Raw genomic sequence first — 260,067 nt, forward strand, 5'->3', positions numbered from 1 at the left:
AGGGAATGATGACCTGGTGGCAGCACCACAGCCTGGGAAAGTTTTGGATCATCTCTAGTCTTATTTTTGGCTTAAGGTTTGTCTGTACCCACATACCTGCGTAGCAGCCTATGAAAGTTATAACCATGTCTTTATAAAATGCCTTTGGTTTTGAAATCGCTTTTTAAAAAAAAAAAAAAAAAAAAAAAAGCTGAAAACTAATGCTGTTATGAACCACATGCATTTCTTCCTGCCACTGAAATGATGTGGTAAATCCCACAGCCATGTCACCTCTGGTGGTAGAAGTGGCTGCTTGAGGGAGACCAATATATGTCTCTGTATGTGGGCAAAGGCAGTTGTGGTTAATATTCCTCCCTGGTTATGAACTTGAAAAAAAATGTAAAAGCATTTTAATTACAAGGTTTTGCATGATTGTATGTGTGAGATGCTAAGAGTGAGATAGGTATCCGTGCAGGTGGCAGAGAGATCAGGCATTGCCTGCAGGGGCCACAGTTTGAATGTATACGAGGAGCATTAAGATTCTGTCGACGCTAGGGTTTTAATGAGGCCACCCCCTGCCCACCCCCACACCAGTATGTCACACCACACGTTCCTGTGTTGACCCCACTCCCCGGTGGGGGCTTTGGTTTAGTTGAATTATTTGACCAGTCTGGAAGAAGGAGGCGGCTTTTTTGGCCCTCCAAAGTCATGCGGGTATATCAGGCTACCGAGGCCTGGCCTTGAGCCCCAGGTGCCTGGCAGTCTCTGCACATCAATTAAAGCACTGGTAGAGCCCAAAAGTGCAAGGCTAACAGAGGTGATGGCTGGCTGTGACAGCCCTGCTTCACTTAAGAGTTGCAGACCCTTACCTTCTTCAATTTCCACAAATTTGGAGCACAAAGAGCCACCCTTTAATCCGAGTACAGACAGCAGTGCTGGCTGGCCCATCTTGCTTTTCTTCAGATGGTCCCTACTACGTTTGCACGTTTCAGTGGCCGCAAAAACAAGGAGCAGGACTCTGACAAAGCACAAACCACGAGCACGCCGTGTCGGGGACCCAGACCCCTGGCAAGTCGGAGCAATGCAAGGCAGCACGTGCCCATCTCGGCACTAGGAGGAGGGGGTAGTACCTGGTCAAGGCAGCAGGACTGAAAGGACAGGCTCCTGGAAGGAGCCAGCGCAGAGGGTGGCCATAGACACAAGAGGAACTTGGGGATGCACAGACGGTGTTTCAGAGCAGGGATGCTTCAGCCGGGGAAGTGCCAGACCGAGTTGCTAAAAAAAGTTTATGTGTCATCCTGCAACTTAATCTTTTTTCAGTTGAGACAAGCTGAGGCCAATTTTTTTCCTGCTGTAATTGTGCCCATCCCCAGAGTTACTCAGGCATAGCCATGGGGCAGCCACTGTCCGTTTCCTCCTTCCTTTCTTTGGTTTGCCAGCAGTGTGAGCATTGGAAAAGTAACACTCACATCAGAGACATGGGGATGGGGGGGATGTCTTATAACTGCTGGTAACCAGAGGAGGCTCTGCAGTCTATGGTCGAGGAGCTAATATTGCTGGCAAGATGCTATTGCTTGTACATCTGTGCCTCTACTGCTAAACGAGGATGAGGATGGAAGCTTGAGGCTGACCTAGTGCTCACCCGTACTGCCAAAGTGGGCCCAAGCACAGTCGCAGGAGCAATTTAAGGAACTGCTGAAGCCAGGCACCATTCCCAGAAGACAACATGGAAAAGTCTAAAGCAGGTTTCACCCCCCCCACAGAGATGCCCTGTGGTGTGGATCTGGCCAGTCAGGGTACCAGTTCATGGGCCAAGGGGCTGGTTCCTGGCCCTCTGACTTTCCAGTATAGACAGAGCCCATTGCTCTCACTCAGTTGAGCAAAAAGCTCTCACCAAGGGAACTATGTTCACCAGTAACAAACACAAATGTTACCTAGAGGTTTTGAACTGGCACACTAGAACATTCAAATAGCATCGCATCATCTCCAAACAGCCAAACTGAGAAATGATCTTGAGGTTAGTGCAAGGCTCACAAACTTAATACAAGCTTTAGTTGGAAATGCAGGAGAAAAAATACTAACTAGCTAGAAGTAGGAGGTTTAAAACCTAGGGGTTAAAAAAAAAAAAAAAAAAAAAAAGGATTGTTTCCCAACTTCTTTCCATATGTAACTGAGGTAAGTATTATGCAAAATGACTAAATGCTGCAGAGCTGGGTGTCATTTTCTGACAAGGTATCAAGGTATTAGGAGTGCACATCTTCAACACGCTTGGGTAACAACAGCTGTCTGCTATCCCCGTATTTTTAAATCAAACTTTAAATAAAATACACACCCAGCATCAAAATAAAGCAGAACACGTCCTTAGAAAAATGTTGCACAATAAGCTAGTTTTGCTGAATTCACAAAGCACTAAGACTTCTACACAGCTTTCCTAGCATTCACTCTTCTCACCACAACACTCAGCCTCCTGCCCTGTTTCCTCCCTTCTCTTTTGTTACAGCACAATAAACTCAATGTTATACATTTTACATCTGCAGTCAATCACAACGCACGCACTTAATCTTACACAAAAGTTGAGCTTTCTTTGAAACAAAAACAATCAAAGCCTACAGAAAACTCCAGCAATCAATTAAAATGCTGTGATGATTAGACCTCTATCAACTATTTTGTGTATGTACATGGCTGCAGTGAATTTCTGAAATGTAAGTATTCAAATTCTCCATTCAAAGAGCAGAGCTACCACCTTAATGATACACAATTATCTGGCTTTATTTGGTACAAAATAAATGCTGCAAAATACAAAAAGATCTTCCTTTCCAAGACTAAATCAAAGCGCTTGTAAAAAATATAGATTAATCCTTCTACCTCCATCTACCTTATTGCCATACAAAATTGTCTTATTCCTGTAGATAGCAGTAGTATGTACATTGCTAGAGATTACAGTAATTTAGTCTGGAAAAATCTGAAATTGCAACATATTATTTTTAACCTTTCTCAATACCTCACATGGAAGCAGTCTCAGCAGCCATCATCTTCTTTGGGCACTTACCTCACTGAACTGGAAGGACCTACTTCAAGCAACCACTTTTTCTAATCCTAAGGACTGATGGAAAGTTAAGAGTCCTGTAGAAAGGTCCACATGTGGGGGATCAACACTGCTGCCCCTCATAACTGTCCTGTAATACACGAGGATGTGAGTACAAATAAACATGTTTGATTACCAGCCACCATATTTTTATTCCCCATGTGCTCCTGCATCAGTGCTGTGTGAAAGAAGAGGTGGCTCCAGAACTGCAGGTAGAAGCCAAGGATTTCACAGAATATATCATGAAACACAGTATTAATGCTTACATTGGCATAATAAAAATCATGATTAAAACCTCAAAGTGGAAAGGGAGGTGGTACAAAATGCTGAGCATGATCTGGGTTCATTTCTTTACTTGTACAAAACGTAGTTAAAAGGCAATGTTGAGATAACTGTATTCTTCATGTGTTTTTCATGCACTTTTTGTCAGACACTTTTAAGGGTGGAAAAGTAGAAACTTAAATGGATCACGTGGCAAAACTACAGGACAGGACTATTATTTATGAGTTACCATTGACAGTCTCACAGTAACTGGGAAACAGGCATATATTCTGTTGGAGGGAGACACGCAGAACAGAAAAGTTTCAGCACTGTTACAACTAACAAATTCTCAGCCTTGCAGAATGTGCTAAGGCAGTTTGATCACCATTAACAGTCAGTACTGATTATTATGAGCTCAGAATAGTTAGTAAAAAAGCAGGCGATGTAAACTGCATGGTCAAACTAGGGGGGGGAAATAATGGAGATTCACTTTCATATAAATCAAGGAAAGAAGACATGACTGAGTCCATGAATGAACTCCTGGAGAATTAGCTGACCTACTCTCTGCAGCCAGAGGAATAGGTGAAACCAGTTTTCAGGGCTTGCTTCATTCTTTCGGATGTTTTTCAAGGACCTGAGAAAAGCCTCACAATGAGCACAGCGGGCAGAACTTACCAGCGCTTGTAAAACAGCTGCCGTTTGGGAGGTTCTGGTTTTGTACCGTGGCGCTGGAGGCTTTCTTCACCTGTAACTGGGTGAAGCAGAGGTCCACTCGCTACTACTACTAATAGGATCTAACATTCATAAAACACATTGAAGAAAAAAGCAGTATAAAAACGCTTTCTGTTTATGCAATTATTCCATGAGGTAAAGATGTACGGGCAGCTGCGTTTGGCCCACATACGAAAGAAACTTAGTGGATGTTTGGTTCAACATAAATTAGAGTTCTTTCCTTTCATCTAAGTGGAAACCAGTGCCCGAGCTGCAGTGGTGCTGCATTTACCCTGCAGGCACAATAACGTGCATCTTCAAATCATGTCCCAGCAGTGAAACTTTCCTGAGGCTTTATATCCACACACCAACAATCTTTCTACTACTGTCAAAAGATACACTCAGAGAGCAGTGGGCCTGGCTCAATAGGCACCTGGCACTGGCAAAGACACCAACGTTTCCTTTTGGACAAGTCACTCCCAAGACAGAAATCTTTGCTCACTATTTAATTGAATTTTGTTTACATCTTTGTTGGCAGTTTAATGTGACAAAACACAGTCAAAAAGAGAAAAGATGACAAGGTCTAAGTATAAGATGATCTGCTGTTCCAGCTCTGCAAAGGAGTTAAGAACATCTGTGTCTTCAGAATAAAATTATATAGGAACAATGTGTAATGGCAAGGAGAACATTCGTCAAAATACTGTATCATTAAAACTAGCTTAGATAGCTTTTAAATTGACAGCCATTAGAAGTTACTGAGACCCACCTGATCGGCCATGAATTCTGACAGGTTAAGTGTGACAGTTTGGCAGAATTAAATATTGGGACTTAAATTAATGCACAGCTGAACATGAAGGGCAGTTACAAGTGCCAGTATAATTTGCTGATGCAATCATACGTAGTGGTCCATTTCTTTAATCTTTAGACTTTACAAAGTTGGTCAAGACCTTGCCTTGCTTAGCGGAGCAGCAGATTCCAGTCCACAGAGTATAAGGGAGAGAAGTTCCTGTTGCTTGATCCATTAATCCTACTTGAAGACCTGAGCTTCAACCCTGATCGTTTTTCTTGTTTGTTCAGATTTCTCTCAGGATGAACAGCTTACTTTAAGATCCTTAGCCCAAGCTGGGGGGCGCAGGGAGTAGCCTGCTGTCTCTGCAGCCTGCTGCCTCCGAAAGGGATGTTGTAAAGTCTTCTGTAGGAGATGAACCTGGAAGCAATTTAAATGGGTAGGGTTTTATACATTTATTTTTTTTTTCTGAAAACAAGAGAAGTTTTTTCCATTTCATATTATGCAGCCTCCTGGCTCCAGAAACTACTACATGAGTTGCTTACTGTTATTAGTACTACTATTAATACTGTTGCTATTATTTATAATTAATACTGTTAATAATTTTGTTAATATTTTTAATAGTAATTGTTATTAGACAGTACAGCATTGGCCAAAGTGTAGTATAGGTGCAAAGTATAAATTCAACAACTGTTTCATTAACAATTGTGCCAATTATTAATGAATATGTCATAAAAGAAAAATAATTTTACCTCTGAGAAATCATTCAAATTAGCTTTTTTCACTGCTGATTCTGCCATCCAATTCCTAAGTATGTATCTAGGATTAACAGCTGAAATCAAAAGCAAATAATGTCAAATTTAATTAGACATATTCAACAAAAGGAAAACACAGTCATTGAAACATCATTGAAATCTTCAAGGTTTAATTATCAGATCAAGAAAAAAAATCACATAAGAAGGAAAAGGAATTAATAAATCTATTTATTTCATATAAATATAAAAATCCTGCTGAAAGGATTTTTTTTCAACTTGCACAATCAGTAATGCCAAAGTGCCAAACAAAACGCAGAGTAGTGTACGGCATCACAAGGATTATCCTATACACAAAGGATTTCCAGTTATGAACACCTGCAGGCTTTTCAAACGTGACGAGTTTACCTAAGATTCCTGCTACATTGTTGGAAAGTGTATTTCAGTGTTGTCAATACCTTCCTGGAGATCCTAAAAATGAGTATTATATTACTTAATGTAAAAAGGAATTATTAAGGTATAAATTAAAGTATATGTACCTAGCCGTTCCTTCTTCTATATCGTATATCAAAAGTTCAGCCAGAAAAGCCTTTAATGTTGCATTCAGATTCAGTAGAAAGTGCTTTTTGAATTCTCCTTTTAACTGGGGGGGCCGGGGGTGTGTCCCCAGTTTTTTCCACAACTGTCTGCTGTATCTTTTTGGAAACACTCAGGACAGCTATACTGCTTCTCTGGCATGTTCCAGGCTGATCCTGTCCAGTTAGTAGTAGGGAGACCGCAGGGACATTGAAAATTAAACTGCTGAATTAGGAAACTTGTCTGTATCTTACAGGACAGCAACTAACAGCTCATAAAAGGAGTTCTGTCAAATTGTATGCCAAGGACAATTCTCATAAGCATTCATGGATGTTATTATTACCAGGTTTTTAGTGGATAATGTCAACACAACTCATTATTTTTTGGTCTACAATTAAAGCCTAGGATTCTACTTCAGGAGGTTTTGCCTTTAATTAATAATCAAAGTTACAGATCAATTTTAACAATGTTCCAAGTCTTAATTTGACATTGGTCTGCATATTTTCTGAATTCAGTAGATTACGATTACATGAAGAGATTAATAAGTGATACCAGAGGCATTTCAGCCATGGACTTGAAATCAAAAGTCTGTGATTTATGGACATACCCAAACTTCATCTCTTCCTTCCCTTTCCACTGATGTCCCAGTAGGTTTTATATGAATAAGCACTGATTTAATATGTTTCTTTCAAAAAATCCATGAGGCTTTATAAAATATTCTTATAAACACCCTCACAGCATATTTGAACAGGGGTATTAGAGAAAGCAGAGTATTCATCAAAATCACCATCCCAAACTTCCCTCTACTCAGTTAGTTGTTGCATTATTTTATTTACAAATAATGTATTATATTAGCAGGGGGAAGATCAGAAACAATATTTTTGATAAAAGGGTTAAACTTAATCTATTTCCATTTCCCAATTCATTCTGTTCTTGCATCTTCTTGCACTGCTCCTTCAGCTTGCAAACATAACTTGTTTATCCTAGCTGGCTACCAAGACAATTGAGAGAAGCTATGACTGGCTCCTCCTAAGGTTCTGTGGTTAGACAGTCACAGGACTTTTATTCATATTTAATAGCTCTCCATACAGAATTAATGCCTAGCGCAGCAAACAGACTTCTCTCTAATAAGCACAGCTTCTAAAAAGCACCCTTTAACCAGCTAACAAACTAGAATTTACTGAAGCTATGTAATCAGTGAAACAATACTTGCATGATTATTTTGTGTATCACAATACAATGACATTCTTTATGTTTGCAACTGAATGATAACCATTTTAAGCCACAAGATTTGACATACAGCAGCGTTACACAAAGGGTGTTTCTGATACTTAGAAAAGGACAAAAAAAATCCCTCTAAGTGCTGAACTCCGACCACTTGTGTTCCTGCCAAAAGAGAGAAGGGGAACCTCTCCTACAAAAGCAGACCATGGGCCAAAAACAGAGGCATCTCAGGTGGCACTGCCACTCCCGTCTTTATAAAAGCTTCCCAGGTTATAGAACAACATTCCAGCACAATGTCCAGGTCCTGACTTCCATGAGAACAAAGACTGAGATGCAGTCCATTCCAGATACGGACATTATTTTTTTTCCACATTATTAAAATTTGCACATTATGTTTACATATATTAAACAAAAGCCACAAAACACGACTAGCTATCTGAAACCCTGACAAAGGCCCTAACTGCTAAAAAAATAGTGTTTACCCACTTAGCAAAATAATTTGCTCTGGCCAAGTATTTGATTTAATCCAGTAAATGCGTATTCAATAGTAACATGTGATAACAATATAAAAAGAATATTTAAAAGGTGAAGTTAACATATGACTCATACAACAAAAGATAATTCACATTAAAACCATGACTCATATTAGCAGAAGAATATTTGTCCCAGAAATATATTCTTAACAATTACAAATTGACAAGTTTCACAGTGGCGTTAAAGGTACCTGTAATTAACACAAGTGACAAGATAATTATGAAAGAGTCAGACAAGCCAGATAAGAAAAGGACAAAACAGAAGAAGCGTTGTGCCCTTCTGAGCATTTTATGATCTGGTCTACAATTTTGTATTTTTCGTACATGTTTCTTTTGTAAAGAAATACAATTATAGACTTGTATTGGGATCTAGATCGTCAAAACTTTTTGATCAATTCCTAAGGAACCAAGTTTAGGCAGCAGAAGAGAAAGTGCTACCAAGAACTAAAAAACTAAATGAAGAGAGAAAAAAATTAAAGATAACTAATAAGTGATCGACTTCAAACACTTCAAGGTAATGTACTTTCAGAAATGAGACATTTTACTACATTTGCTAATGAGGAGGGAAAGGTGATGAAAAATGAGGTGTTAATGGCTATATATTCAAGGTCAGTCAATAGTAAAGACAGCAATATGGAATTGAGTGGGACTTACCAACCCATATAAAAACCTAGAGAGCCACAACAGTTTTGTCTTTAACATGAAATGCTGAGTAAAAATCCACAGTTGGCTGAGTTGAACCAGCTTTCTGCTGCAAGTTGTACTGACAAGGGACAACTGTTACAAGCCATTATTGAACAAAAAAGAACAATTCTAAAGAGACCACAAGGGGCATCTAAGAGATCTATTTAAATAATTATGGATATAAAAGAAAACAACAACAACAAAAACTCTGTAAGAAACTTCAGTCACACTGTAATATGGAGAAGCTAGCAAAATTGTACCAAGTTCTGTTGATTTCAAAAGGAAAAACAGATTTTTAATAAAACAGTAACAAATTAACATCTGTAGCCTGTTACAAATTCCTGCAGCTCTGATGTATGAATATAGAGTGAAGACCAATTATATGGAAGAAAACTTAACTAACTTAAACATGAATCTCTGCATATCAAGTTTTGGACTGCTACCAAAACTGAGACCACTAGTGCCAAGTGTGATCCTGGAGGCAAAAGCTTTTCCTTGTTTTGTCTCTCTCCTGTAGTATAAGATCCTCTGAGGTACATGTGGAAAAACACAGTGCTGGTTTGCAGAAGATCATGCCCAGACTAGGGTAGTTTCTGATTTGGAATAAAAACTCAGAATGTCATGATTTTCTCTGAAAGCAGATTTTAAAAAAAACATAGGAAAATAAGGAGGGTGTTTAGACAGTTTTCAGCATTAAATTTTAGCAGAGGAAAACAGGGGAGCTTGAACCTTAAAATAGTAGTTGAGCTAAAAGCCTCAGCGTCCCACAGTTGAACCTTATTAAACCTACCAAAATACAAATAAAACAAACCTTTCCTTTTCATAACTGTTTTCATATTAACTTTCTAAAAATACATGTAAAATTTTAAGTAGTGTTTCTAAAAATCGACAGAGCCTTGGTTAGAAAATATGGATGCAAACTTGAAGGTCCATGTGATGATAAATTGTAAAAACTACATAGGGCACAATCTTATCACTGAAAGTCAGTGCTATCTCCTGCCATTTTCCTACTGAAACAGTTAAAGCTTTTGAAGAAAGCGGCCAATTAGTATCCAATAAAAACCTACAGCCATTTCCATTAAAAAGAAGAATAAAACACCCTGCAAAGCAGTGTAACATTGAAGCTTACAATACCTCTTGTCAGAGTTTGATCATATCCTGCATTTCCTTCATTCCTTTTTGGCCAGAGATTTTCAGTTGCTCATTGTCTTTTATAGGCAAATTTCACATATTTACCACAGCTTACTGCAGATCCAAAAAGATCTCTCTCTCAATAATTCTTAGAATTTCATATCTGCTGTGACAGACAGCTAAATACAATACCGCTACCATTCTGTATTTAGAATAACTTGGAAAATCAAAGTACTTTCCTTTAACTCCTGATGTTATCAAAGGTTCCTCACTGGAGAAGAGCAATGTTCTTCTGTGCAATGCAAACTGACACATTCACAGACTGCTAAAGGAAGGAAGTACAGATCAAGGAAAAGATGTTGCCTGCGCTTGGGAAAAGCAGACACAGCAAAGAGGAAGGGCATCTCTCACAGGGAAATCAAATCCTACTTTGCAATGAAGTTACAACTTGGGGAGCAGCTAGAGCGTGTCCACCATTTCAAGACACTAAGGTGAAGCCTCACTTGAGACGTGACAAGATAGAAACAACCACGTTCCCATGGGCAAATAATTCTTAAGTTCTTAAAGGGAATCAAAATGGGAAAAAAAAAATTATTAATCAAGTCCACAAGCACCAAAGCATGGAACAAGCTGGAGGCCTGGCATTTCCTGAACCCCCAAATGGAAACTGTAGAAAGGGGGTAAGAAAAAAGTAAGATAAAAAAAAATATAAAAAGGTAAACAAAAACTGAAAGAAAAATAAACAAGCTGGTAAATAAGGATTGATATGGAATAGACCACAGTTGGGCAGCTGAGCTGGATTGCCTCAATGTCTATATTCACATACGGCGTGACACAGGTTAGAGCAGCCTTTGTGGATACTGATAGGAAAAGTCTTCGTCATGAGGTCTTTATCACATGTGATTTCAATCACCTGAAATATGAACAGGTGTGTGCTCTGTTATTCCAAACCAGCAGAATCTAGAGAAGATCAGCTTGGACTAGTAGCTGTGGTGCATTTCCGTGATCTCACACCCTGAGGCCTCAGACCACTGACATGACTGACTCAGTCACGCCTCACAACAGAGGGCATCTGGGCCAGACTAATTTCTTCATAAACACAGACAATTAATTATTTGATATTTTTTTTTTAGGAGTGGAAAAGGAGGATCCCTAATGAGGAAGCAAGCTTCATTGCAGCCAAGGAACTTCTTGATCATTTAACTTACGTAAAAAGTACATAAAGTACATATATATATATACACACATATATATTTACAGGTCCAGCCATACACACGTGGGTAGATTCTAATCATGAGCATGGGTGAAACCAGAGATAGCCACAGTGAATGTATAGTATTACAAGATTTGTAGCAGTGTAATGAGTTTCTCCTCTTCAGAAAGACAGTACATCTAAGTCGTCCTCAAAAGAAACACTAAAGAAACCTATGTAAATAGATAGTTGCCATCTCCAAGCATATGATTCCTTTGGATTGTTTTACTCACTTGTCATTCTTGTTCTTCTCTTGGTGTCTGAATCACCCTTGTTACTACACGTGAAAAACGAACCAAAGGAAGAAAAAAAAAAGAATAGTGAGGGTTATGCTTACTTATTTTTAGAAATATTTTATTTGACTTTCATTAAAATCATTAAGTGTTCTGCTTTTGTCTTCAGGAAGCAGGTATGAATCTCCAAGAATGATTACATTTGGAAAAAAATGAACACTTTATTGTAGGTTTGGTTATCTCGTATTGATTTTTTTCTCCAAGAGTTGCATTTGACTAAAATTGCCAAGTACCTGATACATATTTCTTTTCACCACTACCAGCCATGCACACCATATATGACTATGAAAACCACATTCTTTATTGATTTAAGACAATGGAATTGGTAGGAAGTTCTAACATGGATGTTCCTATCTATGTAACACCAGCAGTTTCAAAACACAGTTTGTGTATTCACAACTGTTAAACTTCCACTCCCTGTCATCCTAAAGCAGTACTAGTACGTAGTAAAAAAATAAATGTAATACCAGTAATGAAACACTACTCATTCCTATGTATTTGCAAAGCCTGTTTGTGATTTTTGGATTTAATCTGTAGGACTGGTATTTAAACAAAATTCTTATTCAAAGGAATCCAATTGGATGCTGAATGAAGGACAAAAAATTACAGATCACTGCTCCCATGTCAGCTTTATGTTCCTGTGTGTCAAAATAGAGCTACAATAGTAATTATTATAGAATCTAGTACAATCTAGAACCATAAAGACAATAAAGGCATATAAAACCATGTTTGGGCCAGTTTAACAGACCCACTAAAAATTACGGAAAATCATTGCAGATTAGTTGCCTGCTTCTGGCAAATACACATCTGGTGCTATTCTAACACTTGAAACTGCATCACTTACTGACTTAATCGCAAGAGGTACATAGTAACCCATTCTGAAAAGAACTTGTGTTTACCAAGATCCTGGAGGGCCCAGAATTCCTAAAGAGAAAGAAGCAGTTAATGGCAGATGATCAGAATTTTGTTCCTATAAGCAAAAACCAAAGTAAGCAAATGAATGTTGTGGTTTAACCCCAGGCAGCAGCTAAGCCGCACACAGCTGCTCACTGATTCACAGAGAATCAGAAGGGTGAAAGTAAGAAAAATTGGTTTTAGAGATAAGAACAGTTTAACAATTGGTAATAGCAATAATAATAATAATTCACAATGAAAAGAAAAATAACAAAAAGACAGATAAAGAAAACCCAAGAAAAACAAGTGATGCAAATGAAAAACAATTGCTCACCACCAGCTGATGCCCAGCCTGCTCCCAAGCAGTGGCCCCTGGCCAGCTTTCCCCCTATTTTATATACTGAGCATGATATCACATCCCCTTGGCCAGTTTGGGTCAGCTGTCCTGGCTGTGTCCCTTCCCAGCTTCTTGTGCCTCCCCTCAGCATGAGAAGCTGAAAAGCCCTTGACTTAGTGTAAGCACTGCTCAGCAACAACTAAAACATCAGAGTCATCAGCATTATTCTCATCCTAAATCCAAACCACAGCACTGCACCAGCTACAAGGAAGAAAATTAACCCTATCCCAACTGAAATCAGGACAACAAATTATTAAAAGGATTTAAGAGGGAAGGGGTTCTCTCCCCCCCAAATTCTACTAGTATCTTTTCCTCTGTCTATAAATAATTTATTTTTTCTAGCACAATACATCCATATTAATACACCTGTGTTATGGCAAATTCTACCTAAACACCTCCAGCGCTTCATCCCTATTTTTCCTTGGCTTATTATGTGTCCTATTTTATTTTTTAGGCTACATAACTACAGGTTTTACTCTCTTCTGTGTTTTGTACATGTCAGATCTATTTGTAGGGATTATTTTTCTTTTTTCAGAATTGTGAAATAAGGGAAAATATATTGAAAAAGAAAGATAAAGCGTGGGGAAAAAAAGGGAACTTAAGGCTACAGGGATAGGAGAAGAAGGAGAACAGAGAACACAGGAGAGGAAGAAGGGAGAGGAGACTGAACTTAGAAAAGGCAGAGAGAAACCACAGCTTGGGGTTACTGCCTCCAGTGCTGGACAACCACCACAAACTCTGCTTCCCTGGCAGATTACACTGAGCTAACAGGTGCTTCGTATTGCTCGGTTGAGAGAAAGTAGCCAAAGCTCACAGCTAAATAAATAAATAAATAAATAAATCAACTTCAGAGAAAGAACAGATTAGAAAGAAATGGACACAGATAAAAGGAAGAAAACAGTAGATATATAAGAAAAAAGGGGCAAAATAAGGGAAATTAAAAGCAAGAACAAAACAAAGTTTTGATCACATCCGTGTTTTTTTTTAAATAAATTGGAGTCAATATAATTAAAACCACATTTGAGTATAGAAATGCATTAAAATTACAAAAGATTGGGGGAACAGCAGGTGGGTAACAGGTGAGTCAAACATTTGTTCAAAGATGCACAGGGTTAAGCTGCTTTAGGGAGAATTTCAGAATGTTTCCAGTTAATACTAAATGTAAAGGCTCCTGCAGTGTTCCCAAAGGATTCTGGCATTTTTAGGTCAATTTTGGTGTCCAGCTCAAAAAAACATAAGAGATCTACAAACCAACGTGAGAAGTTACGTTGCTCCTGACAAAGTATCAGTGTGTGAATAAACAGCAGACCAAATCACTTTAATAAAAGAAAAAATTTCTTCAAAACATTAAAACTTTTTACCAGCATAAAATTGTACCTGCTTTACAACATCAGTTTTGGGACTCAGTGCTTGGGGGCTAAACCATTTCATCGTGTGAAAAAAATGGTCAGCTGCTACCAAGTGAAGGCTGGAGATGTCCTTTGGTGTAACCGCAGGGTCAGAATACACCAACATCATTAGTTCCTCAACCTGCACCTTCACTGAAGGGGAGATGGAGTTGCCATAAATGCCACTACTGCAGTAGTCCGGAAGTGGCTCCATACTGCATGGGGGTGGCTTCCATTCCTCCTACTACATGCAGGCCACTAAGAAATGGAAAAATCCTTTGTATTCTATGACAAAAAAAAACTTCTCTTACAAACACACCCATCCTCTTATCACCCCCTCTGTACAAATTATTAAACCCAAAGCTACGGCTCTTTGTATTTTTGTTGCTTACTACTAGAAAATCTCGGCTTTTTAACTATTAATGGATCCAAGCTCATAGAAAAGGTCAGGTTAGACCTCTTAAACAGAAGAAAACAAAGAAAACCAGAGAATTGGGTCCAAATCACTTAATTATCTAGGACTCAACTGGAAAAAGAAACAGTAACTCCTCATTTTCATTCTATGCTTTATGTACAGTTGTTTTTCCTCCCTAAAACCACCTCGTAAGTTCACCTGCTCTCATTTTAAATTAGATTCAAAGACAAACAGAAATAAGACAGAAGTTAGGGAAAGGCAATGAAGTTTCTCAGACAAAGTGAATAACACTCCTCCCATGGAAAAGGCGTGGAAAAAAAGAAAAAAATAATTTTGGCTCTTGCAAAAAGGCTTCCTATTTTTCTTTCCAGATCAGGTATCTACAAGCTTTCTTTTCAGAATTTCCCCTCTGCATTTTTATGCAATTATTACTTGCCTAGCATCTTACTCCAGGTCAAACATTTCAGCACTGTTTTCACTGCTAAACATTGCACTGTATCCAGGTAAGAAGTTATCTCTTTTATTTTAATATTCTTATCTCTTACGGTTATACTTGCTCCTGAAGAATAAGTAGGCTGAGTTATCAGCAAGACAGGATGGGATAGCAGGTTGGTCAGGAGAGAATAACAAAATGTATTATAATGCTTTAAGCTACACTTAGAGCCAATCTTGTGCCCAAGGAATGGCAGAGGCCACTATGGGCTGAGATTCTAGCAAGAGTTTATGATGAGATGGGATCTCACTTATCATTAGATATCAAGACAACCCAACCAACCTGAGGGCAGAGGTTTAGGCCACCTGGTTGAGCCACAGTAGGAATAGTTTCACTGACCAGAGATTGAAATTTTCCTTATGAGCCCCATCTAATTCCACTTGTGTCTCACAAAATACTACCAGAAGGCATCCTTAAGTAAAACAAAGGAAGAGGGGAGGGGGAGGAATGTTCTTCCTAGCAGACCCATCTTAAATGTGAAGAAAATCACATTCCCACCTGTGTATGAATATTTATGACTACTCGTATTGACCTGTACCAGAGGCTGAAAATCTGACTTCAGCACTCTCATTAACGTACCTTTCATTAGCGCTCTTCATGAATATATATCCTTCACTAAGACACAGGCTTAACATGGGATGGTAGCATGACACATGTATTCGTCTCCCTGTCCCTTAATAATGCTACAATGACACATTTCCCAGGCAAATCATGGCTTGGGACATCCTCTATTATGCCAGGGTTATGTCCAACTTGATTTACTCATTTTATATTAAGTATTCCTAAAACTGGGTGCTTGTATTAATACCTCAGGAATATGGAGCTCCTTTAGCTGGTCTTCAGTAATTTCACTGAGCTGTCGAAATGTCATTGTAAAATCAGCCTTTGTATCTTCCATAAGCTAGTGAAATAAAGATACTTCAATCACTGTTTTTAAAGTATGGAATATCAGTTCAGATGTTTGTCAACAAAATAAGTAAGGTAAACTCACTTTTAGGAGGAAAGCAATCAAATAGTTATCATCCTTATTCTCCCCAAGAAGGCCCAATTTTGTTTTGAATAGTTCTGTGAAACTGAAAATAGTAACAAAGTAAGGAAATTGTTCCATCATATCATTTTAGTATTGTGAGTAGAAGGCTTGAGTTCTGGAACTGCATACCGGGTGTAATAGTGCTCACCATACCCCTCCAAAATCTGGGAAGCTCTGCAAAAACAAAAGAAATGTCAAATCCTATGGAACTGAAATACTACTGTGGGTACAATCCTACTGTACACTGAGCAATGAAAACTACTTCTGTCTGGTATCTCACAAACATTGGTATTCTGAATCAGCTGGGATCTGTCATGGGAAGATGACTGAGGAGAAGCATTTTAACAGACTTCAAACACATAAATTGCCACTGTAAAGAAGAAAAATACAATGTTCTTCCTTTTCATACTGAATAAGAAGTCACGAGTTTAAATAACACGAAGGATTCATATTAGGAATCATTACAATAGGATATTAAAATACTATCTCATCACTTCAGGAGGATGTACAGTCTTCATAAGTAAGCATCCTAAAGAACAAGCTAGACAGAATAGAAAACTACAGGCAAAGGTCCAATCTTAGTGAAAGGAGAATGGACCACATATCTAGGACAGCCTTCCAGTGATTTTTTGCTATTATTTATGACCAATGAAAAAATTTCTCCCCTCCCTCCAACCTTATTCTGGCCCATAATTAATTCAGAATCAATTTCCACTTAGGAAAAAAAAAAAAAATTTAGAAGTCAAATCCTTTCTTTCCTATGTGCTTGGTCTTAGAGGGTCTCCCATGTCACTAGTTCTTTAAAGCAAGAAGACATTTTAAGGATTACTTACAGCTGCTTTTGTCTGGGATCCAGTAAAGGTTTTAGAGCTTGTAACAGCTTGCTCAGATTAAACAGCCCAACATTTGCCTGGTTTCCTATTTTATACCTACTTTCATCATCAGATGTGTTTGGAACAAAATCTGTTTCAAACAAAACATTACTTTTCCACAACAGAGTAATCACAATAAACAATCAATTTTAAAATATTGAAGTGCATTCATTTTTATACTTACACAGCAAACTAATAAAAGCCCTAAAGTTACTAAATATTTAAAATCAGATCACAAGGATACTTAGTTACAGTGAATTAATTCAAGATATGTTATTTGCAAATCTAAGGAATACATCCTTCACAGACAAGTTTCCACGTCACAGTTTTCCTACTTGAAGATACAAAATAAATTCGGATGTTTAAAAAGAAAAACACCATTTTTACACTTAAAACAATGTCTTATTCAATGTTTTTACTACATACAGCACTACTGTTTAGCACTTGGACTAAGCAAACAACTATGCAAGGAGATTCAGGATTTGTAAGTATTTTTGGTAAAGTAACCTGTATAAATTTTAGAAATTTATAAATTTTATAAATTTACAGGCCTGTGTTTAAATAAACAGGCCACCTAAGCAAGATTTCTTTCAGTTGTACAAACAGACTTTATGCATTCACATAAAAATGAGGGCTAGTGTGTTCCAGTATGGAAATCTATTTTTGGGGAGATCGTAAGTAAATGCTATCCAAAAGTACAAAGCATGTGTACCTACAGCGCCAGTCTTTGAATGGATGCAGTATGAACCCCTCGCTCAGCTCACGCGCAGGTAAGCTGATCAATGCACACAGCATTGCCTGAGCTCTCAGAGGCCATTAATAACAAACAGACCACTAAAGAGGAGACCTGTGACATCTGGCAGATCTGGTGATTGGTTCCAATCTGAACTTTAACTCTGAAGTATTTCATCTGGTTCTAGGGTGTATATTGGTTCTGGCTGGGACAGAGTTAATTTTTTTCATAGCAGCCTGTATGGTGCTGTGTTTTAGACTTGCAACTAAACCAGTATTGATAACACACCAATATTTTAGCTATTGCTGAGCAGCGCTTGCACAGCATCAAGGGCTTCTCTGTTCTCACTCTGGAACTACAGTAAGTTAGGCTAGGGGTGGGCAAGGAGCTAGAAGGGAACACAGCTGGCACTGCTGACCCCAGCCAACCAAAGGGAAATTCCATACCATAGAATTCCATGCTCAGCAATAAAAACTGGGGGCAGTTTTTCCAAGACAGTTATTGCCTAGGGACTAACTCAGCATCAGTCTGGTGGTGGCAGGTGGTGAGTGATTGCCTTTGCATCACCTGTTGGTTGCCCCCACCCCCTTTTTTTCCCCTTCACTTATTCAACTGTCTTCGTCTTGACCCATGAGCTTTTCTCATCTTTGCTCTTCCAGTTCTCTCCCCCAACCAGCCCAAGTGCGGAGTGAACAAGTGGCAGGTGGATCCTTAATGGCTGGCTGGGGTCAACCCACTATACAAAGATATAAGCCCAGAAAAGACCTGTTTTTTCAATGCGATAGACACAGTAAGACATTTCCTCTCATGACATTTCCTTATCTTGAGGCTGCAACTCAGGGAAACAGATAGCATGATAACCACTGCTGGTTCTAAAGCTTACTCAGGTGCAACCTCTAAACAATAATCTAATAATATGCATTTATGTACATACTGGACCTATATTTATCAATCCCAGACTCAATGGCGTTCATGTTTTCAAAGAAACATTGCCATGACTGGGTAGGTTCGATTTGCTTTCTTCCAACATATATTTAGCTGCTGTGACTATAAAGCTTTTGACTTTTGGCCATAATAAGGCAGCTTTTGGCTGCTCACACAATTTTAGTTTTTTATATGTTTCTGTTGTAGCATCTATTCAACTCATAAAACTGGCCTCTGATATATTTTTTTTCCCTAAACCTCCTCAAACAATACACCAGCTTGGGATTTTTCCACTAATGATGTTAGTTTTCATGTACACTGGAATTATATAAGTTAATACAAAGAATTTATTGTAAGTAAAAAATATATTTACAAACAGATGCTATACTCACTTGGGTCATAGGAGTCCATAAATCCAAATGGACCATAATCTATTGTTATGGATAATAAACTAAAGTTATCTGTATTGCACACACCTACAGTTAAACAACAAACAAGGAAAAACAGAAGTTAAAATTCCAGTAGTCTCCAGAAAGTTTGCTGTGAAATAGATCCACTGAATCTACTGAACTCTGGAGCAGTTACCTTTCAGAAATCACACTCTGGAAAACAAATCTGTCTTTCTTGCCCTTGGCCTGGCATGCATATGAAGTATGAAAATGAGAAACTGCTATTGTCTTGCATTGGGTTTCTATACCTAGGTGGCACTGTTTCCTTTTCCTTTCAGTGCTACACAGTATTGGCAGCATCTTGCAAATCGGTCTTAGATGCTTTCTTGCAAGTTGACTGGGTGTTGTATTAGCAAGACAATGTTATTATATTTTTCATAATGCAAATCTGAAGCAAAGGTGGACAGCACTGTATCCTGTACACTGTAAAGGGCCAGGTTTTTATGTAGATGCATCAAATTCAGAGCAATTAAATTTATGTATATCATCAATACATGGTACACCAGACTACTGCAACAATTCTGAGAATTCTTGCTTCTGTCAGATACAGTCGTGCTTTGAAAGATCAGAGAGTGCTCCTAACTCTGTTATGAAAAAGAAAATTCTATTAATGCATAACAGATGATACTGCTGTAGGCAAAGACATCAGATGAACTGAAGAACAGTGACAAATAAAATCCATCTTTAAGTATACGACTGCAGTCCCTCCTGTAAAGCCAATGCTATCTACTGCAGCTTACCATGTGCAAACCCCACAGACATCCACAATGCAATCAGATTTGCAGTCTCCGATACGACTGTAGAGAAAAATTCCTAAAATCAAATATATCTTTTACTTCAAGTCCTCCGAATCAAAGATATGGAATACAATAAATATTATAAACATTTGATTCACTTTAGAAATATGTCGCAATCTATTTTTAGATGTCTGTCTCTGTCAGGACTTTTCATTCACATTCTAAATGATGTGACTGCACAATAACCTTATCCAGCAAAGACTATAGTTATGTAAGTACATAGATGCCCTAAAATAAATTAAAAAGTCAAAAAAAAAGGAACAAAGATACTATATATACTAGTGCATATACTATATACGCTACATTATACTAGAAAAAGCATAATACATCACTTCATGACCACTGCTCAATCTGAGCAGTAAGAGAACAAAACAGAAAAGGGAAGCTTCCCAATAAACATTTCCATAACAAAAAGTGGTGAAGAATGTTTGTATTTGAGAAAAAAAAAGAATGTTTGTATTCCACTTTGAGAAAAAAATAAATTCAAGAAGCAGGTTTCTGAAGGCAATTAACAAACTTCCACTAATAAAACCTGGAAGCTTACTTCAAATTATTAAAAAAATTAAAACTTGAAACTCTGATAAGCTTTTTATAATTTTTGCTTACATGCTTGTGGAAAATAAAAAGTAACTTACCAAGACTTAAGCACTTACCAGATATCTATTTGAATCATTCATGGCTATTGATGGAAAATGTTCCTGGATGATAAAGTCTAGCAATCTTCTGTAATAGGGGAGGCAGAATTCTTTAAACAAAGCTGGTACCTCTAAAACTGATGATTCAAAATTGTTGGTTTTAAACAGTTAATCTACAGCTTGCTGCAAATAGTTATTAAAAAACTCGATCAATCTATTCCAATGAGTATTGGATTAAGCCCTTATAAATGCTTAGAGATAAAACCTAAGGTTCCTGTCATAAATATGACTGGAGACTGCGATGTATTTTAAAATTATTCCCACAGATTTCAGAAGACACTGGGATCTGGTTTTGCATGTGGTAATATCAATTTTTTAGGGAAGTTTCTGTATCCAAAAAAAGTATATGACTACAAGGAATAATTCTAGATCGGAATTATCACAACGAAAATTTTATGGCTGAATTCTTATGAAGTAAGGTTACTTGCCATAGTAACTGGCCACTCCCAAGACAGGGCTGCACAGTCTTGCAAGACAGGCTCAGGAAACAGGGATACATGCATTAAAAATCGCAATGCCTGTCCGATGTATATCTTCCCAGATCTAAAGCTTTGGAGTGGCTGGTATCTAGTACATTTAGGAGCTCCCTGTAGGACCCTCTTGTGGTCACAGCCAGCCAAGGCCACTGGCACATGCAGCTGTAAGCAGCATCTACACGACGGGTAGGCGACCTGGGCGAGGGCTGGACCGGGCCAAGGGCTGGACCCAGCCAAGGCTGTGTGGGTACGCCCTCAAATATTTAGATTTTACCTTCTCATCAGGTTGTTGGAGCAAATCACTAAACTCTCCTCAAATTGTGATGGTTTTATCACAGTACCTAGCAACCTGACCTTTAGAAGGGTGTCCAGCCTACTGCCTCTGAATTTCAGCAGGTTGCTCCAGGACGTCCTCTTTCAAGACCTACTCTGAGGAGGAAGCAGAGTCATACGAGCCTTGGCCTGCCCCTTCTGAGCCCCTCTCTGAAACAGGCAGGCAGGAGACATCTATTTCGTATGGCTACAAGTGATCCTTACTCCTCTTACATTCTCCTTAAATCCACTGGGTGACAAACATTTTAACGAAAAAAAACCCAAAACAAAACTTAAAATCAGTATTTCAGTTCTACAATTAAAATCTGCTGTGAGATTTAAAAGAGACAGACAGCATGGAATGATGTGGGAAGTTAAACTGAGTTCTCAGTTACTACACCGTACAACTGCTGCTTTGAGCTCTTACTCATTTTTAAGCACCCCAGAACAATTTGTATTGCTCCTGAGAAATGACCAACTTTTAAATATTTACAGTAGACCTAAATGTTTGTCATGCTAATTGCTTGACACGCAAATTAACATTGCTCAGAGGCTTAAAACCATGCAATAATTTCTTACCTAGTACAATTCTCTGGTTCTGCATATTTCTAGAGAGCATACTTTATACAACATACCTATGTTAGTCATTTATTTCATATTTCTGTTAATTTAGCTTCACAGACAACTATGAGAAATGCCAGAACTTATACTTCACATTTACAAATCCTTCCAAAACAAACAACTCCCTAGTGCTTAGTTACCAAAAGTATTTCAGCTATAAAACCTTTCTCATTTTGCAAGATCCAGGCCTTCAGAAACATCTAGGGGGTTTTATCCTTACGAGGCAAGATCTTTTGTATGCTTGCATAAAAATAGCAGGTTATCTTTCCCAGTTATGCAGTCTTCCTTTGTAAATAATCTATGTCTAAATTCCAACTGTATATACTTTATTCTAATACATATTTGATTGTTAAGAAAAGTAATATAGTCACTATGAAGATTAAATTCAAACCTGAGTAAGTCCAGTTCCCCAGAATGAGCTAAAATTTCTAAGGATCCTATACGAAACCACGATTTGGCAAGACGTAGCACTATTGCACCTTAAATACAGACACATATGTTTAAATGTAAACAGAGTATCACCAAAATAAAATAATTCCATAGTAAAAGCTGTCATGTGTTGTTCCTGTAGACGAAGAATTTATATATGTATAGTTAAACTGGTATTTTTGTAAGTATGCTAGATGCATAACAAATGAATATTTATAATATTACTTCACTACACATACATTTTAGTGATAAAGCCTAATTTACTATACCAGCAAACACAGGCAAAATTCCAGCACTGCATTAATACTAGAATAACTCCAGACATGCTAGGAACAAAGAAAAACCCAACATAAATAGATTTTTCCCCATGCTCTGCCATCCCACTCTTTTTCAGAGCAGATGTAGATGATGTAGCAATGGCACAGTCACAGTAGCATTCCCACCATCCTAGTATTGCTATTGGAACAGTGGAAAATTTCCCTAGCTTTCAGTACCATTTTCCTAATGGCAAGTGAAAATAAAAATTATACCACGACAACACATATGCCACAATCATAGCAGACCTGTTCATAGGGCTTCATTTTTTTTAACTAAGATATGTTTCAGACCCATTTTCTCAGGAGAGGTTCTGTATCTTAATAAATGAAATGAAGCCTATTTAGTACTTTTTATTACACATATATGACATATTAAATGGAGAACTAAGTTGCAGTGTTGCAACATATCTCGAAATGTGTTTATTACCTCTTTCTTTCTTAATATTTCCATTATAGAACTGGTCTCTCCACACATCATCATCACTTACAACTAAGCTGTAACAAACAAGAAATGGACATTAAAAAGTTATCTTAGGAAAAAGAATTTACAATGAAAATCAAGTCATAACTTTATTTCAAAAAAAGGTAAGCTATTTTTGCTGGCATAGTTTTGTATTTACAAATGACACAGGCAAACAGTAAGCTGAGGCTTACCAAGCTTCATTAGCAAGATGCATTTATTTTGTATTCATACAATGTTGTCCAATTTCCATTACTTAAACTGTTCTTGAGGAGGAGGTTGCACCAAAAAAAAAAAAAAAATAAAATAAAATACTGCATTCATCTGGAACCCCAGTGACAGATTAGTGTGATGATAACGTTATGTAAGCCACAATTTCCCTGAGGACAACAGCAAAATTAGAAGGACAGAGAAAATAGAAACCAAATTGTTGCATCAGATGCAGGTTGCCCTTTACATGAGCCAAAACTGTTGTCTCAGGATCTTTGGGGACAGACCTGGGACCCTTAGCAATCAGGAGCTCTTCAAATACTATCAACCCACAAAACAGGCATAATTCTGATGATACATTACAATTATCCCTTTCTCTTGCACTTGGATTTTTAAAAACAATCTCTTCCTTTCATTTGCCTTAAAATTCTGCACAATCTACCCGAATACTGAGATTTGTGAGTGCTTGGAACAACTTTCCGTGCTATAAAGTATTTCACAACATTAATTCATTTCACAAAATAAAATATGTAATTTCACTGTATTTTCTGTTTTATCAAGCAAAATAAAATGGAATCAATCCTCACAAACTATACAAGGGCATCATATGCCCCCAAGGTTAACATGTAGGAAGTTCTCTCTCCAAAACAACTGGGATTACGCTGAATCCAGCAGAAGTAAGGCTCAGTGCTATGCTCTGAAAGAGGTATTGACCCCTCAATAGGCACAGAGGACTTCTTGTTCAAGAGTCGAACAGCAGGAAAATTTAGTTCATTTTGTATAATTCTTTATCTTTGCTTGCTGATAACTGGAAAACATTATTCTCTTCAGGAGAGACATGGACCTGTTGGAGTGGGTCCAGAGGAGGGCCACAAAAATGATCCAGGGGATGGAACACTCCTGTGAGGAAAGGCTGACAGAACTGGGTTGTTCAGCCTGGAAAAGAAAAGGCTCCAGGGAGACCTTATTGCATCGTTTTAATACTTAAAGGGGGCTTGTAAGAAAGATGGGGAGAAACTTTTTCGTAGGGCCTGTTGTAATAGGACAAGGCATAATGGCTTTAAAAATAAAAGAGGGTAGATTTAGACTAGATATAAGGAAGACTTTTTTTTTTTTACAATCAGGATGGTGAAATGCTGGTTGCCTAGAGAAGTGGTAGATGCCCCATCCCTGGAAACACTCAAGGCCACATTGGGTGGGGCTCCGAGTAACGTGATCTAGTTGAAGATGTCCCTGCTCGTTGCAGGGGGATTGGACTAGATGACCTTTAAAGGTCCCTTCCAACCCAAACCATTCTATGGTTCAAAATAGTTGTGTGGCATGCTATTTGAAATTCAATGCAGCTACTTATAGCTGCTGTCTATTACGTAGTTGAAGACTGCACAGACAACAGAACCAAACTTTCCTTGGAGATACACAGAAAAGAACCAGAGACAAACCTAATATTCCACTCATAAACATGACTAGGGCAGTCACAGCATTAAAACTCCCAAGTGTTATATTTTTAGAGTACACTAGATAGTGGTTTTACATAACCTAGCATCAAAATTTTAGAAAGAATTTAGTTACACCAAAAATATGGGTTATGCATATAATATGTACAAACAATCATGGAAAGGAATGATTTGACTGAAATCTTACACAGTGCAGTTGCTTGCAACAGTAACTGTGGCTTAGAAACTAAATTATCATTAGTAGTAGTAGTATATTCAGTATTTTTGAAGGTATCTAATAGCTATCCAAACTGAACATTCTCTGTTAACTGCAAAAACCAGGCTGTGAATTGTTCCAGAAGGAGGGAAAAAGTATCTAGAAATCAATCTGCTCCTATTACTGGAGCTGTACTGATACAAGCAACATTAGGAAATTCTTTCAAAAAAAGACTCTTCTGGAAATGATCAGATATGATCAGTACATCTGTAGGATTAAGTACAAAAAGTGCTGACATAAATGATATGGAAAATCCTAACCCCTCAAGAAAACCGTAAGTTTTCAAAAACAGGGAATGAACCCCAGACACTAACAAAATATTGTGTGCATTGGAGCACTACAGGACAGGAGTCAGGATAATGATGCTTCTAAATTGTACTGGTTTTAGCAGACCTCTGCCAGAAGGGTTGCTTCCTTTTGACTATGTAATTCTTAGCAGCCTCCTTGCAAAACTCCTGCAGAATACCAGCATTTATCTTATTATCGACAAAAAATCTACAGAGGCATCAACACTTGGTTAGTTACTAATACAAGTTAATGGATGTGCAACACAGATAGCCCAGCAGCCACATAAAAATACCCGCATTCCCACTACAAAAATAGTTTTCAAATGGTCCCTGTGGTTGGTACATACCATTACTTGCAAGAAGGCAGCAGGAGACCAGACATGCACTCAACTACAAGAAACGGAGCACTAAAATTGCTCTTACACCAGAGAACCTGGAACAGCACTCACAGAAGGATGGATGGATTGTATCCCTCCCTACCCCAGCTCTAGCTTAAGAGCTGGATTTTCACTCCCACGTGCTCTGTTTGCATGAACATCAAGCCCTATGCAAGTAAGGGCCACTCTGAAAACTGCTTATTGACTCACTTTTTTGACAATGCGTTACACTGCTCACTGGTAATGCCAGTATGTGACTAAAATGGTACCATATGAAGAAGTGTTCTTTATGCGGCAGTACAGGCTGCTACAGAACTGTAGCACCCCATTGGGAACACAGTACTGAAAATTAATAGAGCAAACCAACCTGCTGGGTGTTCTGGGATAAGCTGTAAGGCTTTTCCCCACATTTCTGCCAAGACTTGACAAGACCTCTGTAAGTGCATCCCACCAGCCTCAGTATAACAGCTCCCCATTGGGAAGAATATGGGTATCAGCTGGGTTTTTTTCCAAATGAAGTCTTGAACAGTCTGGAGAGCTCGTACAGCAGTTGAGAGAGGCAGGCATTTAACCAATTTGCCAGCAGAGAACTAAAGCACACTCTGTATTCAACAGAATTTGTGCACAGTTAAAGAGTGATTTCAAATTGGTTTTACACTGAACAATTTGTTGAGATGACAGCACAGAAAGGCTATAACCTTGCCAGATGCTTTCCTGCTGGTATTCAGACAGATTTAAAGTTTTGCATTAACAGCCAACAGCAAAGGGTCTCAAGGTGAAGTCAGTGAATAAACCATCAAAAATGTCATTTACAAACACTGCACTTCAACAGAGCAAATGTGTTAGAATTAATGCTAGAGAGATTTGCAGACATTTTGCAAATAAAGACACCTCGTCATGTAGCAGCTGAGTACAGGCCTTTGCTGCAGAACACTTGTTTTTTTAAAGCCTGAAATGCCAGAGTACAGACATCAGACTACCCGGAACAAAAAATGAACTTGACATTTTAAACATGACCATCTGAAAAATTCAGTTTACTTAATTCTGAGAAAATCATCCAAATGAGTGAATGTATTAGTCTTCTTTGGTTCAAACAGAAGTAGTTTTAAATTATTTTTTTTTACAAAATCTCCCTCTCTGCTCAAAAGGTGTTTGCACAAATAAAGAATTGACAGCAATTACCTATATTCAGCACTACCTCCAATATTAATGTCTATTCATCTGACTGACAATTTTTCCTACCAATCCTAAAAATTGCAACTAGGTGACTACGACAATACAGAAATAGCCACTTCCATTTTCCTACTTGACCCGATTCTAGAAAAATTAATCCAAATGCTAAATTAATAAAAGACTCACTTATTAACCATGTAAAATATCTTAATAGACTCATTGATTATCCACATACACTAAAGGCATTATCATTTACAGGGCAGGAATCTAGTTCTGCTGGTTTTGCAAATTTTTTGGTGTGCAACAAGGGAGAGAACAATTTTATTTTTTTTAAAGAGAAGATGATCTTGATGGCAGTGTCATAAAAGCTGGAGAGGGGAGTTAGTGTCAGGTATTAACTCAATTTAATTTGCACTTATTACTTTCTTTACAAAAAACAGATTTCAAATTAAGGGAATTCAGTTAAGACAGTCTTACAAGTGAACAACAGCTGTTCACTGCAAGACACAGACAGAATGTGATGTCATATTTAAACAAAGTAGTACTTTAAAGCATACAAAAGGGAAAAGTGAATGAATTAATTGCTGGATCTCATTATTACTGGAAAGTTTTATCCAAAAATCTAAAAGACTGCAGGGATGTATTTTGTTCTGATTTGCATACATATGAAAAGAAAGATGTATTCTCTTGGAAACTAACTGTCCTGCTTTATTGATGCTCAGTGAAACTCAGTCACAAAATTACCTGTAAATTAGGATGCTGTGAAAAAGAAAAGAAAAATACCTAGCAGCTCTGCTTGTAGGAATTCCAAGATAGTGCATGGCCTCGCTACACAAAAACTCTCTCACAGAAGAGCGAAGCACAGCTCTTCCATCGCCATTCCTATGGAGAACAGAGAAATAAGGAATAGGTCACAAAATCAAAGCAAATTTCAAAAAGTCAACATACAGTTTTGGTGCACATAGATTAATTGCAACTTACCTGGAATATGGGGTCTTTCCCGAGCCTTTTAACTGCAGTTCCCACCTCTCGCCATGCCTGCAAAAATACCAGTAGCATTTCTAACAGTACACCTTGGGAAATGCATGAATCAGCTAAACAGAATACAGAGTCAGTCACTTAAAAAAAAAAAAAGTCACACCTGTTTGTATATACTCCAATCAAGTGGGCTCTTCCATCACCCAGCTGACCTGCCCAGCTACCAAACTAACAAAAATGAAAAATCAAGTTATTTTCTTCTATCATTTAGAGCAGTTATATATATACAGATTATATGTAGGTTTTCTGTGATCTACACAATACAATGAAACATAATGACACATTTGCTTAGGCAGTCATTAAAATATCCCTAAAGCTCTATTTCCACACTCACCAATAATGAATCAGAAAACCACAGAAAAAGAATAATGCCAGTAATCCCCACTTTTTTCTTTACCTTCCAGCTATGATGTACAGCTACAGCCCTGTCTCTTTTGTATAATAAGTCTTTAAACTGACACAGCTTGTAATTTTAATTGGAAATTACAAACCAAATTCTACCATTCTTTTCCATGAATAATCTAACCCATTTCAAAGAAACATAACGCTTAGTAATCATGGTATTGAAGTGAGACTCTGCCTTCTTCACTCCTCAGAGCTGGTAATACCTATCATGAATCAGAGCTTGTTAGGCCACAGGTGTGCTGAGCAGACTCCACAGCTAATGGAAGTTAAAAAGGTAATTTGCTTCTGGCATAAACAGGAGCAGAGAAAGCAGACATGGAACCATGAAAGAGTGCTGTAGTTCTGTTCCATCTGCAGCCCCTTATGAAGAACAAATCTGTGATTAAAATGTTCATATACTTACAGGCATAATTACTGTGAAAAGACCTACATAATTCCACCTGGAAGAATGAGTGCCATAGTTACCTGATGACCACCATACCTATGGGCCAATGGAACAGACCCAAGTACCACTTTCCCACCACTGACAAAGTGAAGAAAATCAGATGTTCCTTTGATAGATATATCAAGATCCAAAATATCTTCAAGAACTTCCTGGTCAAAAAAATAATACAGATGGTACTTGAATATGATCAGATTTTTCAATTGTAATGTGTTTTCTCTACAGACATTGTTATTCAAAGACACCCCACAGTAAGTTTCATATGTTGTATTTGTTTAACATATATAGGTGAGAAGCTTTCACAATAAAGAGCATATGAATATTAAAATATATGTTAGTACATGTATCAACAGTCTCTACTAATTAGAAAGGAAGGAAAATAAATAATAGCCAACCTTTGAAACAGCTACAAGACGAACTCTAGATTTAAAAGGTGTAGGATAGACAATTGAAAAAATGCAGTTTCTCACATTACGGACATAATTTTCCTGGATCACATCAATTGGAAAAGGATCTGTAAACATCAAACACACACGAAATGTTCTTTAAAAAGCAATTAGACGTATTCTTCTTAATACATTTCCCCTTAAATCCAATCAAAATACTTCAGAAGCAATGAAAACCTGACTCTTTATTACAATGTATATTGAGCCTGCATTAAAAGCAAGCCCAAATAAATACAGGTTTTTATTCTGTTTGGGACTTTTGAAAAGAAAGACTGAATTCTGCAGTTAAAGAAACCAGTAGGGCATGCCAGTTTTAAGATCTAAAACATATTTAAGCATAGGTTCAGTTGACTGATTAGAACAGTTTCATGGCAGTCTTATATTGCACTCAATTATATGCAACCCTAAAAGATAATTTGCATGAGACAGAAAAGTTCAGCTATCCCTGCAGATGAATGATGTAGTGCAACACTGTGCGCTGGTAACTGATACACAGTCCATATGCAATGATGATCACCAAGTAAGCTAAGAAACCAGCTTGTAGTCTTCTCTGAGTAATGTAAACAGTGAACTAAAGGGTCAGAGACACAGTTCTTGCTGTAGCGTAACATATGTACTCAAAAGATGTGCTTCGTTCTTCCTTCAGAGCTACTCCACACCCTCACCCATCGTAACAGAAGACAAACACTGTTCTAAAACACTGGACTAATGCTGTGTGTTTTAATGTCCTTATGGATTTTTGCTTGCAACAATCTTAAAAATCTATGTTAATTATAAAATCCCAGTACCTCACAGTCACTGTTTAGTAAAAAATTAAAGTTAGCATCTCTGGAGACTACTTGTTAGCCACGTTTCTCAATATCTCTAATGAAAAATCCTGTTACAGGCAGCTGCCACAACATTTATCACTTATTGTTAATGCTTGAAAGCAATTGTAACACCCAATGAAATTGTTTCTGTAATGTTATCGTGTAAATTATCTTTGTTATTACAGGTAATTCTCTATGCCTGAGAGGTATACTGCTTTGCGTACTCCAAATGACAGGCCAGGCCATCAATTTTGCATTAACACATCATTGGGACTTGTGCCTCTCTCCATTACGATAAACTGCTAATACAAAAAAAGAAGGGGGAGGAAGTTTAACAGTATTTCACTGTGTGCACTAGGTCTGCACGTAGCTCTCGCTTTAGCAGCTGCTGCGCCCCCCCCGAGCCGCCGCGGGCCCTACCCAGGAGGCTGCCGGAGGAGAGGGCCCAGGCGCAGAGCTGGGTGGCCCCGCGGCGCGGCGGGCAGCGGCCCGGCCCCGGCTGCGAGGCGTTCGGGCCCAGCGCGGCCGGGCAGAGCCCGCCCGAGGCGCAGAGCGGCGCGGTGCGCCCGGCCCCGGCCCCACAGACCCAGGCCAGCCAGGCGGCCAGCCAGGGGGGCCACCACATGTCCGCCGGGCCGCGCCTTCACCGAGCCACGTAAGGAACCGGCCTGAAGCCTCTCTCGCCTCAAACAAGGCCCTCCTCGCTTGTCTCCCCGCAGGGGTGTCAGGGGAGAGCTGGCGCCTTCTCCGAGAGGGAAGGGCGGAGCGGCTGTCGCTGAAACCGCGCTCCCCGCGCCGACCGGGCCAGCGCCGGGGGGCCGCCGCCACAGCCCCGCCAGGCGGGCTGGCAGAGCCGGAGCCCCGCTGAAGGGCGGCGGCGGCCGCCCGAGCCCTGCCCCGTAGCCGGGTGCCCTGCCCGGTGCCGCGGCGCTCGGCGCCCCCAGGGAGCGGCGTGAGGCGAGGCGAGGCGGGGGCCGCCCGCTCGGACGCCCTCCGCACCCCTGCCAGCGGCTGGCAGCGGCGCCTGGCTTCCGCGTCCGGGTCGCGGCGGTGCCGGAAGGCGTTACCGGCGCGGCGGGGCTGGGGGACACCATGGCCTTGCGCTGGTGGTGGCCGTGCGGCGCCTCCTCCCGCCGGGCGCTGCCGCTCGGCTCCCTGCCGCGCCTCCGCCCGCCGGGGCCCGGCTCCCGCACCCCGCCGCCTCCGGCCCCCAGCGCGGCGGTGAGTGCGGCGCGGCGGCGGGCGCCTGGAGGTCACCGGCAATGAATGGGGCGGCGGGGGGGGCCCAGCGGGGCGTAGGGGTCGGGTGGTCGCGGCGGCGTTTCCCGCCCGGGAAGCGCGGCGGGCCGGAGGGCTGCGGCGGGCCGGGGGCTGCGGCCTGGGGGGAGTGAGCGCGGCGTCGGTTGCTGTGGTGGGGAAGAGCCTCTCGGAGGCTGCTCTAGGCGGGAGCAGGGAAAGCGATCGGCGTTAGAGCGAGATTGTCGCCGTGCCTGTGTCAGGCGTAAGAGGAGGCCGCGCTGCTGTGACCCGCAGTGAGGTGTCCGGCCAGCGCTGTGGCCAGCATCGCGCTTGACCCCGTCTCGCTGCGGTGTGAAGGTGAGGGCCTGTCTGTGCCCTCACCGAAGGAGGGCTAGGAGGAGATCAGCTACTTTTTAACAACAGAAAACGGTGAGAGGTGTGAGAGAGCGCACTTATGAAGGTCTCAGCCATGGGGCTGGCCATTGAAATCAGGAGTGAGTTGCCAATCTGTGGTAAGTTAGGGTCTCTCTCATTTTTTTCATCCTGTACACAAGGAGGATGGAAGGGCATCCTGGAGCTGTTAAGGTGTTCTTGTTTCTTTCCCTGTGGCAGAGGAGAGACTTCAAGCTGCATACAAGGAGATGCTGAGGCAAGAGGAGCAAGTTGGGGGAACGCTTCTCCCGTCCTAGGTCTCCTTGAGTGTTCCTGTGCAGCCATTTGGAAAGGCGGTTTGCTAATGCGCAGATGGCAGTCATTTAGGGCTGGGTCAGCCCCTGAGTCAGCCTGCACTCCAGACCAGGGCTGGGTAGTTCCTGGCAGCACTGCCAGGGGCAGAGAAGAAGGTGCGTTCCTTTCTCAGCCTCTCTGTGCTGGAATTGTGTACCTGGGACTGTGCTTTCCGGCAGGCTCATGACCTCAGCCTGCAGGGAGAGAGCATGGGAGATTGCTGGCCTTGGAGGTTAGGTTCTTGACATCTGGCAGGGAAGACATACAGGTGTAAATTATCATAAGCGGCAAGCTGAATTAAAATTGCTTCAGGGTAAAATGAGGACATGATGTTCTTCTGTTAGTGTAATAGTTTATAGAAACAGCTCCTGTCCTTTTCTCTGTGCCGGGACTGGTACAATCCAGATTTATCTGCAAGACAGGGAACGTTTGAAAATTGCACCTTCCACAAGTTCGAAAGCAAGGTTTCATTAGAGCAGTTCTGGGAAGTTAACTGATAACGCCTTCTGGGCTGGTCCTGGGAGGGAGAAAGTCCAACCTTCCTGAACAGAAGAGTCACTTCAAGTCAGAAGCCAATGTACATATTGGCAGTTCTGTCTTGTGTAACATGGAAGGAAATTATGCGACTCCTTTTGATGCTGGGTTGGTAAAATGGGGAAGTAGAGCAGTGCCGATGAACAGACACTTGTGTTTTGTAATCAAATGTTTTCTGCTGGTTTAAAGTTCTGTTAAATTAACTGTTTTTCTTTGTGCAGATGTGTCACTTTACCCAAAGAAGTTCAACTTTGTCATTTCCAAAAATATGTAATGTATTTTGGCGGTAAGTTGGAGGTTCGTACTGTTGTGTAATGGGTAAAGGCAGTTAATTGGGTGAACAGGGTAGTGACACCTGTGAGCTGTAAACTTTGAAAATAAGGTTTTATTCGCTCTAGTACTCTAGTATGTAGCTGGATAATTCTGTGTAATTCTGCTGTGGTGCTGAGTCTGAATCTAAGTCCTCCCTGGAGAGCAACGGGCAAAGCAAGAATGCCCCTAGAAATGCCCTATATGGTTCACTTTGGAAAAGGAAACATAATAAGAGATGTAAACTTCAACTCCAGGGAACATAAAAAAATCAGGCCTAAGCCTGATGCATCTTAATCCATCCAGGAGGATTTTTCACCCTTTAATGATGAACTTTCACAGCATCATCATGCTACCTGGAAGTATGGTTTTAATTTATAATGTAGCTGGATGTGCAAAGGAGAATTTTCAAATCCATGTCAGGAATGTTTTTCCAGGAGTATACAGGAGAGGGAAGAAAGTAACAGAATAATTGTGGTAATGGAAGGGGAGGGCCTCATCTCCAAATGTATGCTGTACTATCAATACTGTATTCAAAATTAATACATTGAGACCTCAGAAGACTTCTGTAATTTGCTAAGGGGTGTATGTGTGTTATTTTTTGCCAAATGCTGCTCTTTGCCAGCTTCTGAAAGTCTTTGATCATCAATATGTAGCTGTGCTGTCCTTGCACCTTATTAGCTGACTGGAAAGAGTATTTTGATGCCTTCTGCTTACCTTTTAGCCTTTTGGTTAAATTTTGTCTGAGGGCAGAGGAGGGGGAGGGAGAAATGCTTTGCAATGTTTCTGTTTGGGGAATCAGGGAAAGTTTGCTTTTAACAAAATTGCTCTCTTGAAAAGCACTGTCCCCAGGTTTCATCATACAAGTACATCCCACTTGTGCAGCTGCAGTAAGACAGTTAGTGATGAAAAATACCAAGACCCTTTTCAACTTGGTAGAAAAGACTTGAAGAATCTCTATGAAGATATTAAAAAGGTGAGGGATTTTGGTGACTACTCTGGGATGTTGTGGTGATTCTGATTTTAATAGCAACTATTGCTTTGTAAGATAGTTATTGAAAAAATATTCCTATGAACAGCTGTCTGAAACATAAATTGAAGGCAGAGAGCATTTCTACGTTTCTTATAGAACTAGAATGCAGTTTTTTTCTCTTGATTTGCACTGCTAGAATACATCGTTTATGTTTCAGATTACTCATAGCAATTTTAAGAACAACTTCAGCTTACACTGGTGGAATGAATGCAGGCAGTAACTTCATGTGTGAATACTGTTTCGCTTACACGAAACAGATTGGCTTTGTGACTTCTATGCTGATATGTTATTTTCCTTTTTATAGGAATTACTTGTATCTACAGCAGAACTTAAGGAAATGTGTGATTATTACTTTGATGGGAAAGGAAAGGCCTTTCGACCAATGATTGTGGTGCTAATGGCAAGGGCTTGCAATATTCACCATAATAATTCCAGGTGAGTGGGTCACTGTTAGATGTATGGGCATATATCACACTTGAAATCTATAATTCTTGTGTTCTGGAAAAATATGCCTAGTAACTTTATGAAAATAAATTGCTCCTTAGTAAAACCTAAATTTAAGTTCTGTTGTGAAGCTGTATTTTTGTAGTTAGAAGCGCAAAAGGAGCTACCAGGTTTATTACATGCTTCCATGTGTAAAATTGTGAACTATACTGCAGTTGTAACTGGTGATGGATAAATAATATTGCCAATTTCTGATACTTGTGAGGCTTGTAGTCGATTTGAGCTTCTTGGATAAAGGCTTTTTTGGAACCTTTAGTACTCCTTGAAACTATATGGACTTAATTAAAAGTATTTTTCATTTGTAAACAATCCTGTAACTATTACACTCTTGTCACAGGTAAGAACTTTGCTGCAAGAAGAGACTTTCATAGGTGGTTTTTTTGTAATTATGCAGAAAAGCAGGTAGTATGATTATATTCAAAGCTTTGAGACCTTCAAAACAGCCAGATTCCTCCCCCCCTCCCCTGTCCCCCCAGGAGCAAGTGTCTACACTTTAAGATTCTAAGCTTGGAGCTGGTGTAAGCCTCATGTTCTTCAAGTTACTTGTCTTTTGAAAACAGTTTTAACTGAACAGAACATCATGCTCACCCTGTACTTTATAATTCCTTGCTCTGGCTCATTGCAGACGCTTCTTTCCACACATTCCTATCAGTTGCTATGTTTGCATTTTGAGGAAATATGTTGGCTGGAGTGTTCTCTGTCTTCCAGCTATGCTTCCAGTCTTCCCTCACACAGAATTTCAAATATGAAATCTTTGGACCCTTGCCAGCAGTGTTTCTAGACTAAATTATTAGCCTTAAGGGATTTTCTCAACTCTCCCATCATTTTTTCCTTAGCAGTAGGTTAATGCCTTGTTGGACTTGATTTCTGCCTCAGAGTGTAGCATATATTTTGCTGCTTAATATGGCACCTCTCCTGGTATGCCCCCTCCTATGTGTATAATTTCGAAGGAGAAAGCAAAACCTAGTTGGCAGTGTCCTGTCCTGTGTGTGCCAATTCCTCTTGTTTTAGGAAAACATTGTCCAGGATTAATGAACTCTAGCCCGGTTCTGTTCTCCATTCGGTACTGCCCCTTGTCATTGTGTTAGAGGTAACAAAAGGAACAGTGTCAGTTGTGAAACTCCTCAGGGCAGGGATGTCCTTTGTCACAGCACTGTTTGACTTAATATTTTAGTGAGTGATCTTGACATGAAAAACAGGAGTGTGATGATGGCACTTCTTGATGACAGAATTGTTCTACTGTACTATCGTACTGTATTCTACAGTACTATCGTACTGGCTATCCATGGTGGGATGAAAGGAAGCACAATAAAATAGAAATTTCTGCTTGAGCTTGGAGGCTTGTGAGTGTCCTGTCCAGACGTAACCCCAATGTGATTTGCAGCCACCTTCTCTATGAAAAACCTTAAAGGAATCCTAGCATGCATGAACCATAGTATATCCACTTCAGCTACAGGAGTGCTGATACCCTTGTATATCACTCTTTGTAAAATCATGGCATGTCTGATCCATGTGCAGAAGAAGATAAGTCCAGATAGCATCAGGGATCGAGGGCAAAAGTAATTGGGGAAAATGAAGGACTTGTGGTCTACAAATTTATCAGGAACATGGGTGAAAGAGTTATTTAAGACAAAGGATGATGCTAAGAGGGTGGAAACTTAGGAGGAGACTTTAAACAACTGGGGCAGTGAGCGTCCTTCTAGTCAGAATAACGGGAAAAGTAGTTTTGTCTCATTCTAATGTGTAGCCTGAGAAGCTTATAAATGAAATTGTGTACTGTACATGCCATACCGAGCAGGCTGGAATTGATGTCATATAGTGTAGGAGGTGAGCAGTGAATCAAAGACAAGAAGTATCTGTAGAAAGAACTGATTTTGCCTTTATATGCTCAAATCATATTTGCTGTCTTTTGACATATGTATACGCTCATGGAGATATTCTTGTCCATGCATTATGCTGTCTTGAAACCATCAGGACCAGTTTTAAGACATGCCCTATAAATATATTTATATATATATATATATACACACACACATATACATATATACATATACATATATATATATATAAATAAAAAATAGATCTATAATACCCCCCTCCAAGCAATTTCACAACACCAGTGAGAAGGCATGATCTCAGAGTTCAGGTCCTGCATATGCCTGAGGCAAGTGTTTGCTTTGCAGTAGCCAACCGTTAGCATAAGTGCTCTGATTTATGGATGCCCATGTCATTTGGCAGCTTTTGTACATCTGTTGCAGCTTTTGTCAGCACCTCCAAACTATGTTTGATGTTTAAAAGCCGCCTCATTAATCTGAATGTTCTTTGTACAGGGACAGACTGAGTCACTATCTTTGTCATGTTGTATTTAGAATGAAAATCTGAGTAGGGAGAACAGAAATGTTTCAGCAAAGGAAGAGAATGAAATCTCAGGGTACTTAGCTTCCTCTTTTTTGCCTCATGCCACTTTTCTTTAAGCCTACAGTTGTAATTAAAATTCACATATGTTGTACAAGTCTTCAGTGTACTGCTTTTTGGTTCATGCATGATGACCAGTGTCTTTTGAGGGTTGGGTAGGCCATGCCAAAAGAATACATTTCCATATTGTGGATACCCATATACTGTGAGTTGATGGATTTTTATGGGCATTTTCTTCTCTTTTGCTTTTAAGCTTGAAGCAGGCTGCGTTACACCTGGTTTGTATAGACCTATACTTCTCTTAAAGCGGGATTGTTTCGAGGTGACAAATTGTTCTTCCAATTTTTTACTCTTTATGAGGAAATTTGTATATGTAGAGAAGGAAACACTGCATATTTGTAACTCCGCTACTCTGCTATAGACCTGAGGGAGAAAAATACTTGCTTTCCGTGCTGCTTCTCCCGGCATTTTTGTTTAAGATGTTTTTCCTCTTTCAACTTACCATTTCCCTTAAAGCTTTTTGTCATTGTTTTCCTCAGTTAATATTTATTCTTCTCCCAGACTTGTTTTATTTGTTGAAGCTTTGGTTCCCACACATGTAATCAAAGATACTGGCCACAACATCTGTAGCCTTGTGGGATGAGCCAATATCCTGTGCTGTTCATCCCTAGCATTTTTTTTTTTTATTCTGCTGCTGGGGTGTGTGTTACTGAGACGTGAGTTTCTGCTTCATCTTGCTGCATTCTCAACTGTCATATAACTTGCTGGACCCAGCATGATTTTGCCTGTTCTTTCATTTGATGGTTTCATTTTTTTTTCCTTTTGTGCAGTCCTAGTAGAAAAGATAATACTCTTCCTTGCTCGGCTGTTAAAATAACAGGACATATATAACCTATCAATAACAACTTTGTAAGCTTAGAGGTCCTGATCTTATGAGGCTGTCCACAGAGACTTTTTTTATCTTCACAGAGCTCCACCAGAACAGCTAAGACTTCTCAAGTGAATGGAGGGGAGCACCCAGGTAGCTCTGCTTACAGGTTAGGTGGCATGATTATTTATGTTTAGATTTGAGGAAGGCTAGGTATTTAGAATATGCTCAGCAGGTTAACTGTCCTTTTAGAGTGAAGTCACTTTATTGTAGTCATAACAAGGAAAGTGACAGTTGTATAAAGAATCTGAACCATAATGGTCTGAAGCATTCAAATAATTTTATGTTGGATTATTTTTTTTTATGTTGGGTTTTTTTTCCCTTGAACATCCAAGAGTCTGAAGTCCAGACCTGAGTCTTTAGGTCCCTTTGGCAATGGCTTTTTGCTTAATGATAGCCACTTAGCTTTGTGTGAGAGCAAGAATTGTTGCCAAGAGTTTAAGCGGAGGTCATGTAAACCCTCAATTTCACACATTCACTGGCATTTCTTCACATACCTTTGTGCAGAATTTCACAGAATTATCACTTAGCCTGACTGGATGCTTCTGTTTAGGGTGTATTCTCCAGAGGTGTCTGCAGATAGGAATTTTTATTTCTATTTCTGCAACCAAAAGGAGAGAGAAACAAATAAGAGAAGGCAAAAGAAGTACAGAGACATCTCATTAGAGAAAATAGCGAGCACAAAAGATTTGGGGAAAAAGGGGAAATAAATCCTTTAGAATAGTGTGAGGAATACTTAAATGTAATGACCTGGCTAAACTCCATAGAATGTTTCCTAAAGATATGGGGACCTGCCAGCAGCCTTGGTTCTCTTTTCTTTCACTTCTCCACGGTTGTCAGATGCCTGTACTGTATGCTGGTTTTCAGCTGTTCCGTAATTTGCTCCTGTGTTAACACATCTGTTCTCTATGCTTCCCCCAGTTTGCGGTGCCATTCCGTGTCACAGACTGTGTTTCTGAAATGGTCCCTTTTTTCAGCCACAGGGTCTTAACAGCAAAAACATACTTTGAGGAGTGTGGTTGTAACACAGAAATTTTGCAAGTTCTTTTGCACGTTTCCTGTCTTTAAACTGGTAATACTTACTTACGGGCAAACATATTGCAAAGCTCTTTGTTGAAGAGAGTAAATACTGTTTTGTGTTGTTTTGAGTTTCCCCCTGTTGCTGCCCCCCACCCCCTCTTATTTTTTGTAGAGGATATTTGGAGGTAGAGTTGTGCTTGGTTGTTTTTTTTTAAAACTCTTAAGACCAGCCTTGGTCTTGTTCAGTGTACATGAAACAAGTTTTGCAATGGAAAAGAGCTCAGGGTACTGTAGGTCTGTAAAAGCTTATCACAGAATCAAGCAGGGAGTCCTGCTGAAAAATAGAACATAATCAAGGGCTTAAAAAAATCATATAATGCACGTATAAGAAGGTAAACTTAAAATTGTAAAAAAATCTTGTGTAAATTCATATCATCTTGGGGTGCCTTTACCTTGAGAATGACCTAAAAATGGCATCTTTCCACTTACTGGACTTGGGACGACCCAGTTATCTATGGGCTTGAGTTACTGCTACTTTTTGCTTTTGTTTTGCAGGCGAAGCAGAATGAAAAATGGCAAGGAATGAGAAGGATCCTGTTTCTTGTGTGTTTTCCTTAAAATAGGCATGCTCTGATTCAGAATTACTCTCACATGATGTTTGTAGGAAACTGTTGCAAATTTTTTTGGCACTGATGGGAAGAGCCTTGCTTGAGACCTTGCAGAAAGAGTAGTTTTAAAAAAACCCCTTCAGCTTAAATTATCACATTTGATACAACATTCTGGGAACCGGACACATGAACCATGAGCATTCCTACGCCATTTTTAGTCATTGTCAGAGATGAAACGCACTATAATGCAGAACTTCTTTTGAAATGTCTATGCTTGTGCTGTCTTCATACTGCTGAAAGATGTTGGTGTGTCGGTGAGTGTTGCCATTTACCGCTACTTCCCAGCAGGAAGGCCAGTCTGCTGACATAATTAATGAAAAAGGGAGTCCCCAAAAGGAGACCAGTGCCTGAAAGAGGCTGGAGACCTTTACAGTTTTTTGAAGGTAAGTTTTCCTACCTAGTAACAATAGTTTATTTTAGAAAACTACTTACACTGAACTAGCATTTGACTAAATTACTAGTCCACAGTAAAAATTACCTTCAAACAACCGTGAAGGTTTCCAGCTCTTATTTTCTGTTGTGTAAAAGCCGCGTTTTCACAGCCTATGAGCCACACATTCTGCTATTGTTCAGGATGTTAGAACTCCCACTGACAGCAAAGCAGAGTTCTGCATAGAGGTAGGTGTCAGAACACAATGTTATGTCAGCAGACTGCAAGATGTTCTTTCATTTTGTGATTAATCACTAGATTTTAATAGATATAGGCAATGCAAGATGATTTTAAATTCCCTTCGGCTGAGCTGAAATTATTATCTTTTGTTTTTCTCAGTTCTTTTTCTGTTCTGCTGAAAAATATTGTGATTTTTTTCTGTTATCTGTGTACCAGAAGTAAGGTATCTATATATGAGAAGTAATTTTTTCTTTTGTTGGGTTTTGTTGGTTATTGGTGTAGGTGTTTTGTTTTGTTGGGTTTTGGGGTTTTTTTAACATCCCTGTGGGCTTATTACAGCTCTGAGGCAAGGCTGACTGGGATAGCCATTTCTGGGATCCTGCATGCAATCCATGGTGAAAACAGGTAGAAAAGATAGTCTGGAACAAGGCAGTAGCAGTTGGATACTAGGGTAGATGGTCCATTGTGTGAGCTAGGTTGGCTCTTTTATGTTCATTTTGCCAGCCTTGTGCCCTAGATAATTGCTTCTATGTTCTTCCATTACCTTCTTTTCACGTAGTTTGAAAAATAAAGTAGTTGTGAACTACTGAGAATTGAATCATCAGTGTTAGATCTTCCCAAAGGCTGACTTTTCAGTAAGTGTTAGGTAGGTAGGGTTTACAGTTCTTAAGTGACTGCGGTGTAATTCCAGTTAATTCCTCGGGCTTTTGAAGAAACTCTGAGGTCTTAAGGTAATCAGATAACGTGAAGGATAAGGTCCATGAGTTATGTTTTTCAAATGTAGAATACAGGTTTCTGTGCCTGCTGATCTCTCCAGCTTGCTGGTTAGTTAGTACAGGTAAGCCAGCCTTGGAGGGTTTGTGATACTGCATCTTGCAGGTAGAGCAACACAGAGATGAGGAAAACTTAACACTCATCTACAAAGCTACCTGCTGTTCTTTTCTCTGCTGTTTTCCAGATTCCATCTCCTTGGAACCAAGCATCCTTGATGCTGTGCTCTTTGTTGCAGTCTGGATTTAGAGGGATTAGAGTCACTAACTCAGGAATCTTGCAGTACTGTTAATGCAGTAAGGCAGAAACAGGCCTAATAAGGATAGAAACGTCCCATTGCACTTACTCTACTAACGTGATCTTACTTTCTCTTGTCTTCCGAATTCCAGGATTGAAACAATGGGGTTCAGACCATGGAAAAGCTGCAACAGCTGTTTTCAGAGAAACGTTTTTTGTTCAGTGTTTGTAGAGATTTCTTCTAGTGTATTGCAGCATATATAATTGACTTAATTATTTGACCGCTTTTGTTTTCTATTTTAGGGAGGTGCAAGCAAGCCAGCGCTCTGTGGCCATAATTGCTGAGATGATCCACACAGCTAGCCTAGTTCACGATGATGTTATTGATGATGCAAATTCTCGTAGAGGAAAAATGACAGTCAATCAAATCTGGGGAGAGAGGAAGGTGAGTTTACTATTATGTGTAAGAGTTGCCTTTGAGTTTCAGCAGAGCACAAATACCTAGGGTTTTTGTCACATTACTTTCCCTAGGCACAGTCTTGGGATATGCCAGAAAAAGTATGAAGAAGTGTGCACAGGCTGTGGATGAGACAAATTTGTGTTCCTTTTCTGTACTGTTGGAAGCATTAGATAATGTATGATTGTAGTGGGATTCTTAGTGATTTTTATGTTCCCTATGCAATTCTTTGCAGTGCTGTTGGAATACTTTGAACTTGCACCTCATCCAGAACCCTGTATGTTACTCTGATTCAGTAGTGAACCCGAAAAGCCTTTCAGTCAGCATGAATTTTTTTTTATTTTTTTGAGAAAGGTGTTTCTTCATAGAGCTTTAAAAGGGAGGCCTTCATCAGGAAATGCAAGGAAAGAAGTACACCGCTGACGCAGCAGAACTTACCATGGCAATTCAGAGCTAACATGGCGTAACAGTCACCTTCAAAAAAAACTTCACAGGCAAACACATATTCAGATATTATACACAGGGAGGACAGCTTATATGGAAAAGTATAAACCGCTATAAGACAGGGATTAAAAATTGTTCAAATTTTAATATTTCATTATCTTCTGTTTTCTCTCTGTTACAATGAGATATGTGTGCTTTTTGTAGAAAAAAACCTGTGATGTGAGTAGACGTGCCAGATAAAGGAAATAGTATTGTCTCTACTAACACTTACGGGAAAAATACTTAAAAGATCAATTCTTTTTTATTCTTAGGCTGTTCTAGCTGGTGACTTCATCCTCTCAGCTGCTTCCGTAGCTTTAGCACGAATTGGAAACACTACTATCATCTCTGTTCTAACTCAGGTGATTGAAGATCTGGTGCGTGGTAAGGTCTTTTTCTATTTTTACCTTCAGATTTGCTTGCCTAAGCAGTAAACCCACCAATAAAAACTACCATCTGTGCAACTTTTTAGGTGAATTCCTCCAGTTGGGTTCCAAGGAAAATGAGAATGAGAGATTTGCTCACTACCTCGAGAAGACTTTTAAGAAGACCGCGAGTCTTATAGCAAACAGTTGTAAAGCAGTATGTACGTCTGTCTCTTCTAAAGTTAACATACCATACTGTAAGCTTCACAGCTAAACTCCTAGTTATTGCTGTTTTCTCTGGAGACCCTCCAAAGCAAACACTTTAAGTGGTATTCTGCCAGAATGTGAATGGGTTTGAGATTGTACATTTTATCACAGTTCAGCTGTGTAGCCTTCAATATTGGTTTTCACTTTTTCTTGTCTGTTTTATATTCATACACAGATTTATTGTTGCCCTCACTTGAATGAAAATAAGGTTCACAGTGGCAGCCTTTAATTTATGAAATTCTGCAACTTTGAGACTGTTTTTAATCTTAGTTGATAATTCTTGAGCCTGTAATTCGATTTTAAGTTTTCTTTGACATATGGTGCCTCTCAGTGGTGTTGAGTGGGTCCTTAAATGGTAACAGTGAGAGGAAACAACTAACTGTGTATACTTCACGTTACATTGTAAAAGAACAGAAGCATGTACTTCTTGATTTGTCTGGGGGTTTTAATTATCAATTGTTATATCCAACCCTATCTGTTCAGTTCTGTTACTTTATTACCAAAAAAATCTGATTCAAGATGGTGCTCTTATTCACATGTTTAGTTTTAGTACAGAAAATTGAGAAGGTGGGCAATAATCACACCCCAAAAGAGTTATAGTGGGTTTGTTTTGTTTTGTTAATTAAAGGTGGTATAGCTGGTGTTTGCTATAGCAAGAGGGAGTTCTAAGAGAATTAGACTAAAAAATCTGTGTTAGTGTTAGTCATCCTTTCTTCTCAGAGAACTGGTACATTTGTGCATACAGCAGTTGAAATTGCTTAAATCAAAAGGATCATATAGGAGGAGAGACATAGATTTTGTGGGGAGGGAAAATATTTTTTATTCTAGTGGGAGGAAAGAAATTAGGTCTTCTGGATCGATCGTATTAATGTCAATATGACCCTGGCAAGAATTTCCCTTTGCAATTTTTCATTTATATTAGTGGGCAGTTGGACTAGTAAGGAGCATCACATTATTCTGCTACCCCAATAAAAACATACATATTTTTATATTCACTTTGACAGTCTTCCTAAAAGAACCTTCACAGACAGAAGAAGAAATCACCTTCCCACTGGGTGGATTCTCCTTACAAATGTGCTATTTTGATTTTTTTCCTTTTCATAATTCACAAGAGTTCAGGATTTAAGAACTTCCCTCCAGATCGTTCCTGTGATGCTGGTGAAGGGTGTGTTCAGCTGCTTTTCTTCTAGTGGTTGTTCTGAGTTGTTCCATTACTGAATCGTTGGAATTTTACATGCAGTAAAATTTATGTTATAAAAGAAAAATGAAAGGGAGGCCTGTCTATGGCCAAACCATACTTCCTGCACATAGTAGGAATGACTGGTATATATGTGTCTCCCTCAGTTTCTTTTTGCATGGATTAGGAGAACTATTGATAGCAGTGAAAAGGGGACTTTGTTGTTTGGAATTTGTTTGGTTTTTTGTAGAGGGGGTGTTGGGGTTGTTTTTGTTTAATAGTTTTGAGTACTAAGGAAAAGGATGGAATCAGAAGGGAGTTCTGTTTTCTGTAGTGAAAGGTATAAGCAGGATCGTCAGTTCTGGCTTGAAAGGAAATTCAGTTGGGGAATCAAAGAGTATTCACATCTTGTTTTCAGGGAGAAAGCTAAGGAAAGAGTTAACTGGTTTTCAGAACATCAGTTACAACCAGGCTAGTGTGTCATTATAAGCCCTTCAGTTCCTGTTAATGAAGGGAAAGAACCAGTGATTTGTTTCTGGGCATAAATAAAAGTATTTACTGGAAAGAAGATGCTAAACAAGTTCAGGTGGTATCGTAGATCTATCATGTCATGCCTTGGAGATGGAAGAGTAGAGTATTCCTGGAAAAATGTCTAAACAAGATAATAGATATTCACTGGTCTAGTCCTGTGTTAGATACCTTCTGCATCGCCAAAGCATTACTGCATTTAAATCAAAAGTCCTTTGAGGTAGAGGAGTACTTTTTTTTATGAACAGAACAGTCTGTTCAAGATGTTAGAGCCATCCCAGTCTCCAGTTTATTTCTACAATAGTTCCACATGGGGGAATGTTGCCAAAGTGGCAGTCCAAATGATATGTTCCAAAAGGAAATGGTGGCAAATGGCCTAGAGGGTCACTGGAGCCTTAGTTACTGAAAGGCATTTTTCAGAGAAACGCGAGAGGTGACTTTGGTTCAAGAATTCAGAAACAATAAAGCTGAAGTGGAATTTCTATTAGTCATCAGGCAAGCTGGAGATGGCAAAATACGCTGAGCAGGTTCTCCTTCTGTCTTTTTTTTATCCTGCTGTAATGTGAATACCTGACCCTCATAAAGCTGTTTATATTTTGCACAGCATACTTTCAGAAGAGGGATTAAATCATGCCCCTTTTGAGATAAGTGTAAAGTTGCACTAGAGATTCTTGATTTCTCAATTAGGAGAAAGCATGCAGCCTCCCCGTGTAAGGCAAAGCTGTGTATGGAAGGTCTGCCTTAGGGACAGAAGAAAAGGTCAGAATAGTCTGCAGCTCTGAATCCACCTGCGAGCTCCTGCTTTAACTAGCAGTTTGGTGTGTGCTCAGGGCTCTATCAGAAACACCTACCAGGGTGTGGAACCTGCGCCTAGGAAGATCAGACCTCTGACCCCCCACCGGCACAACTGATCCCCCCAGCCCAGCTAGGAAGGCAGAATACAATCAAGTCTAATGACAGATGTAGGGTAATAGTGTCAGGAGCATCAGATGTTATGGATAGCCAGTAAATTTCCTTATTTATTATTTAAAATACAGTAACTCCTTTGGGGGTGTTTCTTCTTCGTGTTTGCTATGGAGATGATTAGTGTAAATATAACACAGATATTCAGACGGATAGTCTTAACTTCTGTAAAAGTACAATTCTTCATAAACAAGTACTTGGTTAACATGTTAAAATATTAATTTTTTGAGAAAAGGTCAAATACATGAAAATGCAGACTCAAGATGAGATAATTGTCTGCTGGGGGCGGGGGGGAGCTTCTGCTCTTCCAGGTAGGCCTTCCAACTCCCTTGCCAAGAGTAGTTACCAAAAAGGATTTGAAGAACTTGGAGGAAAAGTCAGCAGTGCGCCCTGCAGCAGCAAGCACGTTCCGGCCTGCATCCCTCCCAGTGTAGCTGGCATGTCAAGGGAAGCGACTGTTCTCTGTTGAGCGTATGTGAGACCTGAAGGCCGGGCTCCCTCGTACCAGACAGACATTCACGTGGTGGAGTGGGTTCAGTGAAGGGCCACTGTGATGGCTGGCGCTGGAGCAGATGCTATGCCAAGAGCTGGTTTTAGCCTGGAGTAGAGAAGACTAAGGGGGAGTCCTCTTGCCCTCTCCAGCTATGTAATGGGAGAGTGTAGAGTGTAGGGGGAGATGTGCAGTGAAAGGACAGGTTGTACTATGGAAAACTTCTATTAGCTATTAGGAAAAATTTCTCCATGAGGTTGGTCAAATGCTGGAACAGGTTGCCCAGACAGGGTGTGGGATCTTCATCCTTGGAGATGCTCAAAACTCAGCTGGACACAGCCCTCAGCAACCTGATCTAACTGTGAAGTAAGCTCTGCTTTGAGCAGATGACTGGACCAAATAAATTCAGAGTTCCCTTCCAACCTAAACTATACTGTTATTCCACTGGAAAGAGGAACAGTGCTCCTGTCTGGAAAAACTGGTAGATGAGCCACAAATGAGAAGGCAAGATCCTGATTGCTTCAGGAGATGGGCACGAAGGAGAAAGTCTGGACAAGGGGAAGAGTTTTAGATTTAGATTTTCCTTTCCATCGTGTCCACAAATCTAGGAGTGTGAGAGCAAACGTCTCTTGCACTGTTGATACCAGCATATCCCTGCCCAGCAGCAGATTTTCCTCTCTGACCTGCAAGAGGCACTGCTATAGATGTGCAAGTGTTTTCAACTCCAGCTGCCACAGTCTCACATAATAACAGAGCAGGATGTATCTACCCAGAGCTGGTAACAGAATAATTTATGGATATGAAATTCAGTAAAGAGGCAAGATTGGTTTATAGTCTCTCATGTAACATAAAGCAAGAGAAACCATTTTCTATTTTTAAAAGTGTGTTTGAAATAACGCCAAGCAGACTGACTGGCTTTACTGAATTCAAAGAACCTTTCTAAAGAATTTGTACTACTTGGTATGAGGAAGGATTTTCATTTTTCATTAGAATTTAGTAGAGGACAAGTCTGAATTCCTACAAGATTAAATTTGTAGTCAACCAGTCATATCAGGGGAGCTGTATGATGTTTTCAAAGGGTGAACTTTATCATTTAAGCATATATCATGATATATAAACATATGACATTCTATTGACATTGTTATCCTGATTTGTATTTGTAAATGCATGCCATTATCCCATTATGGCTGCAGTTAAACTTCATCACGAAGAGTGACAGGCTGGCTGGGACAAGGCTGCCTGCCTGCATCCCAGTGAGAGCCCTGATGAGGGCAGTAATTCACAAGAGCAACTTGAGAAATTGGCTCCTGAAGGAACTCCCTGGTAGCGAGACCCGGTCATGTTGCAGGTTTATGATGTGGTCATGGTCAGAGAGCTGGTCACTTGAGGTGTGATAGGCAGATTAATCTGGATTTATTAATTTTTTTTTGTCTTCAGAAATAATCATAACCTGAATAGGAGCTATGAAAGTCTTCTCTTACAGAGATGCAAGAATAAATGTTGCACTGATGAATTTTGCTTGTGTTACATTCTGTAACTCAGCGCTTCTCGTTTTTTTTAAATGTACCTGTACTGCTGTGATTCTTCATGTGGGTAATAGCTGTGTCCCCAGAAAACTGTATACCTACAGGAATAGCTTTGCTCTGAGCTTTAAGATCAAATGAGAAAGCTCTTCTCTTTACATGGCACTTCCTTTCCCCATTTACCAACGTCTGCCCATTCTGACCCATTGCCATAACCAGGATTTTGTCACTGTTCTACTGAATTCCATATTTTAATTCTTCACATGCAATGTGGTGGGAGGTAAAGATTTCATTGAAACAGGGTAGATGCAGTCCTCCTGCCTTGTTGGTATTATTTGATTTATACTACAGAAGCAATCAAAAGTTTGCTAGGCATGGTACAGCAGTAGGTGTTAGCTCTTTGGGGCAGATACTGCTATTTAAGAGAAGCATCAAAAGGAGGATAAAAGGGCAAAATGATCGAGTTTGATAGACCCTAGCAACATCTATTTAAATATCATATTTGCAGCTCACTGTTTTAATAGCCTTCAGGATTTTGTATGATTAGATTTAAGTAGCATTATCTTCCTGCTATCCTGTCCTCCTCTTTTAAACAAAATTGGGAAATGTGAGATGCTGTTAATGCCTCAGGCATCGAGATTCCTCTGGGATTTAACTATTAGATGCAGGCTACGCCTGGGACGTGTTCTGATGCCGAGTTACGAAATGCACTGATGCATGAAATAGTCTCTAATCTTGTGCGAGTTGCATTGCGTTTATTAGGACATAATGTTGTTTCTTACTGCCATCTTCATGTTCATCCTCAAAGCTACTACTGGACTCACTTTTACTTTGGGCTTGGTTTTCGGTTTTGGTTTTGGGGGTTTTTCTTGTAATGATGCTACCTTACATAGTTTTAAAGAGAAATTAGTGTGGAGAGATAGATATATACACCTATTTTTATGTCGTGTGGCTTTCCTAGCATGCATTTTTAGTCTTGCATTAAGTAAAATGTATCTTCACTTCTCACTCCTCCAGTTGGTCACAGCAGATTTAGAATGTCTGAACCAGGACGGATTTTTGCCCCCTGTTCATAATTGCTTTATTGAAGCCTGAAATAAGTCTGAGTATTTAAATATAACCAGCCTCATTTTGCAAAATGTATAATTAATACGTAAATGGAAAAGCGTAAGTGCTCTTATTTGGAGCAAGATATTAACTCTCAATTCTTAGTTTGCATCCTGTATTTTAGCTTTGTGGAGTTCATTCGGCAAAACTTCTGTCTCTCAAGTAGTTGATTCCTTTAGCTGTACTCAATTAAAATGTCTTGTTTATTTCAGTTTAGTGACACTTGGGTCTAGTTCGGTGTACTTTCTTCATTCACTGTCTTTCCTTTGCCACTAATTATCCCTCGATACCTTTGTCTGCAAGCTTATCAGCTCATCTTCCCGAGCAATTCAGTTATAGTTAACATCACCCTTAAAAATAATCTTATCTCAACTGTCCCCCCTATCCTGGGTGCAACACATCCAGTTTTGTGGATCATTTATGAGGCATGTAATTTCCATTTATCTGTTGTCTGACCTCCAATTATCCCCTGGCTGATTTATATATGTAATAAATCTAATTCCCCTGTCACTGGACTGTATATGACTACTAGCCTGCATGTGCAGTGCATCCACATTTCTTCACTCTTCATCCTTACATTATAATTGCTGTCTGATAAATATTTAATAAAGCAAATCTCTTCCAGACTTGAATATATTTTTAATACTGCATTGCTGTTCAGCCTTGTTTTCTAATAAGCTTGGCTGTTTGTGTGTATCCACTAACAGAGATAAGCAAGAATGTGCTACTGAGTCAGCTTTTTTTCCGTTCCCAGACCCCAACTGTCTGTGCTTGCTGTGTCACACCTATGGTCAGAGACTAAAAGTGAATGCTAACTAAAGCTTTCTATTTACTTGGTGGTTGTTTTTTTTTCTTTTCAGGTTTCAATTCTAGGCTGCCCTGATCCCAAAGTTCATGAGATTGCGTATCAGTATGGAAAAAATGTTGGCATAGCTTTTCAGGTAGTGCCTTTGTTGAACTACTAAAGGGAATCTAAAATGTAAACTTTTCCAGAGTCTTAGAAATCAAAGTGGGCTATCTTAATCCTTTATAAATCTTCTCTTAACAAGGATTATTCTGTATTTAGTTCTTGTTTAAGAAAAGAAAGTTTTAAAATAACCTGTATGTTTATCTCTTTCCAGCTAATAGATGATGTGCTGGATTTTACATCGTGTGCTGACCGTCTGGGGAAACCAACAGCAGCAGATCTCAAGCTTGGATTGGCCACAGGCCCTGTCTTGTTCGCTTGTCGACAGGTAAGTCAACACGAATCTATTTCCCCAAAACAAAAAAAGCGTACACTGCTCTTTAACAGCACACACAGAGGTCCAGCTCAAACAAGTCTACAGTGTGAGTGATGAGCATGACCTGAGCACATGTGAAAAATCAATGCGTTCAAGGTCAGCTGGATTTATTGTGCACATGGATGTTCTTTCAGACTGAGAAATACCTTCACACACAAGTCCTCTTACCATTAGGCCCTTGTATCAAAAGCAGCACTAGTCTTTTGCTGCCCCAGTTGTTCAAGTGCTTAACCTTCCCAAAGGGGCAGGTATTCAGAGAGTTTCTGCAGGTTTTCAGCAGGTTATTCCTATGTAGCTTCTTGCTTATCTTCTTTCCTCAGCCATCTTGTTCTCCTCAGGCTTGATTATGTATGTAGGATTTTTGCCAAGTTCTGGGGTTTGCATCCATGCTGGGGCCAATAACTGAAACCTCTGCCTAGCTTTTAGGTGGGCATCTCTATTTATTAGATTTGATCTCTTCATCTGTTTGTCCTCGAGTCTTATCCAGTTACAGACATGGGAAGCTTTCCCTTCTGAAGGTAAATGTAATAGTAGTTTGGATAGGAGAAAAAGGAGTATCATAAATAAAATAAGCTTAAAATTGGTCAAGATTTTTAGGGGCTTAAAAATTATTTGGAGGAGTACAAGGAAAACAAAAGTGCCAGCAGCACCAAAGGAAACATTAAAATAGGGGGGAAGAAACTGGTTTAATGCACCTTGCTCAAGCTTCTGATTCACTTGAGGAAAGACCTGGGACTTAAAAGGCTTTCCTTCCTACCAAACTCCACAGCACGATACAAAAATGGGCACAACTCACTCCAACAGAGCTCTCTGTGATCTGTCATCGGAATTGCTCAAAGCTTGAAGTGGGAGAAATTTTAAGTAATTAAAAAAACCCTACAACTTTATGACATTTACTTCCCCCTCTGTCTTAAAGAGCCTGGGGTGGGGGAGATGGAACGTATGCAGGTGTTTGTTTCCTCATCCTCTGGGCATTTACAAGGACATGTATCTCAGAAAAGACAGGAAAGCAGAGTATCAGCCACTTAAGAATGCAGACGAATGCATGCAGAGAACAGCATCTTCCATGTTCTCAGTTCCTCCCCACAGACTCCTCTGGGAGATTCACAAACTTGTTCTTGAATCATTATTTCAGAATGTGTTCATAAGCAGCAGGATCTTGTTAGTCATCAGCAGCTGGAGTTGTCTAAGGAACAGCAAGAGACAGGTACAAAAGAAGATGCAATTGTGAAATGGTTGGTTTGTGCATGAAAGAGAAACAAGGACATGTTGCAAATACTCTTGATTGTGGTAGAGAATGGGTGACACTGTCTTGTGGGTGTTGAATATTCCGTTTTTTTTAATTAAAACTGTTCTTTTATTCATTTGTTTGGGTTGGCTGCCTCTGACTTTCAATTTCATCTGTCATTTAATTAGCTTTATAACAAATGAGTTCATAATACAGAAACGCAAGAAAAGAAAATCTGTCAGTCCTATTTTTAAATCTTACTTGTTATTTGTAGGTCACTTTTTAGCACTTTTCCTTGTTTATATCTTTGCTAGATGGGAAACATATGTTTTTGCATTGAATGATAACTTGACCATCTTGCAAAGTTTTCCGCATTAACCGGAAGGCTGCTTTGCTGAAAATTTCCTGCTGTCTTCAAGAAAGTGGAAGCACAGCACTACAGACTTAAGTGATATATAAAGAAAGTATAAGTGCTAAAAAAGTCTGGAGCTTCAACAGATACTTATCTGTGCTGCTACTAAACGATGTTTCATCTATTTGTATCTGAGAATATAAAAACTCCTGAGCTAGGACTTGAAGATAGTTCAAAATGTAGTTGTTAGTTATAGGCCGTCTTCTGTCTTGAAATTACGGTTACTGCTATCCTGCGTACCCTTTAATATATCTGGTAATCCTCATGTTGTCTTCTTGACAAACATACTGTAATGTGCTCCGGATCTTCAGTGACAACTGCCTTTTCTTCTTGTCCTCTCCCCTCCCTCTGAAATACATTTTTGTGGATTAGACTATTAAGGAGAGGCCTTTATTCAAAAAATGTTCAGCTTTATGTGAGACCTACTTAATCAGTAATTAAGGTTAGTTCACTCAAAAAAAAACCCCAAAACCCAACCTTTTTTTTTTTTTAAGGAAGTACACTAGTATACACCAAGTGTAGAGCTGCTCTTAAACTATTGCAGATGAAGAATGAGGGTTCTTACTATAAGCATTCCTGTCAAATGCTTATATACTGCCCGTGACATCTCCAGAACTGTTAACAGCTTTGCATTACAGGCTTAAGGATTTTTATATCCTTTAGTGCTTAAATATAAAAAGTGAAAGCATATGCATCCTGTATGATTGTACATATTAATAATATGAAAATGGATATTAACATTGCAATTAAATTGTCATTACATGGCAAGAAAGCTAGGATCTACAGAAAGCCAAGTATGAGTCACCAATAAACTTCTAAATGCATCATCCAAGGAGACTACCTGTGAGTAATAGGGAAATGTCACAACGATGAGGAATGCTACATGTTTGTTCCCTAACAAGTTTGTAGATTTACAGCTTCAGGACCAAACGTGTGCAAGGAAAGCAGATAATTGTTTACAAGTGTATGGGAATAAAGTCATCTTTGACTGACTATAACCCTTTCAGACAAGACGAACAAACACCTTTTCCCTTTGAAATAAATCTGCAGAGTAGCTCCTTCAGTTGTGGCCTTGGTTTGTTTGCGAAGCACCAGGTTTTCCTATTTCTGGACTGTCTGAAGAAAGCACCTGCATGTTTAGATAACTGATGCAGTGACTTTCTCAGAGAACTGACTTCAGTTATCTACCTGATTTGTAGGGAATTGTGTGCAGTTCTAAATACAAATTCTATGCAATTGAAAACAAAATACGTTTTCCTGTTATAAAAATCTGTTCTGAGCTTTCCAGAGGTAAAGCCTGTGTATATAAACTACCACAGCAATGGAAAGCGTAAGTGGATGTAACAGTCAAAGGTATCATGAAGGGGTTAACAGGTTTAATTGTGCAATATAGATACAACAAACCTGCTGAGTTCTCTGTTGTATGTGTGGGAGAAGGGGTGCTGCTTCTAGGTGTACCAACACTAACCATCATTGTTAACATAAGATTACCTGAACCAGATTATACACCTGCAAGTAGCCACAACAGAAGTCACTGCACTGATGAAATGGCAGGCGCTAACTTTCACTACCAGCTGGCTACAGCCAACAGAGCTAGCCAGTTTTAAGTTTTAAATGCTTGGGCTTTACTATACTACAGTGCTATGCACATTGCAGGTATTAACCTATAGCTACACCTGTAGTAACAACAGTGGCAAGGGAAGAGGTCTGTACTTTGGTTCCTTTTTGACCTTAGCACGGCAGGCAGCTACATGAAAAACAATTCATAAGCAGTGCAAAACTTTCTCCCTTTGTGCTTAAGTTTCCAGAAATGAATGCTATGATAATGAGACGATTCAGTAAGCCAGGAGATGTTGAACGTGCTCGGAATTACGTGTTGCAGGTAGGACCGATACTAAATATTTCATTCTGGAAGCGCTGTCCCTGCTGAAATCAGTTTGAAATTCATTGCCTCTGAAGTAAAAGGGCAGGGCTGCATTTTCAAATACACATTAAATAGCATGCTGTGTACAATACTAAGCTAAAAACAAGACTACTGTCTTCAGCTGTCATACTGGCATGGTGTTTTAGCAGAAATACTAGGTACTGAACAGGTGCATTTTTCTTGCCCCTTTCCCCCCCCCCCTCCAATAGTATGAAGTCTATGTAATAGAAGTAAAAAGCTCAAGCATGAACTCAGTTCCCTTACCTGAAGAGTAGGTGTATCCAACAACTGGTTTAAGCTGCATGTAATTACCAGTCAGTCTTACGGAGCGTGCACTGCAGTTACATCAATTTTAATTGACTGTGGTCTGAAAAGACCAGATAATTGTGCAAAATTAACACCTATTTTTTCAAGACAGCATGTTTTTTCTATATATCTTTATTTAGAGCAGGAGAGAAGAGGTTAAACTATTAGTTTCTAATTCTACTTAATTAATGGTTATTAATAATACTGTTGTTTTGTAAGTATACCTAAGTTTAGCATGGATGAGTCTTAGTATTTTGACACTTCGGGGAAGAGATGTAAGGTTCAATGAACATTGAATGAATCCTCTTCCTTTCCCCTTCAGAGTGTATAATTAAGTGTTCAGGGTACTTACTGACCTTAAAACTTCCCCCTGTAACCGGAAGAGACAGCAGGCAGGAGGGAGGCTGACCAGTTACCCATTACCTTTAACTGTCTTCTTACATAAGAGTGATGGTGTGCAGCAAACAACCTACCTCGCCCAGCGCTACTGCCATGAAGCTTCAAGAGAGATCAGTAAGCTACGGCCATCCCCTGAAAGAGAAGCCCTCATTCAACTGACGGAGATGGTACTCACGCGAGACAAGTGAGGGAACTCCTTCCACTCGTTCTGGCAGCTACTTACCAGACTGTGCCTAAACTTATTTCAAAAGATACTTGCTTCCAACACAGGCTACCAAAAATTATTTTTTTAAAAACATTTTTTTTGAAGTTCTACTTTTTTTTAAAAAAAGCAGAAGTTTAAGGTGTTTTATTGTGGGAAGCCATACAATTCAGAGCAAATCAAACTGTGCTGTACAATTGTTTTAGTGGAGGCTATTAACTGGGGGGGGAGGGGGGAAGATGTTTACATGTTAATGCACAAAGGCTGCAATGAGAATAAATATAAATCAGCGTATGAGAACTGAAGTTGTTCCCGATTTCACTTGTCCACACTAATAAATAGCGCATGCATGTTACTCTCTGGTAAACTCTGTGGAGAGAGGTGGTTTGAATGCTTTCCTGGCTGTTAACCTCCATAATTACCTGACATTGTATATGCGGAAATTGGTTTATTATAAAAAATACTGTACGTAGACTTTATTTGGTTATATACATCAATAAGTAGTTTTCCAATTCATAATGAAATGCAGGTGTGCTATGGGCTGCTACTCGCTAGCAGTTTACAAGATGCAGAATTTGGGATTGCTACAGTTAAGAAAATGAAATGCCCAGTACTCCTAACTTACGCTAAAAATGAATGATTCAACAGCCAATCAAAGCTTCCACTCCATCACTCATTTCCAGAGTATGTTCAACACCCTCCTAGAAGTCTGCTTTGAAGTCCCAGACACATTCCTCTTACAGTAATTATCCAGTACTACCGCATTCCTTCTCAGGTTACTTAAGCCACAGAATCTGTAGAACCGGGAAGTACATCATCTCTATCTGTCTCCGCTTGTGATCCCTTAACACAATGGCACCGTTCCTGTCATGTTCGGTCCCCTTTGTCGTATCTTGATGACAGCCTGCCATCTCTGCTCAGCTGGGCACATCACCAAGCCAGATACAGTTTCCACTGAGAAATGCCAATTAGAGATGGTGTCCAACATACTGCATCTAGGTAACTAGATTCAATCAAGAAGCCTTGCTAAAATGAATTCTGGAAGAAAAGAACTTTTAAGAGTATGTATAAATGTGTAATTCAGGTTTCATATCTAATTTATTTGCCCTCTGTCAGTGATAAAGTCACATTACAAACATTTGCTTTTAGTACATTGCCTGGGATAACACAGCCGTGGTTTCGCTACGTTAGCATTCCAAACTTCTTTGCCAAGCCAACCAACAAAGTAATGGACAAGACCTTTGGTTCACTTATATATTTATGAATGGAAAAAGTCATAATGTAAATTTACTCATTAAAAAAACTTGGGTACAAATTACACATACATAAGACCACCCATTTTTTGATTCACATGGACACCTTAGACCCAAACAACTCATTGTAATAGACTTTAGTGAGAATACTCCAGGTAAAGATTACAACAATTGGAAGCATCTTGGATTTTTAAAAAAGTATATTTCAATACATAAGTTTGTATGCATGCTTTAAACAAATATAGTTCAAGAATGAGCAAAGAGTCTAAACAAAAAGTAATATGACCAGCACTAACATTAAACTTCTCATCCAGATTTTAATATGTTAGTCTAACGTAGTGTTAGTTACCATGCTGTACTGAAAAATGTAATGGCACAATCTGATCATGGTTCATTAAATATTATACCCTACTTCCCCAGAATATTTAGGCTGGTCATAAAATTAACAATGCATAAGTAAATAAGTATAACCAGTTATAGACAGTTGCTTGTTTTACAAATTGCCATCAGGTAAGACATACTGTCTCCAGAGACTTAGAGAGATGGACATTCAATCATACCATTAAAACAGTATGGCCTAAAGAAATGGGCACATTTTTTATTTTTTTTCTTAAAGTATATTAAGACAATTCTGTTAGCTTTTAGTTACCCCTTGTAAATAATCATGGTATGACTGAATACAAGACCCAGCTTTAAAAAGCAAAGGATTTTAATCAGCATAGTGCATGATTGATTCAACATAATTCCCAGGAAACAAGCCAGTTACTCGATTGCAAACTCCTTCATACCAGCCGTCATCATTCTTCTTTATCACATAAATGATTGCACCCTCCATAAATGACAGCTCATCGTCTTTGTCCTTTGTATAGTCATATATAGCAACAACTGTGGATTGAACAGGGACATGTTTAACATTTTATTAATAACATCAGCATTAACATTTTTTGAAGTACAGTTATTTTTTAAATGACTAGCTTGCTGCCCTGGGATTCTCCATAATGGATTCACATGCTTTCCCTGTTGACAATTAAGTCCAGAAAATGAAATTTCACTTTTCTTGCAACATTAGCTACCAGTAAGAAGTGGGTGGTCACTACACTGAACACTCAAACTGTTGGCAGAGAGGTACAGCTGACTGCGACACAGTAAAGTGGAGCTTATAGACACTTCAGAGCTGAACTATGAAATAACTGGCTCCATGAGTGTGGCAGTCATTTCTGGTCAGATTATCTCAAAGGTATATAGATCCCTGTATAGGGATCTCTTGATTAGAAAAAGCCTAAAAAAAAATAACAAAAATTTAAAAATTCATTCTGTAGGAACGGACCAACAGGGGAAAAAAAAAATTTCTACACTATGGCCCCTGCAGCTATCTAGCATGTACTTCAGCATACGATGTTGTAAACATAGCTGCTTAAAGCCACCGTAGAGAAATGGACGGTCTTTGCTACAGAGCTTCTATGGGATAAGAAGTTTTGGCATTACTTTTCAAGGAGCTGCAACGTGTGCAAGTATAGGAGTTACTTTAGGACAAAGGAGAAGCAACATCGGCTACTTTTCAGTACCTGCTTGGTGAATGCATTACTCTTACCAACCTCTAGCTCATTATGCGCAATTTAACAAAGCAGAGATCCCCCCAAGGGAAGTGAATGTCACTACCAGTAATACTGGAACTAGAAACTACCACTATGAATACACAAACTTGGGACATCACAGCCTTACCCTTCTCAAAACAGTTAGCATGGATTTATGCCATTGATCAGTTTTATGAATTCCAAGAACCTACTATTATACATACATATTCTCAGAAATCTGATGTCTTAATGCCTATCAAATAATGATGCAGTTTATCAGATCATGAGAGAACTGGCAATGCTGCTTGTTGACAGAATGTTCGCTGTCAAACACAGACAGCTCTACAGGCAGGAAACCAGCATCTCAATTATTCACAAGACGACGTTTACTATATGGGCTCATACCTAAGCACAGTTTATACTCTGCTGATCTAGAGCCACTGGTAAGTCTCCAAGGAAGCCTCACTACATTTCATAGCTGAAAGTCTAATGATCCACTCTAGCTATCTAGTTCGATGGGATAAATACAGCTCCAACTTTCCGGCCTTTTTGCAACACGATTTCTAGATGACTGCCCAGCAATCCTGAGGTAGCTACGGGACAGTCCAGCAGCTCAGTGAAGATGAAAGCCATCTGATTTACATCTGCTTCTCATAACGAAGGAATTTTTTTCTATCCATTCTAGAATGCATGAAGGTGTTTTATAATCCTTCCTTGGCCGGCTTGTATTTTATTGCACTAGGTGTATACGCAAACTAAGAAAAGAATGGTTCGAGTTCTGACTTGGCAGGGACAATGACTGTTTTCTTCAGACCCAAGCTAAACTGTTCATTCCCTTCAGACACCATTAATCCTCCAATACCGCAGTAACACACAGTTGCAATGCGTCCCTTACCTTTCTCTATATAGTTTTTAGGTGCCCAGGCAGGATCTCCATCTGCATAGGGATCGCTGTACTGCACCACAGCAGCCTCCTCATCCTCATAATCCACAGGGGGTGGGGGTGGAGGAGGAGGAGAGTCATCAAACATAGGCATCTCATCAGGAGGCGGCGGCGGGGGAGGAGTCGGGCTATCAGCAACTAGAAACGTTTGGAGATTATTTTTTTTCTTAAATCAAAACAGTGTGGAGATGCAAACAAACCTGAGGCTGTACACTGTAAATAAAAGGGGCGGGGGGACACCACACATAGCATGCACTATAATACCATGCACTGATTAGAAGCAGAGGCTTTGTATTAACAGCTACAACATACAACTACATTTGTTATTAGTGGTCAGATCTATGTATAAATGCTTCTAGAGTCAAAGCACATGCTGCAGGGCATAAGCTGAACACCAGCAGGGAGGAAAGCTTCCTGCTCCGACGTCCATGCGCTGAGGGGCTAGCTGCAGTGGTTAGCTATGGAAGGACTCCGAGTGGCACCCTCTGAGCCAGGCAGCAACAGGCCTCTGGAGTGGACCAGCAGCTTCATTACTTTTTAACAAATCCTTTGTCTATAACAATCACCTCAATTTATTTCTGAAAACTGCTTCCTTGGATTCGTGCTCTCTCAGAGCTAGCGTTTAGGGGACAAAAAGATCTGGTGTGGATCATAAAAAGGGAAGAAAGAGACTAGCGTTCCAAGATTTAACCACGTAAGAGAAAGCAAAGTAATCCTTCTGCAGAAGAAAAGCTTTGTACAGATCCTTATCTTGTAGACTAGCTTGTGTGTGTGCACACATCCAGAATTCAATTAATAAATGGAAAACTACAACAGGCAGCTGTTGCTCTTGGGGGAAAAAAGTGCTCAAGGAATTAAGTGTATAATCCAAAATGTCAAATCCCTGCCCTGAGATTCTCCAATCAGCACAATTACAAGTTGCTTTGGGAAAGGGAAAAAGAGAAAGGCATTATGGTACAAATCACTCTTAAAATCAGTTCATCAAATCGGTTTTCAGTAGCGTTCACAGCAGCTGGCAGCAAAGGAGAGAGACAGCACACTCAGATGCAAGACATCAAGTCACTTCTTCTATTCCTTGGGAACTGTGGTCCAGTACCCATGGACCTAGATGTAAGCACTATGAAGCCAGAAGTTACTAAAAGGGAGCGTATTGTTACTAAACTGTGTTACATAGCAATTCAGATCTAATTACAGGAGATTTGTGAGTCTGCACATTGAAAACAGGCTGAAAACCACTGCTTTAGAAAGGGTTTCACTGGAAGGAGCCATCAGGCTGGGCCTGTGCTCCGGAGCATGTAGCTCCAGCACACTACACTAATTTTGAGAAGAAAGCCAAGCTGCGGGGCAAGGAAAGAACAACACTGAGTGAAAACTTGAGCTACTGCTAGTTATAGTGGCATTGGAGATTAGCAATAGAGCTTCCGTTTGCTTTAACGCTCTTTATTTTTGCCTGGCCGCTACTCCAGCAGTGACTAACCTTTGCTCTTCAGCCACATGCCCCTGACAAGGGGCTTGAGCATAACTCCATGTCCTAGCTGGCTCAGAACAGCTGCGCTGGTATAGGGGAAGCCAAAGCTCCTGCTGGGAAGGGGCAGAGGCTGCCTCAGCTCTGGCACCCAGCCTGCTCTCTACCCCTTGAAGAGCTAATTCTATTCTTCACCTGCAAGCCCAGCTCCTCTTCAACTTGACCAGCTGAGCTGTACACCCCACCGCTCTCTCCACCAGTAAGACTGGCAGCCACTGTATTCGTGATTCCTCCCCCATACAGAAGCCCATTTATGTCACTAGGAGACGGACTAACAAAGTCTTTGGCCGAGTGAACGCTACGTCTTGCCGATGTTACTGAATGGCGCTCACAGGCAGGCTTCATTAATCCACCATAGACACACGACAACACTGTTCATGAATGGATTGGTATTGTGCAGTAGTTTCGGCACATCTTTCACAAAATGTATTTTTCCCCTTAACTTCCGTCTTAACCCACAAAAAAAACCCAGTACTGAAACAACAATCCTTTGAGATCTTGAGAAATCCTTACCTTATGAAATGCAAAAAGTTGTATTTATTCAACAGTGAAGTTGCGTATTCGAAAAGAAGAGCAGGCAGGAAATGCAAGTGTGAAAGTGCCAACACATACCCTAACTGAGACGCAGTGCAGAAACTGCACGCTATATGGGAAACACTTAAAACGATTCATCTTCACATTTAAACAAGGGGAGAGAATGGAACAGAGAATTAGACAAGTGCCACCCCATGGAAGTATCTTCCTGCCTCTTGGATTTTAACCTAGACTTCTGGTTCTGAACTTAAAATTGGCAAACTAGAACAGCATTACTTTCCCTAGGGGAGGGGGAAAAAGAGGCACAGAAAACCACATTAAATGAAAAAGGGTAAAAGGACCAGTATTTATACAGCTCCAAATGGAGATATCTTCTCTCGTACGTACTCACATCCCTGTTCTTTAGATGGGGACCAGCAGACTTTCTTTTGAAAGCACAATGTGACAGTATAGCAATTTACATTCAATCAGTTGTCCCTGGGCACTGGACACACTGGAAATCCTCTCTGAAGGAGATACTCACAGTCTGGGCACAGGGCGCAGGAAAAAAAATAGGCATTGCATAGTTTCTAAGCCCTCCGTGGCTGTCCTCTGAAGGAATTCTACAGAGCAGAGGATGTTGCTTTCCAAACCCACCGATCTTTATGACAAGGAAAAGACAAGCCTACCCACATCTCCCTAACGCCACTCCCTTGTAGACTCCTTGCAGAAAATGAGGCAGATGAATGTCTAGCACACAATACTAAAACGCAACGGCCCCAAACACCAGTTTTGCTGAAGGTATGCGCAGACTGCCACACACCCCCCTGCCTCCAAGATGAGGCAGCGGCAGCTCAAAGCCATACCCGTTATGTAACTTTCAAACCCAAGGGACCGTTTGTTACAAGAAAGAAAATAAAAAGAACAATTCCTAAGACCAGATTTCAAGCTTCAGCTGTTTTTGCTGCAATCTCATTTACAAGTCAGCTTGCACTTTGTTGTCACGCACGCAAGTAAGTCTGTCCCTTTCACCTCCACTCTCCCAAGGGCTGTGTTATCTCCAGGAGGACAATACTTGGAACAATTCAGAAGCAGGTGTCAATTTTATTAAGTTTATCTGCAAGTGAAGACATTCTGTAACTTCCATCTTCAGTAGGTATACCTCTACACTTTGAATTTTGGAAAGGTTCATCAACACAATTTTGTGGCATACTATTCCACATCAACATGATTCTAATTATTTACCTTCTTACAACACCAAAATACCTTCTTTTGGAATGAGAATCAGAGAGATGCCTCCTGTCTCTAGGGGAATGCTCAGAACATGACCACTTAAAAGCTCTAACGGGAAGCTGAACAGCAGCACTTGTCAGGTCTGAGGCCCCTAAATGTACGACTGAGCTATACAGCTACGATGTGCTAGTAGCACGAGGTCCTAATGAACTTCATTAAGGCTCCCAAAGACTTTAAAAACATTTTTATATTTACTTCATGCTCTATACACATTGCATTCATTCTGTTGTTTACAGAACTGCAACGTACTCCTACAGCAAAGATGTCCCCTGATCAGCAACAGAGCTTTACACCTGCGCTAGTATTTGGGACAGTAACACTCACCTGAAATGAATCAAGCAGTAACGGTAAAAGCAGAATTACCGGTATAAAACACCTTACAGCACAGATCATACCAGGGAGCATCTCTCTCACAAACCTAACATGCAGAGCTATGCTGCAAGAAGCTCAGCAGGGAAATCTGGCTAGAGAACACAAAGAAATAGAGAAGGAAAAGCTGCTGAGAGGAGAAAAACCTTACAAGCTCCTTTGTAATGGCAGATCCTAAGACGGCACTTTTTCAATTGACTGTACAGCTTCCTGAAAACTACTACAGTATTACAATCACTGGTTAGACAGCACACATTTTTACAGTCTACATAAGCCTTTCTAACAAAAACTAATCAATTATCCCTCGTGAAAAAGCTTCAGGCAGGATGATTCAACATGAAATTAATATTTTTAATTAAGATACATTTCTATGTTCACATCAAGCATATGCCACATATTTCACACTGTATTTCTATAATAAATTTGCAGTTCAGAACTTAAATGGGTCAGTAATAATCATGCACGTGTTATAAAATATTGAAGAGTGTGCCCTTCAGCTCCAATAGCATATTGACACTAGAATGCAAGATGGTATTAGCTTCTGGAAAAGGAAACAAAATAAGAGTCTGACTTGCCAGCCATGCATGCTAGAAGAAAGTAGGCTCTACCCTTTAACAGCTCAGCTTGTCCGAACTTACTGTTTTCCTGCACCCTGGCCACGAAGCCTGTGAGAGGTATCTGTGGAGTCAACTGAGGCATAGGGGGAGGGGGTGGAGCAATAGAAACTGGTAGCAACACACACACCGTATCAGGGAAAGTCAAACAGACAAAGGAAAAAAAAAAAAAAAAGAAAGAAAAAAGGAAACAAACAAAAGCAGTCGTCAGTAACGAGGACCACAAAACAAAGTATGTAAAGAACAACAAGAACACACACATGTAAGAACCTTCTTCAAGCTTGTGTTTCCAACAAGGCTGAATTCCTGATTAGCCAGTGGAGGCTCAAAAAGTGAAGCATGCCCCTGCGTCCAGCTGAATAAAACGCCGAGTGCGGGCTGTGTGTCTGGAAGCTCACCGGTTGCGCATGTGAAGGGACTTGCTCCACTTCACTTGGGGAGCACACAAAACTGAGCTTTCGTCTTACTGCCAAATAAGGATTACTTAAATTTTGTAGTTAACCTATTAAAAGTACACTACTACAAACTGAGGTGATGTTTTGCAGGATTCTGGACTCCTCCTCTAACGTGAGAGTAGAGTGCTGCATCAAGTGCGGCTAAGCAGCACTGAGACAGAGCAAAGACAACTACTTTACAAGGGAAGCAGTGCTGCAACACCAACACCTCACAGTCGTAGCACACAGCACTGCCCCTGATTTTGTTCTGCTGGGGTAGGGGGGCTGTGCGTTGGCTTTCTATGTGTTTGTTTTACACAAAAAACAGACCCTTCTTGCTTGTTGGTAGGAAAACCAGGTGGGTTTAGAGCAGAATGGAGCTTTATTTTTTAATTATTGTCTGTGGTTAGAAGGCGCTCAGCAACCTAAGAGGCTGGCAAAGGCTTCAACAGCTACAGCTGGCTATGCTAGCGCAGAGGGCTCCCCAGAAGCACTTGCAAGGTCATCTTCTCTGAAGTATGTACCTACTGGACAAGTAATAAGATGCAAGACACATATCACCAGTGGTCAGAGATGCTGGGCTGACAGCTGAGATGTCCAACTCTTCCCTCTCAGGCAGGAAAGCGGCATGGTAGCAGCAGGGCATGCCATTCTGCCCTAAGTGCCAGCTCTGACAGGACATCTCCCCGTGAAGTGTCAGGGAGAGAGGGAGAAAAAAAAAAAAAAAAGAAAGAAAAAAACCCCACAAAACATCAACTCATTGGTTTATACCGTGCCCCTTTCTCAGTGGAATTTCTCCTGCACTGAAGCAGAGAAATTCCTGTGAAGGTGGGAATTCAGCAGGGTAATCTAGTTGGAGCCAAGTTTGAAAGAGGTTCTGTACTTCCAAGTAAGCAACAGTTTTAAATAAAGCCATAACTAAGATTAATGTTTGATGAATAAAATGGAGCATTTAGTTCATTACAAAACCAATAACCAAATAAACTGTATGGGAGAAATGATCAATAAAAGAGGGAGAACAAACAGGTTTCTCACAAAATTGAAGTGAACATCTATGAAAAAACAGAGTATTTGTTAGCATGAAAAGTAAAACCTTAAGGAAACATGGGACCTGGATCTAATGTCAAGACAATAGCATTAAAAAATAATTTAAAAAAATCACCAGTCACAGAAACAGAGGAAAACAGTTTAAAGTAGAAAAACACACCCATCAAAATACTGTTTAAAACCCGGCAATCAGTATTTTGAAAACACCAGAGAGGCTGGATTAAGGAACAGCACCTGCATTTGAGCAAAAAATTGCTTTGGACAAATGTAAATGTTCAGAAACGGGTGTGCAGAGCATTTGAGACAGCTGAACTATTTCCAGAAGTAAAGCCATGTTTATTCAACAGAACACAACTGTTCAAACAGGAAGGAGTTTCTGTTGTTATGGTGAACTAATTTGAGGGAATGAGAGCGTGGAGGAGAACGAAGGGCCAGTATGAGTGAGAGAGAGAAGGAAAAGCATCAGGATGGGGGTGGGGGGCAGAAAATACGTACTGTGTCTGCATATAAAAATGCTTTCCAATAAATGTAATGCTTCTAAACCACTGAGAAAACTCTTCACCTTAGTGTCTCAAACATTATATGCATTCTTTCTTTAAAAGTAAGTACACAACAGCAAACACTGGTCCAAAGTGATCTTCTGCCCAAACGTCAACATTCCTTTTTAAAAGAAATATCCCTCTGAAGTTTGAAGAGTTGGATCACCGAAGACCACCACCAGAAATATTAGAGGACTATCGCTCCTCTATGTGTATCTGGTCAAAATTTATGGAAACAGCAGGGAAGAGGTTTCCTGATAGAAATGGCTTTCTGCCAACACTCTAGTAGATCCTTATTTTGCAGATCTTCCTGCGGTGAACTTTGTTTGCCCTGTTGGGTAGGTAGGCAGGATGCTGCTGACTAAAACCTGCTCACTTGTCCATGGCACCCATTCCTCCCCTCATTCATCTCCATCTATACTACTTCTAGTGTGGAAGCACAGAGGAAGAGTGCTAAAAAGAGAGAGACTGAGCTCTTTTTTAACAGTCAAGCTTGAAACTAAGAACAAAGGAGAAAGCTGGAATCAGGAAAGGATTTAGGGAAGAGACAGAGACAGGGAGGAACTGTGTAATGGGAAAAGGTTGTTACATGAGCCCTTGAGCATTGTGCTCTGACAGTACTCTCTTGCCACTAGCCCAGTAGTGGAGAGACGGTACCACAACCATGTTAGGTTTCCTGCAAAAAAAATCTGGTTTTAGTTCGTGTTCTCCAAGCACACCTGAAATGCTAAGTATAATGTGCCTATAATTAGATAGGCAATCATAATAATTTCTTGTCATGAGTAACAGCAAACAAGTCAGAGGGGAAAACAGTATAATTGCATATAGCGCAATCACTGTACAACTTCAATATGGTTTTTCTTGTTTGTTTTTCCTTCTATTTTAGGAAAGAAAGCAGTAATCTGATTGATGTTCTTCATAAATTAATTAAAATGCCATGCATGCTTTTACAATCGTTTTGCTCAAAACAGTATGTGATTTCACAGCTCAGAAGCTTACTTGAATTTTGAGAATAAAGAGGCCCGCCATTAACATGAGGTTGAGCAGAAAATGGGGCAGTCACAGAAGGATTCCGTCTGTATCCACCAGAAGATGCTGAAGAAGTGGTAGAGTTGTGTCGCGAGATTTGCCTGGTCATTGTGCCATACTGGGAACCAGGAGCTGAACCAGGAGCAGCTGAAAAGCATTAGCCAGAGGAACCAAGGAAAAGACTTAAGCAGAGCATTACTTGGGATAGAATGCAGAATATAGAAAAAAAGCCCAGAACATGGGAAATACTTGATTACAGGTCTCCAATACTTTAAGGCAAGTAACAGGAGATTAACAGAAATCAAACATCCTGTTATAATAAATAATGAGAAAAAACACATAGGACATAAACCAACACTCATAAAGGGCATTTGAGAAATGCTGGGAACTAATTTGAGAGACTGAATTGGACAGTGAAACTGAATCAGCTTCCAACTCTTAAGCATATCTCAACTATTCTACATGCAATACCCTTTATTAAAAAGCGCGCAGAAAAAAAAATATCCACATTCTGCTCAAAGCAAATGTTTTCCATTGTGAACCAGAACGTGTCTCCAATCCAATAGAAAAAGACACAGAAACATAACAAAACAGTAAAACAAACGTCATGACCTTCAGACACTCAGCACATTTATCAATCATATTTGCTAGTTGTGCTTTTGTATTGATAGAATTTGTACTAACAAATCAGAATCACCAATGCCAGCTCGACAGAAAGACGTCACTCATTTTTCAGGATGGACACCCATTTTTACCTTCCACACGCTTGCTGCACAAACTTCAAGGTTAATAAAACAATTTAAGTTCCCTTGTGGATTCACCTCTAACAGACAGAGAAGAGAATCACACCTTGCAAACTAATGAATCTCACATGTTGAGGTCACATGGATCAACGCAATTTTTGAATGCAAAAACTGTTTTGCAGTAAACTGTTTTGTGCTTTTATATACATATGTATATATCTTATATAAATATATAAAAATATATACAAAAATGCACACACACGCATATATACACAAACATTGTGTGATCAGAAGTTTGCAGTGCCGTAAACTATCCAAAGTCACTTTCACTTAACACTTCAGTAAGGGAAAGTGCAAAGGGTTATGTGGGTCAAAGCCTCCAAAGCTAGTTCCCGTAGCACAATCAATGAATTCTGTCATCAAAACAGTGTGATAGGAAAGGGTGGGGTATCTTTTTCCTGCCCGTTTTGAAAAGTACTACTTTTAGATCCCATCCTAACAGCTATATGTAATGCCTGAAGCAAATTTTCTAGAACTGTTAGTTCGTATCCTCAAGTCTCCCAGTTTGCCACCTGCCTGCAGCATCACAGAATCAAGCCCAAGCCACTGTGACAGACGCTTCTGCTTTTCAGTCACCTTACACCCACAGGATAGAATACATCCATCACCCTACAAATCAGCTAACATTTTTAAGCCAGAGCACACCGTTGTGGCTTAGTTTCAGCTGCAGGAATGACACAGCAAAACAGCAATATATTCAAGCTAATTTTGAGCTCTTATAAATGAGAATAATTGGATCTTAGCTTTATTGGGAACAGAGTTTTCAAGCAACTGGCAGCCGCTACCTTCAGAGGCTTTAACCACAGAAAATTAGTGGAGATTAGATTTTTTAAAAAACAAACAAAAAATAATTCCAGAACTGATTTTTATACTAAAATCATGTAGACCCCACTACAAAAGAAAAAGCACCCTTACAAAGTCCATTAGGAAGAGATGATTATTGATTATGCAGCATGACTGCAATCACTTCAGCATTACACAAGTCTCACCTATCAGACTGCCCATCGGGAGAGGTGGTGGCAGTGGTGGTGCTGGCGGGGCTCCAGGAGGAGAAGGAACAGAAATGTGTGCTAATAAAATAGTTTATATTCCCAATTAGGCCATATTAAAAAAAAATAAAAATAAGAAAAGCACCGGCATTTGATAGGCTTCCCAAATAAATATAGAAATTCAACTGCGGTCAACTGATACAAACCCAGGCCCTGATCTACAGAACCTACACAAGGTTCTGTACCTGCAGATCTTTATTCCCATTGATTTTTATGGGATGACAGGTGATAGTAAGATTTCATGCCTATCTGTACCATTGCAGGATCAGAAACACTTGGGAAAGGAAAGCCTAGCCTATATGTGCATAAGAAAGCGAAGACTTGTCATCCAAGGAACAGAGATGTAAGAGGTGCAATAGCAAAATTACATTACACCAGGACTCCACTGTTTTCTTGTGCAAATTAGTTTTATGTGCTTACAAAAGACACAGATAGTAAACAAGTAACTGAGTTGGTTTACTAGCAAGATAAAAATCCTGCCAGCTTATAATAAAGATCCCACACATTCTCACCATCATTCTTGAAGATAAGGGAGTATGCTTTTGATGCTGAGAGATCCTGCATGGTTCTCTTTTTATTGCTGTGCTACCCTGTACACACTAGTTCTCCTGCCTCTTGATCTCCATCACACCTCAGCAACTTCAGACTGTAATCATAGCATAGCCAACACTGGTGGATAAACCTGAATTTTACTACTAGCAGTGTTTTCATAGGTCATCTTCTGTGTTTTATTTGCAGTAAAGACTTTAATTTAAAAAAAGAACTTGTGCATGCCATCACTGGCACATGGTAAAGGTAGCAAGTTATTTTAGAAGACAACATTTCCCATCAAACACGTACATAGTTGCTGCTGCTTCTCAGGGCATCCAGAAATGCCAAACTGTAGACAGGCATTTAAAAATATATTTAAACTTTAAAAGGATACACCACTCTCCTCCTATTCCCTCCCCCACCTTGATTATCTTGTAAAAACATGGACCGACAAAGGTGTTTTAACCATCTGCTATTCTATAAGTGATTGTCTGCACATACTTTTCATAAAGAAATAGAACTTCATAGATGTCCTCCAGCACTCATAAGAGGTTTCCTGATGAGGACTGAGCTTCAGGACAGTTTTTACCCCATCGTATTCAGTCAAAATCCCACCACAAACACAAACAACTGACATTATAGCCTTAAGTTAACATGGGAAGAGACCCACATACCTGGTCCAATGGTTGGCGGTGAAGGCGTAGGCACGGCAATGGGAATGCCAATACTGCTGCTTCCACTATTCTCTCGACTGCCACTTCCTCCACTACTACCGCTGCAAAAGACAAACACAAGTATTAGCACAGCATTTCCTACAAAGGCCTGTCAACAGTCATGCTCCATGTGGGAGCCCTGCTAGCCTAACTCAATTATAGACTGTTGAAAAATCCCCTGTAAAATGCCTGGCTCTACCTACAATTACATACAGCTAATCAAGTCTGGATTACACTTCTAATAAATGGAATTAGCTAAGCTGATAAACATCACTACGCATAAAACATCTAATTAAATGCTTTAAAAAATAAAAAGGTAAGCAACCATAGCAGTTCTAGGCAATAGAGTAACAACTGCAGGAATAGTTCAGGGGCCTTGTAATAATTCAAGGTAATAAGCTGGGGATGGAAGAGTTCATGCCCAAACCATAAATAATTAAGATTATTTGTACTGTCAGCTGAAGGATCATTTCCTCTAATCAGAAGCAAAGTTCAGATTGAGGACTTTTTAACTGAGGACAGCCATGATAAATCAATTAGGGTGGGGTGCAGTGTGGCGTATGATGTGGGTAATTTTCTGTATATCTAACACTCCCCCCTGCCCACACTTTTTGTCTATGAGAAATCTCTTTCTAAGGTAGTCTGAAAGGCAACAGTGCAGCCAGGTCATAATTTGTTTAAGTACTCTTATATGATACACAAATTAGAGGCCAGCAATACAGATTTTTACAGAACATACTTCTAGTGAACCACTGGATAACATTTCTACACACGCCTTTGGAGGCCGTAACACTTCTTTTCATTGAGGGAGCTGAAACAGAATAAAGATTCAGACAGAATCTGTCCTTATTCCTTCCAAGAGCACTCCTTAGGCCAAGGCTTGAATTTACATGGATTAAATGAGTAATATAAAGGGAACTAAGTAGTCAAGATGCTTTGAAGCCAAAACACCATTTAACCCATCCATGTTAATTAAAAAGTACTCAGTGATGTTACAGTTTATTTAATATTCCTGGGTAGCCACAAATCAGTGCTGTCAGGAGTCAAGCACAAATCATTCAAATATATCTAAAGAAAATAACACTGTTACAAAAAAGAATATCAGTGATCTGAAATGGAAGCCAAAATAATTCCTTCAAAATTTTCTGTCTGCTGAAGACCTTGATCTTGTCACCATGGCTGCAGCTGAATCTCTAACTGCAGCCTACATAAAAGATCTTGTCAGACAAGAGTAGGGAGCATTCACAGTAGCCAGCTAAACAGATTAACAAGATCTTCGTTGCAGACAGATTTAGAAGTTATTTCATTCTGACAGTATTTCATGATTTACCACGTACAAAATACCATCTCAACCACTGTTAGTGATCAACTGCGTTTAATTGCCTACTGGGAATTTAAAGGAAAAAACAATAATTAAGAAACTCTCTAAAGAAATAAGCTGACCTCTTACTTCTAGTTATATTGATTTCTTTTGCCTGTTTTTTCCCTGCAGTTTGAAGCCTGTGATAAAAATCAAATTGAAAAAACTGAACTCACTCAAGAGGCTCAGAAAAAGATCTAGTCTTGCAATTTGAGGAAAAAAAATACATTAAAAAACCCCAAAGGTACATTTCAAACTCCCTTCTCACCCAAAACACACAATACTCTTTCATCAAAGCCTTAAGCATGTGGAAACAACTGGCTGATGCCAATACCTGCTCTGTGAATAGGTTTTATTTTCTACTTCTATCATGCTAGCACTGATAATGAGTGTTAAGTTTTAGCTAAGAGAAAGCTATCTGCTCTTTCAGAGTTTCTCATCAACAGAAATTTCCCTTTGCAATTAGTGGTCCTGAAAACAACAAAAAGTAAAAGCCTAAGTGTATTTTAGGCTAAGTTTAATAATGCAGCTATAAACCCATTACGACCCATCACTACCCTGCCTCGCAACTGCATATATTTTGAAGTTTTGCTTATTCTTGGGAAACAAATACCACAGAACAAAATAAAGTGATTATATAAAATAAGCCCTATGGTTATGGAAGTTGCTAGATACAATGAGACTTATATAGAGTATGAAGACACTTCTATGTGTTACAGAAGCCAACAATACAGTGCATACAGTGCATTCTGTTAATGCAGAGTGGCAGAATAACTCCCCTTTTGCCTTTCACAAAAACGCAACAGGCACAAAGTTTCAAAAGTTTTCTGACTTCAGTAAGCACTACCATGCCAGACAGGAAAGAGTTACAGTGAGAAAACACTCTACCTGTGTGTTCTTGGTCTCTGGTTCAAGGAAGCTGTCCTTCCCGGACTGTGCTGACTGCCCAGTCTGGCAGGACTAGTCATGTAATCATTGGGGACTGTCGGCGGTTTGACCGGCTCCAGGGTTTTGTAAGGAGTATTTCGTCTGGTCAAGGAAAAACAGGTTTGAAGACAGAAAGATAAAGGATCAGAAGATCAAAAGGATAAATTAATAAAGTAGTGAAGCCATTTGTTTTCTAAAGTTTTCTTGATAGATCACTGCACAGTGACCCACATTACAGTACATTAAACAAATTCCACTGGGCAGGGTAGACAGGTCACATCCAACTCCCTGAAGTGCTCTTATGTACATAGATCCATACAAGTTGGGCTACAGCACATAAACTGGTTAATAAAGCCTAAACTAAATTTACCACCCAAGTTATATTCTTTAAACTCTGTAACATACAATAGTTTCAGTTGCATCATATTCTGGGGTTACCTTGCAGTACACTGCATGTGACAAACTCTTCCACTGTAAGAATTTCCTCCATCCCCCCTTTCCCTCCCCTCCAAATGCTTTCCAGAAGTATTCTTGGTTATTCAGCTTACTAAGACCGTAGAAAGGCTGGAAGATTCACAGAACAAGTTACATTTGCAATCACCAGTGCTCTTCCTAGTGGCATTGTTTCACACAGTAATCAAGGTAATCTCGTATCACTTAAGCAAATCTTAAAGTGCTTCACAGATGGGCTTGATTGTCTCCATTTTGCAGCCCAAGAAAGTGAAGCCCAGAGACTTCCAAGGTCACCTAGCAGACTGCATCAAGTCAGAAATATAACACAGATCTTTCAAGATCTATTTACCAGACCCATTACTGCCTTAAGAACAGTGCATTTATTGTACTGAACTGCAGGGCTCTTCAGTTCTCACCAGCAACCACGAGATCCTTCGCAAGACGTGGAATTTGGCAATGCACCAGCTAAGTAAAAACAAAAATACTAAACTACTGGCATGTAATCGTTTGTTCAATTACTGGTTATAACTGATTTTGTAAGTTATATGGCTTCCCGGTATTTTAAGAAACTTACTGACTTCCTTATTTCAATATAGAATGAAACAGTACTAAATTTTAACTATACCATTTTATTATTAAAACCTCTCAAAGAGAAAAGTGGAAATACCATAATTGTTTGCATGCACTGAGGTGTTTGTAAATTAGTCTGTCTATATAAAGAACTCCAGATGATTTTAATATGCAGACTGCCACCACCTATAGATCCGCCAAGAGATCAGTCATGGGAAAAATAAAACTATGTATTCCAGTTGTACAAGATAAAGCTCTAAATACCACCAAATAAAAAGATAAACAGGGAAGATTTTAAATGTGCTTCCAACAGAAATAACCTTGAAAACCGATGTTTTAAAGTATTCTACCTTGGGCTGCACTGGCAATAGAAACTACTACTCAGCTCTAATACCATTTATTTTGCTTGTAAAATTTAAAAATACTGTCAACAACAAGTCCCCACTACATCCTCAGGTTCAGCCATGCCTTAGTTTCTTCCTTGTTCTTCTCACTTCACTGAACAACTCAAACTCCTAAGCACCAGAGAAGTCAAAACCGACTTCTTTCCATCACTCAGGTCCAATCCTTCCATTTGCTCTTCTGCCAGCCTTAGGCAGAGGAGGAAAACTCTCTTTCCTGACGCTGCCCAGCACTTCCCACCTCATTGTCCTCCAGTGCTTCAGTGTGGAGCTGATGCCCGTTGCCATCAAGGAGAGCTACAGGGAGTCCAAGGCCTTACTCTGCCCCAGGACCCTCAAAGGCACGACTGCAACTGCTCCCTCCAGCCAGATCCAGAAATTCACTTGTTCTAATGGTACTTCCAAGCCTGAGAGTCCAAGGTTTTCCACAGCCTCTTGCTGGTCCGGTGAAGAGACCTCTGCTTCCTGCAGTCCCTTTCCCTTTTAAACCCACGTGATTTCTGTGCCAGACTCGCTCCCCATCATATTCCTTCAGACAGTCCTGCCTTGGAGGGACAAGCTGCACAACAGGCAGCACATATTTAAAGGCCCATGTTACACACCAAGTTCATTCTGATTTTACAGGCTTATCTCCATTTTCTGGATCAAAAGGAGATGAGTAGCATCCTTGTGGTTTCTAGCAATTTTTTTCTGCATATATTAGGAAAACAGTCATGCCTGTGATATTTCATGCTTTGGCAGAACATGGCTGCTCAAGACAAGAGCTGTACTTCCTGAACAAGGAGGGCAGATAGAAATCTCTGTTACAAACCCACATTATTCCTCCCCCTCAACCAACTGCTGCCTCTTGTCAAGCTCATCTGGAAATGACACTCAGCTGATTAATCCTTATCAGGCATCAGCTAAGGCAACTAAACAGCTCTGGCTTGTTCAGGGGGGAGCATTACCGACAGCCAGCTCACCAGCACATCAACACTGCTGTTACACTAACATCCAAGAGGACATGAAAGCACTACCCAGCTTCCCAGGGCTGATAAACAACTCTTTCTCAGCTGGGATAAGAGAGACAATTGGAATACTGATTGCATGCCCTCAAGCAATGGGAATTTTCACAAAACATGCTGAGGAAACCTCTAGGGTAATTTCTCTGCAGAATACACAACAAACACTGCCATCTCGATGCAGCAAAGCATCAAATCAGGATTAAAAAAAATAATCACCAAGTCTTCACCAAAAGGAGTTACTGCTTCTAATTTTCCTTGACCATTGCTCCCGATCCCCATCCTGTTCCCCCTCATTACTCATCATTCTTCCAGCACCCCACCTCTCCCAGATAACATACCTGAAGCCAACACAACCATGACAGCCAGCTTTACAGTGCCTCTGTCCCCCACAGCATAAAGGGAAGACTGAGAGTGACAAATAGGTAGAAGGTCTTGTTTAGGATGCCTTTTGGAAAATGTTGCACAGACAAAACCGTATGGCACGTGCTCTGAGCTTCTGAAGTATTAATGTTTTGGCCTCTAGCAACAACTACTTGCTGGCATAGCAAGATAAGCAGATTTTACACCCCACAGGTCCACAGCAGCAGAATAGTTGCTATGGCAGGGAACTCTGGTCACAGTGGGACTTGGGAGTAGCAAAATCCTTCCTCATTTAGGCATAAAAATAAAAATGCGCAAGCCCATGAGAATCAATGTGGCCAATGTGTTTACAATGCCACAAATTTTGCTTAGATAATGCAATAAATATGGCACCAGCAGCCATTTCATACCTCTTACAGTATTGAGAAATGAATAAACAAAAACTTTAAAAATTAAGTATTTCTCCCACTGAAATAAAACCTTAATGATATTCTTTTGTGTCACTAAGGATTTCTCCCCAAAAATCAGGAATAACAATAGCCTCCTCATTTACCCCTATCTATAATAAATCCTTCCTCCATGAAAAAACATTCTTTCAAAAGGTTGCCATGAAAATGAGTCAATGCAGCTGAAAGGGTTTACGCAGAAAGGTAATCGTGTTTTTTGCTTAAAGCAATCAGAATTGCCATCTATCCATGTATTTAAGAAACATCAACACTGCCACAATTAAAACTTTCTATTGCACAAGTGGGACCAAGCAGTCTTCATTCTTACCCCAGAGTTCCCCGGCCTGACATGGGAGGACTTGGTGGTTTTTGTGTAGGCGGATTTGTTCTTGACAAGGTGCCAGTTCTTGCAGGCTGGTTATTTCCATGCTGAAATAAGGGAAAACATGATTTTATTTTTGTAACAGAGCAGCTCTATTATTGACAGCTTTTTTTTTTTTTTTTTTTTTTTAAAGTGTAAGAATATGAAGTGAGAATTCCCAGACAGCTGTCAAACAGCAAGTTTTCAACTACACAAAGACAGACACCAGGAAATACAGAGACTAAACAGAAGCTTAATGTTATTTTTGCTATTAATTTACGACAGATATCAGAAAGGTAGGCAACTGACAGGTTCATGCACAAATCTCTTATATCCTCTTTTCTTTAAAGGGAAGCCACATTTGTGTTCATCTCCATTTGGGTGTTAATAATTTAAATCAAACTTTAACACTGACAGTGCAATACAGTCAGCACGGGCCCAGAATTTCTCAATTTGCCCCTGCTATTTGACTAGCAGAGTCATTCAGGTTGTCTGGGAAGTCTCCTGCAAAAAAATGTAAGTGAAGGGAATCAAGGCATCTACTGAATTCAGAGCAAAGCACTACATGTGTTAGAAAAATTAATGTATCTATGTATAAATGCAGATGTCAATGTATCGCAGATATATTGACACACACTAAATGCTGTAAATAAAAAAAAAATCAAGTATAGCATGTTTAATCTAAATATCCTATGGAAAGCAGAGGAGAGCATAAGAGCGCGCTAGTTTTCAGTTTTAATGGCTCTGCAGCCTCTACTATCAGTCACATAAGGCACTGTGGGTCAAAGGAGAAATAACACTTCTTACCTTGGCTTTTAGCCACTTAACGTTGCCAATAAGGGGGGGAAAAAGGTAGAAATTAATGGCAGTTCCATCACAACTGATAGGACAGGTTAAACTACAGATATCACATTTTTTAAAAAAGAAATCATTTGTGTCTACTGATAATAAGCTACATCCCAGTACACTAACAGATTTTACTGGCTCACTTAGTCATTGTAAGTCCTATGTCTGACTAAGTGACCACAGGAAAAACCCTTGTGTCAAAATTAAGTTTAGCAAAGTTTTGCCAGATTCATTTGCCAGGGTCCTTATGGGCAATAAAGGATTAAAAAGCCCTTTGCTCAACATACAAGTCCAAACCCAAATCAATGCTATTTCAGTGGCAACATGCACTTAAGAATCTGTTCACAAAACCATTTTCAGCTATACGGCGGCGCAGAACAGACTTGCCTGTTGTTTTGACACTTAACCTTTGTGTGTTTTGAAGAAATACTAGCTGCTGCATTGAATGGTAAATAAAGAAAAAGGAGTTCTCAAACAGGATGAGCAGCAGTGCCTTTCACCTCTAGTTTATTGATTGAAATCTGATTCAAGCTAGCACAGTGCTGGCTGCTCAAAACTGCATTGGCAGTGCTCTAATGATTGTTATTCTGAAATTTTAGCTCTTAGAATCAAGTCATTATATGACTCCACTAAATCAGTTTTTACAGCCTTCATGATTGCAGAGGAGAAAAAAATTATGAAACATGGCCTCATAAGGAAAACAAATGTAAAATTTTAAATAAATTCAAGTTGAGTTCTCTAACTTTATTCAGGGGAAAAGACTCATCCTTTTCTCCATTCAAAAACATTAGTTTCACCAATTTAAAAATACCAAGGAAACACAAAACCCCGAAACATAAAATAATCCCAATGTTTTTTTTGAGGTTGTTCGGAAATAACCCATCACTTCTAGAACAAGCCTCCTAATGCACGTCTTTTCAAACTACAGTTTGTACTCCTCCTCCTCCTCTAAGCAGCACAGGACCAGTTTAAAGGCATCCATGAACTGAAAAAAAAACCCAACTAAAATATGCTATACAGCAATGTGCATATTTCTGACAGGGTCTGCAAAACCACTGAAAAACAGCTGGGTTTTAAAAAAACAAAAAAGGTTGAAAGCTACTGCCCTTAAGTTATTCCTATTAAAAGAACAGAAACGCAAAACCTGCTCCAAAACTAAAATGAAAAAGTTTAGCTGTGGTAAGTAAATTTGAAGGTCATCCCATTCACCCCCAGTCTAGGCAAAGGTTCACCAGCAGAGTGGCAGAATTAAGGCATTTAAACCACTTCTGTCACAAAGGCTCAGTTTTCAGGATGCCAGGGTAGTCTCCCAAGTATTATATTTTTATTTTATATATATATTTTTTAATTATATTTTTAAAACAGGCTTTTAGCAATGGAATTTGCTTTCCCCTCTCACAGGAATACATGACCCCTTCCCCTTACTTCACCAGCTGCCAAGGGCAATGGCATAATACAAAGAATCTGTTAAAAGAGACCAAAAAGTGAAACTCTTGGTCCCGTCCCTGCCCAGCAGTCACAGCTTGGAACCTTTTAAAGGCTTAAAAGGAAAGGTGGCATGGTTTCTTACCTAGCCTCTACTACTAAATTTGCTTGCCTCAAAAATATAAAACCAAAAAGCTTCCTCTCTTTCCTTGCCTTATGCAGTGCCACTCAACACTTATGGGTGAATCTTTCCACCTCCTCCTTAATCACTGTTACATTCTGCCTCCACTGCAGCGACAATATGAATATCAACATCTAGCAACGATTCAGGAATCTTTCATTGTATTTCAAACCTTTCTACTGCTAAGCACTGTTTAACATACTGAACATGTATCTGAAGTCCAACAGCTCTTGACCTTTACTCCTATCTCTACACCACTACATCAGGTGAACTTCATCTCTTTTGTTACCAGTTAAAACAATATACAGACAGATACATAAACACTTCCTTATTGTGCAGAAGAATCAGCAACTGATGACACACTGCTTTCTATAAGTAAAAAGCTCTGTACATATCCTGTCTGTTGCTGTCAATATAAACAAGAGTCATATGGGCAGGAAAACACAGAAGGAACGAACACAAAAGGAACAGGGATTCTTATGGGAGAGGAACTTCTGATCCAAAAGACAGAACTAGGGGAGGAAAGCAAATGAATCAAAGCAAGATGAACCATATGGCTATTTAATCATGGTTAATAAGCTAATTAATCAGGAGGAGACTTTTTCTTGTATTTATTGGCTGAGCTTAGGAGGTCGATCTTGCTGCATTTCTTGGTCTGAACACCAAATGCAGTGCTTTCTAAGCAATTAAAAAAATTACTTGGAACTGGGAACAGTTTAGGCAGCAGGGTCTAGGACTCGTTATGATTTTAAGAAAAATGAGGGAAAAAGCAGAAAACCAAAAGAAAAATCAGGTACATGTTTAATGTAGGTTCAAGAGCCTCCCTACAAATGCCTCTAAGGCCAGCCAGCCAGTGGGCAGAACATGACCATCACCAACTGCCTGATCAGTACAGAGAAGGTCAGAGTCAGGAAGGAAGATAATGCAGGGCACGAGGAAGAAAAGCAGCAGCATGCATAAGGTTCACTGCTTGAAGAGGGAAGGGCTGTTCTGAGAGAGATCTATAAAAGGAAAAATGCTTAGTCGAATGAAGAGCAGCACTGAGAACTCCTGCAAAAGCTCTAAGAAGCACAACTCCCTTCTCCTCCCGCTAGCTGTATTACTATACATAAAGGAGACAGCTTTCAGCCAGATACCAGCATCCTGGATAACGTACACATCAGAACAAAAACACAGTGTGTAGGCTTGCTGGGGATGCTTGTGATACCGAGACAGAGCGCTAGACAGATCAGGATGTTCCCAGAAACAAGATAGCATGGTAAGCAGCAGCACTGGTTGGGGTTCTTGCAAGCATCATAACAGAGATGCTTTAAAGCAGCAAGCAGAACAATTTTGCTTTCCCTGGGAAAGCCTGCCAAGCACGTGGCAGTCCTGGATAAAGTTTTGCTGGTTGTCACAAGATTAAGAGAAAGAAACCACAGTCAGGTTCAAGAAACAGGAGTCAGCCTCACTGCATTTCCAAAAGATCGCAGCTAGGGCAGTGGCACATCCACAGGGTTTTGACAGCGTGGGAGAGCAGGCTGGCCAAGGACTGAGAGCCAGCAGCAGGCTCAAAAGAAATGCAATTAAGGCAATGGGCAAAACAGGTGTTTGCAACAGCCATGCAAGGCATTTATCAAAGTCGAAAGTGAGGCTGCTTCTGATGCCAGGAATTCAGAGCACCTGGACTGAGAATTTTAGCTGAGGGTTTGGACAGGACACGCAATGTTTTGAGACAGTTGAGCATGGGCCACAAGTACTAACTAAGAGGCTTATTTGCTTAAGGCAACTATTTTGGCAATTCTGGCACTCTACGCAGTACAAAAATACCTGCTGAAAAAGGCAGTACTGCAGGTTTCTGTAATGGAGACCAAAGGGACATGACCAAGAGTGGCACAAAAGGGTAAGGTGTGAGGCAGTCAGAAGTATCTACCAGTATCCGAAGGATGTCCAAGCATTTGAGGGACTCTGCTGGCTGGCCTCAGGAGGCAGCCATCTAACTAACTGGTTTTAATCGTTTCCATGCCAAGTAACAAGTCATGGGGGAACATTAGTCATGATTCAGGGAACCAGAAAGCTATTCTTTGAGTTATAAACTGAGGGCTAGGGACATTGCACACAACTCATTTATGTGAGTTATGCGATCGATTTATTTATTTTAATATAGTTCATTTATGTGATACAATATGCAGATGTATCTATAAGCACAGAAATACAAAAGGCCACTTGCACACAAGCAAAATCCTTATCACATTTATGTTCAGCAAGTTTCTCCTGCACATTTCAGCTATGAACTCTCCAACTTCAGACTGCAGAAACAAAATCTCTATGCAGGTTGTCTGTACTTCAGATAGTTGCTCACTATCTGTCCAGCTCCTGGATTTAAAAAAGCAAATTCCACTCTATATCCTGCCATACCGAGGATCATTAAGAGCTGTCATTAAAGACCATCCAATATAAATGCCAATCAATGGAAACAAAGGCTTAAAAACTGTGCCACTCTAATCTGCATTAATAGTGTCTGGCAAACTCTGAACTTTAATATGTATACTCTGTAAAAGCGATAACCAGCAATAGCTTTGACCAGTAATCACAGTCATCAACCACAATAAAAAAAAAAATAACCCCATGGTCTTGACTTTATAGTCAACCTCCTCTTTCACTTAAAAAGTTATTTCCTTTATTAGTCAAGGGAGAATTATCCGAGACATCCCTACAGAAAGGCAGCTAGCCATAAGACCTTTTGAAGTGCTATTTGCACCTGCAGCTAGGCAATTCAATTGCCCCACAGGCATCCTCACAGATTTTTGCACAACTGACTCCTGTCTCATCAGTGGAGCAGTTCTGGAGTACCACAAGATGACACAGAGCAAGAAAAGCAGCTGAAGGGTACTTACACATGAAGGTATGGGATACCTGAGGAAAACATAGAGTAAAGCACCAAGTCCAGAAATGGTTTCCTTACAGATATAAAGATATGGACCCAGGGAGAATATGTAATCAAAGATTTTTTCAGAAGACAGACTATACGTGGATGTCAAACACTCAGGGTAATGCACTTCTGCCACTAGTTCCATGAAGTTTCAAAGAAATCATTCCTGTGTCGCAATTTCCTTATGAGAATGGGTCAGAGGCTTTTTTTGTTCTTTATTTCCTTAAAGTCTATAGTAAGGCTGATTATATTTTGAGAAAATTTCAGTTCCAAATCAACATTTCTTTCAAAACTGAACATGAGTAGGTAAGTCTCTTCAGTGAAATTTTACTTTAATCTTTTAAATATAACCTCTCCCAGTATTATTTGCAATCTAGTAATTACATAGTCTTCTGTTAACAGCAATCAAATGTAGCTTATCAATATTGCTTCTCTCTCCTTTATTTCTTTTTGCTGTTGTTGCTCTTTTCTCCAATTTCCAAACTGAGCAGGCAAAAATTTTCAAGTCACATTTGACCTTAAAAAGTTTGCACATATTAAAATGCTATTAATATATAAAAACCTGCTTGTGGATGACTGACAATATTGTTCCCTCAGCACTCAGTAGTCTTGTTCAGAGAAAGATACCTAGATTCCTGCCTTTCAAGCTTTTTGATTTCTTTGAGTTGGTAACTTTGAATCTAGCTACAAGAAAAAAAAGTTAACATAAAAAAAAAATTCTTATCAGAATTAGAAAATAAAGAGACCTCATAGTTTTGAGTTTTCTTTGCAAACAGAAAGGCTTGAAACCTACATTGTATCAGATACTACACACACTTCTGAATTTCCAGTAGCAAGTGCCCTATGACAATCACAGTATCAACACTCACAATAGAGTCATTAAGAGTTGGCAACAGGAAGAGTTACTCTTTCCCCCAGAGAAGCATTCTTTACCCTACAGCAATATTTACTGTTTGGCCATGACCCCACAGGGATGATGTGACATTAATGAAATTGGCCATGACATCCTCTGAAGCATGAGTGTCTGAGAAGCTAATACATGGACAAAAGCAGCAGAAGCTCAGGTTCAGGATCCCTTTGTTTTTATTTCAGTTTTTATTACAGTGAATTATTTAAAAGTTAATACTCAAATGGCTACCACATAAAAGGTGCTGTCCTAAAGGGGAGGCAGGTACCATTAGGTAGCCTTCCACCCTCACATCAGCATCTCATCTGCATTTTTGTTTTGCACCAACACAGACATAAGCATGAGGACTGCAGGTGAGTAGGGCAGGGTGAGAGCAAGGCTCCCTTCTCCAAGCTTTGCATTTGGTTAAGTTTTGACCCAGTCCCTACTTTAAGGGAGCCCTTCCAACTTCCATTTGCTTGAGAAAGACTACTGAATGCTTAACTCTTGTTTGACTTCCTGGGCTAGAAAGCTTCTTACAGTTTTAATGCACTGAAATGCAAGTGTTTTGCGGTGATGAAATTGCATTTTTTTTCTGAAAACAAAGCTGAAGAGTAAGGAAGCTTCATATACAATTCAAGCTTGGTTTTGAAGAACTATTAGTTCCATAAAACAAACTTGATCCAACTACAGCTATTAGGCATTTCAGTTTAGCATGTATTCAACATTTTATCTGCCTTTAGCACACAGCATTATTTCAATTTCCTACTTAGCTGCCATTTTACAAATTGCTGCAATTCCACCTGCCTCTTACTCAAAAAAAAAAAAAAAATTCAAAGGCCAATTTCAAGGCTTTTAAGGCAGCTTCCAAGCTTCCTCCTCCTTCTCCCCCCTCTTAAACTGAGGATTTTCTGTATGAGTAATTGTATTTGACCTATTTATTTGCTGGCACACTATTTTTTTTTTTCCTTTCACAAAAGGGGAACAGAAGGATAGAAATATTAAAGTAGCCTCTGCCTAATAATTTTAAACCAAGCTCTACACAGGAACGTAGGCTCTCACATCATGACAGTTACTCTTATTTACCAAGAATTACTTCAGCTACATTCCCCTATCCCCAGAGGGTGACAGCTGAGCAACTACTTAACAGGCCGGCAAAAATGCTTGCTTGTGTGTTTCTTGGAGCCCTCTACACATAATATTTGTGTTGCAAGGGAAAGCCTTCTCACTAGCAAACCAATTTTCAAAGCCCTCCTGATTTTGACTAATGCTAGCCTTGGCTTCCTAGGCACTTATATTAAAAAAAGGAACTTGATTCCTTTTGGAGACTGTCTGTATCTGCCCCTGCAAAGGGAAGGTGCAGGGGGTGGAGCAGCTGGGGGCTGCCAGGGAGCTTTCAGGCCAAGAGAGAAAGGACCTCTGTGATCTTAGGATGCTCTGCAAAAGCTTTTGTACCAAGAAACTGCCAGAAGAGGAAACTGCACTGCCTTCCAAGGAGGTGTCTCCCATCAGGGAGGAAACCTGCTATAGAGAGCAGCTGCTCACCACCACTGCCACCCCACCCCACCCCCCCCCCCCCGTCATCACCTGCCCCCACAAAAATTCCTGCATACATGCAAGACAGGGAGGCACATAGTGTCCTTTGCCATGCCCCAAGCATGGACATCTGCTTTTGCATCCCCTCTACACAGCCATGAGAAACAGGGACACACACAAAGAAAATGAGCTGTGAGTATGCATAGATGTTTCTGCATTTGCTCAGATGGAAGATGTACAGGGGAAGACTGTATTTGCTCTGAGGATCACCCACCCTTTCTATTTATTTTTTTAAATATTCTGTGAGACAGTATTTTTACTTACACCCTTACACTTTTTACATAAGACAATTCAGGATTACCCTTAAAATATATTAAAACATATTTTAATAATATTTTTCCTAGGATCAGTATTTCATGAAATAAACAAAAGCAGAAACAGGCTATATAATCCAGCCTGTACCTTTGATTTCTCTTTCTTATATTTTCCCTTTCTGTTTCTTTATCAAATCCTGCACCGGAACACTATAGAGTCCCACTGACAGCAATAAACTGTTATCTACAGATTTCAAAGCATTGCAAAATTTTTAATACTTAAATGCCAATGCATATGCTGTACTGTATTTTATTGACAGTTGCAACAGCAGAAGACATTAAAGGACCTGCAAGTTAGTTAAATTGACCATTGCTCTAGGCAGAACTCATGCTTCTTTTCCTCTCAAAAACCATGGTTTCTAAGGCCTTATCGGACATGTTGCTGCCCAGCTTGGGGTGAAATCCTCAGTCAAAAAGCTAAGACTTAAGAGTCTGAAGCATCTTCTAAAACCATTCTGGACAAGACAAAGTTTGCAATTCAATTTACCACTTGCTTCCCCCCAATTTTTATGTTCAAGAAGCAACTCAGATTCTTGGCATCATCATTATTTGCACTGACTTCCAACAGGACCTGATCCAGTTTCTGAAGATGTTTTGGTTAGATTTTCTTATAACAACACTACCTACATCTAGGTCTGCAGACAGCTCTACTTCCTTCAGAGCTATGATCTGTGTAACGCTCTTGGAACCCAAGTAATGTGATGGCTAAAACATTTAATTATGTCACTCACTACCTCAGCACACTCTTCACAGTGCATCCAGTGAATGTCAACACTGGTGAAGGTGCCGAATGACAGACATCTTGAACTATATACCTGAGGCCTGGATGGATGCTTATTTCATTTGTGTAACAAGTCTACACAGAAAGTACCAACATCTTTTTTCTACTGTTTCATTCCTTCACTCAATAAAGAAACAACAGCAAGATATAATTTGTGGCTGACTTGTAATGAGTTGATAATTTGGTTATTACTGGAAGCAATTTTACCTCTGAACAGATCAAATTTTTCATATAGAATTAAACCATTAACAGTTAAAAAAACCCTTAACTGTTAAAAATGGTCCGTAAGAGCTGCCTAGAAATAGGTAAACAGCACATCATTTCCACCCCCTAAACAAACAGAGTCACATTAACAAAAATAAAGACACCAGTACTCCTAAAAGCAAATAGTTATACTGGAAAATGCAACCGCTACACCTTAACAACTTCAGTGTTCCTGGATCAAGCAAGCTGTTTTGAGCCTGCACCAAAAAAGTAGTTCAACAAAGCATCAACTTCTGAGACTTAACAGTAATTATTCTACTTGTAAAGTCTTCTATAACACTTGATCCCTGGAGCACTTAAATGCAGAAACCAATATCCTGACACTGAATTTGTGGATTCCTGTATTCTCTATTCATAAAGCACTCTCCTTGAATGCAGAGACTGCACTGAAAAATTATCAGTTTCTCTGACCCCAGTGCTTCTATTTCACACTTATTCAGGGCATATCTTTCAGGCTTCTACATAGGCTTGTGCTTCATCCAGTCTGGCTTAAGTTACTAGTGTAAAACAACCCTAAGAGTTACAGGTTTAGCACAGGTTTATCTACAAACAAAACACAAAATCAGGTAGTCCAAAGTCACTATGTTAATTCATAACCTAGAGCTGTCATGGTATAGAGCTGCTTTCTAACTTATGTTGGAATTAAGACTCCTCCAGGCATTCGGAGGGTTACTACAAAGCACAACGTACTCTGGCACTTTTTTGAGTAAAGTAACTCTGAAAAATCTATTCCTCAAGTGCTCAGCAATTCAAAGGGCACATGATGGGCTAACATAGCTGCATAACTGACTGACCAGAGCCACCAAGCTTTAGAGGATACACGGTTGTTGAATAAAAGCTTTTTAATGCCATTCAAGGGAAGACTGTTGTGAACTGAATATACCTGGAAGGTCTGCTCTAGAGGGACACAAAGCTAATTTTTTATAAGAAGATGTCCAAGGAGCAAAGGGTGTTATGTCAATTCACTTCAACTATGACCATTTCAAGGGAGGTAGACATTAGTTTATGAAGGCTTTTATTTAGAGAAAAGGAAAATGAAGCTGTCTGAAAGCACAAATAAGAGTGAGACATCAAATGCCACCAAGATTTAAAGGCCAACTAGCTGACCCCCTTTCTCCTGACCACCTTCCAAAAAAAACCCCAACAAAAAACCCCAGGCCATCAGCCAGTTTCCCCATAACAGATGACTTAATTTTTCTCACTAGTGAAAGAAATAAAGGGAGTGGCAGAGACAATTTAATCAGAGGAGGAAGTCAGTCACGGCTTTTTTGGCAAGTCATTAGCTTAAAATCATGAGCCATTATTTCCAGACACTGTGACTACCACTGACAGTCACAAGGTTATGGCCAACATTGCTCAAACCCCCCTCACTGTAGAACACTCCATTTTATTATTTAAATGTTTGTATGTGATAGCATATCAAACCCATAATCCTTCCTACCATAAATGAACTAAACATTTTAATGTCAGTAACATTCTGCCCCAACCCTATCTCATGGCCTGTGTTACTTGGAGTCCTCAAGTGTCCCGGTATTCTTACCTTTACGCCATGGCCAACATCATCCAGCACCGTGTAGTCTATAGGTTTTCGAATATACCTTACAGGACGTTCCATGTTCGCTGGTGCTATAATTTTGTGAGTTCTTGACGTGTTCTTATTGGTCGTCAAAATGCCTATCTCTCTGCGAGCGACTTTTTCTTTATGGATGTCCACAGTCTAGATTAAAAACAAGAAAGTACGAGTTTCTTTAGGCATTTGATGTTTTCTTTACAGAGCTACCTACATCTTTAGGCTTCACTACTAGACAAAAGAGTCTGAACCAAGTTAATGCTGCTGGAGGGATGCCAGTTTATTGACAAAATGAGTTTAATCTACACGAACGTTGTTTGAAAAATGACACTTTAATGAAATAACCAATATTATTAATAAAATTACAAATATACATTACTGCTTTGACACTCTGAAGACACTATACAGATACAGTCCTTGCAGATTAACCCTCAACATTCTTATGACTGACGTTAGTAATAAATTACTTGAACTCCACAGCTGGGAAACCAGGACAGACAAGCTAAGCAATTTGCCTGCAGCCCCAGAGGGGGACTAAGCTTGGGAAGTCTGTGCGGTAATTTCTTTCAGCAAAGCCATCAGTGCATATCAGAGTAAGAGTCTGCACAGAGAAGGACTAATTTCAGCACAGAGGATAGTTTCGGTCATACTGTTTATAGCAGCTTTACTAAAAGAATAAAATAAAGCCTTAAAGATGGGAGTAAAGGAATACAAAATATGCTGAGCTCTGTCATTTTGTTAGGAAATACCTAAAGAGGCTGAGGAAGGTCATTTCAGCAGCCTGTGAAGGATCAAACTAAACTTCACAACACAGACACGTGCTTCTACATGCAATACAACCACTGCTTAAACCCTAGCTGAAGGAGAACAAGTACAAGTCAAGCATCAGATGCCATAGAAAGTCCCACCTCTAGAAAGCCTACTTCAGGATTCAGGGACTGAATTTACTGGTTTAAGTATCTACTAGAACCTCAGGATCTCATTGCAGGAGATGGTATCTGACAAAAACCACCACTCTAAGTGACTCTGAACAAAATCTATCCAGTCACCACTTTTTCCACTAAGGAAAATAATTGTTAGTCTGTAAGTATCAATTCCTCCTGAAGAGACTGCCACAGAAACAGAGTCAAGGTTCAGAAAGAAAGAAAACCCCTTGTCCACCAGTACTCATTTGGGTATGTCTCTAGAAATGGCCTAATCTAAAAGGGGTATTATGATGTGCAAGGTTTTGTTTAGTGAAGCAGAATCAAAGATGAAGCGCAAAATTAGTCTATATTTCACTACTTCTATATAAGGCAAGATGAAAACAGCAAGGTAAGCATCCAGGAGGTTACCATTTCTAGGAAGCCAGCATTGAGTGCTGAGAGTTCACTACAAAATGCCTTCAACTGAACTGGTTTTTGGGATTCTTTTTTCATTAACTGGTATACACGCTCCAATAATCTTAAATTCTCCTCTAAGTACAGAAAGAAATAAAATCCTCCTTAACAGCTTTGATACATGGCATTGCAGATTACAAGTGGGAACACAAATGGACAAGCACCTAAAAGCAGTGATACCAGGCAAGCTTGTTTTCACAGCTTAAAGCTAACTAACAGACAAACTTTTGTAACATCACAAAAGGTTCTTTTACTTTGGAAGCACATGGAATCTTAATAGAAGAGTTGTGACTTTCCAGAGAAATGAAAGACATTAAATGTGTATGCCCACATTAGCTTATTTTGAATAAGTTAAATATTCCAATAAAGCTTTGGAGCAAGCTTTATTGCTCTAAATGCTCATGCTCTGAAAAAAAACCCGCAGTTGAGAATAAAAAGCACCCTTCCAAAAGAGACAATCCTATACATCAAGTATTTATCACTATATCAGTATCGGGTATAAGTCACTGCACCCACATTTGCTCCAGCAGCTGCTTTCACAGACAACAGAGCAAAGACTTAAGAGCAAGACTACCCTTATTTCTTCAGCTATTATTTGCTCTTTTCCCTTTAGAGACTAAAATATACATGTTAGTTCTGCCTTTTCGTTTGCTTTCAGTGAGATCAAGAAACATTATTCAAGTGCTGTGCTACATGTTGTTAGACTGTTTCTCTTTCAACTCCTCCATACAACCTGAACGCTTTTGTTCAATGATAATACCAGGTCTCAAACTATCTTACCTAACTCTTTAATAATATGCAGCAATCCGTATTTTGTAACACACCAGCACTGCGCAGGTGAAAAAAAAAATTTAATTAGTCACCTAAACAATATAGCAATATAGGATGCTGTGGAGAACATCAATTTAAGGCACATACTACGATGTTTTAAAAGAAGGTAATTGTAAAATACTAGTACATCCCTTGAAACAAATCCACGCTTCTACTTCATTCTCAGAAAAAGAATCTGTTGTTACTAATAAATTGATACTTTTGTGGCTAGTATAAAGACGCATTTTTGTCCAAGAGCTCTCTTAACATTGCTATCAAAAGAAAAAAAAATAAAACAACGAAAAAGCCCTTTGCAATACAAAAAGATGTATCTTCTCCTATTAGGTAGTCTGACCTTTCCTCCCTGCAATGAACAATGAAAATTCCATAAATTTCAGGAACAGATGCTGTACCACACACACTGAGGAAAACTACTTAAGTAATCTTGCAACAAATTCTTATTAACAGAAAAAAAATCCTTAGAACAGGAAAAAAGCATATATTAACTATATCAGACAGCTTATCCAAAATCAAATATAAAGCAGTGATTTGTAAACTCTTTTCACAGATTTCAGTAATGTAAACCAAGCAAAGAGAAGAGTATTTGTATCACAGTGCAGGGCCAGCAACTTAGGGCACACATGTAAATCCTGAACCACATGCTGGCATGCCTGTGCAAGAGACTAATTCACTCTTCAAAGCAAATGAGACTGCAACTCTTACCACATCTGGTATACCGGAAAAGCAAGGCAGTATTTTGCCCCTATGCAAAGCAAAGGCTCCCAGCATATGCTTTGCCCAGAGCAGTATGTTGCCCATCAGTTACAAGACAGCATCTTGCTTCTTCCAGAATAAATGACTGTTTTTAGATCTATAAAGACCGCATGTTATTGTTACGTAATCATTATGCAAAACAAAGCACGTAACAGTTGTTCATTTTTGTATCTTTATTTATATCTATTTGCTTGAAGTTGATGGGTAAGTTTATTGTATGGTCACAGGCAATGTGTTTCACTTCCAAAAGAGGAAATCCCCAAAGCAATTTTTAGCAGGATAGCACAGCTATCCAGCCAGTTCCCAAGAGCAACAAGCCACATATACCATTTAACAGCCAAACTAGCCATTCTCCCAAAGCTCTGGCCACACTTGGCACCTGTAGCTATGAGTAAGTGCCTGCTCTGATACAGTAACAGGAGAGGTAAACAGTAATTAGTTCATGATTTCATGTACAAAACCTACTTTTAAACATCAAAAATCGAAAGGAGCAAAGTATGGCAAACCAGCTAGGGTTAGCACAGGGTAGCAAGCACTCACAAACAGCCAGACCAGCTTCAAGCATGCTTGGCCTACGCTAGAACATAAATACATAGCATAATTTAAAATTTGGGGAACAGCAATAGGATTCTCACTCCTAGACAACAAAATCCAGCAAGAAAAAGTCCAGCATTGCACTGATTTGGAAAAGACTGAGAAAACAGCCCTTCCAAAAGCACAACATGCTTCCTTTGGGAAGCAAATTTAAGCTAAACCACTAAACAAACCCCTCTGCCACTATAACTGTGTGGTAGGGACCATGCCAGCTAATCACAGAAGCAAGTTAAGCTTGGAGGTTGAAGGAACTGTTAATGATTAGCCGCCTCAACTGTCTTCTTCAAACCATATGAAAAAAAAAAAACCAAAAAACAAAAACAACAAAAAAACCCCAACCACAGTTGATAAACAGGATGTAGAGTTAAATTTTAACTGTTTGCTTGCTTCCTCAGAAGTAGCCTGAAGGCCAAGTGCAGCACAGCAATGATGCAGCAAATAGTTGTTCTTTTCTCTTCTTTTTCTGTGCCACAGACACCATTCTACTGTGCTACAGTGCACAACTCCAGGACAAATACTTTACGAGGAATAGAAGACACTGCACTACATTTGGCTGAGCTAATCTGAGGATATATAAATGTTGTAATAAAGCTCACATATACAGGGATATTAAAAAAAAGGGGGGGGGGGGGCTGGGGGAAACGACTTCAAGCTTTGCCAATCTCTTTAATCCTGAAGCACCGCAACTCAAATTTATGAGCCATGTAGTCATACAGCCACTGTCTCTCTCACTAAATGCATGTACAGCTGGTAAAGAGCAGGGGGAAAAAGGAGAAAACACCCCACAATCTCTATCAAATCAACTCAGCTAACCAGGTACTGCCAACTTCAAGCTGTCCTGAAGGACAAGGCAAGTCATTACACTAATACCACAGATTTACACCAAGCAAATACTCCTTAGATTTGTGTTACATTAGCTGATACTCCAGAAGTGCTGTGCAAGAAAACTCCTCTTCAGGTTTCCTACTCCGCTTCTCCCCAGTTTAGGAAGAATGAAGCTATAAGAGCACAGAGGCTCACCTGGCAGAGGGGACAGGATAAGTGCTGTGTGGTGCTGCACAGCGAACTCAGCAGCAAGCTGTAAAAACCTGCCAGGCTCTTGTGAAGAGTGGAACAACAGTTAGGGGAGAGAAGAACAGCTGCCCAGTCCTCAACAGTGAAAATGTTGGCTATCAGGTAAAAAGGGTAAACAAACAGTCGTGTGTCCCCCCCCCAAAAAAAGAGTCTAACATATAGTGTAGGAAGCTACAAATTAAAAAAATACGAAGAAAAACCACTCTCAATGCCTGCTGCCCACCCCACCCCCAGTAATCAAACCACCACACACTTTCACCCATGAATTTAAGGATGAGTAAATAGTCACTCAAGGGCATTTCCTTGATTTAAAAATCTAACATCCAAAACACACTAGACAAAAAAAATCCTAAAACTACACCGCCACTGATGTCCTTTAAACAAATGTTCTGTGCTGCACAGAGCTGCAAGTCAGTAACTTTTCGACTTCTCCCTAGGCTCACTCAGACAAGGAATGTAGGCTCAAACTCCACAGGCTTCCTCAAGCTGCTGCTTTAGAGAAAGTGAGGAGAAAAGGAAGGATAAACAGCTTGATATTAGCACTAGTCCTCTGCAGTTTGGACATTGTTTCCCTTTTTTTGCTTTTCCAGTTTGCGATTGAATATAGGGTTGGGTCTGTTACTAACACTTTAATTCAATAAGCAAAGCCCTGGTTACAGGGTAATCAGTGTTACACATATCTAAATGTTAGCAGAATAGATCAGAACTACTTGATGCAACCAAAACCACAGACATAAAGAGGTATCAGCCATGCATGCAGCATGACCTGTTACCACTTCCCACCCCCACCTTCCTGGCATACTTGGTGCAATCACACTTACTGAGCCCCAGGAACCTGTTCTGCATAAATTTGGTGCTGTACTTCCTGAAAGTCATCTGTTCCGCACCTCAAGCACTGTGTGCAGTTTTGGGCACCTCAGTGCAAGGAGGACATCAAACTATTAAGAATGTGTCCAGAGGAGAGCGACCAAAATGGTGAAAGGTCTCAAGGGCAAAACTGAGGAGGAATGGCTGAGGTCACTTGGTTTGTTCAGCCTGGAGAAGTCTGAGGGGTGACCTCATTGCAGTGTACAACTTCTTCAAGTGAGGCAGTGGAGGAGGACATGCTGACCTCCCCTCTCCAGTGACCAGTGATAGGACACAAGAAAATGGAATGAAGCTGCGTCAGAGGAAATTCAGATCAGACATTAGGAAAAGGTTCCTCGCTGAGAATACGGTCAGTCACCAGAACAGACTCCCCAGGGAAGCGGTCGAGGTCCCAAGTCTGTCAGAGTTCAAGGAGCATCTGGGTGATGCTCTTAGCCATGTGGTTTGGCTTTAGGTAGTCCTGTGAGGAGCAGGGAGGTGGACTCAACGATCCTTATGGGTCCCTTCCAGTTTGAGATGATTCTATGCTAAAGCCAGCATTATGGAAAGGCAAGTTAATGGAGAGAACAGTATTCCATTCATTCTATATCTGAGCAGTGCAATTCTCTTAACTAAAGGGCATTGCTGGCAGCATGAGAAAAGAATGTCATAACAGAGAAAGAAAAAAAAGTTTAAAATTTCTAGTCAAAGACAAGCCGATTTGCACACTAGATATGATGTATCAAATCAGACTAGCAATCCATGAAATAATGGTATCTCCTTTCAGCAGAACTCTGCCTGATGTTACACAAAATACTGGGCAAAAACACAGGTTTCAGACTGAACCCAGTCAACAGGTCAATAAAACTATGCAGTATGCAGGACAGTGAGTGGTGCAGGGAAAGGAGTTTGGTTTCCTTCCTCAACCTCTGGGGATGACTGGATTCCAAGTTTACTTGTTAGTTTGAATACAAAAGGTAAGTTCATTTCTACTACCTGTAAAAATGAGGCACAGCTTCAGATTTAATTGCTCATAGCAGTAAAATACACATAGTTGAATGTTACAAACATTGTAAGGAACACCAACAAACATTTTCTAGTAAATACACATTTTCTATTAAGTTCATGTACCCAGACTGTAAATTGCAGTGTTAACCAAAGGAAACATAACTGAAGAAACAAACACTAAGGTGCTTTCAGCAGCCCTTAACAAACAAAAACCAAAAACAACAACAAAAAAATCAAAGCAAGCCCTCTGTCTTTGCAATTTGTTCCTAGACCCAGCTTTAATATTAACCCTTATTGTCATTCTCGAAAATGGCAAATGTAGTTGTTTTGCTATATAGTTTACACAACAAGCTTCCTTGAGATGAAAGAATCTGATGAGACTAAGAACGTTAACCTTTTCTGTTTTAGAAATACAGATTTATCCCACTGCTACTTCCATAAAGAAAGTGTATTTAATACAACTTTCTAAATAAGTGAGTTATAGCTAACTGGATAACGGCACTGAAGAGATCCCGGACAACACAGGTTGTACAGGCTACCTGCAAGGAAGCCAGTTTGACCTACAAAAAGGACAATAAAATCCCCAGCTTTAATGAGCTCAGCCAGACAGCTAACTTCTTGAGGGAGAGCAACGTAAAGAAAAGAAATTATAAAGAAAATTTAGTATCTTGAACACAGGAAAATGTGAACCTATTTACACTGCAAGAGAAATATTCTATAAAAGAGACCAATTATGGGTTCAAGGCACATCAGGCATGAAAAAGCACGAGTAGTTTGGGTTTAAGACATCACAACAATCCGATGTTTACACAATGTTACAAATTATATCATTCATTAACTCTTGATGGAAGTGCAAGTAACTTAAGTTTATTACTATTGTTTGTATATTGCCTGATCCCCATTAAGACAGCGTTCAAGAAACTCAAGAATTTATTTACAGAAATAATTTACTTCCATCTCTTGTCCAGGAGAGTATGAGCGCTAAGCAAGCTTGGCTTCACTGGAGATGCAGAGAGCAGAGTGCCAGTGTCACTAGCACTGCCCATCCTTGTTTACCATTATGTACACACTCATTTATCCCATGGGGATCTTCCCCAAGGTATGAGGCTCTACTGGTGTTGGGAATTATAACTGCCAATTCCATTGACTAGAAATAGTTTGAACACCTCAACTGTGTCTGCACCAATCAGTTACAGACCAAAACCAGGCAATGTGGTGGACATCTGCCTCTTCCCTGTTCCTTCAGCACAGACAACTGGTTAACCAACATGTGAGAAATATATCAAAAAACTGAAAGAAACTTTCACAGAAGCACTGCCCTGTTATCAGTGACTGGTGAGGCCAATCCTATCTCTCGGGTAGAAGAGTGATGCAACCTTTTATCAGGCCCAGTTAGCCATCAGTTGTGTGAAATTCAAGTCCCTAAATAACTCTGAACAGCTCTTCATCTGAAGGTACATACTAGAACCTTTATACCGGTTGTCTTTCACTTTCACAGTAAAAAGGGGAAAGGTCCTCCTTACCATCCCCCTTCTCCAAAGATGAATTCAAGACATCTTTAACAGCCCCTTGGACAGTCACCAGAATCAAATCTGCTAAAGTACTGTCAACTCATCAGTCAATCCACAGAAGCAAGCCAGTACTAGCAACAAACAAGCATTACTAGAGGAAAAGAAAAAAAACACAGGTGCTTTTTTTTTCAGTTTCCTAAATTCTTTAAGAATGTAAGGATTTTAAGGCTTTATTACTTCACATATACAATCCTTCAATCCAATTTTCACTAAGGCTAGAAGTCAGTTGCCTGAACACCAGTGACTAATGTCACCTGAGAATCCTCAGAATATCCTGCCATGGCTTCTGAAGCTGTACCATGAAAGACAGGTCTTCTGTCACCTCTGAAGCATTTAGACATCTACGTTTCACCTCGTGTGTTTGCTTTGTATGCGGGGCTGGCAATGTAGGAGGCAACTGAAACAGATTCGAGAGCTGTATTTCCAGAGCTGCAAATCCAGCAATGTTTTCTTGTAGGTTTATAGAAAGAAGTTTCTTACACATTCCCTTCAGCATACAGGTAAGTTACAATAGTAGGACAGACTTTCCAGAAAGCTTCATCTCTTAAAGTCCTAGTAAATCCAGGCCTCTTAAGGTAAAAGGCTAGAGGAACCAGATAAGCCATGTCTCACGTAATCTGATTATGTCACCTTCCTCTTCCTGCAGAGACAGTTCACAATCAAGAGCTTTTACAGATTAACACAATCAACTAAGGCCATCAATACATACACAGCAACTTGCACAGTCTATATAAAACATTTACCATCCATCATCAGAAGGGAGAAAGCGCTAGACAAAACAAAGGAAAAATAATTAAAGGAACACTAAGTCCTATTTCCAGATGTAACATACATGTAAATGCATGCATTTTTATATACTTATATACATAAGCTATATATTAATATATAAGACCACAATGCTAAAAATATTTTACTAATACCATCTAACGTCAAGGGGGGCTGAAAAGTGGTTTTTACTGCGACAATTTATCACTGCATTTCTCCAATTATGTCTGAATGCAGGATTAAACTGGCATATAATCTATGGAGCTAGCCCTTGATTTAAGAATTCAGATCTTTTCCTTTACATACACTAGCAGATTTTCTCAGATTCTCCTAGCAATTGCCATCGGTAAAAAGCAGACCAGATTTCAGCAAAGGTTTGAAGATATTTTCTACATTTATATAAGTATTTTTCCTAGGATATCATGACAGTTGGGAGAGGGGTGTCACGGAGGGAAGTATACGTAGGCATCCCATTCACACAGGATGGTTTGCTTGCTGTATGATTTTAGAATTCGGCAGCACAGGATGTACAACAGTAATGCACGCAGTTCATAGCACGTCCTGCTCCAGAATTACATTTCTTAAGCTGTACCAATTTCCATGCAAGCCATACTTAACAAGAAAAATCAATTCCTAACCAACAGAACACATGCTTGCAAGTATTACAATACTCATATGTCTTCAAAAGAGTGGGGACATTGATAAGCCTAATTAAAATCAAGAAGCTGAAAACAAGACCTAGAGAAACGGGCTTACAACCTACTGGCCACAGACAAATAGCCTCACCTTTATCCCTCTTGCTGTTATGAAACTGGAAGCCTTTCTTCCAAAAGGGAGACTAAGATTCACTAAGAGTTGGAATCAAGGACCCCAATTTCCAAAACACAATCTGTGAAATGGCACATATACCTACACAACAGCACTGAAAAGGAGAGGGAAGAGAGGTCTGTTCAGGTAAGAGTTATTTATGTAGACGCTTTTTAGAAAGCTCTATTGGCAAATTAGTCACACATTCTGCTGGAGAAACTGTGCAGAAAGGGGACACACACAAAAGGGGACATGGGGCACGGACAGACCACAGCGGCTGGGAGCAGGTGCATGACATTCTAGGACAAGAATCAGAGCAAAGAAACCAGCCCACTCATCCAAGAGTCAAACTTGAGTTCGTGCCTGATTTTTCTTTCCTGATGCCAGTTGGAAATGGGAGGGCTGCTAGGGAAGGACACGTATTCCTCCTTCAGACAAGACCAAAGGACAGAAGCTTCTCATTTATTCTTTAACAGCTACAAAGTATGCTCATGCAAGATGCTGTGAACATAAAATGGGACAGCTGAAAGGAATCAGTAAGTCTCACCTGTGAATGTCACCTCACAGAATTAGGCTCTATAAATGAGAAGCATGTATGGAGAGATACAATGGCATCTCATCACACCTTCACCCCCTGCCTCACACCTTTCCCAACTGAAAGGAAGATGACGTCAACACAGAGCGTAAGAAGGGGGGGTCTGCAGGAATATCTTTGGGAAGAGGGAGCGGGATGTGGGAAGGAAGACTGGCAGATGGCAACTGAAGGCAAATGGAGCTCAAGTCCTACAGAGGAAGATTTTTAGCAGCTCTACAGAGGCCCTTGTTACGGAAAGGAAACAGTTAAGACAACACTCCTCCCTCCTCCCCATTGTATTGGTGAAATGCCAGAAGCACTTCACTGAAGTTCACAAAAGTATGGGGGAAATGGAACTCCAAACATCTGGAGTATGGAGGTCAGACGGTGCTGCAAAAGCAGCTGGCCCCGCATGCAGGAGGCAGCTGTCTGCTGGAACGTCAGCGGAGTGAAGGGAAGAGGTGGGATGGGTCTGTGGCTAGGAGCAAGGAACAAGCGCCTGGAAAACGGCAGATTGAAGCTCTGTTCCTGGCTCCGCCAGACTTCCTGTGCTACGCCAAGCAAGACGCTTCAGCGCTTAGGCCAGCTTCTTGGAACTGCCCACCTGCAGCGGCTTTGAGAATAGACACAGACAGAGCGTAGGTGGGCACCGGTCTAGGCAACGCTGCCATAGCTGTCTGCTCTGAGCACAGTGAAACACGGTGACAAAGATACCTAAGATTTCTCTGTAAAACAGCTTCCACTGATGTTTTAAAGTGCTAGTTCAAACTCAGTGAGTTATGGATCATACTTCCTGTGCTTTGACAAAGCATTCTGCTGATTTCAACCGCCTGAGGAAACCAAACATACATACACTGCAATGAGTAGTATGTTGTGAATATTACTCATTTAAAACAAAACAAAAAATAATGAAACGCCAAGCCCTCCAATGACCTGATACACGTTCGGGGGAGTACAACATGAATTCTAGCTAACTTTCTTTTTTGTCTTTAAAATTCAACTGCTAGTTCAATTTCCTCTTCAAGAGTCTAACAAACAAGAAGAGAAAAAAAATGCATCACTAACGTAAATCTCTGCGGGAGGATACAGAGATGGGGAGATGGCAAGATTATCTGGAATTACATTCCACCTGCCTCCTAAAGTCTGTGACCCTTCAGCATCAAAAGCTGGGAGCCAGGGAGAGAAAAGTAGCTTCCGTGGTGTTCCTCCCTGTTCTAACACAACCCCCCTGATCCCCCTAGAATATGATTTCCAGCACTTGCTGGAGATTAAGCTGTGGCTGAACACCACACACCACCACTTCAAAACCATCGTACGACAGGAAGTACAAACCCAGCTCTGCATCAGAACAAAACCACAGTGTGAGGCAAATGAACGACTGCTAACCATCCACTTGAGTTTCATGCTGTAGGACAAACACCTTTTTGAAGGACAGTTCTCTTACTCGGTCCTCTCTGCCCCCCTCATCTTCCCTTCACCAGGACAAGATTCTGATATGGGAACTACCAACGTACATCTCCTCTCCTCCAGTGAGCCGCAGGTGTTCTAGACAGTGAACTAAATACACATTTCAGTGATAACTAACACCAGTGGCATTGCTAATACAAGTTTCCAGAGGAAAAAACCAACTAAATCAAACCAAAATTTTATTAATTATATTTGAACACAAGCCAGAAATGCAAAAGTCTGCTGATTAAAAACAGAAGACACTTCAAAAGGGAAGCGTTTCAAGTGTACAATCCTACTGACTGATTTTGACAGAACATTTGGGATGTGCAGTCATAATATGTTATGTTTGCATTCAGTCTTAAAAAACACAAAAAGCAGATAAATGCTTTTGCTTATGCAAAGTCAAAATCCCAACTGTATGCGTGTGTATTTCAGTACCTGAAATTAGATTTTATTTATTTTAAATTTCTTTTTTGCTGAGTATTCCTCAAGACATGCATGCACGAGTAGGCTCATTAAAAAGAAAAAAACAGAAGAAATAAAATATGCTTATGCAAGCTCCCACATGAGAGTTTCAGCACTTTAAAGTGGCTGAACGAGTCCCTCTTTTCCTTACTGGATGCAATGCACTTGCCTAGAATTAAACAAAACACAGAAATCTAAATATATTCGTGACCGAAGGAAAGCACAAGGACAGAAAGGAAAAATAAAACAGCTTCTTCAGTAGTTTGGACTCACTAAAGAACCACCATGGGAGTAGAACAAAATTGTATGTTTGAACGAAAAGCATTTTGGGTGCCAAAAAAAGCAACTTCATAGGAGATGAACATGTGCAATTGCAAAGAGCACTGCAGGTGGCTGAAAAGGAAATCATCTAAAAAAAGCCTATAAAAAAATAAACTCAACAGAAGAAGTTTGAACTTTCTGAAAGTTTGTCTGAGGTAAGGAACTGATAAAGCTGGAATAACGACAAGCCATAATGCTCATTCCTGAACAGAAAAATAAATAAAAAAAAAAAAAAAAGGAAAAAAACCCCGCACAACCAAAAATCCCCCTCACCAAACACCAAAGCCAAACCCCTCACATTTAGTTGTAACTTGGCATTTCAAATTGCAGGGGGGAACAGGAACACACCAGCAGAAGCGAGGTAACAGTCTTAGTCTTAATTTATCACCTCTTTTGTGCTTTAGTTTATCAATTCTAATAGCAAAAATCAAATAGTTTCTAACAATAAAGGTTATGTTATACGGTTAGGCTAGTGGATTTATTGCATATGTCAAAGTAATCATTACGCTAAACCATAACAAAATTCCCACATAAAACCTATTCTGATTTGTCACAGGTACTTACTTGAAAGTTTTCTGGAATATTTTCAGGCACATGCTTTTCTTAAAACAAAAAAACCCAAACAACCCAAAACAAACAAAAAAAGGGCAAGCAAAAGCCACACATACACAGAAATTCCTCTCCCAAGCATCCCTCTTCATGCGAATTCAGGGCTTATGATGTATCTAAGATTGACAGTCCTGTGGCAGGTTTCCCTAAGACATAAAACAGGGACAACAGATATGGAAATGATCCTGAGTATCCTTTAGCCACCAGCCAACATAGTTTTGATTACAAGTCATCCAAGCAAATGTGTGACATATGTTACTTTCCACTTATGTTACTTTTCACGTAACCTCTTTGATCGTATCGCATTTGACAGCAGTGATATAAGCTAGTGGGAAATCTGGTTTTCAGTTGGGCCAGCACTGCACCAAGAGTAACTCACACACGTATTAATCAAGCAGCCATCATAAGGCTAAAGGCCATGTTATCTATACCACAAACCCACTTGCTTTTGTGCCACGAACACGGCTTATTACACACATAATTTCTTTTTCCCTTCTCTTGTTTCCTAAATGTTCAAAGGCTGAAGACTGCATTTTCTCCAGAAGAGAACTATGAAAGTTCTGGATGTTTTCAAAGTTTTGTACAAAGTAAGCAACTCTATGGCAAACAACTTTGTTGCAACATTATGAGGTGCTACTCCAATGGGAGCGTCCCCATTGCCAGTGACTCTTTACCAGTAAAATTAGATGGCAGGAACAACCCTTAGCCACTATAAATTCCACTTACAAGTTTTCATATACTTGTTCAACTCTGCAGTTAACTTACTACCCATACTACTACCTTCAGCATATTATTGCAGCAAAAAGCTCTTCCATGTCACTTTAATATCAAAACAACTAGGATCTGACAAGCTCCTCACTTCTGTTTTCAAAGACAAATACAGAACAAGACAATTCAGCTCTCTGACCCAGTCTCCCCTTTCTCAAACCCCCTCAGTAACCAGCTCTCCCTCCTGAAGATACACCAACAGAGGACAAGCTTAGAAGCGTCATGAACTTCATTCAGCTCAAACTTATTCCGAAATCTCAGTTTCAACAGCATTGTAGATGGAAGCCTATTAAGATATTCTAGCAAAAAAGGAGAGGTAACAAAAATTCCCACACGTTTCCTAAGACTGTGTTACTATTTTGGACTGAGTCATACAGACTTCTTGTAATTTGGAATGTATTAAGCAAAAGCAGAACACAGACAACTAAATCACAAACACGTATGATATTTACCAGTTTAATGGGGTGGGAGGAAGAGACAGGGCAGAGATGGAACTGCTAAGGCTGCTCTGCTTCTCCATTGCCATTTTAACTTCCACAGACAACTAGAACAGGAAGTTGCACATTGTTTCTGTAAATGGATACCCCTTAGCCTCCTACTCTTGGCTATGACTGATATGAAACACTGCAGTTGTATCTGCTGGGAGCATCCACATGGCCTCAACAGCCCTAGCAGCCCTTACCCCATTCTGAGCCACAACCTTCCCCAGCAAAAACTTTTCCAGACTAAGACTGGGTACTCTGGCAAAGACCCTGGCCCAAGAAGAAACCATGCCACCAGTCAACCCCTCCTCCAGAATCAACTCTCAGACTTGGACACACACACAGCAGCGAGTTCTTGGCTTCACCCTGCACAAGTGCACCTGAACACAAATGCTTCAGCCTGATGGCAGGCTGAAAAGCAGCACAAGTCTCAAAGAGAGATTTTGCACAGGCACAGAGAGGAGCACATTGATATATCCCTACTGCTGAATGCATTATCCCACTACTGTTACAGTAAATTCATTAGTCAGACTGATCGTGCGTTCAGAAATCAGACATTACCACCGTGCAGTTATTAGCATAACGATTAATCTTGATGGCAAATACTTGGGGAGAAGAGAAGCGTCAGCCATTGGGGATGACACACAGAAAGAAGCCTGTAGAAAGAAGCACCCAGAAGTCTGCAGTGTTCAAGATCTTGTCTCCAAGATAACTGAGCCCACAATTTGGGGGATGCAGGGGAGGCAAAGAACAAAACACCACCTGGTAGAAGAGAATGGCAGGGAAAAAAAAATTTAAAAAAAAAAAGAGACTGGCCATCTCTTCATGTCACTTTAGGGGGAAGTTATGACACACACACTACACAAGTATTGACCACTGAATTGTTTAAAGTTAACTGAGGAAAGTACGCTGGTGCCCTGGTAAAGGTGCTCCAAGCATTGGTGGGTTAGAAGCCTTTGAACTGCACCGCAGCATTTCAAGAGGAGGCCTTAAAGCTCCACAGTACCACCCACCATGGACTCATGCAGGACTGGCCACTGACCTGTGCAAAACTGGACAGCTAAACACACACTGAAGAGCTACCAAACTTCTGCAAGAAACCAAACTGCACTGGGAAGTGGCTGGAATCAATATACTGCTACAGTTACCTTAATCAGGGAGGGAGGTGTTGGTGAGGAGTGAAGAATTTCCCTGAGAGGTAAAGGGGTACATCAGGACACAATTAAATGGACTACAAAGACAGCTGTGCAAACTTCCGTGGCCTGCCTCCTCCCCATTGCTTCAGTAAAGCTCCGTTTTCCTAAATGAGGTCAATGTACTTTTTGGATTTAAGTCGTATATATCCATTCAGCACTACTAACAGTGTTTACTCTCAGAAACATATAGTTAACATAAACAACAACTATGCATTTATTTTAAGAACTACCACCACAGAGAAACCTAGGCAGACGGGCCGGAGGGGAAGAGTAACAGGAAAAGTATCTTTATTCCAGTAAGATCTGCAGACTGCTTACAATCTGTTTTTCCAGGATGTTTGCTTGAGTCACAATTATTTGCAGAACTTTTGCTTTCTAAAAACTCATTTGGAAAAATCCACACCACATTTTCTTTATTCTGTTTCTACTGTTTATATGATGCTTTTAAACAACTATCAAACTAGGTGACCTGTCATTATCTAATAATGACCAGTCAGCAGTGTTCTCTCAATCTTATTTCAGGCAAATATTTCACATGGAAAACTGTCTTTGAAAAGTCTTTCAAGTAATTTCCAAAAGAATAAATGCATTAGATACATTTATTCCAAGCAATTCAGCCAGCTCTAGTAGAGAGCATCTCTGAAGAGTTTCTGCATTGACTGAAGGACTATACATTTAATGCAGCCCAGGGAAATAAAGTTTCATAAAGATGAGCTGAAAAACAGATGCAAATAACTTGGACTTGTGGTCCCACTAAGCTCCTTTTGCTCCCAGGTCTGGAGGTCTAGAAGTAAGAAGCAAGCCAACTAGGACTGAAGCTCGATATTCTCTCTGCCAGCCAAGAGGCACACTGCACTGTGGGAGGAATGCTTAAAGTAGTAAAATCCCAAGTGATTGAACTTGAAGTTCTCTCAGTGCAAGCTTACGGAAACCATCCCCCACTTCCTGAAGCTTCATTATTTGTTAATAGGCCACAGCCTGTACTAAGAAAAGGGAAAACCACATTCTTTTAACCAAGACCATGAACGCCCCCAAGAAGTTCTCTTCTCCAGTTCTATCATCCAGATGCCAGAGTAGCTTACCACTACATTAGGGATGCTTCAAAACTGTAATAAATGAAGGACAAGCACTTCTGTGGTCAGCTGTCATGCTACTGTCAAAATAAGGCACTAACAGACGTGTCTAAAGGTCACATGAACACAAGTCACACAGCACAGAAACAGATATGCTTAATTATACATCAATTTAGGAGAATACTAAAACAGTGATAAATAAGTGATGAGCAGACCATCCTCGGTGTGCAGGGAGCAAATAAAATAAAGCTAGCTTTATTTTGAAGATGGTCTAGCTCCTATCAGCTTACAGGCTTATAACCCTGTCAGTGCTGTCTCTTACTATGAGACTTAGGGTGTATGAGGAAACTAACCCCAAACACAGTGACACAGGCAGGAGATTAGATAGCTCAGAGTCAAATTTGTTTCAGGCTGTTTGACTGGAGTTCTTGCTTTACCTTAATGACCCATAATTACATGAAAATGGCATATTTCTGGTATGACTTACAGGTTTCACCTCCCAAATGGAGACTGTCCTCAGTTACTTCAGTGTCTTGCTCATCACCACAGCAAGCAGAAAGTGCCCTCAGTTGGAGCACTGGAATAACAATATTTCTACTGTTCATTCGCTCTCAAATGCTGTATTTCATCTGCCAAGGCACACATGCAGATCAACCGCATAATTTCAAGCTAAGTTTATTTTTTAAAAAACATCCAGGTTTAAAAAGTACTTGAATGTCTTGTAATTAAGAAGAACATGCAATTTGCTAGTCCACATGAGCTGGCATATTATTAGTTTACCATACACTACCTATCAACTATTAGAGAGCAAAAACTTCAGTAACACTTTTTCCAGCCTAGTTTAGGAGACAAGCCTTATCCACAGTACCAATTCATCTCTAGTCCTGTACTACATCTGGCCTATTGCTGCATCTTGCCCAATACTAGACTTAACAACACACGTAAGAAAATCCTATAAATGGACAAAGAAGGATCAGCTTCCCAAAGACGACGTTTATCTCCTTTCCAGTCAGATAAAGGTTGATTTGTGGTTTGAAAGCTTATCCTGCAACCTTATACAGCCTAGTTTTGAACACAGTTCAACAACACAACTTAAGAAGAAGAAAAAACAATCCCATAAGACACCAAGTTCAACAAGAAAGCAGAATTTCCTATGATTAAATCAAGCCTTTCAGTCATTTTATATTGCCTTGTTTTTATATTTTCAAAAGATGGCCCAGCTGACCTTTCCTGAAGCAATGATACATTTATTATTTCCATCATGATCCCTCTTAACTCAAAAGGTCCCCACCATACTTGTTCTCACTTCGTATAGAAGCCTGAGTTTTTAATCTCACCCTTATTGCTCCTGGTTTTGCCACATACAGGAATTTGAGACAGCACAACAAGATCAGATTGACAAGACATTATTTTTCTCTTGCATGCAAGGAACAGAGAAGCCAGTTAAGAGAAACAGAAACCTATGCTTCAATCCCTGTGTGACACCACACTGAATTGTACTGATGGATCCATTGAAAATAACTGCCCCAGAACAACATGTAAGGGGAAAAAACAAGCGCTTTTAGGCGTGAACAGGTGAAGCTACAAAACTACTGCACATTAACATTCATACAAGGATACATCCATGAAAAGTCATAGCTATTCAGCAGATTCTCAAAGAGGAAGCAAGCAAAATAAAAGATCTGTGATTCTGTGGTCATGTACTACTTACATTTTCATGCCCATAAGATATAATAGGCAAAAGTATTAATAATATAACTGTTTGCTGAAACCAGGAACCAACATTAGAAAGGAAAATGACCACCTTAGTAATCTATGTTTTGAAATTGAGGAAGAGGCTGACATACTTTTATGGTGGTTAATTTACATGCACAGCCAGCATTCCAAATGGGAATGACTGAAAAAGGGAATCATGGCTCCACTAGCTGTCATTCAAACTGTGCTAGTCCAAAACATATTCTAATTTTTCTCAAAAAAGGAAAACCCTACATATAGTACAGCTTTTAATGAAATCTACAATTTGCCTTCCACTATCACCACAATGCCCTTTCCATGATGGCACTAGCAGCACAGTCAGTTAAGAATCAACAATATTCTTCAGTGGAATAAGTAGTTCTTGAAAAAAAGAAATACTCATGGCAATCTATTTCTATTTAGGAGTTTAGCCATAAAGTATATAAATTCATACAATTTCACACACACTTTTTTCTATTACAGTAAAGGTAAACTTTCCCTTTTGTGTTCTGCGACTGCCCTGGTGATGTGGAGGTCATACTGTCCCAGATGATGTTGGACAGGGGACGCACACAGGGGCACAGCAGCCGCATGGCGAGTATTTGATAAAATTAACACATTTGGGCAGATTTCCACACTTCAAATACTCTTTTTCAAAGTTACAACAAACCACAGAAGTTGTCCCAGCTTTAGAAGAGCAGCTAACAAGTCATTCATGTATCTCCCATGAACTAATAAAATAGTTTGTTCACTACATATATACAACCTGTAAGGGGGCTTTTACAAGACATGCAGAACAGATACCAATGGGTCCCAAAAGGCTGCTAATAAAGAGAATAAAGTCAAGCTAGCAGCAGTATAACGAGTGGCAAAATGTTACTGCTGGCTTATAAAATTAATGTGAATAATTTCTTGGTTTTCCATTTGCAAATCAACATTAACTAAGCACTTACATGCTCCTCAATAAAACCTGCCAGCAGAAAGCACTAAGCAATTCCCTTCTGAACAGCACAAGTTGTCCAGCCACAAGCACCCAGCAGCACACATTCATGCACTTGAGAGGCAGATGATGAAGGGGGAAGCTTCAGTGATGCAGTACAACCAAGATTCACACAGCAAGCTTCTTGTACTTGTTCTTCCCCTCCCCCCCAAACACAGGTAGCTCAGGCATAACACTACCCAGCTGCCATGAAAACCAACATCCCAAATAGCTGCCTTAGATGGCACAGATACAGCGACTGACAATGCTTTGGTAGCTGGTTACCTGCTGCTGTATTAGACACAACGTTCTTGTAACTATATCTTATACAGGGCATTTCCTTTTTGCCTTCCCCTTACGCCACTAAAACATTGACAGAGATAAGAAAACTAATTCAACATAAACCAGAAGCTATTCCCATGGTTTACTGAGACTTGAAATAGAATGAAAATTAGTTTCATGCAACAATCTAATCAGATGCATCTGAAGGAAAAATAAAGACTCCTTGAAAAGTCCAATATGTGATTTTACAGCAGGTTAGTAACACATTTATGTGATGTATCTTCCAGATATGAAAGGTTTTCATTAAAAAAGGAAGATTGCACAAACCCCTTGACTCCTTTGTTGCACAAAGTTATCAAAAAGGCCTTTCAGAGTAATGTTCACAGTCCTGGGATTTTTGGCTTTGATTTCAGAAAACAAGAGGCTGCATCAGGCCTCTTAATTTAGTATTTAATGAGGTATCTAAAGCTTACAGCCAAACACCCATTCAGCAGAAAGGAGGTTTTAATGGTCTAAAACACATGGAAAACTATGCATTCAGACTGCCCTTCTACCAGACTGTGCAACGGGAATCTGCATTATGAAGAAATTCATTACAGTCAGTGGTTATTAAAGTTAGTAGCTTCCCCAAACACACACTCAAACCTGCATTTACCAGAAAAAAAAAAAAAAAAAAAGGGGGAACAAAAGTTTCTTCTCAGTTTCTTCTTCTCCACCCTAAGCAACTGCCCTTCCCCATCACAGAAAGGCTGACAGTTGCAGTTGCTCTCTCATAGGTGTACATAACTAAGCATCATAGGGGTTTTTTGTTCTGTCTTGATTTTTTTTCGTTTGTTGTGTTTGGGGTTTTATCTGACTGCATCAGCTGAGCTGTACAGGAATTACAGACAGATCCTACACATATTCATTTGTGGTCATGCAGGGAATTTCTCAACAGAACAGCTGACAAGGCAACCCTTACACATTATACTACATTCTGAACAACTTATATGTATCATGTAGAAGCTGATACGCACGGAGTTACTAACAATTTTCACTAGCAGACAGATAACCAGAGCAAGTACGATTTAACTTCTTGGAGCCTTGGCCTCTTGTCACAGAGAGTACAGGAAGAACAGGATGTGAAGCAAAGGCCGCAGAGATAACTGTCAGCACTTTATTAGGAGAGGGAACATCACCCAAGGCAAGGTTAATCTAAACAAAAGGTGCAAGTTTCTTCACTATATTTAGAATATTTGTGTCTGCTGACAAGCAAGGGGCAGTCCAAGAGAACCAGAGAGAAGACATTATCTCTCTGATGTCTATAACATTCGACGATGCTTTAGTTCCTGCAGAAACATTTGGTCTCTTCACATGCTTTTGGACATACAGAAAGGAAAGTTTGTATGGAAGTGGAGCTTACAAGCATTTCTACACTGGGAGTGGCAGTTTCCCCCCAACTTAGTCATTGTCTCCCCCTGCACCATTTAGTTCCTATAGCTTATGATGTACCTTGCAAGATATATAAAGCCAGCTCTTAGGATATATGCAGCTAGCTACTGCTGTTTAACACTAAGAAGGGTCACACCAGAGGGTAACCTGTACCAGCACTGCACCACACTCCAAAATAAAAAGAATTTTCCCAACTCCATGTACTAACCTGCCGAGCTTCAACTTGTGGTAATTGTTCAACATTACACTGTCACTACCAAAAGACTAACTGCAAAGATGACAGCGTCAGGCTTAAGTATTTGTAGGCTGCTGTTATGCCACTGCTCTGCTTCTTCTTTGTCAGACTAAACAAGCACAACTCCTTCAACCTCTCCTTGTAGGCTGCATGCATGCTCCATGTTCCCAATCATCTCGGCATCCCTCTCTGCTAGACTACCTCCCAGTTTCCCTGAATCACTCTTGAACAAGGCAAGAGGTAATGCAAAACAAAGGGACACAGTGCTCCAGGTGAACACTCATCACTGCAGAGCAGATGATAATCACGGCCCTTCATCTGCCAGCCACACTCTACCCAACATGTCCCTGCCACATGGTCTCACTTATTCAGATGGCCTCGTGTTGTCAGCTTACTTTCAGCACAGCATCCACCAGCACGCTAGCTCCTTTTCAGCAGGATGGCTACTCAGTCACCTCCCCGCACATACAAAGGCAGGGAGTTATTCCACCTCAGGTATACGGCCTTTCACCTTGACCAGTTTCCCCAAGGTTTTTGCTGGCTCAGTCCTCAAGTTTCTCAAGGTTCCTCTGCACTGAAGCGCTGCCATTCAGCATGTGAATGACCTTTCCTAAGAGTTATCCCCAGATTTGCTGAGGACACAGTTTATGTCCTGAACAGTCTGGCCTTCAGTATTAATCCTGCTTGTTCACAGCCATCAACCACTTATTAGTTCTGGCTAATTTTCTTTCCAGTTAACAGTCCCTTTGTCCAGCCCATGTGTTCTTCGTATCAGAGACCACCAGAGTTTTAAGCATCCTCCTCTTTTTAAAGAGGCAATTTCAGGGTAAAAGTAGTTGAACAGATATCCTTTGGAAGGAGAGTCATCAGTAAAAGGATCTGGACAGGTCTTTTGCTCCCATTCATAAGTGTACTTTACATAATTGCTTGTTCCTAGGCATGAGCATCCACACTCATCAGCAGATGATTAGTCACATTTTCTAACCCCTTCCTGCTTCTTGGCTTGCAAACATGAATTTGAACTGTGTTGCGATCATATACCACAATCCCTGAATGCAGTATTAGATTAATGTGAAGGGCAGACACACACACAATCTGAGAGAAGGCTCCTTCCCACAAACTGAAACCTCGAGTGTTCCCACTATACCTCCACTGCCTTATGAATCTTCAAACATCAGAGGTCTGCTGAGCACCTAACAGCTCTTGCGCTCTTCTTCCCTGCCATCAAACACTGGTTACTTTGTTCTCAACTTGCTACTACTTAAGAGCTCACCCCTTCAAGCCCCCAGAAGATCTTCACTGAAACCTAATCCACATCAGCCCTCACTGATCACTCGCCCAATGGAAAACACCTTAGTATTTGGGAATTGGGGTGGTGTGTGTGATTCAACATACCCTACGGCTGTAAGTTTCAGAAGTCCTACAAGAAAAGACAACATCTGTGTGTTTCATTATTGCCTCTGATTTCACCTAGACAAGCATACCATAGAAACAGAAGGCATCTGGCCTTCTGTTTGCATACGGTATTTGAATTACACATGCAGTGAACTAGATATGGATGGTAACAAGCAAGATTATTCTAAACCAGTTCAGGGGTTTGTGGTTTTTTTGTTTGGTTGGGGTTTTTTAATAGTTGTAAAACCTTCTAACTTTTAATGGTGACAAAAGATGCACTTTTTTCTTGCCAAGAGTTATGCTTTCAAAACACTGTTTTGTAATAGTCCCTATTTTGCATTAGAGGAGAGCTTTCAGATGCAGAAGAAAATCTTAACACTGAATGTTTAAGGGGTGCAGTGTTTACTGGTGCAAACCATCCTTTCTTAAAAAGGAGTCTTGCTAGCTTCATGCTTCAAGAGGCATGGATTTAAATACTGAGCTATTTAAAAAGTGTTTATGTCAAGGGAAAAAGAAAAGGAATAGCTGCTACACCCAGTACTGCAGCTGCTCTGACATAAGTATGAGCACTGATCTGTTACATTTTTCAGTTTTGACACAGTAAACAAGGATGTGTCCCTGTCAACCTCCCTCCCCTCTGAGGAATCTGGCTGTCCCAGCTTCATTACCTGCAAGTTTGTGGAAGTGAAGCAGCAAAAAATTTATCTTAAAGTACACATTTAAGTCAGCTCCTGTTCCCAAGAGAAAGAGGGGAAGAGAGGAGACCAACAAAAAGTCAGAAGAGCACAGTCCCAAATTTCTAGAGGAGCAGTTTTCCCTTGTCAAATATTCAAGCTATGAAGAGCTGAACTTAACTCCTCTACTAGAAGACACCAATTTTCAGAATCAAGAGAGGAATATGAGAGGATTTTTTAATTTTATTTTTAAAGAATTAACTCATTGGCTCAGGAACCCATGCAAAACCAGCACAAATTAGCACCATGATTTAAACAGCTAATCACAATCTCATTTAATATACATAGGAAATAAACGTAATGAAGCATAAAGCACAATCAGAGCATAAATACAGTGTCCTGCTTAACTCATCATCAGGATACATGAAAAAATCCTGGGTTTATTTAGATGCTGCACACCAAGAAACACCACGTGCTGAATGTTGAGGTCTTCATTCCTTCCCCACCTCAATGTGCAAGGTCCTTCCTTTGTCTTCCGAGGTCTCTCATTGCAAGCTGACCCTTAGCTTCCTCTTTTGCTGCCCAGTCCATGTATTCACTCATCTTCCCTAAAATTATTACAAAGGAAATACTACCTATTCCAGACACCTTATACTTCATATGCTACAAAGAAAGCAAAACACCTGGCTATTGCTGTTCCATCTTCTTCAAAGAAAATTTCTTTTTGGTCTGCAACATAGCATATGTCTATACCATAGAAGAACTGCTGCTCTGCTGCTGCCTAGGATTTGTGGATGGACAAGTCACCAGTGATGGGGTTCAAGTCCTTTTCTCCACTACCTTTTCACACACCAGTGTCCCACAGGGAAAGTTGAAATGGCACACCACAACAGTGCAGCACTCGGGCTGCCCCTTCTTCCACATCTTGGATCAAAATTAGCTCAACTCCTACCTGAAATTTCTCTTTTAAGTATGGCCATCCTCCAGGCAAATAAAAACAAACAAGCATCAAATAGGAACTGACAGGAATACACAATGCAAGTGACTGCAACAAAAAGCTCATAGCAGGGAGTCTAAAGGCACATATAGAATCACAGAATCATTTAGGCTGGAAAAGACCCTTAAGACCATTGAGTACAACTGTAAACCTAACGCTGCCAAGTCCACCACTAAACAATGTCCCTAAACACCACATCTATGTGTCTTTTAAATACCTCCAGGGATGGTGATTCAATCACTTTCCCAGGCAGACTGCTGCAATGCTGGATAACCCTTTCAGCACATAATTTTTTCCCAATATCCAATCTAAACCTCCCATGGCACAACTCGAGGCCATTTCCTCTCATCCTAACACTTGTTACTTGGGAGAAGAGACCAACACCCACCTCGCTATAACCTCCTTTCAGGTAGTTGTAGAGAGCAGCAAGGTCCCCCAGAACCTCCTTTTTTCCAGAATAACCCACCCCAGTTCCCTCAGCCGCTCCTCATCAGACTTGTGCTCCAGACCCTTCACCAGCTTCATTGCCCGCCTCTGGACATGCTCCAGCACCTCAATGTCTTTCTTGCAGTGAGGGGCCCAAAACTGAACACAGTGTTTGCGGTGCAGCCTCACCAGTATGGAGTACAGGGGGACAATCACCTCCCTAGTCCTGCTGGCCACAGATGATACAAGCCACGATGCTGTTGGTCTTCTTGGCCACCTGGGCACACTGCTGGCTCATGTTCAGCCGGCTGTTAACCAACACCCCCAGGTCTTCCACTGCCCAGCAGCTTTCCAGCCACTCTGCCCCCAGCCTGTAGCGCTGCATGGGGTTGTTGTGCCCCAAGTGCAGGACCCAGCATTTCTCCTTGTTGAGCCTCCTACAACTAGCCTTGGCCATCAATCCAGCCTGTCTAGATCCCCCTGCAGAGCCTGCCTGCCCCCCAGCAATCAACACTCCCCCTAACTTGGTGTCATCTTGAAATTTACTGAGGGTGCACTCAATCCTAGATTATTAAGATACTGAACAGAACTGGCCCCAGTACTGAGCCCTAGGGAACACCACTTGTGACAGGCCACCAGATGGATTTATTTCATTCACAACTCTTTAGGCCCAGCCATGCAGTCAGTTTTTTTTTTACACAGCGAAGAGTATGCCTGCCCAAGCCATAAGCAGTCAGTTTCTCCAGGAGGATGATTGATGATGTGGGAAATGGTGTCAAAGGCTTTACTAAGGTCTCAGGTCCAGGTAAACAACATTCATGGCCTTTCCCTCATCCACTAAGTGTGTCACCTTGTCACAGAAGGAAATCAGGTTCATCAAGCGGGACCTGCCTTTCATAAACTCATGCTGGCTGGGCCTGATCGCCTGGTTGTCCTGCATGTGCCACATAACAGCACTGAAGATAATCTGCTCCATAAGCTTTCCTGGCACCAAGATGAGACTGACAGGCCCGTAGTTCCCTGGATCCTCCTTCTGGCTCTTCTTGTAAATGGGCGTCACATTTGCTAACCTTAATACCTTTAGTGAAGTCTTGACATGCAATTGGTCCAAAGGATAGACTTGCTCTTTTTCCCCCAAATCTTACTGAACAGGATGAGTAGGATCTCTTATACTGGAAAGCTTTGCAAACTTCTCCAGAAGAGCAATTAAAGTCTCTGCTCTACCACATCAGAGCAGCTTGGAAAAGTCATGTCAGCTTGGCAAAACTCAAAGTCAATATCAAGGGTTTAAGCCAAAGAGCTTAGCTGTATGTGCACAGCTCTGTATATTAGGTGTAGTAAATAATTACATGGCAGATCACTCCAGACCCACACATTACAGCAGAAAATATAACTACAGAAAATACAGATGCAGCTGGGCAGGCTTTTGCTGTGGCTGCTATGCAAAAACCATTGGAGCTGTTCACTGCCTCCATGTACCCAGAGCAGTGCTCCCTTACCACAGTGTGATTACACATGTGAAACCTCTCTGCCCTCAAGAAGAAATCAAAGTTGAATTAATTTTTTCCTATAAAAGCAAGCAAACTTTCCATCTGTAAAATTAAGCTCCAGTAACAAGAATATAACACACCACTCCATCACCTAACTTTTCATGAGTGCTTTTTCCATTGAAGAAGGTACATAGCTAGGAAAAATACTGAGTGGCTACTAATCAAAATTAGCTATCCAGCCATCTGGCCTAGAGTCTTTCTGGAAAATGCACAGAGAACCGAAACATGGTAGGGGAACAGAAAGCACCTGCAGGTCAGAAGAACCACAGAATTTTCTTCCATAGAAAGAAGAAAGGTATTTTAACCAGAAAAACTATCAAATTGTGCCTTATTTCACAGATACTTGCTCTACGCTGCAAAACCCAGAATTGAGTATTTGACTGGCAATCCTCAGATCTCCATTTCTAGGCAATACTTCTCACACGAAAAATTCCATTCTGAGAATACGTTCATCCACATGCTTTAGTGGCATGAAAATATTCACAACTGATACAAATGAAAGACACTCTGGAGACCTTGGAAAATTTAGACAGTCTATCAAAGCAACTGCACAGCAGATTTAAGATACGCAGTTGAAGCATTTAAGCAGAAACAATTCAAAGCAAATAGCTGAGCTGGTATGCATGCATTATCTGTATCCAGTTTAATTCTACAAAATTAGTCTGCAGAGGTTCATTTATAAGCAAGGATTAGTTTCAGGAAAGACCAACCAGGACAGAAGCTACAAGCAAGTGACCTTGCTAAACACTCTTCAAAAGCTCTACAAAGCACTGATTGTTCACAGTCTTTAGCAAACAGTTCATGTATCAGGTGACTCAATAGCTTTCAGCATAGTGCCTTCAATTCAAGTGGCAACAGTACAGAGGGTTAACACCTTTTGTGCTAGTTAGTCCTATCAGCAGGCCAGTAAGAATTTAACAATAATCGCTTCACACACACACACACTGCAGCTCTGAAACACATAAGAAAAGATGTGCTCAGTACAAAAGAGCATCCAATGCTTGGGAAAACCTGTAGGTTCAAGTCCTTTACCCAGTCATTTCTTCAGAAGTAGTCATAATCCTAGCATCAAGAAATCTTTGAACATTTGACAGAACAAGGAACTTATCTACAGCAATTGTACTTCCTCCTACTTTCCTGTTTCAGTGGAAGGCACTTTTTAAACACTTGATACAGCTTTTAACACTGTTTAGTTCTTAGCACACACTAACTTGACAAGCCTTTTTGAGAGGTTTGTTACTAGGAGGGCCCCTCCACATGCACTGGAATCTTCACCCTGCTGACATGCTTTCAGTGAACCACTGTGCTGCCATTTAACAACGATTTTTTAGAAACCATAATTACTCTGAAGTAACAGTAAAGAGGTTAGCAGATCCTATGAGGAGACAGACAGTAGAGACCATAAGACGCATTTCTATTCAAGTATTTGGTCTAAGGTGGACCACTAATGGTACCAGTTGACCAACAAAGGTTTTAAACTCACTGGCTGCACTGTAGAACATTTTAGGTTGAATCCTCTGAGATTTGTTTATGAAATGTCTCAGACAGGCATAGGACAAAGGCCAAAGATCCAACTGAATTTCAATAAGAGCATATGATAGAGCGGACACCGGGCCCTCAACAACCCACTCAAGCCCACTTGAGAACAGCAACATAGGAGTTAATGAACTGAGTGGATCCTGTCCCTCCCTCCTTGCTTGGCACTAGTATGGGACACACATGATGATGCAATAAGCCACTTCCAGGCTAAATGCAGCAGACATTTTTTGGCTGAGTTAGCATACAATCAGACCAATGCCAGATCAGGTACAAGGCAGGCAGCAGCAGCAACTCTACCCCCTCAGCAGCAGCCAGCTAGGGTGACACTTCAGCCAAGGGAACACAAGCTGTCACTGACAGGGACAAGCCTGTTCTTTCCTGTCATCTACTTCCATGTGCTCCCCACATCAACTCCAGCAATACTGCAGTCACAGTACAAGTCAGGTCAGCTCATTCAACTGCTTTGGCTTAGAAAGAGGCTCTCCCTCTCACACAGCTCATGTAATTACATCCTGCAAAGGTATGAAAACAAATGAGATTACTGCATATGTTGCAACGCTAATAGAAGTACCATATGAGCAGTGGTATTTTATCTAGATTTCCTTCAGAAAGAGAATCCTCTCCACCCCTCCCTCAACTGTAGCTTCAGTTCTTGGAATCCGAAGTAATTAACTCCTGCTTTAAACCAAACATAATCCCAGTGCTTCTTGATAAAGGAACTGTTTTACTTCTGTCCTGAGCTCCATCACAAAGTGGCTTTCATAAATACTGAAAGAAAAAAGCCTTACCATTTTCTATCATGTTACTCAGAGAATTCAGAGAAATCAACATAAACTATCCAGCTCAATACAAGAGAAAGGTAACGCCTTCTCCAGTGTTGTCAGTCCTCTATTAGAAATAAAAAAAAAAAAAAAAAAAAGATTACCTGGGAGATATGGTTGATGGAGGATTCCATCCTCCGTAGCTGGGAGGCTTGGATGTCCAGCAGTTGCAATACATTGTTGGCCAGTGCATTGATCTGATAAGCAACACTGGCTAGAGATTGGGTTGTGTAGGCTTTGGTCTCTTCTAATGCTTTCCTTTTATCTGGAGCCTGTAAAGCAAGAGAACAAGACGTTTGCTTAAGTCCAGGAAAAGGGTGGGGTATGGGGGAAAAGGACAAGAACATAAAAATACAACCTATATTTAGAAGAATCTGTAATTAAGAACATTTGAGTGTGCAGTCAAAGTACTCTATCTGCATCTACATTTAAAAAATTCTCAATAAGGAAGATAAAGAATTTGAAAAATATTTAACCATAATAGAATTATATGCCAAAAACACCAAGTCATTCAGTAGAAAACACACTATTGTGATGTGTTACAGTTGAGTTTCTAAAGCCTGTCCAACCCTTCGTTTCCCAAAAAGCCTCCGATTCCCCAGGAACACTGAAATGCAGCTTCTGCCATCTCTTATGAGGTCATGCAGCTCAGGCCCATTAAAGACAGAAAAGTATTTTCCCACAGTTGCGTGTCCCCTACTGCACATGCCACCTACAAAGCCAACCCTCCAGCTATGCGGGTTACTATTCCCACGGCCCAGGAGAAGGGCAAGTAGTGCATCATGATGGTATGCACAGAGGGCTCCTGCATGCAGGGAGTATTTGTGAAACTATCCCTCCTCAGGCAAAAGCCTAATAAACTTTCCTTGACAGCTGAGGAAGTCATCATGTCTGAGAAGACACATACATTCTGATGTGTCAGAAAGGAGCACAGCTTCCCCCTGAACGGCAAAAATAAAAGGATCACTTTCCCGCTGAAACCACACCTCGCTAAGTTGAAGTCCTCAACCTGTCCTGAGGCACTTGCTCCCTAGTCAGAGGGCAGGTTACTGTCCAAGATCAGCAACTGCTTACGTGACTTGAATCACACGACCCAAATCAGTCCCTTCTCACTGGCAGGATGAGAAAAATCCATCTGGAAAATGCACACACCCCACTCTGAAGTGCTCCCTGTATCACAGCTTGGGAGCTGGCAGCAGAGGCCATGTACTTCATCTGTTTACCCAGCCTGCAAACTGCAGCTACCCAGAAGTCTCTTTCTTCCCTCTGTAGGAAAGGTGCACTGCATAAGGAAGGATTTGCAGTATATGATGACTCAGTGCTAGCATAGTTTCTTCCTCATTTTATTTATTTGTGGAACAGTCAGTTGATCTCAGCAACCAAAAGGAGAGGCTCATATTAATAGTCCCTTCCAACTAGTCTTCTATTTTTATTGTTGATTTCTTTGAATAAGACTCAACATACACTGTATGCAACAGTTACAGTATTAACCATAAAGTCAGGAAACTAAGAAATTCCATTTGCATTCAACTAAGCCCTGTGCTTCCCAGTTTCCATGCACTCATTCATTCTTAAAGGCTGCCTCTATTCCTTCACCTCAGTATTTTCATTTAACACCCCCAAGTGTTAAATCTGCACCTGAGTTCAAGTATGAAAAGATGCAACAGCTAATAAGGAATCTTTCTTGTCTCTCTTGCTTTAAGGAGAGAATCAGCTCTTGCTTTAAGGAGAGAATCAGAAGGCAAACTGTTCATATACATTATAAAGTTGCAGCATGACCTAAATACTGCAACACAAGCTATGCTATGCTACCTTTTAATTAAAGATTTGTCTTTTTTTAAACACAGGTGAATTCCCCCCCAAATCCATACAATTGTTCATAATCATGATTAACATTCCTAGCAGTTTTTACACTTTTTAGGACACTTGGTTAATGCCATCCTTCAAATGGATTCACATACAGATGCCTTCTACAATGTGAAGCAGCAAGAACAGTTTAATACAATCTGTTGCCAAAAGGTAAAAAAACAGCTACTGCATGTACAAAGGCCAAACCATGCAAAACTCCGATTTTTTTAGTATTTCCAAATGCAAACAAAGCTATCTTCCACCTAAAAAGAGTATTGACATTTCTAGCTGTCAGAACACATTAGTGAGTCATTTTGCTTCTTTAGAAAACAAACTTTGGTGGTGAAGGATCTGTAAAGCAACTATTAAAGGTTCAAGAAGCAAGTTTCCCAAAGTACCCTGGCTTTCCAGAGGCATTTTAAACTTCAAATTGCCACTAGCAGTGACTTTAAAAACACTTTCCTGTTGAGCTGAAGCCTAAAAAAACCCAACTGATTATTTATACTTGAACTTCTACCACCCTGGACAACAGTGAAAATGCAGGTAGCAACTTCACCAATAACTGAAATAAAAGGTTTACTGAAGTAGACACAGCCAACAAGGCAGCAGTCAACACAAGTTTAACTTCATAAAAGCTCAACTGGAGATCTATAGCCTTTACTCAAGCAGTTTTCTTACTACAAAGTTTCAACTAACGGATACGCTGAACACTAACAGGTTACAAAGCCATGGCACTCAATTACTGAGTGTTGTCGAGAAAACCTCACTGTATAAAAAGTTTCTTTTCTTCTCTAATGATTTGTTGATCAAATGCCTCACCCTCATTTGCCTAAGCACCTAAAGTTTTAGTTATTTGCTCAAATGACTAGATGGATTAGATGAACACAGTTCTGATGTGGAACATATTGCATGTCCTAGCAGAATTAGGTTAGAAACATTTTCAAGCTTTGCAGATAATTCAGGCAATTTCAGTTTAGAGTTTAACAGTTTAGATTAGAACTAACCTGACATAGTCTTTTGCATTTCTTAATTAGAACTACTGGCATCCACAAGATACAAGCTAAAAGCTTTACAGCCAGCAAAAGGGGAAGAGGAGAAGGAGAAGCCAAGAGCTATGTAGCAGCAACAGGAGGGAGCCAGGATTCCCAATGTTCTTAAACTGTTACTTTCACCTCTCTTTAAGCAAAAACTAAAAGCGGTATAGAAGATAATGCACATTTACATGCCTTCAGATATTTTGGAATATGAGCACCAGTTAACTATTCAATTTTAATGACAACACAATCTAAAGACTGTCAACTGACTTGTTTTCCTAACAAGTTCAGAATTACTTTATGATCCTGTATCAAAAGCTTTAAAGATACTGTTGTTTCTCCAGTAGTCCTTGATATAAACAGAAGTTTGAGTGGCCTTTAGCAGCAAAGTGAATATTCTCTAAATCCAGAATATCACAGCTTATGAAGTTTCCCTTTCAAAATAAGCTCCCACCTGTATGCCTAGTTCACCCTTAACATTCATGTTACTATGGCAAAATTGCAGTTTGAAATTGCTTTCACGTAACTATGTTTAACACTAAAAAGAAAATTCCTCCTATAAACCAAGCAAATACATGAAAAGACAGTTAAACTTGCATGGCATTCCACACTGCATATCATGTATTTTTGGCAAATGCAAACTTGTATAATAAAACTTCCTTTAAAAAGTCACATAATTACTATAGTAAAGTAGAAAACTGATTCTGTACCCAAACAATTGCCACAGTAAAAAAAAAAAAAAAAAAGAGTAGGAGCTTATTTACCAATTCTTCAGTTCAGTGACACATCAAGGTCAAACGATGAGGAACCTGTCCATCACTCAGCAGCTGATCTTTACAAGTCATATACCCAGCCAATTTTTCTCTTCCCCTCTCCAAACTGCCACCCACAAAGGCATATCCCCACAATAGTGTCTGCAGTGTTCAAACCATCTGCCCTCCGGCTTTCTCTCTCAGCTAATTCCCACCATCATCTAGTTCATGCAGCGCACAACTACAGGTACAAACTTGCACCCAAAAAAATCACATCAGCTCACACTGCAAAGCACCTTCAGAAGCCCAACCTTCTGTTGCAATCATACCAGTCCATACTCTCATCATCTGTTCTCTGACCTCTGTTTTCCCCGCTTCCCACTTCAGTTCCATTCACTGTGCTTGAAACTCCCTGTAAGAAAAACGCCCCACCAGAAGGACTGGCTCCACTTGAAAAGGGTCAGAAAGCAGTTCATCAGATCACACCAAGACTGGCTGCCCTGGCAGAAAGAAATTAATTTGCCTCCTCAGTACGTGGCATGCATTGCTCCACATTTTTCATCTTCAGCTGTTGGAATATGTCCAAACTCAAGCACAGAAAAACCCATCCAGGATAAACTACTAACAGAGCACTGCCCTAAAGCAGCCAAACAGTCACTAAGCTGAACAGAGCTGTTAATTATTCAGTGCCCAATACCTGTTCAGATGTTTGGCATTCTGTTCAAGGGTTTGAACACTCTCAGCAATCAAGCTACAGAAACAACTTCACACTCAGTTTTATATGCCTTTGCTGTAATTGCTCATACACATTTAATGAATTCAACAGTGCAATACATTTGTGTTTGCTTCACAAGTAAACACAAGATAATTGTTTAGGTTTAAATCTTGGTTGTCATCTTTTTAAAAAGACTTACACCTTTCATTAATCAATTAAAGAGAAAATTAGGATTGCTACAATCAGCTGCCACATGGATTTAGCAATCTTTATCACATTAGCATTCACAGAATGCAGCTATGCCAAAGTCATCAATATGCCCATTTGTATTCTCTTTTGTTCATGTTGTCATTTACTCACCTTTGACATTCACAGAAAGCATACTTCCTGATAAGACGGATACTACAGTTGAGGTTTCAAAGTTCTGCTTCCTTCACTAAGGTCCTGCCATTTTAACACAGACAACTGTTCCCAACAAGGTCAGGAATGAAGTTTTACCAAAAAAACTAAATCAAAACACAAAACAACCAAAACAACATACACCTAGCCAAAACTTCCAGTTTAAATTTGCTACAATCTACAGGCACCTCATTTTTCCAGTCAATTGGAAATACTTTTATAGAATGGTGAACATGCACATCCAGGCAGTGGCTTGGAGACTCCTAGATCTCAGTACTTAACTTCCCTGAGAACTAGCTGGGGACATACCAAGGTGGAAGGAACATACTTCTGAAAAGTGGCTTCCCCACTCAGAAAACAGGAGCACTGAAACCTCCCTAAAGCAAGCGCTCCTAACATTATGTGGAAATTCTGGATGCATCTATGAGTTCGAAGTTGCTGCTTCACTGATCTGATAAGGCTTTTAATAACTCCAAGCTGGTCTTAAGGGTTTGTTACTTCTTGCCTGCTATTGGCAAAAGGCCTAGGCATTTCTAAACTATTCACAATGTATGTTCAGCTTAGACCAAGTGTTCCATATTCAAGCTGCAGTAATATGTTTCGAAGTTTTAAATATGCCATACATGCTAGGTAGTATTTACCTACTGAGTCAAGTGTCTAATAATTTACATTGAATATCAAGAACTGTAAATCCAGAGATCACTAAATAACAGAGGAGCTACATACTTAAATAAAAGGGTAGCCCATGGATACAGGTTCCTCCTTACCCATAGTTCATGAAGCTTGTTAGATTGCTTCGTAAACAGGCTGCACCATGAAGACTGTTTGGCCGTTACCGATAGTTATTACATCAGAGTATCAGTTATAAACAAGAGAAGAAAGTCAAACTGGCAAGTGACCACAGCAAGTGCCACAAGTTTCTATATTCTGAAGAATGTTCAGGAGTGAAGCACCTACCTGAAAGCCGTACAAGGAGTTCTAAACAGACTGTGGTTATTACTAGCAGGTGCTGGGTGGGGAGCATTCAGGGTTTCTCTCATCACAGATACAGCCTTAAGGGATATACAGCATTCCAGAGCGGCGGGGGAAACTAAGGTTCCAAAATTTATAAATAGGGGTCACTTACATTATGTATGCCACCCAGGTAAGGACAGAGTATGAATCTGATACGTCACATGTCAACTGTCTCCTGGAACAGGCTTAGTATGCTCAGGCCATACACCAGTCTCACTGCAAGACTAGCATTTACTTTAAGGGGATGATGCACTGAGTATTTCCTAATATCCACGGAGCTATACTAGGCCTGGTGTTTACCTGCCTACAAGTTATAGACTGTTCCTCACTGATCTGCACCTCAATTCCCTCACTGGAATGTGAAGCCAGACATCAGGAGAGTTAGTTCAGAAGTTTAAACTCAACCTTTGCCCAACATACTAGCAGCACAAGAGACATCCTCTCATAGCAACACAGATAAAACTTCAGAGGGTCACCCGTACACTTCATCTATTGTCTTTTCTTCAACATAATCAGTCTCAGATCAGTCACCATCCGTATTCTTGTTACTGGAACCACCTGCTCTGCCATTCATATCTTTACCACCATCAGCAAAACCAACTGCGAAAAATTTAAAAAGAAAGCATTTATGCAGGGACAAGGAACTGGAAGGGACTTAATACAAGCACAGCCTGATTAAATGACAGGGCAAACCCAGCCTCCATAGGAAGGGGAACTAAAGCCATAAACCCACCTCTCCCAGAGCACAGGCAAATCTCAACTAAAATTATGCATCACAAAGACCAGTACTACAATGTGTGCAGTAGAAAAATGTTCAGCTGTCTTACTGAAGTGATTTGCCATAACTTGTCGCCATAACTAGTCATTTTATGGTCCTTTTATACCATTCCTGAATTTGGGGAGGGGCATTGAAAGCTCAAGATTCTAATTACCCAATAACTTGCAAGCTATTGATAGTAATATATTGCAGTCACTGATCATGTCCACCTCCTGTCCAATGCCTTCTCTCCAGGGGACTGGTGGTCAGTCCTTCACTAACAGTGAAAACAAGAAATAGAAGAGACTATCCAACACACCTCTCTACTCATAGTGAGAAGTGGAGTCAAATAGAAGCAGCAAAGCTCTCTACCACTTAAATAACTGGTTGTTCAAGGAGTATGAAGGAATTTAAAGACAGGGCAGGCACAGAAGGATGCCTAACCGTTCAGAACAGTTCTAAAACCTAGGATCCCTCTCACTACAGTAACACCAGAATGAAAACTAGGATTAAATTCTTGACCAAATTCTTTCAAGTCCATTCAGTAAACAGCAACTCTTTCCATCTACTGAGGTAGAAATCCTCAACACACACAGCCAGGCTAGCATCTACAATTCAACTCAAGTGAACTTCCTTTCAGCATCCACAACAAAAAGGCCCATTGGTACGAAATAATAACATGTCTGTTGAGTTTCTCCAAGATAAGATGCAGTAACTCAGCTATACCAAACACAGAGGAACTGGTAGAACTTGAAATCTCTTCTCCCCTGGTAAAGACCTTGCACAATATAGCTGGCACTCGTTCATGGCACCAGACAATAAGGTGATCACCACCACACCACAGCCCACAAGTAAGTGTTTCTAAAACAAAACAGACCGAAATCTATCTTGGCAAAAATCATCGACTCATCAGCTATTCCATCTCGAGGGTCAAGACACATACCAAATTATTGTAGTTTAACAAACACATAGGACAGTAAGTGTAAAAAGCACTGCCTGTAATTCACAAGCTGTTTCAGACAGGCCCTTCCCCCAAATCCTGTACATGCTAGACAATCAGCTAGAAGCAAATCCTTCATTTCCACCAATAATATTCCCCTGACCAGTCCTGAATAGCCTTGATAGCAAATTAGCATTTCTATGGGCTCAGACCAATTTAGCCAATCTGCTTGTGTCCTTGCAGATTTTCTTTAATTTGGAAGTTGCTTTTCATTCTGTTGATTAATTAAAAAGAAGAGCCTCAATTTTTCTAATCATTATCTCCTTTGGGGAAGATTGAGTGAGAAGTACCTTCATTAAGGGGAGAAGTTCATTGAAAAGGAGAGTTTAAGGAACATGCATATATTTCATACACATACATATACTCCTCAATGGTAAAAGTGTTATCAGTTCTGATAAAAAATGCAAGATGAATATGGACATTGATGTTAAAAAAAAAAAAAAAAAAAAACACACCACTGTTTAACATTCTCAGATACACTGATACGGGTTATCATCAGATCCCAGCCCATTCTGACTTGGGCATACACAGCCGAGAACCATGTTTTTGAGATTAAGCTTCCAATAATTACCTTACCCTCATACGTTTTTTTACTTAAACTAAAGGCAAGTCCACAAGATGCAGCATTCGCAACATGCTGACACAGACTTCAATAGGTCTGTAAAGGAGGGCAGAAGTAGCCTACAAAAACACTATTTTTTTTCCAAACAGTAAAAAAGTGGGGAAAAAAAAAATCAGTTTAGGAATTCCGTTTTAATCCAGGCTGCCAACATTATAGCAAGAAATGAATCTACCTACCCACCCAATAGGAGTGCGATTTACAAAGCAATGCTGACTCTGACAGATGGAGCCTGGGAAGGTACGTGCCAGCTGCTCTGTTAGCAGCATTTTCTGCCCAATACAGCAGTGTTCATCTTGGCTCTGACCTAAACCACTCCCCTTATTAAAAAACAAAATATATATATAAAAACCAGTATTTTTGAAAACACTATTTTCAGTTCTCCTGCCAAATCCAGTAGAGGAGGTATCAGAGTAAATATATATGTTAGCACAATACATTGTTAATGTCAGTTGTTACAGTCTGTGTATACAATCAAAATAGCATGCCACACTGAACTGAGATGACAGAAGCAGACATGGTCATGTGTCATTTTCACACAACCCTTGTACACAATTAGTAAGACTTCAAGACTGCATATGCAGCAAGCTTAAGAAATTTGGCCCAAGTATTACTTTCTGTGGTTTACATTATTTAGACAACACAAGCTCCAGGACAGAAACCACATCTTCCATTTCTGTAAAGCACTGCACAGTATTAGCACGTACAGTTGCTTCAAAATTACACTTTTAACCTCCTTGCAGTGTCTATGATTTGCCTTATGACATCAAGCACACAAATTTCTTCACTGCTGATATAAAGCAAGCTCTGACATCAGAGACATCACCCAGAGCTCCAAATACAGACTAATGCCACCCCTGAACTGTCAGCCAGGAAAAGAAGCCCTTAGCACTTCCATAGCAGTCTTCCTTCTTCCACACTAAGAAAGCTACCCTAGGCTTTGGCATGTATGATTATTTCAGCACACTAGACAGCAGATAACAGGGAATTAGAGAGCTTACATTCCATTTGTTTCCTTATATGCTGCCTCTCAAATATTGATCTTTTCTTTTCTGTTTGTAATGGGGCTTGAAATTAAAATGCCTTTCTGTCTACTTTAAGTGCCAGCACCCACCAAACAAGTTTTAAACAAGTTTTAACTCATCTAACAAGGATATACTCATTGATAAGCCAAAGGTTTGTTGTTTGTTTTTTGGGTGGTTTTTTACTTTTTTTGGTGGGAATAGAAAGGAGACACTTTAGCATTTTTTAGTTACATTAATATCCTCCTTGTAATACAGTGGCAGCAACAAAGAACCTAACTGGAGTGACAAATCAGAACTGGGTAGATTTTCATACCATGCAAGCCTCCGAATCAAAATAGCTTAGAGTAACCTGTTTTGGGCAAAGCTCTTCAGCTCACACTGAGCGAAAGTCCCTTTTCATAATACTGGTAACAATGGTTCCTCCTACAGATTTTATTTACCTTTTCAGTTTACTCTCAAGGACTAGTGTGTGCTCACACAATCAGAAGGTTTTTTTATCTCTGTTTTGAGAAATCAAACTGAAGGAATAAGCCCAGAATAATACAAGAAATCTGTATCTGAAGACAAGCAACATGCTAAAATTCTATGACCTTTTACAGGTGAACTTCCAAGGCTACTTTTCTTTCTAGATCCTCACTCTCTAGTCCTCCCTACCCTCTAGGCAGGCCTGGAATCATACCAGAGGGCATTGAGCAACATTTAGAATAAAAGATCAAACTCCAGTGTCACCTCAGCACGCACAGATTATATGTCAACAGTGCTCTGAACCCATGCAATAGGGTAACCTCAACTGCTGCTTTGAAAGACGGCTAAACACTGAATGTCAGCATCGGCAAAAGGGTCAGTCCAAAAGCAAGCAGGCTCAAAGCTACACTCAGCATTACAACAGGTTTCTCCACATGGAGATGTCAGAGATGTTGCTGGACAACAAAGCAGGGAGGGAAGTAGGGAAGAGAGCATGGAAAGTCATTACTAGCAGGCCTGTCCAGCTCCAGGAAGAATCTCAAGGCACTAAAATGTAGAGCCAAGAGTTACACAGGCCTTTGACATCCAGTAAATGTCTGGACTGCAAGTGTTCCTAGTTCAGAAACAGTTCTCATATTTAAGAATGTCACTTTCAACACACAGCCACTGCCCAGATTTTACAGATCAGGCAATTCCCAAACATCACAGTATTTTTAAAACAAGAAATGGCCATTAACAGGGTCAAACTGTCTTCTCATACGTTGTAGCACTACACTTCTATTTAGTGTCTTGAAGATTGATATACTTGCTCCAGCAAGAAACCATCCAAGGGCTTGCAGAGATCTCACAACACTAGTGCAACATGCTCAGACTAGAAACCAGGGTACAGTTTTGTAGTAGCTCGCTTCCCACTACAAGGCATACTCTCACATAACGCACAGGCTATACAGTGATCTCATGGTCATAAACTAATGGACTGCAGTACAAGGACTGATGGTTTTTACAAGAACTTGCATGTAAGTGGAGAAAATCAACCTAGTTTCTGTTTCTATCTGATCGCATAAACAGCTGCTAATACTGCTTACACTTTTACACACTCCTGGATCTGACCGTACAATTTTTATCTGATAGTGGTTTAAGTACACCACCATCCAGTTTATTTTTGAAGAATTACTTATTATGTTAAAATGTGAGCTTATGGTTAGCAAGAGCATTCCAAAACCTTACATGCATAAACGTATTTGAATACCGTGTTATTTCAATTGCAGCAAGTAGGAATTTAGCTCCTCAAACACACACACCTCAGAACAAAACAGATGGCTCAGGAGAATGGAGGAGGGAGGAGGAATGGCAAGAGTCAATAATATAGCATTGTTTCTTGCCCAAAAAAACATGAACAGGACAGCAGGTAACAAAAATAAATAAATATGGTAATCTCCACATTCTGCAACAGACAATGCTTAACTTACAGAAACCAACAGAAGACAGAAAGCAAGCTCTTCAATAGAAAACACAGTGCCAAGTTAAGGAGTGAGAGGGTTTTGGGGGTTTTTTGGTGTTTTGTTGTTGTATTTTTTTAAAAGAACAAAGTCCTTGGAGAGACAATTGCTGTGGCATTAGCACAGCAGTAGTTCAAGTGAGTAACTGTTCCTAGAAATACAGCTGCGATGACTCCAGCAGACAATTACAGCAAAGTTTTCTAATCCATGTTGAAGTTCCACTGGTGTTTTTATGCTGCTCCTTCATGTGATTTTGAAGACTGCTTCCCCTTCATATACAGTGTTGTAGAGAAGGGCAGGTTTAGGCAGATGCAGGAGGTCCAGAGTCATACAGATGACAGCAGTGCTTGCACTTCCATGCAATCAGAGGCATGAGAATAGTCACATCCACATCACTCCCTGTCTCCCCTTCTGGTAGTAAAACCACCCCTCAAGTATTCTATTTCAGCACTTGTAGTAGGGCCACCAGGACACCTTGCTACCATCTCACCTGTAATCTGCTTGACCGATGAGCGGCCCTTGTTACAGCCACAGAGAGCTGTATTCAGAGAAACAGTCCTGTTCAACAGCTACAGAAATTTTTTTCCTAGCCACAAAAGAAGAATTTTCTTATCATGAGTGGCCACATTTTTACACCCATTATACTTAATGATTATACATTTCTCTTAACTTTTGCAGTGGTTAGTTTGCATTTAGTCATTTTCTGAGAAGACAAGCAGCTTAAATGAGTATCTTTTGCTCATTACTTATGTCTTCTATTTGCATAACTCCTTCACAACTGCTCCATTAAACACCTCTTTCCCTCCAAGGCCAATTGTAAAAAGCCTCCTGCTTTATGAGACTGACAAGCATGACTCACAGTGTTCGCCACATTCATTCCCCCAGGCCTCGTAGGATGTTACACAGCCAGTAAGTACCTGCTTCAGTTCCTACTCCCCCACTCCCAGTGCTGCCGCAGTAACCCCTTACAGAAACCTGGGAAAAAAAGTAAAGCTACCTCTCTAGCTGTCTGCTGTAGGTAGGAAGCAAATAGTAACAGTATTTGCTTTCAGTGTTGTCCTTCTACCACGTCACAGCCAGCAAGAAAGACTGGCTGAAGAGAGGTACACAGTGAAGGAGAGTTACACTCTCTCCCCTGTTCCTCCAGCGCTTTTACTCCTACCAGAAACTTGGTGTTGCTCAAGACCCTCGACTTGCTTTTGAATCACCCTTCAAACCATTCCCATTTTCTGTCAGCAAGGTAGAAGGTTATTCAACCTTGATTATTCTTCATCAACTCTTAAGACCTTTCCATGCCCAAGGAACATGCTGAAATCCTCCATGCCTCCCACATTCAGGACCAAAACCAGCAACTTTTCTCCTCTCGGTAGAGGAGCAACAGCCCACAGGTAATCCCCGCATACTTGGCTTCTGTCCCCAGTAAATGAGCCTCTCTCATAATTACAACAGATACCTCCCTCAGTCTCTAAACAGTCAATATTCACTGCAGAGTACCGACAGAAGCGGATTTTACAGTTCTTGTTCACTGACAGTAGGTTTCTAAAGAGGGAGCATGTGCTAGAAAGCTTTCCATTGTCTGTCACCCTTCTCCATTGGCTTAAAGGACAGACTGCTGAAGAGGAACAAAACATACATCTAGAAAGGACACAGTCACTACTCAAGTGATACAAGACCTCTCAGAAAGTAAGCAGCATTGTATGAGCCCAAGCTTCAATTACACCTATGGCAACAACAATTTTCCCTAACATTCAGAGCTAAAGACACTTTAGAAATCAGATACAAAATCTGTTGCCATTTAAGACAAAATTCCCTTGCAACGCTTCCAGGCAAATCTCAGGACTACTGCAGCAACTATGCCATTTCAGTGCTGGGAGAACATACGGTACGCTGCAGCAGGAAACACATCCACAGTATTTGAAGAGAGCCCTTGTACAGCCAAGCACTTCCAAACCAGACACACATTTTATCTAACGCAGCTAAAGCCAGGAGTTTGCATCACAGCTTCTCCCAGACATTTAGCAATCCTGCATGCCAGCCAGCAAATCAAAAGCTGAACAATCCCTAGCCAGGTCTCCAAGGATCCTGCCAACATAGAGTGCCTCGATACATCATATCTCTGTTAGTCTGACACTCTTTGGACCTTGACTGAAGCACCATCCAAGCCACCTGCCACAAGGCCTCACAGTGGGAACCCTGGAGGCTAGAATTGTGTTTTATAAAAACCCTTCAGGATCAGGTCCAGCTCTGCTTTGTGGATACATACCTACTAATGCATGTTAACAGAACACCGTTCCCCAACACATCCTCCTTTCCCTCGCTGGTAAGAGATTTAAGGCCCTCCAAGGACAGAAGTTTTATTAAGCCCTTTCCACTCCTTGGCCTCAGAGTAACAAAAGGACCAGCTTCCTGAACAAGACAAATTTCTTATAAAGGAAGGGCCTGGCCACATATATTCGAGAGGCCTCCTAACAGCTTTACTAGCAGACAGAATCATGTCAGTCCTATTGCACACAACATCTCCCCAGTTGTGTTCTTTCTTCTGTATTCTGCTCATCATGGCTTCCTCAGGTGGTTACAGACCACTTCATGGGCAAGGCTTTAGTCTCAACTCTGAGCCAATAAAGAGAATCTAAAAAAGAAGTGCATATAAACATATTCAGTAGCTACAGGTTTCCAATTATTCAAGCCCATGCTAGTAGAAGCTGTTTATCTGAAAGACATCATGAAAAACAGCTGCATAATTTAAGCTCCAAGGCAGTAAAATATGCAGATAAATAATAGAAAGACATTAATTAAAAGAAATAGGCAAGGGAAAAGAGGTTTTCAGATGAGATCTGAAATAAGACCCAAAGTCAATGAGGTAGAGAGCAAGCACGTGAGTCTGTTTCAGAGCCAGCAGCTGTGATGAGAGCACTCTTGAGTCAATGGTACCAAAAGAATAAGTCTACAGTGCTCGGCAATAGAAGACAGACAACAGGTCTAGGAAACTGCCTGTAGCAAGCAGATAGGATACTTAACACTGAGAGAGAAATCAGCAAATTGATATTAACATCACAGGCTAGGAGAAGCACCTGAAGAGAAAGAAATGTTAGTCACTATTATGTCACTGATGTTACTAGTGACAACATCATTAGGTGTACGAATGTGAAAAGACAAGCTATGGCATGGCTTTCTTGACATTATGGCAGCAGTCTGATGCAGCTGCCTGGACACTTCATTCTTCTCTTGTCTATTTGTTTTACACAGACATTTTCTTATCTCAGGCTCCAGAACACAGCATTTGTGCACGGAGACCACAGTTCAAATAATAATTTGTAGCACACCTGCTACAATAAAGTCAAATAAGATGCTCAACTGACAACAATTGCCACAGGACAAACACTGGTTGGTATATCTGCTGACCCTGAAGTACAACAAGGAGATCAGAGGATGAAAGTGAAGATATGCATCTGGTGAAAGATTAGCTGGAAAAAAAAGCCAACAACAAAACCCACGCTTGCCTGATAAAGTATAGCTTAGAAAAAACACTGGTGTGAAAATAGCCAGAAGAGTCTACATTTCAATTCTTTTCCAAGGACATCAAAGAAATGTTATGCTTGAAACAGTAAACAAACAAATTCTTTTTCTTGGAACTATTTATAACCTTAAGACCACCCGCTAAGAACATTACGCTTAACTCTAAGGATGTCAAACCAGCATTTCTTTTAGTAAGCCTCCTCTGCCAGAGTTCTGAAAGGCCTCCTTGCTTTCATAACAGAAGTAGGAACAGTACTACATCTTACTCCTCATTGTCTTTGACGTTACAATAAAATTAGGAAAGTGATGCAGTCTCTTCCCCAAGAGTTCTTTCAATGTTCATCACTACAGTATCAGGGCCTCCTCACACATGGAGCAGTGTGCTTGCTCTTTAACTTCTGCTGCAGAAAGAGTACACAGAACTGATTATTTTGGGCTCTTTGGAGAGGGAGGGAGGGAGGAAGGAAGAGGGAGGGATGACACTATCCCAAATGTATCTGCTATCTTAACATAAGAAACACAAGGAACATAACAAAGCTGTATCTCATTGCAGAAGATACAACCTCTACTGTTCTTTTAGAATATTCCCCAACAGCAGAAAACTGAATATGGCACACATCACGTGGCTATTACGAAGAGACTTTATCACAAGAGGCCCAAACCAAGAGAAGTTTTGATCTTCAGAGGCTTCTCCAGTTTGCCAAACCCAGCACTTACTAACTAGACATATTTGATCTGGAATCTATTTTTAATAACATTCTTGTCTAAAAGTCACCTTGTAAACAGTCAATCTTTTTCAGGGTAAAACTGATTTGTTTTGTGAGCTTCGCCAGCAGGTTGCCCACCAATTTTATCTCATGTTAATACAGACTGTTGAATTTTACAAGTTATTTGGAAATGCTGCACTCATGCTTTGCTCCAAGCTGAAATTCTCACGCGGAGTTCCACATCCCTCCTTTTCTTCTAAAATATCAACATCATAGTAACAAATCTACACTCTGCAAAGCATGCATGGCTCCTGTTAACAGCATTAAGGGCTTGCATATCTAATGAGTAACATGACTTGCATAGTTTCAAGCAAAGGTGGCATCTACACTCTTACTAATTAACCCAAGGAAAAAACCCACATTTCCTCTAATACCAAGAGGAGGCATTTACAGTTCCGCTTTCACATACTGTACAATAAACGGATTCTTCAAAGAACCCACCTGTTATAAGTGTTGTATCTTTTATTTCACTAGCTGGCCTGAGGTTGATGAAACACGTGACTGAGCCTCTCCAGCACAGCCAGATGGGCATGCTGACAGGCTGGAGGTGAAGGAGGAAACACACCTACAGATAACATGTTGCGCACAGAACTCTGTTCAGAAGTGCATCATAACCTATTCTCTACCACATACCCGGTGTTAGCCCCACAAGGGCTCTGCGCAAGTTTTGAGCTGCAAAGGGTTATTTCTATAACCCACAGGAGACATCAAGTGTCTGTCTGTGGCAGCCACTTCACCAGCAAGGTCAGGAAAAGGGAGGAACCACTTCAGGCACCGTATCTACTATTACGAATTCAGCGGTTACTTCCCTTAGGCGTGGAGGGAAGGGAGATTCCCTGTGACCGAGTTCACCTGCCGCTGTGACCAGTGCTCAGATTTGGGGGTGGGGGTGGAAAGAACAGCATCAGAGGAACACCACTCTGGTTAACACAAATACTAAAGGCAGCAAGAACACTCGGGTCATCATGAACAAGCCTGGACACTGAGTAACTGGGGGCCCACAAGCCTTTTCCTACCAGGTAAGAACAAATAACCACAACACACTCCTTTCAACCGTAAGTTACTAATTAAGAACTGAACACTGGCACAGAGAGAGCAAGATACACTCTCATCCCTCAAGGATGTCTTGCTACACCAGAACTGACACTTCATCCACACAGCTGCCGCCCTGCTGTTCTGTAGATAAGTAAGATTTCAGTCACCAGAACTGTCAAACACAGACTGCTTTCACTAACGAGAAAGACAGCGATATCTTCTAGTGCCTCTGCCAAGACAGACACCCCCACCAACATGCAGACAGACAGTACCGAAATCATTATGTAACTCCAGAAGTTTGCAAAGCCAAAAATTAGAATCTCAAGGTTCTTATGAGAGGAGATATGTAAAACCCTTAAAAAGTAAATGCTGCTAACGAGTCCAATGATGTTTTCAGGTGCATCTTTTCCCAAGGGATTCATTGCACTGTCTCTGTGGACACTGACTTCACATCTCTGCAGATACACACTTCTTGCTGCGCTGTAGTAACGGAGTCAACTTGGAAAGGCGGTGGGTGGGGATGGTGGCATGGAACCCTAGTGTACAGCACTGGAAGTCCAAACAATCAGGTTCTGTTCCCAAATCTGACAGCACGTCCCTATATGACCTTGCACAAGTCAGTTATAAATTCTATGCCTCCATTTATCCTTCTGTAAAATGAAGACAATTCAAAATACTCAACAAAAATATTGGGAGGTTGCATCAGGTTTTTTCTTTCACAGTCTGGGGTTTTTATTGTTAAACTTAGATCAGAAGCATAGATACTAACAGGAACTTTGCCCTCAGAGGTACAATGCTTCGTACTTGTACACGGCCTGCTCCTGTCTTCTTAAGTTCATTACAATGTGATCCACTTTATGAGCCCTCCTCAAGGCCTATCTATTTCCTCTTTACCATAAGAGCTACTTACTGCACCAAGCTCCCAGAGATCCAGAGGGAGGTAAGCATTAGACAGTTGCCCCTCTTAGTCATGTCTTCTTTCTTCCTTCCAACAATTCCACAGGGCTGGGCCCAGCAAGCAGAGCACAGAGAGCAAGGATCACACTTAACATACACTGCAAGCTTCTTCCTTCCAGCATATGTGGAAACAGAAGGGAGCGGACAGCACTTCCTTTGTGGAAGAAGCAGTATGCACCTAGAAAAAAAAAACTTAGCCCAATCCACTTTACTCTCCTCCCGATTAAGGCAGCACAGTGCCAACACAATCATCTGCTGAAATACTAACAAAAAATGGAATGGGAAGAGCAGCTGACATCTTGCTGGCTTCTTAAACCAAACGTACCAAAATTAGTGGAAACATTTCAAATTTTGGAAAAGCTCGTATCATCTCCTTTGGACACAAAACACACACACAACACTCTTGGATCTGTTTGCTGTGTGCACAGGGTAATCGCTGATTCAGTGAAGTTGCGCTATTGCCTTACTGCTGATTTTGAGCTAAACATAAAGCTGTATTTTCCAAAACACACACAACACACCAGCACATAAGAGGTACACAAGCCCAACCCACCAACCTGCACCCAATTTTTTTTTTTTTTTAAACCATGCCCATAGAAAAGCCAGTGCCTTTCATACTGATGGCAAGTGTTTGTTTAAACTACCTTAAAAAAAGAACAGTGTTTAAAAGTTAAGCTAACATGTTAAAGGATATGAGTTAAGCCTACAAACCATAGTGTATGGTAAAACCATATTTTATCTTGTTGCTCTGAAACTCTCCAATTTTGAATTATATTTTGATGTTACAGAACATGAAGTAGCTTAATTTGCTTTTCTTACAAAATGTTCCAAATTTAGCAATGAAACCAGGAGGGGGGAAAAAAAAAAAAAAAAAGGAAAAACCCACTGTATTTACTCTCAATACAAACTAATTAACCTATGAACATAAAAGCATGCAAGTTCTCACAGCTCATAAAAGATTTTTATTAGTGACAATTTAAGAAGTTTATCCTTTTAAAGCAGGCCACTTCCTGAATTAGACATTCTGAGTGCACTACTTTGTACTGAACTAAACCAAGCCACTCTCCATACACCAGGCAACCAAGCTGAGTGTCAAATCTGTTACCAACATTTACGGAAAACGACACACCATGAAAAATGTTATTTCCTTTCCAATATGTACAATCTACTGTATAGTAAGTGTGGAACATCCAACCTATAAACCAGAAAGAATTCCTACACACATACTAGAAGACAACATAAGGATTTGTGAAACTTCTTGCATGCAACACTGTGCAGCCACACACATTTATTGCTCTACCAACTTGGAAAGACACTTCAAATTTTTTTGCAACAGTAGTCAAACTTAAATCTGTCCCTGCTTTTGTCTGTTTTACCCAGAACTTGTAAACCCACCATTTAGTTCCCACATACCAGTTGGAAGCTACAGAAGGAAACAGCATGATAACAAAAAACCACGTATTTAGGCAACACAGCACTTACTTCCTTAAAAGGTCTTTCACTTAATTTATTTTCTAAAGCTGCTAAACCTATCCACTAGAGACTATCAAGATCAGAATTTACACAAGTAGTACATATTCCAAGCCATTCATTTAGAGGTTCTCACAGTCATATAAAAATTATATTTGAGTTTAAAAAAATATTACAAATGGATCTTACCAAGTGGCCTAGAAGCAAAGGGATTGATGAAAACTATGTATATGCCTGTGCATAAACAAGACTATAAGAAACATCTGATTTAGACAGTAGGAGAGAGTTGTAAGCAGTGTTTTACAGCACTACACCAGCCAACTGAAGTTGCTCAAAAGGAAGTCATCAGCACAGTAACACTGAAGACACTGGTTTCCTGCATCATTCTAACACCTCATAGGCTAGTTATTGTAAATAACTTCATTAAAAACTGAAAGTAATTCAGTTCAGCCAAGAAACTGACAGGAAAATCTCTCTGGAAGTTAGTATTTTCAGCTGAAGAATCACAATTAGAACTCTAAGTACTTTAACTCCATGTTATTTCTGCATTAGTATTGATAAAGTCCATACTATTCAGGATACTGATTAAATTCCTCACTAGCATCTTCAGCTTTATGTTACAGATTTTCAGATAACTCTTCACGGTTACATACAAACTGAAAGGGGCTAAGTTCCAGAATTATTTGCAGGCAAAAGGATTTGGGGAAGGCATTAGGTACTGGAACTTACAGTTACATGGCACCTATGAAGAAGTTTTGTTTATTTCCATTATCAGATAGTTTCATCACTCCTTCCCTTGCCTAATCTCACTGCACTTTATAATAAAGGTATGCCAATTCACAAGCAAATGTCTCCATCACAAGAGAACAGTCATACCAGTATTCTCAAGAGTGATAGGAAAAATATTTAGAAAACTATACATAAAGTACATTTTCCTTGATATCAAGAAAACTTATTTCAGGAGACAAAAACATGCTTCCAGTTAAAGATCCAAGGTTCAAAACCTGCTCTTAAAACCGTTCAGAGTTTAAGTCTCTGATCTAAAAGAAAATAGGAATTTTCTACCAGTTTGTCACTGAAGCTTCCAACTAGAAACATAACAGATTTTAAATCATGTCACAGGTTAAATATAGTAATGTACTTATAACACCTTTTTCCTTCTAGTCAAAGCCAAAATCCCCACCAATAACATCACAACTTCCTTCAATTACTACTTCTACATTTGATTTCCTTTTTTTCTGTCTCACTCTCTCCCCCATCCCCCCAAGACTGCCACCATACCATACTTTCCTTTTAGCACTGCAGGTCTTCCTTAGAAACTTATTTACTCTGCTTCTCCCCAGCTATTTTCCCTTCCTATCAGATAAACGTTCTAGGTAATCAGAACACACGTGGAGAGCAAACTGTGTTACTGCCTGGCATTCCGATTTATTCACAATTTGCCTTAGCAAGAAACTGCTTCCCACTTTTGTTAGAATAGTGGTTTTCAGCTTGACCGTCCCAAATGCTGTCACCTTTCCTAAATGCTTCACTAAAAGGATGCTTACTGTCAATAGAGCCACATCCACCATTAGGGACTCGGGTGGGACCCAGGTGAGTTCTTCTCCAATACCTCCTCTTTTTTTTTTTTCTTTTTTTGAAGAATCCCAAAAGACACTGAACACACTCTCTTAAAAAAAAAAACAAATCAGTATGACTGAGATTTTACCAGAATTATTCCCACGTTAAGTGGGAGAGACAAAACAAGATTCCTATGTTTTCAGATACAAAAAAATAGAGATATAGTTTGAATACAGCAATGTAATTAGGGGTAGGAAATTGCTTTCCTGTTTAAGTGAGCAAAGAATACAAAACATAAGGCTGAGAACATCAAGAGTTCTGAGTAAGTATCTGAGTGCTATTACAATTACTACAGATTGTTACCATCAGCAGTCAGAACAGTCAGATAAACTTGTACCACCTCAGTGCCACAACGCAGAGTAGGTGACAGCACACGGTGGGTTTTCCTGCTAAGAATCACATAGCCTTTCCCACAGAACGAGAGAAAACTCTCCAAATGCGAAGCTATCCAAAGTCAGAGGAGCCAGACTGAATCTGTCACCCTCTATGGGATAAGTTACAACGCGTAGCCGTTTCTGAACTGTTTTAATACTCACTTCATCGACAGGTTCTGTGTTCTGGCCTGCCTTTCTTATAAAATGCTCAATTACATCAAATTAAAAAAAAAAATTGTACTATGCGTTGGTTAAGCCTCTACCTCTCCTTTCCTCCATTCCCATCCCACGATATACACACTCCCAAATCTCAACCCAGTGCCCTGTGTCAGATCGCCTAATCCTGCAGTGGCCCCACCACAGGCACAGGAAGTATAATCTGTTCAGTAGTCCAACTGGAGAGCAGATGGCTTTGTATAAAGTGCTGATTAAAAAACCCACCTCCATCACTCATTAAAAAATATGTAATTTTATCAATTTATTTGCCATTTTCACTGAGTAAACATACAACGGGTGTACAAAACAAGCGAGGTATAAATTTCTCAAAGCTACCGCACAAGTCCTCATTACGAATTTTAGAATTCCAGCTTCCTTTCAAAAGGGGTAAACACAGCTGTACACAGATAAAACAGACTGTACCAATCCCACATCCAGCTGACCTTGATACTTGAGGTGAAAATGAGCTATCACATTTAAAAAATAAATAAATAACTACATAAAAACCACCCCAAATGACTGGATAGGACCTAGCTCAAGTGTTGGGTTTTTTGGTTTGTTTGCTTGAAGAAAAAAAAAGACAATTTTTAGGACCGAAGAAAACAACCTAACTGAAGATTCTCTGTAAGTTTCTAACACAGGGAAAAAGTCAGGAGCAGGAGACAGGTCAAAACTTGTGCCGCAATTACCATGCTCATGTATTTGTCATATTTCCCATGAGTAAAACCAAATGAACCTCGCCTCTTAGAAACATTTATATCAGCAGCTTTCTTTGGGTGGAGCAAACAACTCGGAAGAGTAAATAGACATTAACTCATACTACCTCACATACCACACACACCAAAAAAAATCTTGACAATATGGCTTGTTAGAGCAGTTTTAATCCAAGTAGCTCATTTAGAAAAAAGTATTTCACTTCATATTATTAAAGCTGTGTTTTCAAATCTGCTGCTCCATTACTAAAAACAGTAAGACAGCTTACCAACAACAACGGATGCCAGAGAATTTAACAACCTGCATTAAATACTCATCACAGGTAGTCTAGTTTTAGATTCAACAAGTTCACTTTACAAGCTGTCTAGTAAGTAAAGCGGAGCTCATTTGCTTTCCCCCTTCAATTTTTTTGTTAAAAAAAAAAAAAGTTGAATTTGAGCATCTCTGGATGGCTCTGTAGCCACATGAGTATAACCAAATACACAGACTTAGGGAGTTTCGTGCGGCAAATCTTGAAAAAATAATAACAGCAAACTGTGCTTAAAAGCAGCTTCACAAAAATAGCCTTAAAGCAAGGCCAAGAAGCACTGGCATTCGGGGAGGAGGGAGGGGGATCCACACCGACCGGAGACACGGTACAGCCAGGGGAGCCTCCTCCAGCACCGGAGACCCGGTGTGAAACCGCGGCTGCAGGGTGCCTGCGAGCGGAGCCTGCGAGCGGCACCGATTGCCATTTTGAAGCACCACCCCACGCTCGCGCACGGGCAGCCCCCAGCCCCCACAGCCCGCGGGATGCGGGCCCCGGCGCGCCGCGCTCCCTGGGCCCCGCCGGGGCTCCCCCGCGGCTCCCCCCCGCCGACCGAGCTCCGTGATGTCCCCCGCGTGCGGGGCCCCTTCCGCCCCCCGCGCCGCTGCGGATGGCGCTGGCGGAGGGGCCGGCCGGCACCCGCGCTCCACGTGAGGCGCGCGGAGCTGCCCGCCTCAGCGACCGCCGCCAGCCGCCGCCCCGGGGCCCGGCGGCGTCCCCCGGAGGGAGCCGCGCCGCTGGGAGGCGAGGGGGAAACCCGAGATACCGGGTCTGAGCCGGCCACACGGAGCAGCTCACCGGCCTTCGTGCCCCGCTCACCCCCCGCCCCAGCCCAGGGAGGTCTCCGGGATGTGACTCATAATAAATAAATACAGAAAAAAAGAAGGGGGGGAAAAAAAAAAAAAAAAAAAAAGACACACCCTCCGAGCCGGACTGACATAATAACCCCCTCCCTTCCCCTCCGGAGAGGGGGCAGGGAAGCCCGGTCGTTGGGCTGCAAAAGTTGAAAGAAAAGGCAAACCCGGGGGAAGGGCTGCGGGGCGGGGAGCGGCGGCGGGGGCAGCCAGGCGCCGCGCTGCCCCTCCGGCGGCTCCGGCCCCGCCGCCCGCACCGGAGCCTCGCCTCGCCGCCCCACCGCCGGCCCCGGTGCGCTGCCCCGCCGCCCCTCACCTGGATGTAGTTGTTTTCGCAGTAGTCGGCCACTCGAGTGAGGTTCTGGTAGCTCTCGAGCAGAGCCCGCTTGCCAGAAGGGATTTCCTCCTCTAGCAACATCTGCAACTCTGCCATTTTCCACCCCTCCGCATCGCTTCCTCTTGCATTAAAGAGACAGCGGCAGCGCCGGGCTCGCAACCCGCCTGGTATTGTGGGATTCCTCCTCGCCTCGCTTTCGTGAGCTCTCGCTTTCCCCACCCATCCTTCCCCCTCCGAGGGGTGGGGAAAAAAAAAAAGAAAAAAAAAAAAGGGAAAAAAAAAAAAAAAAGAAAAAAGCCACCCCCGCTTTGCAAAGCAAGCCGGGAGCTGTAGGCCACGCCGCGACGCCAGGGCTCATGCGCGGGGCGGGCCCTGCCGATGGCCGCGGCCGGGAGATGGCGGGGCCGGGGCCGCCGCCCTGCCTGGCCCCAGCGGCGGGAGCGGGGCTGCCGGACCGGCCTTCGTGGCGCCTGGAGACTTGGGGGAGCCGTTTGTGTCCTCCCCCCGCTCCCCTCAAATAAAACCTCCAGCCCCAGCAGTGCTGCCCTGAGGTGGCAGCTCTCTTCAGGAGAGGCTGATAGCAGCTAGAAGGGAAGTGCTGCCCTGGTTATAGTCTCCTGTATGGGTAGAAATCTGTAAGATGACAATAAAATCGGTAAAACAATAGCGGTATCGTGAATAGGGGCTCCTAACCTCCCTTCCCAGGGGGTTATCCCGAGGGGGAGAGAGAAACACTGAAAGTAAGCTGTGTCGATCTTTGTGAAGGCCTGCCTGGAAGTAATAATTGACGTTTCACATTTTTCTGCTTTTAGTTTCATAAGAAGACTTTAAATATTTGGCTGTGATAAATACATTATTCCTACCACTCTTTTCCCTCAATTGTTAACGATCCTTCAGGGCCTCTGGTTGTTGTAAAGGTATGGAAGATAAAGGTCTGGCGACTATTTAGTCCAATCTTTCCTGCACGTGTTGTTTGGGGATTTTTTTGTAAGCCAAATCCTGTTGTCTGTGATTATACCAGAAGAAAAGCCAACAACAGCAGGTGGCTGCTACGCTGGGATGTCCAAGCCTGCCTTTGCAATGAGTAACGGGCCCAGAAGAAGCTCTTTCCAAAGCCTGTTACTCATGCTTTGGCTTTGTGTGCTGTGTCTACAGAGGAAGAAACTAATAGCAACTGCTATTAGTCCTTGCGTTTTAGTAGTTGTCCCAGAGAAACCCACACAATGCTGAAAAGTCAGAGAGTTTCAGAAAAATATATTCTAAGATACACAGTAAGAAAGGCTGCCTCATCTCTGCGTAATCGTGTGGTATTTTGCATGTCATCTGGAGTCTTCTATTTGCAGCATTAAAAACCACTCTGGTCATACCTTTGGTGTACCTGCTGATGTCTCTAAATCAAGGTGGAGAGAGGAAAAATAATTCTTCCCTTCCCTCCGAGGTCAGCAAAATCCAGCATCTCAGTCTAGAACTGTGGAAATGAGGGTGAATGGTAGGGAGCTGGGGGAGTACCGGTGGGCCTGGGAAGGTCTCTTCAGCTGCAGTTCCAAAACCCACCCCCTGGCTAGGACAGCTGGACAGGTGCTGAGAGAGCTGCTTGAGTGCTGCCTGGGGCAGCAGGGAAGGGGCTGGTATATTTGCAGCAATTGCTGTGGGGTAGAAATGCATCCACATTGCTGTCTTCTGATGGTTAATTCATTTGGCATCTAGCAAAATTGTTTCCCAAGTGGCTTCAATAACTCTCTTTAGGACAGCATGTAATTTCCAATAAAACATTTTATTTTGGATTCCAAGTACCCTTTTAATGTAAAATAATTAAATTTGATCTGCACCAGTACTGAGATATAGACAAGCTTTTAATGGGTCCCAGGGCAAGTATGATCAGAAACCATCCTGGGCACTGGCTTCTTTTTGTTTCCAGCTTTCATCATACAAAGACAAATTTGGTTTCTCTGTTCAGTCTGGCTGCAAGTTGCCAAACACCCATTGGCTTGGATGAGTCCCTGATTGTCTTCAGATCACAGACTGACCTCATGGAAGCTGTTAACACCCTCACACAGCACAACCATTGTCGGCTCTTCTTAAAACGTTGTTGCTGCCCCTATACCAAGAGACAGTAGATGTGTGGGGCCTTGCACATAGACTGTTTTCGGTATGAGAAAAATTAGCGGTGTGCGTTTTGCTAAATGTGTTTCACTTCAGCAGGCAACCTAGTCTGATGGCAGGACAGCGGCTGAGCAGGGCAGTGCTGGCTCCCAAGAAACGCACCCACCTCTGGCAGCAGAGCAGAGGCTTCAGGAGGGCTTACAGCCCCTTTCCCTTCAACAGATCCCGACCCACAAGGCCTCGCACAAACCTAGAATCCCACCAGCGCTGCGTCAAGATGTTCTCGCAACGCCAAAGACCTTGGAAGACGGCGTCAAAGAGCGCCACCTTGTGACAGCTGCGTTGAGACTTTTCTACCGCCTGGCGGGCACAGCCGCTGGGTAGACTTTGTAGATACAGAACCACCCTAACTGGCTCCACGCTGAGCTAAGTCGATTCCAGCTGGACTTTATAACTTTGTGCCATACAACCACGGCAGTAGTGCTGTGAGGGCCACACAGTAAAAAAAAAATGTACTGGGAATTGTGGTGCAGACATGCTCAACTGATTGGATCAGCCGGCCTTACTAGCTCCTGCCCCATGTTAGCCCTCCTGTTTTCAGAATGACTCTCTGCAAGGTCACTTATGTGTCTTTGCAGTGTGTTCCTCATGTCTGAGGTTTTTGGAGGGTTTATCGACTCAGATGCAATAGACTCAAGGTGACTCCATGAGTGTACCTGGTGTATACACGAAGTGATCCCAAAGCACCTGAAAACACAGAGACATTTGGGAGCTATGCAAGTGCTAGCTAAATCTAGCAGAACGAGCCCTGAGCCAAAGCCAATAAATCTTAGACTTGAGCTGACATTTGTTGAAGACACTACTGTGCATCTGAGCTGCATTCACTGTGCTGTTGTTTAGAAACTGTGGTGGTGTTATCATCATCATCATCACACTTTCCCATTGCTCCAGACAATAAACTGCTGATTAGAACAAAAGTTAACTAACTTACTCAAGACACCTTAAGTGTGCAAGGGAGCTGGGAATTAAAATTTTCCTAGCTGGGGCAGCCAGACTGGTAGAGGAAAAAATGTAATGATACTCTTCAAGCTCCACCCAAATGATCACCTGAATGAGATCCCATCCAGAGTAAAGTGTACTTACATACCTCTCAATGTCTCAACTGTCTGTCCGAGATTTGCTCCTCTTCAGTGAGGCATCATGATCTCCAGGGGCAATACTGTCCTTCTGGGACATAGCCCATTTTGGCTGGCAGAGAAAAATGTGACTATATTCTAAATGCACCTGTTTAGAACAGCATCAAAGTAGCAGCATCAAAGCAACTTCTCCTGCGCTGTAATTTGTGTAGCTCTGTAACTGTCTATTCCCTTTTATAGGCCACAAATTGACATGTGTCTTAGTTTTTCCCTTGGGAACAGTACTTGTTTTGGTAGTGTTGATTGGAAAATAATTATTTTTTGTTGGACTGTTTCTCAGCTGGATCAATTCCCGATTCAGTAGTTTAGCCACACAAGCACTTTTGATTGATAGGGCAAAGGAGATCACGGATCTGAGGGGGCAGCTGGAAGCACAGAGGATGCAGGGCCTGTTCAGATCAGCCGCATCAGCTCTACTGCCAAATGCCAAGTCTCATGCTCTTGTAAGAAAAATTTTGTTGATTACAGTGGTATAGTTACACAAGTGTGGCTGTACTGGGACAATCCTATGTGAATACTTAATGCTGTAACTTTTTTTTTTTTTTTCCTGAGACCAGAAGTTGCCTTTTTTGTATTTCCTACACTAAATCATAAGTATCTGCCCAAGAAGGTACATAGCTCTGCACTCTCGTGGGCACCTCCTCGTACCCTTTTTTGCAATTAATATTTTTAAGGTTTCATCACAGCTGTATCAACTGGAGATGCTCCCTTCTGCCTTGCCACGGGAGCAGGGGTATTTGGGGCAGGGCTGCATCCCTGAGCCTGGTCCAGGGACCCCATCACCCCCCGCACGCCAGTTGCTAGGCAGCCAGCGAGCTCTGTGCGGCAGAGCCAGCACGCACCAGCCAGGCATTGCTAGGCAGCCTGAGCTGCTGGGGAGCACAAAAATAACAAGATTCAAAACTGTGGCTTCAAGAATGCACAAGATAAGAGCAGCACAAAAATAAACAGTTTTACTGTATTTTGACATGACCCTTCTCCTCTAATACATTTTCACATGCAGGATTTCCCTTCTGTCTTGACCTCATTTTTCATAAAATTCTCTCCTCTTCATCCCTACTGCATGCTTATCTTTGCTCCTTCGCAGTGCTCTGGTGTCAACAGCCTGTCCTTTTCTCTCACCTCCACTACCTTTTTCTCTGTCATTTCGGTTGTTTGCCTCCCATGTTCTGCTGGATCCCCTGTTCCTCTGGCCTCTTTCATTTTTGTCTTCATTCCTTCACCTTTCTCAGCTCAGCCTCTGGCCACCAGGTTGCCTCCTGATTTTGCCTTTCCATTTTCACTGCATCAAAGAATTCCTCCCATATCTTCTGTTCCCAGCTTCCGATTTAGGTCCCTTCTGCTGCCATCACTTCCAGCTGCCTTTCACAAGGTAGGGTTATCTTCTTAATCCCTAAAAATACTGCCAAGGCAGAGGAGGCATCCACTGCCCCAAGAGTGTGGGGAAAATGGAGGATCCAGACCCTGGTGATGCAGCCAAACATATGCAGAACCTCAAGAAAGCCCATTTCTTTCTTCCTAGATGTAAACCAGGTAACATGGGTATTGTGTGACAAATGACAAGATGGCTTGCTTCTTACACCTGTAAAAAATGAGGCTAAACTATTTTGTTATAAAAGCATTTTGAAGAACGGCTGGCTTTAAAGCAACAACTTAAAGCAGGAGGTGGATTTCTGGCAGTAATCCTTTTTTATTAGCAAATGTTTTTGGCCTTCTTTTATTTAATGACTTGGGGGGGTGGGTAGTTTAAATATTAAAAGAATCAATCCCATTGCGAGGCGTAGGCACTGAGTGAAAGTCAGCTTTCTGAATAGACCCATGCAGGTTCGGCCCACTCATTAGAGGGCAGGTTGGAATTTTCTGATGAAACAGCTGTTTGTTGGAGGATGCCTTCAAAATGGAAGACTTTCTTTGATATGTATATATGAAGTAAAGCTTTCTCTGAGAAAGGTTTTTCATTCTGCATAGAGCTTCTGGTCAAAAGCAGACAGAGACACACCTCGTCCAGGAAACTTAGTATTTGGATAATTAGCAGCGAAAGGGAATATAGTAGGTCCAAAGGCAAGTCTCCTGTGTCCATGGCTTGAAAGGAGGTACTGAAAGGTGGATGCCCTCTATCAGCAGTGTTCCACTCACTAAGCTCTTTGGAGCGAGAGTCCCTTGCAGGAAAAAACACTGCTCAAGCTCTTGAGAATTGTTTTGAAATCTGAAAACACCATGAGCACCTTTTCTGTTCTGTTTTGCACCACCTGATAAAGACTGTGAGAATAACAGAAACAAAAATGTTCCAGAGTGAATGCCTGTAGAGCTGCCCCAGCCTTAGTGGGGCTTATTGGCTCAGACATTATTTGCGGGGTCATCAGAAATATAACTGCTTCCTTGAGATGCAGAGCCTAAGATGGCTTTGCAAACTCAAATTCATGCAACACTGCATGTGACATCTTAAGACCACTGGCCAGTGCTGAACCCAGAGTTACTAAGCTCTTCTGAACTATATTTACTGTATATAGAACTGAAGTGTCTCTGGTATTCCTTGAAGCATCCCTAATATCCAGGTTTTTCTGTTCTCCATCAGTTCCCAGTCTCCTATGATCCCAGATAATGGAGAGCTGATTGTAATAATACCATCCTCTAGTTTATACACACCTCAGAATTGATTAGTCCACACTCATAGCTATACCTAACTGCAATCTGTAGCCCAATTTATGTCCTATCTTCAGTACTAAGTTTCTGTACATTAATTGGATGGATAAAAACCAGAAAGCAGTAAACATCTGCATTTCAGTTCTCAGCGTTTCAGAGCTAGCATTTGATTCATCTCTGAATTTTTTACTTTTTTATCAATTGAAACTATTTCTATATGTCCATTTTTACGCTAAATAAAAAGAAACCAAAGGCTCATCAAAATGTGCATAGCATAATACAAAGAATCTATCACTGTGAAGATAATTGCCCAATTGCAATTTTTGATTGTATTTTAGGAAATGTGAGCATGGGTAGGAATTACTTTTATATACTTTCTATTTAAGAGATCGGTGTTTTTCTAAGCTCCACAGGGTGTTTTTTTATGTAGATTAAAAGCATTCATATTCTGTACTGATTAATTGGTATGCCTCTTTTGCATTTAAATATATACTTCATTGAATTGCAGCTTTCCATCACAAAGCAGAAAAGAAAAAATAAATTATAACATCATGTTACAGAAAGAGTGTTATTTTCCCAATAAAAATAAATATTTGACAGCAATTCTGCAGTGATAGTATCTCTCAGCACAATATTTGGATGGCAAAATAAGGCAGAGCATAATAGTATTTTTTTCAGCAAGCAAAACCACATTGGGTCTATTCCAGCCCTCAGTGAAACAGTAAAGCTTCAACTGGAAGCAGTATTGAGTAAATGGGGTTGAGCAGTATTTGAAAAAGAGTATCTTCAATAGGCATTGAAGGCAAAAAGAATGGGATCGGATGCTCAGCAGCCCTCCGTTGCAGTTGTCTACTAGAAAATCATTTCCATACTAAGATAACATTGACATCCTCCTTGGTATTGTCCCAGTCAGAACCCAAACACAGACTGTGCAGATAATGAGGGTAAAAAGTCATTACACATAGACTGAGGCTATTCTCTGTTGGGAACATTTAAAAATAAATCAGGCCATTCAGTGCAGTCCAACGGAATTTAAAGGGTAAGCACTGACTATTCAGAATAAATAGGGGGTTTCTTTCCTGTTGCTTTTCATTACATAACAGGAACAATCTCTTGTGTCTATGAGATTGATTACATGTCTCAAAGTTAGTTTTGATATTAATCAACATCAGCAACTACTTATTGTTTCCTGTAGCATAATGCAGTAAAAATTGTCCTTTAATTACCTCTAATGAAAGTTACCTGCAGTGAAAGAGAATATGTGCCACTTCAAAATGACTTGGTTCAGAGGGCAGCAAATGCAAATATGGACAATCTTTAAGATGCACAGGCACAATTAGAAGTGAGCATGTAAATTACTGATGGCGGCTTCCTGCTATGCTCAACTATTTGATGTCAACATTAGCTGTGAATGTTTCAATTTATTTGGTCATAACATAATAATCCCCAGCATTTTTCTGGCCATTTCTGGTGTTTTCTAAATGGTTGGGGACTTTTACACACTGTCATGTAATAATTATGTACTTGCTCAGTATTAAAAATGCTTCTAACGTTCTTTAAAGTAATTCTGAGCTTGAAGTGGATTAATTATGCTTGCCGTCATTTCTCTTCAAATGTCTTACCCTTCACTCTCTATCTGACATGTTTGTACTTCTCAAAATTTCTTCAGTGTATAAGGTGGAGCCTATCTAGGTTTTTACATCAGTTGGAAGATGTCTCATAACTAGATATCTCTGCTTATACACTAAGGAGAAAAAAGGTTTATTTAATACTGTTCTGACTGCGAAAGAGATCAAGATGGTTTTACATGGAAGATACATTATAGACACCTCACTGTACTGTATGTGAAATTTGTAGTTAAATTTCCCCTTGTAATGCTTTGCTTTCAGTTGCTTATACCTTTAGCAGTCTTAATTTAGCCCCAGTAGCACATATTCCTATTTCAGACTTTATTTTTCCCCTTCAAGGAACTTGTGAGGTGGAAAGAAGAAAAAATACTTTCTATTGAATCCATTACAAATATTTCAGCCAAGAGGTCAAACCCCCAGCAGTTCTATATTTTCAATGAGGACTTTCAAATTCAGCAGAAGGTAGTTTCAGGGTCATACCTCCTGCTCTTCCTGACAAAATCTGACAAAATTTGGTTAATTCCTAAGTTTCTAAAAGCAATAATTGCATACTCTCAGTAGAGTTCTTAGGAGTTAAGATACATCCACTGGGTAATTGGGCTCCGCTGACGATGTTTCACTCTGCACTGCAAAGGCCAAGGCATTTTCTCTGCTTTTTTTTTTTTTTTTTTCCCCAACACACAATATTGCTGTGATGGATAACTGTATAGAGGGCTCGTATCCCCTGGCACTTGGAGCGTAACAGTATAATGAATTCTGCAACAAGAGATAGCGGGCGGGGGTGGGGTGGTCAGGGGCCAGGAAGAAGGGGCATGTACAGGTGTGAAAGAGGAGGAGAAGACAAATAGGTCAAGAGGAACTATGATGAGATGCAGATTGTTTGTGGTGCAACAGGTGCAACAGGATGGGCTCATTATGGCAGAGAACAGGCAGGCTGAGGAGAGCACTAAAAAAACCAGAGACACTTCCTACACAGGACATAGACTTGAACTCAGGAACTTATTTTCTCTCGTTTTCTCACAATAGCCAAAAAATTCACAGAAAACTGTGGAGTATGGTCTACAATCGTTGCCAGTTACTCTTGCTATGTAAAGATCATTTGGTGTAGATCTGAAAAATCAAATCCTGATGTTGATACTGATGTTGACCACACACTGAACTCTTAGCAGGCTGAAACAGTATATTGACCAGCTAATTACCTAGTGAGCGCCATCATTTTATGATCTCATAGACAACATGATACTTTGGTGGTTATCGTCATCCAGGCTAATAGAGGGGGCAGGGTTTTTATATCCTAGAATTTTGTTGAAACAGGCTCTCTTTTGAAAGCTCTTTTGGTTTCCAGTGAAAGAAAATATGTTTTGTCAAAAAAAATTGGGCTGAATATCTTTGCTTAAATGGCTAATAGAGATAGTTTTTAATTATTTTTATTGTGTGGTCTGAAAGGCTCCTTATCTCATTTCAGATAAAATAATTCAGTATTCAAATGCTTTCTTGTTCTGCATTAGGAAAGTGCAGCAAATCTGACAGACGGTACCTATTTCGAAGATACTATGTCTTCATAACTGAAAAAGCCTCATTTCAGTTACCTCTTTGTTACCTACAATAGCCTTATGCTGTAATAGTCTATTACAACAATAAAATTGCTATAAAGTGATTTTCCATTACAGTTCTGTGATGGATGTAAACTACATCAACCTGTAATACTAGCCTATAGCTTAAGCTATTCTGTTGCTGCAGTGCAGCTGAAGGGCAGGTGGTGTTGGTTAACGTAGCAGGGTGTCAGTCACAGCCCTGCTACCTCCCAGCATCCTCACCACTGGCCACCATGCACTAGGGTTAGGCTGGTAGCTACTAACCATGCCCTTGGCACGTGGCAGACATCGGCATTTTCTAGATCAGAGTATCACTTACTTTACCCCTTAAGCGGTACTAGTAAGAACTAGTAAATGACTATGAGAATATTGTGTGTATCAGTAGAAAATATTAATAGGAAGGCCTAGCAGGTCATCCAGTCTGTCTCCTTAATATGGCAAAATTGTTTTCTGTACTTCATAGTCCAGTTTTTTATGCTCTCTAATTTCAAATGTCCCTCCTGAAAATGGCCTGGAGCTTCCACTACATCAGCTGTCAGACTGTTCCACAGTCTGCTATGGTATGCACACCTTGTGCAATGCTAAGGGTGACACTGCCATATGACTTTTCATAGATTTGCATACAAATGTACTTTTCAAAGGTTTAGTGAAGCCACAGGGGAATATATTTATTTATAACTGGCCAGGAATAAGGGTCACAGCAACAAGCTAACTACTCATGTTTAATCCATTGCTAGGGCTTATTCAGAAAATAGATTGTAAAAATTATACTGTCCCATGTATAACCATTTTTGTGTGAAAGTTTTTAATCAAGTAAAAGAAAGTGTTTTGTCTCAAAGTAGCTCACAAGCTACAAAACATAAAATAAGCACAAAGGCTTATTCATTGTGAAATGAGGTTTTCCTATGCAGGGTAATACCAAAACAGTTATATCAATTGCAAATTCATGCCTTAATGTATGTCAGAAATCTCACAACCATAGGCTGGTTTTGTGTGTCTGCCACCATCCCCCAACCAGATCTCTAATATAATTTTTCTTCTGAATTTATGTAGGAAAACTCCAAAATAAAAAAATAACATGATTTGCCTTCAGTTGTCATATATTTATTTATCAAAGCAATACACCAATTGTTTTCTATGATAGCGAGTAAACCTGAAAACTGTATTTGATGTAACTCATATTTCTTAGCCTTCTCAGCTGGTTAGTAGGAAGAGGTTTAGTCACAAGAGGGTTTGGTTTTATATAGATCAGTAATCTGAAAGCTACATTCGGGACACAAAGGCAATATATGTCTCTGATTCTAGCTGGAGGGTTGGTATGAATATGACTTCTTCCTTCTTACTATTCCTAATATTTAGAAATCTGTTTTGATATTTAATTATATTACTCAATAATTAATGCAGGATAATTTAGCACATCTTCTCCTACCAATTAATGCTATTTGGTTTTGCTCAACCATTTCTCAATATCATACTTGTAGAAGGGAAAGGACAGAAATCTGTTTACTATAAAACGTACTGCCAGGTTTATTATTCAGGGAGGGCCACATTACATGAATGAAATTACGTCACAGCAGGATGAAAGAATTGATCCTATCTGCCTACCTGATCCACATGTTTAGGACACACCTGACTTCTGTGTGAGTATAAATGAATGAGTGTGTCTCCCTCATAAATACAAAAGCACCAGTAAAACAAAAAGTATGCTCTGGCAGGACAGAAAAACCTGTTATTGTATTGCCACAGTGCTTTAGCTCAGCTGTGGGAGCCTGGTTCTTCACTACAGGACAGCGTAACTAACCCCAGTGGCAAGACCAACTGTGTCATGACCATGGAAGTTTGCTAAAACATCTGCATCCATGCAAGAGGCTTGTGCTGGCATGGTTTTGTAGCGCCAGGCTCAGCCATCCTCACACAGCTCCACCAAGACACATCTGTAGCAATGACTTCATCAGCACCTTTAAACTGTTTAACTGAACCTGGTTTGCTCCGGCTGAAATGAGTACAGGAGCATTTATGAGAGCAGTTGCAGGGGCAGATCAGAGGGGCAGCAATCGGCAGCGGGGATGTGCAGGAGGTTGGCAGCTCTTCAGCCGTCTTGGAAACAGCTGGCAGCCAATGTGTGAATGTAGCCTGTGCTGGTGGAAAGAGCTTGGAAGGTTTATTTACTTTATTAAAAAGTAATGTAATTCTATCAATTAAAAGGGGGTAAAACTTGAAAATTAATCATTTGTGTCTGTTTTGTTCTTAATTCCCAGCCTTTGACTGAAGGGGGAATTCGGTTTCACTGCAGGGGGGGTTAACACCCTTGATCTAGCACCATTCTGCTTTTGAATAGTGCCTGATCTGTAAGCTAATCTGATAAACGAAGACATTTTGTGCACACATGGTATGCATTTTAAAGAGCTTCAGTGTGGTAACAAATGCTCTGAATATGGTGGGCCCCATCAGGAAGCACATAACTTGAGGCACATGAGAAGGAGACACAGACCAGAGGAAGCAAAAATGACTGAACAGGCTCCACAGACCTGCTTTCTAGGGTGGGCATGAGTCTTCATTTACTTTTAATAAAACTGTTTTAAATGTGTTTTCTCAAGTCACTCCCAACCCCCTTGCTATAGCTCTTTTCAATAATGTAAAATATTCAGATCCATTGAGTACTTATTCTGCTTCTTTGTACCTCCAAATTTTCCACTTCATTACATGTGAGACAACTTCATATTTTTGATATCTGAGGTTAAAAAAGTTATAATTTTATCAGTGTTGTGCATATTTATCTTATCATTGATTCCCTACACTAGTTTTGCCTGAGATTCTTTAATGAAATATACTACAATTATGCTTTAGTGATGCAGATGACAGCACACAGCAACATGAAACCCGCAATGATTTAGAAAATACCCGTCTGTGAGCCCTACTGTGAATGGAAATCTGGTTCAAGAAATAAGGGTAATTGCAGGTGGCAGAAGAAAAACACAATGCCAGAATTCCTGACAGCCAAGAGCTCCACCTTGTAAACATACACAGGACTTAATTTTACTATTGCAAAATCAGTGGGGTGCTCATATGAACATGTGCATGATCACAGACTTAGCACAACTGCTATTTTGCCTTCAAAAGACACAGATCTGGGCTGTGGTTACAGTGGTTTAGTCTCTGTATTGTGAATATCTCGCATTCCTTCCTCTGTCCCCCATGCAGTTTTGGATTTGTTTATGCAGAGGAATGGGGGAGTTGTGGTAGGAGTGGGGTCTGAAGGCTTGCACAGCAAAGAGCACCCCACTTGCACGTGAGCCACAGCACAACCACCTAATCCAGGGAGGAATGGGCTGTCCAATCTCTTCCTTTGATCTGTGTAAAACTAATATATTGCTTTTACCAACAGCTTATAATGTATTCATCAATGTCAAATATAACATCACTACTTTATGTATTATATATCTACAAATATATGTGTATATAGTTGGTCATCGCATTGTTTCCTCTATTATAAAACTGAAATACATTTGTGTATTTTCTCCAAAGACTTAAATATTTCTAAAACGTCCTGAAAAAGGAAGTCAGTAAATAGTGTCCACGGTACATTTCTCAAGACATAGAAATTTAGACATTGGGATAGACAACCCTACTAATCAAAAGCTTTATTTTTTAAGACTTTTATTTCTTTTTAGAACTACCATACAAAAGAATGGGAAAGCACATGGAAAGCTATTAAGTGAAAAATGAACCACAGCCCACTCCTGCAAAAGTTAGAAACAGGATTGAGCTGCTTATAATGCATGATTTGCGAAGGTAGCTGAAGGCATTTATCCCAAGGGTTCATACAAGTCAAAGGTAATCTGTAAAGAAATATGTAGCTTCCTTTCTAAAAAAAATAATTTAGAAATTCAGAGGCCCTTCCACCTGCATGATTTCAAAGAGACAGTGAAACAATAAAATACCAGGAGAGTGAACACAGCAACAAAAAGAGATCTTTAATCACAGTGTTTAAAACCTTTTTTTTAATTTACATTAAAAGGAAAATCAAGGGACATCTAGTTATCTGCAGGTTCTAAATTTAGATCTTCTTAAATCAGCATGTACAGATTAATCACATCCAAGACTGTTAAATGAGCCAGCAAAGAGCATTATGGACTGTTAATATTCATTCTCAGTCAGTTTTCAAACACTGGAGAAGTTCCAGAGCACCGAAAGAAAGCAAAGGTTGTACCAATATTGAAAAAAAGATATATAGGTGTTGTGGTCCTATCAATTTAATATTGATCTGAAGTATACGACAGAATGACTAATAGGATATTCCATTAAGAAAGGATTAAAGAAGGATAATTTAATTAATGCAAATCAATATGAATGTATGGAGAAGTATACATATATGCAGGATAACTCAATACTCCTTTTTGTTAGAACACAAGTTTGATGGGCAAATATAACTGTTGTAGAAATGTATTTATACTTCTGTAAATTATCTGGCTGCATAATGTTTTGATTAAGAAACTACAATAATAATCTTTAAAATAAATTATTATTGCAATATAAAATCATGATGGTGAGTCTTAAATAAAAAAATGGCTGACAGACTTCAAATGTGGTCATGAAGGGTGTACCAACCTTGACTCCTTGTTGTTTAACTTATTCTGAATAACCTACAAGAAAACAATAAAATCACTGCTGATAAAATTTGCAGAGAGCACAGTGATTAGAAGAGTGACAAATAATTAAAAAGATAGTTGCAAAAACAGAGCAACCGAATACGACCAAGTATCGTTCCATCACTCTGAACAAAAGCTTTAAGAGTACACACTTATAACGCGGGTCCTCAGCTACAAGCAGGGTATGAGGATTCCTTGCTTTGAGGCCTTTACCCCCCTCTACACCCAAAAGGGTCAATGAATTCTGGACATAAAAATGAGAATATTGAGTCTGGAGAAGGCAATACCTCAGTCCTCTATTGCCTCTGACATTAATACAAGTATTCCTGCAACACTGTACCTACCAGTAGTATCTATGATTCCAGAAATATGTTAAAATATTGGGAAGACATAAGAATGGAAGAATGAATTCACTGGGGTGTAAGCAGCAGTGAATTCAATTCTAAATAAAAGAAATCAAGGGGTTGCTTGATTTCTTTTTATAAGGTTTTGTAGGGTTGTTGGAGAACCCTTCAGGAGGATAATAGTGAGTTCTGTAACCCAGCTAACAAAGCTACGGAAAGATTGAAAACTGGTAATAAAAGCTAGGCAAACAAATAGCAGATCTAGGGCATATTTTGTTGTTCTGTTCCTTTCGCATGGCAAAATACTAACATTTGATTTCAGGATGTTTTAAAACGGTCTATATGACACTGAAAACTTGGGCTCTTTGATGAGTACATCTTTGGCTGAAGGCTTATAATGCCTCCTGAAACTGCCCTTTGCCCTCTGTTTGATTACTCAGTGTGACAGACTCCAATGCAACTGTTGTCACAGTGATGTGGATGCCCAACTCCCCTCTTAGTTTAGGGCTGCATTTCGATCTGTATTTGCAGCAGAGTGACTTGATCTTTAAACACCTATGTTCAGGTGTATTCAAAGGCCTCTGTGGATTCAATCATTTTTATTTCATACAGCTCAATTGTCTCTGTTTCTTGGTGACATTTTAGAAACCAACAGTAATTTACTTAGAAAACTATTCAGCAGGTTCTTTGATTTTTTTTTTCTTCTACCTTTTTGGGGAAGAGCTGACTTGTCTCATTAACCTTTCCAGCATTTACAGTACCTTTGATATTAAGCTTCTCATGCTGAACATATGTTGTAGTAACCAGAACACTTTAGCACAAAGGAAAGTAAAACACACTTAAGACACTTAATTTCCTAAGTTTTCATCCATCCCATTTATTCATGCAATAACTTCCTGCTTAAGAATTCTTAGCCTAAGAATTATCTCTCTGTTTAAAATGGCAAAAGCTGGGAGGTTCTGATCTTGAGATGCTGTACGTTGCTGCAGTTCACCCATCTCAATTCAGTGAAACAGACACCCCTCAACTCTGAAACAGAGGTGATTCCTTTATTTCAGTCAAGCAGAAGTGATCTAACAGTATAAAATGAAATAGTTCCTGAATGTCAAATACATTTATCAACAAAGCTTCCCAGATAAACTTCCTTAGATAATGTCCAGTACCAGACCCGACCTGAATATGGGAGTGAAAAAGCTGTGGTGTATAGCTGGGAAAAGTGTCTAGCTGGCACTAACTTCTAAGGAAGTCTCATTTTTTGCTAGGACATGTTCAGCAACAAAGCTTGGTGCTTACGGGGGTTGTAATGAAGTGGTGGTCCTGTGCTGAGACACCCAATTAAACTCAGTCTTAAATCCTTCTGAGAGTTTGTTTATTGGAGTAAATTAACTCCAGTAAATCACTCCCAATCTGTTAGATTAGGTTGTTGAAACCCATTGACCAAAACCACAGTGTTATATTTTCTGTCTGAATAAATATGTAAAATGATAGACACGGGCCTGAAACATAGTTCAGTTATTTTTTGCTAGTTATATTCCAGGTTTTTCACACTGGTAAATGTGTGCCGTGAAAAGATTTCCACAAAGTCATTTTTCAGATTCGCTAGAAAGAATAATAATTCTCTTTTGCTAGGTTTTAAAACAACATGCATAAACTAAGGATGTTTTGGTTTTTTCCCTTGCAGATATTGGGGGGGGAATATCACAAGTGCTGTCTGGCTATAAATATGCCATTGCATAAGCACATTAATATGATACAGTCACAGTATTTTGTTTGCTGTTCCCAAGAGGCAAATTACACAAGGATAGGCTTCTAAACTTTAGCAGCAGTAGCTGTGAAGATAAGAAGCACAGATGTCAAAACAGATATACCAGAAATGGTTAGATTTTTCAGAGTCAAATGCTAATCATTTGCATTATGAAAGTGTGTAACACCATAAATATCAATCAAGTAACTCCAAATTTGCATCACTGTAAATGACAGCACAATTTGACCTCCAGATATTGTATTTTTGACTGAAGGAAAAAGAGTAAGTATTTGTTATGAGTTGCCTGCTGCTGTTATTTATAAGACACAGTTTGTCATTGCTGCAAGCTGAAACTACATACTTTTCAAAGCTCAGTTCGTGGCCGTGTAAGGGAACAGGATTTTTTGAATGTTCTTTCTAGAATATGTGAAATCTGAACAATTCTCTTATAACTATCCGCTGGCTCTACAAAGAATAATACCTTGAGGCAGTAAGGAAAACTGAACTTTATTAAAAATTTCATAAAAGAAATTAATAGTAAGCTTGGAGAAAAAAAGAGGGGCTTAAGATACAATATAGCACTGCATTATACTTTAGACATACAAAGATATAAACCTGTAAAAGGTTTTGACTTCATAAGTACTGTATGGTTCAATGCAAAGTCAAATGCTGCTAAATGTCTTTGGAAGTATGATCATATTTTGTTCTTCAAAGAGCATTTTATTAAATGGATCTAAATTTATACTTATGTTACTGCATCTTTTTTTTTTAAATATGTGAGAAGTGTGGATACACGGAGGGAAACCAAAATGCGGCTCAAAATAGTGATTACTGAAAGACCTCAGATACCTGAATTAATTAGCCTAAAAGACATTTGAGATGGGATTGTATTAATTTTAACACCTTTGACAACATGGATCCTAATCCTTAGGCAAATGTTAATAATGGTTAAAAATAATTCCATTACTTAATCCCCAACTGTGAAATGAATTGGTATTTCTAGTCAAGTATCGAGTTATTAAGGGGTGTATCTGAACCTCACAAGGAAACTTCCATCCCCAAAAGTGTTCTTATTTGTGTCAAACTAATCCATTGCCCAAAGGGCTTTTCCTGAAGAACAGGGATTGGTCTACATAGGTGAACAAACTTCAGCTGCTGTTTTTGCCATATTCATGGCAGGCAAATAGTTCTCTTTCTTCATAGCTGTTGATTTTGAAACAAATATCCTTCATGATTTCATTAAAAAATCCTGTAAGTAAATGTCATTTGATACGTTAGTCTTTCTACTGTAAACAATGCAGAAAACTACTCCTTATGAAAAGCTCTACCCTTCTTAGACAACATCTTTCCATTCTTCATCAGCATGTAGATTTGACTTAGAAATTGTAATGCTAATTTCGTTCTTCATAATTATGAATATTAGGTTTTAAATAATTCATTCTCCTTCCCTGCTGGATTACATACTTCAAAAAGTAAGCTTTGCTAAAATTACATGCTCTTAGATTTGGTAGCTTACAGAACTTGCTCATAATGCATATAAGACTATGGTCTACTTTCTTAAGAACCATTTAAAAATATTTCTGTAAAATACACTGCTATGATTCAGACCCTTGAGGGAGCAATAGGCATAATTGGTTCCAGTTTCTGCTTTTCACTTGCATAATTTTACTAACTCCTTTGTCCCTCAAGTAAAATAAAGGTGCTCTTCAAGCTGGACTAGCGTGTAGCTTGGCATTGGAAGCAACTGCTAGAAAACTAAAGCAGAACTGGGAGCCAAGTGAGAACACGTAGGGGCAGTGGCAGCTTACATACAGCACAAAATGAGGATTGCAAGGTAGCTCAACACATCAAACTTTGATAGACTGTCCTGTGCCATAACACCACTGGACTCAATAACCATACCTAATCCATCTGTGAAGGATAAATCCAAGGTTACACTGAGGATCATGCTTGTCTGCCTTTTCTCCAGACATCCCGTAAGTGTACTCCTTCAGCAACTACAACAGCGTGCTTCCATGCAAGATTGTATGTGTTGCAACACGGCCTGGAATATCTCATATTAGCAATACACAGGCTCTCCATAAGTCGTTTGTGAAACACTAAGTGAAGCGTGAGGACAGCAAAGCACTCAGACATGCTAAGTGTCACACATTGTGCTCACTGCCAAATCACACCGGTAGCAGAGTACCATGATGTCTCCTCTCCCACATCTCAACTGATGGGCATTACTGGTCAGTCTTTCTGTCACAGCTCCTGATGTTTAACTTCTCATACACTGAACCAAAAAAAGAGTAAGAGCTGTTTATACTTAGGATTGCTTCAGAGACTGCCCTTGCAGAGCCATAGAAACACAGCCCAGTTCAACACATAGATTATAATTAGATTTTACAAGCATGTGGTCATTCCCAGTAGGTACTCAGTAGACAGCAGAGAAAAGTCATATGATTTTGTTACCTAAAGGAAGGAGTCTAGATCCTCAGCTTGAGATAAAGCTGCAGATCCATTCCTGGATGTCTGCAACAGATGAGAGGGTCTCCTTTATTACCTGTACTCCACATTTGACTATTGTTAACCCTACCGGGAAGTCACTGCAGTAAGAATGCAAAATGTACACATAGGGACAGCTAATAGCAATGTCAATTAGAGAGTGAGTATATTAGTATATTATATATGAGCACTTATATTAACTAGTCATTTGTGATATGTTCTCACAGGCTCACCAGTGCTCAAAATTTGCCTCTCATTTACTATTTCATCCTTGTCTCAGGGCATGATGGTACTGATTATTTTGGGTTACTTCAAGGGCCTCATTCTGCATCTGGAGATCTCACATTCTCACACATCTTCAGTGCAAAGACAGCAGCTTCTGTTTCTGTGCACAGCCATTAAATAGGTTGTCATTTGCATGTCTTAAAGCCTACTTCCAGTGAAAGTCTGGGAACATTCATTATAAAATGCAGACTGTATTTCTCTTAAATCAATTAAAGTGGCAAATGCCATTATAGATTTTCTCAGGTAAATAGAATTTACACATCAGCAGCCTCACAAGAGGCTCTTAATTTATGCAATTATTATTTTTTTTGCAATTAACTCCTTGCACACTCAGAGGATCCATGTTTATATAGAGACCCACTTATCTTCAAAAAACCACTTCCCTTTGATCTGAGCTTCTGTCATTCCTACCTTCATGGATAAAAAAGATGATAGATCTTAGTATGAAGCTTACAAAAGCTTTCGAAATCTAACAGTCGAAATGAAAAATTCAGAAAAACTAGTCTGTAATGTTCACATGAGTGGAGCAGTGTGGTTCATAACACAGGTTCATCATTTGCCCAGTGCGGGGAATCCTATTTGAACACCTTTGGAAGTGTGAGCTTCTCTCCAGCAAAGCTTTCCCCTGGCCAGCTGGCTGCTGACCTTGTGGAATGTACTAGCTCAGCAGAGCAGGAGCTGATCTGCTCTAATTCCCTCTCTGGAGCTTTACTTTCCCACCAGAGGGCATATACTGTGAGCACACAACTGCCTTCAGTGGAATTTAAAATATATATTGTGTACTAGATAAATGAACTGACTCGAAAGCCAAGATTTTGTACTCAATTCTATTGAAAGGGGCTATTAATTCATCCTGTTGCTCCCTGGGTAAATTATTCCACTTGCTACAAAAGCAGTTGGTTTAGTACACTTTTGTTGGACTTCGCAGAGTACTGGATGCGCAGTGCTTCTGAATAAGGCCATTCATTTAGCTCCTGAGCTAGCTGGTGGTACTGTGCTGGTATTCACCCGTACTTCCCTGTACCATGAAATAGTTACTCCCCAAGGTCGAAGCTTTTCAAATCTCAAACCTAAAATTTTTGATGTAAATAGGAGGCATTCAAGCTATTACAAAAATACGTGTCTACAGTGGTAATGTAGGTGAATTACGTGGAACTAGATGTCAGTAGGAGGATGGCTGTGAGGAGGGGAGGAAGCAGCAAAGCTGCCTGTCAGGGTGGTGGGGGATCACCAGAGGATAACCGAAGTCCATAAAATGGGTGGAATACGACATGTTTGGAAATGTTCATTACCATGTAACTGTTGCTATACAAACAGGGATGAGAAAGGGTAGGAAGGACGCAGAGAATAAGAAATAAGGGGGAAAAAAATCAAAAGACATCAAGGAGAGAGTTCTTTCCTCAGTCCACACGAGGGACGCCCCCCCGGGGTCTGCACTTCAGCCGCTTCTCGGGCGCCGTGCCTGGGCCCGCCAGCGCCCACAGCAGCTTCGGGAGGCCCCCGGGGACAGGCTGGCGCAGAGGCCTCCCCTCGGCCTCAGCCTGGCCGCCGGGGCGCGCCGGCCGCAGCCCGCAGCTCTCGCCCCTGGCTGCGCGGGGCTGCCGGAGCGGCAGCGGCCTGCGCTGGCGGCGGGAGGAAGGGCAGGCGCTGGGGGCCGGGCGGTGGGGACACCTGTGTGGGGCCGGCCGGGCCGCGGCGGGGGACTACGTTTCCCAGCGTACGCCTGGCGGGCCCGGGGCGGTGCCAGGGGAGGGGAAGGGGAGGGCGCCGCTGTGGGAGACATAACATGGGCGCCTGAAGCTGGGGCGAAGGTAGGGGTGGGGTCTCCGCTGAGTCGGGGGTGTTGCGGGCCGCGCTCGGCCTGCGGGGCGAGGCCGGTCCGAGGGGCTGGGCGGGCTGTGCTCAGTCCTGCCGGAGGGGCGGGCTGGGGGTCGGGCTGGGTGGCCGGGCTGGGTGGCCGGGCGTGGCGGGGGCAGGGCACGGCACCCCGCTGGCCGGGCACCCCGCTGCCGGTGGCTGGCTGCGTATGGCCCGGCGCCTCTCAGCCCCTCTCCCGTGCGGTCGGCTGCAGGCGCCGCGGCGAGGGAAGCTGAGCCCGCCCCGCCGGACGCGGCCCGGCGGCCGAGCAGGAGGCGGCGGGCGGTGAGGGGACGGGGACATGGCGGAGACCGGCTCCGTGCACGCCACCCGGTTCGAGGCGGCCGTGAAGGTGATCCAGAGCCTGCCCAAAAACGGTAAGTGCGGCCGGGGGGCGGCGGCGGTGGCGGCATCGGCGCGGGGCCTGGCTGCCCGACTGGCACCTGCGAGGCGGGCGGGGCGCGGGGGGCCGGGGCCCCTCTCCCGCCGGCGGCGGCTCGCTGCGGGCCAGCGGTGCCCGGGCAGGGCCGGCGGCGCGGCCCGCCTGGTGCCTCGGGGCAGGACAGGGAGGCCGCCCTTCCCCGGCCGGGCCGGGCCGGACGGCCCTCGGCAGGCGGCGGCTGGGAACCGCTCGGCAATCTCGGTCTGGGTGCTGCCGGCCCCCTCTCCTGAAGCAGCGCCGGTTCGGGGGCTTCCCGGCGCCGCAGGAGTGCCCCGGGGGGGCGGCTGGGGGGGCTGTCAGCTCCCCGCGGTGCGGGCGTGTGGGGAAGGGCCTCTGCCTCCCCGAAATCCTCAAGTTTGTGTGAGACCTTCAGAGCTGTTGTCGTGGGTTCCCCCTGCTGAAACGGTTAACAGAACGGCAAGGCAAAAACATCAGAATGTATCTTTTTGATAAGAGTACTAAAAAAATTTAAGAAGTTGGTTATTACGTACATCGCCAGCTCTGGTGTAAGTAGAGCTGGTTTTGTTGCAGTACCAAAGTAAAGGTCATGGTAAACTTATCCTAATGGCTAGAGCTGAACCTTGAGATATTTGATTTAATGGATTGGTTATGAATCTTCCCTGCCTGTATTTACATTTCCTACCTCTACAAAAGTGTGTTCCACGAAGGAAAAAGAGAAAACAAAACCGAGGGATACTGTGAAATCCTTATTGAAAGGGCTGTCAAATACCCAAAGTAAACAAAAACACTGTGGAAGGCTGTGTTCTGGGTTTGTTGTGTTTCTTTTTTTTGTTTGCGGGTTTTTTTAAGTTCTGGAGTCTTTCAATAAGTTACTGTTTGTAATAGCAAAGTTACTTGCAAGATACTTCGTGTACTGGGAGCTAAATCTGTCCCTTTAAACTGAGTGAAAGGACACTTGTTTTATGTTACTACTTTTAATTGCAATTGTGAATTCTGACATTTGTAGTAAAGATTGTAGTCCCTGAAACTCAGTCTGAAACTTGCTGTTTGTAAAGCAAATATTGTCAGTGGTGTTGATTCATAGTAGGTGAAGTGAATGTATTCTTTGACTTAAATTGTACTGCTGTGATTCAGGCTGTAACAAACTGCAGGCTACTTTCTCACAGAAATATGGAGCTTGTGAAATACTTGTTAATATTCTTGATTACAATTTAATTGTATTTTAAAATTCTTTCACTAGGTTCATTCCAGCCAACGAATGAAATGATGCTCAAGTTCTATAGTTTTTATAAGCAAGCAACACAAGGACCCTGTAACATTGCACGACCTGGATTTTGGGATCCGATTGGTAGATACAAATGGTAACCTTCCATGAGTTGTTGGGTTTTTTTTTCTTATGCTTGGAGTGGAGCTGTTTAGGAGTGGCACTTGAAGAAAGAGTGTAGTGAGCTTATTTCTCTCTGAAAACAAGAACATTCACGGCTTTTGATGCTTGGATTTGTTTTCAGTTGTGTTCACCTTTCTAGCTCAGATAATTTATAACTTGTCAGAGTTACAGGTGGAAACATTCCCTTGGGTTCTGTGGGCGGGCAGGTTTTTCTTGGGTGAGCACCATCATGGTACCTCTGCAGTGTTTATCCCATGTAGTAGAATGAAATTGTAGGTGCTCTGCAGAATGAGTGATGTGGATGAGTGTCTAGAATTCTTCCTTACCAAGTTTTCATGTGCAGTGTGAGCCTGAAGTAAGTGCTCACTGGCAGCCATTGATGCAGCTTCCAAGCACTTGGGGAGAGGTCTGGTTTATGGGTCTTTCTGGTTTGTCTGCTCAGTGGCAGGGCTTCCCACTGTATTTACCTTGTGCTGGAAAACTTCTGATTCACCATATTGCGAAGATATGTTTGAAAAGCTATGTGAAGGCTTTGCTTATCACATCTTAATAATTTGTCCTGAAGAACAAGTATTATTGCTGTCTTCATGGCCGTGGTGGTCTTGGGATCTATGAAATGTTTCCTTTGATCTCCCCTCCTGGTCCCCTTCTTCCTTCCTCCCCAGTCTCCCCAAGCTGGAGTGAAAGAGGTGTCTTTGCAGGGGACTAGGACAGTAAGCACCCACCCACCTGGCTGGTTGTAGCTGAAATGTGAGCCACTAGGCTTGGGGTTTTGCTTAAGCGGGACAAATGCTCTGGCAGGAGGAAGGGACGCTGTCAAATCAAGTGCAAGACTGAGTAAGGAAATGTTTTATTCCAGTCTGTGTTCTGACAGATTCCTTGTACAGTACTGATAAATTTGATTGGAGTTTTCTGTCTAACAGAGTTGGAGAGGGGGAGATTTTTAATTTTTTTAGATTATAAGTAGCTGCTATGGTAACTAAGGGTGATAGTTTTAACTATTCACCTACTAGACTCAAACCTTTCTCAACTCAAAAAGGATAGATTTTTCTTGTAGCATGTTCTAACTTCCTGAGAACTGTTTAAGTGGTGGCTGAAGTGTCTGTGCCTGCTCTTTTTCCTGCAGCAGAGGGTCTTTGAAAAAAAAAATCAACCTAATGAAAAGGAAAATGTGTGTGTCTCATGTCTGGGCTTGTTGACATCTTACCAGGTACAAAATCATAGCTGCTCAATGAGGAACTCTTCAGTCCATGGGCTATTCAGTTTGTTGTTTCTTTCTTGATGTACCACTGTGATTATCCTGGCAAATTATATATCTGGACTTGGGGGTGGGTGGGGGGAAGTTGTGAGTTGCTGTTGCATTTTATTTGTATTGGAGAAACTCTGGACGTTATGTAACTGACCTACTTAAGGCCAGGCTGGAAAAATCCAGTGGGCCCTGAAGATACTGAAGATGTATGCAACTTCCTTTCCTAGGGATGCTTGGAGTGCCTTGGGAGACATGTCCAAAGAAGAAGCCATGATAGCCTATGTTGAAGAAATGAAAAAGGTAAGCTTAATAATGAGTGGAAGGGATCTTCTAGAATAGATGTCCCAGAAATAAATTGGGGAACATGAGGATGTTCTTGCTGACTACTACTGTCAAAGCTCCGAATGAGTTTTTCCCTATGTGAAGTGTTACGTTTCAGTACTATGCTGTTTGGCCTGTGGGGAGAAGATAATAATGTCATTTCTTCCAAAGCTATAGCATTTGCATTGTTTTCAGAGAAACATAAAAGCTCTGGCTGATATGAAGCTCAAGTGACAGAGCTAAAGAAAAGTGAAGTATTGAAATCATTGTAAAGGGGGCAGTGAGGAAAACAGTGGAACTTAAAGTACAACAACAAAAAAAGCTGTTTTACTGGAAACTGCCTCAGTTCTCAGAGTTGAGAGGGGTAAGTGATGCTTATCTTGGAAAGGAATAAAAGCCAACACTCCAGAAGGACTTCAGGAGTAAGTTTCACTCACGTCTCCAGTCATGAAAGTATAATCAAATATGTAAACTTAACCATCATTGATTTTTCAAGGACTCGGCAACCTGAATTACTTGTACTTGCCTTGAAAATATTCCTTGTATGTTAAGTTACAGCCAGCTAGAATTGAGTAACTTGGTTTATTTTTTTTGGAATAGATGTGTAACTTGTAAATAGTCATAGTTACTGTATTAAGCAGGAGTTGCAGCATTAACTGAAGTAAACATTCAGAATTAAAGTTTGTTGTTTTTAATAACTAATTTTCACTGAAGTCTTTTTCACTTAAGCTTTTCACTAGGTGGCCTTTCCAGTTTAAACATTATTTACTGTCAATCTGGATAAAAGTATGACTGTATTATTATAATGAGGTTAGTGTTAAGGAGAGAAGATGTAAGTTCTACTCCGAATACACTGGCTTTTCTTGTAGGCCACTATCTTGACACTAAACTCTTAATATGTTTCATGATTGATAGAACAGAAACTTTTACTAGGCAAAGAGCTGGAGTCTGACTACTGTTGTCTTGCCTATCTGTAATTTTGGTAATGTAGCTCCTGTTGGTGTTGCTGTAGCTGCTTTAAAATGAGAAATAAACAACTCCAGAATACACAGAAGGCCAAATAGTATTCATTTGGTCAAAAGTCCCGCAGCATTTTAATAATTTCTTTTGAATGCATGCCACAAGCCTTAGTGCTTCATTTCAAATTTTGGATTCAAAATGTGTTAGTACCTCAGTACAGTACCTTGATTTTTTTTAAATTTTTTTTTTCCAGTGCAGTAATGGGTTTGGTCAGGACACTAAAACTAAGTGAAACTGAAATGTTTGTTATCAAAAAAACCCCAAAAGGCCCTAGTAAGCCTCCTGTGAGGAAGTCTACTTACATGACCCTAATGAAGCACAAATATTATGCCTCTCTACAGATTACATGTAAGGACTGGAGAGTAAACGATTACTTGCCTTGCTCAGCTTTGAAACTGGGAGATCTGTTTACCCTGTTTTGGTGCTGTTTCAGCTCTCGCATTTGGAAAAGCTGAAGCTAGTATTTCAACCGGATTGATTCTACTTGAAATACCAATGGTAGTGCATTTCAGATAGATCCACTAGGTTGTTCTGTCAGCACATACTGCACTAATCCTTGTGGTGTCACTGTGGGCATTCAGCTGTTGCTGTGCAGGAATCCATGTCTAAAGGGGCAAACCCCCCACTTCTATACTGATACCACAGGACTGTTATAAGGGTGTATAAGACTGCCATACTTCACCCCCCTTGCCCCTGGGGCATGTCCCTAGCATTTACACATTGTGTTTGGGCTGTATGTGCATTGGATGACCCTGTCACAAGATACTTTTATTGATGTGGTAGCCTTGAAAATCACTGCTGTTGAAGAATGTGTGGGTGAGATTTTGAGGTCCTGGTGGGAGATGACTAAACATGTCTTAGTCTTAGCCAAGATGAATCTGAGCTCAGGTACATTTTGTTTAAGGTTAATTTAGCAGTTCTGAAATTTCATATTGCAATACTGTTTAAACTAATTATTTACACTTCAGATAGATTATTTTGTTATATATTAGAGTGATATCTAAGCAAGGTGTTAACACTATATGGTGTTTCTAATTTAAAGCAAGAATCTTCATGTATGAATTGTCTGATACCCAAAAAAACCCAGTAATTCAGGATACATAATTTATTTTGCAGTTTCAAATTTTAAGATTGCATATTATGCCTAGTGGTTATGTAAGTAAGCAGTTGATTTCGTTTGTGGAAGTATTTGCTCTTTTCTTGCTCACCTAGTGCTAAAAGCTAGCAGTTGCAAAACTGTAACGGAAACTGGATGGTGAGATTCTAAGAATGCCTCCAAGTTGCAGAGATTATACTGAGGTCTGTTTAGAATAGATGCAGAGCAGTTATGTGCAGACATTGTATGGAATAGTTTACAGTGCAGACTATGGAAGTAAATAAATAGCAAATACAAGTGTTATTCTAGAATAGGTTTCTTGTTTCTCTCAATGCTACTGAAGTTAAAAAAAAAAAAAAAAGCCAACCACAAAGCACAAACCCAAACCATCACATCGTGAAACTGTCCTGTCTCTGGTTCATATACAGCTCTGTATCTGAGCACTTCTCTCTAACAAATATGGAATGAATTACATAAACTGAATAGATCAGAGAAGTGGCAATGAAGCTGAAGTTTGATAGGATTGTTGTCTTTTTATATCCTTGATTGGTTTGCAAGTGTTGATTGTTACCTGCTAGTGTGCCTGGAGCTCCTGCTTTGTGAAGTGATGCTATAGCTTTTGCTTCAATTGCTTAATGCTGTGCTTGGTGCTTTTTGAGTAGCATGTTCTGTGCCAGCTTGTACCTCCATCTCTTGCTTTCTTGGTCCTCTCCTGGAGGAGAAGGTGTTCTATACCTTAGTTTGCTTCTACCTGAGTCTTCCTACAGCTATTGCCTCTTCTCAAAAAATAATAATAAAAAGTAGAGGATGAAAGAGAGGCAAAGCTATTGGCAAAAATCTTGGTTGAGGGGACTTAAACTGAAAAGGGACAATAATATACACTTTAATATTTGATAATCAAATCTGTTGAATCTTTTAAATCTAAAATCTTGCATCAGACGATCAAAGGTGTTGGTTCAGTAACTTAAAATGTATAATCTTTTATCAAAAGAAGAGTTCCAAATGACTTCAAGAGCAGACCTTTGTTCTAGCTTGCACTTCTTCTAAGTTACTTGCACTGTCCCAGTTCTGCTGTATTCTGTCCATTTTGTTGTTTGGGTTTAGATGGACCCAGTAGAGCACTTCTGGTCTGCTCCTTACATTCCATTGAAGATGGTGGGGTTTGAGAAATACGAAGAATCCCCTAAGAAAAAGTCTTTCAGTTTCATTTTCTCTGTGGGAAGACATGTCTGTAAAATAAATTGCATCAGATAATAACTGCGGTCTGTTGAACTTTGAGTTGGTTTAGTTTGAAATTGCTGAAATCATGGATTCCAAGGTCCAATACTATGCTGAGGCTGTCCTTTAGTGTTGGCAAACGCATTAGCTCTTCCATCTGCTCTTCACCCAAAAGAAGTCAATACAGCTAGTTAAGATTATTGTTTGGTAAATTAACTTTATGTTGTTTTCCTTTTTAATAAAAAAAAAATCAGAATGATATGTTAAGTGATTTAATGAAATGTTACTGAGTTTTACAATGAGCAGCAGTTTCTAAAATCAGTTGAAATGAATGAATTTTTGAAGTGCTGTTTCATAAGATGCTTCATATTTTGGACTTGTGCAGATTCTTGAGAGTATGCCTATGACGGACAAAGTTGAAGAATTACTACAAGTAATAGGCCCGTTCTATGAAATAGTAGAAGATAAAAAGAACAGAGGATCTGACCTAACTTCAGGTTCGGACGACTAACTTCCTTTATACTACTAATAATCACAACTCCAGATGGCTTTGGGCTTGTTTTCTGTAGATGATTTTAAAGCTAAACATTACATCTTTCTATTCATTCTCTTTACCATATGGCAGTTCGAATGGAGAAAGTCTCTAAGTATTTGGAAGGTAGGAATAATAAATTATCTGTAAATCCATCTTTTCCATTGTTTTGGTGCTGTAGTAACTTCCTGCTAACACCTGTGACTGCTGGGTTTGCCACCTCATTAGGCTGGATTTTGTTTTATTTTGCTGTTGAGGTACAAAACAAAGTTAGACCCAGGAAGCTGCACGTTTAGCCCTTGTCTGGAGGCTTTTTGAGCTGCTGAAGGAAGCCTCTTCCTGAAAAAAGGAGGGTATTTAAAATAATCAGTTCCCCCAACCCGATCTAGTTTCTGCCTCTATTAATAAAAGTAACAACTAATGTGTACTGCTACATCGGGGTGTAGCTGTGCATTATCAAACTGCACGCAGAGCTGGTAATCCAGCTCTGTCATCTGATCTAAAATTAAAAAAAAATCCACAGTCAAAACCCATGCTTTTCTTAATCGTGGTTTCTCCAACACAAACAGAATATAAGGTGGGTTTGTGAAACTTTCAGTTTGTTTTCTGAGGCTCAAGTTCATGAAGGAGACTATCTATTTTAACATCTTTTGACAAGTGGCAAACCTAGTGGTGTCATAGCTGCATTAAAATGAGCGTGGTAATTTTTATTTAGCAATACCATTGTGGGAATGTTTTGATAATAACAAGTTACTATGTTACATGTAATGTGTTCATAAGGTTGTAATATAAGGCTTACAGTTGTTTAGATCTCTCTTAAAATTACAGTTAAAAATTGAAGTGCAACAGAGCAAAAGTTGAGAAAGTTTTTAAAGACAAACCATTGCACAAATTAATTGGTTTAATGTGGTTTAAGAAGCAGGAGTCAGCTGGCTAAATTCTTTTGTATGTGGCTTTTTTCCCCCTGCCTTAAAGGAGCATAGTTTTGATTTTGTTTTGGTATAAATTCTTAGAGAAACAGAAATAGTTTTTCATTGTTTTTGAGGAAAGGTAACGGTAGAAGTTTTTCAATGGCTATTCTGTAAGGTGTGTGACTCTTCTCAACTGAAATTGTGTATGCTTCAAGTCTGGAATTTAGTGAGCTTGCTTGACAAGCTGGAGTGATGGGCAAGAATGTAAGAGTATCAGTAGATTCAGGTCAGTGATCTGTGTAATAAGGATTTACTTGGACTTTGTGTCTGTGGCACAGTGCCAAAAACCATTTCTTTAAGAAGTGACTTACCTAGGCAAATGGAGAAACATGGAAGTTGAACCAAACCTGTTTCAATAACAAATCTAGCGTACTTGCCTTTTAAAGATATAGCTTAAACATAAGGCAGTATAACAGAGTAGCAAATTTCAGCTTTATCTTGTTCTGTCAATATTGCAATAAACCTGGTGATGTCATCATGTGTACAGTTTAAAGTTGCAAAATCTAATATTGCCACAATGGATTTAGACAGAATTTTCAGTAGTATGTTACGACTTTACTATTGCATTTAAGACTTTAAAACCCTTTCTTCAGTGCGCTTACCACTCTCCTGATCAAAGGTGAAGCTGGGAATAATTATCCTTGCTTACAGTACAGGTCTCAAAGTACTTCACAGAAGTATGGAAGCATGAATACCTCAGTCTTCCAGACACGCACTAAAGAATAGAATCAATCTGCCTGAGTCTGTGTTTGAAATGATGTAGGCACTGGTGACAATACTATTAAAAATTGACACATGGTTGTTCTGGTTGTGTTAGTTCTTCCAATCCTTTTTCTTCCCCTACTCTATAGCTTCTGTTGTGGAAGGTGTTTTTTCATGGACAGGCAATTGGTGTGTTCTGGAAATTGGGACCCTTCTCTTGAGTCTCTTACTTCATACTGTACACCCCCATCTTCTGGCCCATTCTGCTTTGCTTCCATCATATTTCAATCTGTATGAAGATCATTATCTAATTGCTTAAGAATTGCGTACACTTCCTCAGAATCAAGACTATTCTTGATTTTGTTAAAGAGATTGTCTGGAAGTTTAGCGTACATCAACTATGGCTGATGTATCATCTCTAGCAGATTGGCCTCAACAGAAAGGTGTAGCCTTTTAAGATTGAATTTCTATTCCTTGTGGTATCATTGAAAATGTTAAATACAAACCACTGAAATACTGACTTCCTGAATCAATAGAGCTTGTGGCTGTCCATAATAAAGAGCACTGAAGCCTGACATGTAGTATTAAAATGACTTGTAACATTTACTAGACAACTAGGACAAACCTGCTGGATCCGTGGGTTACAAATATCCGGACTTGGATGTGTTGGTAAAGAAAAGAAAATGGAGGATTTCCTCCAATAGGCTGAGCAAATCTGAGGGGTATTTCAAAAGCATGTAACCTGGGTAGTGTTCAGAAAGCTGTTGTGGTTTAATCCCAGCCAGCAACTAAGTACCACTCAGCCACTTGCTCACACATCTCCACACACCCTACCCCTCGGTGGGATGGGGAGGAGAATTGGGGAAAAAAAAGTAAAGCCCATGGGATGAGATAAGAACAGTTTAATAATTGACATGAAGTATAATAATAATAGTAACTGTAAGGAAAAGGGAGGTAACAAAAAGCGAAATAAAATTCAAGAGAGGAAAACCCCCCCAAAAACCAAAAAAACAAGTGATGCACGATACAATCACTTATGACCTGATGCCCAGCCAGTCCCCAAGCAGGTATTCCTTGCCTTGGTTAACTTCACCCAGTTTATATGCTGAGCATGATACCATGTGGTATGGAATATCCCTTTGGACAGTTTGGATCAGCTGTCCTGCTGTGTCCCCTCCCAACTTCTTGTGCCCCTCCAGCCTTCTTGCTGGTAGGGCATGAGAATCTCAAAAGTCCTTGACTTTGTTGTTGCCAGGTATTTATACTAAAACATCAGTGTGTTATCAACATTACTGTCATGTTAAATCCAAAACACAGCATTGTACTAGCTACTGGGAAGAAAATTGTCTCAGCTGAAACCAGGACAAAAGCTCATCCTATATCTGTGAAAAGTGTAGGTTCTCTGGCAGGTTCAGTCAGCAGACTCTGACAGGTATGAAGTACTTCTTTACGGAGAAAATTATTGACAAAATATTTTCAGGTATATAAAATACTAGATATCAAAGAAAGTGGGCTTTTAGCTGTCACAGCACTGCAGAAGAGAACAGGTAACTGCTGCGGTGTTCCGGAAGGACGCTTGTGCTTGCAGCTGCTGGAAGGGTAGGGGGAGGACTGTTGGAGGTTAAGGTGGAGGGGTGCTTTTGAAAAGCAGCCTTTTAACTTTTGCACTTACTAATAAATGCGCAAGAAATCTGATGTCCAAGATGCTAGACAGACAGAGAATCTTCAAAACACCATTGTTCAGTGAATTTGAAGTTTTCAGAATGGTCATTCAAGCTTTCTTGATATGCCTGAAGAAGCTGGCTAGAATTGGCACACTACTGATGTGATACTGGGTGAAACACATTGAGAGTTTCGGAGCCATCTCATCTTTCTGAATGTTTCCTTGAGAACGTTTGTGGATGCTTTCTGTTTTTTTCTGAATGTGAGTAGATCCAAAGGAGGACAAGAAAATCCCTACCTAACAGGCCTGCACTGTTTCAACAACTAAGCAAAGTATCTGGAAACTGTTCACAAGTTCTTATTCTCCTGTATACTTTCTGCTTCGTGACAAGGCAATTAGTCTGTTTTTAAAATCCTACTAAATAGACATGACTCTTTGCTTTTATGCTTAGTAGTACTCATTTTAAGTCTTTGAAGACTAAATGTTGCCTCCAGTAATGACAAGTTACGAATTGCAGAGGCTGTGTATAGTTTCAGCATTATAATACTCCTAAACTTTCTTGTCCTAATGAGTGTTTCTCTCCTGAAAACTTTGCTCCCAGCTCTACTGCAATTACACCAGATGAAGCCTTACTGAAGCAAGGTGACTCATTGCTGTATATGCTGGCTTTGGGCAGTGCTGATTGCAGTTTAGTGTGTTTACACCAGGAGCCCATACAGGGCACTGCTTCAGTGGCAGCTTCTCTGAATGGCAGAAGTTGGCCTGGCTCACAGGCAGATATGGCTATTTAGCATTGGATATGGGAACTGGGTTTAAAAGATGATACTGAGGTCTGTGTGCTTTTAGAATGAGCAAATACATAAGCCCTTCTATTTCAAAGGTGGTAGTTTCCCCTTGGAGGGAAGGACTGTACTTGAAAAAAGTGAGTCTATTCTTAATTATTATTTTCCAGGTAGAAACTTTTTTTATGCTTTAAATGCAATATATTTTCCAGCTGTGCTTCTGTAGATTGCATATGATTACTTTCACTTTTCAAGTAGTTCTATTTTCTCAAAGAGCTTCTTACGTTATTTTCAACATCTTTGCTTTGTAGTAGAGCATTTGGTGGCATGCTCTTCCGGCTTATATGTGGTCCTCATCTGTGAAAACAGTCTGGTTGCTTCATAAACTCATTTTTCATTTCTGTTTGAGTTCAGAGATACTTGCTAAACTGTTTTGCTTCATTCTTTTTTTTCTCACTAGGATTTTTAAGGAACTCAGTGGCTGTGAATCTTCTTAATGCTTTTTAAGGGGGGGGGTGAGAAGAGCTAAAATCCCGTGTCACTCTGAAATTATTGTGCCTTAGTAGGATACATTAAATGGGTGGCAGCACCACAGCTAGGAGATGCATTGGGGAGGGAGGAGTTGGTGGGTGGGTGAGGGGTTTCTAAAATTCCATCCTTTACACTTGCTCCTCTTCTAGTTTCCAATGATAAGCTAACAGCTATAATCAAGGTTACAGACTATATTCAGGGAGGCTAGTGTGAAACTTAATCTACAAATATTTTTGCTAATATTTCAGTGGTTTAGTTTACCTTCAGAAGCGTTTAGAACGTTCTCTGCAGTGTTTGCTGCAGGATGGGATTATTATAGGATTAAGTGCTGGGCCAGCAAGTGCCAAAGTCAACTCAACAGAGAGTCTCAGTGAGACGTCTCAACAAGCTATGGCTTGTTGTGTTGCAATACATACCTGCTTCAGGCTTTCCAGTTCAAATCTGAGCCTACTTTGTGACTTGACTTTGAACTGATGGTTTTATGCCAGCACTGTCTAACAATGTTGGAAATTGGGGCAGAGCATCGGTATAGCTCAAGCCTGAGGATGTCAGCAGCTCCTCTGTCATACAGAGCAGAGAGTATCTCCACAGGGTGAGCAGCAGAGTATGCAAATGTGAGAACGTAAAATTAAAAATTGTTTCTTTCGAAGTGAAGGGAGCTAAGAGAAGCTTTCTTCCATGAAAAGAGAAGCCTGTCTGTTCTGTTTAATGCTGGATTGAGTCAACACGAAGATGTTTTGTGTGTGATTGGTCATTGGCTGGCTGGAAGAAAAAAATCCAGGTCCAACAGTTCCCTGCAAAGGAGAAAGTGAGTTGTCAAAGCTCTTTGGGTTTTGAGAATCTAGCAGGTGTACCACTTGCTATAGAGTGTTGGTGTCTTACAATTTTAGAAGTCTCACTTGTAGTTAAGAACTTGTGATGAGAGAACTGAAATCCAGATTTCTCACAGCTCTGGTCTACAAAGACAAGCTACAACCAAGAAGTAGACAGAGGTATGGGAGGCTGGGGAAGAACAGATGCAGGAGTTGTATCTTGATTGCTCTCAGAAAAGCGCTTGGTGGACATGGGGTGATGTTTCATGTATAACTCTGTTACAGCAAAAAATTATTTTAATCATAGTCTGCAAGATGTATGGAAAAGCCATTTGTGTTGTCTGTGAGGCTGTGTTTAATATGGGCATTGTAAAATGTTCAACTACTGTTCAACTGGTAGGCTTGGAGTAGGTAGCAGGAGAATATAATCTTAATGTCATTTCCTGGTGGTTTTTTTTTTTTTCTTGTACAGGACAAAACAATTTTTTATCCAGGCTACAATATTGTAGATCAGAGTTTCTGGACTAAAAGCGACTCAGCAATATGGTTTTCTGTTGCTTTCAAGTGTAACTCATTTTTCTTTATGGGGTTCTGAGTTCACTACGTTTGTGTTTTCTGTTTTCTGGGACAAAACTGAGAGTGTAATGCTCCTCTCTACTTGCCACACAAAGTAAAAGTTCCAGATGTTGACACTATCTCTTCCGCACAGAAGAGAGCCTAGCAAGTCCTGCTCATTCTCCCAGAGGGAAGTAGTGCCAAACCTGGGGACATAATGGATCCTGGAATGATCTTACTATTCTTGCAAGTTACTGTAAATATCTAAGAAGCAGGTATTCTTTGTGTTTGTTCTTGCACATGATTGTTGGCTAAGGTGTTGACAGTAAGTTGGCACAGCCTAGATTCATTGGTCTTACTGCATGTGCACCGTGTAACTGAGCAGCATGTGCTTGGTGGCCCTGTACTCTGGATGTCTGGTGGCCTTCGTGGAACTACCTGCCAGTGCTGGGAATGCCAGTGGGGCAGCTGCTGTTCTCCCTGGGCTGCTTGCTTTCAGGAAATCCCAGGCAGATTGTCTCTGCTGGCAGAAGGCTCAGGAGCATCAGGGAGGAGGGAGATCTTAAGTCAACTGAAACCTTGGTGTATACTTACATGGAACGTACTCTGAAAATGTGAGGGAACAGGTGTTGGTTGGAGATGGTATGGATGGAGATGAGAAACTCCGTAGATATTGAAAAGTGTAAAGGTCCAGGATGGCTTGTCAGTAATCCTAAATACCGTATTTGCAAGTTAATATAAATCTCTGAGAAGCTGCTATTTATCTGTATTTGTTCTTATCCACAAACTATTGTTTTGGTGTTTATAAACGTTAAATAAAGACGTTCATATTGTTGACTAAATTGTTTCATGAAATACAGTGGCATCTCTTCAAGTGTACAGCTGAAAAACATATAAGCAGTGATAGGAATGCTGGCAAAATAAGACTGTAGTGTTTTGGAATATATTAAAATTAAAACTGAGTGGCTTCTTTTTCTGTTACAGTAAAGCTTAGGAAGACTAAACAACAAAAAAGGAAAACTGTATAGAGGAAGATCTGGCTGCCACAACCTGCGTACTTAGGGAATACATTTTTCGGGGAGCTTACACTTAATGCACTTAAAATTAAAAGTGGTGAAACAGAGGTAGTTAAGGAATTTTGTATTTTTATGTCTCTATTGTTGACAGACCCTTCTAAAATCTCTTTTTATTTGTGATGGCAGCTTGAGTACTGTAGAACAGATCTTACAGAGCAGGCAGGGGCCCTGGAAATTTTCGTTGTAGTGTGCTTTATTAAAAAGAATGGAAGGAAATGAGGGTATAGGAACTCTTGTTCTTCTAGCTGAAGAGCTTATTGCTCCCAGATGCTTGAATGTACCTCTCCTTTCTTACTGCATTCGCTCCTTGCAGTATTTTGGATACACCCTTTTTAAAAAGGAGGTAGAGATTTGTATAACCAAGTGTATTGGAAATGGCAGAACATGGTTGCATAAACTTGGAATTGAAGCAGGGAGCCTGCTTGGATCCATAACAAGCAGGAAGCATCAGGTTATGATGGCAAGAGAAGAATTGTAGTTACTTGATCAAACCAATTTTGTATAGTGTATATGACTCTCTGAGACTTTATATAAAATGTAGGTCATGGAAATGATCTTTTAGTGGCCAAGATTTTACTGCTATTGAGTAGATAATAATTAAGTCATGGAATTTTACAAAAGCACATAATTTTTATTAAATAAGGGTGTTCACAGCTAGTTAAATGTTTTATGATGCGTTTCACCTGCTGTTGTAGACTGTCTCATGATTGCTGGTATTTGCAAAGAATGTAAAAGGCTGTAGGACTTGTGGAGGATGCTGTGTTGTGCTAACTCAACCATCAGTACAGCTCCAGCAGTGCATGCTAATTTTGTATAAGAAATACGTGCCTGTTCAGAAAACCAGAAATACAAGGCATTTGAGAAAAACCTGCTAAGCTAGGTTTTATTTGTAAAATTACTCTCGAGCTGGGGCAGACCCACAGAGGTATTAAATAGCTTCTAACTGCTATCTGGGTAACAAAAATTGCCTTGAAATATGTGGGGAGTTAGAAATCAAATACATATTTTTGAGAAACTTGTCCCTGCTATATAGGTCATTGAGAAGAATTGTAGTGCTGCCTTTAAAGTAATGTTTTTAGAATTTCTCTTAGGAAATCTCTTAATAAAGCTGAAATGAGAAAATTAACATCTAGTGAAAGCTTGTAGAGAGGCTGTGTGTCTGTTCTTCACACCCTTTCTTTCTTGGCGTTTTCTTTTGTTAAATCCTTCTTCCTTCTGTTTGCATGTTGTTAGTATTACACAGCTCTTACTATATAGCATTAAAAAAAACCAAACCCGAACAAAAAAACCCAAACCCAAACCCACCAAAAACCCAAACGGTCCAGGCTTTTATAGAACATAACTCCTTGTATGGCTACAGAGCATACAGCTTTGATTTAGAAAACTCTCACAAATGTCACGGTTCAGTGTTGTAGGCAGTGAGATGAAAATAATAAACCAAGAGGGATTCTCTTAAGTATCTAAACCGGGGCAGCAGAAAAAGCTGCTAACCTTTTGCCTGCAGTTGAAGTGGGTAAACAAGAATAAAGGGGTGGATGGATGGCTGGGATTAGCACAAGGCATATAAAGTTTTAAAAGCTTGCTTGACTTGTATCATTTGTATTAGAAGATACATGCCTCAAGAAGTAGCTATTAACCTGTCAGCAGGGACTGTAGAAGTCACTACTAGTTGGCTCTGTTTAGTCTTTAACCCTGTCACCTCCAGTATTATTCATTACTGCTGCTTTCTTGGCAGATGCTTGGAGTAAAAAGGAGGATGGCAGCAAACCGTGGTTTTTACGATGTAGTAAAAGTAATTGGGGATGGATGTGATGAGGATAGCAGTGTAAGGGTTCTGAGGAACAGTACGCAACAGAGCGTGGTATTTCAAGTGGCCAGAACTGTGTACCATGCTGTGTTCTGCAGGCTCTGTCAGCGATGCCTCTTCACGGTCTTTAGGAGCATTGCTGCTAAGAGTGACTGTGGAAGAAATACGATCCTGATGGATTTCAGTTATTTGGGTGTTCCATGACATGATACCGTGAATCTGTTACTGCTGATACTTTCTTCCAGTTTCACCTATTTAAATGTATGTGATGTATCACTTGGAAGTTCCCCAAATGAATGATTTCCTTACTGAAATTAAGTGAAGAGAGAACATGCTTGAATGTTCAAAAACCTTCCCTTCAAAAAGGAAAAAAGTACATCTTAAGAAAAAAAAGCTTATGATATAGCTGGGGCTCTTTACAATATCTTTGGTAGCGTGAGTTTTACAGTTTTAATTCGCCTTACTTCACAGCTAAATGTTCCTCCTAGTCTGGTCTTTCCTGTTTACTCCCACGACTGGGTAGGACACATGGATGATTGTGCCCCCGCTCCCTTTTTGTTTCAAAGGGAGGGGTGATGCCTGCCTTACTGTGCCCAGGGAGCTGTGGCTGTGCTTAATGCATGTGTTGTGAGGACTTAACTGCTACCTTGACCTCCTCGTGCTTCTGATTCTCAGAAAAAAGTCTTGAGAATTAGGTTTCCGATAAATGAAACGTGCTTATGAGAAATAAACTGGAAACATGTTGGGATTTTTCTTTTGTGAAACAAATTTCCTTGCAAGTAAGAAGTGTTTTTCAGTGAGGAGAAAATGAGCATAGGCTTGCTTATATTCTTGTCATCTGCAAGACAGACAATAGCTTTGCCACTTTGATTTTTACAATAAAGAAGTGTTTTTTAAAATCTTCAGATAAAAGTTGGATTAAATCTGCCCAAAACAGTGATGTAGGGTGCCCATAGAAACCTTACCTTGCATTAAAACTTAAGGTGAACAGGATATTTAGCATATTATTTCTATTCAAGAGCTTATGTTATTTTGCCTTTTTTTTTTTTTTTTTTTAAGCACTATGGATAAGCTTTGAAACTAGAAGAATGCGGGAAGGCCCTTCATTGCACAATTAAAGCAGAAAACCCTTAGCTCTAAACTACCATGCAGTAAAGAAAGTAGTGGAGCTGGTTTGGCAGCTCCAGTGTAATTGGATATTATTTTGTTGTTTAATGTTAAGCCTAAACATAAGAATTAATCTTTCAAGGATATGACAAGGGAATGTAGAAATTATGCAGATGGAATGCTGTGGTGAGAAAACAGAATTCAGCCCTGGAGTCAACATGTAAGCTGTGCAAGTGTCTCGCACAAACTGTCCCCTCTTTGTACCTTAATCACTCTGTCATAACTTAGGAGGCTGAAACGATCATCAGGATCTTTTTTACAGGAGGTGGTAGAATTGTCCCTTAAATCCCCCACATTTTTAAAGAATCTTTACCTTGCGATTCTTTATACAGTCAGAGTAAATTGTTTGTCATCCTTGGAGTAATCAAAGATTCGGAAAACAAGGATTTAGCAGTTACTTCGTCTAATTAAAGATTTGGCTTTTAAAATATTTATGTAATTAGTCATGCAAACAGATGCTCAGTGTATTTATTTCATCATCTTTTTCACTGAAATCAGAGAATTTATTTCCATGTGCCCTTTGCTAAGATAAAGACCTGTATAAACTTGGGTCTTACCGCATTTTGCATCTGCTTAAATTGCTGCAGGAGAAGATGCATGGGGTATTATGCTTACCTTCTTTGGAATCCTGTTGCCCACATAATTGAATAGAATGTTTCAAAATCTGGCTTTGAATTGAGAGCAATTTTGAAGTATTTCAGCTCAAAAGGGAACTTCTATAAAAACATTACCTTTTGGGTTTAAAAGAGCATGGCCACATTGGTCCTAGCTAAACGTTACTACAGCTGTACCATAAGTGTGGGTAATAGGCTTGGTCTGAGACTCGGTAGTGAAATTGGCCAGCTGTCTCTTTGCAGGAGGCTTCCTCAGAATCATTGAGAATCTCCACATCGGTAGTCAGGCACTCTGGTGATCTACAAGAGAAACATTAAACCAATTAAGGAAGAGCTTACAGAAATGAAGCTGGCATTATTTGGTACATCTTCTAATACGGAAATACTTTTGTAGACCTACGAGTAATAGTTGAAGGGATTGGGGGGAGGGCTGTATGTTTGTTTCTTTTAAATTACATCTTTTTTTTCCTCTTTGAACTTTTTCTTAGACCTTAGCAATGTTATGAATTCCACTTCAAATATAAAGGCTGTGAATGGAAAAGCTGAAAGTAGTGATAGTGGAGCAGAATCAGAAGAGGAAGGGCTTCGTGAAGAGGAAGAAAAAGAACTGCAGCTAAATGGAAAGGGTATGTTTTCTGCACTTGGACCATTATCTCTTCCAAAATTATTCTTAAATACCTAAGTGGCAGGAAATCAGAAAGGATCATGAATGCTGTCCTTCTTCAGGAGAATTAGGTGGAAATACATGTGGATGTATGTGTGAAAATGGCAGTGTCTCAAGTTGGGTTTTAAGACTTAGAACTAGTACAGATTTGTGAGCTGTGCCGTACAATTTCTGACTCAGCTAGAAAGTTCTGTCAGTAGTTTAGCTAAAAGTCTGAATTGTTCTGGATTTTGTTGCCTGTACTGTTTGTAAGAGCTGTGAATGGCTACATGGGCTGTAAGAGTAGAATTGAAAATCACTTTTTATTTTTTCCTTCAAACAAAATAAATCAGAACTTTCACTGAGATTCATTTAGGGGGTACATAAAGAGTTTTGAGAAATACCAGCATCAAGTAAAAACCAAATGAAATTACATATTTAGAATTGTATAGTTTTTTTTCCTCCAAGGACGTTAGGATTATTATTCAGTTTATCAAAGACATCAACTTTGGATCTGCTTACTTACATTTTAAAGATCATCTGCTCTTTATGCAAATTAAATTTTATATTTACACTTTTTACAAGAACAGAACAATCCCTGTGACTGTGAATCTAGGAGCACTTACATATTTTGTTCTGCAGATACATTATACATACAATCCATTAGGAAGTTAACTACTTGGAGAAATGTATTGCAAGCTATTAGGTGCATAGCTTTCTATTTGCAAGGTTTCCTTGTTCTTTTACAGACTATAAGAATGTGAAACCAGAATCTGCAGCTGCTAAGGATTTGGAAAGTATTGTCTCTAACGGCTGTTACAAGGACAGCTTCATCCCAGATATGCAGAACGTCCTCCAGACCAAATCTGCCCTGAATGGCTTGAACCAGGAGGAAGAAATAAAGAAAACAGAGCCAAGCCTAGAAATAGCTAATAACAGTGCTCACCAAGGTATTGTCCTTGCAAGACCATGTTTTCAGTTGCACATGTTTTTAATGGAAAAATTTTCTTGAAAGCTTAATCCTGGGGTTCAGAGACTAGCAATGGTGTCTTCCAGCTGTAGAAACCTGAAGAAAGAATACTCCAAAATAAAACATCAAATGAGTCTTTAAATAAGTTTAAAATAAGTCTTCGTAGGAGGTCCTACGAGAAAGAGAGAGATTGAATTAGGAGACAAAGAAGCGCAAAATCACAGAAGTGCAATTGTTTTAAAATCATTATGCTACCTATGCAAATACTGTTTGCCTTTGACAGCTATTTTGTAGTGAAATGAAAATGACTAGTATCTTATTTGTCATTCTCAAAGGCTGAACATACTGTAAGTGCCAGTTTATTGAAACTGATGTCTAAAGATATAATTTTAAAACTAACAGGTAGTTTTAGGCAAAACTGCTTTGTACTGAGCTTGGGAAGGAGAGTGGAATGAACAAGGTAGAATTAAAATTATCAACTTCTAATGCAGAAATGCCAATATGAGGTATAGTTTTCCCATTAGTAAAAGTTTTATATAATTCCTGTGTTACCTCTTCATTCAGGATCTAACTTTAGGATGACAGTTGTAAATAAAAGGGGCATAAGTTGAAGCTCATGTAGACTTTTTAACTCCTTGCTTTACTCTTTGACAGGATAGGTTCACATTTACGAAACCTGTGCATATCTCCTTTCCGTACAGGTGCAAATGAAGAGAATACTGAAGAGGTCTCAGCAGCTCAGCACTTAACCAGTGATTCAGACAGTGAAGTTTATTGTGACTCTATGGAGCAACTTGGACTAGAAGAGGTAGGGTCTTAGTATTCCTAGGTGTATTTTGAAACTGGTATGCTTGCTTTTAAATAGGTTCCTATCTATCAGGTGAACCTGGACACACAGAGGTGAAGTAATTTGTGTGCCTTCCTCCTGTTTGGACTATAGTTTTTTTGATTTTTTTATTGTCAGTCTTTTACAACTTGATTGCTACTGATCTAAAAGCCTTGAAATTTTTGCCCTCAGAGAATTTGTGAGGGGAAGGTACTGAAAACAGCAGTACAAAGAAACTAAGGGCTGTGACCACAGATTAATTTAGGGTCTCGTAACATATATAGGGACCAGAATCCATCTGGATCCAACTCCTCTTAAGAAGCAATGGGTGTCTTTGCCACACTGAAGTTTTTGCATGTTCTTTTTCTGGCCTGATGAATCCTGCATTTGTTTCTTAGAATAAATAGAGAGTAAGCTTTAGCAGGTGGCCTGTAGTCCAATGCCTGAAAGTGGCTTAGGTCTAAAGAAGTGGGAGATGACAATGATTTCTGGATTCTCTTGTACTCTCTTTAGCCATAACATTTGTGTCTGACTTTCATGTAAAAGGTGGGCACCAACTATGCTGGCTTAGTTTTGACTGAATTTGTGCTCCTGCTTATTGTGTGAACTGCAATCTTAGTTGGCTTACTGGCTTGGACCTCCTTCAGAGGTCCAGTTTAAGTGTGGACTTGCAGATTGTACTCACCTAGTTTCCTGATTCTGGGGAGGAATATATGAATGATGCATGGGATCAGAAAGACCAGTAAGCACTCTAATACTGCATCATTCTCTTGTCTAGCTGTTTCTTGAGGATCTAGAGAATTCCATTTAGCAAATCAAAAATCTACTGCGTAATGAAGTGTGTTGGGAAAGGTGATTTGGTAGAAGTGCTGCAAGTACTCTTACCTAAGTGGTTTCCCAATCATCTTATTGAGTATTGTTCAAGCTTGTTTGAGATTCTTTAATTTAGGTGGGTGGATAATTTGTTAAAGAGTTTCTCAACCTGCATGAGAAAAGTTCTAGTTTTGAACAAAATAACAAATGTTCAGGTATATGTAAATAAATATACAAGTGGAACAACAGTTGGATCAATTCAGACTGAAGAGGTTCATTTAAAGAATTAAATACAGCTTTGTATTGGAAAATATGTAGCAAACACTCTGTCCTTCAATTCTGATGATATAGGTTTATGAACTGCTGTTTCACAAACAGGATTTTGGCAGAAGATTACATTTCATTGCCCCCCTTTTGGTTATTTTGGCTTTTTCGTGGAGTTATTTTTCAGCTAGCTGAGGTCTCCAGTCTGCTTCAGCGTATACTTGTGCAGTGCTTGTCCTTGCCCTGAACAAAGGGTTCCTTGTACCATCTTAAGGCAGTCCTGTTGGCAGAGCATGTAATTGTGACCTGATCAATGCATATCTCATCCATTTTTAATATCTTCCTACAGTACCACCAATTTTGAGTAAGAATATGATGGAATACTGTGCCTTTTTTTTGTTTGGTGAGAGGTACAGGGTGCAGCCGAGCTTTTTGGAACAAGTTGATGTGATGCAATGTGATCCCTTTACTGTAAGTGTAACCACTGCCTACTCAAGGTTGCTGATAGCATGTGACTTTTGAAAGCATGGCTCACAAATGCGAGTTAGGATACTACTTGATATCCTAACTGTTTAGGAAGCAAAGCCAGTTTTACAAGGGAAAACTGAAGATTTTCAGATCTTAACGTTCTATTTTAGTAATTACTGAGTATTACTGTATGTTGGAAGTGTCTACAGTGATTCCAAGTGGTGTCACTGTTTTGAGAATATTTGCCTCAAACACATTTTCAGTCTGAGAAGGACATTTAGGCAATAGTAGGCATGTTCTACTGGACAACAACTGCTCCTGTTAAAAGAAAAGTCTTAATTCTGGGCAAACTAAAGTGAAACTCGAGATGATGCGTCTTCCTTTTTTTTTTGTTAACTGTCATATTTTACAGAATTTAATTACTTGCTAATGTTAATTTGTAGCCCTTGGAGATCATCACATCAGCTAAAGGATCTTTAAAGCATTCATCCCATTTCTTGGATGTAGATCACAGTCTTCTGTTAGAAAATATGGATTTTCCAAGGCGTGCTTGCATGACTTATGGGAATCTCCAACCTGGAAATACTGTAGAGGGGCCAGCTCAAGAACAGGGCGAAGTCAAGTGTGGAGGAGAAGATGGCAAAGCCAGTAATGGGGGCCCTCACAAGGAGAAGAAAAGTGGAGAAAAAGCAGATTTCTACGGTGTCAGAAGAGGGAGAGGTACTGTGCATGCTGCTTTTGTGTTCCCCACTCTCCTGACTGCCAAAAGTCACTGGTGCTGGAGAAGTACTTGTCAACATTCTCCAGTAAGGTGGTCATGCTGTATAGTGCTTCTGTCATTCACAATAAAAAAGATAACAAAATCCTAATTACAGTGGGTAGCAATCAGTTGTGTCTTCAGAGTATTTATTTCATTCATAGTACGTATTACAAAAGGATTTTCTTGTGCTATAGAGATCTTGTATAAGCACGTTGGCTTCTTCTGTTTTGGCTTCCCTTAAACTCCAGCTGCTGTTCATGGCACCTGTCTGTTTAGAAATTTAATCTTCAAAAGCTGTCTGTGCATAAGAAGAGTTTCTTTACAAGTTACATACTTATTTTTAAATGCATATGCATTTATATCTCTATGGTGTCTTTACTTGAAACCATGGAACATCTTGGAAAGGTATCCGTGATGCATTGTTTTCTATATAATTGGAGTGTTAGCCACACTTCTGAGTGACTCTGATACTATCTATTGTGATTCGTAATAAGATGTTCAATTTCTGTTGGATCTCCGCTCTTTTTAATTCCCTAATACTTCTAATACTGTCACCTAGGCGTAGTACCATATGCCAGTGGTATGATCTACAAAGGGTAAAGATTATTGTACTAAAAAAAAAGGCAGGAAGTATTTTATATATATGTATGCCTTTTTGTATGGCACCTGTATGTAATCAGATGCAAAATTAAAAAGAAAATCCATTTATGTGGCAAACTGTTGTGAAGGGTATATTATAGTTTAACCCTCTCCCCTTCTCTCTTTTGTTGTTTTACTTAGGTTTGCTGCTTGCAGGCAGAAACAGGATAGGCTAGCTGTACATAGTTTAAAGGAGTATTGTAGGTTTCAAAGAATTATCTTTTCTCATTAGTCTATTCCGGTGTTCTTTGTTTTCCAGCTGGAAACTGTGCCAAACTTAAAACACACCTTCCCTTGATAATAAGACAGATGTTACTTTTTGCTAGGACAGAATTTACTGCTGAACTTGACTGGATGTAAATTAGTAATTTTTTGCTAAATGTTTATGCATTTCTAGGACCTTGAATGACGCTGTCACACTGAGGCTGTAGGGAAACATCTCAAATGATGTTGCAGTAACCTCCCAGCTTTTGAACTGTCTGAACATAGTATGACTAGGAGTACCACACTGAGCTTGGGAGGGAGAAAGCTGAACTGTTAAAATAAACATTTTCAGTAAGAGTTGGTAGCCCATCCTGTGGTTTATCTATCTATTTTTTTCTCCCTCAAAATAGGGCATAGACTTCAGCCTCTAGGAGATGGTTCACAAGGTGGTCAGATGGGTAGTGGAGGGGACGGAGAGCGCTGGGGATCTGACAGAGGACCCAGGGGTAGTCTCAATGAACAGATTGCAGTAGTGCTGATGCGATTGCAAGAAGACATGCAGAATGTCCTTCAGAGGCTGCATATGCTGGAGGCGGTTACAGCATCACAGGTATTATTCACTGAAGTTATTCGATTACTTTTTATTAAATGTCCTTGGATATGTTTATGCTTTTTAAAATTAAGATTTCAGACAATATTTTCTTAAACTGCGGAGACATTTCAGTTACATTCTGTAGTTTATTCCAACTTAAAATTTCTTACTGGTACCTAGTCTCAGGAGCACAATTCAGAACCCTTTTACATGTGAGCAGAAACATGCATTTTGACCTAAATATTAACCATTTATTATTATACTGATTTCTGATCAGACTAATCTTAGCCATAGTTATTGATACACTTTACATAGCTGCTACGTGGAGATTTCCTAGTTAATGTTAGTAATAAGTGATCCCAGATAATTTTTTGATCAGTAGATCTCAAAGCATTTTCAAAGTGAGAAATTATCTTAACCTTCCAGACTGGTAAATGTTTGCAAGGCAGAACTTCTGATTTCATTTTTCAGTTAGCAGAAGACTGATTCTTCATAGCATTCTTGCTCCGCAAAGTAATCCAGCTTTCTTGGAATTTCACATCATGTATACAAGACAGGCAAAAGAAGTCTTAAGCAAGTATAGATATTTATTGATGCAGTGTTTCTTTTTCCTTCTGTTTCAATGGAAATGCTGTATATTCAGGAGAATAGAATATGCTGTGAGTATAGTTGAACCAGCAACCCAGTGTTTGTTTTTGTTTGACTTACTGATGTATTTTGATCTACCTGGGAATGAAAGAGCTGTACAAGCAGTATCCTATGGGATGCATACTCCAAATCTAAGGCAGCCAGGGAAAAGGATTTATTAAAACCATGATCTCACTCCATCACAGCTATTCAAGAATCTGATGTTTGAATACAGAATGATATTCTTCTTTTTTTTGCCTGAGCAATATATGAAGAAACAGTAAAAGATTCTTCCCCAGCAGTTCATGCTGTGCTTGCTACCCCTACCTAAGAAGAAGCAGAAGCTTCTTTATCTAAGAACTTTATCTAAGTCACACTTAGATAAGTTAAGAAACACCTAGAAAACTGACTGCTTTGTTTTTGTGGAAGCACCACAATAGTGTATGGGAATAGCCTTGAAAAGTTTCTGGTACTTCCCATTTTCTGGATTGCCTGGAAGATTTGGAACAGAGTATTCTCATTCCTTTATGCTGTTAGACATGCCTGTAGCTATAGCTAAGGGCGGACTGAAACAGTGCTTTTTGCCTTTGTATAGACTGGGGTTGAAACATGTAATCATACAAATTAGGCTGCTGGGATTTCTGCTCTGTGCTGCACCTGCGGGGACTGGACCAGAGTTGAGGAAGTTGCAATGACCAGTTGGGCAGGGAGGCTTTGAAAAACTGTAAAGAGATCCAGTAAGTGATGCCGATTCATTTTTTAACACACAGAGATGTGATAAAAATGCTAGAAAGGGTAATGGAAACGTGAGAGGTAAGTTGGAAACTTGAGTGGTGAAAGGAGGGTTGCAGGGGTGTGGTTCTGTTCCTTAAACTGTCATATATGCAGACTGCAAAGCCTTCACACGGTGAAAAACTTCATATTCACATTTTGTGAAGCAGAAAAATTTTGATTGCAGTTTCCTTTTTATACTTACCAGCTTTTGTTTGTATTTAAAGGCAAAATCTGCAGCACTACACTCAAATTATCAGCCTGCCTCCTCTGTCAAGGTGAGATATTTTTTTTCTATTTGTAAAAAGCAGTGTGAATGGTGAAAGCAGATGAGATGAATATTTTATGTCTAGCTCTTAGGATGTGCTTTTCATATTGTCTCTCTCTTGACAAGGAGATAAAAAATAATCTGTGTCTGAAGAAGTTATTTGATAATCTTTTTTCTGGTCTTACTAGTGTTTTCTGCTTTGATATGGTAGTATTTGACGTGATTGAGAAGTATGTGGTGTTCAGGGTGTGCGCACAGATTGCTGACTAGAATTTTTTTCTGTTTTCCTTAGAAACCATCATGGTGGCCCTTTGAAATTTCTCCGGGTATTTTAGCTTTTGCTGTCGTGTGGCCATTTATTGCCCAGTGGTTGGTACATGTGTATCTTCAAAGAAAGCGAAGGTAAAGATGTGCATTCAGTAGGGCATATATATAGTGTATTTCATCTGTTTAAACCCATACGTAGTATATCATGTTATGTAGACAGGACATAGAGTACTGCCTTCGTGCATAAGAAGAATGCAAGGGTGTGCTCTCAGTAAGGCTTTGACAGTGTATCTGGAACATCAGGTCAGTATCAAAATAAGGAGCTTGATAACAATTGCTTTGATAAAACCTGTTTCCTTGAGTTCTTTGTTTCAAGACATGTCTTGCTTAGTGTTGCATTGTATGCATCAGTGACTCATAGCTCTGAAGATACAGGCTAAGGCAGATTGTAGAGTCCTTGGGTATGGTTATGATAGGAAGGTGCATGTTTCAGTCCCAAGAACTCAAGCCAAATGCGCAACAAGAAATTCTGGAAGCTAACAGGAGTGCTTTCCATTAGCTGGGAATTCTAGGAAGAGACTTGTATAGTTGTGTTTGCTTTGAAGGGTTTCTCAGCGTAAGAATGTATTGGTTAATTTTACTTTATAAGTGGTATGCTTTATATGTGGCAGTTTAGGTTAAGTCCACGAAATGTGATGCAGGATAAATAATTTCAGTGAGCATACACAAGTGGGTGAGGCTGGATAGCTTGGAAGTGTCTTCATGACACTGTCTGATACTCTCACTCCCAATATCGTCTTGAGCCATTTTCACTGCTTCTAGACTCTAGTCCCCTCATGCCACGAGAAAAATTTTTCCTATCAAATCCTTTGCAAAGTCCCATCTGTCAGCTATTTCTCATTCAACATTTGCTAGCACCTTACTACGATATTTTTGTAACCTCTACTTTGACTTCCTTCAACTGAAGGACAGTTGTACTCTCATCTTACCTTTTTTAACTCTCAAGTGAGTGTTCTCTAGTTGCCATGTACTTCAACCTCACACCTGACTTTGTTACCTTAGCATACCATTTTTTCCTCTCTGTCAGTATGCAGAGTCTGCATATGTGTGGATCTTACTACAATTAGCTTAAGTTGTTCTGGCTTTTCTGATATTTGACAGTTTTATGGTATAGTTTTCTCTCACCTGGTAAATCACAAAAACACAGAATGGTTGAGGTTGGGAGGCACTTCTGGTGGTCATCTGGTCCAAACCCCCTGCTCAAGCAGGGACACCTAGAGCCATTTGTCCAGGACTGTGTCCAGATGGCTTCCAAGTAGCTCTGAGGAGGGAGACTCGCACAACCTCTCTGGGCAGCCTGTGCCAGTGTTCATCTCTCCTTATAGGAGAAACGCTCCAGTCCCTTTATCATCTTCATGGCCCTTCACTGGACTCTCTCCAGTATGTCCATGTCTCTCATAGCCAGAACTGGACACAGCCAGGTGTGGCCTCACCAGGGCTGAGTAGAGGGGAAGGATCACCCCCCTCGACCTTCTGAGAGGGATAATACAGCTCGCCAGTGCCGTTGGCCTTCTTTGCTTCAAGGGCACGTTGCTGGCTCATGTTCCACTTGGTGTCCACCAGGACCCACATGTCCTTCTCTGCCAAGCTGCTTCCCAGCTGGGCAGGCCCCCGTATGTACTGGTGGCCTTGTTCCTCCCCAGGTGCTGGACTTCCCCTTGTTCTTCCTGAGGTTCCTGACAATGTGTTTTTCCATCCTGTTGAGGTCCATCTGCATGGCAGCACCACCCTCTGGCATATCAGCCACTCCTCCCAGTTCTATGTCATCTGCAAATTTGCTGAGGGTGCACTCTGCCCCATCATCCAGGTGATTAATAAAGATGTTGAACGCATGCACTGCTAATTACTGGCCTCCAACTAGACTTCTGTCACTGATCACCACCCCCTGGGCCCAGCCCATGGTGTTGTAAACGATACAATGCCCACAAAGGCTACAGCTCTGCCAGGGAGTTACCCTGCCTCAGAGCTGTCATTAGCAGCATTGGTGTTAATTGCGCTGCCTAATGCAACTAGAGGTTGTGCTACTAAGGTTTTTAGGCAGTTACACGTTTTCCTTATTTCCTGCACTGGTAAACAGAGATTGCCATTTCATCAGCAAGGACAAAGTTTTTTAAGATCAGTACAATTTTTTTAGTGTCTTACGTGAGGCTCCCATGAACTTTTGTGTTATTTAGCTAATAGCTCTTGAATGGCCATGTTCTCTCTCTGAACAGTATGCTGTTCTTGTAAACCTTTTTTGAGCATCTGTTCTGACCTCTGGCACCCTCAATCAATTCACAGGTTCAGTCAGAAATCGGTTTTTAGAAAAGCACCCTTTCTAGCAATTTTTGTAATATATTGTTCTAACGATTCAGAGCTTAAATGAATAAACAAATGGTAAATTATTTTTAGTTTGGATTTGTCGTCTTGCAGCTCTCATCCATTGGATTTTCCTAGATCTTTATCTAATCAACAGAGTCTGTAATGTGTGTTCCATGGTGGGTGCTTTATTACTATCATCAGGTCATCTCTTAATCTGTTGCTTAAACAAAACAGCTGGAGCAATTGGAGTCTTATTTTAGGGTTGTTTTTTCCAGCCTTGGGATGGTGCTGGTGGCTTCACAGTTTGTCAATACTCTTTTTGAGTTCTGGACACCAGGGTTTGTGCCACCATCTGCTAACGGTAATATCAGTCTCTGAAATACAGACAGTGCAGCCCTAGATAGTCCTTGGTTTGTTTACTCATTCATGGATTGTCTTAAAATGAGAAGAACTTCAAGAACGGAAACAACTAAAGAAATTTCTGTGTTCTTCAGCTTTGTTCTTTGTTTCTGAAGAAATCTACCCATAGCCAGAATTTAAGGATTATGCTTCTGCATCACCTTTCCACCTGGAGTTCCATCTCCTTTAGCAACGGGTAGGAAGTTGATCAGGTATACTCAGAGAGAAAACAGAATTGCAAAACAAGAGCCTTTCTCTGTTGTGCTGTTGCCAGTTTCAGCTTGTACTCTGTTAAGGTGTGTAAGCTTTTAGGCAACAGCTGTACACAGTACACATATTGACCGTATGTGTGTACTTTTAATTTTAAAGTACATAAACTGGGGCAGAAACCAGGAGTCTGTGCTACCGCGTGAGTGAGGTTTTCTCATGGTGAGGCTGTGGAGCCACGACTCCTCCACTCTTGTGCAGTGGAGCAAATTCCACGGAACTGGTGGAAGGAAGGCAGGCCGCCTGTAGCCAACAGCTTTGTTTAGCTCGTGTCCCTGGGAAGGGATAGCTCAGCTCACCTTAGCACCCTGCTGCACGGCCTTCTGCCTGGTTTAAGCCTTCTGAGCCTCTTAACCTGTCACTCATTTATGGGGAACTTAATGGTGAACATCTGGGTACTTATATTGGAGCCTTTACTGCAGAAAGCTTGAAAACCCGAATCCCAGGGGCTCTAAAACCAGATCACAGATAGAAATATATTTTTAGTAATAATTGAGAGTTCTTCAGATTCAGCTGACACTTTTAGAACATTCCGACTGCGTGTTTTCTGGAGTCACTGGAAAATCGGCTCCTAAGCATTGCTGTGCTGTAGGCTAGCAAACCACTGACTGATGTGGTCGGGGACTGTTCTGAGGAATTTAATCTGCAGCTCAGAACTCTTAGTGATGCTCTGTACTTCTCATTGTAAATTGTGCCAGTTTTGTAAACTTGCAGATTGTTTTATAACTTGAGGGCAAATGTCAGGTATCTTGAAGCAGTGTTGTATTTTCATTGATTGGAAATCATTTACATGTAACCTTAATTGATTTTTTTTTTATTTAGACAAAAAACATCTCATATGTGAAGGTACATTTATTTATTTGGTTCTTTTTCTAGAAAACTGAACTGAGAATTCATGACTTTGCTTGAAGACTTCTAGCAGAAGATAGCACTGGAAAGCGAAGGAATTCTGAATTCTTATAGAATCTCAGAATCTGGGATGATGTTCTTTCTGTTATAGTAACATTTTGTACTACCTTTGAGCTAAACATTTAAGGATTAACATTATTGAAACTTGAATGATTCACGGCTCCTAGGTTACAAATAAATCCCAACAATTCCATCCTCAAAACCATATGAACATTAATTATTTTGGAACATGCTTGCAGATGGGCCTTCAGTAATTACTGGTCTTGCTGATGTTAGATGATGAAGAAAGTAAAATCTTTGTAAAAGAATAAGTGAGAAAGATGTAAAACTGTCACTTTAATGTAGAAATAATTTTATAATCACAGCATCCCTGCCTGTTTTTCCACAGGTTTACATATTATCAAATGAAAGCACTAGTAAAGTATGAATCAAATACATTGTCAGCTGTTGGGAAAATATGATACAGCTCTGAGGAATTCAACTAGTTACCTTTGCTGCTAAACCAGTGTGAGGCAAATTTCCACGTGAACTGGTCAGAAATGAAATTGAATCCATCACTTATCCTTTTCAGATTGTAAAGGAGATTTGGGAATTTATGTGTCTTGAAAGTTAGAGCCATTAATAACAGGGACTGTTCAAATACAAGTTTGGAAACTGTGTGGTACAAGGGATCCATCTAAAGAGGCTGCACCTTATATTTTTAACTTTGGTAACTGTGTACTTGTTGACAACAACTTTTTTTAACTGAAATATGTAGTTTAGGCACAAGGTGCTGGAAAATGAGATGAAAGCTATCTCTGTAATTATATCTCTTAAGAGCTGAAAAAGCTTAGTGCACTGTAAGTTTTCTGTTGTCAGTTTATGTCAAATTAAAATCAGATTTAATCTAGCCCTAATCCGTTGTGGACTTTTCCCAAGTCATATCACAGAAAATACCAGTTCTGGTATTGCTTTCTCTTACCCTTCTACTTCCTTTCAAAACAAAACTTTTCAGCTAATTTTGGTGCTGATTTCACACACCCCCACCCCCCTTTTCATGAACTATTTATTAACCAGTATGCAAACAGAATTACAACCTTGTGAAGTTTGCTTGATTAAAGCATGCTTTATGCTTTATTTTAAAAAATTCAATATATTGTCTAAATCTCTGGGAACGTACTAAAATTCGATTTGACAAAACACTAAGACATGCATTTGCTATGAAGAACTGTATCATAACAAAACCCTGTGTTTAAGATCTGAATCTTCAGAAATTTCACCATATTCCTGATGTGCTTTCATCCTCCAGCTGGACTACATATTACAAATTTTTCAGGAAAGTTATTTTTCATCCTTCCTAAAAAAATCTTCTCCAGTTTGGAAAAGATTTTTCATACAAGCTATACTGTATCACAGTACGTAATCACAGAATTTAATGTTTGTTTTGCCAGAGCAATTTTAATCTTGTTTTTAGTCAAGTGTGGGTTTTTTTAAGAGTTACTTTTCCTACTCCTGATTTTCTTGTTGTAAGGCTGAATTAAAAAATAAAATGGTCAGAACCTCTTTGAAGACTGCTGTAACAGTCAGATGGTTTCATGTGCCAGAGATCAGTTTGGGCATGAGATGTACTGACAACTCAGGTTTGAACAAAGCTTATGCTGGAAGGGAAGTTGCACTGTGACCTGAAGCCATGGTACCTGTAGCTTGAAGTTCTAGAGTGAGTGACGACTTCTCATAAAATGATAAAAATGATTATACAGGAAGGATACTCTAGCTTGAAGGTCACTAAAAAAAAAAAAAGAGCAAGCTCCTGCAGCAGCATGTCTTCCGATCGGATGAAGCACCCTGGAGTGCCTCCTGCCCCGGGCCATAGCCATGTTACACGTAGGTGTCTAGCTTTTAGAGATGGTATGGACATTCTCCAAGGTACTTGCCTGTTAACTTCCTACTGAAATAACTGTAGGCACGTGCTATCCTTGTTATTTATTCATGTTTCAATAAATCAGTCCCTTACTATTTCATATTTTATCTTGGACTTTCTTAATGTGTAATAAATGCTGTACATTGGATGCTTTGGCTGTACAGAAGAGGCTGCTGGTTACATGGTGAAGCAGCAGTCTCAGAAATTGTAATACAAGTCACTTTTATAACCATTTACTTGTACCTCACAACCGGGCCTCAGCTACTAGGAGTATCTCAAACTCCCTGTAACCTGAACAGATTTCCAGGTAGCTGGTGTTTCATCTTAAGTTAAGGAAAAAGATTTTCTTTATGATTTGCCCAGGTACAGAGAGACAGCTTTAACTTGGAGAAAGTGGCCGAAGCAGCTCACTGGAGCTTAGACGTGGGGTGGGGTGTTCCAGCTGGCACTCAAACCTGTGTTGCCTAACACTGGGGAGATGTAAACCCAGCTCAGAATTTCACTTGTGAAGCAACTATCTGGCTCGTTTCCTGCTGTGAATCCAGCTCCAGCTGAAAAGCTTAGGGTTGCTCCGGATGAAGGCGTAGGGAAGATTTCCACGTGCTCAGGGTCCTGTTTCTCTCCTGCTCTGCACACTGTAGCAACAACAGTATGTGCTGACGGAGGTGGAGCCACTTGCCTTGTTCTGGTTACCACAGCAGAGCAGACTCCCAGCGGGAGTTACAGACCATCGAAGGACTCTTTGCTCTGCTGCAATTAGGTACAGAAACATAGCTTGTAATAAAGATTTCAGGAGGGATTTCAGGTGGCAAGTTATGAACTGAAGGGCAGACACACCTGTATTAGATGAGGCATTTCCCTATTTCTGATCACTGCCTTTGCTGGGGTAGGGGGAAACAGTCAGTTTCTTTGTGTAAAAAAACCCACCTCCTGCCCCCAGCAGGGTCAAAAAGTATCAGACAAAACAAATAAAGAAGCAAACAACAGCAAGACCACAGTATTTTATGTATTTACCCAAAAGTGTGCAAAGTAAGTTTTTTGAGAGTGTAGTAGAGAGGAAAAGAATACATTTTGCCATAAGAGTAACCATTAGTAAACCTGGTCATGCTGAAACTGGAACCTACAAGCTCAAGAACACACAGCAGCATTTCAAAGTTTCAGCCTCCAAACATTGCACAGCGTGTAGGTGCACCTAACAGCAAGTTAGCGGTAACTGTCCAAGACTGCTGTTTCTGTGTAAGTGGGTAGTTACTCACTTCTATAGTTTTTAGCACACTCCTGTCCAGCTAACAGCAGATGAGCTGTCTCCCAAGATAACCTGGAAGCTACAGGGTTTATACGTAGGTTACGCACAGCAAAGCAAGGTTAGGCCTTCAAGAAACACCATGTAACAGCGAAAGGACTTGCCGAGTGGTATTCCAAAGCTTCTAAGGGTCAGAAACTTTTGCCAACTTACACAGATACTTGTAGTTGATCAGTAATGAGAAGAAACTTTAAATCTTTCAGCTACTACATTGTAGCTTTTTGTGCTTTTGCCTGTTGTATTTGAAGTCAAGCAGTAAGTGGGGCAAAGCCAAGGGGATTAAGAGTTGACAAGGAATTCCACATTGAAAAAGGTGAATCTTAGATTTATTCACAAAACACACAAAAAACCCCAAACCCCACAACAAACAAAACCACACCACAGACCCCAACAACATGCATGTGAAATTTAACTCCATATTTGATATGAGCAGGATAAATGCAAGTACATTCAAGAGTATGGGGTATTGCAAGTCTTCAGTGCTAACTGTGCAGAATTTATCACTATACTGCTGTGTTTACATTAAACATTCTGCTTTGTCAGTTGGCCTATTTATTCTACAGAATTTATGATGTTGTATTGCATTACAAAACTATGGTAGAACCACCACAGTTTTCTTTTAGAATAATGTTTTTAAGAGAAGGTTTGACATTTCTCTAAGAAAAAAAACAGTAAGAAGTAAGGCATTTCAATGCTGCATTAAATTTTCAGTTTTCCACCTCTAATAGAAACGTCAGTTTTGCACAGTAGATACATATTCAAACTGGTCAGAAAGGACTACTCCCAAACAAGACTGCCATCACACTGAACCACCAACAGGTAAGTTGATAATTAGATACAATTAGCATGCATTTATGTCCTTTCCCTGTTACGTTTAACCGGGAAACTACTTCATGCCACCTAACTGGAGTTACTCATTGCTATTAAAAAAAAACCCCATCATTGCCAAGCGTTACTAGCTCTAAGAAATACAACGCTCTGGCCTCTTAGTAAGGTGCAATAAGGTAAAAAGTAACATGAAAGCACTTGATACCAGCCAAGTTTCATACAGTAGTTTCACTTCAGAATAAAAGGATACAATAATAAAAACTGATAGCTTAAAACACACTCTAAATTTACCAAGGAAGTGTTACAGGAGAAGCTGTAAGTGTGCAAAAACATGAAGAAAGTTGACATCTTGATGCTATAAGCTAAATGCAGACACAGTCAGGTGCTGAGCATTATTCCTAGCTTCAAAGTAAGAGGTATCGGTTTCATCATCTGGCTGAGGTATGAATGGCATAGTTTGATTCTGTAGATTGTCCCAGTCCACACCATGAAAGAGGGGATGATGTTTCAGTTCTGAAACAGAAGTTCATATAAACATTACAAGCTTTCTCTCATCCAAGCCCTATAGTTCCCTTGATACCTAACTGTCTGTAGATTGGCTCGGTGTTGCTCTTCTGGAAATTCACAAGAGTGCAAACTGCAGCTGGGTTTTGATTACCACCAGCCTCAGGGGGATCAAACTGTTGTCACACCAACAGTCCTCCCCTAGCTGGAGAACCTATTCCACACAGCACACGTACTGGATCACAGGTCCCCTAGGGGCATTTCTCATGATAGAGCGCCAGAGGAATTTTAAGCATCACTTCACAGTCCACTTCTAATTTTGCCAAAGTTCTGTGCTGAAGAGACATCAGAGTCACTCCCACCCTTCTCCACTCCAGGCCACCTGCCTTTTACTAGCTCATGGAGCAGTTGCCCTCTGCTTTGCACAGTCCCCTTTGGCCTACCACCAGAGATGGAAGTCTAAACACCCTTATGATGTAGTTACCACAGACCACCAGATTCTTCTTTCCCAGCCTGAAGGTGGGGTAAGTAACCAGGCTGCAAGACTTCCTGACTCAAGGAGAGATCCCCTGCCCTGTCCACTCTGACCAGAAGGCATCTTTCTGGCGCACAGGATCTGACACTTCTGTATAACATGGAAACACCACGCCCTGATCAAAGTGGAGTCATTCCAAGAGAGCACCTTTTCAGCTGAGTGGGATACAAACTCATGTGTTTATCAGCTGCACCACACACACAGAAAATCAAAAGCAAGTAGCAAAAATAGGACAGGTAAAAAAACAAAACAAAAATCACATTTAGGAGGTAGGAGTCTGACCAAGCCAAACATGCACTACAAATTTTAATTCTAAGCACATACCACAGGCTTTTAACTGGTGCACGGTAAGATAGTAACATTTATTATTTCTACATTTCCTGATCAAATAAACTTCAGTTCGGTGGTGTTTTATTTTAGACGAAAGGCAATAAACAAATCAGAGAGCCTAACTCCTAGCAGCTTCAGCAGGACACCACACAGATCCACTGTTACGTAGTTCTGCTCTTAGAAGTTCTCATGTAGGGAAAGGTGCGTTCAGCTGAACAGGTTAGCAGACTTCATTGTCCTTTCCCAATAAGTATTAACATGTGCTGTAGCTGGCAGTCAGCTCCTGCCCGCATCGCTGAAGAGGGGGATAAAAACCAAACCCAAGTACTGGCTACCAGTGTTCTCTGCCACATGCTGCTCTTATCTGGAAGGCCTGAACTCAGAAGTGCAGTACTAGGACACGACATAACTGGGATTTCTCAGTAAGTTAGGCTTCATGCTGGAGAAAGAGTAGAGCGTGTGTTTTGGGCGGGGGGGTGGGGGGGTGGGGTGGGGAGATGATGATAAACAGTGATGGATACTCAATTACAATGAGGAAAACTTAATGGCTGTCCTGAAACCTACTCGTCCAAACTCCAGTTGGGTAAAGATAGCAGATATGGTTAAAGGTCCTGACAAAGAATGAATTTCCAAGAACTTCAGATTGGAAGAATCTATATCACATCATCTAGTTTAAAATTCTGTGCATGACAGGCAATTAGATTTCACCCTAATATCCAGAAATAAAGAAAATAACGTGTTTAATGTCTCCCAAAAAGCATCTAATGTCTTAATTCAAAGGTATTTTAGTTAAAGAGCTACAAAATTCGCTGTTGACATCAGGATTTTCATTTCTAACTATGTGTCTTCTCTAATTTGACTTGGCCTGGTTTCAGCTTCTAGCCTTTAGTCTCTTTATGAGTAAGTATTTCCATTACAACTTCCCTCTTTAGTGATTTCTTGGGTAGTTCTCATAAGATTTCTTCCTTTTTCCAGAACAGCTTACTCTAAGCTTCCTACATATTATCATTTTTTTAAATAAAAATATAGTCACTGTTACAACAGCAGATGTTTTAAGTCCTTCTACAAGGAAACAGACTTTGTATAGTATATATTGTCCAACATGTGTTCCCCTATATATTCAGTAAAGACAAGCTGATTCCTAAAAAAAAAAAAAAAAAAGCTCCTTTGCATTAACTTTTGGAGGCTTCTCTCCCAAACTATAGACTTTTAATCAAGGTTCCTGAGATCAGCTAGGTGAAAAACCCCAAACACCTGTTACTAAGTTAAATAAGACTAAACTTTGGTATGTCAGATGTCAAACACTAAACATCCATAGCAAAACAACATTAAAGCAAAACAGCTAGTTCAATTCAAAAAACCCCAAAGTTTCCTCATTCAAGAAGGCAAAACCCCACAAGAAATACAGAAAATACTACAACTTCTGAAGCATTCTGGCACTATACATGGAAACCTAAATAGGCATTAAAGTTTATTAGTCTAAGTTTCCAGAGAAGGACATCACCACTTCAAAATTTTTAATTAGCTGCAAAGAACACAATTTTAATACTAACCCTTCAGTCCAGCTCTCTTAGTACTGTCAATTGTTAGAAGGATATCTATCGCATTTTGGGCATTATCAGACAGCTTCTCTTCACCCTCAGGCCAGGGAATATCTACAAAGATGCAGATGAGTTGGTAACTCAGACCATAAAACAAATGTTGGAAATACAGTTTCCCCAATTACTGAAACAGATTACCTCTTTTCAAAATATTTTGGAAGACTTGTGCTGGTGTTTCATCGTTAAAAGGTGGAATTCCAGTTAGAAACTCAAACAGGCAAACTCCAAGGGCCCACCAGTCTACAGCAGAACCTGTTAAGAGAAATCCAGCCATCACTGTTATTTGCAAACAGTTGAAGATAAGCCACGGCAGAAACTGAAGAGTGTTTAAATCCTGCAAAATTTCTTGGTAGTGAAGGAAGAGACAAAGTAAGTTGTACTTAATAATCATGCAGAGGATTAAAACTATATTAAAGAGCTTTTAAAAGCCAGTCTGCTCCTTAATTTATTACAGGTAATACTAGGGTTTACTAATAAAACCAAGAGGTCCCTTAAGAACAATTTAATTATCAACTCCCATCACAGAGAATCCAGGAGCTAACTTCTCCAAGAGGTTGTTTTATGGTAAGAAACAGTTGTTAAGCAACTGCTCTAGAGCCTTGATGAGTGCTCCATGTTGTAACCTGCATCCTTGTCTTGGTTCCTTGAGAAGACTCTAGGAATTAAACTATTGAACTTCATTTGTCTAAATTTATGTCAAAATACTGATAACAGCTTGCAGAGATGAGCCAGCACACAAGAAGCTGGAGTTACTTTTCTTTATGCTAAAGTTGATTAGGGTAACATGTAGTTACTACCTATCTCTCCTTTGTTATTAAATAATTTTGGTTTTCCACATTCCAGAAGTTTTTTTTTCACCAAACCCATCTCATTCACCCACTAAAAAACAAGTAAGCAGACACCACTGCATGCATTCTAAGCTTTCTGCATCTTCAGGCCATGCCTACTCCACTATATAAAGAATAGATGCCACATGATGGGAAAAAAAAAAAAATCTTCAGAAGACTGTGTCATTTTCCTTGGCTTTTTTGGCATTAAAAAAAAAAAAAAAAAAGACACCGCCAAGGTCAGAAAACTAGTGTTGTGAGTCATTTCCAAAGGACTATTGACTTAGTTTAGAGATGCTGAAAACTGAAATGCATAACTAGTAATGTAATGCACTTCTAGCAGCTTTTAACATGAGCACCCCTCCAAGCTAAGCATATCAAAGTTGTTAAAGGTACTTGGACATTCAGATAAAATATTCCCAGCTTCAGTCAAAGTCTAATAAGATCACAGCTCTGAACAATGTAGACACACAGGTTTCAGCAGCATTTTTTCCCCATCTCATTTAACTATAGATTAACTCCTACTATACACCTGCTAGATCATGTCTATCAATATATGAAGCAAGAAACAGAAGTATCAGGTCTTGAGCATCCGAGCCTTTTTCACCCATACACAAAGTAAATCAAACTGGCTGCATAAAGTAAAAGGAAGCAATGAGAAAAAGTCTCTCTGGTTTGTTTCCTGTTACACAATGTCTTTAAGAATCTGACTTCACTCCTGAAGTAGGCTTACACGTGTGATTTCTGACAGCCTACTCATAGTGATACTTATTTATCCTGAATCTTTCGCGGAAGCATCACACATTCTTATACAGAGTGCATATGGGACATATCTTTACATATAGAAACGTTGTTCATCCAGAGTTTTCTTGGAAATTGTGATCTAGTTATACTTGGATTGTTCACAGTTATGCTGAATATTCAATTTCTACATAGTATATAGCAAACTCTGAGATCACAGTCCCTGCATCTAAAAAAGCAACGAAGCAAGAACATTACAATTACAGCAAAACCCCCTAACAAATACAAACATCAAATACCAACTATGATTCCCTGAGGCACAGGAATGCCTATTTTTTTTTCTTAAGGTAGTTAACAATAAGGAAAGATGACAATGTTAAATCTAAGATAGAAATAGAAATAAAATATTTCTGTAACGTGATTATAGTTTAGGATTACAACTACATTTATAAGCAATTCAGAAATATTTATCAAGGGAAAGTTTTGAGTTCCAAAGCCAGAAAACCCTGGCTTCACTGAAGGTAATGGGAAATTTGTAATTTATTGATGTAAAACCCAGACTCTTTGCAAGTTATCAATGGAGTCCTGAAAACACTCAGTTGCACAGAAGCCACCTTGCAACCAAGTTTCACGTCGTTTAAATAGCATTGCTGACGTCTCCAAACTATTAACCAGTTCTAATGCCTCCCAAAAAAAACGGGATTCCTAAATAGAAGCGCCAACCTACATACGTTTAGTCATTACAGTGAAATAGCGTTGTGGTTTAACCCTAGCTGGTACCATGCAGTGCTTGCTTACTCCCCACTCACCCCAAGGGACAGGGAAGAGAGTTGGAAAAGAATGTAAAACTCAAGGGTTGAGATAAGAACAATTTAATAGTTGAAATAGAATAAAAATGAAAGAACAACAACGATGGCAGTAACAGTTATAATGAAAAGGGGAAGGGAAAAATTAAAATCCAGAGGGAAAGGAAAAAAAACACGTGGTGCACAACTACTCACGACCTGCTGACCTGATGCCCAGCCAGTCCCCAACCAATGACCTGCCCGCCCCAACCAACCCCCAGGTGTATACACCAGGCACAGCATCCCATGGTACGGAACACCTCTTCAGCTAGCTCTGGTCAGCAGACCTGGCTGTCACCCCTCCCCATTCCTTGTACCCACACCCCCCCCGGCCTTTTTGCTGGCAAGGCCTGAGGAACTGAGAAGTCTCACATCAAAGCCAAAACACAGCACTGCACTAGCTCCTAAGAAGAAAATTAAGTCCATCCCAGCTGAAACCAGGACAAATGGTGAAATCTCCTTCATGCAGTTTTAGTTAATGTATATTGGCTGCATACAGTAGCATGTTACTGTTCCACAGATAAGCAATCACCGTTTCTCAATGAAGCTCTCATATCTCAGTTTTCCCAAGACTATTAGCTCTAGAAAATAGAAGTATACTTTTAAGATGGAAATACAAGATAATTATAAATACAACAAAGGTATCAGGGATACACTGCATTTATTTTTTGTTAATGGTTCTTAAAGTCAGCAGGAAAATTTCAGACTTTATGTTATCTCAGTGCTCAAGTTTTGAGCCCAAGAAATTCATGCACTTCAAAGTTGTGCCATTTTATTATATTACTTTGAAGAAAAAGAGTGTACTTGATTGCTACTACTGTCCACTTATATGGAAGATCCTGCCAGAAATGTTAAGTGTTTCATGAGGTCACAACTCAGTAACTGATTTTAATGCAGCTTTATAAACTTACCTGGATGCACATAACACTGATATCAATAAACATGGAATGCATTCTAAGAGTAATTGGAGGCTTAATCCTTTGGTACTAAACATCACTAAGTTCCCCTGACCCTAAAGAATCTTTAAGGACACTCAGGATGACAGAGTTGCGATTCCTAACCCACATACAAGTATCAGGCTACCTAAGCACAGCTTCCAATGCATTAGATTAGCAGCAGGCAAGACTATGCTAGACAGTCAAAACCTTCAGTCATATGAAAAAAGTAAATGGAAAGAGCAGCTGAAGCAAACACAGCCATCCGTGTTGGCAAAAGCTAAGTGCTAAGTGTTTTTAAATAATTCATTTTCATTTTACTTAAATGTCTGTAGAGCTCAAAACCCTTCAGGAATATAAATATGTCACCTTTCAAGTATTTACAGACTTCAGGGTTTGCCTGTCTTACCATGAGGCTTTGTCAAAAGCAGCTCAGGTGCCAAGTAGTCTGGGGTCCCTAGGATGCGTTCACCTTCCACTGGGGCAGCTCCTCTTCTGACACTCTTTGGAGTCCTGTATGGTGTGTCAGCATCTCCCTGACGAGGAGTCTCAAAAGAAGCAGCAAAGATTTTGGGTGTCAAACAAAACCAGCACTTCCATTTCTTTATCTCAACCATCCTGAAGCATTAAAAGTTGATACCTACTTTCATGAAACTTTTCCCCAAGTTCTTCCTCCAGTATTAAACCCACAAAAAACAAAACCAAATCCAAACCAAGCCCAAATCCAGCCAATCTTAAACTCCTCTTTCACATTCAAATCTGAAAAAGATAGCCTACTAAATACAATGTCAAAATAGCCTTCAATTTTAGCACCAAATTCTTAATATTAGACAATGAAAAGCAAGCATATGTCAAATATCTGTAAAAGAAAAAGGAGAATCCTGGATTTTCTCACATATTGCATACCAGATGTACTCAAAATATTTTAAATGAGCCCTTTATTGTTTAACCTGTATCCTATGGATTACATAATGCCTGCAGATGAAGTTCTGCTCAGGTTAGACTTAGTGACTGTTACAGCTACACAAATCTGAAAGTAATTTGGGGCATTATTTGAAGATAAATATGCAGGCTTGCAAAGAGATCAATAAATTCTCATAGCTAACAGGCTGACTGCAATGAAAGATTTCCTGTTGTGACCTAGAGATACTACTAAATTACCTTGCAGAGACTCTCATTTTTTATTTTTCAATATACCCTTAATTCTCATATATCTGATATAATTTTGTTTCCAACTTCATCTGCAGTAGAGCAGAGGTCAATTCATGATGATTATGCCATAAAGGCCACGGAACCCACTATTAAAATAGAAAACAGGTAGTGAGGTCGCAGTGATGTGATTTTAAAAAGAATCGCAACAGTATATAAAAAATGTATCCTCCTGTTCAAATCTAAGTTATAAAAACATATAATGCGATCCGTCATTTATTTCTCATGAGATGAGGTGCATGCTACTCTGACTCCATTTCAGCTGAATACAAGCTAAGTTTCATCAGCAATTAAACTTAGATGAAAAAAACCTAGCAATTCTGACAGAGACATCAGGAAAAAAGGCTTTCCCCAAAACAACATTTTCAATGTCCCCTTTTGGTACACGAAATCATTCAACACACTGCCAGTTGTCAGAAAGCTTTAAGTCCTGCAACTGGTACCTAAGCAACTGGATGAAGGACTTAGAAAAGCTATGCCAAAACAAAACATGAAACACTGATTGAAACGTATACTTTCACTTTTCTTACATTGGGACTATTTTGGAACAGTGAGATTTTTAGTTACTATCAGAGGGATTAAAAAGGTCAAAGCAAAAACTTCTTAACTTGCAAGCAGCTATTATTACTCTTTACATCAATCACGGTAACATGCTTGTAAATGGTACTTGACAGTACACACTACACCATCACCTTTACCAGGATAAAAAAGAAAATAGCAGGCACAAAAGCAGTTACTAGCAGCTGAACAGCATTTGCAGACTGTCTTGGGAAGGATGCAGGATAAGAAAAAACAACTGAAGACTTCACATTACATCAGGAAACCTGCAGTTACTTAGAGGAAATACGACATCACACTAAAAGTAGGATGAGACAAAATAGCACAGGCTTTCTTTGCCAGTTCATTGTAATAGCAAAGGATTTGTCAGAGGTGTGGACAGACAATGCATGTTGAGCCAGAGGCAGCACAGTGGACAAACAGTTATTTCTAAGCTCTTACAGAAATTATAATTTTGGCCACACACATGCTGTAAGTGAAAGCCTGCCAGCAAAGGTCACTTTGACTGACTACCTAAAATTACTTCAATTTTCCCTAAATTATAACTGAAAATTTCAGATCACTAATGTCTAATGCATGCACAAACTTTCCACAATGTCTCTTCACATACCTGATAGGCCCTATACAGTCTTCCTCTTTGTAATGGAGTAATAGCTGTTGGGTAAGAGCCGCTACAAGCGGGTGAAAGATCCATTATATCCAAGGAAGCCATGCTACATGGCTCAGATACATTGGATGTATTAATTGGACTATTATAACTTCGAAAAACAACAGCATTTTTTTTTAAGAGATTCAGTGCTTCTGTCATCTTTTCTGAAGAAGACACCATGTCGAAGGAAGTTTCTTTCATGTGCTTTTGGTCATTATCTGTTCCATGATGTAACAGCTTGCAGTCCTGGACAGTGTGTGCTTCCTTTTCATTTTGTGAGGCATCTCGGGACTCCGGTGATGTTATTGCCATGCCTTCTGGTTTTGGTTCCTCAAAGGAGAGGTCTTTAACACTTTTGTCCAAATCCAAAAGCTGCTTTTCTAAATGGCGTTCTGTAACAGCAGTTTCAGGAAATGATGAGTCCAAGTCTGCACGGAGGATTCCTAAAGGATTTTCATTATCAGTGCCTATAGAACTTGAGTTCATATACTCCTCTTTATCACCCTTTTCATAACAGTCTGCATCCAGATCACACATAAGATTTTTGGCTATAACTGGAGTAAGTGATCTTTCTACTGCTTGCTGGTTACCAATAAAACTCTTAACTTTTTCATTGCTTTTGCAGGTGTCACGTAGGCATCCATCATCACAAAGCATTAAGGATTGAATTTCTGTTGTCAAACCTGTCCTTCTGTTTGCTGGAAATTCTGAGATCCGACAGCCACGTTTGTACTCTGCATTGCTTTTTTTAACATAGTTAACCTCCTGACAAGGACTAGTGTCAACTAATTCAAAGCTTCTTTTTATACCTGGCTTTTCAAAAATTTCTTCCTCTTTGATAAGCTTGACAGGCTCATTCTGCCTTGAAAGTGACTGCTGTCGATTAGAAATTTCCGCCGTTTCATTAGTCAGCTCTCTTTTACTTACGAAGGCTTTTTCTTCCCAAATCTTATTTTCAGAAAGACATTTTCTGACTATGCCTTTCACATCCAGTGTGGTCACAGGAGTATCTGTTATATCAGAACATTCACTTCCCAGCTTCTGCCTACTGCCAGAATCATTGCTGCTGATGGGAGAAACGGCAGGCTCCAGCTCTTTCTTCTTTGAAACTTTAATACCTTTGCTATTTGGTAATTCTACATTAGAAAGGAAAGCTGATCCACTGTTACTTGTTTTGCTTGTTGTAGAACATGGTTCACCTTCGCTTTGCTGTAAATGGACAGATTAAATTTGAGTATCAAGAAAATAGGATTACAGTATTATAAAATGTGTCCTTTAAAATACCTTATTACCACTTCCATGAAGAACTGTAAATGGGCAAGTGTTACGTATTCTTTATAACCACTAGTAGTTTGTGTGACACAATACAATCAAAATTCAAAACTAAGTTGGGTTAATTTGACTTCAATAACATAAAATAAGGTTGCTAGAATACAATAGAAAATGTGGTATTTTTAAATGCCTAAGGATAAAGAAATATAGCAATTAAAGTTGTATTTGTGATCTTATGTTAAGAAGTTAAGCTACAGAAGTTCTCGCTTTCCAAGAAACCCAAACCAAAGAATCCCATCATACTACCCTGTGGCATATTATACTTCAGAGATGACAAAAGGAAAATCTGACACTACTACTACCTTGGTAACACAATATTAAAAACAAGGCCTTGGGAAATGGACAGATAAAATGAAGAACTATAAATTGCTTTAAACATTTGTTTTTGTATGTGATCTATATAGGAATCTTAGCAAGGGACTAAATAGCACAGCAGCATTTTCTTTTAGGTCTGTATTTGTACAGAATTTCATTAACAGTTTAAAATAGGAGAAAGTATTTTGTATCAGATATGATTACTGATTTTAGGTTAGTTGATACAAAACCCTTCAGTAATATAAACCTTAAACTTTTTTAGGTTTTAACAGCTAGTAGAAGTTTGAAATGTATTTTATTTATTATTTTTTCCCCAAGTTCAGTCTTTAAAATAAATTATTTTGCCTGCATGCTGAGCTAGTAATACTATGGTGATAAGGCCAGCTTCCAAAGAGCCAGTGCTCCCAGCATTGCCCACCTTGTGAACGGGGCTAACCAGTGCCAACCAGTAGAAGCCTTCTCTTTCACTCCTTTGCTGCAGGCTAAATGACATTTGCTTTACCTGTTACGTTGCACAGAACTACTATTTGTTTGAAGAAAAAAAAAATAATAATAGTTTTACCTAAAACTCTTACTCAGAAAGGATTACAACCCCTGCTCCTTCTCCTGTAGGAAGGGCTTCTCTACACTTGAAGTAACTGGGGGAAGTAGAAGAGATCTGCAACAGTGCATATACAAGTACAAGCTAATTTTAATTTATAGTGGGAATATGAAACAGTCCTGACCTCTACATCTTTCTCCCACTTTGGGCTGCTGCAGTATTCTGAGTCTATACTGGACAGGTATGGGTGTGACTGACTACTGGCACTGGAGGTACCAAACCTTCTTCTTGACTGAAGCAGAGTAGGAGTTAAGCTTCTCATTGGCATCACAGGAGTTAATTGAGAAGTATCAAGATCTTGAGAGGAAAAAGAAATAAATAATTCAAATGTTGATACAAATAGGCAACATACGTTAACCAGCTTCACACTATAGCAAGCTTTCACATCAAAGGAAGTTATGGAAACCTATACATGACATCATAATCTCTCATCATCTTTCCTGCATAGTCAATTCACTCATTTTTTGGAGTAGAATTTAAAAATTCTGCCAAGCATTTAAAAGCAATGTGAAAAGAAAGGCACCATAGTAGCCTTCTTTCTCACTTCAGGTTAGAAATGAGAAAACAGCAAGATAAATCAATGTAAATGAAGGCACATATTGCTATATTAAATAATTTTCAATTAAAGTATGCCAAGAACTGATTCCATAAAATCTTAAAGGGTCATTTTGAAATCAGTGGTTGTGCATTAAAAAAAAATTAAATCAAAATATGACATATGTAGTGTAAGTGAAGACATGTCAGACCTTAACTACTGAAGAAATGGTAGACAACAAGACACTGACAGAAGCTCACCTTTTATCAAGCGAGTCCAAGCTACTCACATAAAATTAAAAGACCACAACCTTACAGTCATAGTACTATGCAGTGCAAGGCTTGGTATACTCACATGTTTTGAATAATTTAGTTGAAAGAGGGGTATTTTCCTTTTGGACCACAGGCAAGGGAGAAACCACTCCGTACTGACTGTCAGATGATTGACTCGAATCAGGCCCTGGCATTTTCATTCCAACAGGAGTATACTATCAAGCAGGAGGAAGCATAGTTAAAACATCCAGGATTGAGATTCTTTATTACTTTTGCATTGGAGCTTAGCCATGTCCATTTACTAAATTTTCTGAAACACAACTGACACTCAGCAGTTTGAAATACAGTCCAAGGTAATCACTTCAGAACTTCAAGGTACTGGAAAAATATAAATCATCATTCTACAGGCTGGCAGAAGAGTGCAAGAATAGCCTTATAACTCCTATTATTACATTTATGATAGTAAGTAAACAAAGAACTAAGTACTTCAAAGACAGTGAAGGTTACTTACAAAACCCAGAGAACTGATGAGAGACAACAATTGTCCTGGAGTACGTGAGTAGTCTTGTTTTGGCTTTGCCATTGATGGTGTGGTAAGGATATCCATCATATTTATCTCTATGAACAGACAAAGAAATATTAATCAGGTCAGGTTTTCCTTCTGCTATTAAATAAGCAAAATTACAGGTATTTACTTAAGTCTTATCAAGAAGGGGAAAATTTAGTCACATACTGAACAAATACACAAAAGAAGCCACCAAGCCCAAGTGAAGATACATCCATACATTCTTATTAAAACACAAGCTATTTCTTCCTGTACATCCATCATAAAGTTACAGCTTATAAATACAGAAACTGTAGAAGTCCAGTTTCTTTCCAGCATAGCATGTTGGAAGTGTTACATTTTCTAACTTAATACCAGCTTTGGTTTTCAGGTAGCGATTCCAGCCTATGGCCTGGGGGCTAAGGTGGTAAATTTGATTCAAAGCCTGGCTTCTCTCCCAGCGACATCTCAAAAAAGCTACAGACCAATTTTTCATAGGTGAAAATTTAACCTTAGATGCCATTTTTTGCTCACTAGAGGTAAGTAGGCTTATTGGTTACATATTGTGTTCAACTAGACACAATAATCAGTCTCATTAGAACTTACCAATTAAAAGTAGTACATTATAGAAAATACAGTATACTTCGGATTTTCCTCTATACTCTTAAAATCATGAATCAGAAACTCCAGAGACAACTCTGAATTTCTACATTTTTTTAACTATCTAAAAAGGATGTACCTACCAGCAGCTGTCTGATGCAGTGCAGCATTCGTTTGGCCGATACTGCTAAGGGGTTGGAGGTACAAACGAGTTCAGGAACTGCCTATTCACCTTAAGACCTGCAGCCTATTACATGTGCCACACAGTCATTTGACTATTCAGCTATATTTCCTGCTACTTGAAAATGGTATGTGGATACGCTGAAAGCACTGATTTATAATCTTCCGTTGGGGATTCACCACCTCCTCCCTCTCCCTCACATTAATGACTGTAAGGTACCAGTTCTAATTGGAAATTAATATATACAAGAACAGAGAAACATGAACTGAAGGACAGAAATAGCCAGAGAAACACCGAAAAAAGCCAGAATTATTCATTCACCCTTTGAATTCTCTTAGTGGATTTCATAGAAAAAAATTAAATCCATACCCCTCAAGAGAAGTGGCTAGAAAATTGTATTTAATACACCCTTGTCCCAAACATTTTGGCTTCTCAAGTGCAATGCATACAGCAGACCCTTTACTAGCATGTACCTTATTCAGTACTTACCTACTAGAAATCAGATATTAGTGCAACATTTTGACTTATTTAATTGGAAGCTGCCCTCTACAGGGATGTAAAGCATTCAAGAATATGGGACTGACGCAGAAACAGATTTTAATACAACCAAAAGCATACAGACAACTCTTACCTCTGTTCAGGGTAACTCTGGAAAGCCCAAAGTCTGTCAACTTTATATGGCCCTGATTCGAAATGAGCATATTGTCTGGCTTCAGGTCCCTGAAGACATGAATATAGGTGCAGTCAGCAAAAAGACAACTGAGCAGTACTAAAAAAAGTTAACTGACCAGAAACAAAACAAAACATTGATTATAGCTGTTTCTCAGTAACATCTCTTGGCCAGTAGAAGATACCAATTACAGGAATACACCAAACCAATTAAACATATCTAGCACTAGATATTGTACAAACATCTCATGTCTTGTAAAACCACTCAGTATGTCACAAGAGCTGCATATTTCATGTTTCAGCAGGTTTAATGAGTGTTCTTCATGATTACTAGCATCACATTTACCTAATGTGTAGCTCCTACACATGACAAGCAAACCTCTACTAAGTTTTCCTGTGTTCTCTGTAGCACTACTGAATAAAGCAAAGAACTCTCACTACAGGGGGAGCATTAGAGTAGCCAATATCCCTTTGTCCTACAGCTGCATGCTTGTAGTATCCAGAGGGTTCCTGAACTAACTGATATAAAAGCCACAGGAAGGAGACCTAGAAGGCAGCATAGCTGCTAATACACCACTGTACTGGGGGAAGAGCATGCAAGCAGGGTAAAAGTCTATACTTGTCTGCCTAACATATATGGACAGATTTGATTTTAGGTCTTGGTTTTTGACATTGCTGCAATGTACATGTGCAAAAACACCTTCCAGAAGCTCTAGCAAGTGAGGTAGCCAATCAGCATTTCATAGTAACAGCTATGTGTGAGTGAAAAAATTAAAAACCCAAACTACCAAACAGTTACCTGTAAGGAGAAGAAAAAAAAAAAAAAAAAAAAAAGGTAGGTTTTACCTGTGGATTATCCCATGCCTGTGAAGATAGTCAAGAGCCAATGCTGCTTCGGAAATATACTTAACAGCCATTTCTTCATCAAAATATCCATAAATATGGAGAAGAGATTTGACATCTCCACCAATAAGGTATTCCATCACCTGCCAATGAAGAGTTTGATATTTAACATTTTAACATGTTTCAATGTGAAAATATAAAATACCTTTCACCCCTAGGAAAACACAATTTCAAAGAGCAGAAGCTGACAGAAGCTTCCTTGTGTGAACTTCATTTCCCACGCAATACTTTTCACTTGAGTAAAATAATTAAAGCTTCAGATGACAGAGGACATGAAACATTTTCTTTTCATAGACCACCTACTTATATTATTGGCCTAGTCTGCTTTCTGTAGTCAGCTCTCTAATAACTACTGTAGCCAGCTTTCTAATTACCTTCTGATAGATTTCTATATTACAGAAAAAATACTACAAAGCACTTCTGTGAAACTCACGACCTGAAGCCAATAACCACTGGTATTTTGATATGTACAGAACAGGTATCTCAATGACTTTTTTTTGCAAGTATTTATACACAATATTAAATTCAGACCTGGGTCTTGTGAATTAAGTGCAAATTTCCAGAAATTTATACAGAGAGCTACTGTGCATTTAAGACACGAAAAAGAATGTTTAAAAAAAATACATCCGAAAACAATCCTCATGTTCTTATGGTGCATGACACATTCAAGATAAGAGTCATCAGGGTTTCAGATGCTCCTTCCTCAATTCCAAGAATAAGTTTATGGGGTTTTGGTCAATAAATCTCACCAGTACTTAGATTCCAACGTACAACACTATTCCTCATATTGACTCTAGCATCTCCTTTACAAATCCTTCACCCTGAACTCCTCTACTCCACACAGCCGTCAGAGATTCCAGGAAAATAAGCCTTCCTTTACACTAAAAATGCATTGTAGGAGTGCATAGCAACCTCACCTCAGAATTTAATCGAGCTGTACACTGAGTGTGCATACAGCAAAGCAAACAAGTTAAGCTAGACCCTTTGTATACAGTCTTAATTCATACCACCTATGTGTGGAGGTAGTATATAAAACTATATTCCAGTCCTACTGTTTTCCATAGTGCTCCACGTAGACTAGCACTTAGTTTTGCCACTCAGTTATCTTCTTGTCATCTAGGCCAACCACCATAATGAATTTTCTAGACCAACTACCATAACGAATCTTGAGCACAGGCAACAAGTAAAAAAGATTGTCTCTTAAGTGAGCCACGGGATATCTTTCAGTCACTTCTATTCTGCTTAAACAGAATAGTTTTGTTTTGTTTCCCCCAAGATTTCTACATATGCCTCAAACAGATTAGCTATTAGAAAAAACTCTTCTGTAGAAAAAGGGAACACGGGCGCAAAGATCTCAAAGGTACAAGGGGAAGAGAAATTCCACTTGTTCAACCATTCTGAGAAACAAGAAAGTAAGTGGCTAAGGAATACCACTCACTACCATAAAAATATGTTTTCAGAATACAGTTCTGCACTCTATTTTCAATGCTATCATAAAACAGCACAGCCATTTATTTACTCACTAAATAGATGTTATTAGCTGACTGAAGCGAGTAGTATAAGTGCACAATGAAAGGGCTTTTACTGAGGGCCAACGCATCTCTCTCTGCCTGGACCTGATGAACCATGTTTTTGTTGATCATGTCTGCTTTTTTCATCACCTGAAAAACAAAACAAAATCAAGTAGATAAACACTCTTTTCTTTGTTCAACCCACAGTTCTCTGGTAATTCTTTACTTCAAACTTGCATACACATATACATATACAACAAAGCTATAAATTCATATACAGAATTTCAAACCACAGGTTAAGGGAACCTTTTCTTGTTGCTCTTCTTTTAGTTGTTCTGCATGGAAATTACACTACCAATTTTTAGTGCAATTGTACACACTGGAAAATGAATGTTTAAGCTGTACATAAAATTAAGCTGCCCTGATTGATTCTCTTATCCATAGTACAAAACTCTGAACCAGGAGAGAGTGTTCAACACTTAGATACACGCTTGCTGACCAAGTGTTTTCATCTCTTCAGACACTGAGCTATTACAGCCTGAGGACTGAAAACAGAATGCAACAGTAAGCCATCCCATCTTGGTATCCTCAAGTACAAGGCTGCAACTACTGCAGCCTCTAATTCTTAACTTTGCAGAGAAAGCAAGTGAGTTTTTGCTTAATTTTAAATTTATGATCTGTAATCAAGCACCCAACAAATATTTGCTTCCTTGTGAAGAAGCCTCAAAGACATGCCACTCACAGCGAAGAAATAATAAGCTTAACTGTGACTGAGGCTCTCATTACTGTACTGAATTACTCCACTATATGCTGATGCCCACTCTACTAATTTTGAATAGATGATGCAAAATACCACAGCTCATTGGTATTTCGGCAAGCATTGGAAGTTTGCTCACCTTCAACACCTTTGGTCCATATATGCATGGTGATAGTAAAGCAAGTTTAATTTACCCATTCTCTGTGCAACACAACTGTAAAAAATCGAGTCCACAGCTGCCACCATCATTCAATGACAGAACTGGATAACATAAGAATAGCAAGACATAAGAAGTGTAATTTGATACTGTTTATGTAAGTGATGACCTTAACCGTAAAAATGTTTAGCATATCTTAAATTCAGTAGCTGGAATAATCCATAATTCTCGCTCCAATCAACATAAAGGATTCACACAAAAAAATTTAGGTCGCAATACTTTCAGTAAACTTGTACAACATACTAAAGCAACACAACTGAAGCACTCTATATGCAGCACCTAAACTGTAGGATTAGTTTCCACACCTACCATCACTATTATCAGCGTTGATACCAAAAAAATTCCAAGACATACACAGAATGCATAAAACTGCACTTTCAATAAGTGGTGTCCTTAACTGTACAAATATTTAGCATGTGAAATGTTGCAGGTAATAATAATCCCTAAACTTCACTGCAATAGGGATTTACACAAAAGGATTTACACAAAAGCTTTCACCTCAAAATGCTTATAATAAAATCATGTAGACATATGTACTTCAGTGACATCTCTTTTGCATGACTTCTTACATTTCCTTTTGTGTACTACGCAGCTGTAATTCCTTTAGTGTAAAGCCAAGCTCGCATAAGCCACCTGTAAAGTTTTTACTGACAAGCCTAGCTTTTAGCTTTTTATGCATCAACATAAAAAAATGCAAGTTTTTAAGTGCTTACTCAGCCAAAATCCTTTTTAAAATTTGCTTTCTTTACCCATTCAGAGGCAGACTTTTCACTCATGAACGTGGGAATGCCCTCCCAGTGGCACGACAACTGAATGTGTCAATTATAACAAGTTCTTACTCATTTATATAGCATTCAATTATAACAAGTGTTTACAAGCACGAAACAAAGAGCACCGTGGCGCCTTGGAGGGCTTTGGGCAGTACACTTAATGTACTCCTAAAAGCATTTGCTGTTGCCAGATGCCTGCTAACCAAAGGCTCCAGGCGAGCAGGAGCGTGAAGCGAGAGCTAACACAGCCGTAAGGACAAGCGTCCCGCAGGCCGGCGGGCAGGGCCGGGGCCCTCCGGGTGGGAGCCTCTCTCCCCGCGGGACGTGGCTCTCCCACACGGGGGTACGGGAAGGCGGAGGCCGGCAGCGGCGCGGCCGCGGGCAGCGAGAGGCGCCGAGGCCTGCAGGCCCCTCACCTTGACAGCGTAGAGCCTCCCCGCCTTGCGGCCCAGGTACACCTTCCCGAAGGCGCCGCGGCTGATGGGCTTCACGATGGTGAACTCCTCGATGGAGGGGGGCCGGGGGACCTCGATGCGCCTCGGGCCGACAGCAGCAGCAGCCTCCTCCGGCTGCGCCCCGGCAACCAGCTCCAGCGGCCCCATGTCGCGCCGCAGCCCCGGCTCCCGCGCCGATTCAAAGCGGCGCCCGCCCCGCCCCGCGCCGTTACCGGCCAACGGGCGGGCGCGCGGCAGGCGGGCGGTATTCTCGCAAGACCCGCGGCGCGGCGCCCGCCGGGAGGAGGCGGCAATGGCGGCTAGAGCGGGGAGGCGGCGAGCGGTGCACAGCCCCGCCCTCCGGTACGGCCGTGGGCGCTGCTGCCGGCAGCCGCCTCGCTGGCGCGTCCCGGTAACGCTGGCGTGCCGCCCGCGGAGCGTGCCTGCCGCTGGTGCCGCTTGTGCGGCGGTGGGAGCCGTGATGCCGCCCCCCCCCCCCCCCCCCCCCCTCCGGTCTCGGCCCTGCAGCCCCGGGCAGGCCGCGGGCAGGTTTTGCTGATGACCAGCAGAAACTGAACGTTGATTATTGACACCGAGAAGCTGAATAAGGTTGGTTGCAACGTGACCTTCGAGGGCAGTGCCAGCATCACCGGTGGGTTCAGGTCACTGTCCGGCTGAGCCACCTTGCCTCGTTACAGCCTACCCGGCTCCATCAGCAGATATCCCCGCTGTGGTTATTGTGTGTGGCAAGTTAAAACGGCACAGCATACGGTCTGGTGGCTTGTTTGTTTGTCTTTTTTTAAAAAAAAGCACTTAATGTGACAAACCGTCAAAGCTTTGACTAGTAACCACTCAATTTGTCATCCAGGTTTCTAATTCAGGAGTAGGTTGATACTCGCTACTGATGGAAGAATTACTTTAAAAATGAAAAAAAAGGGGGGAAAGCAAATGTCGTGAAAAACAGAATTACAAACAGTTAAACGAGGCCTTGGGAGAAGGTACGTGCCCATAAATACGTCAAGCTGGGGCAAGACAAACAAGATAAGCTCAAAGAGAACCAGATGGTTAATGAGACTAAACAGAAAATTATGGGAACTATGTGTGAACTATCCTAATTAGCATAATAAAAGATCCACCCTCGATTAAAGAAAGCCCCCTCCCCACAGGACAGGTGTGGTGAAAACCAAGAATGCTGTACCTGTAAATGGCGATAGGGCTTGTGAGAATTAACTGTGACTAAACTTCATAGTGAACAATTGTTCAAAGTGGATAAAAAGTTCTGCTGTGTGGAGAGGTGTGCTGGCTTTCTGGAGTTACCACCCAGCACCCACCTCTGCAGAGACATGCAATAAACAAGTATCTCGACTCTGTGTGGTTGATTCTTGCACAGTGAGTGAAGAAGAGAGTAAGAAGGTAATACTTACTTAGAAACAAACACCTAATTTTGGCCCCACATACTCATTTTCTCATATGCTTCACTCACATTTTCTCACACGCAAGTTCCAAGAGCCGAGCGTCCAAATGGTGTAGCCAGGGTGGCTTGTGTGCAACAGTACGTGACCTGTCCAGTCCATACTGTCGCTGTTGAGTCCTTACTGTCTCTTGATGTCCTCTGGCTTAGTGATGACAAACTGCTTTCTGGGCAGGTCTTTTATGATCAAGAGAATAATGCGATCTGTTGCTTCCCTCCAATTCTTGATTACTTCTACCCTCCTTTAATCTTAGGCAGGTTTGCTACCCATTTTGTTTGTTTCCTTATTTTGGGTATCTCCATGGCTATGTTCTGCCTTCCTGTTGTGACAGCAGGGACAAGGGTGGCATTTTTAGCGTGCTCTGACCTTGTTATCCTCCTGTTCCCACAGCACAGGCATTCTTACAAATCATCTGTGATAGTGCCTTATCAGAGCACAGGCCTTCAGCTGTCAGTTTACACAGGAGGATCCTCAGCATTTTACCTGTTTTACTGCTCTGGTCATTCTTTTAACCCTTGCCTTACTGCTTGTATGTTGCTTTCACATATACACTGCTGTGCATAATTCATTCACGCCAATCTTAATTTTTCTGTTGCAGTCTCCATGTCAGCAAACAGCTACCTCTGTGGTGGTCAGTGCACAACTATGGGTCTCTCAACACAGTAGATGAGTATCATCAGGCCCTTGTTTTGCTTTAAAATACATCACTTGTCTGACACTGCACGGGGAGGCCTTGCTTGTACTTGTGAAGGCATGCTGCTGCCCCACAGATCCCAGCAACAGATGCAATTTAATGAGCAAACGTAGAAAACATGTTTAAATCAGCTTTCTAGAATGGTATTAAATACAATTTACCATTAGCTGTATTTGTCATTTAAAACGGCAGCATTAGTTTAGCTGTGTCTCGTCAGCAGCAGTTTCAGCAGAGGGGCCCAGCTGAGAGCAGGAATCTGTTTTGGTGACATCACACGCTGATGTCACGTTGTGCCAGTTATGAAACTGCTGCCAGGCAGCGCGTGTTCTGCTGCAGCCTGAGCACGTCTAAGGGAGGGCCTACAGCTTTGTGGGGTGGATCCAAGGAAACATGCATCACCTTTTAGCTTTTTGTTGTTGTTGTTGAGCGAGGTTTCTGCCACATGGGCTAACTGAGCCGCATGACTGTCATCATGAGAGTGCTAGTGGGAAACAGAAGACATGCACGAAGGCAGGGGGAGGCAGCACTGTGGCTGTGCTTACCCCAGTCAGTGTAAGTTGGTGTGGCACTTGGAGTGAGGAAACAAAGAACGGTAGTCAGATGAAAGAGAGAAAGAAACTACTAAACCCCCCAAATAATTGGAAAGCACATGGAAAAAATAGCAGAAGGCATACAAAAGGATGAATATTGATACCAAAATTTGGAGTTTCCCAGCCCCCTTGCCTTCCAGCACTCCTGGCTGAAGCGGGAGGCTAGGTGCAGCTGGGCCAGGATTCTGAGATAAAAACTCAGTAACAACAGAGTCGTTATTAAGCAAGTATTCTTTATTTGCAACACTGGGTGCATAGGGGATCGCTCCTCCCCGTATGCACACCTCAGCTCCATTCCCAGTATTTTTATGATACTACCTAATACATATGCCTAACATTTCCCAGAAAACTAATACATATTTAAACTGTTTCCCAAACCGTTTTACGTATTTTTCTGCCTCTTCACACACCCGTGCTGCCACCTTGAGGGTCTTCTCGGGGGTCTTCTGATGAAGGCTCGAAGTCTTTGTCAGCATAAACTTTCGACCCGGGGTCTCTTGCACACGGGCGGTTCATTTCTGCTGACTTACAACTTTACTGTTCTGACAGACACCATCCTGTTCCTTAGTTAAAGGAAACATATACCTTCCTTTGTAGCAGTCATTTATCGTTGCCCAAAGTTATTTATGACATACCCTTATGGTTCTACATCCCCTTATCTAAACTCCCAGACCTCAAATATGTAGCAACTAAGTCTCTTCCCTACATTCTACTGACCTTAGTACATTGTAGGAAGGTTAGTAAACCCCTGCCAACTCACCAAAGTTGACCAATCTCTTGTTCTTTTAACCATTATATATCAATGCCCCCTTTTTCTGTCCTTTGTAAATTCTTTTGCAAAATTTTATATTTAGCCATTTCCATTTAATGTCTGTTTAAAATATTTTCCTGTTTATACCTGATGTCTTATCTTATTCTTTTTAAATATGTCATCATACCCAGTCAATGATTGTTTACAACACCAAAAGGTACACTGAATCAAGATACAGGTAATTATTACTAATATTACTGTTCTAGCAAATATTTTTTTTAGCCATAGAAGGTTTGGAAGTCATGATATTAACGTCTTCCAAACCTCTTCAAAACCCCACTAAGTATCATCTTGGCTTACTTTATGTAAAATCTGAACCTTGTTCCATATCCTATTGATATCTGTTTCAATTTGATTACTTTGGTCTACGTATACACAACAACTTTGATTTATTATCATGCATACCCCTCCTTCCTTTAGCGTAATTAAGTCAAGGGCCATTCTATTCTGGATTACCTCCTTACTTAAAGATTTCACTTCCTGGTTCAATCTATTTATCGCATCTGTTGTTAAATTAAACATTTGTTCAATTTCTGCAGACATGTTCACTGCTGCCTTTTCTAATTCACTAACTCCTAACCATGGAATAAACCACCTAACAAAACTATGGTATCCCATATTTCTTATAACAATGGGGTTTTCATCTCTCTTAATACGTCTCCAGACATTATGATAGATCCCTGGAGGAGGAGACGTCTGGTTATAAATTTGATCTTGAGTGGTTAAATATCCTATGGTGCACATACCTGACCATCCTGGGGGAAGCTGCTTTCTGCTAAACCCATCCCCACATAACCACCAGTATCCTTGAGGAAGTTTACAGGGCCCGTGTGTCGCAGTTAAATTTGCTCCCAAAAATCTCCCTGCTTTACACCAACCGTATGCCCAATTAGCATCTTGTCCTGATGGATTATAACCTTGTAATTGGGTGCTGTTACAAAAATCTATTACAGTTATATTTCCAATTTGATCAACATTCCAATTTCCCACGTGGACGGTAGTTCTATTTATCCAGTAATCATTCCACCCATCAGACTGGGAACAAGTGTTTTGCCCTGGGTTTCCAGGACATGCTCCTCCTGTCTTGCTTCGAGCTTTCCAACGACAGTTATTATCACTTTTCATAAATACCGTGGTGGTTAGGTTTAATATTTGTAAATCAAATCTGGGCCCCAACTCATATGTTTTATCATCAAATAGGCAATATCCTCCACCATCGCCTGGCTTTTTCCAAAAGTCTGGCCAGGTAGGCCATTTGCCATCAAGATAATTCCAGTTTTGAGAGGCCACCCCATACAGGGGTGTTACCAGCCCTCCTGTAGGAAGAGAGGTACATATCCAGCATTCCTTAGCCTTCGTAGCATTAACAATCATTTGCAATGTTTGAAGACGGGTATTGTTTACCCACGCTTCAGTTTCTAAAATCCTTACAGCTGTTACAATCAAGATCGGAATAACTTTATACAGGTGTCCCTGATCCTTTTGGCAGTCCATTGTGTCTCCAGAGATTTCTTTACCCGTCAATAATATATCCACGCAGGTTCCTCCTTTATCTTGATTGCATGCAGTAAAGGTGGCCAACAAAACTCAATAGGGTCCATTCCACTTCTCTTGTAGAGGATCACCTGCAAAAGCAGAAGTCCATAGTTGTATATCCAGAGCCAACACCACCCAGTCATACCCAAGAACATCCGCAGGTCTTTGGCTGTAGACAGTTCTGGTGTCTGGCAAATTGCTTCTTTCCGCACCACCCAGCTCGTGTTGTCCTCCTGCTATTTCATATCCTAAGACACTCGAGTTTGAATTAGTTGTGCCTTGTGTTTGGATACTTGGTACCTGCTCCATCCCAAAAAGTTCAACAAATCAACAGTCCATTGTATACATTCCTCTTTTGTTTCAGTAGCTATTAATAAATCATCTACATACCGTAACAGGGTCCCTGTTTCAGTGGGTGGGTTCCATAATTCAAGTTCCCCTGCTAATTGGTTTCCGAATATTGTAGGACTGCTCTTAAATCCCAGAGGTAACACAGTCCAAGTTAACTGAGTTTTTCTTCCAGGTTTTCCCACTGAAATGCGAGGAACTTCTGACTCTTTTTAGCCAGGGGCAAGCAGAAAAAGGCATCCTTCAAATCCATGACGGTGAACCGTATTTGCTTATCATTCGATTTAGTTAGCAATGTATATGGTTTAGCTACTACTGGGTAAATGTCTTCCGTTATCTTATTGATAGCTCTCAAGTCCTGTATTAATCTACAGTTTTTCCCACCTGGCTTCTTCATAGGCAAAATAGGGGTATTATATTCCAATTCACATTCTATTAATAAACCATATTCTAAAAAGTTTGTCTATAATTTCTTTAATGCCTTTTTGTTCTTCCCTTTTCAAGGGGTATTGTTTAATCTATACAGGACAGGCCCACCACCCTTTTTATTTCTACCACTACAGGCAAAGAATTTTTGGCTTTACCTGGAATTTCCGAAGCCATACTCCTGGACATACCTGATTAGAAATTTCTTCTAGTTCACGTCGTTCTTCCTTCTCCACTTCTAGCTGTATCAATGATAGGCTTAAAACTTCAATTAAATCTTTATCTCTAACCTTTAACTTAATTTCTCTGTTTTTAAAAGTTATCATTGCATCCATTTGTTCCAATAAATCCCGTCCTAACAAAGACTTAGTAGAGTTAGGCACATACAAAAAATTGTGTATGCCTATTTGCTTTCCTAATCTGTATTTCAGTGGTTTACAAAAAACCGCTTTTTCTTGGCAGCCAGTAGCCCCCACAACGGTCACATATTCATGACCCAATGGAGTTAAGTCTTAGAATTCCTGGTGGGTACAGGGGCATCTTATTCAGTATTAAACAATTTCATCTTCTTTGGTCCCTAGATTTACTTTGACCAGTGGATCTGCTAGGGTAGGTTCCCCAGGTCCCCATCAGTCTAACTCCAATTCAGCAACCACTGCTTCTTGGGATGTGTTCAACTTAGGACAGGCATTCTTCCAGTGCCCAGTTTCTTTGCAGTATGCACACTGGTCCTGTCCTAGTGGGAAGGGGTTCAGTCTTCCACCTCTTTCAGCTATACCTCCTCTTCCACTACCTCATCCTCTTAAACTATTTCCCTTACCTGCTCCCACTTGTCCCAATGCAGCCACTGTGGCCAAGGCTATTGTACATCCTAGTCTCTTTCTATCATCTTGATCCCTATTTCTATATACTCAAGATGCTTCTTCCAATAACTTTTCTGTATTTCAGTTATCTGGTGCCCCTATTTCTTAAGTTTCCTTCTAATATCCCCTGCAGACTTTCCCAAAACCAAACCGGTTAACTGCTGCCTCCCCTCCTCAGAGGAGGGGTCTAAAGTAGTGAATTTCTGCATGGCCTGCCTCTTTCTATCTAAAAATTCCATTGGTGTTTCTGACGGTCCCTGTTTTATTGCATATTAAGCTGACCAGTTCACCGTTTATGGTATTGCATTTTCCAATCCGAATTTTATCCAGTTCTGGTAACTCTTTAAAAGAGCATAATCAGCTGGATCATCATAATCCCACTCTGGCATTGTGGTTGGAGTATGATTCTCCACCCATCTGGCTAAAGTACGCACAGTAATTTGGGCCCTAACATGGGTACGGGCTTTTTTTAACACCAGCTGTTTTTTTAGTTTCTCTCAGTGCATCTAATAACACATCTAATATCTCCCCAGTTGGGGTCCTGGCTTTTAACCATCAGCTCAAATCATTTTGCCACCCCTAAGGACCATCTTGATAGCTTTGCACAGCTAATTTCCAAGTATCTAAATCTGCTATGGTAAAAGGTGCCTTTATTCTCATCTTTCCATTTGGTCCGATTGGCTGTCTCAGAGGGGCTTGGATCAGTTTTGCTCCTGGTCCAGGCAGTAATTGGAGCAAAATTTTCACCACTAGCTGCCTCCCAGTGTCCACTCACTGCCCCTTCTTCTTCCTCCAGATCCCCTAATTCAGAAGGGTCTGGGGATGATGCTGGTCCTGCTGGGGCCATTGGTGATACATAATCCTCTATGCTGACCTCCTGACGTTCCCTCTCCTTCCATTTTTCTAATTTCAAACACCTCTCTCCAATACTACAGGCTGAACACCACCTCTTCATTCTAGGTCCTTGTTGGTTATTCTCCTTTTCCAAAGCTAAACCCAGGGGATCTTGTGGTGTGAGACTGATTCCACAACCTCTCTGCCACTTGGGATGATTTCTAAGGGTGAAGAACGTATCAGCATATACTACTACCTCATCCCATTTTCCTTCCCTCCTTAAAACCAATATTAATTGTAAAAGTGTATTATAGCGTGTGGTCCCACTTTTTTGGCCACTTTTCTCCATCATCTAAAGTATCCAATGGCCACCACCGATTACAATATTTGATCAAAGTCTTTTTGTTAACAGATCCCCCTGGGATCCCTCCTACATCTTTCCAATGGGCTAAAATACAACCTAAAGGGCTTTTCTTCAAAATTTCGATGCTCTGCTGAGCACCATTTTTAATATTAAATTTTAAAATTCACCACTCACTTTGCTCGTCTCTGGCTGCCTCCCTTGCAGGAAAACAGAACCATGGCTCGGAGCTCCGCTCTTGCTTCATACTATTCATACGTCTCACACACACACAGGATCCCACAGCCACGCTTAGCACACTTAAAAACATAACAGACCTACACAGATCACACAAATAACACAACTACTACCGTTGAAAACACCATATCCAAAACTGTTTTACCATTATCAATACTATAAAAGGGATTCCAAAGTCAAATGCTAATAAGTCAGCAAAATCAAATGTATACCAAACTGGTGCTAGCAACTGGGTTTTCCTATGGGAAACAAAATTTGTGTTTTACGGGAAGCTTTACAAATGGTTAACCTTTCCAAAACCAAATCCAAAATCCTGGGATAATACTAGAAAACAAATTAATACCTTTCCCAAAGATGGTCCTTGTCTGCTCCCGCAGTGATCCCAGTGAGGGGTCCCTCTGGGAAATCCCAGGGGCACCCCAGGGAGCCCTGTTCTCAGTGGGTCCTTCAGCCAAGCAAAGAGGGTCCCATCTGCGTCGCCAGATAGATACCAAAATTTGGAGTTTCCCAGACCCTTGCCTTCCAGCACTCCTGGCTGAAGCGGGGGGGTAGGTGCAGCTGAGCCAGGATTCTGAGATAAAAACTCAGTAACAACAGAGTCGTTATTAAGCAAGTATTCTTTATTTGCAACACTGGGTGCATAGGGGATCGCTCCTCCCCGTATGCACACCTCAGCTCCATTCCCAGTATTTTTATGATACTACCTAATACATATGCATAACATTTCCCAGAAAACTAATACATATTTAAACTGTTTCCCAAACCGTTTTACGTATTTTTCTGCCTCTTCACGCACCCGTGCTGCCACCTTGAGGGTCTTCTCGGGGGTCTTCTGATGAAGGCTCGAAGTCTTTGTCAGCATAAACTTTCGACCCGGGGTCTCTTGCACACGGGCGGTTCATTTCTGCTGACTTACAACTTACTGTTCTGACAGACACCATCCTGTTCTTTAGTTAAAGGAAACATATACCTTCCTTTGTAGCAGTCGTTTATCGTTGCCCAAAGTTATTTATGACATCCCATTATGGTTCTACATCCCCTTATCTAAACTCCCAGACCTCAAATATGTAGCAACTAAGTCTCTTCCCTACATTCTAGTGACCTTAGTACATTGTAGGAAGGTTAGTAAACCCCTGCCAACTCACCAAAGTTGACCAATCTCTTGTTCTTTTAACTGTTACATATCAATACCAAAGGCCAAATTTAGCCACATGTAGATGCCATGTGCCCATAACGTCATCATTTAAATTACAATTTAACTGAATGTGTATAACAGTATTTAGGTTATTTAATTATAATTATATTCTAATTTGTAAAAGTTTTTTTCTACTTGTGGTATACTCTTTTAACTCCTTGCAAAATATTTTCAGTACTCCAGGAAGGCATCTTTGGGTGGCGATTGTGAGGGACATGACCCCAATGACACATACTCTTGAGAATCTGTTCCACGCGCAGTGTCCCCGCGGATGGGATCCTCCCGCTGACACCCCAACGGGGCTGGCAGCTACAGCGTACCCCACTTTTGGCGGCAGCTCCCCAGCACCCCTTGGCCAGGGCACTGGAAGGCTTCGGCTGCGCAGCGCCCTGGTACGGGGGTTCAGGATGCCCTTGGGCTCAAAGCACCCTCTGCTTCTGCACAGGGGCCGGAGGGCAGGCACAGCCCCAGCACTGCCTGCGGCCTGCCCCGCTGCCAGCCTTCCTAACCCGCCACCCTTTGTCACCAGCCGTCCCTTCCTGCCACCCGCGCCAGGGGAGCCTAGCTCCGGCCGTTTCCCTGAGGTGACGGCCCCCGGGCACGGGCTGCCTCACCGCCCCCGGGTGGCAGCGGGCGTCCGGCGGGGCCGTCCCTGCTCCTCGCCCTGGGCATCCCCGGGGCCTGGCTGCGGCCGCACGCCGCCTCCGCCTCCTTCCCCCGCCAGCCGCGCCGCTTCCCGCGCCGGCGGCCCCCACCGCCCTGCCCGGCCCGGCCCTCCCCGCCCGGGGGGATGGCTCGCCCCTCGCTTCCCTCCGCCCCGGTAACTGACGGTTTGATCCTGCGCGCGGCGCCGCCGGGAAGGCGGGAACTCGGAGGCTGGTGACTGACCTGGCTGCGAGGCGGCGGCGCGCGGGGCGGGGGTTGGCGACCCGGAAGCGTTACCGTTTCCCGCCGCTTCCGGGACAGCGTAGGGCCTGGTCACTGCCGGCCGTAGGGGGCGGCCATTTTCCTGAGGAGTGGAGCCGTGGGGCTCTTCCGCTGGCGGCGGCGGCCGCAGCGACTGAGTGGCGGAGGCCGACAGGCGGGCACGGCTTCTGCGGCTGGGCTGTGAAGCGGGAGAGGCGGCCGTGGTCGCCGCCCCCGCTGGGAGGATGTTTTCTTTCTCAACCGTGCAGCCTCAGGTGAGGGGGCTGGCGGGGCGCACCCGCGGCCGCCCTGGCCCGTGGCGGCGCCCCATTCGCCGAGCTTGGGGATCCCGCTCCGCCTGGCTGAGGTCGGGGCTCGTTTCGTGTCTGGGTGGGGGCGGCGAGGCCGGCCGGAGGCTCTCGGGAGGCCGGGGGTTGCGGGTGGTGGCGGGAGGAGCTGAAGCCCTGGCTGCCGGGTTTTGGGGGCTTTGCAGAGCGTCGGCCGGGCGGGCTGTAGCGACCGGGGGGGCGGGGGCGGGGAGAGGGGCGGCTGGGGGCTGCAGCGGCCTGGGGCTCTTACCTGAGAGAGAAGTGTGTAAATGGAGGAGGGGGGAAGGTACAGTAAAAGCTTGTGAAATCTGAAATGGAGGAGTAACTTGGGGATGGGGCTTTTTAGTATCTGGTTTTATAGTGGAAGCAAGGGGCGGCGATGTTACTACTGCCAAAGTGAAACTGCGCTGTTGTTTGTCATGGATTGTTGTAAAAACCAAAACAAAATTAATTGGAAGAGTTAGAGGGAGAAGTCCCTCAATCATTTGTTGCATAGAAGTCCGAATGCGATCGAGAATGCATCTTCTATCAGTGACTCTGATGGGACTAGTGGATTTTATGGACTTTGATCCGAAGCAGTGGGTTTACATTTGTGTTGGGGGGATGGTATGTGATAGTTTTATTCCATACTGGAATTTGGTTCTTTCTAGAAGTGGAGAATGTGTTGATTGCTTTTGTTAGTGTAGTGAAATGACTGAACTTGTGATAATATTTTTCGGAATATGTCATTTCATCTTTTCATAGCAGGAAATGCAGGAAGAAAGCTTTGTTAGTTGTTGGGTTGCTGGCTTTGACCTCTGGAGGCTTTATGGTTTTACCACAAACTCCCAGAGTTTAATTATAATTTTGGACAATTAATTCCGAGGCAGTTTTCATGTCTCACAGCATTGTCTCTCTTCTGTCTGGTCAACACAGAGATGGAAGTTCTCGCAGAAGGATGTTCCTGGGTGGAGAGGCTTAATTGGATATTGTTCCAGCAGCTGGAGTTGCAGCACAACTAGTTGCATCCCTAGTGAAGTGTAATGAGGTTGAGGCGTTTTGGAAGTGTTGAAATTATTTGTACCATATAGTCACAATAGACACAGTCATGTGCTAGAGGAGGAGCCCTGACATGTGGTGTGCCTGGGCTTCTGTACTGATTCATGAGGTGGTGTCACTGAGTTGAGGCGAGTGCTGCTGAACTGCAGAATTGACTGTTATATGTGTATATGCATTGTATAGGTTAGTTTTGATACCTAGGTCTGTTGCTAACGTGGGATCCCAAGGAAGAAAACATAAAGGGAATTTTTGGGAATAATTTGTATGATGCAGGGAAAAAAAATAAGATATTTCCCGTTATAAAAGTATTAATTTATAGATGAAAATAGGTGTTTTCTTAAAAATAATATAGTAGTCAATAGTATTTAGGAGCGGTGATTTCTGAATTAGTAAGATGTTAATAAATCCTCATGATTCAGTGCTACTCAAAAGCAGCCACTGAACTTTCTGTTCAAGTTGGTTCAAGGGGAACCAGCTTGATGAGATCTGTTGCTTGGATATCTGTCTAGGCATAATCTAGAATTTACCGTTGTAACATTTCATATTAAAATCTGAGATTAAGGCCTACCGCTAAATCGATGGAGTAACTCATTTACCATTCTTTGTCTGCTCATGTTGTTTAAAGAGCATTACTTCTTTTCTGTGGCTGTGTTGTGAAGTCATATTAGAATGGTGATCATAGTTTTGTTTTGGTAGACACCAAGACAGGCTCAGGATTGTTTTAAGCAAATATTTCTTACAAAGAAGAGAAAGCTCCTGAATGACAGTAACTGTAAACAGGTTTTAAACATTTCAAGAGTCGTGTTAACTGGCAGGCTTTTCAGTGTAGAAGTTGTTTGTTACCGTTTTTCCTCTCTTTTACTCCCTATATTGACGGTGTTCCTTTTTTGTGTCTTTTATTGCTATGTGGGGAAAAAACACCTATTTAGCATGTAAGACTTGATTGTGATGGGGGCATGGTGGCTACAAGGGAAAAACAGTTTCACAAAGCTTTGTATTTTATTTGCATTAAATGATTGTTGAGTTTGTTGCTCTCTTCTGACAAATATTACATTCCTTATTGTTCTGCCATCTGGTTGCAAGAGCAAATATCTAACACAGCAAACAAGTGATACATAAAAAACAAACAAAAAAAATCCATTCTGAAGGCAGTATTAAGTGTGGTAGCAATTTTGTTTCCCTGCTGTTTCAGCTGAGAGCAATCTACAAGACATTGTCTAAACATTCTGTTAAGTGCAAATTGGGGGTACTCTTTGCATCTCCTAAGTGTCAGTGATCTGTACCTACTCCATATTTGCAAAACTAGTGATTATTTTCTTTAAACTGTGCATATGTTTGAAAACGGGAAATGTAGCCTTTTTTCCCCTTTCTTTTCCAAGCTTTGTGAGGTTTTAATTTGTCGTGCATACTTAAACTTTCTTTTTTCTTTAAATAGAGCTATTGGCTCATGCTGTGGTTGAAACCAAGTTCATGTGGTTTATTATGAAGTCCTCAGCTAAAGGCAGTGTACAAGACATGCAGTTGTAAGCCAGGGTTTGGAATGGAGATATGGTTAAATAGTTCAAACAAGCTTAAATCATTGTCTGATTTCCCCCCCACCCCTCCAGGCTACTGTTCCTCTGAGTCACCTTATCAATGCCTTTCATTCACCAAAAAGCTCCACTACTACTGCCAGCACAGCATCCGTGCAGCCTGTCCAGAGGGACACCACCCCGGAGCATGATCCTCAGAAGAGCGAGGTACTAAAAACCTTTGGAGAAAAGTGGTGGTTTGTTTTTTAATTGAATTAAATCTGAATAATATCAGTTTAAGTGAATTTAGTGTTTGACTCGTTTTATAAAATAATGTGGCTAAACAAAACAGAGTCAACACATAGAATATAACTTTTGACAGAGCTTCAGTCAGTGCTTTGGCAGTAAGGATTCTACAAAAATACAGTATTTCATGAATCAGAAAAAAAGCTAGTACTTGCCTCAGTCGTAATTTGCAAATGGGGAGAGGATTTGTTTTCACCTTCAACCTAATGTTTCTTGCTCTAATGTAACAGTAACTTTTCTGTTATATAACCCCATTATTATCTTTCCATTCAGTTCTAGCAAAGTTTGTTTTGTTATTGCTTGTGAGAAAAGACTGTAACTTAAAATATGTTAAGAGGTTTTGAGAGATTAAGTAGCATATTTGCACGTTTTCTTATTTTTCTATTAAAATATCTTTAATTATCATTATGTATTTTCTGATCTTCATGCTGAAAATCAAAATATTGAAAGTGCAAAGTAGTATCAGATCTTGCCACTTCTATTGTAGCTCATCTCTTAGAACAATTTTTATAACTAAGAAAATGTGTGGGAGGAAAAATGTGGAATTTCTCACTAACTGCTGCAGAACTTCAGAAATCAGCATGGATTGTACTAATCATCCCTTGTTTGTGTTGTGATTCCATTGTTTTCTTTTTTGTGTATGATTCTGTATTTGCTTCTGGTGATAAAAATTCATTTCAGTGGGAAATCTGGATTACTGAATGAAACTAAAGTGTGTTTTATTTATTCAGTTCTGTGTTCGTCTTCCTGCTCAGCAAGAGAATATGGTCTCCTTTAAATACAGAGAGCTTTTCACATTTAGTATTTTCTCTCTAATTCATCATACACCTGTGGTCGCTTCCTCCTAGCATGACAGAAGTATAAAAATAATTATTTAAAAAGTGTCTCAAAGTATATTTAAAGTTCTTAAAGCAAGTTGATTAGACTGTAGTAGACCTAAACTTAAATAAATGTTAAACTCAAATTTAAAACTGGCAAATAATGACATAATACAATATTGCATAAAGTTGAACTATTAGAATGGCAAAACCCCATTATCTGAGAACGTGAAGCTTCTCTGCTGTGAAGTTAAATATGTAATAGAAAGTAGTAACCTCTTCTGAAAGGCCATAGAAAATGTTGTGGTTTTTTTTTTTTAACCCCCACCACCCCAGCATTTCAGTAATTTTCCAAGCAGTTATTTAGCTGAAGTAGGAAGGCTTAATCTACTCCTTTAAACCATGTGTAAATGTCAAATGGTGTTTAAAAATTTATTTGTACTGATTTTGAGTATGTCGACCCAACACAATGTTAAAATTGTGTCATTAAAACAGAATACTTATGAAATCCATTTTAAACTATAAACTTTGAATATCGTGGTATACTGTCCTAAAAATGCTTCTTTTGATATTTTATTCAAATATTTTTCATGTATGTCTTCTTATTGGAAATCTAGTTTCACCTTAAGTAGATCAACATAAAGCTTACGTAAAAATAATTTAGGATAAACAAAAATATAATCCATAATGTTCAAACAATGAAAAATTTAAATATCTGTGCATATACATTTAGAATAGAATATTTACTTCTCGGTTAAGATGATGTTACTGCAGAAGCAGTATTGAGAGGCTGATAGGTATTTTAAGAGACCAAAGCAACACGTATTTTTGAAACACACTCTTTGAAAAAAAAAAAGATTTTTTCCTGGCTGTAAAGTACAAGATTAAAATTACATTGATCAAAGTTACTTCTTTAGTAACTCAAGTTTATGTGCGTTACCTCCTTGGTTTTTTCGTAGTTTATTTGCTTTGTAGGAAATCCCAGATCTTAATACTTACCCTTTTCCCCATAGAAACTTTTGTCTTTTGTTGTACATCTGCGCAGCTTGTGGCTTTTTAAGATTTTAAGTCTGGGTATAGTTTCTAAATATCCAGTTTTTGTTCTGCTGCTGCATCTGCCCTATGCAAAAAGGCTAGCCAAAAGTTGGGGGGATTTTCCTGTTTGCTCACTTGCATGAAATATAATGGGTGGCTATTGCTGTACATCTTTCCCCCTCATGTTCTCCTTTTGCTCCATCATAAAGAGTTGGAAAACTGTAATTTTTTTCTGTGCCTACTTCCATCAGGGAGCAGGAAGATGTTAAAAAGAATGAATTGGGAAGAAAATACGCCTGTCGTAAATGTGCTGTGGCAATGAAAATAACAATATATGCAAATGGAAAAGTTATTGTGCAGTGACAGTAGCAAATTTTTAATTGTGTCCTTTCATTCATCTTTTAGAAATTTTTTTATTTCAGTCTGAGCTGTGTAATATAGCTGCTGCATCTCAGTTATTCTTGATTTTCTTTTTTATCCCTAAAGGTGATGTTAAGTAAATTTTGAACATTTATTTCTGTTTTGCAGTCCGTACTTAATTTAAGAGATCTGGGATTATCTGATTTGAAAGCTAACCAGTTCAAAGAATTGGTGAACAGGTTGCTTCCTGGCTACTGTGCAGAAAACAAAATCTCTTCGCAGTGGCATACATCGTACATCTCTGCTGAGTCCTTCTTTGAAAATAAGCACGGTATGTTTCAGAGCAAAATGGCTATGAGAATTTATAAAAGTTAGATTATAAAGGTGAACACAGATACTCTTTAGTTCAGTCTCTTGTGCTGTAGATAACTCATAGTTTAAAAAAATCTGTATGAAAAAGTATTAATTTATTTTTTTATTGTATACAGGTTGTCTCTAGAGTGGTGCTCTTGAATCTTGGGAGTTTTAGAAAATCAAACCCAGATTTTGGAGTTATTTCTTTAAATTTCAGATTTGAAGTTGGCTGCTATAAGACTTGTCAGGACTCAGCTGTAGTGCAAGTGCATTATCTCATAATGATGAACCTGAGCTATGAATTTTTTCACCAGTTTGTTTCACCAAATAGAGGAAATTAATTTTGCTAATCTACTAATGTGACAGTCATTAACATCTCCAGTTGACATTAAGTGCTTCCTTTTTTGCTTGAAGCAACATTACACAGGGACGTTAATTAGAAAGGAATTCAGGGTGCAAACTATTAACAGTTCACGTAGAGTAATTTTTCATTGCTGACATAAACCAAGAGTGGTTCTTTACAGTTAAAGATGGTTTTATGGGATTAGTCTAAAATACAGGAAGCAAGGCCATTGCAGATGCTCAAGAATGTGTTAGAAAAAGAAGCATATACCTGACACTTGAGATGCCTATATAGTATTGCAGCTGGGAGGAGTGTAAGAAGAATACCTTGGGGCTACAAAAAAATTAGCCCATAGGGAGTTTCCTAAATGTGAAGAAAAAAGTTGCAAATGCTTCAGAGCTTTGGTAGGTTATCATGGAACCATCAGACTGGTTGTTTCATTCACAGTTGAAAAGGCAGAGTTGTAGTTGGAAAACTGTCACAGACAAGGGACAAATCTTCAAGAACTTTTGTGTAGGTGACCCTGTATGCTATGGATGACACTTACTATTGGTACATGTATGTTGTACGTAAAGTGAGGAGAGTATTTCCGTTTTTTTTTAATTAATGTGTTCATAATTATAATTGTGTTATATTAGCCAATATGCAGTGTTGTAGAAGATTGTGGAACATGCATTGTAAAATTAATAGTTGGTTTTTTTCTCCTTCCCATAGGTCTTCAATATTTCAGTTAGCTTGTAAACTGTTCTTACAGTTATAGAACTTCAAAAGATTTAGTAGGAACTTTCAGAGTTCTCTTTTGCTGTCCTAGATGTATCTAACTGATTTAACTTTCTCAGAATGTGTAAAATAAACAAAAAACCTGCCTGTTAGCTTATGAATTACTATGGAAGTGAGGTTATGTAGGCCTGGCCTCGATTTTTTTCCCCTCTCTCTCTGCAGGTCTCTAATGTTATTTGAATAATTCTTACCTGCTAAATGAGGATGAGTTATTTGAGCTTTTGGTAACAACAGATAAATGACAACCCTTTTCTTGTCTTGCAGTCTATAGCGTACTTGAAATATTATCAGCATCACTTTTTCACTGTGATGCTCTTTTATTTCTTCCTGTTTTGCATGAGGACTGTACAATTAAGTAGGCTTAATATAGTAAAATGTTTTCATATTTTAAACATAGTGTGTTTTAAAACGTCTGTCAGCAACCCTTTCTTTAAAGTCTTCGAAATCAAACGATGGGTTGAATGCTGGTCCTTCAGCTTCATTAAAGTCTTTGGATTCCTGTCCAGTCTAGATAATTTTGTTTAGCTCTGTACAGATGTGCAGAGTTTTCTCTCCTAGATACAGCTTCAAATTCAAGATTCTGGGTAGCAGTATTTTTTGGAAGTTCCAATTGGGAAAAATTCTGGTATAGTGAAAAGTGCCTGACATAGGTTACTGCAAAGAAATTAACTATCTAATTACAGATGCCTGAAGGACTTTAGTAAAATATAATATTTAAGAAAGAAAAAACAATCTGTGTGAGAAATAATGTTTAGTTGCTGTTTAATATAGGGTATATTTAAATTTTGCTGTATCTTTTTACAGGTTTTGTGGATGTTTTCAGTTCTTTACGCTCATCTTGTTTGTACAGACAGCATCCTAATCCCCTCCAAAATTTATGTTCAGATGTTCGGTGTTGGCCAGGTATAAAACAATAAACTACACTGTTTTTAATCTCTATAGTATCTTTTTATTCTGGGAAAGTATTTTTGCTTTTGTCTTAGAGACGTCACTCAAGAAATACCACTAAACTTCCAGGAGGAACTCTATATTGATATAAACACTTTAAATCGTGAAGTTATTCTTGCATTTGAGTAGTATGTTTCCAAAATGTAGTAAACACGATGTAACTATAGAATCTTGTTCAAGGATGTTGCTATTTGTGGATTGTATTCTTAAAAGATGATAGCTGAGCTGACTACTTTTGAATCAATAAGTATGTTGAATCTAGTATTCACCCAGATTAACTTTCTAAGGTGTTTGACTGGTTTAAACTGCTTCTGGATGTATGATGGGTAACAACAGGGCTGCATTACTAAGAAAATAATCAGGAGCTCAGGGAGTTCAGGTATTATCCTCCGTTCAGTTCTTCTGGTGCTGCTTCTGGTACTGTGTCTGGTTTGTGTCCCATGGTTAAGAGAGAGACGTTAACAAAATGGGGATAGCCCAGTGATGGGCCACAAGGAAGGGTGCAGATTTACTAGTGTTTGATGTATAGGGGAAGCTGAAGGATCTGAGGTTTTAAAGTTAGCAGAAGGTAAGGTAAGGAGTGATCTAATGGCTGGCTGAGCCATGTTAATTACCCTTCTCTTGTACACCTCAGAGGAGAGGCAACAATTACAAGTAAAAGCAAAGCAAATTCCCATTGGAAGATTTTCAATGGCTAAGTTCTGAAACAAATTGTGTGAAGAGGTGGTGTTATCTTAACCCTTGGCGATTTTCGAAACTGAGCTGGGTGGAGGTCCAGAACTACCTGATTGAATGTTGAAGTTCAACCTTTTTTGGGCAGGGGTTTGACTAAATCACTTCCAGAAGTTTCTTTTTATCTGGTGCTGTTCTATGGTAACAGAAGGCTTAGTGAAAGCTATGTAATTGACTGGTAATTATTTTAAAACATAGTGATGAAAGATGGTATATTCTTAGCTTTTGTGATTGATGTGATAAAATCTCCATTGCAAGGTTTTTGATGCGATAGAAGATGACATACACACAGTGCTGTAAGCTCACAGTGTTTAAATGGTTGTTTCTTTTGTCAGTTTCTTAAATTAACAGCACACCTAAGCCATTGCACATCTCTTGAGGGCATCTTAGCAGCTGAGCTTTTAGACAAAGCTTATCTTAGAACAGGCACCTGCATTCCCATCCTTCTGGATGTTTCATGTTTGTCAGCCTGCCCGGATTGAGTTCAGTTGTATGTCTCTTCTATTCCCTGAGATGGTGATGGGGTTGGCCAATTATCTGTGATGCACAGCATGAACTGATTATTTTAACAAAAAAAAAATACAAAAAAAGGGAAAAATATATTGCAAAACAGTAAGCAGTCTGCTTGCGAGTTTAGATTACAAACATATTTGTGATCACCTAACTACCCATTTACAGTACTAAACTTTATTGGTTTACTTATTCAGTTTATTACTGTTAGATCCAGAAGCGTCTGTCATACAGTTTGTTTTTACTACTTTGGTCAGGCATCTTAAATTGCTTTCTACTGTGGATATGTCCAGTTCAGTCTTGGTAGTCTTTTTCATATAATACTTTGTCAAATTTTGTAATACTTTTTTTTTTTTTTTTTGTAGTGGTAGTAATGGATAGTTTTTAACATTTTATTATTGCTACTTTTAAGTTTACGTACAGTCACGGAACTTTAAGACTTTGAGATCAAGAGCAAGACGTCTGCAGTCATCATCTGAACAATTCACAGAAACAAAAAATTCACTTTCTTCACTTTTGAAGGTAAATATGAGTAACATTATGAAATTGTTTTGGGGTTATTTGGAATCTTTTTCTCTTGAATGAACCTTCACAATTTACGAAAGGTATTTTGTTCCACTAGTGTGAAGAAGTTTCTTGATTCTAAAGCTTGAGCTAATGACAACGCACAGTTTTTCTTATTAATACACAGATTTGCTTCATATATTATCAATACAAAGATTATTTGAATCTTTTAGGAGAGTAGCTTCAGAGTATAAAAATGGTTTTAAGCTCTAGAAATAAAATTTTTCATATTTTTGTGGTTTTGTTAAAATAGCTTAGAATCTAAGTGTTTAAACAGAAATACAACTAATTTAACATACAAGAAGAATATTTTTCCAGCAGTTTAGCATGTGATTAACATCTTAATAGATTTACTTGTGGCTAGTATATTTGTAAGATAAAATTTTTTAAATCTGTTGGTTTTTAGGGGTTACAAACTCACTTATATACTTTTAATTCAGCAGATAACTGTTCAGGCTTGGGGTAGCAAAGCACTTAACAAAACCAAGTTAACCTCGGTACTCTTTGCTTCTGACTGGTTGTACAGAAGTCAGGCTAATTAAAGCATTTGATCTTTTTGCGTATGCAGATTAGCTTTGAATTCTCCCCTTCTGGGCATATGAGGTTTATTTTATCTGTGGACTAGGTATACTGTGGATGGAGATGAACCAGAGCTAGCTCCATGCAGTGCTGTTCTTAAATTTGATAGGGCATATGAGATTTATTTGATTAAGCTCTATGAAAACTATACTTACAAAGATATTTCATATTTGGAAATGATTTTTAGTTGACTTCACGAATTTTTATTATTTAAGAAAAACTTAAGCATAATTTCTCCCACTGAATCCAGTGTACAAAGCTAGTTCTGTACAAATCTGCCTTAGGCTGCATTTTCTGTTTGGAACTGGGGTCCAGGAGGGCTCTGAACCTCAACTGTTCAGCAAAAATCAGGGTGCCCCTGAGGCAGCCATTGTGATTCCATGCTGAAGGTACTGCTCTGTGTTGTCAAACTAACCCCATAGCACCTGAATTATATGCTTTTTTTAATTTTATTTTTTCCCCTCACCCAGGCTAGCCAGGTATTAAGTTAACTATGTATCAAAACTAAGTGCATACTAACATAATATTTTAGGGCTTTATCCTGAGAAAGCGAAGAATCGATGTTGAAAACTTGGACGCGCTAATGAAAACAAAAAACATCCCAGAGGCACACCAGGATGCTTTTAAAACTGGTTTTGCAGAAGGCTTTTTGAAAGCACAGGTATTCCTGCAAAAAACACTTGGTAAGTTGTTTTGGTTCATGTGTCTTGTCTTTGCATTCTGAAAGTAGTTCATTTTGGCCCATGTTAAAACTTTTTTTGTTTTCTTTTACAGATTCCTTGAGAAGATCACGTTTGCTTTCTTTCTTTCTCTTTGTTCTTTGTTTTTATCTTGCTATATATTCATCATTTTTACCTGGGAAAGGTTCCTTCTCTGATGCTGGTTAGTTACATATTTCCCCCCCACCCCACCCCCCACCCCTCGTTTCACTTTGTATTGTTTCTTCCAGCAGGTTCAGCACAAAACAAATAAGTTTTGACATTATGATTGTTTTAGGATACCATTTCAATGTATGAGTGAGAGAGAAGAGCTCGTTACTGCTTTTTGGCTACAGCCTTTCAGACAGTAGTGTGACAAAATGTTTATAGAGACAAAAAAGTTGTCTGTTAGTATAATTGTTTTTATTCTTTTGGTGAAACAATTGCACAGTACCAAACAGAGAAGTCATGAGATGGTTCAGCAATTATGTATTTGTCTTAGATAACGCATAATCTATATTCAAGGTTAGCAGTAGGCAAAATGGTTTGATTTTTATTTATAATCACAGCTTAGTTTATAGCAACTAGGTACTTGTATGGCCAAATTGTCATAGAAATCTGTTGGAAATACTGGAATGATCAAAAGCTGAGCTAATGTAAATGGAGAATTTCAACTTCATGGAAAGTTACCATCTAGATCTCAAGAAAGTTAGGGTATGTGCAGAAACACTGAGGGAGAACTTCTGGCTTTGTGTATGTGCATGGTTTTCTGTACTACAAGTAACTGAAAAGCACTTACATCACTGAATTAATTGTAAATATTTTAAATATTTTTTTAGTAATTCTTTTCTTGCTGGGCACTTGTAAATGGAAACATGCCCTTTTAAAAGTGGCTTAATGGTTTGCATTCAGGTGCAAAGTTCAGTCTTGGAATGAAATGACTTCATGTGTAAATTTATTGTTCATCATCTGCTGTTTGCTATTAGTACGCTTTCGAACATCAAGTATCTTTGATGCAGCAGTTGATCCAATCCAGCTGAAAAATGTCACCTTCGAACATGTAAAAGGGGTAAGTTCAAAATTAAAGTGTGTGAGTTCTTGCTTAGCTAATTGTTGTGAGCCTGAAGAATGTCTTACTCTGTTCAAGGAATTTCTTTGTATGAACTGGAGCCTTATATATATTGACCACTGCAAGATCAAGGAGGGGTTTAACCACTCTTGTTCTGTTTTGTGTCTTTGTGGCATTTAATACTTTATAAAAGGTGTACTCTCAACTTGTTGAATCACATCTTTAAAGGCTAGGATAGCAAAAGGTAGGCCATAAGTATCTATGTTAATTTGTGTTTTGCAGTAGTTGACTAATACAAGAAGATGGTAATGCCATTTGATCATTTTTTCTTTTGGTACCATCTCTTTTGGATGTCTGATACTAGGACAGGAGATACAGAGATTCCCAGAAAGAAGTGGGCATGTTACTGTTGATTGGATAGATTTATTTTTTTCTATTCAGCTGCTCTTTAGCTGTCAGTGGCAAAATGAGGACCTCCCCCTCTCCTTCCCATTGGACAAATAGATAGAATAATCTCTCTTTAACTAATTAGACTAGTATCTTCATGTAGAATTTTTGATGCTGTGCTTATCTTGTTGGACAGACCTGGTCTTGAACTGTTTGTTTATTCCTTCAGTATTACTGACTTTAGTGTTTACAGATTCCTATGAACAGTTGTAGGAGATAAAGTTCAATTCAACTCATGGACACTTGGTATCCCCACAGATTCTGTGATACACTTTTATCTCGTTTTTCTGTTGTGTATTATTGATCAATACACAATTAGAGACTTGTCTAATACAAAACTGTCCTATATAAAAAAGATGCAGTATTTTATAAATGCTTAGTTATATTTTGTGACATGTTTTTAATGTGTAGGTTGAAGAAGCTAAACAGGAATTGCAAGAAGTTGTGGAATTCCTGAAAAACCCACACAAATTTACTGTACTAGGAGGTAAACTTCCAAAAGGTAAGAATCATTGCTCAGCAGAAGTGAGTGGAAAATCATATGTAGCTGTAGCTTTGTTCTATACTAAATGACTAACTTGCAGACTAGCTTCTGAATATTTTTTCTTTAGTTAGGGAATCAAAAAAGTGTATGACCAGAATGGGCCTAAATACTACTGTGCATTTAGTTTGTATCTCAGAAAAGTAGTAAAATAATGTTAGACATAGGTAGGGGATTTCATTAATTGCTTAAAATATTTGAGGAGCAAGCGAATCTTCAAAGAGAGTTGTGAAAGGGTATCCTTTAATAAAGAAGCTTAAGTGAGGTGTTTGAGGGTGGGGGAGTGGAGGCTAAGGTAGTTGTTGCATGCATGCTTCCCATCTTACCTTCAGTTCACCATATATAAAAATTGGGTGTCACTGCCTGCCTCCACAGAAAATTTGAGGTTTCTGAGATATTCAGGTAGAAGAAGCAAAGATGCCTGAGTACATCTTGCATTTGGTAGAAATTCAATAATAACATTAAGGGTAATAAGCTATGGCAGCGCAAAGCAGTGGACTGTAGATTTCAGGCAAAAAGTCTGTCAAGAATCAAAACTTGTGTTTAGAATTGTTAGCAGCCTTATTTACAGGGTTAAGAATCGGTATTTCTTTGAAGTTCCAAGTAAACCTTTTAGAGATGATGTACTGAACTACAAAAATTCTTTTGTCACTGAATTTAACATGGTATTAAAAATAGAATTATTGATAAAGTTAATGTGTAACCGAAGTTAATGCCTTTTTGAGTAGAACTTTATGTAGCTCAGAGGTTTTTAGGGGTCTGTATTTTGGGGTTTTTTCCCTCCTTCCTTTAACTGTCTTTATAAGGATATCTTTTGTTAAAGTCATTAGCTTCTTGTCCTCAAATTTTTTAATTCTGTTATACGTTTTCTCATCTGAGAAAGATCTGTAACTTAAGTTTAGTTTGGAAAACTTACCCAAGGGAATGTAAAAATGTCCAAAAAAGACCTTGTATTGTGCAAATGAGTATGTTGGGGTTAGGCAAAACTTACTGTGCCTTCCTAATATACAGTAGTTCTTTATTTTGAAAGGCAGGGATTTTTATGTAACTGAACTCTTAAAAGGCCTTTATTTCTTCCATACGGCTTTTGGCACCTTTAGTGCTTGCTGACTGCTTTAGACAGTTCAGAAACAAATGTTTTCATTTAAAAGGATGATTAAGCTTGATCATAGTAGAAGGCCAAGTGAATCTGAAATATATAAGCCTGGTAAGTCTGTTTCCTGTTAGTGCTCTACACTGGTTAAAGTAAATTACTTGGAATATTTTAATTAAAAAAAAAAAAAAAAAGTTCCACTTCCAGAAACAGCTAGGAAAATGTCAGTTTGGAGAAGACACTGACAGGGATACAGCTGCTAAACTCAGCAGTAATTGTGTGGAATATTTCAGGCTTCTTTTTCTCATTGACAGTCTTAAAAATCTTTGTTGTTTAGACATGGATCAGTGTATCTAGATCTGTTGTAGGAAGCTTCTTCAGGCTGCGTGTAATGACAGTATCTGAAATGGGATGTTAACAGCTTTTTGAAGCCAAGTCTAAAGTATTTCTTCTAATGGATGGAAGAAATGGTACCTGTGTAAGACAACTGTGGGTTTGTTTTTTTGTTGTTTGGTTTTTCGTTTGACTTTTTAGGTATTCTGTTAGTTGGACCACCGGGTACTGGTAAAACTCTTCTTGCACGGGCTGTAGCTGGTGAAGCTGATGTTCCATTTTATTATGCATCTGGATCAGAGTTTGATGAGATGTTTGTTGGTGTAGGAGCTAGTCGCATCCGAAGCCTATTCAGTAAGTTAAATATTTGTGTTTTGAAATCTTTTTCACATGCGAGATTAAGTATTCAGTGTTGTTTACAAGGTTTGATTAGGTACAGTTCTAGTTACTGGGTAGTAGTAGTGTATGAGGATAATAAAACTTTAATTGCTTAGCTAAGTCTCAGAATTCTGTGAGCATCAGTTAACTGTAGAATCTTGCTGGCTGTCGCATGAAATTGTAGCAAAATTTATAACTGATGTTACAACGCTCCCAGAGAGAACAGAATTAATTTAATTAGAAATACAATGTCCTATAAACTAAATGGAATATTTATTATTGTAATTTACTTACTGTCATATGTAAATTATTTTAAGTTTGAGTAAAATAGTAAATTTAAGATAAAAGATAGTGTTAACAGTCTCAATTACTTCCCTCATTTTTTTAAATCCTGAATTGGAGCTTTACAGCATCACAGTGTAGCACTAAGCTGCGATTTCCTTTCTTGCACCCATCAACAGGCCCAGAATAAATAGCATTGTAATGAAACTTTTAAAATTAATGTTTAGATTGATAACTTCCACAGAAGAGGCTTTCCGTTTTAAGTATGCAAATAAATATTACTGGGGAGGGGGAAATCCACTTTCTCTCTTAAATGGAAGATTGATTCTGTCAGGCAGGCATATACAATGTAGAAAGTAATTTGCCTTTGTAGAAGAAATGTGACTTACATTTTGCATCCTTTCTATGTGAAGCAGTGTGTGTTGTACCTTCAAATGTGCATTTCTTCCTGTTGACTATGGAAGCTTCGGTGACTGACTTGTACATTAATAGCAATTTACAGATATATCTAGCTGGGTGAGATGAGTTGTGTCCTGGTATGCATGTACCAGTTGATGGTCTTAAACTTTGTTATTGTATTTTTACTTTGTGTTATTAATACTTTCAAAGTTGAGGGTGAGGTCTTCACTGTTAAATAGCAAGCAGGTTCTATTAAAATAAGTTAGCATTTAGGCAATCACATTTCATATTATTTTTATTTAATAGGTCAGTGTTCTCTACTCAAGCCTATGAAATAAACTTACAGGAAGTTGATATAAAATACAATCAATTTCTTAATCTATTTCACTAGTAATTTCTTGTAGCGTAAGAGTAAGATGATGTAGAGATGAAGAGCCTTGCTTCTCTTTGTGTCACTTCATTTCCAAAATAATTTCATTTCTTCTAGGCTAAAATCAAGACAGTTCTGGTGATGTTTAATGGAACACTTCATAATCCAAGAGTAATAGGAAATAGTAGAATCCTAAATTACATGATACGCTGTCTTTTCCTTTGTGTGGTTGAAGTGTCCTTCTGCTATTTTTCTTTTGTTAGGGGAAGCAAAAGCAAATGCACCATGCGTTATATTTATTGATGAATTAGACTCTGTTGGTGGGAAGAGAATTGAATCTCCAATGCATCCCTATTCAAGACAGACCATTAATCAACTTCTGGCTGAAATGGATGGGTAAATATATGGATTCTGAGGGCACAGAAGGTTCTTGACTGATATATTTTGGATATTTGGGTGTATTTTTCTTCCTTGACAGCCTTGATGTTTTTTGTAATTTTTCATAATGCTTTTAAGGATATAAATTTAAGATGCTCTTATGACCACTTTCTAGTACTATCAACAGTAGCATTAATGGCCTTGCTGTAAATAATATACAAGCTTCTGAGTTGAGTAGCTCAACAGCTGCAATTATTTTAAATAATTTCTCAATTTTTTTTCTTAGGCTGTCTATGTACCTAAAGGAAGAAGTTCCACTCTGAGATCAGGGCATGTTTTTAACCACTTACTGGGTTAAATGTGGTCATTCTTGGGTCACATACTGTGATTTGATGGTGTATTTTTGACTGGCCACTTGAGTGCATCTGAAATAAGAAATAGAAGTAGTTATTGACAATAGGTTAAATTCTGTCTCAAAAAAAAAAAAAATTCTCACCCTTTTTTCCGTACAGCTTTAAACCTAATGAAGGTGTTGTTATTATTGGTGCAACAAACTTCCCTGAAGCATTAGATAAGTGAGTATAATGTGTTATTAATAATTTTTACAAAGCATGTATTAAAAAAAACCCCAACTCCACCACATGAACAAAGTTGCTTTGTGATAATCTTCAGGTATTACAGTGTTATAGCTCTGTGTGTGTGTATATCCCACTTAAAATGTGGAGAAATAAGTATCAACCTTTTAAGCATCTAGTATTTCTGGAAGTTTTTCTGCTTAAATCGACCAGTTGCATTCCAACGTAAAAACCCCTTTACAGTGGGTTGGTAATAAACATCTTTCATCTGTCTTTTTACAGACAGGTAAGAAAAATGTCTTGTTTGCACCTGTGTGCCAGACATAGTCTGTGTAGCTGTCTTTAGAAATATCAGGAGTTTTGCTCCTTATATTAGTAACAGTTCATTGCAGCATTTTTAAGTCAATGTATTAAATTGCCTCTTCCCTTAGTGCATTAATACGTCCTGGTCGCTTTGATATGCAAGTTACTGTTCCCAAGCCTGATGTAAGAGGTCGTACGGAAATTCTGAAGTGGTACCTTAATAAGATAAAGTATGATCCATGTAAGTAAATACTTCACTGTAATGTATCTTTTTATGTAACAGTTTTTATACTGGACCAGCCCACTGCACGTATTAGTCCTTTATTCTATCAGCAGTTGTGGCTTTGCCCTGTGTCTCGGTAAAGAACAGGAAAATTGTCTAGTATGCAGTATTATGACAGTTTCCTGAGGCAGCGCTTCTTTCCAGTCCCCAACGGTTCAGTATCTTAAGAATTAGTCTTCATTTCTTCTAAAGCTGAAACATTTTTGCTTAACACATTATTTTCAATAGAACATGATTCTTACTTATAATTTGCTAGTTTCTTGATATTTCTTTGTTAGAAACCTTTTCAGGAGCAATATGGACCCTTAATGGCAAGTTTGTTTGTTTTTCCCCACAGCTGTTGATCCAGAAATAATTGCACGAGGCACAGTAGGATTTTCTGGAGCAGAGCTTGAGAATCTTGTAAATCAAGCTGCCTTAAAGGCAGCTGTCGATGGAAAAGATATGGTAACCATGAAAGAACTTGAATTCTCCAAGGACAAAATTCTAATGGGTAGGATTTTATGCAAAAGTCATACATGTGTTACAGTATATGAGGGTTTTCTTGTGTGATTCAGTCCTTTACAGAGAAAAAAAGAAGTGTTTATGCTGTTGTTTCTTGGTTTGTTGGTTTTTGTGGGGCTTTTTCAAGTAAGTTTCCCGTTAGTTAATATTGACTAGAACCTTTTGTGACCGGAGAGTAGTAGGTAAAATCTAGTATGGAACACATTCTTTAAAACTTGATGCTTCTATTTAATCGAAACAGCTGAATGGTTGTACTTCAGCCTAGAGGGAGGCCGTGGCCTGATTTTTTTATTTTTTTTTTACCCTTCCCTTACTTACTTTTAAAGGAAAGAAGAGAATAAATGAGCAGAAACCTGGAATTCTAAGTAACTTGTCAAGTGATAACACAAAACTTAGACATCTGAGACACAGAGTAAAAATCTGGGCTGTTCATACTTGAGAGAAAAAAAATGGGATTTTCTCAGATATGTGAACTTCATTTTAAATCTATTCCTTTAAAAGCAACTTGTTTGTAGAGTATATTGAGGTCCATTTTAGACATTAATACCCTACTCGTAAACATTTTGCACTTACTGAGCGTTAGTTAATTTTGCTTGCGTGCTGTTCCTCAGCTACTTTGTGCCTTGTTTGAGTATATGTAATGTGTGAATTGTGGTGGTCAGCTGTACAGAAGTTTAATAATGTTGCTCTGTTTAAGGACCTGAGCGCAGAAGTGTAGAAATTGATGACAAAAACAAAACCATCACCGCTTACCATGAATCTGGACATGCTATCATTGCATATTATACAAAGGATGCAATGCCGATCAACAAGGCTACAATCATGACACGAGGAACAACACTTGGACATGTGAGTATTGCTACAGTTTTTTGTTGGTTTAGTGTTGTTGAGGAATTTGCTGACAACACTATTGGTTGTAATTATGTTAATGCATGTTGTAGTATGTCAAAATACTTAGTTATGAGTAACCTCTTGGAAAACTCATGGGTCATCTTTTCTGTGTGATAGAAAGCTCTCTTCCTTCATTTTGAAATAAGACCAGCGTATGCTAGTATAATAGTTCATAGGCAAGCGAAGAAATGTATGTTGATTCTGCTGCAGTTAAAATAGCACCCAACAACAAAACTTTGAAGAATGGAAAGGACTGGAAAGTAGAAGCATTGCTCAACGGTACTTCTAACACATGCATCCTTTACCAAGCTGTTTTTTGTCCAGCGTGAGTTTTTCTAAACCTAAATGATTACCTACCTTGTTTCTAGCATAGGTATCCCTAAGTTTTCTGTTCTGCCTTGAGCTGCCAAGCATTTGAACAGAAAAATATCTGTTGAACTTTATCCAAGTTAATGTGTTCAGTTAAAGAAAATCATTGGCCTGAATCCTCCAGGCCGTTTGGTTTGTGCTCAGTACAAGTGTAAGGAGAAATGGATAGAACAGATTGTTCTATTTCTTTTGGTGGTAGGTTTAAGTTGCTTAATTTTTTGTGGTGCTCTGTAGGAGGCCATTTCAGCTGGTAGACTGAGCACCTCTGAGCCAACATGATGAGTGTGTAGACTAGGAGGAGGCCCAGAGCACTAAAATTGTTGCTTAAAAGCCTTTATATCTGCTTTGGATATAAACAAGAATACTTTTCAGATTATTTCAGTACTACTTCTGTTTATTGTTACCTGACCATAGTTCTATATCTTACAGGTATCTTTGCTCCCAGAAAACGACAGATGGAGTGAAACTAGATCCCAGTTGCTTGCACAGATGGATGTCTGTATGGGAGGAAGAGTAGCAGAAGAGCTCATATTTGGAAGTGATCACATCACAACAGGTCAGCAGATTGTAGTTAAAATAATGTTTTGATCAAAGCTTTGGACTGGTATGTTTTAACTTGGTTTCAATAATGTAATTTACATCTGTTTGCTATCTAGGTGCTTCCAGTGATTTTGACAATGCTACTAAAATTGCAAAACTAATGGTGACTAGATTTGGAATGAGCGAGAAGGTAGTATCACCAATCCTTAAATATTTATATCTTAAAAAGACAGGTTCCGTAACTAAAAGCCTATTTGGCTGTCAGTGATCACAGAGACTTAAGTAGTTCTGGCAAAAAGGAAAATAAGCTCTATGACTGGCTCTGCTAGAGAGAACTCAACTAGAAAACCTGTATATTTGACTGTTTTAAAATTACCTTGCAAGATCTTCGCCGCAAAACTACCTTGAAAGTTACTATGTCTGCAGAAAATGTTTATAATAAAACCAAACATTTTGGAATTGAGGATAATCTTGGGTTTTGGGGTGGGGGTACGGGTGACAACATCAAGTTTTCTAGACTTCTAAAGAAACTTACTTAGACATCTTCATTACCCATTAAGTGTTAGCAATCTAGGGATTTTGTTTTGTTTTCTAGAGAAGATGTTTAATCAGCATCTGTACTCTGACCTATTGAAATAGAACTCTGCAGTCACTATGTAGTTGATGGATAGGCTTGTTTTGTGAAGTGCAAGTACTTCAACGTGCATCATAATCTAATAACGATTTTATTTGTTTGCACATGGAAGTAATAGATGAGGAAGCTCTTGCAGTATTTTATGTGCATTATTGCAACAGTGAACAGATAACGATTGTATTTTGTTGCTGCTGTTGTTTAGCTTGGTGTTATGACCTATACTGATACGGGGAAAGTTAGCCCTGAAACTCAGTCTGCAATTGAACAGGAAGTAAGAACACTTCTACGGGTAAGGTTCTCTCCCTCTCCACTCTGATACATCCATTTTGAGATGAGTTGAGCATCAGTTTACTTGATTATTCGGTGTGGTAATGTATACTGGTGAAAGTACACAGGTGAATGAAAGTATTCCCAAGTATTTCATGTAGCTGTAACTTTGAATCTCTGCATATCAAGATGTTTTGGTGATTATCACACACAAGAAACAAGTTGGTGGTGTTGGGTTCTTTGATACACTCTTCAACATTTCCTCTTACGTTTGGTCAGTGTTTGTATTTTGCCTATTCAATTGACAGGAAACAAAGGATGGCTACAAATTGTTTTAGATCAGATGTGAATGTTTTGTGTTATTCCCACAGTTCATAACTTGCAGCTAAAGCATTTTGTATAGAATCAGGAATGGCCATATCGGATCAGAGGGTTGCCTTTTCCAGTATCCTGTTCCTCATGGTGATCACTGTCAGATGCTTAGGGAAATTTGTAACATTTGATAATCATAGAACTTCCAGCTCACAGTTGTAGTAATCTGAATTAGTTTGGTACAGACAGGAGAATTATATCACAACATTTAAACAATTAACACTTCTGCTGTAGCTGTTTTTGAGCTGACTTGGTTATGTAAGAATTACCTATGTAGAACTAAAAATTAAAGTTGAAGCTGGAAATGCCAGCAATGTGTACCCATTTGCAGTAACTTGTTGGGTAGCTTTCAGCTTTCTAAAAGTACATAATACTTAGTTTTATAAGCTTTTAAAAACTGAGGAGTATTCCTTGAATGCTGTTGCATTGCTCATAATGTAAAATCAAATTTATTTAACTTAACTGGCAAATTTTCAAATCTAGTGAGTCTTTTCTAAGTTATATGTAAAAATACTAAGCTTTGTCTCAGGACTTTTTTTTTTTAATTAATTATGCCAGCTAGATTTTAAATCTTCATGAGACAGGAGCTGTGCTAGCTATGAAATACAAGGCACAACTTTAAATGTTTGTTTCGAGCTGTATTTACCTGGAAACAATTTTTAAAGTGGAATCTTGCTGTTGTTTTTTTTCTAAAATCTTAAAATGTCTTTCCACCCTTTTTTAATATTAGGACTCATACGAGCGAGCAAAGAACATCCTGAAGACTCATGCAAAAGAACACAAGAATTTAGCAGAAGCTTTATTGAAATATGAGACTTTGGATGCCAAAGAAATCCAAATTGTTCTAGAGGGAAAAAAACTAGAAGTAAGATGATAACTTCGGGGCTACAGTAACTGATAATTTGAAGAATGTACATCTAGCAATGCAGTAGTCTTATGCAGCATAGCCTTTTTTTCCCTTCCTGATGTGTGTATGGCATTAGTGACACTTTTAATATTCTGTCTCTTGTGAGCTTCTGTTACTCATCTATTTGTTGTGTCTCATTGGGATAAGGCACACAAAATAAAGCAAGTTCCTCATCCCTTGCTCCCTGTACTCTTCCCACAAGAGGTTATTTAGAAGGATGAAACTCAGGGCTGAGTTGAGCATTTTGGTTCAGTTGAGTGTGTTGAAGCTGAGAAGAAAGACATGCAGATACACCGGTGTGTTTTGGCATAGCTTCCTGGGTCACACTGCTACATGTGCGTCTGAAGTGATACCCCACAATATGTGCTGTAGAATGTTTTACAGATAATGACAGAGCAATTTGTAAAAGAGTAGAATGTAGTCTTAACTCATGCTTGTGCTCTGTTTGAGGCTAGAGATCACTTTGAAAGAAGACTTCTTATTTAGAAATGTAACAAAACATCTCTAAGAAAGCAGCTGCACAGTACATCTCTGTTAAAGGGAATTGTGGGAGCTTCATGTTAGACAAAAACATTGTGTTTTCAGTGCTCTTGGGGTTAACATACACACATGTATGGCTGGGAGACAAAATGCATTAAAAATGCAAAACCAACAGGCTAAACGTGCCTAAGCCTCTTCGGACCACGTTTTGGGCAGAACCATGGCAGGGATAAGAGAAATACCTGTGACCTGATGTGCTGCTGACAAGATTCTTAGAATTCTTATTGCTGCAGTAGATGGATGACAGTGCTTTTACACTGCTGGAGATTCTACAGAACTGTTTTCTACTAATACTATGTTATAGGCGTTCGATAATCCAACAGATAATTTCTTCAAAGAGGGCAATACTGCTCACTAAAGAGTAGTTCAGAAAATGTTTGAAGCATGTGTTGTTTCAAATAACGTTCCCAGTTCTGTTCTACAATAGAAGTAGGGAAATAAAACCTTTTCTTTGAACCCTTACAGAAACCTCTGGAAATTCTAAGATAATAAGAAAAAGTTTTTGAAAACAAAAGCAATTTCCAGCCAAGTGGAAGTGATTGCTAGCAATTATATGCCAGTATTCTTTTGATCTCATGGAACTGGTGCTTAGGAATAACACACACTGATCATAATGTTTCAGCGCAATTAATTGTTGACTCTTGGGACTATAAAATTCTGTTGCAGAGAGGGCCTTTATTAGCATATGAATGTTGAAGGTCACCATACGTGGATATTAAAATAGTTGGGCTTGTGCCAATAAATATGAATGGAAATTGGTAGCTATACCTAAAACTTAGAAGTAATACCATATTTTAGAATTTTCTGAGTGTAATGCTTGATTTTAACCTAGTTTTTTAGTAAGAGCACATGCATATTATTTTTCTTTCAAAACCAGGATAACTCTTTATTTGCCTATTTTTGTCAGCTTACTTATAGCGACATCCCAGTGCAGTGTGGGAGAACTTCCAAATGTTATAAAACAGTATACCAAATGTCTAGGCTGACTAGTTAGTTGTACACGTATTTTAGGAATAAGCCAGCAGAAATGCTGCATATTTGGCATCTGGTTTTGGAGTAATAAAGGTTAATTTTAATTATGCATATTGGTTTTCTTTTTATTCACTGTAAATTGCTATAGAATGTAATAATCAAGTTCCCTAGTATGTAAATTGAGGTGTATAAAACATTTAAACTTGTAAATAAATTTAAGAATTATGGCAAAATAGCACTTTTTCTAATTCGGTTTCTAGGGGATGTTCTCCCTAGAAATGCAGACCTTTTTTCAATTGCTGCTTCAGTAGTGGGACTTGAATGGGAACTTTTCCAGCTAAATAACGTGAATCTGCACTTAGAAAGAAAAGCAATAAAACTTTTCATTTTTGAAGTCAGTAAAATCTATATTGAATGATCTGATTTGGGTGGTAAGTCCTTGAGGCCTAATTTTTTTTTTTCTCATTCAAAAGGAAGAAGTGAGCACAGTCTCGGGGAGGGTGGGGGGGTGGGAAGTGGTCTCTGATTGGGTCATGAAAGAAAGTTGTTACCTTTTACATTTGATAGCTAAAATCTATCTGCTTTCTGGCCATCTTAACAGCAGAGGTGTTACTGAAGAGTTTACTGTTATACCTAGATGGTTGTGTGCATGCAGTACCTATGGGGTTTCAAAGAAACTTACCGATGTAGGCATTGGGTTTGACCGCTGGTGGTTTAGGGGTACATCTAGGAGCTGAAATTCCTCTTCACATAGTTGTCAGACAGAGGTAGGAGACCACTGAATAGGTTTACATGGCAAGGTTTTGCTAGCAGGAGGGCTTACAGGGGTGCCTTCTGTGAGAAGGTGCTAGAAGCTGCTTCTGTGTGCAACAAGACCAATGCCAGCCGGCTCTGGGACCTGCCAGTAGCCGAGGCTGAGCTCATCAGCAATGGTGGTAGCACCTCTGGGTTAACATTAAGACGACAGGAAAAAAGGCCAACCCTGTGCAGTAGAAACTGCATCAGAAGAGAGGAGTGAGGCTGTGAGAGCAGCAGCGCTGCAGCCCCCCAGGTCAGCGCAGGAGGAGGCAGGAGCAGCCCCAGGTGCCGGAGCAGATTCCCCGGCAGCCCCTGGTGAAGCCCACGGTGAGGCAGCTGTGCCCTCAGCCAGGGAGGTTCATGGTGGGGCAGGTCCCCACCTGCAGCCCACGGAGGACCCCACGCCAGAGCAGGGGGATGCCTGAAGGAGGCTGTGACCCCATGGGAAGCCCGTGCTGGGGCAGGTTTGCTGGCAGGACTTGTGTCCCATGAGGGACCCACACTGGAGCAGTCTGTTCCTGAGGGACTGTACCCCATGGGAAGGACTCATGTTGGAGCAGTTAGTGAAGAACTGCAGCCTTCCCACAGGCTTCTCCACATATTGGAGAAGTTTGTGGACAGCTGTCTCCCATGGGAGGGACCCCACCCTGGAGCAGGGGAAGAGTGTGAGGAGCCCTCTCCCTGAGGAGGAAGGAGCTGCAAAGACAATATATGATGAACTGACTGCAAACCCCATTCCTGTCCCCCTGTGCCGCTGGCGGGGAGGAGGTAGAAAATTTGGGAGTGAAGGTAAACATGGGAAGAAGGAAGAAGTGGGAGGAAGGTGGTTTTTTCATTATCATTCATTTCCTTGAGTTGAGTCTGTTTTGCCCATGAAGGTAATTGCTGAGTGCCCTCCCTGTCCTTGTCTCGACCCGTGAGCCTTTCATCGTGTTTTCTCTCCCCTGCCCAGCTGAGGAGGGAGGGACAGAGCGGCTTGGGTGGGCACCTGGCATCCAGCCAGGGTCAGCCCAGCACAACCACACAGGCAGCTTCCAGACATCCATCAGATGGTGAGAATAACCTCAGTTCCCTTTGAGTACACAGCCTCGTGCAGATGAAAGCAGGGCAGAGCCAGGTGCTCTGACAGACTTCATTAAACACCCTCTGAAGTGGTCACAAGCACAGTGACACATAAGAACTTCAGACTTGGTGCATGATTCTGCATTTTCTGCATTCCTGAGGCTGACATGCCAGAATTCTGCCCTCAAGCTTAATACAAAGAAAATGCCAACTTGCAGTGGAAGATGGGGCCTGCTTCTTCTGGCTGCATCCTGGTGTGTGGAGACCTGCGTCAGCTGGAGTGTCTCAGCAGTTTTCTAGATCTTGATTCCTTAAACTGGCTGTGAAAATAGAGCCATCAAGCTCAGAAGCCTGTCCCAGAAGTAGAGCTGGTTTTGCTTCTATAAACATGGTTAAAGAACCGAGCGAGAGATAAAAGTACTCCCCTCAGAAGTAAATTTCCATTCTCTTTTTTTCCCCAAGAACATGACTCCTGTTCCTTCAGTCTAGTGTTTATTAAGATGCCTTCCTCTGGTGTTGGCCAATGTGAGTGCATCACCTGTTCCCCTGGTAGCTTCACCAGTGCAGAAATGGCTGTATCATTTGCCATAATAAAAGCACTAATACAGGCTTTGAAACATTTAATGGGAGGAGGGAGGAGACTGATGCATAGAGTTGAGTGTTTTTGGTTTTGTTTTTCTTAAATCTAGCTTTGTGGTTACTGCCCTGTCCTGGAAATTTAATGCTGCTGGCTAGAATATGGAGATTCAGTGATGTACCATATGGGCTGTGGTAGCACCAGGTTTTGACTTCCACCTCAGAAGCAGATTTCTTCTAAGATTCATACTAGTTTTCAGCCTTTGACTACTATTTCAAGACATGGAACTTTTTTAATAAACATTTACTTTCTTTATAAACATTATTACAGAGCTATTTCCACAGTAGAATATTCAGCTGCCTTGCTGACGAAACAGGCCCACATTCAGCTTAAGCAGCTTTCCAGGTAGGAAGGTTCCACAGAAAAACTGGAATGAGAAGGAAACTTAACATTCTTTGGACATAGAAATCTTTGGGAAAGTTCAGGATACCTTTTCCACAGAATTTCATATAAAAATTCTCAGGCTGTCATAGATCAAGGGTGGGTGGTAGGGTGATTGGTGGTCCTGTTTGTGTTTTAATCTCCACAAAGCAAAAAAGCCTATTGTTCTAGGACCTCGGGATAAAAGTAGGTATGGAAAGACGTATCAGCTGAAGTGCACTTGTGCTTTTATGCACATTAAGCACTCCTCCAACAGAGCTTTGTGCTTGATTTGATTTTGCTTTTACAAAGGGATCTGTGACACGTCTTAATAAAAGGATTGTAGTTGTTACTCTTCAGAGCATTCTAAAGGTTTTATTTTCATCCATCACTGTAGCACCTGAGCAACTAACATAAAGTAGTATGCATATATTCATAGCAAAGTTTCAGGTAAACCCCACGTTGAGGTCTCTGGCACACTGGTTTTTTTGTCCCCCCCAATTTGAGAGGATGTGCACAGAATCAAATTTTTTTTGACAAGTTTTGGGGTTTGATTTTTTGTCGTAACTTGGTTAATAATGAACTGAAAGTTGCCAGTGTTCTTTGGTAAATGCTTTTGTTGCATTCCACATTCAGCCAATACTAAGTAACTGGTCACACAATTTCTTCTTGGCTGTCAGTGATTTATCTTGAGCTTTGTTATGTAGCTTTCATAGTGACTCCAAATGGAAATTAATTTAACACCTGTAGACCGTGAGTCACTGCTCTAGAAATCAGCGTCAGTACTTTCAGTTTTTCCTGGAAGTTGATTACTCATGCCTGAGTGACTTCATTTCCAGTCCCTGGTCCCCATAAACGGAGACATCATGAAACAAACAGAAGGATTCTGCCCTGTCTATTGGGTCCCATGCAACTGGTCATAAATCCACATGGAACGGAGGCGGACCCTGGCTTTGTCACACTTGCTGCATCTCTCAGAAGCAACATTCCAGAGCTGCAGACTTGAACTTAACAATTTAATAATTCATAGACCAGTTTTTCCAAAATTACAAACATCAGTTACCAACATTCATTTGATTTCCAACACATAGCTCATTAAATTGGTGACAAATTAAGAATTTTCATCCAGTGTCTTGTCCCTACAGGTTAAAAGACCACCTCATATATTCTTCACTCTTACTGAAAGCTCCTCTGCAATATCAACGCATCACAGGATGGGTTGTGGCTGCTGAACATAATAGAATTTATGGGTTTATATTTTAATGACTGATGCCCTGAGCTGCTTTTTCAGTTTGGTCCTCAGTGAGGGTGCGATTCTCTCTAGTGAGTCCTTGCCCTGTCATGCCATGGCACAGTGTCTTCCATGGTGGTTACCCAGGAGGTTGACACAAGTTGAATCACCTACAGCACATTCCTTCACAAACTGCAATGAACAGAAGCTACAAGATGTTTAACCTTAGACAGGAAACGGGATGCCAGGAAAAGAAGAATTTCAAACAGAAAACGTGAGTTAGTTTGTCTTCCCTAAGGGTTTCTTGTGCTGCATGAGGAGCCTAAGCAGACTTTGGCTCCTGAAGGCTTATAAGCCACTGCAGTCCAAGGCAGTTCTGACCTCTTCTAATCCTGCTTGTAAAACCTCCAGGTTTAAGCCTCCTGGGGAGAAACTGTCTTCAGGCTCAGTGCTGAGCTGAGTTACAGCATCAAGGTAAAAGGCAGGAAATGCAAACCAGTGGGAGTTATTGTTCCCTCCTGTGCACATTGTCTGACAAACCTGTAACATAGTCCATTAAGCTGATGGCACATTTTGTAATAATTTTAATCCATTCAAGTAAAAAAGTCACACAAAAAATAAATATTTAACATTAAGCTGTTGTAGTCAAGCACACACAGAAGTATGGTAATGCAAATCATTCTGTCCATTTACCTTTTCTCTTCTGTTACTTTTCTTGCCTGGGCTTCCTGAAGCCACTACTTCCCTGTTGTATTTATTTTTCTGTCCTTCATTTTCTTCATTTCTTATACCCCCTGAAAGTCACTGCACTTTACATACAATAAATGCAGAATATATTACATTTAACTTAGTCACGGACAATCTTTATCATTTCTAAACCTAAGCTCTAGCTTTTGAGCTTTAGTATTGTGGGGCGATCTCCCAAAGTTTCCAAAAAAGGTTAAAAACACTGGAATAAACACAAGACTGTGAAGAGCCCCAAACAAAATAACAAGGAACATGATCTTGAAAAATGTCCTAAAGATGTAGGTTTTTGCCGCAGCCAGGACAGCTACTCCTAATATAGTAGAAACTGCACCTTGTAGTATTGGGTAACCTAGCAGGGACAGAGCTTCGATTGCCCTTTTGTTGGCTGATGACTCCCCACTTGTAACGAAGGCATAGGAAATATGAGCAGAAAAATCTACGGAAAACCCTATACAAATGACCAGGTTGATCATGGATATGGAATCTAGATTGACATTCCAAAACGTCATGAAACCGGCAACACCAACTATAACAGAAGCCATAGCAAAAGTCACCCACAAGCAACACAGTGGGTTGGGAATAAGCAAGAGGGAGACAATAAGCATTGCCCCAGCAGCAACGACAATGTTCTGAATGGTGTTCTGCACTATTACCAGGTACTGATCATAGTAGATGAACGCTGGGTGGTACACCATCATTGGAATACTGCACTGCTCGGCTGTCTCTCGTAACTGACTGAGAAGATTTTTCTCATCAATGGCTGAGGTCACATTCACTGTCTGGATGAAGAAACGTGAAGCTTCTATTTTATCCTGAGTCACGTTAACATCCCACTTAAAACTGGGAACAATGCTGAACAGTATACGTAAGTTATTAAGAAAAAGAGTCTTATTGCTTATATTTATTAAGCCACTTCCAGCCAGTGTTGTGTACAGTCTCAGCCATGACTCTGAGAGGTTCTTATCTACATAGGAAATTCCCTCTAAATTCTGTGTGCAGTTCTCAATGCCACGACGAACAGTCTCATTCCAGTAATCTACACTTTCAGTAATGACAACCATGACCCTAGGTCCGTATGCTGAGAAGTATCTGTCATTGTCATCATAGTATGGAATAATGTAAGAGTCATCACTTGCCAGATTTCGAAGATCAATGCCTTCCCTGATCTGAGTACACCCATAAATACTGCCCCCCAAATATGCTCCATACAGCAACACCACAAGTAGCTTGACCCATTTGTTTGTAAAAAAAGGACCATAATATTCTTTAAAGAATATGATCATTGGATGTTCACTTTCTGGCTGTTTAGTTTCCAGCTGAGATGACTGCCTAGAACAGTTGCCTATACAGCAAGCATTGTACAAGCAGGACTCCCCAGCCTGATCTTTATCCACTCCCACAGGCATACAAGTCAGCCAGTGTCGGTTTCCTTGCTCCCTTTTATGATTTAACACAATAATTGCCCCAAAGAAGGTCATGGTATATATATAGCAGAAGACAAAAGCAGTGCCTGTATAGAGGCAAAATGATCTCACAGATGGAAAAGCAGTCCAGGTGCCAATGTAGAAGGCCAAAACATCTGTGAGAGTGGTGATGGTCACCGAAAGTGCTGCTTCTGCATAAGTCTCAGCCAGCAGAGATTTAACGTCGGATTTCCCCTTTCTTAAACTTTGCTCCCAGGAAGCAATCATGATGAACATGTCATCAACACCAACTCCTGCAAGAGGGGGACAAACGTTAATGATGCTTTGCAAATGGCAGCTTCCACTAACACCCAACAAAAGTACAACATTCATCACATTGAAACCTACATAAACTTTTGAAAAACAAAGTTAGGCTATGAACAACTGCTTTAGTGCTGATGCAAGTCAAATAAATGCAGGAAAACAGATCCTTTAAGTGTAGCTGAATTTATGATATTGCAGAAACTCCTGGTGATCTGATGGGTTGTTGATCCCTCACCTTGCTCTGCTGGAGGACTGAGCACACCTGGTCCATCTCTGACAAGTGTGTTGTATCTGCTGCCCAAGTGATGTAGGTTACATAGGTTTAAATACATTGCTTATTCTGATGGTCAACTATCCTTACCTCTGGAAGCATCCCCCCATTATCTCTCGAATCTCTTCTTCATCACTGCAGTAAATTAGACACTAATTTCTTGCTTTTACTTCAGCAGACCAGGAGAACAGTGATCCCAGTTTTCCACTGGTCCACTTTTTTATACTCTTTGCTCTCCACTTGCCTTCTCTCCGGTTTATCTTCGAGCATTTATTCGTGATTTATTATTCTTTTATCTTCACATATGTGTGAGCACATCACTACAAATATTACCCACTAGAGTCCTCGGAAACCCTGCCAGGAAGATTGGGCCCTAGCCTAGAGTTTTTGCTAAGACATAAGAGTAAATGAGCTGAAGCCCAAAAAGGAATTGCTGATGTGCTTCTCTCAGCTCTGCTAACTCTTTGAGATTTTCATCACAGACCTTTCAGGGGTTTGCCAATGTTACTCTATCAAATGCTCTTCTATTCCCTGAGAATTAATCACACAAAATGGGAAAGCAAGACCGCGTGAATAGGGGAGCAAGCACAAATGATCTAGCCAAGCATAAAAGAATACATGAAATCACCATCTGCTGCCTGAACGGGCAATTGCCAGTAGACATGCAAAGATGAAATAAGCAGCAGTCAAAAGGTACCACTGGATGGCGAGCAGTGAGCCAGGCTACTTCCAGAAAGCAGGCAGGCTTCAAAGCAGTTTACCTAATGTACTGATTATTTGTTCGCTTTAATGCAAGGAAGACAAAAGTCTGCATATTAATTTATAAAGCTCTGAAGAGACTGCTTAAAGCCCTTCCCCAGGTATACAAAAGGGTTTTTCTGAAATTTAGAGCCTCTGCAGTTGAAAAGCAAACACAAGCAAATACACAATGCATTTGAATTATGCAGGAAACAAAGAAATGATGCAGGGGACTGGTTGCATGAACGGCACATCACCTGTATAGCTAAATGAGACTGTTTAGTACATAGTCATGATATGGCTTAGGAAATTTCACATCTTAACAAAAAGATGGATTCCTTGTTTCAAATTACAGACAGTCCTGCTCATTGCTTAAGCCGTATTCAGGCCCCATTTTATTTGGCTAAAGACTATGCTCTGAAAATGGGATATGAAAACTTACGATGACTTCCCATATTCACTTCATAACACAGGTACTGGATTAAGTCAGTTCTGGTGTGACACGAGTTGTGCACTGGACACATGTTCCATGGTGCCGCCATTGAGGTGGCCCAAGGCTACCTGACAGCAGAGAAGCAGGGAGCTCTCACTGCACTGCAAAAAGCGGTAGTCGAGAGGTGGATGGTTTGGCCAAGACCTCTACACCTGCTTAAATTGCTGGTGAATCCAGCAGTCCCATAAAACAGTAATAACAAGACTGATTTCAGGTAGACAAACTTATCCAGAGCTAATGAGATATGTAAATGCTTACAGGACACCTAGAGAAGACAGCAGCGGATGATACAGGGGAATGCAGTGACATAACTTGGTTGAGCACACCTCAAGTATTAGCATTAGTCAAATAAATGATTAATCATCATGGCTAAATTACCAGGGATGCTAAAACTATGCCAGAAGTGCTAACCTTAACACCCTCTCATTTATGATTTCCATGCTGTAGCAGTGGAACTAGAGCAGGCATCGGTTTTTGGGAAAAGCTGCTCTTCTGCCAGAGCTAGGCTCCAGCCCCATCGTGGGTACGTGGAGCCGAGCGGCTCACCTGCTGGCCCCAGCTCGGCAGGGGCTGCACCTCCTGCAGGGTGGAAGTGCGTATGATCTGATGCTCATGTAAAAAAGTAACACCATCGGGTTGTTTTAACTCCATTTTAGTCTTCGTATCCGAATCAGACCCACTTTTTATACTTACCTAGAATAAGAAATGGTGCATTTGCTACAGTGACCACAAACGGCACTCCACAGAAGAGCATCAATCCAAAGACGCTTAATACAGCTAAACCGGCTGAAATCACTCCACAGCATGCAAGCCAGATATTATTTCTTATACAGCTCAGTCTGAAAATATTTTAAGGAATATCTTAGTTACATGTCAAATATTTCACCAATGGGTTTGGCATGACAAGTGCACAGATACCAACAATACCTTGTCTATGACAAGAACTCCTGATGAAAGCTGCTAGGAAAGCTCCCAGACGGATGCATTGGGTAAGATTGATTTATACAGGAGGTGCTAAATATATTAGTACTACAGGCCAGTTCTATACGTAAGAGTACAGATGTGTACTGATCTTGTAACAAGAGACCTGGCAAAGAGAAGGTACGCAAGCTTTTACCAGTGAGAGGCCAGATTTAGGGTGACCCAAAGAGTGATGAATTTTTAGAAGCTCTTCCCTTTTATGCAGGTTCTTAGTGTAGCATATCAGTGTGGTACGGAAGCATCTCAAAGGCACTAAGTGCTGTGTAGAGAAGCCTTCTCAGCAGACAGACTGGCTACCAGCTATTTACCAAGACGGTCCTGAGGGCTGGCTCAAGGTCTCCCCATGAAATGCTCTCAGTGGGAGACTTTGCACCACACTAAGGGGCTGAAGAGCTGCCTCTTGCCTGATTAGTAGTATTTTCCAGCCTGTAGACCATTTCTAAACTTTAAGAGAATCTCCCGCTTCCAAGGCAAGAAGCGTGTGTTGGTGTACCCGCCCTTGCTCTGTCTGCGCTCACCCAGACTGTATGTGAGATGGCCAGTATCCCAAAACTGTATAGCCTGATGGGCATGGTGCTTGATGCAAGTGCTAAAGCCCACCCTCTGAGGAGAAGTCTCTTTCTCAAGTGCAGCACACAAACACTGCCGTACAGTTGTCAAATATACAACAGTTTATGTTCCACCAGCACAAAGAAAGGGCAGGCTATGGTCTTAAGGCTGCTTCCACCAGCAAGCAGAGTAACTAAAGCTGTACCCAGACCCGCAGCCATCTATGAAGCTAACGCTCATCCACCTGCACCTTAACTGAGCAGATGGCAAAAAAAAGGTGCAAATGGATCTTAACATGGTACACTTCCTCCTCCCTCCCCTGCTTCCTTCCTCTTAACTATCTTTACAAAGAATTAGTATCTTGTGGGCAGGATGAGGGTGAAGCTGCAAGTGAAGCAGGAAAGTAGTAGAATAACCTTAGCAATAGCACCACTTACTTCTTCCCTCCCCCAGATTATGACTTCTCTGTTTGACTTCTATGCATCTTTTTGGCGAATGTCTCCATGGGGTTTGCCAAATCGAACTGGTAGGTTTTATTCAACAGAAGTGCTTGTGCAGAATTCTGCCACTGCCAGGCCAGCTGGATCACACTTCTGGCCCCCTTCCCACACAGGGTAAAGCAGATCCCTTTCATAATTAAAAGCGTTTAGTTTGGCACTGTTTTTCACTGCCAAAGCTACAGCACCTCAGACCTCTTAAAAAGATAAAGAGTAGGGGGTTGTTTAAGTAGTTCCAAACCCATTAGCTACAGAAAGCATTCTTAGGAGGCAGGGACTGCAGAAATGACTGACGGCTTCAGAGAACAGACAAATGAATACTAGCATTTAAGCTGTGCATGTCTGAACTGAACGCTTGTTTGTCTATCCACCTGGTACTTATCACGGACCCCACTGAAGCAGCTGGGAAGTATGTGTGAGCAGAAGAGAAACAGCAGAGAAATACTTTGCTCATTACTAAACGGCACCTGAAGCCTGCAGCTTCAAGAACGGCTTCACTCGGCAAGAGCAGAAACCAGTGTAGGCAAGGTGAAGAGGAGCGGAGCATTGATCTGAATCACTCAGCATTGATCTGTAGCTTAGAAGCCACTTTACCTTAGGCAAGAGACGATTGAAAAGGTTATTGTCAAGAAATAAGTTATGGAGAAGAGTGGGATCACGCTCTTGGTATTTCCTTCAAACTCCTCTTGTCTGGACAGCGAGGTAAAGTAAGTCACCTGCCGTTAAAACAACAGGGAAATAAAAGATGAAGCACTTCAACTCTTTTCGGTCTTTATACACACGCAAGGGCAACACCGAACGCCACGGTGGCACAAAGGCGTCCCCGTGGCCCCCGCAACCCGCCGGGCCCCGCTGCCGGCCCCGGGCCCACCTGCGCCCCTCGGGTCCCGCCGGCCGCCGCACGGCTCTGCCCGCCCCGCCGTTACCTGGATGGCGGTGAGGCCCAACGCCGCCAGCTCCGACGGGACGTCCCGCAGGAAGCTCTCCAGCCACCGCTGGCTCTCCGCCGCCGCGGGGCCGTCCTCCTGCAGGTAGTACATCAGCTTCAGGGCCCGCGCCGACAGCAGCCGCCCGCCGGCGCCCGTCTGCACGCCGCCCAGCGCGGCCCCCAGGAAAACGCCGTGGCTGACGGGGAAGGTGAGGTTCCCCAGGGCGGCCTCCGACGCGCCGCTCAGCAGCGGCAGCAGCGGGTTGGGGCTGGTGCAGGCGCCGTCGCTGCGGGCGCAGAGCTGCTCGTAGCCGCGGGCGGTGACCAGCTGGTCCAGCCGCAGCACGTCGCGCCGCGCCGCCGGCTCCAGGATCGAGCCCCCTTCCGCCGCTACGGCGATGAGGGCGGCGTAGGCGCCCTCGGTGGGCAGCCGCGGGGCGGAGAAGCCCTCCGAGTCGTTGGTGGCGAAGTGCTGCCGCACGAAGTCGCGCTCGGCCTTGGCTGGCCCCGACGTCGGCGTGAACTGTCCCTCGATGTCGTTCGCCTGCCGCTGCGGCAGGAACACGAAGCCGGCGCCCAGCCCGCCCGAGAGCAGAAGCGGCACCAGCACGAAGGGCCAGGGGCAGGTGGCCACGCCGCGCCCCAGCCCTCGGAAGAGCCGCCGCAGGGGCCGCTCCAGGCAGTCGGTGTTGCTGCAGGAGCAGCCCTTCGCGGCGCGCGGCTCCGCCATGGGCGAGGCGGGGCACGGGCCGCCGGCAGCAGCTCCCCGGCAGCAGCTCCCCGGCCGCGCCTCACGTCGGGCCGCCGCGGCGCGGCCTCTGGTAGCGCCGGAGGAGAGCCGCCCGCCAGCTACGGCGGCCGCGGCGGTAATGAGCGGCTCTCTGGGGCGCCGGCGGGGCAGGCGGCCGCGCCCTCCGGCTCCGTGAGTCACCGGCGCTTCCGCAAGCGGGGACGCGCGGCTGCCCCCGCCGCGCCCCTGGCTCGGGGCCCCGGCGGGCGGGTGCGCGCGTGCTCCCGCCGCCCCCCCCCCGCCACCGCTTCCGCGGCGGCTTCGGCCCCAGGGCGCCCCGTCCCGCCGCGGCCTCGGTGCCGGCACGGCGCCCGCGGGTGCTGAGCGCTACCCGGCGCGGGCTGCGGGCCGGGCCCTGCCGTGCACGGGCGGCCCGGCGGCTCCCTGCGGCCTCCGGCCCTCGCCGGCTGCTCCGCCGTTTCCCCCGGCTGTGCGGCAGCTGTTACCGCGAGGGGTTACTCGCCTGCCTGGGAGCGGGACGCAGCGGGAGCTGGCGTGCGTCCCGCTGCCTGCGCTCTCTCGCCAGACGTGAGCGCTGCTGAAATGAAGAGGCTTTGCAACAAGGTGTAGTGGCTGCACCGTGCACGGCTCAGAACTCGCAGGGGTGCGGCAGGCCACAGCCTTGTGTGGCAGCAGTGACAGAAAGCGTCTCTCCCAAGTCCAAAGCGTGGCCTGCAGCCTGGCTCTCTTGACACGGGTGACGGGGATTTTGAGTGCCCTCTGGCTGAGGGGAACACCGAGCTCAGAGGGGAGGCTTCTGGAGAGGTGTCCAGCCACTTTGCTAATACTTCACAGACAGGCACCACTTCTTCTTGCCCTTCTTTGGAAGAAGCAACCCTCCCATCTCCTGCCAGCACTTGCAAAATTAAAAAGTTGTGTGTATTTCCTCTTGCTCACCCTAAGGAGACAGGCTGGCCACCTGCGAGCATGAGGCGGCCAGGCTCCGAGCAGCATTACACATCTCCCACCGAGCCCAGCGTGTGGTGCAGGTTGGGTCCTGGTGATTCCCTTTTCCATGCACAGGTGTTCCAAGGCAAGTCCGTCAGTTCTGAATTTCTCTGTGGGACATGGGCACACAGGAGCTATTTCCTGTAACTCCAAACTTGTCGAAATGTAAGTTTTTAAATGCACCTGACTCCAGACTGGCAGTATCTCTGATGTTCTGCTCTCAATTTCCCTGAATGGATTTACATCATGTTAGAGTAAGAGCTCTTCATGTAGGAGGAATCTGCCCTCAGGAAAAAAAAAAAAAAAAAAAAAAAAAGAAGAGTAAGCTATTTGATGTCATGTGGATACTTGATGAATTCTTGTTCAAGAGTTACCCAGCTGGAAAAGGTAGTCTCTTCTACATGGAGATAACTCGAGAGAAAAAAAGACCTGTGCCTGGGAATAAACTGCAGAGACAGACCTCTCCCTGTAGCCAGGCACCAAGAAGACTTCTAGGATAACCTGGCAGTGGACCAGGTTGTGGAAGATCCACTGACATTGCAGCAGACAGGAAGAGTCAGTGCCTCTCCCAGCTAAACGCTTTCATTGCAAAAAATGGCCATAAAGGGCTACTGGCTTTTTTAAACTCAACAAATCAGAAAATAAAAAACTGACCACTTATCATTGCCAGTTTCTTTCTGGCTCCTCAGATCTGGAGACGAGTTCTAGTAATGACCAGGGGGTAGGAGATAGCCTGCTGGCAGGAGCTACCCAGTCAGGGTACTCGGTACATGGTGTGCGTGAAGGTGCCGTCAGGGTAACTCTTCCTGAGGGCTGAGGGCCCGACTCATGGCGTGGGAAGATGCTACTGCTGAGCTCGGGCTGAGTCAAGGCTGTCTCACCAACATTCCCCCCTCAGCCTGCTGCTCAGGCTGAGGGGTGGGAAAGGTCTTGGAAGGTGACATAGCCGGGACAGATGACCCACTGTGACCTGAAGGGATATCCCATATCATATGATGTCTGCTCAGCAATAAAAGCTAAGAGAAAGGAGGAAGAAGGGGGTGGCATTTGTTAACTACATTTGTCTCCCAGAGCAACCGATACGCATACTGAAACTCCGCTTCCTGGGAAGTGGATGAACATTACCCACTGATAAGAAATAGAGAACAAACATTTTGTTTTCCTTTTCTTGCACACCTGGCCGTTGCTTATGCTTTATTAAACTGCCTTTATCTCGACCCATGAGTTTTTTATTGGTGGTTTTTTTAGGCCACGCAGGTAAATATGCAGATGACAAAGATTAGATTATGATTCCTTCTAGGGTAATCTTCTGTGATGCATGGTCTAAAGAAATGCTATTTCAGGTGACTTTTTGAACTTTTCTACAGCTATAAGGAGAAATCATAAGTTAATTGAACTTTGCTCCATATTTCAGTATAATAAGGGAAAACCAATCACTAATCTTTTCAGGAAGCTATTTTATGTGACTTTGGCATAAAACCTATAATTATGGTCATGGACAATTGTAAATTTATGACATTTTGCACTTTAAAACTAGCTGCATCAGTACTGAACATTATGAATGTTTTGGAAGGGTATGCCCCATAGAATTTGTAAACCAAAGTATGGTATAACTTTATTTTACCTCCAAAGAGAAACTTTTTTACATAGGGCAGACTCAGGTCTTCAAGGCAGCATAATGTGATTTCTTAGTGTTGTTTGAATGCAGCAGAGAGTCCTTGCCCTCAGTCCAGCCTCTGCCACATCCATAACCATGCCTTCAGAGAAAGCCCCACCACAGACTGGGAGAGAAAATTGCTGGTGGGTTTTTCACACTGTGGGAAGACATAAGATCTTTTCTTTTCTGTAGTATACTATATAGAAAAACATTGGTATCGGCTGAGGTCTGAGCCGTAAGAGGGGTCATGTTTGAAAGCAATGCCAAGAGCTGAACTTGCAGAACTGCTGCATCTTTTGCCTGAAGCCCCCTGACCACCCACTTCAGGGTGACTGCTGAGCTGCATGTACAAACAGGGAGGCACCTACATCTTCCCTTTACTGTTTATCTATAGGCTGCATGCAGCCTTTTGCTTATTCATCTTTCTGCCATCCAAAAGTCCTTACAGTCCGTGGCAGACCTCTGTGCTGTGCTGGCGCGTTGGGCAGGTATGTGGCTGTGGCTGTGGTCTGGCTAGGAAAGAGTTCATTTTCTTCATAGCAGACCGTACGGTGCTGTGATTTAGATTTGTGACCAAGAGGGGTTGGTTATTGCTGAGCAGTGCTTGCACAGGTTCAGGTCTTTCTGATTCTCATTCTACCCGTCGCAGTGGTCTAGGGGTGGGCAATAGGCTGGGAGGGGACACAACTGGGACAGCGGACCTGAACTGACCAAAGGCATATGTCATACCACATTCAGCAATAAAACCGGGAGGAGTTTCTCCAAAGTAGCAGTTGCTCAAACTGGCTGGGCATCAATCTGCTGGTGGGAGGTAATGAGTAGATTGCCTTTGCATCACTTGGTTTTTTTTGTTTCCTTTTCCTTCACTTATTAAACTGTCTTTGACTTACTTTTTCCAGTTCTCTCCCCCATCCCACTGGCTAGAGAGTGAGTGACTGGGCGGGGTCAGTCCCTGACAGACTGTCACATTTACCCAGTTATAAAGAAAAATTACTGTCTAGCTTTGCCATGGCAGCAGGAATTGATATCTGCAATTTCAGATTATGAGGGGGAGAGCTGGGCCACTTCTGCTCTGCTGCCTCCTCTGGAAATGTAGCAGAGATTTTTCTTCATTGTGGTTCACTGCTGGAAAGTGTTGAATTTCTTCTGTGAGGTGCAGAGATGTCTGTCACACTGTCAAAGCATCAGAAGGGAATTGGAAAGGTCATCAGTCTGTTGCTCTCCACAGGGTAGAATGAATGGTGTCTATACCGTTTTTGAAGGACTCAGAAGTTAGTACTGCTAGCACTTGCTGATAAACTCCAGTGAGGGAGATAGGCACTTCTCTTTTGGGTTTTATCCTGAGTGAGCTGGGAATTTTTGGAGGAATTGCTCCCAAACTGTACCTGATCAGCATCATCTCTCCATCTGCATACAGCTTCTTTGTGTATGGGGCAGAAAAACATAAGCATGCCTTTGCACTTCTGGCTAGGGAGGCCCTGCAGGAACCAACAGGCGACTATCAGTCATCGTAGGCTGGGCTGGAGTCAGTAAGGGGGTGATTTCTTTTGCTAGAACCATGATATATTGCAGGTCTCCTTTTGTAATGTTTTTTGTTTGGTTCCCCTAGCAGAGCAGAAATTTCCAAATACTCCCAGCACCGTCTGAATTCTGTTGGTAGACCCCCACTGATTCTACTGGGAGAAGGGAAGGGTAAATCAAAACCTCTGGGACCTGTGTCAGTTTGACCTTGCTTGCTGAAGAGAACTGTGGGTTTGTAAGAAAGACTATAGGCAGAAAGAGGGATAAACTGTTGTTTGGTGGGTAGGACCACTGTAAGACTTTGGTGGTGGACACTCACCTAGCTGATAGGTTGTCACAATCTGAAAGGAGTCGTTTAGGATGACCTCCCTCCCTTTGGGACCAGTGACTGAGTTTGTGATTCCCTTGGACTGAGATAAAGTGATACCAGCCAACCAGTTTTATGATTTATTAACACAAAGTACAAGACAGGTGGTTAGATACGACAACTCAATGGTCATTACTTTAACCAGATAAGCAAGTCCTGTGCCACACGTTGTTGCTTAGATCTGGTCATGATTCAATAAAAAGAAAGAGAGGAGAGGGAAAGAGAAGAGAGGGAGAGAGAGAAAAGAGGTATCACCACCCGTGGATCCAGTGGCGTCCCATTGCTCCCCTTCACGCTGGTGCCCCGGGGGGGTCCCACCGAGCTCCCAGCTGGGGTTCATGCTCTCTAGGGGGCGCCTCCGCCTTCCCGTGCGGAGCGATGGTGGGTGCAGTCCCCGCCGGCGCCGGCCCAGCCTGAGCGGTGGGCGCGGGGGGTCCTCGTCGGTGGTGGTGAGGGCTCTAGGCAAC

At 40.6% G+C, this 260,067-nt stretch overlaps 8 protein-coding genes and 1 long non-coding RNA gene across 28 annotated transcripts; 3 read left to right on the forward strand and 6 right to left on the reverse strand.

Annotated features, from left to right (window-relative positions):
• Positions 1-4,527: 4,527 nt before the first annotated feature.
• Positions 4,528-30,893, reverse strand: LOC101915144 (protein adenylyltransferase SelO). Of its 4 annotated transcripts, none has more exons than XM_055803374.1 (19): positions 30,288-30,892; positions 29,008-29,126; positions 28,636-28,764; positions 27,869-27,933; positions 27,709-27,765; positions 27,511-27,609; positions 22,938-23,005; positions 22,156-22,243; positions 20,314-20,383; positions 19,604-19,676; positions 18,807-18,890; positions 16,719-16,848; positions 16,015-16,059; positions 15,847-15,928; positions 15,664-15,756; positions 12,113-12,192; positions 11,209-11,252; positions 5,576-5,655; positions 4,528-5,243 (listed from the first exon to the last, which is right to left on the reverse strand). In XM_055803374.1, exons 1-19 carry the CDS (start codon positions 30,490-30,492, stop codon positions 5,121-5,123), a joined length of 1,734 nt encoding a protein of 577 aa, XP_055659349.1. In that variant the 5' UTR covers positions 30,493-30,892; the 3' UTR covers positions 4,528-5,120. The 4 variants fall into 4 exon arrangements, with proteins under 4 accessions (XP_055659349.1, XP_027637566.2, XP_055659350.1 ...); XM_027781765.2 differs by lacking the exon at positions 30,288-30,892 and adding an exon at positions 30,092-30,272; XM_055803375.1 differs by lacking the exon at positions 22,156-22,243 and having other exon boundaries at positions 20,314-20,432.
• A 41-nt stretch (positions 30,894-30,934) lies between these two features.
• PDSS1 (decaprenyl diphosphate synthase subunit 1) lies at positions 30,935-54,330 on the forward strand. Of its 3 annotated transcripts, none has more exons than XM_055803379.1 (9): positions 30,935-31,088; positions 32,588-32,652; positions 33,516-33,651; positions 34,013-34,143; positions 41,165-41,306; positions 42,074-42,185; positions 42,274-42,387; positions 49,082-49,162; positions 49,343-49,456. In XM_055803379.1, the coding sequence occupies exons 1-8, from the start codon at positions 30,960-30,962 to the stop codon at positions 49,102-49,104; spliced, it is 852 nt and encodes a 283-aa protein (XP_055659354.1). In that variant the 5' UTR covers positions 30,935-30,959; the 3' UTR covers positions 49,105-49,162; positions 49,343-49,456. The 3 variants fall into 3 exon arrangements, with proteins under 3 accessions (XP_055659354.1, XP_055659353.1, XP_027637487.1); XM_027781686.2 differs by lacking the exons at positions 30,935-31,088; positions 32,588-32,652; positions 33,516-33,651 and adding exons at positions 39,532-39,626; positions 52,946-53,026; positions 53,821-54,330 and having other exon boundaries at positions 42,274-42,383; XM_055803378.1 differs by lacking the exons at positions 49,082-49,162; positions 49,343-49,456 and having other exon boundaries at positions 42,274-47,104.
• On the reverse strand, positions 50,122-53,811 carry LOC129784418 (uncharacterized). Its single transcript, XR_008747131.1, has 2 exons — positions 53,333-53,811; positions 50,122-51,492 (listed from the first exon to the last, which is right to left on the reverse strand). It is a non-coding gene; the product is annotated as an uncharacterized LOC129784418 (long non-coding RNA).
• A 724-nt stretch (positions 54,331-55,054) lies between the features above and the next one.
• ABI1 (abl interactor 1) lies at positions 55,055-137,017 on the reverse strand. Of its 14 annotated transcripts, XM_027781681.2 has the most exons (12): positions 136,762-137,017; positions 113,593-113,760; positions 84,831-85,007; positions 74,894-74,908; positions 74,054-74,154; positions 70,453-70,593; positions 68,166-68,266; positions 66,901-66,981; positions 65,079-65,255; positions 62,084-62,170; positions 57,698-57,883; positions 55,055-56,113 (listed from the first exon to the last, which is right to left on the reverse strand). In XM_027781681.2, exons 1-12 carry the CDS (start codon positions 136,876-136,878, stop codon positions 55,938-55,940), a joined length of 1,527 nt encoding a protein of 508 aa, XP_027637482.1. In that variant the 5' UTR covers positions 136,879-137,017; the 3' UTR covers positions 55,055-55,937. The 14 variants fall into 14 exon arrangements, with proteins under 14 accessions (XP_027637482.1, XP_005233936.1, XP_027637476.1 ...); XM_005233879.4 differs by lacking the exon at positions 74,894-74,908; XM_027781675.2 differs by lacking the exon at positions 66,901-66,981.
• Positions 137,018-157,168: 20,151 nt separating this feature from the next.
• ACBD5 (acyl-CoA binding domain containing 5) lies at positions 157,169-189,262 on the forward strand. 2 transcript variants are annotated; one of them, XM_055803956.1, is made up of 14 exons: positions 157,169-157,267; positions 157,528-157,690; positions 158,957-159,077; positions 160,580-160,652; positions 164,393-164,504; positions 164,633-164,665; positions 175,708-175,845; positions 176,612-176,812; positions 177,534-177,640; positions 179,647-179,923; positions 181,217-181,416; positions 183,024-183,074; positions 183,357-183,466; positions 187,235-189,262. In XM_055803956.1, the coding sequence occupies exons 2-14, from the start codon at positions 157,615-157,617 to the stop codon at positions 187,245-187,247; spliced, it is 1,512 nt and encodes a 503-aa protein (XP_055659931.1). In that variant the 5' UTR covers positions 157,169-157,267; positions 157,528-157,614; the 3' UTR covers positions 187,248-189,262. The 2 variants fall into 2 exon arrangements, with proteins under 2 accessions (XP_055659931.1, XP_055659932.1); XM_055803957.1 differs by lacking the exon at positions 164,633-164,665 and having other exon boundaries at positions 187,235-188,657.
• An 891-nt stretch (positions 189,263-190,153) lies between these two features.
• MASTL (microtubule associated serine/threonine kinase like) lies at positions 190,154-210,000 on the reverse strand. The gene is made up of 12 exons (XM_027781769.2): positions 209,656-210,000; positions 207,508-207,645; positions 205,928-206,067; positions 205,044-205,132; positions 203,599-203,705; positions 203,170-203,302; positions 202,405-202,577; positions 199,994-201,241; positions 198,026-198,164; positions 194,407-194,520; positions 194,221-194,322; positions 190,154-191,811 (listed from the first exon to the last, which is right to left on the reverse strand). Exons 1-12 carry the CDS (start codon positions 209,839-209,841, stop codon positions 191,654-191,656), a joined length of 2,727 nt encoding a protein of 908 aa, XP_027637570.2. The 5' UTR covers positions 209,842-210,000; the 3' UTR covers positions 190,154-191,653.
• A 2,642-nt stretch (positions 210,001-212,642) lies between these two features.
• On the reverse strand, positions 212,643-219,922 carry LOC114011192 (endogenous retrovirus group PABLB member 1 Env polyprotein-like). The gene is made up of 2 exons (XM_027781747.2): positions 218,189-219,922; positions 212,643-214,865 (listed from the first exon to the last, which is right to left on the reverse strand). The coding sequence occupies exon 2, from the start codon at positions 214,732-214,734 to the stop codon at positions 213,520-213,522; it is 1,215 nt and encodes a 404-aa protein (XP_027637548.1). The 5' UTR covers positions 214,735-214,865; positions 218,189-219,922; the 3' UTR covers positions 212,643-213,519.
• An 84-nt stretch (positions 219,923-220,006) lies between these two features.
• YME1L1 (YME1 like 1 ATPase) lies at positions 220,007-243,409 on the forward strand. The gene is made up of 19 exons (XM_055803778.1): positions 220,007-220,221; positions 222,921-223,052; positions 225,512-225,674; positions 227,625-227,723; positions 229,423-229,532; positions 230,686-230,836; positions 230,928-231,035; positions 231,838-231,920; positions 232,779-232,869; positions 234,536-234,688; positions 236,027-236,159; positions 236,654-236,716; positions 237,148-237,260; positions 237,640-237,795; positions 238,504-238,655; positions 239,496-239,622; positions 239,723-239,796; positions 240,443-240,529; positions 241,610-243,409. The coding sequence occupies exons 1-19, from the start codon at positions 220,192-220,194 to the stop codon at positions 241,751-241,753; spliced, it is 2,169 nt and encodes a 722-aa protein (XP_055659753.1). The 5' UTR covers positions 220,007-220,191; the 3' UTR covers positions 241,754-243,409.
• Positions 243,410-246,434: 3,025 nt separating this feature from the next.
• On the reverse strand, positions 246,435-255,099 carry LOC101915839 (patched domain-containing protein 3). Its single transcript, XM_055803776.1, has 4 exons — positions 254,316-255,099; positions 253,984-254,105; positions 252,056-252,201; positions 246,435-249,850 (listed from the first exon to the last, which is right to left on the reverse strand). The coding sequence occupies exons 1-4, from the start codon at positions 255,045-255,047 to the stop codon at positions 248,238-248,240; spliced, it is 2,613 nt and encodes an 870-aa protein (XP_055659751.1). The 5' UTR covers positions 255,048-255,099; the 3' UTR covers positions 246,435-248,237.
• Positions 255,100-260,067: the final 4,968 nt, after the last annotated feature.

Source organism: Falco peregrinus, chromosome 5 (genome assembly GCF_023634155.1).
Source record: "Falco peregrinus isolate bFalPer1 chromosome 5, bFalPer1.pri, whole genome shotgun sequence".
Lineage (NCBI taxonomy): Eukaryota > Metazoa > Chordata > Aves > Falconiformes > Falconidae > Falco > Falco peregrinus.

Coding starts and splice junctions, on each gene's coding strand:
- MASTL (XM_027781769.2), bottom strand. CDS start 209,841: ATGGGGCCGCTGGAGCTGGTTGCCGGGGCGCAGCCGGAGGAGGCTGCT. Junction 194,323..194,406: donor CCAAAATATTTTGAAAAGAG/GTAATCTGTTTC, acceptor GCATCTTTGTAG/ATATTCCCTGGCCTGAGGGT. Junction 191,812..194,220: donor TAAGAGAGCTGGACTGAAGG/GTTAGTATTAAA, acceptor CTTCTGTTTCAG/AACTGAAACATCATCCCCTC.
- YME1L1 (XM_055803778.1), top strand. CDS start 220,192: ATGTTTTCTTTCTCAACCGTGCAGCCTCAG. Junction 231,921..232,778: donor CCTTCGAACATGTAAAAGGG/GTAAGTTCAAAA, acceptor TTTAATGTGTAG/GTTGAAGAAGCTAAACAGGA. Junction 240,530..241,609: donor AAGTAAGAACACTTCTACGG/GTAAGGTTCTCT, acceptor TTTTAATATTAG/GACTCATACGAGCGAGCAAA.
- PDSS1 (XM_055803378.1), top strand. CDS start 30,960: ATGGCCTTGCGCTGGTGGTGGCCGTGCGGCGCCTCCTCCCGCCGGGCG. Junction 31,089..32,587: donor CTCCGGCCCCCAGCGCGGCG/GTGAGTGCGGCG, acceptor TTCTTTGTGCAG/ATGTGTCACTTTACCCAAAG. Junction 33,652..34,012: donor TCTATGAAGATATTAAAAAG/GTGAGGGATTTT, acceptor TCCTTTTTATAG/GAATTACTTGTATCTACAGC.
- LOC114011192 (XM_027781747.2), bottom strand. CDS start 214,734: ATGGACTGCCAAAAGGATCAGGGACACCTGTATAAAGTTATTCCGATC.
- LOC101915839 (XM_055803776.1), bottom strand. CDS start 255,047: ATGGCGGAGCCGCGCGCCGCGAAGGGCTGCTCCTGCAGCAACACCGAC. Junction 252,202..253,983: donor TCAATCGTCTCTTGCCTAAG/GTAAAGTGGCTT, acceptor AAATATTTTCAG/ACTGAGCTGTATAAGAAATA. Junction 249,851..252,055: donor TGCACCATTTCTTATTCTAG/GTAAGTATAAAA, acceptor CCCCTCTTGCAG/GAGTTGGTGTTGATGACATG.
- LOC101915144 (XM_055803374.1), bottom strand. CDS start 30,492: ATGTGGTGGCCCCCCTGGCTGGCCGCCTGGCTGGCCTGGGTCTGTGGG. Junction 20,384..22,155: donor GGGGAACTGGACTTACTCAG/GTTTGAATTTAA, acceptor CCCCTATTACAG/AAGATTGCTAGACTTTATCA. Junction 5,656..11,208: donor GAGAAGAACAAGAATGACAA/GTGAGTAAAACA, acceptor TTTTGATTTCAG/CTGTTAATCCTAGATACATA.
- ABI1 (XM_027781681.2), bottom strand. CDS start 136,878: ATGGCAGAGTTGCAGATGTTGCTAGAGGAGGAAATCCCTTCTGGCAAG. Junction 66,982..68,165: donor ACCGCCAACCATTGGACCAG/GTATGTGGGTCT, acceptor CTATTTTATTAG/CACACATTTCTGTTCCTTCT. Junction 65,256..66,900: donor CCCGATGGGCAGTCTGATAG/GTGAGACTTGTG, acceptor AATGCTTTTCAG/CTGCTCCTGGTTCAGCTCCT.
- ACBD5 (XM_055803956.1), top strand. CDS start 157,615: ATGGCGGAGACCGGCTCCGTGCACGCCACCCGGTTCGAGGCGGCCGTG. Junction 159,078..160,579: donor CCGATTGGTAGATACAAATG/GTAACCTTCCAT, acceptor TTCCTTTCCTAG/GGATGCTTGGAGTGCCTTGG. Junction 164,666..175,707: donor AGTCTCTAAGTATTTGGAAG/GTAGGAATAATA, acceptor ACTTTTTCTTAG/ACCTTAGCAATGTTATGAAT.